The 284,675-nt window shown below is 47.6% G+C and overlaps 4 protein-coding genes, 1 long non-coding RNA gene and 1 other non-coding gene across 40 annotated transcripts; 3 read left to right on the top strand and 3 right to left on the bottom strand.

Moving 5' to 3' along the window:
• Positions 1-5,913: 5,913 nt before the first annotated feature.
• On the bottom strand, positions 5,914-19,219 carry LOC105464071 (growth factor independent 1B transcriptional repressor). 2 transcript variants are annotated; one of them, XM_011711736.3, is made up of 7 exons: positions 18,921-19,219; positions 10,978-11,097; positions 10,339-10,476; positions 9,299-9,570; positions 8,568-8,705; positions 7,845-8,076; positions 5,914-6,744 (listed from the first exon to the last, which is right to left on the bottom strand). In XM_011711736.3, the coding sequence occupies exons 2-7, from the start codon at positions 11,075-11,077 to the stop codon at positions 6,566-6,568; spliced, it is 1,059 nt and encodes a 352-aa protein (XP_011710038.1). In that variant the 5' UTR covers positions 11,078-11,097; positions 18,921-19,219; the 3' UTR covers positions 5,914-6,565. The 2 variants fall into 2 exon arrangements, with proteins under 2 accessions (XP_011710038.1, XP_011710039.1); XM_011711737.3 differs by having other exon boundaries at positions 5,915-6,744; positions 7,845-8,010.
• On the top strand, positions 8,659-11,412 carry LOC139358235 (uncharacterized). The gene is made up of 4 exons (XR_011612906.1): positions 8,659-8,724; positions 9,318-9,513; positions 10,794-10,982; positions 11,275-11,412. It is a non-coding gene; the product is annotated as an uncharacterized lncRNA (long non-coding RNA).
• Positions 19,220-35,403: 16,184 nt separating the features above from the next.
• LOC112423517 (U7 small nuclear RNA) lies at positions 35,404-35,465 on the bottom strand. The gene has a single exon (XR_003014000.1). It is a non-coding gene; the product is annotated as a U7 small nuclear RNA (small nuclear RNA).
• Positions 35,466-58,057: 22,592 nt separating this feature from the next.
• On the top strand, positions 58,058-112,771 carry LOC105464069 (TSC complex subunit 1). 25 transcript variants are annotated; one of them, XM_071078512.1, is made up of 23 exons: positions 58,058-58,195; positions 68,317-68,379; positions 74,765-74,950; positions 76,577-76,680; positions 77,844-77,996; positions 80,384-80,528; positions 82,224-82,378; positions 82,761-82,834; positions 91,446-91,621; positions 92,316-92,446; positions 92,771-92,882; positions 93,183-93,304; positions 96,487-96,556; positions 97,046-97,150; positions 97,743-98,301; positions 99,379-99,422; positions 100,018-100,184; positions 101,039-101,221; positions 102,458-102,568; positions 103,314-103,436; positions 106,510-106,697; positions 106,775-106,936; positions 107,367-109,430. In XM_071078512.1, the coding sequence occupies exons 3-23, from the start codon at positions 74,845-74,847 to the stop codon at positions 107,884-107,886; spliced, it is 3,510 nt and encodes a 1,169-aa protein (XP_070934613.1). In that variant the 5' UTR covers positions 58,058-58,195; positions 68,317-68,379; positions 74,765-74,844; the 3' UTR covers positions 107,887-109,430. The 25 variants fall into 25 exon arrangements, with proteins under 25 accessions (XP_070934613.1, XP_070934619.1, XP_070934630.1 ...); XM_071078529.1 differs by lacking the exon at positions 58,058-58,195 and adding an exon at positions 58,679-58,812 and having other exon boundaries at positions 92,316-92,431; positions 93,186-93,304; positions 100,033-100,184; positions 107,367-112,771; XM_071078534.1 differs by lacking the exon at positions 58,058-58,195 and adding an exon at positions 58,679-58,812 and having other exon boundaries at positions 92,316-92,431; positions 93,186-93,304; positions 102,458-102,526; positions 107,367-112,771.
• A 1,335-nt stretch (positions 112,772-114,106) lies between these two features.
• On the bottom strand, positions 114,107-127,258 carry LOC105464066 (sperm acrosome associated 9). Of its 6 annotated transcripts, XR_011612905.1 has the most exons (6): positions 126,560-126,696; positions 125,104-125,296; positions 120,355-120,535; positions 116,539-116,741; positions 115,458-115,837; positions 114,107-114,177 (listed from the first exon to the last, which is right to left on the bottom strand). XR_011612905.1 is itself a non-coding variant. In XM_071078537.1 (5 exons), the coding sequence occupies exons 2-5, from the start codon at positions 120,496-120,498 to the stop codon at positions 114,532-114,534; spliced, it is 498 nt and encodes a 165-aa protein (XP_070934638.1). In that variant the 5' UTR covers positions 120,499-120,535; positions 126,560-126,714; the 3' UTR covers positions 114,107-114,531. The 6 variants fall into 6 exon arrangements, 2 of the variants coding, with proteins under 2 accessions (XP_070934638.1, XP_011710032.1); XR_011612904.1 differs by lacking the exons at positions 125,104-125,296; positions 126,560-126,696 and adding an exon at positions 127,131-127,258; XR_011612903.1 differs by lacking the exon at positions 125,104-125,296 and having other exon boundaries at positions 114,107-114,534; positions 126,560-126,715.
• LOC105464067 (adenylate kinase 8) lies at positions 127,257-284,072 on the top strand. Of its 5 annotated transcripts, XM_011711731.3 has the most exons (13): positions 127,257-127,395; positions 130,351-130,435; positions 138,582-138,631; positions 141,544-141,657; positions 151,745-151,813; positions 176,958-177,039; positions 177,602-177,673; positions 178,956-179,156; positions 182,661-182,792; positions 190,646-190,735; positions 212,903-213,044; positions 282,136-282,216; positions 283,726-284,072. In XM_011711731.3, the coding sequence occupies exons 1-13, from the start codon at positions 127,312-127,314 to the stop codon at positions 283,961-283,963; spliced, it is 1,440 nt and encodes a 479-aa protein (XP_011710033.1). In that variant the 5' UTR covers positions 127,257-127,311; the 3' UTR covers positions 283,964-284,072. The 5 variants fall into 5 exon arrangements, with proteins under 5 accessions (XP_011710033.1, XP_011710034.1, XP_070934637.1 ...); XM_011711732.2 differs by lacking the exon at positions 190,646-190,735; XM_071078536.1 differs by lacking the exons at positions 127,257-127,395; positions 130,351-130,435; positions 138,582-138,631; positions 141,544-141,657; positions 151,745-151,813 and adding exons at positions 152,032-152,238; positions 153,066-153,157.
• Positions 284,073-284,675: the final 603 nt, after the last annotated feature.

The raw sequence follows: 284,675 nt of genomic DNA, 5'->3' as shown, positions 1-284,675 counted from the left end.
CAACTTTTTATTTTTTTTTATTTTTTTTTTTTGAGACGGAGTCTTGCGTTGTCACTCAGGCTGGAGTGCCGTGGCATGATCATGGCTCACTGCAACCTCTGCTTCTCACGTCTGCCTCTTGGGTTCAAGAAATTCTCCTGCCTCGGCCTCCTGAGTAGCTGGGATTACAGGCACCCACCACCATGCCCGGCTATTTTTTTTTTTTTTTTTCGTATTTTCAGTAGAGATGGGGTTTCACCATGTTGGCCGGCCTGGTCTTGAACTCCTAATCTCCTGACCAGCCTGGTCAGGAACTCCTGATACAGCCTTCTCAGCCTCCCAAAGTGCTGAGATTACAGGTGTGAGCCTCCGCGCTTGGCCAACTTTTGTGGGTTTTTTTTCATTTGTTTGTTTTTTTGGTGGAGATGGGATCTCGCTATGTTGCCCAGGCTGGTCTTGAACTCCTGGGCTCAAGCAATCCTCCCACTTGGACCTTGCAAAGTGCTGTGATGATAGATGTGAGCCACTGTGCCCGTCCCATGTCTATTTCTTGAAGATATATTCCTGGGAGTGGAATGGAGGGTCATGGGAGATCACATTTCAAAAGCTTTTCTTACGAACTTGACTTAAGGCTGAGAGGGTTCAGAACAAGGAGAGGGCATTTCAGGCAGAGGGAACACCAGGGGCAAAGGCTTGAGGGTGGGAAACAGCATTGAGCGTTCTCTTAAGGCCATTTAGGAATAGCAAGAAGGGCCCTGCTGCTTGTCCAGTGACCCCAGGAGGCGGGGAGGGGTGGAGCCTCACTGTTCTGGGTCCCGCCCTCCATCCAGGGCCGGGTCGCCCTCCCCTCCCTGAGCAGCCTCAACAGGGGAGCAGGGAAAGTGCGGGCCAGGCTGACGCTGAGGCTGGAGCTGCTGTCACTCCTGGTATTGACAAGACCGGCCTCCAGCCAGTGCCCCTGCTCTGTGCCCCCAGGCCACACTGCACACCCACCTTGGTCTTCCTTCTAAAGCTCAGCCCACGTCACATCAGCTCCCTCGGGGCTTCGGGCCCATGTCAATGGCTGCAATGCCTTTAGGAACTCCTGGGGGTCTTCAGTCTCCCCCGATGCACAGCGTGTGTCATGCTCTGCCCGCTTCCTGCACTCCTTCGTTTTACCTTCTCACACTTCTGGCCAACCCAGATTCTTCTATGTTCTCAGCTCCTTCCTGTGGAATAGCCCTCACCCACACCACACTGAGTGGGAGCCCCCATAGGGCAGGGATTGCAGAGAGGGGTTTGAAGTCAGGGGACTAGGGTCAGCCCTGAAGGCTAGGTCATGGTGAGCAGCTAGGGCTGGAGCTCTGTTCTCCAGGCAATGGGGTGGGGGATGTCTGATCTCCAGGGAACCTTCGGGACAGGTCCTGATCTTCCGGATCATACAGAACCTGCTTCATTCCACTTCCCTATAGCCCCAGTGCCCGGTCCCTGCCTCCTTGCCTTGGTCTGTCCACCTCTGCTTCCAGGCCAGCTCACTCCAGCCATGGGCAGATAGAGACAGGCTGGGGCCAAGACACGTGTGTGAGTGCACACATGCACAACTCTCCAGGCTCACCCTGGGAGATGCATTTCCATCCTTATCAGTGATTTCCATGGAGGGCTTCCTGGGCACCTCTCAGTCTGTCCCTCAGGAGGCCCTGACCCTGGGCCTGGCTGCCCTGTGGGATGTGGCCTGCTTTGAAGAGGGGCTTCTCCTGCAGAGTGCAGGGCCTGCAGTGTAGCCTGAAGCTGTCACCACGAACAGGACATTTTATCTGAAAATTAATTCAGATGTTGCATTCCACTCCCTAATGTGGCTGGTTAGTTTTGATATTAAAATACTGGTTTTGTTAATTACCATCGAGTGAACTGATATTCCAGCTCATGTCACCAGCAGCATCCTGAGGTCTCACGTGTCCCCATCCAATCCTTGGAAGCAGGGCGTCAGTGCCGCAGTCTAAGGAACCCTTCCGGCCAGCCAGCCCACCAACACCATTTGCACCATATTCTATGTACGTGGAGTCCCCTGCAGTCAAGCAACCCAGAGGCCCTGCTGGGAAGGCCACTGGACTGGGGCTGGAAAACCTGAGTTCTGTCCTACTTTGCTGTTAGTGGCAATGTGACCTTGGGCTAGCACCTCTCCTCTCTGGGCCTCCGTTTCCTTGTGTGGCACATGGAAGCCATGGACAGTCTCCACAGGGCTGGACAGTGCCTTCCAGGTCACGTTGCAATTCCGATGGCAGGAACTGCAGGCCAGGTAGTCGGCCGCAGGGAAGCCGACGGGAATTGGTGGGGGAGTTTGAACTCCCCTGAAATCATAGACTACAGATGGGTGGTGCCCACAGCACCTCCTAGGCCACCTCTCTGCCCCAGTGTCACGGGCTTAGCCTCTGCTTCCAGAAGGAGATGGAACATCCAGGGAACTCTGCTCCCACGGGGGCCCATCTGCAAGTCTTCTTCAGGGCTGCCTTCTCCTGGGGGCTCCCAGCTGTGCACATGAGGCCATCCCGCAGCAGCTTCTCAGGGATGAGGAAGGGTCAGCAGCACCGCCCTCTGGCTAAGACCAACCCCTAAGCTCCAATCCACTGCCTCAGCAGGGCCAGGAAGCCCAAGCCAAGCCTTCCAGCCAGTGTGGAGTCTTCCCCTGGAAGCAGGTGTCACAGGCTTCCTCACTACCTGCCCTCTTTCTCTGCGATATGCAAATGGGGTTCCAGCCCCCACTGCTCTGAGGCTGCTGTGGCCTCCCTCTGGCGCCACCCCACACACCCACTCCCTGGAGGAGCCCGACAAGCTTAATCTCGATCTCACCAAACCTCAGTCGAAGAAGAAGGAACATTGTGTGGCTTCCCCTCACAGCTCAGCTCCTCCGCCTTGCCCCGCCCTGCTGCAGAAGTGGCTGAAATCCTGATACTGGTTTGGTTTTGTTTAGCAAACAGGGAGTATGCAAAGCAGCTCCCAATCCGTGTGTGTGTGCATGTGTGTGTAACAGATGAGTCAGGAGCCCATTCCAGGCCTGGCTCCAGACGTGTGGCTTTGGGCAAGGCCCTTCCCACTTGCTGGGCTTCACTGTCCTCCCGGACAGGAAGAGAGATGCAAACAGGTGGTTTCTAAGGCTTTGCTGGCTCTGGTGCTCTGGCCACCAGGGTCCCTCTTCTCCTGATTTCAAGAACTGGATTTCAAGACAGGACACCCACAGGGAGCTTGCTGAGGAGGGTAGATCACCCTCCCATGCACATCCCAAGCCCTGAGCCCACCCCACTCACCTGACAGGTTTGCTTAGGGGAATTCTGGCTAAAGGAAACAGGAAGAGCCTCTGGCAGGAAATGGATGTCAGGGTTCTGCCCAGCCAAATGCAGAGCCTGGGGGTGGGTGAGAGTCCCATTCCTCTTGGGGGCCCTAAGCCCCCTGCACACCACAGGAGAGACCTGGAAGAAACACTTTTGGGTCTCAGTGGGAGGGAGGGTACACAGGCTCCAAAAAGATAGGCTCAACTCAGACTCAGTTTCTCATCCCAGCTGTGCCTTTGCCTGCTGCGTGACTTTGGGAAACTAGGCCAACCTCTCCCTCTCCCTCTCCCTCTCTGGTTCCCAAATTAACCTTAGGAAAACACTGAATACCCAAATCCTCCCCTCGGGGATGGACACAAGTGCATTACACGTTATAGGCTCTAAGAAGCGGTTGCAATAGACTGAACGTTAACCCAGAGTTCCTCCCAGTTATTTGAGCAATGTAATCTCTACTCCGTCTAAAGCAAATGAACCCCCGGAGGCTTGTGGCGCACGCCTGGGGAGCACCAGAACGGGTCTCAGCCATGTCCAGCCAGCTCTGTGGGCCTCTCTGCAACCACAAACATGAGTCTGAGGACTTGTCTTTCACTCCCCTGATGATCCATGTGAATAGCTTCTAGTTTGATCCAGGTTTGAGCTGTCCACAATGGATGGGAATTGGGCATTTGCATGAGACATTTGCCATTTCATGACAGGTTGAGCCTTATAAGTTGGCATTCAATCAAATACACGTTAAACAAGTCGGTTCATGAACCCAAGGCTAAATCACACTATACACAGAAACCGGCTGACGATAGCAGCGTGTCTTTGGAAAGAATCCTTCTTTCTCTAGGAAAGAGGGTCTGTCTGTGGGTCCTAGCTCTGGTCTACTCTCAGTATCCCTGTCTCCCTGGGGGTATTCTAGCTTTCTGTGCTCTGCTAGAGGAAGGCACCTGAGCACACCTGGAAAGGGTAAGCCCTCACATCTATTTTTTGTTTGTTTGTTTGTTTCTGAGATGGAGTCTTGCTCTGTTGCCCAGGCTGGATGCAGTGGCATGATCTTGGCTCACTGCAACTTCCACCTCCCAGGTTCAAACAATTCTCCTGCCTCAGCTTCCCAAGTAGCTGGGATTACAGGCACGCGCCACCATGCCCAGCTAATTTTTGTATTTTGAGTAGAGACGGGGTTTCACCATGTTGGCCAGGCAGGTCTCGAACTCCTGACTTCAAGTGATCTGCCCGCCTTGGTCTCCCAAAGTGCTGGGATTACAGGCGTGAGCGCCCGGCCCATATCTATGTTTTTTATTAATGGCTGACCTCTCTGAGCCTCAGTTGCCCCATCTGTAAAATGGGAGAACGGCATTCCATTGTAGAGGGTTGTGTGGGTTAGAGACAATGTGTGGAAACACTTGGCTTAGCTCAGTACCTGCAAGCTCAATCAGAGGTGTCCATGGCTGTGGGTCAGGCACAGGATTGGTGCGGGATGGCGGGGGTGGGTGCGGCTGGAGCTCAGACAGAAGACCTTCTGAAGTTATCCACACATAATTACATTCCACATTCAATGGCTCCTAAGCCGTAAACAAGGAGACTGAGTTTCTCAGTATCAGAGGAGAGAGAAGACCTTGTGGCTGGATGACCAAGGGAAGCTTCATGGAGGAGACGGCTAAGGGGGCCTTGTAGGATGGACAGGACTTCAAAAAGGGATGTTCACAACTCGGCAGCACTTACTACATGCTGGGCTGGCCCTTCATGCCACTTCGTAAGAATGGTCTCAGCGAATCGGTGGAAGGGACTGCTGTGTTTACCATTTTACAGAGGAGGAAGCTGAGCCTCAGAGAGGTTCAGGAACTCACCTGAAGTCACACAGCTAGACAGGTGCAGCACCAGGCTTAACTTCATCATACCTGCAAAGTCGCTTTTGCCCTGTAACATTACACTCACAGGTTCCAGGGTTGGGACCTTTTGCCCTATAACATCCCACTCACAAGTTCCAAGCTTAGGATGTAGATATCATCTTTGAGGTCATTATTCAGCCGACCACAGTGATTATGTTCAGGATCTTGAGATGGGACGATTTATACCTGAGCTCAGTGTAATCAGAAGCGTCCTTATAAGAGAGAGGCAAGAAGGTCGAAGGCAGAAGACAGAGATGGAGGCAGAAGCAGAGGTCCGAGTGATGCGCTTTGAAGGCAGAGGAAGGGGCCAAGATCAGAGGAATACAGACGGCCTTGGGAAGGTGAAAGGGACAGGCAAACAGACTCTCCTGGGAGCCTCCTGTAGGAACGCAGTCCTGCTAACACCTTGATTTAGCCCCATGAGACTCATTTTGAGTTTCTGGCTCTAGAATTGTAAGAGAATAAGTGTGTGTTGTTTTAAGCCACTAAGTTTGTGGTCATTTGTCACAGCAGCCACAGGAAACGGATACCGCCCCAGCTGCACTAGCCTTGCCCACCCCTGTGGTCTTGTCGCATGGGCCCCTTCTGCCTGCTACGGGCTCTTCAGCGGGTCTGTGCACGTGGGGGCTGAATACCGGTCTCCACAACTTGCCTGTGAGTGCCTCCATAGCTTTCTCTGCTCCTCAAGCCTCCCCCCATCATCCCCCAAAGCCTCGTGCAGTACCCTGGACCTCATAGGCAATGAATGCTGGTCACATGGCGGCAAATCTGTATCTTTAATTTTATTGACAGCAATTGAGAGAACAGGCTTTTGACAGCAATAACTGCCAGTTTCTCCAGCCTCATGGCCTGGTTGTAGAGCTGGAATCCTCAGTGGCCAGCTGAGTGCTGGTCGGAAGTCGGGGTCAGCCAGCACATCTGGCCGAAGCAGAGGGGGTGCCAGGCCTCTGACTGGGGTGAGAGGCAGCTCCTACTCTGCCTGTTGCAGCCAGAAAGAGGCCCGCTAAAATCCAAGGTGACCAGGTCCCAGCTCAGTGGACAGCAGGCAGGCAGAGGGTCTGTCTGTGAGTCCTAGCTCTGGTCATCTACTCTCCGCATCCCTGTATCCCTGCGGGTATTCTAGCTTTCTGTGCTCTGCTAGAGGAAGGCGCCTGAGCACACCTGGAAACAACTTCTGCTCAGAAAGACCCAGCCAGGCTCCCACACTTGGCAGCAGGAGAAATGTTGATCCAGAGAGGGAAAGTGACTTGCCCAAGGTCGCACAACACTTTTGTGAGTCTCAAAACAAGCTGGAAGACTCCTGTCCAGTCCCACCTCCAGGAGACTGGAGATTTGGGCATGAGAGGCTGGCCTCCAGGTGACAGGACCGCAGGGCAGGCTGGCCAGGAGCTGGGAGCCCGCGCAGCCTCACTTGAGACTGTGCTGGCTCTCGCGGTGCCGCCGCAGATCCACCTTGCGCTGGAAGCCTTTGGTGCACAGCTCACAGCTGAAGGGCTTGAAGCCTGTGTGCTTGCGGCTGTGGGTGATGAGGTTGGAGCTCTGGCTGAAGGCCTTTCCGCACACCTGGCACTTGTGCGGCTTCTCACCTGCAGGGAGGGGAGGGCAGCACAGCAAGGGTGGGGTCAGGGCCTCTTCACCAGGCCTGCCGCTCCACTGCCCCGCCCCGGGGTTCATTTTCCAATAACTCCCTATGTTTTCTCTCGTGGCCAACTCATATTCACTTTAGAAAAGAATTAGAAAGGAGAGAGAAGCAAAGACACAACTTGGACCCTCCTCCCACCCCTACTGGATTATAGGGTGGTTAGGGGCAGCAGCCGAGTCATCTTGTTTATCAACACATTTCCAAGTCTGGTACACCTGGCACAAAAGAGGCACTCAGCTAATAGCAAGGAGGGAATGAATGAGCAAATGAATGAATGAATGAGTGAACAAATGAATAAGCAAATGAATGAGTGAGTGAACAAAGGAATGAGCAAATAAGTGAGAGAATTAGTGAACAAATGAATAAGCAAATGAATGAATGAGTGAACAAAGGAATGAGCAAATAAGTGAGAGAATGAGTGAACAAATGAATAAGCAAATGAATGAATGAGTGAACAAATGAATAAGCAAATGAATGAGTGAGTGAACAAATGAATAAGCAAATGAGTGAGAGAATGAGTGAACAAATGAATGAGCAGATGAGTGAATGAGTGAACAAATGAATGAGCAAACGAATGAATGAGTGGACAAATGAATGAGCAAATGAGTGAGAGAATGAGTGAACAAATGAATGAGCAAATGAGTGAGAGAATGAGTGAACAAATGAATGAGGAAATGAATGAATGAGTGGACAAATGAACGAGCAAACGAGTGAGCCAATGTGTGAATAAATGAGCAAATGAGTGAACAAATGAATGAGCAAGTGAGTGAGTGAATGAGCAAGCAAATGAATGAATAATTCGATTGCTAGTCTCACTTCTGCCATGAGATCACCAGTGTTGAGATTTTGTTGTTTCCTTCCTGTAATTTTTCCATGCATTAAGTGCACTTAAGCAGCACAGGCGCCCAGCCCTCTATCATCAGTGGCCTTCGACTTTGTAACTAGACCCCACCCCCAGCCTCACGCTGGGGGCCTCTGATGCATCTCTCAGGGAAAGGTGGGGGTGCTCTGCCCAGGGGGCGCAGGCAGGTGAGACTCACTCACCTGTGTGGATGTAGGTGTGCTTCTTCATGTCCGACTTCTGGTGGAAACGCTTGCCGCAGAACTGGCAGGGGTAGGGCCGCGTGTCTGAGTGGATGAGCAGGTGGGTGGACAGCGTGGACGAGCGCTTGAAGGCCTTGCCGCACATGCGGCACTCGAAGCTGCGCTCCTGCCGGAGGAAACGAGGCCCCGGGGGATCAGGCGCAGGCGCAGGACTGGACCCGGCCGGGATCCCCTGCGGAATAGGACACTCCATTGGGGTGGCCTGGAGGATAGGGCCTGGAGGAGCAGGACCCGGGAACCCCTCATCTCTGCCTCTGAGGTGAAACTGGAGCTTGGAGCCTCGTTGGCCTCCTGTGGGATTTTTCCTTGTAATCTTCACGGTATACCGCTTAAAATAAAACTCAATAAATGTTTGTTGATTGACTGATGGACTGACTGATCTCAGAAATTTTTTAGAGGGTCACATTTCATGACCACTAACCCAGAGTGAGTTCCTTGAGGCAGGGATGGTTGTGGTCTGCACAGCGGTTTAGTTAAGGGTAGGAAGTCTGTTAACGGCAGGTGTTGGAGACATAGACTCAGGGAGGTGGGTACTAGGGGACCCCTCCCAATCTGTGTCGCCCCCAGGAGCAGGGGGAGGGACCCAGTCGCAGCCCCCAGGCTCCCTGGGGAAGCACAGAAAAGGAATGGGGCTGGGAGTCCCGCGCAGGGCCAGGTGCCCACCTGGGAGTGGACATGTGTGTGCTGCTCCAGGCTCACGGCGTGGCCGAATGTTTTACCGCAGACGTCACAGGCGAAGGGCCGGGTCCCACTATGGGAGCGTCGCACATGCACTTCGAGTCCGTGAGGGGTGGAGAAGACCTGGAAGCAGGGGCAGCGTGTGAGGCCACTGGGGGCTGCAGAGAGGGGAACAGGCCTGGGGTCCCATGGTCTCTTCCATGCCCAGCTCCGGCCAAGTCAGAGTGTACAGAGGAAGGGACACTGGATCGCCAGTTCTGCTACTTGTTTGCTGTGTGTCCCAGGGAGGTCCCTTTTCCTCTCTGTGGCTCAGTCTCCCATCTACAAAGTTGGGTGTGAGAGAGGGGATCTGGAGCCCCCTCCTTGCCTCCTCTAGAGGCTGAATAGCCCGGTGGTTAAGAGCTGGGAGTTCGCCAGAGCTGGGTTTGAATGCTGGTTCTGATAGCTACTTGCTGTCTGATCCTGAAAAAGTGACTTAACCTCTCTGAACCTTAACCCTTCATCTGCCTCCTGGCACTCATGCCTGTCAACTGCTTAGCACAGGGCCAGGCACATGGTCAGAGCTCAATGAATGGTGATGAGGGCGAACGTTTTGATCATTAATCCCACCAGAGTCCCAAGGTTCACAGCACAGGGAACACCCAGAGCTGCCAGTGCGCTGAGAGGGAGTGCAGAGAGCAGCGCCCAGGTGCCCACCCACACCCCCCACTGCCCACCTTGTTGCACTTCACACAGTGGTACGCGTCCATGCCCGGGGAGTAGCGGAGGCTGAAGTCCAAGGCGGGCTCGGTGCTGGGCACCAGAGGACTGCCGTACAGGCTGACGGAGTGCTCCAGGAAGGCTGACTGCATGGTGGAGGGGGCCTGCCGGTAGCTGTGGCCATACGTTGAGGCCAGGATGTCCCAGGAGAAGCTGGGCTTGTAGAATGGGGGTGAGTCGGACAGTGGAGAGTCCCCATCCTGGGGTCGGGACAGCACAATGGGGCCCTCTGTGGAGATAGGGACACATGCCTGGTTACTCATTTAAACACAGGGGGCTGAGCATGGTGGCTCACGCCTGCAATTCCAGCACTTTGGGAGGCCAAGGCAGGAGGATCACTTGAGGTCAGGAGTTTGAGACCGGCCAGACCAACATGGTGAAACCCTGTCTCTACCAAAAAATACAAAAATTAGCCAGGGGTGGTGGCTCACACCTAACATCCCAGCTACTAGGGAGGATGAGGCAGGAGAATCACTTGAACCGGAGAGGCGGAGGTTGCAGTGAGCTGAGATCGTGCTACTGCACTCCAGCCTGGGCAACAGAGTGACACCCTGTCTCAAAAAATAAAATGAAATAAAATAAACACAGGGCACCCACTTCCCACCACCCTCCACCACCCACCACCACCTTCATCACCTCATGCGGAGGGTTTCAGGGTGTCAACCCAATACTTACTGCTGGGGCTGCCTGTGTCCCTGGGGCTCCTCAGCTTTTCCAGTCCAGAAACAGCCCCGCCCTCACTCCAAAGTGCCCGCCTCACCCCTTGCATGGACCGGCCCAGCTGCTGCTTCTTACCTCTTCCCCCACCTAGCCCGCATCTGGGAATTAGCTCCCTGTCTGGGAGGCCCGAGCGGAAGCCACAGAGCCCGGGCTGCATCCAGTGACTTTGTGGGTCCTTCCTGACTCCAGGGCCCCAAGGGGCCGTGTTGTAAGAGTCCCTTCATCCTTCCTCCCCTTGGCACTCCCTGGGGAATGACAGGGGGTCACAGATGGGTACCTGGTGCCGGGGCCATCCTGGCCAAGTTCTGGTCCTGCTCCAGCTCCGGCTCTCGCTTGAAGTTGGTCCAGTCCAGGCACTGGTTTGGGAATAGGGTGCTAAGGACAGGGCTGTTGCTCGGGGCCTGGTCTCTGGGCACTGTAGGGAGATAGGACCATCAGCATCAGTAGCCACAGCTTCTGGGAAGCCCAGAGGGAGCAAGGAGGGCACACCCTCCCTAGGAGAAAGAGGCCCAGATAGACATCCACTTGCGGCTGTTTCTGGTGGCTCATACTCCTGGGCTCTGCCCAGGGCAGGGGGGTGAGAAGAGGCCAGGAGGAGACCCTGGGAAAGACTTTGGACCAGTCCGTTTTTCTGAGCAACCCAACTCCAGCCCTAGATTGAGCCTCCAGTGAGGCCCCACATGTCAGTAACTGAGTACGGGCTCCAACTTGACACTCTCATCTCCCCAACAGGGCAGAAGGGATGAGGCATCATTCATGCATCTACTCCTTTTATCTGCAACCCATATTTACTGCACTCCTGCTTCCAGACTTGGAAGAAGAGGCTGCTGCAGGAGGGACGCTGCTGCACCCCCATCACACAGAGCAGAAAGGCCCCGGTGGGTTCAGCAGGGCGCCAGCCTTGGCTCTGACTCACCCGGGGTAAGGGCAGGAGGCCAGAGCGGTTCATCCTCCTGCACACGGGGCTGGTGGTAGGTGTGAGCCTTCTTGCTCTTCACCAGGAAGGAGCGTGGCATTTTCAGTGTGCACCCCACACCTGCAAGAGGGAGGGATGGGAGCGGTTGGGAAGGACAAGAGAACAATACTCCCCATATCTCAGAACCTCCTCCTGAGCTCAAACAGCAGCTCTACTGGCTTGAAGAGTGAGCCCCAAAGTTCATGTCCACCCAGAACCTGTGAATATGACCTTATTAGTAACAGTGTGTTTTTGCAGATGTCATCAAGTTATGACGAGGTCATTCCGGGTTCGGATGGACCCTCAATCCAAGATGACTAGTGTCCTTATAAGAAGACGGAAATTTGGACCCAGAGACACAGACACCCAGGGAGAATGTCGTGTGACAACAGAGCAGAGAGTGATGCTTCTATCAGCCAGAGAATGCCAGGCAGTACTGGCAGCTGCCAGAACTCGGAGAGGGGCACGAAATACTCTTCCCTGGAGTCTCCAGAAAGAACCCACTTTGTGGACACCTTGATTTTGGATTTCTAGACCCCAGAACCATGAAAGAATAAATTTCTGTTGTTTTTAAGCCACCTGTTTGTGCTATTTTGTTACGGCAGCTACAAATCCTAACTTCCCTCACTGCTCCTTCACCAGAAAACAAATACATCGCCCCCTAGAAAATGCTCAGACAAGCCTGCTCCCATTGGCACGATCTGGGCTGCAATGGAGCAGAAAAGGAAAGGCAGGGGCTAAGGTCTCCCTCTGTGACACACGGTGGACCCCAATTCTAGAAAGTTACATTTAGGTTCCAGTGAGATTCACCTTCAGAGGCCATAGAAACAGATGGTCTGAGCTTAGGTTTTGGAATCAGCAGTTCACGGGTTAGAATCTCAGCTCACTTGCTGTGCAATCTGGGACAGACACTTAACCTCTCTGGGCCTATTCCCTTTGCTGTAAGGGGGGATGTCGAGGCTTGCAGTGCTGACAAGGGCATCACAGGTGCTCAGTGTCTATCACAGGGGGCTCTGGCAGAGAAGCTGGAGCAAACGAGGAGACATTGCCAATCCACGTGCTCCTGCAAGCTACAAGCCACGGCTACAGAGCAGGGCTGCGCCTTGTCCACAGCCCTGGCCCAGACTCTGTTTCCTAGAGAGACAGGGGCCTTCTCTATCTGAGGAATGGGGTGGGGGGACTCAAGACCTGAGAGGAGCCCCCACTCCACTGCACCTGGAAGCCTGAAGTTTCATGGACACAGGAGAAGAGGCAAATATCCCCCAGCTTCCGTGGGCAGCCCAGCATCACTACTGACCCCACCGGTCAGGGAGTGGGGGAAGAAACCAAGGACCACATCAGTCAGGGGACCATCCCAGGTAGGGTCGGGGAGTGACAGGGCTGGACCCTGGCTTCCCCTGCAGAGCCCTCTGGAGCTGAGAGCCCCGCCTGGCCCCCAGAATGCTTCACATCCCTGTACTCAGCCTGTGAGGCTCCCCTGGGGGCTCCTGGAAAGCATCATCTTGTGGTCCTCTATCTTTTCTGCCCCCATGCTGCACCCAGACCAACACCAGGCCCACGCCTGAGGCCTCGGAAGAGTCCCAGCCCCCATCCCCTTGGGCCAGCCGCCATGCAAGACTGCAGCGGTGATAGGGTCCAGAGAAGGCGGGAAAGGGATCACAGCTGCTTCAGAACAGCAGTGAGGGCGAGGGTGATAAGGCCTTGGCCCAGGAGCAGGGTGGGAGATGGGAGATTAGAGAATGCAGCTTGGAAAAGGGCCAGGGACTCACCCCTTCCCCAAAGGGATGACCCAGAGCCAGGCAGAAGAGGGACCTGACTGTGCCCAGACCTCCTTCCCCCTGGCCCAGAGCCTGGGGACATCAGGAGTTTGGACTGGGGGCTCTGCACAGAGGGCCAAGCTCAGGCCCAGCCCTTGCCTGCTGTAAGACTCATCCCCGAGCCTTAGTGGCCATATCTGCTAAATGGGGATCCCAATCCAACCCCATGGGATTGTGGGGAGTGAGAAAGGACCTTTATCCATCAGGAGCCAGCATGGGAAGCGCTCAGCATGTGCCCATCCGCGCATCCCAGCACCCAGCCCACTGCAGGTGCATTCAAAGGACGGGGTGAGCCCTGCGCCAAGGGCTGCCGCAGCTCCCTGAAGCCAGGGCCGCGCTCAAGGCCCTGTACTCTCTGAGCTCTAAAATTAGGAGAAAAGACCTTGAAGACCTCTAGGGTCCCTTCCCGCGGTCAGATGCTCGGCTCTCTGAACACAGGCTCGGGCCGGGGGCAGCCCACGGCCTTATCTCCCAGGGACACGTCTTCCTCCTCCTGCCTCCTCCCCCTCCCTCACCAGGGCTCCCCACACCCCCCTTCCTTCCCGCTTCTAACTCTTCTATGCTTCAAGAAAGCCCCTGGGGACGCCAGACCCTAGCGGGAGAGGAGGGGACCCCGTGAGCAGGAGGAGGGCTGAGGGTGCGGGGTTCCCCTCGCACTTTGTTTTGAGGGGGCCTGTGAGGGCCTATCAAAATATCAAAAGATGATATTTTTCCCACATAATATTTATGAGGAAATCAGCTAGAACCAAAGGTACTCGCCGAGGCGTCTGTGATAGAAGGAGGCGCCCGTCAACCCTTGTGGCAGGGGGCTGCTTAGCCGGCCTTTTTTATTACACCTTTAATCCTGATGCTTAATCCAGATGCTGAGTCCTGCTGCTGTCCCATTTCATAAAGGAGGAGCTGAGGCCTGGAGGGCTCAGGACCCTGCGGCAGAGTGAGCAGGGCAGGACTGGGGTCTGTCTGGCCCCAGGCCTCCAAGCTCTTGACTTTCAGCCCAGGAGGTGGGCAGTTACTCGGTGCAGACTGGGTGCCAAGTGCTGGGCAGTGCCCGGCATGGCTTTCTCTCTGCAGAGGGTGTGGAGCCGATGTGCTAGGGATGAAAACAGCAGTCTGAAACTCCCTCACGTGCCTGTGTCAAGCAGTGTCTTCCCAGGTTGCAGGTAGGAAAACTGAGGTGTAGAGAGGAAAGTGACACCGATCCAGGGCTCCTGGCCTGTTAGGATTTTACTCTCAAGCCACTGTGCCACCCAGCACTGTGAGAGGTCCTCACAGCACCTGGTGAACACCACCTGCAGTACAGAGGGAAATGCGGGGTGCTGGGGCAAGAGGGGAGAAAAATCAGGCCAGGCGCGGTGGCTCATGCCTGTAATCCCAGCACTTTGGGAGGCCGAGGTGGGCAGATCACGAGATCAGGAGTTCAAGACCAGCCTGGCCAACACAGTGAACCCTCGTCTCTACTAAAAATACAAAAATTAGCTGGGCATGGTGGCGCGTGCTATGTCTCAGCTACTCAGGAGGCTGAGGCAGGAGAATTGCTTGAACCCGGGAGGCGGAGGTTGCAGTGAGCTGAGATCGCATCACCACTGCGCTTCAGCCTGGGCGACAGAGCCAGACGCTGTCTCAAAAAAGAAAAAAAAAAAGGGGGTGGGGGGAGAAAAATCAAACCCTCTGACCCCCAAGTCTTTTCGAGGCTCCTAAAAGACCCACGTGGCTCTGAAGAATTTCAGTGGGGCCAGGCCAGGGACAGACCTCCCTTCAGGAAGCATTGATCTTCCTTTGGGCTCAGGGCCCAAGGAGACCTCAGGTCAACTGACTCCAATGCCGGACCCCACAACGAGGACACTTTCTAGCGCTCACGAGCCCTGGCCAAGCACTTTTCACTTAGGCACAGTGCAGGGTGGGGCTGGCCTCTGGAGTTCTCCAGCTTCAGGAAGGTGATTCTCACGCCTACTCTAGTGATCTCCCCTGAGCCCCACACCCCTTCTCTTGCCTCCCCCCAGTGTGCTCTCCCCTGAGCTTGGCAAGTGACAGGGACACAGCCAACGCCACGGCCAAGCCCTCCGGCTTACAAAGGGGCCAAACGCACCTGGTGAACTTCCTTTTGGTCCCTGTTAGGAAAGTAGGAAAGGTTGCTTTTTTTTTTTTTTTTAAAAGAAAAAACAGGAACGAATCACCTATACTGTAGTTAATTAACAACCACTTGGTTTTGATTCACACGAACTCCGTTCTGAGAAAGACCTAAGAGCAGAGATTATGAAAGAAGCTTAGGATTTCTTCATAAAACAGAGGCCCTGATAGTATCGGACCTCCGGAAAGAGGCCCACTGTTAACATCACTTCATAACCCCCCGATCCTGGTAGAGCCCCCCGACCCTGAGTCAGAATCTCAGTCAGTGCTCCTTGAAGACAGGTGACCCTCCACCCTGGCAGGAGCCGGCGCCCTAACTTCCAGTAGGACTTGGATCAACAGGCCTGTGAGGTCCCTGTAATGAGGCCCCTTGTGTTGCCCAAGGAATCGAGTCTGATTTGGGGTCCTGGAGTTTGTGACCACATCAGCCACCAACCTGAGGCTTGGTTTTCCTATCTCTCGAAAGGGACGGTTGGGCTGAGAGATTTCTAAACTTCCCTTTTGCTCTAAAATCCCATGTAGAATTCGTTGACCTTCAGTGAGAGATTGAACCACCTTGACTAAAAGACTTGTCACTCGGGTTCCCTTTTTGGGAGGGTTGGGTAAGACTCAGCTGGTTCTCAGGGTCAACTACAGAGGACCCTTTTGACTTCCTTTATGTTTACAGACTCAAGGGAGGCCGGGCGTGGTGGCTCATGCCTGTAATCCCAGCACTTTGGGAGGCCAAGGCAGGCGGATCACCTGAAGTCAGGAGTTCAAGACCAGCCTGGCCAACATGGTAAAGACAGGCAACCCTGTCTTTACTAAAGATACTAAACTTAGCTGGGTGTGGTGGTGGACACCTGTAATTCCAGCTACTTGGGAGGCTGAGGCAGGAGAATCACTGGAACCCAGAAGACGAAGATTGCGGTGAGCCGAGATGGTGCCACTGCACTCCAGCCTTGGTGACAGAGTGAGACTCTGTCTCAAAAAAAAAAAAAAAAAAAAAAAGATTCAAGGGGAAACAACAAGACTTGTCCATGAAGGAGTCAGGGGAAAATGCACCCAGGTCAGGCTCAGGGGCCCCAGCAGAAAGTAATCATTATCATCATCATCATCATTATTATTATTTTGAGACAGGGTCTCACTCTGTCACCTGGGCTGCAGTGCAGTGGTTTGATATTGGCCCATTGTAACCTCCACCTCCCAGGCCCAAGCGATCCTCCCATCTCAGCTTCTCGAGTAGCTGGGACTACAGGCGTGCGCCACCACACCTGGCTAATTTTTGTACTTTTTGTAGAGACGGGGTTTTGCCATGTTGCCCAGGCTGGTCTAAATCATTATTTTTATTTGAAATTTAGAAGGAGTTCTCACATGTCTCCTCCAAAGCTCAGAGAATGCAATGTCAAAAGGGAGTGAATGTACTTCTGGGTATAGACCCAAAATCATTGGAAGGAGAGACTCAAATAGATATTTGCATACTCATGTTTATAGCAGCACTATTCACAATAGGCAAAAGGTAGAAGCAAGCCAGGTGTTCATGGCAGATGAATACCCGAACAACATGTGGTCTATGGCCGCTCTGAGTGGCTCACACCTGTAATCCCAGCACTTTAGGAGGCCAAGGTGGGCAGATCACCTGAGGTCAGGAGTTCAAGACCAGCCTGGCCAACGTGACGAAACCCTGCCTCTGCTAAAAATACAAAAATCAGCCAGGTATGGTGGTGGGTGCCTGTAATCCCAGCTACTCAGGAGGCTGAGGTAGGAGAATTGCTTGAACCAGGGAGGCAGAGGTTACGCTGAGCCAAGATCGCACCATTATACTCCAGCCTTGCAACAGACCCCGTCTCAAACAAACAAACAAACAAACAAACAAAATGTGGTCTAGCGATATGATTGAACATTATTCGGCCTTAAAAAGGAAGGAAATGCTGGACATGCTACAACATGGATGAACCTGAAGGATTTATGCTAAGTGAAATCAGCCAGTCACAAAAGGACGAATGCTGTGTGATTCCTTATATGAGTCCCTAAAATAGGCAATTTCGTAGAGACAGAAAAAGATAGAGGTTGCCAGGGGGAGGGGAAGGGAATGGAAGTTACTGTGTAATAGGTATGAAGTTTCAGCTTTACGAGATGAAACAGTTCTGTGGATGGATGGTGGTGACGGTCGCACAGCAATGTGAATATACTTAACACCGCTGAATGGTACACTTGTAAATGGCTAAAATTGTGAATTTTGTCATGTGTATTTTATCAAAATAAAAAGAAAAGTGAGTGAATGAAACTCTTTCTGCATATCTCTATATTATAGACTAAAGCAGCTCCCATTGGCTTGAATTCCTGGCAAGGAACACATGAAAAGCCTCCCTCTAGACTAACGGGGGGGTGGCGTTTGCTGTTGTTTCAACAAAGGGTCTGGATATGGGGGCACAGACAGTGAAGAATCCCGTTTCATCAGGCTGTTTTCCCTGGGTATTCTGGAGTCATCTGGTCCCAGAGCCTTTGAAAATCCTTGTACTGTCCACTAAGATTCCCACCCACCCTACCCTGCCCTCCTTAAAGCTTTGGGGCAATAGTCTGCACTGGTTTTGAGTGATTCCAGTAATCAAACCTAAACCAGGTATAGCTCTCCAATGTTCCCCAAGAACACTCCTCAGGAAAACCAAAATCTCACAGAAAGAGCAAGGAGAATTATGCATTTTCTTGTCCAAAGAATTCCTTCTGCAACACTTCTAAGGACAAGAAACTTGACACTTTGCTAGACTTGGAAGAAATATTTTACCTGTTGCCTACTAAGAAACATGCAGGCGCGCCCAGGCGGTCAGGTGCAGCTCAGTTAGCTTCTAATATCTACCAGACTCATGCCCACAGATTGTAACTGAATTTGCTCCCTAAGAACTCATGAAAGCTGTGGACTTTCTCCCCAGAAAAATGTGCACAGGCACATACCCACGTCAATTCTGCAGACCTCCTCTTTACAAGTCCTATTTTAGAGTGAACATGTCTCCCCAGATGCCTTAACATTTAAACTTGTTTTTTATTTTTTTTCTACAAAAGTAGGTGGAAAGGGCTAACAACAGTCTACAGGGAAAGGAGAGCTGAAACAGTACCTCCCCATGGCTGTTTCCATTGTTTCTGGAGCCTGGGCAGTGTGTGGGAGAGGGTAGCCTTGTCATCTCCCCTTAGTAGGCTCTGAGGGCGAGAGTGCCTGACTCTCAAAGTGTCCTGGGAATTGGCTGGGCGCAGTGGCTAATGCCTGTAATCCCAACACTTTGGGAGGCCGAGGTGGGTGGATCATTTGAGGTCAAGAGTTCGAAACCAGCCTGGCCAACATGGTGAAACCCGTCTCTACTAAAAATACAAAAATTAGCCAGGTGTCGTAACACTTGCCTGTAATCCCAGCTACTTGGGAGGCTGAGGCATGAGAATTGCTTGAATGCGTGAAGCAGAGGTTTCAGTGGGATCGCGTCACTGCACTCCAGCCTGGGCGACAGAGTGAGACTCCGTCTCAGAAAAAAAAAAAAAAAAACCCAAAAAACAAAACAAAACAACAACAACAACCAAAAAAAAAACGTGCCCCAGGAACTTTAGTTAAGTCCCCAGAGTCTGGGACTGTCTCCCAGGGGGAACACAACGCGGGCACTTGGAAGTGTGTCTCCCTGAGCACTGCCCAGGTCCCCGGGACAGCTGGGTTGTGGGTATGACTTTGTGCCCGAAGGTGACGTCTGTCAGCCTAAAATCAAGTTTTGAAAAGTGTTTCTGCACAGCCGGCAAAGGTGTAATTCTCAGCAGAGTGTCTCAGACAAGGTTACGTCCTCACCCTCTTTCTCCCTTGGCTCCTTGCCTTCCAGAGCTTTTCCAGCCCACCTCACCCTTCCTAGGACTGCAGGAGGAGCCAGGGAACCTGCTGTGAAGCCACCTGTGGTGCGCAGGCACATTTCAAAAGAAAAGCGCAGAAACGCATCCTCCAGCACTCACCTGCCCGGAGCTGTCCCTCGCCTGGGTTCTGCCGGAGCTTCCCGAGGTGGGAACTGCAAAGCCTCGCTCGGGACTGGCCTCCGCTCTGTCAACTGTGTGACTCTTTGCACAAATAGATACTTCTCCTTTTTTCTCTGTCTCTCTGTGTGTTTTTCCTCTTCTGTTCCCCTCCCTGATTTTCAATCTGATTATTTGTGTCAAAATCTGGCGGTGAAGAAGCAGCCAATGAAGAGAGCGCGGGAGCTCAGCCGTATTTGCTTATCAAAACTTTCCAGGACGCAAGACTTCGAATCCTCATTTCTAACCCTCGACACTTGGAGCGGAGCGCTTTCTCTCTGCAGAGAAATTCAGAATTTTGCTGGAAATTTTGAATAACATCTGCACAAAAAGAAAGTGATGGCTAAATTATTAAATTTTAAAAATTAAAGTTAAAAAATACTAACTTATAAAACTCGATTTTGCATAGAGAAGTCGTGGCTCTTTGGTTTTTTCTTCTTTCTTTTCTCTTGCCTTTTTTATTCCTTCCCTCCTTCCCTCTTTTTTCTTTCCTTCTCTTCCTCCTTTCTTTCTTCCTCCCTGCCTCCCTCCCTTCTTCCTTCCCTTCCTTATTTTCCTTCTTCCTCCCTCCTTCCTTCCTTCCCTCCCTCCCTCTCCTCCTCTCCTCTCTCTCTCTTCCCCCTTTTCCTCCCTCCTTTTTTTTCCGTTTTTCCCTGCCTCCCTCCTCTCTCCCTCCTCCCATCCCTCCCTCCCCAAGTTCAGCACCCTGAGGCTTGTGACAGCCAGGCTTGTGCAAAGCCCCTACTTCCCAAGCCGGCCACATTCATAGAGGCCCCCCTTGTCCTTGCAGAGGTCACATTTCAGAAGAAACATCAAATTTGCATTTCCCCCAGATATGACCTTTGAGCGGGTAGAGGCACGGTGGAGGTGTGGCAGTGAGTTTGGAGGCCAGGAGACGCTTGGCCTGCTGAAGCTGCCATACAGATTGAAGGCCAGGTGCTAGAGCCCGCGTGTGCCGCCCTCTGGTGGCAGACAAAGTGATGGGGAGGCCAGTGGGGGCCTCTGGGGTGTCCCACTGATGGTGGGGGAGCGGGGAGTGGGGGCGGGAAAGCTTGGCTGAGCCGGCTGGGGCATTTCTTCCCATTTGGCAGGGTGTCCCATCCCCTGGCTCCCCACCTTCTTCCTCCTCTGGCCCCCGCCTCCTCCCGCTTGCAGGATGACTGATTTATTTCTGGAGGTTTTGCATAAGATGAGAACGCCACAAACAGAGCACTGTTAGACTGCTTTGCCTGCTCTTCCAGCCCAGGCGCTGGGGAGATTGTGTTTCCCTCCTAAAGAAAACAAGTCTGGTGACAGGAAGCCCCGATTTAAACTGCAAGTCCAAGGTTCAAGATGAAGAAAAAGAGGTGTTTCAGGCAAGGTCTTTCTGCTGGGCCAGTCCTGGAGTGCCAGCCAGGAGGCCACAACCCTGTGGTCACCAGGCCTCAGTAATGCTGGGATGTCAGTCCCAGCCCTAGGCCACAGACAGCAGACCACTGCTCCCAGCCCCATTGCCTCTCTTGGTGGAAAGAAACATCTTTTTAAAAAATTATTATTGGCCAGGCACAGTGGTTCATGCCTGTAATCCCAGCACTTTGAGAGGCTGAGGCAGGCAAGGATCACCTGAGGTCAGGAGTTCGAGACCAGCCTGACCAACATGGAGAAATCTCATCTCTACAAAAAATACAAAATTAGCTGGGCGTGGTGGCGCATGCTTGTAATCCCAGCTACTCAGGAGGCTGAGGCAGAGAATCACTTGAACCCGGAAGGCAGAGGTTGTGGTGAGTCCAGATCACAACATTGCACTTCAGCCTGGTCAACAAGAGCAAAACTCCATCTCAAAAAAAAAATATTATTATTTTTATTTTATTTTATTTTATTTTATTTTATTTTATTTTATTTTTTTTGAGACGGAGTCTTGTTCTGTCGCCGGGGCTGGAGTGCAGTGGCTGGATCTCAGCTCACTGCAAGCTCCGCCTCCCAGGTTTACGCCATTCTCCTGCCTCAGCCTCCCGAGTAGCTGGGACTACAGGCGCCCGCCACCTCACTCGGCTAGTTTTTTGTATTTTTTAGTAGAGACGGGGTTTCACCGTGTTAGCCAGGATGGTCTCCATCTCCTGACCTCGTGATCCGCCTGTCTTGGCCTCCCAAAGTGCTGGGATTACAGGCTTGAGCCACCGCGCCCGGCCTATTATTATTATTTTCTTAGAGATAGGAGTTGGCTTTGTAGCCCAGACTGGAGTGCAGTGTTGAAATCGTAGTTCACTGCAGGCTCGACCTCCCTGGCTCAAGAGATCCTCCTGCTTCAGCCTCTTTCAGCCTCTTGACTAGCTGGGACTACATACAGGTGCACCAGTATGCCTGGTTAATTTTTTAAATTTTTTGTAGCGTTGGGGTCTTGCTATGCTGTCCAGGCTGGTCTAAATCATTATTTTCATTTGAAATTTAGAAGTTCTCAAATATCTCCTCCAAAGTTCAGAGAATGCAAAGTTAAAAGTGAGTGGATCTACTTCTGGGTATAGACCCAAAATCATTGGAAGCAGGCTCGAAGAGATATTTGCACACTTACATTTATAGCAGCAGTATTCACAATAGACTGATCTTGAACTCTCCTGGCCTCAAGTGATCCTTCTGCCTCAGCCTCCCAAAGTGCTGGGATTACAGGCACAAGCTGCTGCACCCAGCCAGGGGACACATCTTGAGTATTCTGTGGATGTTGTACATTGCCAACAATCAGCTAGAACTGTTTGTCATTATGCAGAAAACTTAAAACATTCTTTCCAAGTCAACAAGTCCACAGTTTCCTCATGTTCTCATGTCCTTATACACACATATCCACATTTTGCTACTGTAAATCAGCAAGTCATTTTCCGTGAAACATGATTTTATGGAAGTGCTTCCTAAATTCGTCTGCAGCCTTTATTGACATCTTTAATGGTTTCACATGTTTCATGGTTTATCTCACCAAATGCTTCCTCCATTTTTTTAGGGTGTTTTCTAATAGGAAGTCGCTGTATCAGGCACTTGCAGTTCAATTGCTGTTCTAAGGTTATAATCCCACTTTAGGGTCCCTACCTTCCCCCTTGAGTAACTGACTCAGGGACAGCCTTCCCAGACCTAGACCAGGGACCCAGCCTGCAGATGAAGCTCCCCTTGATGGGAGAGCAGTGGCCAGGCCACCAGTCTCCTGGCATAGCAATTGAAGCCAGGAGTCCCCAGTCAGCCTCACCCAGGCCCATAGAGCCCTGGACCTCCCATGTTCTGTGTCCCCTCTAGGGCTGCCTGAAAAGCTACCAGCACTTCCCTTAGTGAGTAACCCTGGAGTCAACACCTTCATTTAGTCTCTCACAAGAGCTAAATCACTTCCACATTCCCGTGCCCATTCATCAGTTTATTCATCCATTTAACAGTTACCATTGGGTACCTTTCACGTATCAGGTCTTTCCCTACCTCCCTTATCTAATGTGTGTGGCGTGTGTATCATGTGCCTACAAAAAGGCACCACATGCTGGGGTTTCAAATAATAGTCAGACTTTACATGTTTCTTCCTGGTCTAGAGGGTAGCAAAGAGCAATCTGAAATTTACAATTTGGGGTGACAAGTGCTGTGATATAAACATGGTACACAAAAGATGTCTGGGGCATTTGTAAATGGACCCAGACTTGGGGGGTTGGTGAAGGAAGTGATATCTAAGTTGATGCCTAGGCTAAGTTAGTTGGGAGAAGGAAGGTAGGGAAAAGTGTCTCAAAGAGGAACAGCATGTGCTAAGGACTGGAGGTCCCCTGAAGGGAGCTGACAGCAGGCGAGTTCATTAGGGAAGAAACGCAGAGACTGAAGGAAGCGGAGGGAAAGTTAGGACATTTGAGAGCTGAGCCTAGAGAGAGAAAAAGAACAAAGATCAGGAAGATTTTTCCCTGGTTTAAAAACCTTCGATAATTTCCCTGTACCTTTAGGACAGAAATCTCAGCTTCAGAAATCAGTACTCCATGTTTTTCACGACGTCAGCACCCTTTCAAATAACAGCACTTTTCCAGATGCGAGTTGCAGAAAGTTTCAAAAAGATGGGGTCTTGCTCTGTAGCCCAGCCTGGTCTTGAACTCCTGGCCTCAAGCAATCCTCCCAAGCTCCTGAGTAGCTTGGATTACAGGTGCATGCCACCGTGCCCAGCTCAGAAACCCAATTTAAACTCATTTAATAACCACAATAAAACAATTAGTTCAGGTCAGAGAAAATTTTCAGCTTCTGACATAGTTGGATCCAGACGCTCAAATGATATTGTCTGGAATCTCATTCAGGTCATTGGCCCTTCTCGGGCCCTCTGCCTGGATGGCTTAACTCTCTGATTTCCCCAAGACTGTCTCCTTCTTGTCAACCAGGTCTTAGCGAAAATGTTACTTCTGCCGAAAGACCTCCTTGATCTTCAACTAAAGTAGGACCCCCCAACCCCAGTCACTTTCTATTCCTTCACCCAACCCTTTCTTCTTAGCATTCACACTTATCTGAAAATACCTTGCTTATCTTCTTACCCTTTTTTTTGTTTTTGTTTCATTTTGAGATGGAGTCTGGCTCTGTCGCCTGGGCTGGAGTGCAGTGGCCCAATCTCAGCTCACTGCAGCCTCCTCCTCCCCGGTTCAAGCGATTATCCTTGCTCAGCCTCCTGAGTAGCTGGGATTAAAGGTGCCCACCACCACACCTGGCTAATTTTTTGTGTTTGTAGTAGAGATGGGGTTTATTTATTTTTATTTTTATTTATTTTTTTTTTTAGACGGAGTCTTGCTCTGTCACCCAGGCTGGAGTGCAGTGGCGCGATCTCGGCTCACTGCAAGCTCCGCCTCCCGGGTTCACGCCATCCTCCTGCCTCAGCCTTCCGAGTAGCTGGGACTACAGGCGCCCGCCACCTCGCCCGGCTAATTTTTTGTATTTTTTTAGCAGAGACGGGGTTTCACCGTGTTAGCCGGATGGTCTCGATCTCCTGACCTCGTGATCCGCCCGCTTCAGCCTCCCAAAGTGTTGGGATTACAGGCGTGAGCCACCGCGCCCGGCCATCTTCCTATCTTTTAATTCATTTATTTATTGCTCTGACTTCCCACAAGGAATGTCCATGCTACAAGAGCAGGAACTGTTTTTCCAGGCACACAGCTCAGAGCTCAGACTCTCCGGGGCTTAGGACAGAGTATGGGAGACCCTAGTGATATCTTCACAGAGTGAATGAATGAATGAATGAATGACTCTTCATCTCTCGGCTTGGCTTCCCGCTGTGTTGGCCTCATCCTCACGCTGTGATCTCTACCCACTTTATCCGGCTCTCGTCTGCGAGCCTAGGAACCCCAGTGGTGAGAGAGATATCTCCTCAATTGCTTCAGCAAGATTTCTAGGGTTGACTCTGATTGGCCCAGCCCGGTCACAAGCACATCCCAGCACCAATCATTGTGTCCAGGGGGAGGGATATGGGTCTCTTATTGGCCAGGGCTGGCGACTTTCCTGCCAAAACGACGAGGACTCAAGTGTAGAGGAAAAGATGGGTTTGAGCGGGAACAACAGCTGTCATTGAACGGAATAAGGCCAGAGAGGCATTTGGGGCCATGGCTTCTACCTTTTACCTTCTAACTGTCCTCTCATCATCACCTGGATATGCTGTGTCCTTTCTTGCCTCACCTGTTCCCCTTGTCTGGAATGGTTCTTTCTCTTCAGCCCCCTCCTTCACAGCCCAATCCAGCTCTCAACGCCTCCAGGAAGCCCTCCCACACGCCCCACAATCCAGGGAGTCATCTGTTGTCTACAGGATTTGGCCCACCCATGACAACCCTTGGATTCCTGTCTTGCTCGGTTACTCATGGAGCCTCACTTGCTTTTCGGTGAGACTGGTGGCTCCTTAAGGGCAGGAACGTCATGGGGTCCTCTGTCCGTGGACAACGGATGTGGGCCGGGCCTTAGCACATGCTGGTCTGCAGGGACCATATCAGGGCTGAATACATGGGAACCACCACTGCTAAGGCCGGGCCACGGGCCCTCTATACGGACAGCTCCGGCAGGTGCAGGTGGGCTGGGGAAGCTCTGTGCGGGGGTCGTGGGGGCTTGGGGGTGAATGTTCTGTGCTGGGTGGCACCGGGGCTACGACATTGCCGGGCATCAGCTGTGTGAACTTGGGCAGCTTCTGGCCTTGGCCCAGAATAGCCACAGAATGTGATGGTCATGAGCTGAACCCAACAGTCCTGGGAATGGAATGATGGACCCAGTGGTCTCTGCCCTCCAGGGACTCCCAGAGAGCCGGCTGGGCATTGGAGTCAGTCTGCTTTATGTACATCTTGGTGCCAGAGAAGTGCCTACTGGCTCTGTCCCGCTGCTAGTGTGCTGAAGGGTGGACAGCAGTGGGCAGCAGGCCAAGTAGGAAATGTCCACTTGGTCATCAGCGGCTACGGACCTCTTTCTAGGTCCAGGCTCCTTGCCAGGGGTTGCAGGCAGCCAAGGTGCGGGAGCCCCGCTTGCAAACCCTGCCTGTCATGGGGGCTGGCACTGCCCTCCACGACTCCCCACACTACGACCCAGGCGCTCCGCTCCGCAGGGGAAGCAATTCACCGTCCCACCACATGGTGGCACTCCTGCCTATCTTTCCTCGAACAAAAACCAGTCTGAAAAAAGTGAAAACAATTATCTGTGTACAAATACATGCTGTTTAAATTACAAGAGTAATATATGATCAGAGTTGAAGTAAGAAAACGAAGAATATGCACCTCTGTCCCACCCCTATTAACTTTTTTTCCATTGAGACAGGGTCTTACTCTGTCGCCCAGGCTGGAGTGCAGTGGCTCCATCATGGATCACTGCAGCCTCGACCTCCTGGGCTCAAGTGATCCTCCTGCCTCAGCCTCCCGAGTAGCTAGGACCATAAGCACGTGCCACCACATCCAGCTCATTTTTGTTTGCTTGTTTTTGAGATGGAGTCTAGCTCTGTTGCCCAGGCTGGAGTGCAGTGGTGTGATCTCGGCTCACTGCAACCTCTACCTCCCAGGTTCAAGTGATTCTCCTGCCTCAGCCTCCCGAGTAGCTGGCATTACAGGTGCCCACCACCACACCCAGCTAATTTCTGTATTTTTAGTAGAGACGGGGTTTCACCATGTCGGTCAGGCTGGTCTCGAATGCCTGACATCAAGAGATCTTCCTGCCTTGGCTTCCAAAAGTGCTGGGATTACAGATGTGAGCCATTGCTCCTGGCCACCTGGCTAATTTAAAAAAAAATTTGTAGATACAGGGTCTTGCTATGTTGTCCAGGTTGGTCTCAAACTCCTGAGTCCAAGAGATCTGCCTGCCTTGGCCTCCCAAAGTGCTGGGATTACAGGCGTGAGCCACCACACCCAACTCAACTTTTTTTTTTTTTTTTTTTTTTTAAGACAGTCTTGCTTTGTCACCCAGGCTGGAGTACAGTGGCACCATCTCAGCTCACCGCAACCTCTGCCACTCTGGTTCAAGTGATTCTCCTGCCTTAGCCTCCCTAATAGCTGGGATTACAGGCACGTGCCACCATTCCCAGCTAATTTTCATATTTTTAGTGGAGACAGGGTTTTGCCATGTTGGCCAGGCTGGTCTCGAACTCCTGACCTCAAGTGATCTGCCTGCCTCAGCCTCCCAAAGTGCTGTGATTACAGACATGAGCCACCATGCCTGGCCAACAGTAACATTTTTGAAGTGTATTTTTCTCGTTTCTTTCTCTCTCTCCCTCTGTCTCTCTTGCCCTCTTTCCCTCCCTATTTCCCTTTCCCTGTCTCCATCTCTTTCCCACTTGTATGTGCTTATAATGTTTTCAATTCAAATTAATCCACACTGACCCTTTGCTTTTGAGTAACCACACAGGCAGATGACAACTGCCCCAGCTTGGACGTTAAACCCTTCAACCCTCCTGCCTTAGGGAACCTCAGATGGGGAAGGGCAGTATTCGGGTGGGAGGCCATGGGGTGAGGTTTGGGGTGCATCCACTTCTCGAGATGGCTGGTGTGCCTCAGAGGAGCATGGAAGAAATGTGGGGGGACACAGGGAACCTGAGTGGGAGAGTCAGGGACTCTGGGTGCAGGCAAAGTACAGGAGAGAGGCCTGCCTGAGGCCCCCCGAAAACCCTGGCACGGGTGTCAAACCCATGGGCCCCTAGGTTGAGGAAATAACAAGAAGATTGAGAAGTCCATCTGGGCCGGGCACAGTGGCTCGCACCCATAATCTCAGCACTATGGAGGGTTGCTTGAACCTGAGCAAAATCGTGAGTTATTATTTCTCAGCAGAAATATTCAACAGCCGACTATAAAACTCTGCGCTTTCTCTCTTTAACTGGATGGTTAACAGCAGTCTTAGTTGCGGCAGGGTTAGGGTTAGGTGACGTCAGCTTGATTCTTAACGGGTGAGCGGTGCTAATTTACATGGCAGGTTGATGATTAATGAAACACCTGACATTTGGTTACTGCCCCATAAACTCTCGATGACTTCCGCATTGGTGTTCTCCGTAGAGACTCACAGGAATCCCACTCTGAGGCTGCAGAAGGCTCCTCTGAAGGAGGAGCGAGTGAAAGGTTGTTGAAGCTCACCCCAGGCCAGACAGGGTGGAGGGGCTTTACATGCCTCATCTCTCAGTCTTTTGGAGCATTTTGCTGCAGGGAATTACTAAGCATATGATGGAAAACCAAGAACCAACCCCCAGGCAGGGCTGGCACCATGGCCAACCACATAAGTAGGGGCAATATGCCTGATCCACTAGGGCACAGACACGGCCCCCCGCCAACCTTTTCTGATGAGCAGCATACTGCACGTCACAGATCAGGAAGCATGGCCACGGATGCATGCAACTCTCTGCTCTTCCCAACAAGCTGTGTGTGTGTGTGTGTGTGTGTGTGTGCATGTTTGTGTGTGTGTGTGTGTGTGTGTGTGTGTGTGTTCATTAGCCAGCCTTAGAAGGGTACAAATCTGGGCCGGGCGCGGTGGCTCACGCCTGTAATCCCAGCACTTTGGGAGGCCGAGACGGGCGGATCACAAGGTCAGGAGATCGAGACCATCCTGGTTAACACGGTGAAACCCCGTCTCTACTAAAAGTACAAAAAACTAGCCGGGCGAGGTGGCGGGCGCCTGTAGTCCCAGCTACTCGGGAGGCTGAGGCAGGAGAATGGCGTAAACCCGGGAGGCGGAGCTTGTAGTGAGCCGAGTTGGCGCCACTGCACTCCAGCCTGGGTGACAGAGCAAAGACTCCGTCTCAAAAAAAAAAAAAGAAGGGTACAAATCTCCCAGTGGGTCCTCACCTCCCCAGTCAAGCCCCTTTGAGTAGCACCCCCAACAGGTGCTGGCCTGGTGTCTGGGCAGGTTCAGCAAACTGAGGAGCTTCCTGTGGCTACTGATGGGGAGAGGCCCTATCTCCTGTCTGGGTCAGGGAGCCCTGGACCCAGGGCTTAGCTTCAGTCTCCAGACCCAGGAAGCAACACCTCAAAGGAAATGAAGAGCACTGTGGGAAGACTTTAGAGAATGTGCTCCCCTTTGCAGAAGACTTGGAAATAAAAAAAAACCCATTTGGGAAATATCCGTCTCTTCTCCCATCGATGGGGTTCCATCTCAACACTGGTCAGCACTAGGAATGTGCTGGAAGGCCGGAGGCCAAGGTGGGGGAATCAACACCAGGGAGCCCGCTAGCAGCCGGGATTTGCATGCGATTTACGTCTATTTTGCATGTACCGGCTGCCTTCAGAGATTTTGAGTGTTTTATGAGAATTCCCCTGAAGGATGAACATTGTTCTCTTCCTGCTGCTTTTTAGCAACCCATGAGAGTCGGGGTGATAAAAAGAGGTTCCTTTTGCCAAGGACAACGGAGATGCTGGGGAGAATGGGCTTGTGAAAGTGGTCTGTTAACACATTTCTGCAAGATGAATGGTTTGCAGTTTTAAAGGGGCACCTGTAATAAGCTCACTTGGAAAACAGGAAAGAGTTCTTTACAAATCATCTCGCCCGGTTCCAGCAGTCCCACGTGAGAGTATAGACCCAGACACACTGAAAGCAGGCACGTGGAGAGACCTTCGCAGTAGTGTTATTTACATCAGCCAAAACGTAGAAGCATGCCAAGTGTCAGTGACGACGCATGCATACGTGAAATGTGGTTTGTCCGTACAACAGAATATTATTATTCAACCTTAGAAAGGAATGAGGCTGTGACACAGGCAACGACCTGGATTATCCCTGAGGACATGATGCTAAGTGAAATAAGCCAGTCACAGAAAGACAAATACGGTCATTTCATTTACCTGAGTTACCTAGAGTAGTCAAAATAATAGAGACAGGCCGGGCACAGTGGCTAACGCCTGTAATTCCAACACTTTGGGAGGCTGAGGCAGGCTGATCACCTGAGGTCTGGAGTTCAAGACCTGCCTGGCCAACATGGCGAAACCCAATCTCTACCAAAAATACAAAAAAATTAGCCAGGCCTGGTGGTGTGCGCCTGTAGTCCCAGCTACTCAGGAGGCTGAGACATGAGAAGCGCTTGAACCTGGGAGGCAGAGGTTGCAGTGAGCCGAGATCGTACCACTGCACTCCAGCCTGGGAGACAGAGTAAGACTCTGTCTCAAAAAAGAAAAAAATTAATAAAATAAATCATAGAGACAGAAAGTGGAATGGTGGTTGCCAGGGGTTGGGGAACAGGCGATTGGGGAGTTTGTATTTAATGGGGACAGAGTTTTGATTTTGCAAGATGAAAAAGTTCTGGAGATGGATGGTGGTGGTGGTTGTGGAATGATATGAATGTACTTAAGCCGATGCCACTGAACTATACGCTTAAAAACAATTAGAATGATAAAGTGTATGTTCTGTGTGTGAGGCCTTCATTTTCACAGATGGGGAAAGCAGAGGTACAGGGGGGTGAAGTAAGATCTAGAACCCAGGGAATGTTCCTACCTTGCGATTAGGATCTCAAACTTTTCTTACCGAATATTCTAATTATATTTTGACCTTCAAATATTTTTTAACATTTATATTATATAAATTTTCAAAACGAAAAGTGAATTAATCTTATCTAATGAACACTCCGATATCTACTACCTATATTCAACAAATAGTTAGCATCTCCCAAAATATGCTTTCTGTCCCCCATGCATATGTAAGTGTATACAATTATACACTTACATATTATTATATACTTTAATTATATAAAGTATATTTTATATACTTATAAAGTTTTATTATATACTTTAATAAAACATTAAAAATACGTATATTGCAGCCCGGGTCTGGTGGCTCACACCTATAATCCCAGCACTTTGGGAGACTGAAGTGGGAGGACTGCTCGAGCCCAGGAGTTCGAGACCAGCCTAGGCACCATAGTGAGACCTCGTCTCTACTGGAAAAAAAAAAAATTAATTAGCCAGGTGTGGTGGCATGCATCTGTAGTCCCAGCTACTCAGGATGCTGAGGCAGAAGGATCACTTGACCCTGGGAGATAGAGGCTGCAGTGAGCTATGATCACCAGTGCACTCCAGCCTGGGTGACAGAGCAAGATGCTGTCTCAAATTAAAAAAAAAAAAAAAAAAAGAATGGCCGGGCATGGTGGCTCATGCCTCCAATCCCAGCACTTTGGGAGGCCAAGGCAGGTGGATCATTTGAGGTCAGGAGTTCAAGACCATCCTGGCCAACATGGTGAAATCCCGTCTCTACTAAAAATACAAAAATTAATGCCTATAATCCCAGCTACTTGGGAGGCTGAGGCAGAAGAATTGCTTGAACCCGGAGGCAGGGGTTGCAGTGAGCTGAGATTGCCCTACTGCATTCTAGCCTGGGTGACAGAGCAAGACTCTGTCTCAGAAAAAAAGAAAAAATAAATATACACATACATGTGTATACATATGTGTGTGTATATATAATAGATATCATGACATTTCACCCATACTGGAGCATATATCTCCTAAACATAAGGATATTCCTTTCATACATAATTACACAACTACAATGTCATTATCTTACCTAAGAAAATTATCAGTAGTTCCCAAATATTGTCAAATATCCAGTCCATACGGACATTTTTGCAATTTCCCCCAGTTTTTTTCTATAGTTGCTCTTTTAGAATCAGGATCCAGCCAAGTTGCAAGCATTGCATGAGTGTATTATGTCTTTGGTTTCCTTTATGATGGAACAGCACCCCCTGCCCCTTTCTTTTGATAATTATTTTTCCCCCTAAAAGAGCCCAGGCTTGGCCGGGTGCGGTGGCCGTGGCTCAAGCCTGTAATCCCAGCACTTTGGGAGGCCAAGATGGGCGGATCACAAGGTCAGGAGATGGAGACCATCCTGGCTAACCTGGTGAAACCCTGTCTCTACTAAAAAATACAAAAAACTAGCCGGGCGAGGTGGCGGGCGCCTGTAGTCCCAGCTACTCGGGAGGCTGAGACAGGAGAATGGCGTAAACCCAGGAGGCGGAGCTTGCAGTAAGCTGAGATCCGGCCACTGCACTCCAGCCTGGGCGACAGAGTGAGACTCCATCACAAAAAAAAAAAAAAAAAAAAAAAAAAGAGCCCGGGCCAGTCCAGTAGAAGGTTCAGCATTCGGGATTTTCTCCTTGTTTCATCATGGTGCCATTTAACCTCTTCCTCCACCTGCTGTGTCTTAGTCCGTTTTCTGCTGCCTATAACAGAATGCCACAGACTGGGTAACTTATAAAGAAAAGAGATGTATTTGGCTCACAGTTCTGGAGGCTGGGAAGATTGAGGGGCCACATCCGGTGAGGGCTTTCGTACTGCATTATCCCATGGAGAAAGGCAGAAGAGCAGGCAAGCACAGAAGACAGAGAGAGCACGGGTGGGAGCTGAACTTCCCTCCCCAAAGAACTAATTCTCTCCATGGTAACAGTATTAATCTACTGATGAGGGCATGACCGAATCACCTGTTAAAGGCCCTGCCTCTTAATTCCTTCCCAACAGCAATTAAATTTCAACGTGAGTTTTGAAGAGGACATTCAAACCCTAGCACCCTGGGTCTTGGAACACATATTCCCATTGCAATGCCTATTCCTGAATAAACATTCTTTTCAAGATCTCACTGTGTCTTGGCAGTCAGGTCCTAGGCTGAACTGGATTCAGATGAGATGTTTTAGGCATGGATACTTCACAGGTGATGCTGTTGGCCTCACTGCATCAGGAGGTACCTAACAACAGGTTCTTCCACCTTAGTGATGCTGAGTTTGGTTAAAATGGTGACACCCAGTTCTCTCCACCATAACAGTGAATTAAGAGGCAATCTGTGGATTAGGACTTCATCGCCAAGCAAACATCCTGTTCTCTACAGCCTCCCCTACTGGTTTCGGCATCCATTGCGGCTCCTTGCTATAATCAATAATATCACTGGTGCCTTCAAAACTATTGTTCTTCCAATTTCAATTCTATCATTCCTTCTACATTTATTATCTGTAAAGAAGAGCTTTCTCGGCCGGGCGCAGTGGCTCACGCCTGTAATCCCAGCACTTTGGGAGGCCGAGACGGGTGGATCATGAGGTCAGGAGATCGAGACCATCCTGGCTAACACGGTGAAACCCCATCTCTACTAAAAAATACAAAAAACTAGCCGGGCGAGGTGGCGGGTGCCTGTAGTCCCAGCTACTCGGGAGGCTGAGGCAGGAGGATGGCGTGAACCCAGGAGGCGGAGCTTGCAGTGAGCTGAGATCTGGCCACTGCACTCCAGCCTGGGCGACAGAGCAAGACTCCGTCTCAAAAAAAAAAAAAAAAAAAAAGAAGAGCTTTCTCTCATTAGCTGGGGATGAACCAAAGTTCTAAAAAATGAGAGTGTAAGTGATTTGTCTTCCCTCCTTAATCCTTAATTGCTGATGTTCATAGCAAGGTTATGTAACTGGATTTTTTTCTTCTTGTTCTTGTTCTTTTCTTTTCTGTTTTTTTTTTTTTGAGTCAGGATCTCACTTCGTTGCCAAGGCTGAAGTGCAGTGGTGTGATCATGGCTCACTGTAGTCTCAACTCCTGAGGCTCAGGTGATTCTCCCACCTCACCTCAGTCCCCTGAGTAGCTGGAACTATAGGTACGTGCCACCACACCTGGCCGATTTTTCTATTTCTTGTAGAGGTGGGGTCTCACTATGTTGCCCAGGCTGGTCTCAAACTCCTGACCACAAGTAATTCTCCTGCCTTGACCTCTCAAAGTGCCGAGAAACCAGGTGTGAGCCACTGTGCCTGGCCTATTTTTCTTGTCTATTCTCTTTTCCCTCTTAAACCTCAGCATCGCGATGAACTCATGGATTTCAAAAATTTAATTTTAAGTTCTGGGATACATGTGCAGGACATGCAGGTTTGTTACATAGGTAAACATGTGCCAGAACTCATGGATTTTTATTTATTCAATGTTTTACATTAAGTTGTAGAAATTCTATTTTATGGCTCCTGTGGATACTATAGCAATTACATGTTGGGTGACTTAAAACAACAGAAAGTTATTGCCTCTCAATTCTGGAGGCTGGAAGTCGGAAATCAAGGTGTTGGCAGGATTGGCTCCTTCTGGAGTCTCCGAGGGACAACCTGACCCAGGCCTTTCTCCCAGTGCCTGCTGGCTGTGGGCAATCTTTGGCATTCCTTGACCTGTAGCTGCGCCACTCCAATCTCTGCCTCTGCCTTCACGGGGCCTCCCACTCCGTGTCTATGTCTTTCCTCCTTCTGTCTTATGTAAGGACACGGGACATTGGATTTAGAACCCAGCCGGCTAATCCAAGATGGTCTCATTTTGAGACCATTAATTACATCTGCACAGACCTTTTTCCCAAATACGGTCACATTCACAGGTACTGAGGGTTAAGATTTGGACCTATCTTTTTGGGGTGCCTCTATTCAACCCACTACAGTTTCCTCAAATTTTGTCACAGACAGCACATCCAGCATGGTTTCTGTATGGGTTCGACATCTCCCCATCAATCTTCGAGCATGTCCTTGCTTTCTCACACAAGAAGGTGACCCACTTGTACTTCCCCTACTGCATTTCTGGAAGCAGCCATTTCTTTCAGCCTTGTTCTATTTAGTTAGGGCTGGGATCTAAAGCCATGGCCAGGAGCTCTTGTTACTGGGCACCTGCCTCTGAGCTGTTTCAGTGTTCAGAACTAGGAAATTGATTTCTTTAAATTTATTTTTGTAATTATGACTTTGTCAATCTAAACAAAAAACAAAGAGAAATACTCTCTTATAGAAAATAACGTTTATTCAGGTATATGCGTTGCAATGGGAATGTGGATGCCATAGGAAATTATTAACATGTAAATATTCTGGGAGGTAAAGGAAGATAAAGGTTTTTAAAGAAAAAATGAGGACCAGCCTGGCCAAGATGGCGAAACCCCATCTCTACTAAAAATACAAAAATTAGCTGGGCATAGTGTCAGGTGCCTGTAATCCCAGCTACTCGGGAGGCTGAGGCAGGAGATTTGTTTGAAGCTGGGAGGCAGAAGTTGCAGTGAGCCAAGATCACGTCATTGCACTCCAGACCAGGACTCCGAAAAAAAAAAAAAGGAAGAATTGTTTTGAGATAATTATCCTTGGCTACAAGGATCAATAACAAGGATAGCACAGTCCAAGATTGGACAGGCCATTGCTGGGCAGATGTCCTCACAAAAGTATTTGTGTGTGTGTAGAATTGTGACCGCCTTTGTGCAAGGTTGTGGTTTTTGCAAAATCTTTTGTGATAGTGATTGTGACCAGGCATTGATGCATGAGAACCCGCCCATCATGGCCTTCCCCGGCTCTGTTTGTCAGGGCTTTCAATACAAGTGGCTCCATTTTGATTCAGACAATTTTCACAAGTTCCTATTGATATTCTCGGTTTGAATTTAGCATTATTGGGTTTTGTTTGTATACAGTGAAGGGGTCCAAGAGCAGTTTTGCTATATGCATAGATTGTATCATAGAGAAGTCTGGTATTTTAGTGTATCCATCACCAGATAGTGTATATTGTACCCATTAAGTAATTTCTCTCAGCATTATAGGTTTTTATTTCATTTTATTTATTTATTTATTTAGAGAAGGAGTTTTGCTTTTGTTGCCCAGGCTGGAGAGAAATGGCATGGTCTCAGCTCACTGCAACCTCCACCTCCCAGGTTCAAGCGATTTTCCTGCCTCAGCCTCCCAAGTAGCTAGGATTACAGGCGTGTGTCACCACATGTGGGTAATTTTTTATTTTTAGTAGAGACGGGGGTTTCACCATGTTGGCCAGGCTGGTCTTGAACTTCTGACCTCAGGTGATCTTCCTACCTCAGCCTCCCAAAGTGCTGGGATTACAGGTGGGAGCCACCATGCCTGGCCTGCGTTATAGGTTTTTAAAAATACTTGATTTTATATTTGTGTCTCTTTTCTCTTACATTGGAAATCTTGGTTTTTGACAAAATTAGCATTTTTATCTCTGCATCTTATTGCTCTATAGTTTATTCAATCAGTTCCCTATTTTTTTTTCTTTTTTTTAACTCTTTTAGAGGCTTTTGGGCAAAAACCAGAAAGTCTGCTAGACAAATTCTAAAAGAACTGTAACACTAATCAGTCCCCTATTAATTGACATTTGGGTTGTCTCCAATATTCAACTTTTGCAGATAATGCCATAAGAAATATTTTTTTGGCAGGGCACAGCAGCTCACACCTGTAATCCCAGCACTTAGGGAGGCTGAGGCGGGTGGATCACTTGAGATCAGGAGTTCGAGACCAGCCTGGCCAACATGGTGAAACCCCATCTCTACTAAAAATACAAAAATTAGCCATGCATGGTGGCATATGCCTGTAATTCCAGCTACTTGGGAAGCTGAGGCAGGAGAATTGCTTGAAGCTGGGAGGCAGAGGTTGCAGTGACCTGAGATTGCACCATCACACTCCAGCCTGGAAGACAGCGAGACTCCGTCTCAAGAGAGAAAATAAGCCTGGCACAGTGGCTCACACCTGTAATCCCAGCACTTTGGGAGGCAAAGGCAGGCAGATCACGAGGTCAGGAGATCGAGACCATCCTGGCTAACACGGTGAAACCCCGTCTCTACCAAAAAAAAAAAAAAAAAAAAAAAAACTTAGCCAGGTATGATGGCAGGCTCCTGTAGTCCTAGCTACTCGGGAGGCTGAAGCAGAAGAATGGCGTGAACCCGGGAGGCGGAGCTTGCAGTGAGCCGAGATCGCGCCACTGCACTCTAGCCTGGGTGACACAGCAAGACTTTGTCTCAAAAAAAAAAAAAAAAAAAGAAAATAATAATAACAATAATAATTTTTTTTTTTTTTTTGAGACGGAATCTGGCTCTGTCACCCAGACTGGAATGCATCTGGCATGATCTTGGCTCACTGCAACCTCCACCTCCCAGGTTCACTCCATTCTCCTGCCTCAGCTTCCTGAGTTGCTGGGACTACAGGCGCTGGCCACCGCGCCTGGTTAAGTTTTTGTATTTTTAGTAGAGACGGGATTTCACCGTGTTAGCCAGGATGGTCTCCATCTGCCGACCTCATGATCCGCCCACCTCCGGCTCCCAAAGTGCTGGGATTACAGGCGTGAGCCACCGCACCTGGCCCCACAAATAATTGACTTTTCACAGTTAAGATTGTGATATACTAGTTCTCTGTATATTAGTGAGGCCGTTTGTGATACAAGTTGCAAACGTTTTCTCTGCATCTATCGTTTATCTTTCGACTTCGCTTACTTTTTTCTTACCATGCAAAAGGTTTTTGTTTTGTTTGGTTTTGCTTTGGTTTTTTGAGGTCGCCTAACTTATCTATCTTCTATTGTTTCTGACTGTTCAGCCATTTTTAGAAAGATTTTCTTCCCTCCCCTCTTGATTACAGAGAATTCACACATGTTTTCTTCTAGCACTCGTATGATTTCACTTTTGACACTTAAAGTTTATTCTGGTGTAGGGTGTGGAGAGGGATCTAACTTTATCTTTTTCCAAATGGTCACTGCATATGCTTCAGGGGAGGCACAGCTAAAATAAAACTTCTAGTTGTGAATGCTGCTGCTTGGGGGAGTGAGAAATGGTCTCACAGTGACCATGAAACTCTCGAACATCCAACACGCTGCGAGTGTGGTCCTGCACAATTTATTGCTGAGGGTGTGTAGAGACGTGATCAGGGATTTGAGAGAGGAGGCGGCCTACCCAAGGAGACAAAACACCCAGAATTTTAAATTTAAATTGAGCCAGCCTCAGTGGCTCATGTCTGTAACCCCGATGTTTTGGGAGGCTGAGGTGGGAGGATCTCTTAGACCAGGAGTTCGAAACTAGACTGGGCAACATAGTTAGGGCCAATCTCTAAAAAAATAAAAATAAAAAAAGTATCCAGGGAATACATGCCTGGGAATGTATCCTGGGAATACATGCCCATATTCCCAGCTCTTTGGGAGGCTGAGGTGGGAGGATCACTTGAGCCCAGGAGCTCGAGGCTGTAGTGAACTATGATCACACCACCGCACTCCAACCTGGGACAGAGCGAGACCCTGTCTCAAAAAATAAATAAATAAAATAAAATTGGCAGGCATCAATATCAAGATGAAGCCTTTGCCAACATTCAACAGACAGCTCTTTCCTTCTTTCCTGAACTCACAAACTTCTAGGGGCTCTGTGTTGCCTACAGATACAGTCCAGGCTGCTTATTTAGCACAGGGTCCTTCATACATGGCTTTTCTTGCCTCCTATTCCCTACACCTGATCATTTATAAAGCAAGCAAGCTTTCTGTGATCTTGCTTCCATGCCTCTCTGCTCAAGCTGGGTCCTACTGTCATAAAGTCCATCTGCTCCATCACCATTGATCAAATTCTTGATGAAACCAGAAGGAAAGTTCAAGTCTCACCCTCACCAGTAAGCTGCCCTCATCACTCTGATTTTGGCCTCTTTCTCCTGCAGTACTTTGTAGGTTGGTTCTGGGCTGGACCTGGCCTTGATCACAGTAGGGTCGGTCCTTCCCATGTCGTCTGCTGGGTCCACGCTCCTTGACAGCAGGTATAGGGGACTTACCTGGAACCCCAGAATGTGACTTTATTTGGAAAGGAGGTCTTTGAAGATGTAGTGTGATTCAGCTGAGTTCACACTGGGTTGAGGTGGGTTTTAAATCCAATGCCTGGGGTCCTCATAAGAAGAGGAGCAAACACAGAGGGACACAGAGGAGAAGTCTGCATGAAGATGGAGGCAGAGACTGGGCCGATGCAGCCACAGCCAAGGAACACCAAGTATGACCGGTGACCATCAGAAGCTCGGAAAGAGCCAGGGAACAGCTGCTCCCTTGGAATCTTCAGAAGGAATCAACCCTGCTGACTGATACCTTGGGTTTGGGACTTTTGGCCTCGAGAATTGTGAGAGAATAATCTGTTGTTTTAAGACACCCAGTTTGCAGTAACTTGTTATGGCAGCCCTGGGAAATGAATATAGCAGGCATCAACAATAACAATATTTACTCAATCCTCACGCTGTGTGGGCATTCTGCTAGGTATTCATGCATGTCTCTCACTGGACTGTCCGTATTAATCTATTCCCACGCTGCTGTGAAGAAATCCCGAGACTGGGTAATTTATAAAGGAAAGTGGTTTAATTGACTCACACTTCCTCAGGACTGGGAGGGCCTCAGGAAACTTACAATCATGGCAGGAGGGGAAGCAAACACATCCTTCTTCATGTGGCAGCAGGAAGGAGAAGTGCTGAGCAAAGTGGGGAAAGCCCCTTATAAAACCATCAGGTCTCGTGAGAACTCACTCGCTATCCCGAGAACAGCATGTGAGAACCACCCCCATGATTCAATTACCTCCCACAGTTTCCCTCCCATGACATGTGGGGATTATGGGAACTACAGTTTAAGATGAGATTTGGGTGGGGACACAGCCAAACCATATCACTGTCCTGGGAACCTTCTGAGCTCAGAATCTAAGGTATTGGTATCATCTCCATTTTACAGATGGAGAAACTGAGGCTTGGAGACTCACCCAGGACCACACAGCTTGGTTGCAGAGCCAGGATCCCAATAAATCAGCCCTCTCTGTCCTCACCAGAGGGCCCGGCTCACACACTGCACACCCTCAGCTGCCATGGCCAGTTCTCCCAGTCTCTCATTTACCCTCCGAATGCCGGCACTTCCCAAATCTTGGCCTCTGCCTTCAAGTCTAAACTCCAAATCCATGTCCACTGGGCCTGTCTCTCTGGCATCTCAATTGAGCTGGTCCCAAAGTGACATCAGCACACGTTCTCCAGTCCAGTTCCCACCTCGTGTCTCAGGGAATGGCACCACCCACACCCCAGCCAAAATCCTGAGTTCACCTTCTGATATAGTTTGGATGTGTGTCCCTGCCCAAATCTCATGTTGACATGTAATCCCAAATACTGGAGGTGGGGTCTGGTGGGAGGTGATTAGATCATGGGGGCAGATTTCTCATGGATGGTTTAGTACAATTCTCTTGGTACTGTCCTCTTGATAGTGAATGACTTCTCATAAGATCCGGTCATTTAAAAGTGTATGGCACCTCCTCGATCTCTCTTTCTTGCTCGTGCTTTCTCTGTGTGATGTGCCTGCTTTCCATTTGCCTTCTGCCATGATTGGAAGCTTCCTGAAGCCTTCTCAGAAGCACATGCTGCTATGGTTCCTGTACAACCTGCAGAACTATGAGCCAATTAAATCTCATTTCTTTATAAATTACCCAGTCTCGCATATTTCTTTGTAGCAATGCAAGAACAGCCTAACACATCCTCTTTCTCCTCTATCTCCCATCTTGCCACCTTAATCCAGGCTATCATCACCACTCCCCTGGAGTACTGCATCCCATTTCTAAACAGCCCCTCCCTGCCTCCTGGCCTGGCCCCATTCTCCACACCCCAGCAGATGTCGACCCAATTAAAATCCTTCAAGACTCCTCACTGAGCTCAGGATCAAGGTCAAACACCTTCACATGACCGACCCCTCGTGATCTGCCCCTGCTGTGTCTCCAGTGGTTGTGACTCAGACGTTCATTATCTGGTGACTGGGGCAAGTTTCTCTGACTCAGTTTCCTTACCTGTAAAATTACACCTACTGCATAGGATTATTCTGAAGGTAAATATATGCACGCAAAACCATAGGAAACTGCTTGGTACTCAATACACGTTGCCTGTTGGCTGACATTAGTATTTCTTGCCTCTCTTTCCTCAGCATGCTTGGTTACAGTCATGCTGGCTGCTTCTCAGCTGCTCCTGGCTTTCTCTTTCCTGTTACTATTACACATGTTCCTACTTTCTAACTTTCTCTCTCTTTTCCTGGCTAACTAACTGCCACTTCTTCTTCATATCTGAATTGAAATGCTACCACCGACAAAAGTGGTCTGGGTGTCTGCTACTAAAGTGTCTTTGACTTATGCTATGACAACAAGCACTGGGTTGTATTACAATTGTGCTTGTATGTCTCTATCTCCCATCCTGGTCTACATAAGGTTCTAGAGGCTGGGGACTCTCTCTTGTTCACTACTGAGTTCCCCCATGCCTAGCAAAGAAGCGCAGAGGAGATGCTAGTACATCATTGTTGAATGAAAGAATGCTTCTCTGCATTGACACATAAACGACTACATACTCTTCACTTAATACACGTAGAGTGCTTAGAACAATATGGGCTCATAGCAACTCCTCAGTAAGTGCTAGTTGCTACATTATTACTGCGATGACTGGGATGGTAGATGTATGAACAGAAAAGTACTATGGGGACCACAGAAGGATCTGCTACTTTGTCTGGAGGTGTCAGGGCAGCCGTTAGAGAAAGGTGTTTTCCAGGCCATGCATATTTGTGTGCTAAGCATTGGAAGCAAATCACCCCCAAAGATGCCTAAATCCTGAAATTTACAACCTGTGTGGCCCCCCTCTCATTGGGTGTGAGCAGTAACTTCCTTAGGCACTCACTGAGACTACCTAGTGACTTCCTTCTAAAGAATACGATAGGAAATGTGATGGGATGGCACACTTGAAGGGTTAGGTTATGATAGACCCTGTCTTCCATCTTATTTGCACTCTCTTTTTTGTTCTCTCTGATGGGAGCCAGCTGCCATATTGTGAGCTGCCCTGTGGAAAAGCCCACACGACAAGGAACTGTATCTTGTCAGCAACTGTGTGTGAGCTTGGGAGAGCATCCTTCCCCTGTCAAGCCTTGGGATGACTGTAGCCCCAGCTGACATCTAGACTGCAGCCTTGTGAGGGGCCCTGAGCCACATGACCCAGCTAAACTACACCCATATTCCTGATCCACAGAAACTGTGAGATAATAGGTGGTGGTGTTCCAATTCTATGTTTCTGATAACTATATTTCAGAATTAATTGCTCCACAGCAATAGACAACTAATGCATTCTTTGGTCAAAATTCTTCCCAAAAAGGGAAGGCTTGAAATGTGTTGTTTTGAATGAATCCAGCAACAGGTGGTATATTTTAAAGGCTGCACTTGGAGAAGTCAAACTGCTCTACTTTGGCAGGGAAGGATGGAAGAGCATCCACGGGTTCCTGGAATCTCTGTCTGGGACTGGCCCCTTTAGGATATTTCCTGGGATTTATTGAGCAGCCTATCACTTTTGCCAACATTCGTATCCTATGCTGATACATGATTTTTAAATTTTCAGGTCTACTTGCTAAGCAAGGGCTTTTAGAAGACGATCCATGGAAATGACAGTTCTCTAATCTACATCAATGCTTTTCTTTGCCAAAAAAAAAAAAAAAAAAAAAAAAGGAGGAGGTGGAAAAGGGTATGATGGTAGCTTTTCTTTGGAAGAAGAAAGTTTTACCTTAGAATGGTTTAAAAAACAACAATACAACCATAGTTTAAGAGGCCAAGAAACTTGTTTTCCTAGACACTCAGGATAATGACTAATTTTACGTCTCAATTTGTCTGGGCCACAGTGGCCATATGTGTGGTAAAACGTGTTTTTGGATGAGATGAGCATTTTGGCTTCCACTATGTGGGTGGGCCTCATCCATTCAATTCAAGGCCTGAGTAGATCAAAAGACTGACCTCCCACAAACAAGAGGGAATTCTGCCAACAGACAGCTTTTGGACTTGAACTGCAACAGTGGTTCTTCTCTGTTCCCAGGTCTTCAGCCTGCCAACCCATCCTGCAGATTTTGGACATGCCAGACTCAAAAATCATGTGCGTCAACTCCTTAGACACACACACACACACACACACACACGCACACACACACATCGTGTTGGTTCTGTTTCTCTGGAGAACTCTTACTAATATACTCAGGATGATTTCAAATCAATCAACCAATCAGTTTATGTTAAGAATTTAAATTACCTTCAGAAAAAAAGGAACAAAGGTAAGAATTACCACAAATTTCTCCTCTGAAATTTTGTCGATTAAGATATAATGGAATGACATATTTAAAAAGCTGAAAGAGGCTGGGCATGGTAGCTAATGCCTGTAATCCCAATCCTTTGGGAGACTGAGGTGGGAGGATCACTTAAGGTCAGGAGTTCAAGACCAGCCTGGGAAACATAGTGAGACTTCATCTCTAATAAAAATGTTTTAAAAAGTAGCTGGTCATGGTGGCATGCACCCATAGTCCCAGCTACTTGAGAGGCTGAGATGGGAGGATTGACTTTGAGGTTGCAGTGAGCTATTAACACACCACTGCACTCTATCCCGGGTGACAGAGTAAGACCCTGTCTCAAAAAAGAAAAGGAAAAAAAGCTGATAGAAGGAAACCATCAACCTAGAATTCTATACCCAGCAAAAATATCTTTCAAAATTGAAGGTAAAATACTTTTTCAGACAAAGGTCAAGAGAATTTATTCCATGCTCATTTTATAACAAATGTTAAAGGAAGTTCTTTAAGTAGGAGGAAAATAATACCAGATGCAAACTTGGATCTACACAAAGAAATGAAAAATGCTAGCAATGGTAAATATGTGGGCAAATATGAAACATTTTTTCTCAGTTTTTTGTTTCTTTAAAAAATATTTGGCCGGGTGCAATGGCTCACGCCTGTAATCCCAGCACTTTGGGAGGCCAAGGCGGGTGGATCATGAGGTCAAGAGATCGAGACCATCCTGGCCAACACAGTGAAACCCCATCTCTACCAAAAATTAAAAAAATAGCTGGGCATGGTGCGTGCCATGTAGTCCCAGCTACTCAGGAGGCTGAGGCAGAAGAATCACTTGAACCCGGGAGGAGGAGGTTGCAGTGAGCAGAGATTGCACCACTGCACTCCAGCTTGGGCAACAGAGGGAGACTCCGTCTCAAAAAAAAAAAAAATTGGCCAGATGTGGTTGCTCACACCTGTAATCCCAGCACTTCTGTGAGGCCAAGGTAGGAAGATCACTTGAGCCCAGGGGTTTGAGACCACCCTGGGCAACATAGCAAAATCCTGTTTTATTTCTTTTTTTCTTGAGACAGAGTCTTGCTCTGTTATCCAGGCTGGAGTGCAGTGGCATGATCTCAGCTCACTGCAACTTCTGCCTCCTGGGTTCAAGCGATTCTCCTGCCTCAACCTCCCGAGTAGCTGGGACTACAGTCATGCACTACCACACCTGGCTAATTTTTGTATTTTTAGTAGAGATGGGGTTTTACCATATTGGTCAGGCTGGTCTCCAACTCCTGACCTCAAGCAACCTACCCACCTCAGCCTTCCAAAGTGCTGGGATTACAGGAGTGAGCCACTGCACCCTGCCGGCAAAACCCTGTTTCTACAAAAAATGCAAATATTATCTGGGTGTGGTGGTGCACGTGCCTGTAGTCCCAGCTACCAGGGAGGCTGAGGCAGGAGGATCGCTTGAGCCCTGGGAGGTGGAGGTTGCAGTGGGCTGAGATCGTGCCACTGCATTCTAGCCTTGGCGACAGACCAACACACACACAAAAAATTGATTCTTTAAAGCAAAAATAATAACAATATTTTTACAATATAAACCCCTACCTAGGGTTTTATAACCTATGTAGAAGTAAAATTTATGACAACAATAGCACAAAGAACAGGGGGCAGGAAATAGATGTGTATAGTTTATTTTATTTATTTATTTATTTTTGAGACGGAGTCTCACTCTGTCGCCCAGGCTGGAGTACAGTGGCGCGATCTTGGCTCATTGCAACCTCCGCCTCCCGGGTTCAAGCGTCAGCCTCCCAAGTAGCTGGGACTAGAGGCATGTGCCACTATACCCAGCTATGTTTTTATATTTTTAGTTGAGATGGGGTTTCATCATGTTAGCCAGGATGGTCTCAATCTCCTGACCTCATGATCTGCCTGCCTCGGCCTCCCAAAGTGCTGGGATTACTGGCATAAGCCACTGTGCCAGGCCTATTTTAGTTTTGAGATGGGATCTCACTCTGTCACCCAGGCTGGAGTACAGTGGTGCCATGTCGTCTCACTACAACCTCCGCCTCCTGGGCTCAAGCAATCCTCCTGCCTCAGCCTCTCAAGTAGCTGGGACTACAGGTACTCGTCACCATGCCCAGCTAATTTTTGTATTTTCAGTAGAGACACTGTTTTGCCATGTTGCAAGTAATCCACCTGCCTCGACCTCCCAAAGTGCTGGGATTACAGGCATGGAGCCACCATGCCTGGCCAGAAGTATATTGTTATAAGGCTCTTAAATTATATCTGAAATGGTATAGTAGCCACTGAATACAGACAGTGATAAGCTAAAGATTCACATTTTAAATCCTAGAGCAATCACTAAAAGCATAAAACAAAGAGGCACAGCAAAGAAGCCAATAGTGGTGGTAAAATGGAATTCTAAAAAATGCTAAATTAATCCAAAAGGAGGCTGAAAAAGACAAAAGAAAGGAACAAAGAACAGATGGAAAAATAGAAAGCAAATATCAAGAAGGTAAACTGAAGCCCAACTACGCTGATAATTATATTAAATGTAAATGGTCTATATGTTCCAATTAAAAGAACCATAAGCACATAAAATAAATGCGAAAATCCTTAATAAAACATGAATTAACCAAATCAACAAGTATTTTTCAAAATACAGCATGATCAAGTCGTGCTTGTCTAGGAGTGCAAGCATAAATCACCATCAAAAAAATGTATCTGTGTACTTCACCACATTGATAGGCTAAAATAAAGATATTTCTGACTATTCAATGAATGCAGAAAAAGCACTGGATAAGGCCCACATCTATTCTTTTTTTTTTTTTTTTTTTTTTTTGAGACGGAGTCTCGCTCTGTTGCCCAGGCTGGAGTGCAGTGGCCGGATCTCGGCTCACTGCAAGCTCCGCCTCCCGGGTTCACGCCATTCTCCTGCCTCAGCCTCCCGAGTAGCTGGGACTACAGGCGCCCGCCACCTCGCCCGGCTAGTTTTTTGTATTTTTAGTAGAGACGGGGTTTCACCGTGTTAGCCAGATGGTCTTGATCTCCTGACCTTGTGAACCGCCCGTCTCGGCCTCCCAAAGTGCTGGGATTACAAGCTTGAGCCACCGCGCCCGGCCTCATCTATTCTTTAATTTGGTAAAAGTCATAGACAAAAGTCTTAAAGCAAACATTATACCTACTGTAGAAAATTTATATGCATTTCCTTGAAGATTGGGAATAATGATAGATGCCTAATATCACCACTACTGGTTGACATAGTACTGGAGGTCCCAGCCAACACTATAAAAAGGGAAAGAGAAATGAGGAGAGTTATAATTTAAAAAGAAGAGACAGGCTGAGTGTAATGGCTCATGACTGTAATCCCAGTACTTTGGGAGGCTAAGGCGGGAATTTCACTTGAGTCCAGGAGTTCAAGACCAGCCTGGGCAACATAGGGAGACTTCACCTCTATAAAAAATTAAAAAATTAACCAGACACGTCTGTAGTCTCAGCTACCCAGGAGGTTGAGGTGGGAGGATCACTTGAACCTGGGAATTTGAGGCTGCAGTGAGCCATGATTATGCCAGTATACTCCAGCCTAGACAACAGAGCAAGAATTCATCTCAAAAAAAAAAAAAAAAAAAAGGAGAGATAAAACTTTTATTTTCAGGTGATGTGATAATATACCTAGAAAACTCAACATAAATAAAAATAATTTGACAAACTAGTAAAATTAGAGAGTTCGACTAGGTGCAGGACATAAGATCAACCTACAAAAATCAATAGAATTTCTCTACTTCAGTAACAACCAAGTTGAAAATTAAAAAAAAAAAACCCACACAAAATAATATTAAAAACTATAAAATACCTAACAATAAATCAATAATACACTACAGGTCAGGCATGGTGGCTCACACCTGTATTCCCAGCACTTCGGGGGGTCGAGGTGGGAGATTTGCTTGAACCCAGGAGTTCAAGACCAGCCTGGGTAACATGGTGAGAGCCCACCTCTACAAAAAATTTAAAAAATGATCCCAGTGTGGTGGTGTGTGCCTGTAGTCCCAGCTACTCGGGAGGCTGAGGCAGGAGGATGGCTTGAACCTAGGCGTTCCAGGTTGCAGTGAGCTATGGTCAGGCCACTGCACTCTAGTCTGGACTGGAGTGAGACACTGTCTCAAAAATACATACTAGAATAATACTAAAGTAGACTTTTGGGAAGGACATTTTAAAACTCGAATAAATGTCCTACACAGAGGAGGAGCTGGACAGAGCAGAGAGAGCCTTCAGCTATGATATGGATCTGAAACCTGTGAGGAAAGGGGGGATTGCGTGTGACTAAGGGTTGAAAGCGGCATTGCTAAACAAAATCTCAAAAACCCAAAGTGCAAGTCAAAAAGAAAAAGAAGTGAATTTGATAACACCAAAATGAATGACTCTTTTCCAATGAGCTACAATATAGATAGTTAATAGGGAGACAATAGACTGGGAGAAGAGTCTCAGACTGCTTTGCAGTTCCAAGAGAGGTTTGATCGGGTTGATGAAGAGTTCTCAAGCCCATGTCTTCCACTGTCAGAGTCCCACACCTCCTCAGAGCTGTCCTGCATTAGGACCCCTGCTGTGCCTAGTCACGGGCTGGGAGTGGCTCACGAGATGTGTGGCTTCATTGCAAATGGGGTATAGATCCAGAGCGGCGGCAGCTGAGCCTTCAACAATTAGCAGAAAAACTGAGTGGCACATTTTTCATGGCCTCTGCAGAGGCCTAAAAGTGATATGTAAAACATAAATATATTTTTTATGTTTTAATATATTTTAATATATATTTTATGTTTAAATATATTTTTTTTTCTGTAACAATATAAATATGAAACATACAAATGGCCCCTCAGGGTGGCTCACACCTGTAATCCCAGCACTTTGGGAGGTCCAGGCAAGAGGATCGCTTGAGCCCAGAAGTTCAAGACCAGCCTGGGCAACAAAGTGAGACCCTATTTCTAATAAAATAAAATAAAATAACTAGCTGGGTGTGGTGCCACACTCCTGGGGTCTTAGATACACGGGAGGCTAAGGCAGGAGGATGGTCTGAGCCTGGGAGGTCAAGGCTGCAGTGAGCCATGTTTGCACCACTACACTCAATCCTGGGTGACAGAGTAAGACCCTGTCTCAAAAACAAACAAACAAACAACAAAAAACCCCATACAAACAGAGAAAGCTTAAGCATTTCTTTTGTGTGTGATTAAGGGTTGGAAAAGGCATTGTTAAACAAAATCTCAAAAACCCAAAGAGTAAATCAAAAAGAAAAAGAAGTGAATTTGATAACACCCAAGTTAATGACCTTTTCCAATGGGGCATAATATAGATAGTTAATAGGTAGATAACAGATTGTGAGAAGACACTTGAAATAGCTATAACCAGTTGGGCGTGGTGGCTCACGCCTGTAATCCAGCACTTTGGGAGGCCGAGGCAGGCAGATCATGAGGTCAGGAGTTCAAGACCAGCCTGGCCAACATAGTGAAATCCCGTCTCTACTGAAAATACGAAAATTAGCCAGGCATGGTGGCAGGCGCCTGTAGTCCCAGCTACTCAGGAGGCTGAGGCAGGAGAATCACTTGAACCTGGGAGGCAGAGGTTGCAGTGAGCTGAGATTGTGCCACTGCACTTCAGCCAAGGCGACAAAGCAAAACTCCGTCTCAAAAAAAAGAAAAAAGAAATATCTATAACCAATGAGGGACACATGTATAGAATACATAGGGCACTTCAGCAAATCAAGAAAAAGATAGTAATTGTACTGGGAAAATGGTCAAAAGAGCCAGCAATCTATAGAGAAAGTAACCCACAGACTCATAACAAGGATATGAAAATGCTCCATCTCATTAAGTCAAAGAGAGGCCAATTAAAACAAGAACATGTCCGTTTAGCCCGTTATACTGAAAAAATTAAAGAGCTAGTCAACACTAAGTGTGGACAGGGATATGGACACTTTTGTGGGGTTCTAGTGAAAGTGTAGGCTGGGGCAGGTGTCCTGGAGAATAATTTGGTGGTGTATCTTAAAAGTAAGTCTAGGCTGGGTGCAGTGGCTCACACCTATAATCCCAGCACTTTGCGAGGCCAAGGTGGGCAGATCACCTGAGGTGAGGAGTTTGAGACCAACCTGGCCAACATGGTGAAACCCATCTCTACTTAAAATACAAAAATTTAGCTTGGCGTGGTGGTATGCACCTGTAATCCCAGCTACTCGGGAGGCCGAGGCAGGAGAGTCGCTTGAACCCAGAAGGTGGAGGTTGCAGTGAGCTGAGATTGCACCATTGCACTCCAGTCTGGGGGAGAAGGGCAAGACTTCATCTCAAAAAAAAAAAAAAAAAAAAAGTCTAAAAAACCAAACACCACATGTTCTCACTTATAAGTGGGGGCTGAACAATGAGAACACATGGACACAGGGAGGGGAACAACACACACTGGGGCCTGCCAGTTGGGGCAGGGAGAGGAAGAGCATCAGGAAAAGCTAATGCACACTGGGCTTAATGCTAGGTGATGGGTTGATACGTGCAGCAAGCCACCATGGCACACGTTTACCTATGTAACAAACCTGCACATCCTGCACATGTACCCTGGAACTTAAAAAAAAAACAACTAAGTCTACAGTCTGAGCAGCATGGCAAGACCCGCCTCTACAAAAAAAAAAAAAAAAAAAAAATTCCAGGCATTGTGGCATAAGCCTGTGATCCTGTTACTTGGGGGGTTAGAGGAGAGAATCCATTGAGCTCAGGAGGTAGAGGCTGTAGTAAGCCGTGTTTGAGTCACTGTACTCCAGCCTGGGCAACAGAGCAAGACCTGTCTGTAAAAGAAAAAAAAAAAAGGAAGTCCATGCACCCTATGACCCATCAGTTTTCCTCCCAGTTGTGTATCCCAAGTAAATTCTGAGCTGGATCCATAAGGGAACAGTATAGTGCATAGTGTATAGTGCATAGTGTATAGTGCATAGTGCATAGTGTATGGTGCATAGTGCATAGTGTATAGTGCATAGTGTATGGTGCATAGTGTATAGTGCATAGTGCACAGTGTATAGTGTATAGTGCATAGTGTATAGTGTATAGTGTATAGTGTATAGTGCATAGTGTATAGTGCATAGTGTATAGTGCATAGTGCAGTGTATGGTGCATAGTGCATAGTGTATAGTGCATAGTGTATGGTGCATAGTGCATAGTGTATAGTGCATAGTGCATAGTGTATAGTGTATAGTGTATGGTGCATAGTGTATAGTGCATAGTGCATAGTGTATGGTGCATAGTGCCTAGTGTGTAGTGTGTAGTGCATAGTGCATAGTGCATAGCGTATAGTGTATAGTGTGTAGTGCATAGTGTATAGTGTATAGTGTGTAGTGCATAGTGTATAGTGTGTAGTGTGTACTGTATATAGTGCATAGTGTATAGTGTGTAGTGCATAATGTATAGTGCATAGTGTATAGTGCATAGTGCATAGTGTATGGTGCATAGTGCATAGTGTATAGTGTGTAGTGCATAGCGTATAGTGTATAGTGTGTAGTGCATAGTGTATAGTGTATAGTGTGTAGTGCATAGTGTATAGTGTGTAGTGCGTACTGTATATAGTGCATAGTGTATAGTGTGTAGTGCATAATGTATAGTGCATAGTGCACAGTGCATAGTGTATAGTGCATAGTGCATAGTGCAGTGTATAGTGCATAGCGCATAGGGTATAGTGCATAGTATATAGTGTACGGTGTACAATGTATAGTGCATATAGTGTATAGTGCATAGTGTATAGTGTATAGTGCATAATGTATAGTGCATAGTGTACAGTGTACAATGTATAGTGCATAGGGTACAGTGTATAGTGCATAGTGTGTAGTGCATAGTGCATAGTGTGTAGTGCATAGTGCATAATGTATAGTGCATAGTGCACAGTGCATAGTGTATAGTGCATAGTGCATAGTGCATAGTGCCGTGTATAGTGCATAGCGCATAGGGTATAGTGCATAGTATATAGTGTATGGTGTACAATGTATAGTGCATAGTGTATAGTGTATAGTGCATAGTGTATAGTGTATAGTGCATAGTGTATAGTGCATAGTGTACAGTGTACAATGTATAGTGCATAGTGTATCACCAGTGTATAGTGCATAGTGTATAGTGTATAGTGCATAGTGTGTAGTGCATAGTGCATAGTGTATAGTGTATAGTGCATAGTGTATAGTGCATAATGCATAATGTATAGTGCATAGTGTACAGTGTACAATGTATAGTGCATAGTGTACAGTGTATAGTGCATAGTGTGTAGTGCATAGTGCATAGTGTGTAGTGCATAGTGCATAATGTATAGTGCATAGTGTATAGTGTATAGTGCATAGTGTATAGTGCATAGTGCATAATGTATAGTGTATAGTGCATAGTGCATGGTGTATAGTGCATAGTGCATAATGTATAGTGCATAGTGTAGTGTACAATGTATAGTGCATAGTGTAGTGTGTAGTGCATAGTGCATAGTGTATAGTGTATAGTGCATAGTGCAGTGTATAGTGCATAGTGCATAATGTATAGTGCATAGTGCGTAGTGTACAGTGTACAACGTATAGTCCATAGTGTATAGTGTATGGTGTGTAGGGCATAGTGCATAGTGTATAGTGCATACTGTACAGTGTACAATGTATAGTGCATAGTGTATATAGTGTGCAGTGTATGGTGCATAGAGTATAGTGTATAGTGTACAGTGATGTTTATCACAATGTTACTTCTGGTGCTACTGCGGGTGTCAATCCCTGAGAGAGTGGAAAGTAGATTAGGGTAGGTTCACATTACAGAACAATTCTCAGCAGCTAGATGGAGCTTCATAACGATGTTGAATGGGAGGAAAAGTAAGAAACAGATTGCCACCTATAACATAATTCCACTTACATAAATTAAAAATACACACATATACATTTTGCAAGGAAACATACAGACCAAAGGATACACATGATATGCATGGCAATGGTTGCTTATGTGCAAGGAGGAAACTGGATGTGGGGAATGAAGATAAAAGGGAACAAACAGGGCCGGGTATGGTGGCTCACGCCTGTAATCCCAGCACTTTGGGAGGCCAAGGTGGGCGGATCACTTGAGGTCAGGAGGTCACACTTGAGGTCAGGAGGTCAAGACCAGCCTAGCCAACATGGTGAAACTCGTCTCTACTAAAAATACAAAAACTAGCCAGGTGTGGTGGCTTGTGCCTGTAATCCCAGCTACTCGGGAGGCTGAGGCAGGAGAATTGCTTGAACCTGGGAGGCAGAGGTTGCAGTGAGCTGAGATTGTGCCACTGCACTCCAGCTTGGGCTACAGAGCAAGACTCCATCTCAAGAAAAAAATAAAAATTAAAAATTAAAAAAAGGGAACAAACAAATGCAAGTATAAAAAATTAGAGAGGGCCCCTGCACAAACCATGGATAGTAATGTGACTAACTCAGCCCTTGGGACCTGTTGTGGGCTGAATTTATTCCCCCAAACATTGACATGTTGATGTCCTAACTTGCAGTTCCTCAGAATGTGACTACGTATAAGGTCACTGCAGATGTAATTAGTTAAAATGAGGTCATGCTGGAATAGGGTGTGCTCCCAACTCAACGTTACTGGTGTAGTTATAATATGGGGAAATTTTGGACACAGAGACAAGTTCACAGGGAGAATGTCGTGTGAACATGAAGGCAGAGAACAGTGTGATGCATCTCAAGCCAAGGAACGAAGCAGGAGGAGGGGTTGAGCCTCAGGATGGCCAGCCAAACTCCAGAAGCTGGGGGAGAGGCAGGGACCAGATCTCCTCCAAGCCTTCAGAAGGAACCAACCCTGCTGACACATTGATCTTGGACTTCTAGCCTCTAGAACTGTGAGACAATAAATTTTACTCCAATTGTTGGAATAACAGCAAACCAAGATGGCGGCCAGCCCTGTGGGCACTTGAGCTACCATGGACACCGAGCCATGCAGCAAGAGTAGCTCTTGGCCCCTGACACTGCTCCCATTCAGCCTTAGTCTTAGCCTAAGTCTTGAAAGATTTATTCTAAGCTTTTTTTTTTTTTTTTTGAGACAAGTCTCACTCTGTTGCCCAGACTGGAGTGCAGTGACAGGATCATGGCTCGCTGCAGCTTCCAACTCCTGAGCTCAAGTGATCCTCCCGCCTCAGACACCCAAATTGCTGGAAATACAGGTGTGAACCACTATGCCTGGCTAATTTTTAAAATTTTTTTGTAGGGATGGGGTCTCATTATGATGCTCAGGCTGGTCTTGAACTCCTGGTTTCCAGGGGGTCACCTGCCTCGGCCTCTCAAAGTGCTGGGATTGGCCAGGTGTGGGGGCTCACACCTGTAATCCCAACACTTTGGGAGGCCAAGGCGGGCGGATCACGAGGTCAGGAGATCAAGACCATCCTGGCTAACACAGTGAAACAGTGAAACTCCGTCTCTACTAAAAATACAAAAAAAAAGTAGCTGGGCGTGGTGGTGGGCGCCTGTAGTCCCAGCGACTCAGGAGACTGCGGCAGGAGAATGGCATGAACCCTGAAGGCGGAGCTCGCAGTGAGCTGAGATCGCGCCACTGCACTCCAGCCTGGGCGACAGAGTGAGACTCCGTCTCAAAAACAAAAACAAACAAACACAAACAAAAAACTGCTGGGATTACTGGTGTGAGCCACCGAGCCTGGCCTGTTCCTGTCTTTTGACCTTGAAGTAGAGGTTTCAAGGGCCCTCTTATCCATCCTACCTCCTGGGGGTAGCAGAGTTCTTGAGAGCTTGGGAGACAGGCCCATAAGCACAACCTGAGTAAGCAGGCGGTGTGGTGGAAGGAATGGAGGTGTGCATTTGGAAGGGGTAGTGGGCTCAGGGCAGGGGACTTTAGTGCCATCCTGGGGGTCCCAAGAAGACTTCCTGGGGGGGATCACATTGGAGTTGAGTCTTGGAGGAAGAACAGGTATGATCTGGGTGATGGAGAAAGGAAAGCATTCTTGGCCACCTCCAGCCTCCATGGTGGTGTTGGTTGTCAGGAACAGAAGCGAACATCTTCTAGCTCAGGTAAAAGTGGAATTTTTGTGTGTGTTATTTTTACTTTTTAGAGGAAGGGTCTTACTCGGTCACTCAGGCTGGAGTGCAGTGGCAAGATCGTGGCTCACTGCAGGTTCAATGTTCTGGGGTCAAGTGATCCTCCTGCCTCAGCCACTCAAGTAGCTGGTACTTCAGTTGCATGCCACCGTGTCTGGCTAATTTTCATTTTTTTGTAGAGATGGGGTCTTGCTATGTTGCCCAGGCTTGTCTTGAACTCCTGGCCCCAAGCAATCCTCCTGCCTCAGCCTCCCAAAGTGTGGGGATTACAGGCGTGAAAAAGTGGAATTTATTGAAAAGATACAGGGGCATCTTCCAGACCCAAGCAGGCCTCCTGGGCAATGGGTTAGTCCTGCAGATCTCCTTCCTCTCTGTCGCCACAGCTGCTCCTTGCTGGTCTGGGCATGCCGGCTTCCTCAGCAAGGCTCCTAGTAGCTCTTCCTGCTTAACCTCTGCTGTCCAGAGTGCTGCTGATGGCCACAGCTGGGTCCAACTCCATATTACCCCCGCCCCCAGGGACCAGCACAGTCCCGTCTTATTGCATAACCCCCGAAGGCACCTGTTTGAGGTGTTTTCTAAGTGATCTGCCTCTCCTGGAGTACAGCAGTTTGAATGATCCCCCTGCAGCCTTGTAAAGTTGCAATCCTCCACCAACACAATGTATCTCAGTCTTGGGGTCTCTCAGTTCAAATTTTCAATTGGGGTCTCTCAGTTCAAATTCTCAAGAAGGAGAATCTGGCTGGTTCAGTGTGAGGAAGGTTTTCAGCCCTGATCCAGGTCCAATCAGGGTGTGTGTGTGTGTGTGTGTGTGTGTGGCTTGATTCACAGTGAGTAGCCCGGGGTGTGTGTGTGTGTGTGTGTGTGTGTGTGTGTGTGTGTGTGTGTGTGGCTTGATTCACAGTGAGTAGCCCGGGCTGAAGGCAGATTCTCTAAGAAGGAGTTGTAGCAGTTGGGATCCTGGCGGGAAACAGTAGCACCCTCCAAGGGATAATTAAAAAGACAGGTGTGAGCAGCTTCAGAGAAAAAAACAGGTGCTGAAGCACCTAAGGACTAGTGAGCTGTGGGGATCTGTGATCACCTCTGAGTGTGAAGAGTGAGTGAGGGGAACCATTACTAACAGCACGGGTGAGACAGGCCACGCAGCAGGAGCTGTGCATCACGGCCAGGCCAGGCCAGGTGGGAAGGCTCTTCCTTGCTCACCTGACCCTGCCGCACTTTGGTGAAATCCAAGAGGAGGGAGAGGACATGCTTAGCAGGTGTGGCTTAGAGGGGAGTCCAGACAGAGAAGGGCAAATGGAGAATGACCAGCACAGGCTGCAGACGCCATCTGGTGCGGAAGGAGAGGAGACGGCCTGAGCCAACGAAGGGCGGTGTGAAGCCTCTGGGCGTTCTTTGGTACTGGAGGACACGGTGCTAGACAGCAAGGGGAAACTGATGCACTAGAGAGGCCAGGGCTGCAGAGGGCCTTGGGGACTACCAGCAGAAGCTCAGACCCCATCCTGTAGGGGATGCCCACTAATGGCAGGGCACCTGGCCAGGAGGCTGCCGCACAGACAGCTGAAAGCTAAAGCCAAAAAGCAATTCAAGTGGATGAACTTCGGGCACAGAGTGGGAAATATTTTTGACTGGTGGTGTCCTTCTAAAGGCCTCTGAATCCCACAACATTCAGAAGGCCTTTTGTTTATGAGGGACAGAAATCCAATGAAACTAGCATTGGCCAAAATAGTTATTACTTCATGGAACTTGGAAGGCCAGGGCAAAGCTGGTTTCAGGGACTCTGGAAATGCAGAAGATAGCGGTATGAATTTCTCTTTCCATCTCTGTTTCCGTCTCTTTCACTCTTTAACTCGACTTGTCACACACCTTGCTGTAGCACAGGGGAAGGGAGAGGCCACAGCTTCCTCATCGCAGTTTAGTGACCCCAAAGGAAAGAAAAAAATTGCTTTTTTTAAAAAAAAACACCCATCTCTAAAGACCCAGAGGAGCACTCTAGTCCAGCTCAAGTCACAGGTCCACTCTAGACCAACCATGTCTGCTTGTTAAAGCAAATGAAATATGGCCTGAGAAGGACTCCGTACTTATATATTTGAGTCCTTGTGGACGAACGGTAACCCCGCTTAACAGGCACGCAAAATTGAAAACTTAACTTAGTAGTATGCACCTGTAACAATAGCTGAGTATTGGCCAATCCCAGCAGCCATGCTTCAACCACTCATAGACTGCTGAGCGTTCAAATTGTTCAAATAAGGTAAACGCCGAGCTGCAACCAATCTCACTGTTTCTGTACCTCACTTCCGACTCCTGTACATCACTTTAGTTTTGTTTTTTTTGTTGTTGTTTTTTGGAGACCAAGTCTCACTTTGTTGCCCAGGGTGGAGTGCAGTGGCACAATCTCAGCTCGCTACAACCTCTACTTCCCAGGTTTAAGTGATTCTCCTGCCTCAGCCTCCTAAGTATCTTGGATTGTAGGTGCCTGCCACCATGCCTGGCTAATTTTTGTATTTTTAGTAGAGACAGAGTTTCACCATGTTGGCCCGGCTGGTCTTGAACTCCTGACCTCAAGCCATCTACCTGCCTTGGCCTCCCAAAGTGCTGGGATTATAGAAGTGAGCTACTGCGCCAGGCCACTGTACTTTGTCTATAAATTTGTTCTGACCCCTAGAGTCTCTCTGAATCTGCTGTGATTCTGGAGGCTGCCTCATTCGTGAATTCTTTCTCTCTTTTTTCTTTGCTCAATTAAATTTCATCTCATTGAACTTAAGTTTTCTTTTAACAACCTCCATGATGGGCATCTCAGATTGGCCAGGCCTGGTCCACCTGCTGTGGCCTGGGGCTGGTACTGTGACTGTGAGGACCATCAGCACTGAAAGAATCGAGGAAGGGCGGTTCACCTATTCAGAAGGCCAGGGGGAGATGTCACACAGCCAAATGCAGCAGATGTCCCCCACCACATGCATCCCGTCAGCATGCCTGCCTACGCAGGGCTCAGCCCTTTCCTGCTCAGACAGGCCAGCCAGGAAGCCCCGTCACAGGGAGGCTCCAGGGTGCTGTGTGGAAGGTAGTGGTCTGAATAGTGTCTGTTAAGCAAACGACAAAAATCAACCCCAGAGAAGCAGAAAGCATCTTGGTGGCCCAGCCTGGTAAGTGGCGGAAGACGGCGGTAGAGCTGTCTTTGCCTGTCATCTTCGGCCTCTTCTAGCAAGCCACCGGTGGTCCGTAATGAGATAACAATGACCATTCTTCTTCCAGACAGTGTAGAAAACAGTGACAATGTGGTTATGGCCCCCTGCAGAGCGAGCAGTTGATGAGCTCTGTGTATGGCTGCTCTCCTCTATGGCAGAACGCATTCCTGCAGGATGAGGTCATGGAACCAAGGAAGGTCAGGGTCTGGGGGACTTCCTGGGTCAGAGCTCCAGAGCAGCGCTGCTCCCCCTGCCCTCCTCCTTAGGTCTCTCATCACTGGTGGTCTCAGAAATCTCTGAAGACATGTGAATCCCTGCCCTGGTGTGAATGCAAAGGGACGAGTTTGTTTCTGTGAAGTAGTTTGCAGATTCGTGGAACTGAGAGAACCCAGATCCTTCCCCATTTCCCTCGACCATTCCATCTCTGGACCCCATGCAGACTATGCTCGGGTGGTGACACAGAAGAATTTAGTGTTTGGTGGATCCGTTTCTGGAAGTGATGAACGCTGACAGCTGGCACGTAACAGTTATCAAAAATAACATTAACTGGAGTAGGCTCTGTGCAACTTAGAGCTTAATGTCTCACTGAATTCACCCCAAATCCCCATGAGCTACCATTGTTATTAGCCCTATGTTGCAGGTAAGGAGACTAAGGCTCATCCAGTTAGTATGATGAAACCTACATTCAAACTCTGGTCTGTTTGAATCTAGAACTCTTAGCTTCCCCCCAGCGATTGTGTTAGAACAGAGGAAACAGCTCAATTTCCACCTCCCTCCTAAGCCTTCATGGCTCTAGACCTATGTTTATAAAGGTTGTCCACTGCTCAAGGGCGCAGGAGGGTTTGGGGCTGGTGGACAGGGGCCAAAACACAACCCAGGGGTGCCATTTTTCTAAGTCTCACCAAAGGCCCTATACTGACCAGCGGCGGCCCTACCCAGTACCATCCAGGGCCTGCTCCGAATTCTGACAACAGCCACGGTGCTGGCTACTGACACATCTGGCCCCCCTTAACTATGGTTGTCCCGCACTGTGACCCAATTGGTTCCCATGACAAAACCTGTTATTCCCATAACCCACCCAGCACCTTTTCGTCCCTAGGCTCTTGCTCCTTTGGTTCCCTCTGCCTGGAATAGCCTCTCCCCAGCCGCCTCGCCTGGTTCTATTAGGTGGGTGCAAAAATCATCGCGGTTTTAATGGCAAAAACCGTGATGACTTTTGCACCAACCTAATATTTCATAAAACCTACCTTTCCTTTAAAACCCAGCCTGATGCCTACTCCTTCAAAATGCCTTTCATATCCCGCAGTTCGACTTCATCTCGCTCTGCCTCCTCTCCCAGAGCTTTTGTGTTCGTGCTGGATGGAGCCCATCATACTCAGGCTCGCAATAACGGCCACCTACCTAGTGAGTGAGCATTTACTAGGCGCAGGGCTCTGGTCTAAACGCTGTCCATACTTCATCTCCTTGATTCTTCACGTCACAGATGTCATTATGCCCATTTCACAGAGGAAGAAACTGAGGCTTGGAGGACCTAAAGCCTTGTTTCAGCAGGAAACGCAATAAGGCCTTCTGATTTTCAAGCTGCCTCCTACTAGGGCTGGTTTTCCCTAGATGTCATGACTAGGTGTGAAGTGTGAGCTACCTGAAGGCAGACGCCAGGGCGGTCCCCCGCAATCCCGGAGGCGGGTTTCTGCAAATGTTCAGCCCAGGAAGGAGGGCTGCCCTGGCCCCCAGCTTTCCGCCCCTTCCTAGGTGAGCCGCAACTCCAAGGCTCCCAAGTAGGCCCTTCACCCACGCGGGCCCCAGCGGCTCCTTGGGAAACAGGATCGCTGCTCTGTGGCCGCCCACAGAGAGACCCTCGGGGGTCGCCAGGCAAGCGAAGGGCAGAAACGACTCGGGGGGTGCAAAGGGGAGGGCGCTCGAACCACACCCAGCCTCCTCCAGCTTGTTTACGCCTCTCCGCCGTGTCCCTCCGCCCGCCAGTCACGTGACCACCCGCCCCGCCCCTTGGGCTCTCGCTTGGCTCCTCCCGCCGCGCCGGCCCTTCTTTTTGCCTCCTTCGCGGAGTCACAAGATCTCTTAGCAGCCTCCTTTCGGGATCCTTCCGCCTGGCCCCGCCCCCTCCATTAAAACCCTCCTTGCTTTTTTTTTCTCGTCCAACCCGCATTGTGAGTTATGAGTGGGAGAGCCTCTTCCTTCCGGCGAGGTTGCCGAGCGCGGCCGTCTGTCCTTCCTTTCGAGAAGGAGGGGAGCGCTGGAGGGGGACTCTTTTTCGTGGCGGAGGCCGCCGACGGCCTTGGCCCTTTCACGACGGGGGAGGTGCTGTACGTCCAAGATGGCGGCGCCCTGTAGGCTGGAGGGACTGTGAGGTAAACAGCTGAGGGGGAGGAGACGGTGGGTGAGTATGGGGGTGTCTCCCCCTCCTTTTTATGGGGGCTTCCTGGGGCAGCCTCGGCACCATGCCTCCAGTCGGGGAGGCTCGGAGGGGCTGGAGCAAGAGGCTCACTTGCTTGGTAGGGATCCCGGGGAAGGGGGGGGTCGGAGAGCTCTCCCCTCCCTCTTATTACGCGCTATCTCCGGCGGGCCCGGCCGGGACTGGCGGGTCTGTGGGGAGGAGAGACGAGCCGGACCGGGCACTTCGCCCCTCCTTGGCGCCCGAGGGGACGGCTGCACCCCGGGCCTCGGTCCCTCGGGCAGGGGTGAGGTGGGCCCCTTCGTCAGCCCCTCACTTGGTGGGGTGACAGGTTCACGCTAGGTGCGGAGGGCACGGTAGAGACCCTTGGCGGGAGGGGAAGGGTCGCGAGTGTAGGGCTGGTCCTAGAACTTAAAGAGAGGGGTCGGGGTAGAGGGGCGTGGAGAATGAATGGAGGTTGCCTGTGGGGATCAAGGACTCGCCCGGACTCGGTGTCTCCGCTGAAATTTGCATGACTGTTGTGCCTCGTTCTGGGTGTACTTGTGGGTGTTTAATTGATGGTGAAAGACAGTTACCTTAAAGTCGGCAAAGGTGATTCCTAAGAGACAGCTATTTGCAGAGCCACTCCTAGGCGTTCATTCATTCATTTGAGGAACTGGAGGATGAAGAGCCTGCAGTCGGAGGGACCTTGTAGAATTAAAGCTCTTTCTTTGTGTTTCCTGTTAAAGAGTTTTGCTTTGTGTGTTTTGGATTTGTGGTGGGGACTTGGGAGGGGACGCGGTCCTCCTAACTAAGAACAACAGCTAACGTTAATGGAGTGCTTGCTCTCTGTGTGCCAGGCACTGTGGAGGTGCCTAGCAGTCATTATCTCCTTTGGTCCTCACGACAAAGAGAAGAGGCAGCCACTATTAACACCTCCAGTTTTCTCAAATGAAGAAACTGAGGCCCGGAGAGAGCAGGGTACTTTGCGTAAGATCACACCCCGATTGTATCTGAGCCAGGACTGAAACTGCTGGAATCTGACTGACTCCAAAGATATGACTCTTAAATTTATCTGTTATTGGATCAAAGCTGACCTGTACGTGTTAAAATTTATCATTTAGCCACGGTTTATGCACCTGTGTTCTGTTTAATGTTAAAGTGGGGGGATGCACTTGGCTTATCCGCCTTAGCTTTTGTTTGGGATGGCAGTGTTGTGCATGTAAATTTGTTAGTCTAAATTAGGCTAAAAAGTACTTGATATTTTAATAAAACTGATGAGTTTACTGCAGAAAGAAGTCCTGCTAAAATCCTTGCTGGCTTTTCTTTTTCTTTTTTTTTTTTAAATAGAAAGCATAGAAATAACACTTCACGTTGCATAGAGTAAGCTATAAAAGTGCTAAAATGGAATAATACTCTTCTGAGATACTTTGATTTATAATTTTGGGATCAACTTGGAGTCATCTGAATTCAAACAGCCTGGCAAAGTGGAGCTGTAAATTTTGGGAAGCATTATAAAACCTAATCTTTGGGGAGCCTTTGATTTACCAAGCAACCACCTGTGATTCTTAAGTTGAGCATTCCTGAGTAAACCTGGAATATGCAAATGTGAAAACTGATTTAGGGTCGTGTAGGGAAATGTACCTTTAACAGTCATGCATCAGGCAAATGAGGCTCCTCAGAAACACTGAAACATTCTTTGCTATTGCCCTGGGGAGCTGCAGAATCTTCCTCTAACCACCTGGTGTAAACTTAAGGGGTATTTATAGAAGATGTAAACAGAAAATATCCTCTTACTAAAGTTAATATCTTATCCAAAACACTCTTACGTCACGTGCCTAGAAGGGCAGATGATGTAAACTTTCTCTGCTTCATACATTTCCTGGTGTCATAAACGCTTGGGATGTTCCTGAATTCCTGGTTAGAAAGCAGGTGGCTACCGGCCTTTTTGTTTCGTAAAATTAGAGTGCTTCAAGTCCTGTGACTCAGTTGTCCTCTTCCTCACTGGATTAAGAGTAAAAACTGATACTGCTACTGTTGTGGTGTAATATGATGCCTTTTGTGCATGCCTGGTTTCACTCGTGAGATGAAACTTAACAGTCTTACTAGGGCAAATCTAATATATACCTCTGTATGTAATGTTTGCAGAATAATGAACTTGCTGGAAACAAGAGATCTGACACCATAGTGCTCATGAGAACCTCGATGTACAGATATTTGGCACTATAGTAGGTAGACCTACATATTCGGACACCTTGTGTATGTATTTTGGAAGAAGACTGATTCCGATGTGCACCAGAGGTTGAGGACCACTGGCTTCAAGTATCAATCTGGCTATTTTCATTTATTATTTATCGCAGAGGTATTTCTTAAAATAGCTTCTGGCCTCTTATGTATGTAGTATTGGGTGAATTTTGGGCTCTGAATTAGAGCCGACTTGATCTTATAGCTCTGTCTTCATTTGAAGTTTGTTAGGCTACAGCTATGTTTATTTCTGGGTTCCAGGCCCATAGTGAACTAAAATTAGCTTTTCCTGGAATTAATTGGATATTCTTGAATGCCGATGAGCCACATACAGCAATATCTCAACCATTTCAGGCTCTCCTAAAGAGTCAGATAGCTTTTGACCTTCAGTGGGTCACTTAAGTTCTCTGAGCCTCAGTGTCTTCATCGGTGAAGTAAAAGTTGGAATGTAAATTAATGAGTATTTCTAGGCCTACATTTCTGTGATTTAAAGTCCTTTGGGGTGTCATTTAAACATTTTGACTAAATCGATTGAGGCAACGTGTTAATGGTTCTGTAATAACCAAGCAAATTGGTGACTTTGCGCCTACCCTGTTGGGTGAAGATCTGTTTAGCATTTATCCTTTCCTTTACATCATAATACTTTTTAAAAAGGTAATTCCCTATAAGTTTCCCATGCTATAAATCTCTGAAAGGTTAGTCTTTGCATTGGTTTTGTCATTTAAGTAGCCGAAGGCATGAAAGAAAGTGTACTTAGTAGCATTAAAATCTGTGGCTGTTTGCTTGAAGTGTGTCTATGTAGCATACACTCAAACACTGAGTTTGTTTTTTTTAACCTCAGATCATGAATTGGTAACTAATATAATTTGGATGGCATGAAATACTCATTCTCCATTTAAGTTCATCTGAAAGAGGTAAACTGTCAACAATTTGAGATTATTCTTTCTCTGGTTTACTTTTTAAGCCTGTAGTTGCTAGAATTTAGTAACCTTATGTCTGTTTTCATGGGGGAGAATAAAAATTCAAATTTTACACGCTGTATATAAAATATACTGTCTCAGGACCTTGTCAGTTTCTTGTCCTTTCTCTTGTTCAGTGCTAACTTTTGTTATGGACAGGGAATCAGCAAAAGGTAACAATACTTTTTACAGTTGAATTAATTCAGATTTACACCTAGTAAGTAAAATGCCTTGAAAACTGTGCTTTAGTCCAAGATAAAGCATAGTAGTTACTGCCCTACAACTCACAGGTCACTCTCTTAAGTAAATATGATGGCAGTAGAGGCCGGGAAGTGTTTGAGTGACAAAGGACAGTTTTGCCCTTCTGTTGGTGATGTGATGGAAGACACAGAGGGGAGCTGTAGGAAGAGCAGAGGCAGTGACCTTAATGTCTGCAATAATTAAGACTGCTACTTTGAGTAGTTCACAGAGCATAGTAACAAACTTGAACTGTATCCATTTTAAGTTACACAATGGTTTTATCAGTGTTTCAAATAGCACTTGTTAAATGGATAGACTGCTAAGCATTATGTACCCAGCAATACATTTTTGTTAAGTAGTAATATTGTTACAATAAAGTTTACATTTTTTGAGTACTCATGTGCCAAACACTGTGGTATTTTACATGTCTGATTCCCCATTAACTTCTTACAGCCTTAAGAGGCAGCATGGGAGGACGAAACAGGCTTAGAGTAAGTTGCCTAAAGTTACTTATTCGGTGGCTGAGCTGGAATATGAACCTTTTTGGTTGACACCACAGCCCAAACATTTAGTCTTCCTCTGTGATAAACTGCTTCATCTGCTGACCTCATAAATTAACTCACAGGTCAGGTCAGTAGTTCTTAACTTTGGTGGTGGTGGGAAGGTGTGTGGACTCAGTTCCCCTCTGAAAATCTGTGGGAAGCTATGGACCAAATTTCTCTTCTACCCTTCATGTCCCATCATCACCAAAAAAATTCATACAGACATGGAATTTTGGATATGGCTTCAGGGACTTTATGGACCCAGCTTGAAACCCAGCTGATCATTTTAGATAGATTACTGCTCTAAAAATGGACTTAGGCTTTATTAAAAACAATTTTTTTGTTTTTTAACTAGTAGGCAGGAAGGGCCCAAGTCAGAAGGTGGCCTTATGTACCGTCTGGGTTATAAATTATTTTGTTAAACTTCTGTAGTATACCCAGGTATGTAATCTGCTAAGTGCTTGTCAGGCTTGGCGTTCGGTCTGTGCTGGTACCTTTAGCACCTGGGAGAATTCCATTGAGCCTTCTTCCCAAGGTTTATGCACGATATATATTTTTTTCCTTTTGAACCTCAACGGAGGTATATTAATGAATGAATGTTTTTTACCTTCATCCTTCTTCTTCCTAGACCAGTGGTTCTGAACCTTTAGTGGACATCAGAATTGCCTAGAAGACCCCACCCCCAAAGTATCTAATTCAGAGATCTGGGGAAAGGCCTGAGAATTTACATTTCTAACAAATACCCAGGTGATGCTCCTGCTAGTGGTGCCAGGACCACATTTTGAGAACCACTGCCCTAGACTATCAAACTACACCCTTTTTCCCTAGAATACTTCTATTTCGGTCCTGTAAACCTGAAACCTAAAGATATCTCACAGTTTGCTTTATATTTCTTTTAGGAGAAGCTCTGGGTAGTATCTTTTTGAAATATACATAGTATCTGTTCAGCCTGTATTTTCTTAGTAAATAGTGTTGTTCCTGTTAATAGAAAGTCAAAACATAAGCATTATTGAGATATGCCTTAGCACAATCAAGCTCTGGCCTGATACGCAAGTTACTAGAAGATTCTTCACCTTTGCGATAGGATGTAAGCTTTAGCAAACCATCTATCAAGGCCCCTAATGGCAGAAATTCTGAATGGAGAATCTGGCAAGTTGGAGCTCTCCTACCCCAGTTTGTCCTTGAGAGGGACTCCCACTGCTGAGACCTTTTAAATCACACATGACTACACGTGTTGGCAGGTTTTACCATCAGCTGTTTTACTCTCACATAGTAAGTAGTTATTTCCTACCCTTTTCTCCTTCCTTCTAGGCACTGATAGGAAGAGAGAATGGGAGCAAGTATCTTACCCTTTTTAGATGCATTTGTGCTGAAGGTGCCTTGGTTCACTTGATAGAATATTACCCTAAGAAGTCACCTGAGAATTCCTGAGCCAGAGCAGAGCATTAACCTAACGGTGTAACGTTTCTGCTCTATCTAACTGTACCTGATAATAAAATAGTCCGTCCGTGCCTGGACCTGTGTCTGAATTGTCCTTGAATTTTTATGGATAAAAAATTGGATATAGAAAACAAGTTATAGTGAAGAGACATCCGCCTTCATTTACACATGTAGTGCATTTTTACATCATAGACAAATGTGTACAAAATTATCTTAGGCCAATTGATCTGCAGTCACCTATTTGACGTTACCTACAATCCTGAGGAGTCGTGGAGGGGTAGTGTCTAGGCCACATATCACAGCACTTGTTTTTGAAAAGTTAGATAAACCCTTTCTAAAGACATCTTAGGTGTCTGCCACTAGTATTTTCAAAAGGTATATATACCTCTTGGCTCTCACAGCTCATAATGCATCTTGGGTAGGGCAGAGATATGTGAAAAAAAATGGCATACGGGTCCTGCTAATTGACAGCTCTCCATGGCTGTTAGGCTGGAGTTCATGTGTAATCCTAGGCATATAAGCCATCCGTCTGTAAACACCTAAAGAACGATATTAGTTAAGATGAATGGTGAAAACAGATTGACCTATGTGCCTTCTGTTTCATCTCAAAATACTTAAAACCCAGAGCCCTTATCTTCTTCCGCAAACCTATGTTTTATTCAAAAAGATTGCTTATAGAAGTGAAGTTATAATGATGAACATAAGTGAGAACACAACTTTTGGGTCCAATATGAAAGGGAAAAAATTCTAGATCTGGAGTCAGGTTTCTTTTTAGATTTGGCTTTCGAAGATAAGGACATGGATTGATACTGGTGTTCTCCTCTGCCAGGTGTTTCCATCTGCACTCCTCCCTTCCCTTCAGGAGGTTCACAAATCACATCTCACTTTACTGACCAGAGTGATGGTGCCTGGTAGCACCCCCCGTAGGGCAGGATTGAAATACAAATGAGTAAGTCAATAAACACTTAAAAATATAAATAAGAGTAGAATAGTAGGTAGCCTTTGACATACCAACATAAAATTGCTACCAATTTAGTACCATTATCATTTTTAGTGCAGTGATAAAGAATTTAAAAGTCTTAACATTGAGCATTGGACAGAAACATTCTGCTAGGTAGGGGGTGGTGGCTCACGCCTGTACTCCCAGCACTGTGGGAGGCTGAGGTGGATGGATCACTTGAGTCCAGGAGTTCTAGACCAGCCTGGGCAACATGGGGAGACCCTGTCTCTACAAAAAATACAAAAATTAGCCGGGCATGGTGGTGTGTGCCTGTATTCCCAGCTACTTGGGAGGTTGAGGTGCGATGATTGCTGGAGCCTGGGAGGCGAAGGTCGCAGTGAACCGTGAGCCACAGTCAGGCCACTGCACTCCAGCCTGGGTGACAGAGTGGGGCTCTGTCTCAAAAAACAAAACAAAAAAACCAACCACCACCACCTTTTGGTGGTGTGCACTACTTTCCTAGAGTAGAGCCTTGATGGAGGACAGGGGTTGTGGCTGGGCAGTCTACAGGATCTCATCTGGTGTAGATCCTAATTTTACCCTTGCCTTAGATAGTTCTTCTCAGGTGAAATGTCCAACACGGATTAGTTGCAAGAGGAAGTCTATATGACTCACTGGACTAACTGCTTATTTTAAGATTCTGATTTTAAGATTAGAGGCTCCTGCACTTTACTTATTTATTTATCTATTTATTTTGAGATGGAGTTTTGCTCTTGTTGCCCAGGCTGGAGTGCAATGGCATGATCTCTGCTCACTGCAACCTCCGCCTCCTGCGTTCCAGCGATTCTCCTGCCTCAGCCTCCCGAGTAGCTGGGATTACAGGCATGCGCCACCATGCCTGGCTAGTTTTGTATTTTCAGTAGAGACGGGGTTTCTCCATGTTGGTTAGGCTGGTCTCAAACTCCCAACCTCAGATGATCTGCCCACCTTGGCCTCCCAAAGTGCTGGGATTACAGGCGTGAGCCACCGTGCCTGGCCTGGGCTCCTGCACTTTAATTCAAGCCCTGTGACTTGCACTGAGTGCGACCAGGCAAGCACTCCCTGTCAGAATGGTATGATCCCTCTTTTCTGGAGGACCAGCCTGCCTGCAGCACTGTTCACAGGCTTGCAGGTGCCACTGAAGAGACCAGTGGAGTTTAATGTCTGGAATGTGTTCCACGTGGAAATAGAATTACCCTGTCATCTGGAACAGTGATTTTAATTGTTAGAGAGTTCCTCAGTCCACTAGTTTGACTTTGGCCATGGTTGTACATTTAAGAAGTTGGTTCAAGTTTTTTCCGTGTTTAGGGTAATTGGGTGTCCGTAGTATATGAAGCTCAGCTTTCACACTCTATTCAACTCTGGAATGGCTACCAAAGAAGCTGATTACATCTTACCTGATCTGAGCAGGGTGTATTTGCCTCTTGTGTGCCAGGTGCCAGGATAGACCCTAGGTGTCCCAGATGGTTCCTGTCCTCGTGGAGTTTACAATCTAGTGATCAGATTGTACCTAAATATAGTTTGAAGGACCCATATTTTAAAAGCAAACTAGAATGTATTGATATATACTCATTTAGCATTGATATTTAATACAAGTTAATTTGGACAAAGTGGGGTAAAAGGGGGAAGAAAATAGAAAAATGGTACCTGTTCACAAATATTTTATGTCTCTTGTAGAAGGATTAAATTTAAGTCATGTTGCCTGAAGGCAGAATTAGGCTTTGGACATTTATTTAAGAAATACTGGCCAGGTGTAGTGGCTCACATCTGTAATACTAGCACTTTAGGAGGCCTTGATGGGAGGATTGCTTGAGGCTAGGAGTTTGGGAATAGCCCGGGCAGCAGAGTGAGACCCCATCTTTAAAAAAAAAAAAAATTAGTCGGGCATGGTGGTGTGCGCCTGTATTCCTAGCTACTCGGGAGACTGAGGTGGGAGGATCACTTGAGCCTAGGAGTTTGAGGTTGCAGTGAACTATGATGGCTCCACTGTACTCTAGTCTAAGAGTTAGACCCTGTCTGTAAAAAAGAAAGAGAGAAAGAAAGAAAAGAAAGAAAAAGAAAAGAAAGAAAGATTTTAACTCCTAGTCATTCAATCAAGAAGTGCCAGACACCATGGTAGCTGCTTGAAATACAGTACTGAGTAAGCTGCAGTCTCTCCCTGGATATAACTTCTAGTGAAGGAGACATGTTCAGTAATTAATCGAGCTTATTTAATTGGGTTGTGGTAAGTGACACAAGAAATATAGGCTGCAAGAGCATAACAGGGGACCTGACCTAGTCTGGAAGGTGGGAGTGGGAGGGAAGTGGAGCCTAGGGGGGCTTCTCCGAGGAAGTGAGCATTTAAGCTGAGATTTTAAGGATGAAGAGTGAGTTTAGGAGGAGCCAAAGGTAGAGTCTCTTAGGCTCAGGAATGGGGAGCATGTGGCTTGACCAAGGAACTGAAAGGTCAGTGAGGCAAGGTGGTGGGGAGGGTTGCAGAGGGGTGAGGACTGTGGGAACTGTGGCAGGCAGTGAGGGCCTGCTGGCCCACTCAGTGCTTTGTGCCCCTCACTGTCCTGGACCTGCCTCACATGGCTCCTCTGGTAACTTCGGTGTGCCCCACATTGTGCCAAGGGCAATAGGATGCATAATCTCATGTAATCCCCACAAGCCTTATGAGCTTGATGCCATCATTATTCTAACTTTACAGACAAGGTAATTTACAGTTAGACCTTGGAGACTTAAGATAAATAGCCAAATGTTACACACTAATAAGTTGCAGAGCTTGGATTTTAACCCGGAACTCTCTAATTCTAGGGCCTATCCTGCCCATTCATTTATACCTCTAACAGACATTAACAAAAGACAGAGATTACAAGTTCAGCACAATATAAAGAATTTTCCAGCAACCAGCTGTTCAGAAATGTAGACGGGGAGAGGCACGTGCTTCCAGTGATTATGAGTGTTCATTCCAGTGGAAACGTGGTGGCCACCTGTTGGGGATAGCGGAGGAAGAAGCTTGTGCCAGATGAACCCCTAACTCGCTTCTGATTGCATCTGGGATTTTGCTTCATTGTGCATATGTTTTCTTCCTTCAGTGACCATGAAAGACACCAGGTTGACAGCACTGGAGACTGAAGTACCAGTTGTCCCTAGAACAGGTAAGGTCTAACCAGGCCAGTGGTTAGAGGAAAATGGGAGGGAATTATCTTGCCCATGGTTGTGCATTCAGGGATTTAACATTTACAGTTTTAGCTACTTGCCAAGAACTGGACCATCTATGGCATGAAGTAATTAGCATTACTGATGATTATTAGTTGCTTATTCAGTGCCTGACACTGTGCAAAGTGCATTGTATGGATTACTTTTCTTCTTCACAGCCACACTTTCGGTGTATCCCCATTTTTCAGGTGAGGATTCAGGTTCAAAGATGTCACGTAGTTTTCCTAAAGGAGTATAGCTAGTACTTGGTGGACTCAATTCAGCTCTGTTGAGCAGCAAAGTTTGGTTTTAACCACTTCATTAAATTAAAGCCTGTGTGCTGACACAAGTCATTTAACTAGTGCAGAGGTTCTTAACCCTGGCTGCACCTTAGAAATCCGCATGGGTTTATAAAAACAAACCAAATGTGATATGCTCCAGAGTTTCTGTAAGCTCTCCAGGTGATTCTAATGTACATCCTGGGCTGAGAACCCTTGGGCTGCTGAGTGAGCATTTGTATCTTTTTTTTTTTTTTTTTTTTTTTTGAGACGGAGTCTCGCTCTGTCGCCCGGGCTGGAGTGCAGTGGCCGGATCTCAGCTCGCTGCAAGCTCCGCCTCCCGGGTTTATGCCATTCTCCTGCCTCAGCCTCCTGAGTAGCTGGGACCACAGGTGCCCGCCACCTCACCCGGCTAGTTTTTTGTATTTTTTAGTAGAGACGGGGTTTCACCGTGTTTGCCAGGATGGTCTCGATCTCCTGACCTCGTGATCCGCCCGTCTCGGCCTCCCAAAGTGCTGGGATTACAGGCTTGAGCCACCGCGCCCGGCCGCATTTGCATCTTAACATGGCTATATCTGTTGTCTTAAATTAATTTTTGAGAGATAAGTTATATGCTATAGTAGTTTTTAGGAATTGGAGGATCCTGTCTCAGAATATATCCTTCATAAATGTTGAGGTGCCGGCAGTTCCGTGGTGGAATTTCCTCTTAGTGACCTAACTAATCACTGAACTGTAATTTTGGTTTAGCAGTAATAGTGCCAAGTGCAACAGAGTTGTGTATAGGAAGGGTGTAGGGAAGACAGGAGGTGCTTGGTCTGCTGTCTTTATACATGGATAGCTGTGTGACTCATGCCAAGGCTCAGTGGTTGCTGTTTACTGTATTCTGTCACTGTCTGCCTCACCTCTGTCATAGGAATTGTGAAATAAGGTAGAGATTTTTGTCTTACAGCTCTACATCAGTTCGTAAGTAGGGTCTTGATACAAACTGTAGACTGTCTAACAAGAAAGTTAAGTATTGTTCTCTCACAAGTAGGGAAAATTTTCTGAGTCTGATTTTTCATTTTCAGTGTTTTTGTGTGTGCTTCATACTGTTCCTTTTTTAGAAGTCCACTGTATATGAATTTGAACCCAAAGTCAAAGGGTTAAGTGTTCAGATCATTGAGGTCCAAGCTAAATATCACCATCATAAAATGTAAATTCTGAGATACAAAAGTAAATCTCAAATTTTATTAAACATTTTTCACCATAGTAATTGTATTGCATTTTAGTAGTCAGATTTTAGAAGTTCGAAAATTTAATATAGGAAAAATACTTTGTGGACACTACTGGCTGCTAGGTTACTCCTGTGGTCACTATGTCACAGGTGTGTAATATCATCTCAGCTGGCACACAGCCTCATTGGTAACATTTTTGGACAAAACAGAATTCAGGAAAGTTTCTGGTAGATGGTTTTCTGGAAGGAACCTTGTACCTGGGATTCATAGCTTGGCAAGCCTCAAAGATCCTTACTCTTCAATTACTAAAAATTGTTGGCTGCCTTTAGCAATTGTTTTTATTTGGAAACAAACCCCCCCCCAACTTTCAATAGCATTTTTCTTTTTTCGTGGGGTACTCTTGCTTATACTTTTGTCCTCATTTTTAAGACATTTTTGGCCAGGTGTGGTGGCTCACACCTGTAATCCCAGCACTTTGGGAGGCCAAGGTGGGAGGATCACCTGAGGTCAGGAGTTCGAGACCAGCCTGGCCAACATGGTAAAACCCCGTCTCTACTAAAAATACAAAAATTAGCTAGGCATGGTGGTGTGCGCCTGTGATCTCAGCTACTTGGGAGGCTGAGGCAGGAGAATCGCTTGAACCCAGGAGATGGAGGTTGCAGTGGGCCAAGATTGTGCCGTTGCACTCCAGCCTGAGCGACAGAGCGAGACTCTGTCTCTATTAAAAAACAAAAACAAAACACCTGTGCCAAAGCCAGACAGCCAGCAGATTTTGGCTGAGTGTAGAGTCTGAAACTGAACTTTGGCAGATCCCTGCTTTCCATGTTTTTTGAGATCATAAGTATTGCTGGATCAAATCTGGTTACTAGTTTAAACTTGGTTCAAGGTTTCTCATGAATTACAAAGTATCTTTTATTGAAAAGTGATGACTAAGAACCTCCCTGCTGCTTTAGATTGGGTGGTCAGGGGAGGCCCATCAGAGATCTGTGAGACAGTCAGCTGTGCAAGGATGTGGGATAAGAGTGTTCCATGCAGAGAGGGAACAGCAAGTGCAAAGACCTTGAGCAAGAAAGAACCAGTATTCCTGTGTTTGGGAAGACTGGGACTAGAGCAGAGGAATGAAGAGGCAGAGGGGGGTGGGTTGGGAGGTTAATAACTTGCTGGATCTTAGGAGGCCTTGTAGACTACTCATGAGTTTCATAAGTTCCATAATGTTATTGGCTCTTATTAATTCCATGGGAAGCCACTGGATGATTTTAAACAGAGGAGTGAGATTCTGATGTTCATATCTCAGTGTCTCTTGTGGTTATTTGGTGGCAAATGAATTTTGTAGGGTAGCATGAATACAAGCAGGGAGAGTAGTGAGGGGGGCTGCTGCTCCCTTGTCTCTGAGAGATGTTGGGGGCTTCGACTGAGGTGATAGCAAAGGGTTTGCTGATGGATTAGATATGGTGGTGGGGGTGGTGAAAGAGTCAAGGAGTCACCTGGGTGTTCGCTTTAGACTGATGGTAGTGCCTTTTACTGAGATCCAGAAGATGGCAGAGTGATGGATTTTGGAGTGGAGATTGGCCTTGAAGGTCGTGCCCTCTTAATATGACTAGCATCATCTACAACACTGTACTGTGCACTGTATGTGGCCACTAAAGATAATATTAAATTAAATGGAATGTTGCTTTAGCATATAGAATACAGAAATCCATTCACCCAGTTGCTGTCTTTTAACTTCTCCCGTATGGTATTTTCTATGGTGAGTTACTTCCAAAGTGGAAAAGAGACTTTTATGGCTAGAGACTTTTGTGGCTAACACACTGATGCTTCATTGTGTCTGTGGTGCTGATCTTTAAGTGACTTTTCTCAGCCAGTCTCTATAGGCTGTAAAATGTGTTTAACATGTGTACATTTCATCCACCACCACTACCACCCCTGACTGAGTCCAAGTTGGGCTGGTTTCTTCCCCTTTTTTGTGCACATATTGAACCATGTCTTTTTTTCTGCTATAGAACATTTAATTCTTCATAGAACTGGCTAAGTCTGTCTTACCTACTTAACACCTTGCACTTACTGTACCCTCAAATGTTTGAATGTGCTTAAACAGGAGATATTCTAGTTATGGGACTGATCCCAAAAGCTATGATTTAACTCTTAGGAGGGCTTTTTAGAATGTCAGAAATGCTTGAACTTGAGCCACTTATGCAAAGAATCTCACATAAAACCCAATGTTTATATTTTTCCTGGAGATTAAAAACTATGGCAAACAGTAGTATTTTGGAAGGCAGCTATGCTCACCACTATACCACCAACGCGGCCGACAGTAGAATTTTGGAACCAGAGAGAAAAACTTGTTGCCAAAATGTGTTTCTGATATGTTTTAGAATAAAACCTTATTTTGCAAACAGAAAAACAGGCTAGGTAGCCCAAGCTGATTAGCCCACACTATCGCCAAGTTGACTGGATGGGCGCCATCTTTGTTTAAAATTGAGCTCGTGTCACTCTGGCTCTGGGGCTGCCTGCATTTGGAGGCACAGATCTGACATTATCGTCTTCTGACTACACAGAAGGCAAACTCAGAGTTTCCCTAGACAGATAGTAGGTAAGTAACAATTTTATTGAAACGAAACCAAACTTAGGGACAAGATACTTTTAAATTTATGAACAACATTCTTTGTCACTAATTGAGAATCATTTGTGATTTACCTGAAGTAGAAATCAATGTGGGGGTTAGCTGGACAAGTGTGCTATTAAAGAGTCATCTTGAAAGTGGTGGCCCAAAGATTTTTACTGGTATTTTTTATGATAATATACAGGTACTATGCAGCAAATATTTGTATGTACCTGTTACCATACTAATTACTTTTTAGTTTTGAATTTTTGCGGTAGAATCTTACCAATGGTGGTCTCACATTTTGGAGCTCTTTGAAATTAACTTCCTACGTGATTTACTTGTAAGATTTTTATTTATAGATATGAGTCAGCAACTTCCTATACCATGGTATCAAAAAGGCATTTAGACATTTTAATTGATTTTTATGCTAAATGAACTTCTAACTTACTGAGAGCCAAAACCAGTGAATGTCACAAGATTGTAATTAAACAGGAACATAGATGATAGCAAGTTAATACCTGGCAGTTTTGGGGGTCATTGCTAATTTAAATGTGGCATTCTTGCAAAAGGGGCTTCTCTCTCTCTCTCTCTTTTTTTTATTTTTATTTATTTTTTTTTTTTTTGAGGCAGAGTCTTGCTTTGTTGCCCAGGCTGGAGTGCAGTGGCACGACCTTGACTCACTGCAACCTCTGCCTCGCAGGCTCAAGCGATTCTCCTGCCTCAGCCTCCTGAGTAGCTGGGATTACAGGGGCCCACCACCACACCAGCTAATTTTTGTATTTTTAGTAGAGATGGGGCTTCACCATGTTGTCCAGGCTGGTCTCGAACTCCTGACCTCAGGTGTTCCGCCTGCCTCGGCCTCCCACTGTGCTGGGATTTTAGGCGTGAGCCACCGTGTGCGGCCTCAGCCTCTACATCTGGCCTCAGCTTAACTCTTCATTTGGATTTTTCTTTATCATAGTGTTTCTCAAAACTAGTTTGTGTCTCATTTTAAGAATTACCTGGAGTGCGTATTAAAATATAGATTCCTGAGCCCAAAATTCAGTTTTGGAAGGGGCCCAGGTATTGCATTTCTAGCAAATATCCCAGGTAGTTTTGATGCACATTGAAGCTTAAGAACTGCTACTTACACTTACTGAAAGAAAAGGAAATGTTATCCTTTTTGGGCATCCATATCCCCATGTGTAAAATAAGGATGATACCTGCTCACATCACATCACAGAGTTGCTGTGATGATGAAAACCACAGGTTAGCTTAGTGTGACACGTAAGGGCTTGGAGCTTTGGAGTAAGTCAGATCCAGGTTCCAATATCAGTTTTTCTCCTCTGGTTTTGCCTCTTGCTAGCTTTGTGACCAGAACAAACGGCTTGATCTCCATTCTGCTCCCTGTACAATGGGGACAAAAGTGCCAATTACATGGTGGTCATATTAGGAGTATTTACAATGATGTTTGTAAAAGGTGTACAGTGCTTGTCTTATGAATGATAACTGTTGTTACTTGTTTTTACAAATACAGCCTCACAGACCAAAGTGAGGGAGAAATCATAAGTGTGTATAGTTAACACTTGGGGAATGAGCTGCTTTTTGTATATCAAGATAAAGCAGCTGCTCTACTACCATAGACAGCTTGAGTTTTGAAGGGTGAGTTTTTGAAGGTTTGCCCTGATGAGCCCATCTGTGAATACCTCCCTGCAGCCAGTGGTATTTGGATGTGCAGTTAGATGTCTCAGATGACAGGCGTATGCTAAAACAGAGAAATGACCCCTAGTTTATGCTAGGTGTTGGACTTAACAGAATTGTGACCTAACCAGCTGTACTGACTCTTAGCCATTGATGAGATTGTCAATAAGGAAATAGTATGTATTTAGTTCTTTTGCTGAAAAAAGACTATCTGCTTTTTAGATCAATAATTTGAAATATAAATACAGTCTTAGCCAAAACCCAAGGTAGAATCAGAAGTAGGAATAAAACTTAGATTTTATCCTATCATTAAGTTACTGTGACTGGTATCAGTTTTTAAGGTTTCTTTCTGATTGTTGTATTTTGTAGAAACCCTCTTCATAAACTCGCCAAAGAATTATTCATATGCTTTATCTTCTTTTCTCAGCCAAATGTACTCACTGTTCGAACCAGAGAATTCTGGCCAAACTTTCCATTGCATTGAACACATGCATTGGTTTGTCTTGCAGGTATTTTTTTTTGTGGAGAAAAATGGGGCCATTTAGTGACTCTTCATCTTCCTTTTTCTCAGTCTGGTAGTGGCGCCAATGAAGAACCTTCAGAACCTGTAGCACACGTCCTGGAGCCGGCACAGCGCCTTTGAGGGAGAGAATGGCCCAACAAGCGAATGTCGGGGAGCTCCTCGCCATGCTGGACTCCCCGATGCTGGGTGTGCGGGACGACGTGACAGCTGTCTTTAAAGAGAACCTCAATTCTGGTTAGCAAAATAATATCCTTTTAGCTTATCTGCTAAAAAGAAGAGATTGACTTAGAGCCACTAGAATCCTGCTGATAATTTTAGTTTCCATCTTCTGAAGAGTTTTTTAAACACCCAAAGAGAGTATCTATATGTGTTTTAAACTTTCAATTATGGAAATACTCAAGTATGCCCACACATGAAGTAAGAATCATGTAGTGAACCCCATGAACCCAGTTTCAAATTCTTTCCTCCCCGACTCTCCCACCCTCCAAATATTTTAAAGCAAATTCCAGACATCGCTTTAACTGTAAATCATATACGTGGTTTTTAATATGAAAAGTGCTTAACCTCTTTTTAGTATGAGAAATACAAATTTAAATAGTACCCTTTTTTGCTTACCAGGTTGGCAAAATTAAATACTGAGTATAGAGATGGGCACCGTGAGCAGGAATGTGAATTGATGTTCAGCCGTTTGGAGTATCAATCATCAGTTTTAAAACACATACCATTTGGGCCATTTATAAGAATCTGTAACTTATTATAGCTTCGAGTGAAGTATAGTGAGAAAGTGGAAAAACCCAAGTATCCTTCAGTAGGTGAATGGTTAAATTAGTTATATGGAGCCATGTAGTAGAACACTTGGAGGACGCAAAGAAATGAAATAGGCCATAGATGCTGACATGGGAAGGCGGTTACAACACATTGTTCAGTGGAAAAAACACACATGAACAAACTGTGTCTGCGTCTGTGGACATGAGGGCTGCATGTGTGCGATTATACAAGTAGAAAAAGGTTTGAAGAGACACACTCTAAACTTAAGGGTGTTTATCTGTGAAGAGTGGGTTGGGAGGCAGGTGGCGAGGAGCACTTTCACTTTTATTTTATGTACTTTTACATCGCCTGAATTTTTAATAATAGATGTGGATTATTTTTTGTAATTAAAAAAGCAATAGAGGGCCGGGCGTGGTGGCTCACGCCTGTAATCCCAGCACTTGGGGAGGTCGAGGTGGGTGGATCATGAGGTCAGGAGATCGACACCATCTTGGCCAACATGGTGAAACCCCATCTCTACTAAAAATACAAAAATTGGCCGGGTGTGGTAGCTCACACCTGTAATCCAAGCTACTCGGGAGGCTGAGGCAGGAAAATGGCGTGAACCCGGGAGGCGGAGCTTGCAGTGAGCCAAGATCATGCCACTGCACTCCAGCCTGGGCAACAGAGCGAGACTCCATCTCAAAAAAAAAAAAAACAAAAAACAAAAATTAGCCGGGCGTGGTGGCAGGCGCCGGTAATCCCAGCTAGCTACTGGGGAGGCTGAGGCACGAGAATTGCTTGAACTCAGGAGGCAGAGGTTGCATTGAACTGAGATTGTGCCACTGCACTCCAGCCTGGCAACAGAGCGAGACTCCATCTCAAAAAAAAAAAAAGCAATAAAAATAAAAGGACTTCATATGTTTTTATGCATATTTAGGCAGATAAGCTTGGGATTATCCTATTATTAAGAAGGCAGAAATGTAATGCTGCATAACACTTAGAATAGCATATAAAGAAATATTTTCTAGATTTTGTGACAGGCAGCTGTGTAAGGTAAATTTAGGATGTTAAGGGGAGTAAGTATCATCCATTGCCCTTTTCTTGATTTAGACCGTGGTCCTATGCTTGTAAACACCTTGGTGGATTATTACCTGGAAACCAACTCTCAGCCGGCGTTGCACATCCTGACCACCTTACAAGAGCCACATGACAAGGTAACGGCTGATGTGTCGTAGGCATTTCATATGTTCTCCATGAGTACAACAGCTTCTGTGCATGGCCACTGTGCAATTTATCCCAAGCTTATTCTTTTGATTTCTGTGTGCTACTGATGACATTGTTCCCAGTTTATAACTATATATAAAAATTAATTTGTAGGACCCATGATTCTTGAGAAGTTTACAGAATAAAACATATTTCAGAGACTGTTAAAGATCTTGTTTAAAGAAATCTTACATTTCCAGTACTATAATTGTATAGTGATGGTTTGGCCCATAGATACCCATATTTCAACCCATACTTTGAATAGGATTTTTAGACTTTTATCAATATGGAAAAGCTTCAAGTACAAAGGACTTACATGGCAAATTAATGAGTCTTGTTTCCTAGCACCAGGTACTTGGAGGGCTCCTTCATGTTTTCCTTTTGTTTTTAGTAAGTAGGTAATAAAGCATTGTTATTGCAGACTTTGGTAAGTCTTAAGTGTGTATATGAGAGCAACTTCCCCAGGATTTGAAGACCTTGTATTGCATGTCTTTTGCGGTACATCTTGTTTTGTTTTGTTTTCTAAAGAGGTGGGGTCTCATTCTGTTGCCCAGACTGGAGCATAGTGGCACAATCATAGCTCACTGTAACCTTGAACTCCTGGCCTCATGCTGTCCTCCTGCCTCAGCCTCCCAAAGTGCAGGGATTGCAGGCATAAGCCACTGCGCCTGGCCCATCTTGTTTTTTTATTTACTCTGGTCTGAGTCGTTACTTCTACTACCTAATTGATACTTGAGATCAAACCATGTAGGTTGGGTTGCTCTAGCAATAAGTGGCTGCTTCCAGCGGGATGCCCTCATGGCTTCAATAACTTAACACAGTTTGGCACTAGTGGTTATTGAGGGACTGTGAACAAGTCTCCCCCTTTTTGCATGCATGTATTGTAGGATCCTTTTTCATGAGTTGCAAACTGGCTGCCTTTTGTCAGGCCAAATGCAGCAGTGTTTTGTTAGCTAACGTGATTTTTAAAATGCTGAATTTGATCTTTTATCTGTATGAGCCTTGCTTTACATTAGAACAAGACTTGAGAGACTGGAGCACATCATTGTTGTCTTTATTTTTGTTAACTTCATATATTCATGTGAGGATTTCCCTTCTTCTTTTGCATTTTCAGCACCTCTTGGACAGGATTAATGAATATGTGGGTAAAGCCGCCACTCGTTTATCCATCCTCTCGTTACTGGGTCATGTCATAAGACTGCAGCCATCTTGGAAGCATAAGCTGTCTCAAGCACCTCTTTTGCCTTCTTTACTAAAATGTCTCAAGGTAGGATGTTTGTAAGGATTTGAATGAAATGGCTCTATGAGTAGTTTCTGAAATTTTAAGTAACTTAAAGCAAGGAAGCTAGATTTTAACTTTTAGAGTTTAAAACCTTCTAGGCATTTGGCTTTTCTCAAACAGAATGTTGTCTAGAGTTGGTACTTAGTAAGTTCTCAAATATATCACTGTGACTGTTGAATACCTCGTCCACGCAAATATGGAAAAATTTCGATCAGATGGGTTCAATGTTACATTATTCCAAACCTCTTGATTTCATCATCGTTTAGCCTTCCCTCATTTAAAAATATCCTGGATTATCTTTTGGGAATCCCTGTTTCTAAATTATCTTTTAGCTAATAGAAGAATGGCTTAAAGTTTCTATTAAACATTTAGGAATATGGTCTGGTTGCAGCTATAATTCAGATTTTGTTGATGTAAGTTCTACTAAGTTGCATTCAATTTTTGGCACTAAATTTAGTTCATTTTTCTATATAGGGAGTCAAAATCTAAATAGAACTTTATGGTTTTAGTTTTAACAGTGGTGTGCAGCCATACTCAGGGTTATTTGTTTAATCTGTTTTAGTTCCTGGACTTGTTTTCTATCTATAAAATAAGAAAAATGTGGTTAATATTAACTGCCTGTACCTCACAGAGACATGAAAATATCCAGTAGTATTTGTTCCAGGATGGCAGTACCATTGGATTCATCTGATACAGCACCATGCAAATTGATTTTTGTGTCTGCCAAGAAGGGTAACTCTTTTATTATCCCTAGAGGTGGGTCCCAAGGAGTCACATTGGTAGGGTATTATAAAAACGTGCGTTTAATTCTGAAAAAATAGGAACAACTTAATGTTTTAACAACTTAATGTTTTTTAAGCAAATTGATTGATGAGAATATAATCTAATTAATGGATTGGTGAGAATATCATCTAATTAATGGATTGATGAGAATATAATCTAATTTTGAGGCACATCATTTAGTTCAGATTGCAAAACACTTATCTTGGCCGGGCGCGGTGGCTCAAGCCTGTAATCCCAGCACTTTGGGAGGCCGAGACGGGCGGATCACAAGGTCGGGAGATCGAGACCATCCTGGTTAACACGGTGGAACCCCGTCTCTACTAAAAAATACAAAAAAAAACTAGCCGGGCAAGGTGGCGGGTGCCTGTAGTCCCAGCTACTCGGGAGGCTGAGGCAGGAGAATGGCGTGAACCCGGGAGGCGGAGCTTGCAGTGAGCTGAGATCCAGCCACTGCACTCCAGCCTGGGTGACAGAGCGAGACTCCGTCTCAAAAAAAAAAAAAAAAAAAAAAACACTTATCTTTTCCAAAAGAGTAAGTTTTGAATATTAATCATGGACGAGTCTTCAGTTAGACCGTTAGGGTAAATGAAATCAGGGCTAGTTCTTTTTGCTGAGAATCATTATGTAGTCTCATATATTCTCAATTCTCCTACCAATATATTATTCTTACTGGGTATCTTCCATAATGAAAGACTTGATGCTTGATGTAAAAATCAAAATATATTTAAAACTTTATTCCCAGACTCATAGATTCTTATTCTAATAGGAATAATGGATGTCTTAACCTACATAGTAGTCTTTTGATTAATATCTTGTTTCATAAATCTGAATTTCACCTACCTGGCAAACATTCATGATTTAATTATGGTTCAGGTGAGCTGCTATAGCTAGCTAGTCAGAGTTGATTGAGTATTCATTGGGTGTTAAGTGTCTTCAGTTAGCCTGAAGTTATTTATTTGACTTAATATTTAAACTGTAGGCATACTCAAAGGTTTCCATATATATATATATTAATTTACTGGTCTCTAAATACTGCTTTGAAGTGAGCCTTTAAGTTGACTTGTTAGTGCTATACTAATTTCTCCTTCAGTTATACTTCTGTTTTAGTTCTTTAAAAAATAGTAAGTTACTTGTCAATGTGTAGTGTTTTTTTGTTTTTTGTTTTTTAATTAACAAAAAGTAAATATCTTAAGATTTGGTTGAATGAATGAAAACAGAGCAGTGCTCCTGTGTTTTGTTGAAGAGCAACTCCTTTTGTTTTCATCCAAGTGCTATAAATAGGGCATCCTAAGGCTTCAGGACTTGAGTGTCCCCAAGTCAAGTTTGAACTCATCTCCTGGATACCTTTGCATAGGTGTGTTGTAAATGGTCCTCACTGACTCATTACAGTAGAGCTGGGTCTCAGTGTTCCTGTTGAGTCTCTTTGAATGTTGTCCCCTTAGTAATCCTTATGGATAGGGAAATGAGTATGTGAGTCAACTTGTGATTTGTGATTCTCTCAGTGTTTAGAGCCTCTTCACATACTGTACAATGCCGATCCTGGTGCCAGTGCCTGACAGACGTTTCCTGTTTGACCTTTTCTCCTGCAGATGGACACTGACGTCGTTGTCCTCACAACAGGCGTCTTGGTGTTGATAACCATGCTACCAATGATTCCACAGTCTGGGAAACAGCATCTTCTTGATTTCTTTGACATTTTTGGCCGTCTTTCATCATGGTGTCTGAAGAAACCAGGTACAGATCTCCTCATATACCTATTGGGCCCTGTGAGGTGAATGCTTTCGTTATTGATTAATTGCTCATATGCTGTAAGGAATGGACATGTAGACTTTTATAGCTGAAATGAGTGGTTTTTGCCAGACAGATGAGGGAATACCTTGGGTGCATCCACTACAGGCACATATAAGAAACATGACTGTTGAGATAACTTTTTAATTTTGTTGGCTTAAAAGGATTGGTTGTCAGAGAAATTGAGCAGTAGGATGTAAAACTTCATGATTGTTGATTAACTGAAAAGCAGCCTCCGTCTGTATTGCAGCAGTACAGGACTAAGCTTGTGGGACATTTCTGTCTTCCTTTTCTGCTGTGTTGTGACAGAGCACAAATGTCAGGTTTGAGAACCTACTTGTTGTACCGTAGGAGTCAGAGGGAAATGCGATGTGCCGTGATTAGCACTCCAATTTCAAATGCAGTGGGGTTTTTTTGGTTATTTTTTTCCCCTATCGGCAGGTAGCAGAGCTCTATCAAAGGAATCAGAAGCTGTAAGCATATGAAATTTGGAATCTTTGGGTTATCCCAGTGTGAGGTATTCCTATCAAAAGGGTGAAGTCTGTCAGACCTATGAGACAGAACACTGTGGCTTCCTGTACAGGATTCAGTTACAAGCATAGGTCCATGTGGTGCCTGCTTGTTTAGTAGAATCTTTGGGAGAAAGGAATGGTCTGTTCATTATTGTGGAGAAACTTTACGTATACTGTGGCCATGGGTTTCCACAGGGTCTAGGTAAGGCTAAATTAAGATGTTCAATTTCTTTCACTCTTAGTTCTTTAAGCTAATTTCTAGATAATAGTTTTTTTCACTCTGTAATTATAAATCTACATAGCTAAGACTACATACTGATTTAAAAGATTCTCACACATTCATTCTGTAAATATTGAGTGCTTGTTAAATACCAGGTTCAGTGCAAAGCACCGAGAGATGAGTAAGATGGTTTTTTTTCTCAGGAAGCTCATGCTGAATTCAGCAGTGGAAAAGTATAAATTTTACAGAGATCTATCATCATAAAGATAGTTCAGTATTGTGAGAATGTTTGGGATCCTTTTTGGGCAGTGGCTGGAGAGGAGGGCAAAAGTTAGATCAGGAAGGGCTTTCATGGATGACACTAGTAGACTAGAGTTTATCCAAAGGTTATAGGGAGCCATTGATGGATTTGAGATAAGGGTGTCTGGTGTGTCCAGATTTATTTGCGTTTTAGAAAACCACTAAGGCCGGGCGCGGTGGCTCAAGCCTGTAATCCCAGCACTTTGGGAGGCCGAGACGGGTGGATCACGAGGTCAGGAGATCGAGACCATCCTGGCTAACACGGTGAAACCCCATCTCTACTAAAAAATACAAAAAACTAGCCGGGCGAGGTGGCGGGCGCCTGTAGTCCCAGCTACTCGGGAGGCTGAGGCAGGAGAATGGCGTAAACCCGGGAGGTGGAGCTTGCAGTGAGCTGAGATCCGGCCACAGCACCCCAGCCTGGGCGACAGAGCAAGACTCCGTCTCAAAAAAAAAAAAAAAGAAAGAAAACCACTCTTTCTGTCTTTGGAGTGAGGTGGGAATATACGTAGATAAAAAGTCATGCTGGCAGCCACTTGTTTATATCTGTTTTGCACACCTCAATCTGTGTCCAACTAAGAGGCTCTTCTCAACGGGTTCCTTTTCTAGGCCACGTGGCGGAAGTCTATCTCGTCCATCTCCATGCCAGTGTGTACGCACTCTTTCATCGCCTTTATGGAATGTACCCTTGCAACTTTGTCTCCTTTTTGCGTTCTCATTACAGTATGAAAGAAAACCTGGAGACTTTTGAAGAAGTGGTCAAGGTAAATTAAAACTGCTTGTTTGTTTGCTACTTAGCATACTGTTTAGATAGGCTGCATTTATACCTTTTGTATTTAATGTCAGACAGGGAAATTTTGAAAAGAAATTCCGTTTTCTTCCTCCCAACTCCAGTCCCTAGGCAGCCACTAATCTGTTTTCTGTCTTAATAGATTTGCCTATTCTGGACAGTTTGTGTAAATGGGATCATATAATATGTGGTCTTTTGTGACTGGCTTCTTTAACTTAGTGTAATGTTGTTAAGGTTCCATCTGTGTTGTAACATGTATCAGTACTTCATTCCTTTTTATTGTCAACTAATATTCCATTGTTTGGATGTTCCACAAACATTCAGCCCTTTATAATTTGTCAACTCAACTCTTCTAGCCAATGATGGAGCATGTGCGAATTCATCCGGAATTAGTGACTGGATCCAAGGACCATGAACTGGACCCTCGAAGGTATAGAAACTAGTGTCAAAATTTTAAAGAATCTTTTGAGAGATTGAAAATGTGATCTAGGAGGTAATCCCTGTTGAGGTATATTTGGGAATATAGATGTTCTACTTACAGAATCAGTCCGCTTGGAAGCACTCGTACAGCTAAAATTTGTGTGAGTTTAAAACATACTCTTCACAGGTGGAGGACATTTAATAACATTTAGCAGAGTGGAGAAAGTTGCAGCACAAGTGCCTGTCCCCCAGAAAGGCTTACACCTCAGTAGTGCCAGTGATGGGGCGATGAAGGAGGTGAAGCACATGGCTAAAAACAAGGGGATTGCAGTAAATACATAAATCTGGCTTTGCAGAATGGAGAAGGGACTTCAGGGAGTCCTATATTATTTGGAGTCCCTGAGGTCCTTTCTCCATTCTGCAAAACCAGGTGACTACCATCCTCCCCAGGGCCCTACAGAGTTCCCCAGGTATGTTCTTTGGAAAAACTGAACCTTTGAGACCCTTGATTGGAGGATTCCAGGCACAGTGGAGAGTGGAACTGAGGGTAAGAGTGAGGGAGATAGAGGAAATTTACAGACTGAGCTGTGGGAGGCCCAGCTCCATCCCTCTGCTTGTCTGTGCCTGGTAGCCAGGCTTATTATGCTCCCCACTTAGGAGACCCGGCCCTTTCTGGGGAAACTGACCCATGGATATTGGCACTTGGGGATCTCCTGCTGAAAAAGCTGGCTCACTGCCTGATCCCCCAATAGCGAATCTTACCTCTCCACAGACACTGCCTCTACCACACAGAGCCTCAGCCAGCTTAAAGCAGTTTAGTGTGAGATATATGTAGAGAAGTACAGAAAATGTGTATATAAAGTTTGATAATGACACAAAAACACATGTAGCTGGCACCTAGCTTAACAAAACAGAACATTACCTTAGAGGCTCCCCATGGAGAACCTCTTCTTTCTCCCTGCTACCTCAGAGGCAACTACCATTGTTGCTTTTAATCATTCTCTTGCTTTTCTTTATAGTTTTACTGTAGGTATTGCTTTGTTTTGAAAAAGCTAGTTGATTAGGAAGCAAAGCCTAGTTAAGAGAAGGTCAGTCTTGTCACTAGTAGTTGAAGGTTTGCAGGAGATGAGAGGAGGAGCAGCACATATGAGTCTTGGTGTGGTTTCACTGTCCCTGAGGTTTCACAGCCCCTTCTGGGAAGTCAACGCACAAGGTCATGAATGAGTCTGGGAAACACAAGGCTTACCCTCATCACAGCGTCTGGCAAAGCTTCTAGCAAGGACAAGGTACTGGACATGCGTGAAATATGGCAGGCGGGGAGGCTGCTCTCTGTGCCTGCTTTCAGCTCCCAGGAATAGGTCAGACAGAATCCTTCTGTGGGATAAAATGAATGTCCTTTGCTGATCAAGCAGAGAAGGGAGAGTAGGAATTTCATCAGTATGTAGTTAAGACAAGCTAAGTACAGACAAGTTATACAGGCCAGGGTCACCTGGCTCTGTCCCTCATTAAAAAGATAGTGCAGGACAGCAGGAACTTTGAGACATGCCTGTCTCTTGGGAGGTACTGTTCTGATCCAAACTGGTTCTCGTCTGTACCTAGTACCCAGCTGTCATCCTAGTCTTCTGAGGCTTTCCTTCGCCTCTCTCCTGTGCAGGATCTCTCATTTCCTGCATCTTGTCTTCTTGGTTTACTCTTGTTTAATAGGACATATCATCTAGGAGCTTTTTGAGGAGGGATGCAGTTGTTTGGCTGGTGTAGACTTACAGGTTGAGAGTTAGTAATTTGAAGGTATTATTCCATTGCCACCCTGCTTCCAATGTTGCTCTTGGAATTTCTGATCATCTGTATTTGCTGTGTTTTTCTCTAGGGGAGCTGGTGTTCTCTTTGTTGTCATAATATTCTGAAATTTCCAGTGATGTACGTTAGTGTGAATCTATTCTCATTGTTTAAGCTGGAAGCTCTTCAAGTTCTATGATATTTTCTTTAGTTATTTTGTGCTTGATTTCCTGTTTTCTCTGTCTTTCCTTCTAGAAATCCAGTTCATCTATGCACCGCATAATGACATTTCAGTCAATGATGGGCTCCACAGATGATAGTGGTTCCGTGAGATTATACCACCACATCTTTACTGTACCTTTCCTGTGTTCAGATATGTCTAGATACACAAATACCTTCTGTTGTGTTACAGTTACCTACAGTATTTAGTACAGTACCGTGCTGTGCAAGTTTGTAGCCTAGGAGGTTGTAACATCTAGGTTTGTGTGAGTACACTCTGATGTTCACACAACAAAGAAATTGCCTAAAGATGCATTTCTCAGAACATGTCACTGTCGTCAAGTGACACATGACTATGTACATATATAAGGAGTTTTCTTTTCCCTGCATAGTCTGTTTCTTTTAAGCTTCCTTCTTTTCTGTTTTGTGTTATTCTTTTTAAATCTTTGAGGCCTTCTGCAAGGATCTAGTAAACTGTTTATATGTGGGGAGACAAAACAGCTTTGTTCACAGTGGTGGGACTTGTTGACTTTGAGCTTTGTTGTATGTTGAACTGAGCATCTGTTGGAAATAGTGGTGTTGGTATTGTTTTCTTCTTGAGCTGGTCACATTTTTTAGAAAATAGTCTTCTGATTTTCAGACTGGTAAGCGTCTGACTGCCTCTGGGGGGAAAGAGGCGGGTAGTGAGGAGGGGTTGGTGGTCTTGGCATTTAGGATGTATATGCTTCACTTAATCCCCTTATTTGGAATGACACTCATGCCCTCAACTATTTCTGGAATACCTTCTCCAGGCATTCCTTGTTTTATTCTCTCTAGAGAATAATCCAGATTTCTGGTGAAAAAAGAGCTGTTGCTCAGGAGTGTAGAGTTGGGGCAGGACCCAGGGGCTGTGACTGCTCCTCCAGTGGTTTTCACCCTGTCTTCAGTATTTTAGCTCCCCTTGTCTACCTGCTGTTCATCTGCTGTTCCAGAAGTACCAGATGCTGTAAATTCCTTATGATTTTAAGGATTCTGTAGTATAATCAGTTGACTCTTCACTTTGAGACAGTGGCAGCTTAGGATTCTGCTTTTGTGGATTTGTAGTGTCAGTTACCACTTGCCTGTCTGTATTTTAGTTTCAAAAACTTCTGGTTCTGTTCTCTCTCTCCTGTTCTCCTCCTTGTGGGTTTATATTGAAAAACAAAGAAGTCTTTACTATAGACAGTGGGATTCCAGGAGGCTGTACAGTTGGGTGCATACGTTCAACCAACTATATTAACTTGGAAGATTCCTTAGTCAGCTTATAGAGAGCCTCACTCACCTTGGCTAGGCAGATTGCTTGGCTTTGGAAGAAGGTTTTAACACTAAAGACAGACACCAACATAAAGAGGAGAAAAGAGAGCTAGAACAAAACCATAATGATAGAGCAGAAGAAAATATTACCATAGTAATATTTTATTGATATTACCAAATATATTACCAAATATTACCATAGCCACAGAGATAAGGCATCTGTGCGTATGTAAGCAGCAGGATGCCACAGAAAAAGACCATTCTGAAACTAAAAGAACTCTTCAAAATTAAAAATGATAGCCAAAATAAACATTTCAGTAAAAGAATTGGGAGATAAAGTTGATATCTCAGACATCAGCTTTTCCAAGATATAGATAAATATCTCAGAAAGCAGAACCAAAGGATAGAGCTGGGTAATATAAGCAGAATAGAAATTTAGAATGATCAGCCCAGGAAGTCCCAACATCCAATTAAATTTTTTTTCTTTTTTAAAGAAGAGCCGGGTGCAGTGGCTCACACCCGTAATCCTAGTACTTTGGGAGGCTGAGGCGGGCAGATCTCTTGAGGTCAGGAGTTTGAGACCAGCCTGGCCAACATGGTGAAACCTCGTCTCTACTAAAACTGCAAAAAATTAGTCGGGCATGGTGGTGGGTGCCTGTAATCCCAGCTACTTGGGAGGCTGAGGCAGGAGAATCATTTGAACCTAGGAGGCGGAGGTTGCAGTAAGCTGAGATTGTGCTGCTGCACTCCAGCCTGGGTGACAGAGCGAGACTCTGTCTCAGAAAAAAAGAGAGAGAGAAGAAAACTTTGGTGGAGAAAGAAATTGTAAAAGAAATAATACAACAAAAAAAATTCCTAGGATTGAAGGATGTGAGTTTCCAGATTAAAGGGGCTTACCTGGTGCCCAACTAGGTCTCAGTGTTGTAGAATTTTAAAGTACCAGGGATTAACCTTTCAGAGAAAGAAAAAAACGAAATCACATTAATAAGGATCAGAAATCAGAATGCTATTAGCTTCTGAAATACCTTCAAAATTGTGAGAAAAAGGTTTTCAACTAGAATTCTATAGCCAGCCAACTCGTCTATCAAATATGAGACACTTTCAGATATGCATGGACTCAAATTTCCTTCCCATATATCCTTCCTCAGTTAATGACTGGAGCATGTATTCCACCAAAATGAGAGTAAAATCATGAAAGAGGAAGACAGAATCCAGGGGACTGGGGCCTGATCATGACCCTTTTACAGGACCATGTCCAGGGAAAGTGTCAGGATAACAGGCAGTGCTGAGAGCAGCCTGTCCAATCTGAAGCGGGGGAGAAAGTGCTCCAGAAGGGAGCTCTTCAGGGAGATGAGGAATGATCCTGGTGTATTCTTTGCATTTGATTAATAAAAGTTATATTAGGCATTGTTTCAGAGCTGTTAGAATACCTTTAGGAAGAATTAGCAATAGACACACAAAAAGGTGAGGAAGAGACACAGAACAATTAAAACTTACAATAAAGGAAATATTATCATAGTATACTCTATGGCTCAGCCATGAGTAGTACTTAGGTAGTCATAATGTTGAAATCAATTTTGAAAACAACAAGAACAGTTACATATTTATTTTGAGAGCATTGAGGAGGAGGGAAAGGATATATGGAAGAGATCTCAATCCTCACTTCCCATAATAGTAAGTTAATAGATGGTGTCTGTAATTTATAAATCACGAAATTAAAAGCACAGGGCATATCCTTGAGAACTATAGAGGCGGGATAACAATTCAGCTAACAGAATTGGAAGCAGCTGCCAGAGTGGTTGCAGGGGGAAGGGATGGGAGGAAACTTCAGTACTGTATTGACTTTTTAAACTACCATATTTCATTGGATCTCAGATGCCGTTAGATGTGTGGTGTAATTCTATTTTATATACACCTGAGAAAGAAAAAAATGCCAAGTAAACTAACATGCATTTGATTAGACGATGGTTCCCAGTTTTAGATATTAAAATATGAAAAGTCCTTTTAAGAATCAGGGAAATATTGTAAGTGCATAAATTACTTTGATTAAAATAAAACATTTAAATGTATTCCTTTTTTATTATGATTCTCATTTTCTCCTCTAAAATCAATCTTCTTATGTGTACACATGTGTCCTAACGCCTGCTCTCACTTAATCACTTTCGAGTCATGCTGAGAATGCATAAATAGGAGCCTGTCCCCATTAACAAGATCCCACAGGCAGTGAGAACCCAGGTAGTGAATGAAGAGGCAGCCCTGAAATCGAAATACTTACTCCTTAGTGAAGCTGCCTTATATTCTCCCCATGCCCTGGATACTTTCTTTTCTGTATTTAATACCATATTTTCAGCATCTAAGATATAATAAGCTTTCTACAGCAGTTGTGTAGGATCACATGTTTTGTTAAGGTAAACCTATGGAGTGCCCTTAGTGTTGCTGTGCTGTTTTCTGTAAACTCGGAAAAAAAATGCAAATCTCTGATGGAGTTACTAACCACCTTAGAAACACATAGAGCAAAGTTATGTTGTCTAAAAGGAAATAGTTTATACTTGACTAGGCGTTTAATTTTAAATATTCTGTTAATTATTAGGGCCTTTATAGAATGTTTGACAAATACTGAAGAGTTGAAAGAATAAATGAACATTGTTTGTAACTTCAGTTCTTTTAATTTGAATACTTACTACAGTCAGATCTATTTGCGGGTGTGTCTCTGAATAACTTTGTGTCTTTTTTCATTTAAGATTATATTATAAGCATTTTATGTCATTTAATGTTTGAAAGTATTATTATTTTTTGCAGCAGGGTCTTGCTATGTTGCCCAGGCCAATCTCGAACTCCTGGGCTCAAGTGATCCTCCTGCCTCAGCCTCCCCGGTGGCTGAGAGTACAGGCACGTGGAAAGCATGATTTTTTTTTCTTTTTTTTCCTGAGACAGTCTTGCTGTGTTGCCCAGGCTGGAGTGCAGTGGCACAATATGGCTCATGGCAGCCTCAACCTCCCAGGGTCAAGCTGTCCTCCCACCTCAGCCTCCTGAGTGGCCAGACCATGAGCATATGCCACCACGCCCAGTTGTCGTTGTTGTAGAGATGGGGTGTGGTCTCACTTTGTTGCCCAGGCTGGTCTTGAACCACTGGCCTCAAGTGATCCTCCTGCCTTGGCCTCCCATAGTGCTGGGATTACAAGTGTGAGCCGCCGTGCCCAGCTGAAAGCATCATTTTTTTTTTTCTTTTTTCAGAGTCTGGCCCTGTTGCTCAGGCTGAAGTGCAGTTGCGCTTTCCTGGCTCTCTGCAATTTCCACCTGCCAGGTTCAAGTGATTCTCGAATCTTAGCCACCCAAGTAGCTGGGATTACAGGTGCATGCCACCATGCCTGGCTAATTTTTTTTTTTTTTTGTCTTTTTTTTAAAGGTGGGGTTTTGCCACGTTGCCCAGGCTGGTCTTGAACTTGGCCTCAAGTAATCCGCCTGCCTCGGCCTCCCAAAATGCTGGGATTACAGGTACGAGCCACCGCACCTGGCCTTGAGCATGGTTTTTAAAATCAACTTTAGTATGGCATAATTTGCTTACAATAAAATTAATCAATTTTGCTAAGTTTTGACAAAAGTCCCAATTATAATAAAGTACATTCCACCATCTCAAAAGTTCCTTTGTGCCCTTTGTGGTCAGTCTCTTCCCCCACTTCTTGCAACCATCGATCTGCTAAAAGCATGCTTTTTCAGGGGGTGTAATAATAGTTATTCTATAGAACATATCCCTTTGGTTGAACTTTGGGTTATTTCCTTTCTTCTTTCCATTACAAGCTGTGCTGTGCTGGACATTGTTGTATGTCTGTTTCTATAGGATAAATTCTTAGAAGTGAAACCATGGATCACATAACAGGAATCTTTAGACAGTTTTAAAAATATTCTCGGCCGGGTACAGTGGCTTATGCCTGTAATCCCAGCACTTTGGGAGGCCAAGGCAGGTGGATCACCTGAGGTCAGGAGTTCAAGACCAGCCTGGCAAACATGGTGAAACCCCATCTCTACTAAAATTGCAAAAAATTAGCTGGGGATGATGGCGGGCATCTGGAATCCCAGCTACTTGGGAGGCTGAGGGAGGAGAATCGCTTGAATCCAGAAGGTGGAGGTTGCAGTGAGTTGAGATCACACCACTGCACTCCAGCCTGGGTGACAGAGCGAGACTGTGTCTCAAAAGAAAAAAAAAAAAAATCCTTATGGGAGGCTGGCATGGTGGCTCACTTCTATATGTATGTCAAGACATACAACAGTGTTCAGCACAGCACAGCTTGTAATGGAAAGAAGAAAGGAAGTAACCCAAAGTTCAACCAAAGGGATATGTTCTATAGAATAACTATTATTATACCCCCTGAAAAAACATGCTTTTAGCAGATCGATGGTTGCAAGAAGTGGGGGAAGAGACTGATCACAAAGGGCACAAAGGAACTTTTGGGGTGATGGAAATGTTCTTCATTATGATCGAGACTTTTGTCAAAACTTAGCAAGATTGATTAATTTTATTGTAAGCAAATTATGCCATACTAACATTGATTTAAAAAATCATGCCTTCAGCCGGGCACGGTGGCTTATGCCTGTAATCCCAGCACTTTGGGAGGCCAAGGTGGAAGGATCATTTAAGGCCAGTATTTTGAGACCAGCATGGGCAACAAAGTGAGACCCCATTTCTGTAAGAATATTAGCCAGGCATGGTGGTATGTGCCTGTAGTCCCAGCTACTTGGGAGGCTGTGGCAGGAGGATCCCTGAGCCTAGGAGTTAGAGGTAGCAGTGAGCCACAATCATGCCACCGTACTCCAGCCTGGGTAATAGAGGGAGACCCCATCTCAAAAAAAAAAAAAAAAAGAAAAGAAAAAAGAAAAAGAAAAGAAAATTATCTTGGACTTTCTTAAGTTTGTCTTTTATACTCTGTTTCTGGTCTAGGGATGGATTTGACACCTGAGGCCTTGATAGGAGACCTTAAGTCAGCCTCAGCTGCTTGGCAGTTTTCAGGTCTCCCTGTTTTTTGATGACCTTTGTTCCAAAGGGCATTTTTCCCTGCCTGCTACTCTACTGCATAGCTTACGTTCCATTTTTCCATTTTGAGGCTGTGCCTAGTGAGGAAATTTTTGTTTCAGATTAGCTTGTTAACTTGATATAACCATTTTAAACAGGGAAGGTATAGGATTGTAAAATGAATGGCTATTTCTTTATGTACTAGAATTGTTTCAGACTTGGGCTGGCATGGTCCTGCTTGTTCTCTGCTATCAGAGTTCCGTGGCTGGCACTGAGTTGACACTCTGAAGTATTTAATTTAACTCTGAAGTAGTTTGTATTTCTTAACTTTCATTGCCTTTTACAGGTGGAAGAGATTAGAAACTCATGATGTTGTGATCGAGTGTGCCAAAATCTCTCTGGATCCCACAGAAGCCTCATATGAAGATGGCTATTCTGTGTCTCACCAAATCTCAGCTCGCTTTCCTCATCGTTCAGCCGATGTCACCACCAGCCCTTATGTTGACACACAGAATAGCTATGGTAAAAAGTGTCTTTGGTACTTATCTGTTTTGCAACTTTGTCTCTGGAAAACATTATTTGTCTTTGTTGACTTTCTTTTCTGGAGTAAGACTTAGTTCAGTTCCTAGGAATTTTTCCCAAAATATTTTAAATTTGCATATCCCTCCATTTTCTTCTAAATAATTTCTCCTTCAAGTTTAATTTAGATATCCTTGGTCTCCTACCTAATTGTATGCCAACAGAGTTGGTGACGTGTCTCCAACCCTTAACAAAGAAAATGGGTTCAAGTATTTGACTTCCAGGCTCTACCTCATAAGGGAATCTTTGTGATTTTCATACAGTTAGAGTGAAGCTCTGGTGGCTGTAGCACTGACACAGTTGGAATGAGTCAGAACAATTTAGACTTGGATTCGTATAAAAATCTAGGCTTCATTTGTGGGTCGCACTCACTGAAGTTGTTATCCGTACTGTGCTTTTTCAAGTTATCTTGAGGCTTAATGAGACATCAGACCTTATTGAGCTTGATTTCAAAGGAGCATTTAAAGAAACTCTGAAATGTTACTTTGTCCCCAAGGATGTCAGTTAAGTCCCTCAGATTTTTTAGGTACAGAGAATTGAATATTATCAAATGGTCTAGAGGATCATCTTTTTTTTTTTAAATCAGAATAATCTAAAACCACACACTAACCCCCTGTGTTCTTCCCTTCCATTTTAGGGTGTGCTACTTCTACCCCTTACTCCACGTCTCGGCTGATGTTGTTAAATACGCCAGGGCAGCTACCTCAGACTCTGAGTTCCCCATCTACACGGCTGATAACTGAACCACCACAAGTATGGTGTCAATTGGTGTGCCTGCTTTCTCCTCTGCTTTCTGATGAAGCTGACCCTTTGGGTCAGATTTAGTATGTGGTTGGAAAAATTTCACACTGCTCATTTCAGGAGTCACTTTTAAGGATCCATCATATTAGCAAAGAAAGTTACTGTTGCCTCTTAGATTCATCTTGAAGTCTTGATTTATAAAATGCAACTTGTTTCTTGATACACTTTTAATAAGATGCCTTTTTCTAATTGAAAAAGCTAAATTTAAGCTGAACACTGGCCATGGATGTAAACCTTGTGGATGACTTAGCATTCCTTTGCCACTGCTGATGTACTTTATTAACTTCCCAGGCTACTCTTTGGAGCCCATCTATGGTTTGTGGTATGACCACTCCTCCAACTTCTCCTGGAAATGTCCCACCTGATCTGTCACACCCTTACAGTAAAGTCTTTGGTACAACTGGTATGTATGTCTTAGGTTGGATTTGATTGGTTGGTTTTGGCCTGCTTTTAATGGCAGGAGGAGCTCTCTTTCGGATCTAAGGGACCACTTACAGTTGTAAACTTGTTTTTGACACTTATTGCAAATCCCTGGGGCTTTCAGAATGTGTAAAGTGAACCTGAAAAAAGAGAGAGAGACTGATCTAGATCCCTAGAAAGTTAACCGTAGCAGCTTTATTTATTGTAATAGGCTGAAAAAAAATTGGCAGTTTTTCTAATAGTTGGGCTCAGTGTTCATATATGTTCTGCCCTTGTCTCTAAGCAGGTGGAAAAGGAACTCCTCTGGGAACCCCAGCAACCTCTCCTCCTCCAGCCCCACTCTGTCATTCGGATGACTACGTGCACATTTCACTCCCCCAGGCCACAGCCACACCCCCCAGGAAGGTGCGATCCAACTCATCTGCTATCCCTCTGCCCAAGGCACAGTGACTCACTTGAAAGCCTCACTTTGAGAAGCCTAATTATGCCAGATAGAATTCTGACCTAAAATGCAATGGGTTTGAATCAGAATAATTGAAAATAGACTAACAAGCTGCTCTCAAGGTGTGATCTGCTGACCCCTGGGTGGTTCCAAAACTCTGCTTTGGAAGAACTCTTGTAGGGAATCCAGCAGGTCAAACCTACCTTTTTTTTTTTTTTTTGAGACAGAGTCTTGCTCTGTCGCCCAGGGTGGAGTGCAGTGGCACGATCATGGCTCACTGCAGCCTTGACCTCCCAGACTCATGCAATCCTCCTGCATCAGCCTCCCAAGTAGCTGGGACTACAGGCATGTGCCATGATGCCTGGCTAACTCTTTTTTTTTTGGGTAGAGGTGAGGTCTCACTATGTTGCCCAAGCTAGTCTTAAACTCCTGGGCTCAAAACGATCCTCCTACCTGGGCCTCCCAAAATCCTGGGATTACAGGTTTGAGCCACCACACCTGACCAATCCCACTTTCATAACACTAAGCTGTCATTTGCCTTTCCCACTGGGTTGGCATCTGCACTGATGGCACAAATATGATGGGGGGTGAAATGGTGGCAACTTAGCCTGAATCAAGGCAGGCATTGAAGTGTCCTATCCTAGGAGGCCTTGTATTCTTCCCTGACATCTTCTCTCCATTAAAAACAATAAAAAAAAAATTTAAAAAGTTGAGTGTTCTGTATTAAGCAGTAACCATTATTAATTTTATTAAATCTTAGCCCTTGAGAACATGTATGTGTAATATTCTTTGTGGCAAGATAGAAAATATGCATAAGGCACATATACTGCATATGCAATTATTTGAATTGAGAGGTGAACTAGCTGTCTTTTTTCATGGAGTGCCAGTTTTATTCGAAAGAACAGCTGTCTTACAAACTGGTTATTCAGACTTGGATATATGGCAGGCAGTTTCTTAAATGATGAGCTGAGTATGTAACTTCAAGATAAACAACTGACAGTATTTGTTGCCAACAATAAAATTCAACTCTCAGGTGGAAATTAGGATATTAAAAAACGTGTATATGCCACCATGAACTTGATAGCTGCCCCAAGACTTTTATGAAATTGAAAAGTCTTTGGAAGCTTAGTTAGTAATTTGAGTTTTTGATATTGTGTAATGAAGTGTTTCAACATTTGGAATATGTGAATAACTTGGTGAGCCAATATTTTCAGAATGTCCAATGTATGATGTTGCAGAATCAGGCATAGGTAAAAAGCACATTCAAAGTACAAAGCAGGCTGGGCGCAGTGGCTTACACCTGTAATCCTAGCACTTTGGGAGACTGAAGCAGGTGGATCACTTGAGGTCAGGAGTTCAAGACCAGCCTGGCCTATGTGCTGAAACACCATCTCTACTAAATACAGACATTAGCTGGGTATGGTGCAGGCACCTGTAATCCCAGCTACTCGGGAGACTGAGGCAGGAGAATCACTTGAACCCAGGAGGCAGAGGTTGCAGTGAGTCAAGATCACACCACTGCACTCCAGCCTGGGCAACAGAACAAGACTCCATCACACACACACACACAAAGTACAAGGTAGACTAGTGGGTTTTAACACAGGAAAATCTCATTGATGTGGTTTCAAATTTCACTTTGGAACTTCAAGAAACTACCACTTGTCAAATTTTGGTGTAATAACAAAGACAAGTATTTGAAAAGTCTGTCAACATATGTTTACTTTTTGCGGCTGGGCATGGTGGCTCGCTCCTGTATCCAGCACTTCGGGAGTCCAAGGGAGGTAGATTGCTTCAAGACCAGCTTGGGCAACATGCAAAACCCCATCTCTACCAAAAAAACAAAAAAAAAAAGAAAGAAAAGAAAAAGCCAGGTGTGGTAGTGTACATCTGTAGTCCCAGCTACTTGGGGAGCTGATGGAGGGTGGCTTGAGCCTAGGAGGCAGAGATTACAGTGAGCCATGATCATGCCACTGCATTCCAGCCCAGGTGACAAAGCCAGACCCTGTCTCAAAAATAAAAACAGCAACACATATGTTTACTTTTGTAATTACATATCTGTGGGGCCCCAAATTTTTCTTTATACACTTCAGTCAAAATAACATATTGCAACAGATTGAATGTAGAGGTAGATACGAGAATCCCCCTGTCTTTCATGAAGCCGTATATTAAAGAGATGGCAAAATGTTCCACTCTTCTCATTAAATTTATTTTTATTTCGGGAAATATAGTTTTTAAATAATACGTAATTTACATTAACTTGTAATGGGCTTGTTATTTTTAAGGGAATTAATAAATTTTTAAAAATTTCTTAGTTTTCTAATATAATAATTATACCTCATAAACAAAAGCTCTTGGGATTCTCCAGTCTTCTTCTTCTTCTTCTTCTTATTATTATTATTTTTTTTTTTTTGTGGTCTCACTCTGTCACCCAGGCTGGAGTGTAGTGGCACAATTGCAGCTCACTGCAGCCTTGACCTCCCTGGCTCAGGTGGTCCTCCCACCTCAGCCTCCTGGGTAGTTGGGACTACAAACACCAGTCACCAAGCCCGGCTAACTTTTTAATTTTTTGTAGCAGTGGGGTTTTGCCATGTTCCCCAGGCTAGCCTCAAACTCCTGAGCTCAAGGGATCCACTGGCCTTGGCCTCCCAGAGTGCTGGGACTATAGACATGGGCCACCATGTCTATAGACATGGGCCACCATGCCCAGTCTGCAGTCATACATTAAGACTATAAAGCAAGCTGCCAGGCACAGTCCCAGCACTTTGAGAGGCCAAGGCAGGCAGATCACCTGAGGTTGGGAGTTTGAGACCAGCCTGACCAACGTGGACAAACCCCCTCTCTACTAAAAATACAAAAATTAGCCAGGCGTGGTGGCGCATGCCTGTAATCCCAGCTACTCGGGAGGCTGAGGCAGGAGAATCGCTTGAACCCGGGAGGTGGAGGTTTCGGTGAGCCAAGATTGCGCCACTGCACTCCAGCCTGGGCAACAAGAGTGAAATTCAGTCTCCAAAAAAAAAAAAGAAAGCAAGCATCCAAACAATTTGAGATTCACTGCACTGGGCTGACCTTTAAACTACCTTACAATATGCTCGAGAACATGTGCAATATTTTTTGCCTTGTGATATAAAGATATTTATCTTTTCAGGAAGAGAGAATGGATTCTGCAAGACCATGTCTACACAGACAGCACCATCTTCTGAATGACAGAGGATCAGGTAAAATTTCTGCATCACCACAGGCCTTGCTTGCCTCTTCTAATTGGGTTCTATGTGTTTAAGAAAAGAAAGTTAACTGGAAACAAGGAAATTCTGGGATATCCAAACTACTGAGGCCTAAAGATAATGAAACAAGTAGTGAATTCTAAAAGCTAAACTAATAATATCAAAAACAGTTTTTAAGCTATTGCAATGAAGTACCTGTATTTTGACTCGGTTAAACTATGTCTCTTTTCAGAAACATTAAGAACTGATCATTTTATTTGCTGTGGGATTATTTTTGGTACTTTTAGTTATATTATTTTTAATATGTCAGTCTTTTGTAGTATCCCTAGGACAGAGCCATGTCCATAGGACAGAGCCATGTCCAGCCGTCTCTGTTCAGCAGGAAGAGTTATTACAGACATACTCTGTACAGTGTAAGCAGTTTCACATTTACAGGGATTACACTGTGTTTGTTTGACTTCAGTTGTCTTTGTTTCTCTTCAGAAGAGCCACCTGGCAGCAAAGGTTCTGTCACTCTAAGTGATCTTCCAGGGTTTTTAGGTGATCTGGCCTCTGAAGAAGATAGTATTGAAAAAGATAAAGAAGAAGGTAATGTATGTGGGATTGCTGTGAGTTGATAAAACCTGACCCTCGCTCTGCTATGAATCTGGGACTTTGTGCCAATGCTCACAGGCTTGCTTGATTTTTCTTCTCTTGAGGTAACAAGATGGGTGGTTTAGTTTGGGACCTATGCCAGGTAAAGCGATGCCACTTTTTTTTTTTTTTTTTCAAGACAGGGTCTTGCTCTGTCGCCCTGGCTGGAGTGCAGTGGCACAATCATGGCTCACTGCAGCCTTGGCCTCCCAGGCTCAAGCAGTCCGCCCACCTCAGCCTCCTCTGAGTAGCTGGAACCACAGGCATGCACCACCATGCTCAGCTGATTTTTATTGTATTTTTTGTAGAGATGGGATCTCCCTATGTCGTCCAGGCTGGTCTCTAACTCCTGGGCTCAAGTGATCCTCCCGCCTCAGCCTCCCAAAGTTCTGGCATTACAGGCGTGAGCCACCATGCCCAGCCGGATGCCACTTTTTCTCCTCCCTCTCAGTGACACTGGCACGTGGCAGCATGCAACCCAAACCGCCTAGCCTTTCCAAGGTGGAATATCGACTGCCGTTTCTCTTGTTTCCTTTCTTCCTCTCAGCTGCAATATCTAGAGAACTTTCTGAGATCACCACAGCAGAGGCTGAGCCTGTGGTTCCTCGAGGAGGCTTTGACTCTCCCTTTTACCGAGAGAGTCTCCCAGGTTCTCAGCGGAAGACCCACTCGGCAGCCTCCAGTGCTCAGGGCGCCAGCGTGAACCCTGAGCCTTTACACTCCTCCCTGGACAAGCTTGGGCCTGACACACCAAAGCAAGCCTTTACTCCCATAGACCTGCCCTGCGGCGGTGCTGATGAAAGCCCTGCGGGAGACAGGGAATGCCAGACTTCTTTGGAGACCAGTATCCTCACTCCCAGTCCTTGTAAAATTCCACCTTCGACAAGAGTGGGCTTTGGAAGCGGGCAGCCTCCCCCGTACGATCATCTTTTTGAGGTGGCATTGCCAAAGACAGCCCATCATTTTGTCATCGGGAAGACTGAGGAGCTTTTAAAGAAAGCAAAAGGAAGCACAGAGGAAGATGGTGTGCCCTCTACCTCCCCAATGGAAGTGCTGGACAGACTGATACAGCAGGGAGCAGACGCGCACAGCAAGGAGCTGAACAAGTAAGGGACCGGGGCCCTCTCTTCTGTGTTAAATGGTCCATTTGATTGTGAAGTACAGAAGGTGTGAGAGAGGAACGAGAATCATTCTTCACACTCCCACCCTGAGGCAGCTGGTTCTCTGCTGTTTGTCAGATGTCCTTCTAGGCTGTTGTGTCTTCATATATGTGACCACGTGTGACCTCTGTGCACCTAAAGTGGGATGATTCCTTAGCAGTCCACTTCAAAAGGAGTCTTTTTATATAGGCCATTTTGTGCCTCTGTTCTATGAGGACACTCAAATGCTTTCATGTGTGCCCTCTGCAAGCTGTAGGCTGAAAACGAGGTTGTGGTATTTCAAAGAATATAAGAACATTTGTCACAGTGTTTCCCTCTCTAGCTACAGATTATTATTATTTTCTATTTTGGTATAGTTCATTAGGTGGAGATAAAATCACCAGCATTTTATGCAAGTTCAGGTGGCTGATGTCCCCTCCAGACCCGCTGAGGCACCCAAGTTTTCATAGAAAGGACTAGCTGAGAAACTGTTTCCCATCCTTCTTTTATTAGCTACTTTACATGTGCTTGGGGAATATTTTTATTTTTCTTCTTATATACTATGCTATGGTGGAATTTGACAGGGATTATAATATTTAAACTCCCTCTTTTTAAAGGAGATTTGGCATGATAGGCTCAGGTAAATTACCTACTTTTTCCTTAAATTTGAGTGACAGTAGCTTCACAACAGAGTGTACTCCCTGTATATTTCAACAGACAGGGTTGAAAACGGCTCTCAGCGTGTTTGACCACTCAGTTTCTCTGGAGAGCTGGCCGCAGAAACGGAGGCCACGGTGTATGCAGTGGAGGTCAGCCTGCGGCCCTCTCTGCTCTGCAGACCAGGTCCTAGGCCGTGGGGCTGCCTCCCATTGTGCCCACTGTAGGCTTCTCTAACTCTCTGTGACCCTGGAGTTTGAAACATTCTTATGCCATTGCAGATTTTGACCACAAAGAAGTGATCTAACTTTGCTGCAAATAAAAGTCCAGATAAGTTTTTTTCTTGGTAAGATCCGTAACTTTGTTACTCAAAAACTTTCTTCCTAGGTTGCCTTTACCCAGCAAGTCTGTCGACTGGACCCACTTTGGAGGTAAAGTTGTTACTTTAGCTCCAAATCCAGCCCACAAGGTTCCTGCTTGCTTGTTGCCCTTTCTGTCCTTGAAGGAGGTGCCCTCTGGGAAACAGATCTCCCCTTGGCTATTGCTCCAGCCATGCTATCTGCTTGGCTAAAGGATCTCAAGTGTTGCCAAGTCAGCATTTCTTATTTCTGAAAAGTGGCAAGTACCATGCACTTGAGAGTAGAAGTGCAAAACTACAGACTTCCTGCCAGGCTTCCCTAGAGAAGACCAGAGTGAAGTGTCTTCCTGAGGGAGAACACACAGTGAAGGAAGGGTCTTGAGAAACAGGGCGCCTGAAATGTGTGATCTAGATTTGTGGGGAAAGGAAAGCAGGCTCTGAAAGAGTCATCCCACGTGACACGACCCTTTGCATTCCTTCACGAGGGAGACACATAGTCCATACTTTCCCCACTGCTGTTGCTGGGAGCCAAGTGGTCATTTGCAAAGAGAGTGGTGATTTGTTTCTTAAAGAATTGTGTTTGTTAAACTAACAACACATGGGAAGGGGGCTTGATTGAACGATCTGTAAAAGGCATTTCTGCCACCCTCCCTCTGCTTTAAAATCAGGCTCTCCTCCTTCAGATGAGATCCGCACCCTCCGAGACCAGTTGCTTTTACTGCACAACCAGTTACTCTACGAGCGTTTTAAGAGGCAGCAGCATGCCCTGCGGAACAGGCGGCTCCTCCGCAAGGTGATCAAAGCAGCTGCTCTGGAGGAACATAATGCTGCCATGGTGAGGACTGGGGAGGGGACAGGTGGAGCTTGCTGTTTGTTTTGTTTTGGGTCAGCATGATAGCTTACAAAGCACAGCAGCTGAGGAGGTCAGAGTTCCCAGTCCCTCCCACTCCTTCGGGCAGGTCACTCGAGATTAAGACATGAATGGTGACGTCTCAGAATTCCCTCATAATTCTCAGAAACCGTGGGGACAAGTGATTTTGTGTGTGTATGTTTGCATGTAATTGGCCATGGTGATGAAGGGTCAGAAGATGATTTTATTTTTCCAAATGTAAAACCAACTCTTGTAAAGCTATTTCATGGCACAAAACTGAAATGTGTATTGTACAGTGTGTGTGAAGCCAGTCAGACCTGGAGTTTGAATCTCGGCTCTACCAGTGTTACCTTAGAAATGTAACTTGGCCTCTTAAAGCCTCTGTTGGCCATGCTATAAAATGGAAATAATAATAGCAGCAGCTGCTCTTTAAGTTGTGATGGTTGAAAGAAATGTTGGTAGCACTTGCTGAGTGCCCAGCACACTGCAGGCATTCAGTAAATGCTCATCATTTTAGTGAACTTAGTACCATGTGTGAGAGATTTTATTCCAGTGTTGGTAGTCAGACTTTTGAAAGTATTGGAAGCAAATTGATCCCTGAGAAGATTTCTTTAAGCAACTTAAAATCCATTTGCTTAATGTAAAATTTGGAAAACGACCTAAAGCCAAGTAAAACAGTAGTGAGAGCTCTAAGAGTTTGGGTCTGTAGTTACATTGTCAGGGTAGCTTGTGACTATTCAGGTGAAATGTTTGCAGTGTGTGTTAAATTGCCTGTGTTGGAAGACAGCTAAAATGATGACATTTCTGGTCTCTGCTAGAAAGATCAGTTGAAGTTACAAGAGAAAGACATCCAGATGTGGAAGGTTAGTCTGCAGAAAGAACAAGCTAGATACAGTCAGCTTCAGGAGCAGCGTGACACTATGGTGACCAAGCTCCACAGCCAGATCAGACAGCTGCAGCATGACCGAGAGGAATTCTACAACCAGAGCCAGGAATTACAGGTATAAACTGGAGCACCAGGCAAAGCCAACTGCGAGAACGCTGGAGAGCAGTGAGGAGGGAGGCAGCTGGTTTCCTGGGGTGTCCTCGACTTGTTCAGCTTCATTAAGCTGAATGCTTTTCTCTCTGAAATCATGGCAGAGATTCTTCATGGCTGGTGAATCTTTTTTTTTTTTTTTTTTTTTTTTTTTTTTTTTTTTTTTTGAGACGGAGTCTCGCTCTGTCGCCCAGGCTGGAGTGCAGTGGCCGCATCTCAGCTCACTGCAAGCTCCACCTCCCGGGTTCACGCCATTCTCCTGCCTCAGCCTCCCGAGTAACTGGGACTACAGGTGCCCGCCACCTCGCCTGGCTAGTTTCTTGTATTTTTTAGTAGAGACAGGGTTTCACTGTGTTAGCCAGGATGGTCTCGATCTCCTGACCTCGTGATCCACCCGTCTCGGCCTCCCAAAGTGCTGGGATTACAGGCTTGAGCCACCGCGCCCGGCCATGGCAGGTGAATCTTACTTAGGGCAGAGGTTCCCCAACTTTCTTGGTTCATATAGTAGCTCCCTTAGTGTCTCAGTCAATTTTTCTTTCTGCAGCCAAAAAGAAACACTTAACAGTTCTGCTCATTAAGTCGATCTGAATAACTTAGTGAGTATGAATGTCCTAAGAACTTAGTAGGTGTTTAGAAATAATACACATAAATTTAAAAAAATAATAACTGCAATTACTAATGCCTCGTGTGCACCTATTGGGCACTGCATGGCATCTCAGACCTTGAAATCAGAGTGGACAGTGACACCCTCATTTCCTGTTTCACACTGGTTTTCCTTGTGGTGCTTTGTATCACTGCACCCAAAAAAGCCCAGCTTCACAAAGACGTCATCCACAGTCGCAGCATCATTTCCAGCTAGTTGGTAATTCACAGGGTGTCCAACAGATGGCGCTGCGTCTCCCTCGAAAATTTAAAATCTTTCTGCGGCCTCTCTGAGTTTGCTGGGTAGCCTCAGGGCTCTTTGGTGCACAGCTTGGGAACTGAGAATCTTAGGTCTCTTTTTTTCTTTTGTTAAACAGTGAGGAACTCAGAAATCAACCATAACTTACTTTTTAAAACTAAGATATCAAATCCTGAGGGCCCAAGAAAGTAGAGCCGTTGAGCTAGGCATTCCCAGTCCTTTGTGGGCTGGTGGCCAGGTAGGCTTGTGATCCGGCCTGTCAGTGCTCCTCAAACTTCATGTCCACGTCTCTTTGGGTAGACGAAACTGGAGGACTGCAGGAACATGATTGCAGAGCTGCGGATAGAATTGAAGAAGGCCAACAACAAGGTGTGTCACACTGAGCTGCTGCTCAGTCAGGTTTCCCAAAAGGTAAGAAGAAATGAGGCAGACCTGAATCTGTTGACACACCATTTGCTAACATTCTTCCTTCAGACAGGTTAAAGAAATATATTACTTGAGTGTCTGTGTCATGGGTTCCCAACGGGAAGTAGTTCTGCTGCCCCCATGTTCCCTGACATTTGGCAGTGTCTGGAGACATTTTAGGTTCATGTTTTTGGTGCTACTAGCATCTAGTGGGTCGGAGCCAGGGTGCTGCCAAATATCCTACAATGCACAGGCAGCCCCCTGCAGCAAAGAAGTATCCATCCTAAACCCTGGTCTATGTGTATCCCATGGAACCCTTTCTTCACACTTTGTTTACATAAGTGTCAAAAGTTTGTTCAGGTTTTTGAGCGTGATTCCTCCTTCTTTGGGAACCACTGCACTTCATACATCATTTTGTCAAGAACGGTGAGTTTTCCCTAGGGCTTTATGCCACTGGGCCTTGGTGGTATACCTGTCCACCTTCTCCAGGTGTTCTGTGGGTGGCCAGTTTTGATGGACTGCATTCGTGTTGTCCCCTTTGCAAAGCACAGTTCCGAAGTGCATTTCTATTTTTGTTGTCCTTGGGTGCCATCCTCCCCACCTGCCATTATGTCAGGGACTGTAAATCGATGGGACTTGTTTATTTTGCTTTAACATTGAAATAGTGTGCTCCTAGCTGATTCCCTATTTCATGTCCATGTGCTAGTTTTATGTCGTCGGATTTTTCACTTTGCTTATGTTTTTTGGCTAGCTCTCAAACAGTGAGTCGGTCCAGCAGCAGATGGAGTTCTTGAACAGGCAGCTGTTGGTTCTTGGGGAGGTCAACGAGCTATATTTGGAACAACTGCAGAACAAGCACTCAGATACCACAAAGGTATGCCAGGGCTCAGGGAGCCAGACCTTAGTGGGGAAAGCATTTCAGACCCAGACAGTATGTCTCCGGCATGTTATATAGAATGGCTTGATGACTTGTTTCCTAAAAGATGGAGTGGCAGTCCCACTTCCCCCTGGTCCAGATAGACAAGCACTTTCCAGCCACCGTGTGAGCTTGTTTCTCCTGTTGGGTTGCTTTGAAGTTAACTCGCACTGAAAGCACCTAATGGTAATTGGTACAGAGTAGGTGTAAAGTGTTTCCTTTCTCTTCCCTAAGCTTCCTTTCAAACAGGGAGAGAAAAAAAGAAGGATGGGGGACCAATTCTGTTTAACATACCTCTCAGGACTGTGGGTATAGACTGGCGTACATACCAGTTTTTTTTTCCTTTTAATGTTGGATTTCTGCAGATGGTAGTTCAGTCCTGGCAACAAGGCCAGCATTGGCATGATCTTACGTTAATTAGTGCCTCACCAGTGGTGTTGAGGCAGAAGTTTTAAGTCACTTTATAAATAGCCTCAGGTAATGTTAGTGAATGAGGTGGGAATTGAATTTTAATAGTAACTGTTCAGTTGCTTCCTGTCACTAACTTCTCCATCACACATGGGCCTCCTTTTTAGGTTTCTTGGGCATGTGCTTTGTAAAGAGTCCTTTTCGCTGGATGTAGAGAGGAGTCTTAGAACTGGAGATAGTAATTTTCCTAATATAATTACTCTTTATTTCTTGGCTCCTCTCAGCTCTCAGAGTCAGACTCCCTTTCTTAGAAGGATGTTAAATGTGGTACTTTCTCTAGAAAGCATCTGTCACTTATTTTGGAGGTGTAATGACTTTGGGAACAGAAAGGGGGAGAAACATCCACAGCACAAGAGAGCTCCTGAAAAAGCTGCTGAAACGCGCCCGTGCCATCTCCTGAGCGAAGCCTAGACGGGCGGCCTCCATGGAGCCCTTGTGCTCTTTGGGACCTTGAGTAGCCTCCTCTCCGTGGAGCCCTGTTTCCCAGTTCATTAAACAGGGGTGATGCAGCTGAGTTGTGATAGTCAGGATGCCTTCAATTGTAGACAACAAAAACCAAACTAGGGCTGGGCACGGTGGCACATGCCTATAGTGCTATTTGGGAGGCTGAAATAGGATTGCTTGAACTCAGAAGTTCTAGACCAAGCCTAGCAACATAGCAAGACTTCATCTCAAAAAAACAACAAAAACAAAAAACACTCAACTGGCTTAACAGTGGAGAATTTTATTATTTCTCTTGACAAGAGGTCGTGAAGCAGGTGAGTTCCAGGTTGGTCAAGTTGGCCATTCAGGGACAGCATCGAGGAGCCAGGCTCTTTCCATTCTTCTGCACTGCCTTGCTTATCCTGCAGGCCTGGTCCTCCAGCTAGCTGCACTCATGGTTGCCAGGTGTGTGCCACAGGCACAGATATGACAGGCAGACACAGTAATGTCCCACAGAAGAGGAGAGCATCTCTTCCTATTCCTCAGCAAGAAAATCTTTCCCAGGCCGGGCGTGGTGGCTCACTCCTGTAATCCCAGCACTTTGGGAGGCAGACGTGGGTGATCACGAGGTTAGGAGATCAAGACCATCCTGGCCAACATGATGAAACCCCGTCTCTACTAAAAATACAAAAAATTAGCTGAGTGTGGCGGCCCACACTTGTAGTCCCAGCTACTTGGGAGGCTGAGGCAAGGGAATCGCTTGACCCTGGAGGCGGAGGTTTCAGTGAGCCGAGATCATGCCACTGCACTTCAGCCTGGTCAACAGAGCGAGACTCTGTCTCCAAAAAAAAAAAAAAGAAAGAAAGAAGAAAACCTTTCCCAGGTGCTCCCACCATACTTATCTCCCCTGTTGGCCGGGCCTGTCCTGTGCCCATCCCTAGCCTAGTCATTGCCTCAACCCAGTCAGGATTTGCCCCCGAACCTGGAGCTAGGGTTGCTCTTGTTCCATCCAGAGGAGAAGGAAGAGTGAGTGGTGGGGAATCGGGGGAACAGTTGGTAGGGATAGCTGTAAGGATTAGTGAGAGTGCACGGATGTTCCTGGCGGATGTTCCTGGTTCAGTGCTTTGCATGATTATCCATGAATAAGTCCTATTGTTTATGACAAAGGCCAGATAGGTGCGTTCAGCTACCCTGTGCTGAAGTCTGGAGCCATTTAGCACAGCTGGAACAGCCACATTATCAGAGCCAGTTCTGAGTTTAAATCAGTTGCATTCTGTAACACGGAAGCATTGGGCTCGCCAGCCAGCATCAAAGCAGGGGCGCCTTCATGAAAGCTCATCTCCTCGCTGTTTATGGTTTATTATCTTTTCTAAAAAACAAATATATGGCAAATTTTATGTTTTGTACAACTTACCACAGTAAACATACACACACAAAAGTAACACAGGCCTAAAAAAATATCCTTTCCGCCTTCTTTCTGAGCATTAATGTGTACTTGCTCTGGGTTTCAAGCTGTTCCAATCTGTCGGCTGCAGGCCATCCGCCTTAGCATGATCAACAAACCTTGTCAGGGCACCCAGTCTGCAGAGGCTGCTTTGCTTGAGCAGACCTGCTCCACTGGCGTTCCATTCTGTAGCCCCACCTGCGCTATTGTCAGGAGGGGGAGAAAAGGAGAAAGAAAGCAAGTGGCCTGCGGTACCACTAGACTGAAATGATAGCCGGATACTGGCGGATTTTCACTTGGTGTTTTGGATACGTATATGTTCGCATAGTTGATTGTACTATTCACACAGTCTTGTAGTCTGCTTTTTAATCTTTTTACTGATACCATATCATTTTTTAAAAAGACTTAGAAATATAGGATGTATTTTAATTTACTTAGCTGTTCCCCTGACATTAGACTTAAACGATGTTTCCAGGTTTTTGCTCTTATAAATATGCTGTGATGATTATTTTTGTGCAAAATCTCTATGTTTCACATGCTTTTCTTGGGGATTGATTTCAAGGAAGGGTTACTAGGATAATACTACCAGCTTACTAAAGTGCCTTCTCAGTCCTTCTTACATTGTCTTTTCAAAATGGATACAGCGTGTTTATTTTTTATAAGTACTAATTCTAGTCTTTTTTTTTTTTTTTTTAGGAAGTAGAAATGATGAAAGCTGCCTATCGGAAAGAGCTAGAAAAAAACAGAAGCCATGTTCTCCAGCAGACTCAGAGGCTTGACACCTCCCAGAAACGGATTTTGGAACTGGAATCTCACCTGGCCAAGAAAGACCACCTTCTTTTGGAACAGAAGAAATATTTAGAGGATGTCAAACTCCAGGCAAGGTAACTTTCATCAGGAAAGGCTTTTGTGTTTTTATTAAGTGGAACTTCCTGTATTCTGGCTGGTCTGTATCTTTCAGAGGACAGCTGCAGGCTGCAGAGAGCAGGTATGAGGCTCAGAAAAGGATAACCCAGGTGTTTGAATTGGAGATCTTAGATTTATATGGCAGGTTGGAGAAAGATGGCCTCCTGAAAAAACTTGAAGAAGAAAAAGCCGAAGCAGCTGAAGCAGCAGAAGAAAGGTAGGAACAAAGAACTGATTAATGACCTTGGGATTAAGCTGTCAATTACAGCAGAAGGACTGTGTCACATGGTGTGGGAAGCAGTTATAGCTGATTAGACAGGGCTGCAGCGCTCAGCTCACTCCATTTCAGAGACCCACTCTGACGTTCCTTTCCTCCAAACGTCCAGTGATCTCTTCATGTTCCTTTTCCCGGCCTCGAGTCCCTCCATACAGCCACAGGAAGTGTTCACACTTAAGATTGCCACCTAGTATCCCTAGCTGTGACTTAGGTTTCTCTTGATGAGATCTCTTGCTTGAGTCCAGTATTATAAAACAGAGAGTGGGCTAGCAGAGTTCAGCATCAGTGTGAGTGTCAGTGTAATTCCACATCTTCCAAATGTGGATGCCTCAATCACCAGCTCCTTCTTTCCTCCCGGGCTTTCTTACAGGCTTGACTGTTGTAATGACGGGTGCTCAGATTCCATGGTAGGGCACAATGAAGAGGCATCTGGCCACAACGGTGAGACCAAGACCCCCAGGCCCAGCAGCACCCGGGGCAGTAGTGGAAGCAGAGGAGGTGGAGGCAGCAGCAGCAGCAGCAGCGAGCTTTCCACCCCGGAGAAGCCCCCACACCAGAGGGCGGGCCCATTCAGCAGTCGGTGGGAGACGACGACGGGAGAACCGTCTGCCAGCATCCCTACCACTGTGGGCTCACTTCCCAGTTCAAAAAGCTTCCTGGGTATGAAGGCCCGAGAGTTATTTCGTAATAAGAGCGAGAGTCAGTGTGATGAGGACGGCATGACCAGTAGCCTTTCTGAGAGCCTAAAGACGGAACTGAGCAAAGACTTGGGTGTGGAAGCCAAGACTCCCCTGAACCTAGATGGCCCGCACCCATCTCCCCCGAACCCGGACAGTGTTGGACAGCTACATATCATGGACTACAATGAGACTCATCATGAACACAGCTAAGGATGGTGGTCAATCAGTGTTAACTTGCATATTGTTGGCACAGAACAGGAGGTGTGAATGCACGTTTCAAAGCTTTCCTGTTTCCAGGGTCTGAGTGCAAGTTCATGTGTGGAAATGGGACGGAGGTCCTTTGGACAGCTGACTGAATGCAGAACGGTTTTTGGATCTGGCATTGAAATGCCTCTTGACCTTCCCCTCCACCCGCCCTAACCCCTCTCATTTACCTCGCAGTGTGTTCTAATCCAAGGGCCAGTTGGTGTTCCTCAGTAGCTTTACTTTCTTCCTTTCCCCACAGAATGGTTGCGTCCTTTGAACCTGTGCAATATGAGGCCAAATTTAATCTTTGAGTCTAACACACCACTTTCTGCTTTCCTGAAGCTCAGATTACTGGGTTGGCTCTCAGTTAGACCAGGTAGTTTGTTGCATTGCAGGTAAGTCTGGTTTTGTCCCTTCCAGGAGGACATAGCCTGCAAAGCTGGTTGTCTTCACTTGAAAGCTGTCACATGAGACTTTTCCACTGCTTTTTGATTCTGAAGTTCAGCATCTAAAGCAGCAGGTCTAGAAGAACAATGGTTTATTCACACTTACATTCTTTTGGCAGTTCTAATAGCTTCCTAGAAAGTTCTGTGTAAACAGAAGCCTGTTTCAGAAATCTAGAGCTGGCACTGTGGAGACCATACACCCTTTGGGAAAGCTCTTGTCCCTCTTCCCCCACTACCTCTTATTTATTTGGTGTTTGCTTGAATGTTGGTACTATTGTGACCACAGGCTGGTGTGTAGGTGGTAAAACCTGTTCTCCGTAGGAGGCAAGGAGCAGTCACTGGGAGAGGTTAACCGAGAAGCACTTGAGCATGAGGAACTGCACCTCCAGTCCATCTCAGCTTGCTGGGCCTTTTGTTAAACCTTCCTGTCTGCTGGCCTCCCTTTGTGTGCACACGCCTCTTGTTCATGTCAGCTTATTTGTGACAGTGCAGCAGAAAGGCTCTGAAGGTCCAAAGAGTTTCTGCAAAGTGTATGTGACCATCATTTCCCAGGCCGTTAGGGTTGCCTCACTGTAGCAGGTTCTAGGCCACCAGAAGGGGGCCAGCTTTTTCATACCAATTCCAACTTTCAGGGGCCGACTCTCCAGGGAGCGATGTCATCACACTGTCCATGTTAGTAATGGCAGAGCAGTCTAAGCAGAGTCCGGGAGAATGTTGGCAAAAGCTGGCTGTGTATGCCCACTAGGCTGCCCCACGTGCTCACGAGAGATGACACTAGTCAGAAGAGTGGCAGTGGCAGAGAATCCAAACTCAACAAGTGCTCCCGAAAGAAATGCTAGAATCCTAAGAATTGTTGCCTGTTGTTCCAGCTGAGGCAGGGGAGAGCTGGTAGGAAGGAGCCAGTGAACTTGGCTTTCCTGTTTCTATTCTTTGATTAAAAAGAATACAAGGATTCAGTCATAAAGAGGTAAAAAACTGTCATGGTACGAAATCTTAGTGCACACGGAGGCTTCGAGCACTAGAGAATGAAAGTTTTTTTTTTTTTTTTTTTTTTTTTTTTAGCATGGCAATAAATATTCTAGCATTCCTAACTAAAGGGAGGTAGACAGTTGGAGACTCTATGTCACCCTGGCTATACCGGCAGAAAACCTGTTCAGGCAGGCTTTCTGGGTGTGACTGATTCCCAGCCTGTGGCAGGGCGTGGTCCCAACTACTCGGCCTAGCACAGGCTGGCAGTTGGCCCTGAATTGTCAGATGTGGAGTATTAGTGACACCACACGTTTAATTCAGCTTTGTCCAAAGGAAAGCTTAAAATCCAGTACAGTCTAGTTTCCTGGTTCAGTTTTAGAAAAGGAAAACGTGAACAAATTTAGAAAGGGAAGGAAATCCCATGAGTGAATCCTGAAACTGGTTTTAAGTACTTTCCTTCTAGAGATCTGTGCCACAGAACAAGATACTAGGCACTTAAAGCTTTTTCCTTAATTGGCAAAGGAAAAGAGGCCCAGGTGAAAAAGAAAACGCATTTTAGAAATGGACAGGTTGTCAAAATAAAGGGAAGAAAGGGGGCAGCATGGACAGAGGCCTAGGCCTGAAGCTCCATGGACATGTCTGCGCAGGGCCCTCAGCTCGTCCATCCAGCCTGGGTGTCCCTTTCCTCAGCTTTATAACAAAGGTGGCTCCAAGCTCAGGTGCCTCTGAGTTCCAGGAGGCTGTGGGTTTCACTCAACCACGGATGGGAGAATGAGACCTGGAGTCATGGTGAAGGGGCCCAGCCTAAAACTGTAGGCTTTCATGTTGCACAGAACTCGAGTCAGTAGTTAGGTTTGGTTTGGTTTTGGAAGTGGTAAACCTGCCGAGAGTCACTTGGTCATGCTGCAGTGAGTAGTTTTAAGGATGGGAAAGGTGACAGTAGGACTCTCGAGAGGCAGTTCAGTCCTGGGCAAAGGTATTAGTACAGTAAGCGTTCAGGGCAGAGTCTATCTTGAAACCAATTAAGCAGCTTGGTATTCATAAATATTGAGATTGGATGGCCTCCATCCAGGAATCACTATGGGTGAGCATACCTGTCTCAGCTGTTTGGCCAATGTGCATAACCTACTCGGATCCCCACCTGACACTAACCAGAGTCAGCATAGGCCCCGAGGAGCCCAAAGTCTGCTGCTGTGCAGCATGGAATTCCTTTAAAAAGGTGCACTACAGCTTTAGCGGGGAGGGGGATAGGAAGACGCAGAGCAGATGAGCTCCCGAGTCCCTGCAGGTGAATAAACACACAGATCTGCATCTGATAGAACTTCAATGGATTTTCAAAAAGCCATTGACAAGACTCTGCCATAAAGTCTATAAAAATTGTTATGGGATTGGAAGAAACACGTGGTCATGAATATAAAAAAACTGAAACCCAAAGGTAGGAAGGTCAAGGTCACTTCTTCGATGGAGAAGTTGTGAAAGATGTCATTGGAGAGGAGTGTTAGGACCAGCATTACTAAGGCAGGTGGGCAGACAGTGACCTCTCTAGGTGTGCCCACAGAGTTTTTCAGGAGAGAAAACTGCCCGACCTTTGGGACTAAGCTGCAGAATCTTCTTACTAAGCTTGATGAGTGGAGAGGCAAGAGGTGAGCTACTTTGTGAGCCAAAGCTTATGTGACGTGGTTGGGGGAAACAGTCCAAATTGTTCTGAGAAGGTGAACAGTTACAACCCAGGAACAGGTCCTGGAAGCCACTGACAATTAGAAAAATTCACCCACCATGCCGCACATTACTGGGTAAAAGCAGAGCAGCAGGGAACAAAACTCCAGACTCTTGGGCCGTCCCCATTTGCAACAGCACATGTAGTTCCTGGTATAGTTGTTGAGAAAGAGAAAACTCTAGCCGTTGTTCAGAGGAGGATGTATAAAATGGTCCTGGGGATGAAAGGATCTGTGAGACCACAGAGGCTCAGACTCGCTGTTAAGAATAGAAAACTGGGTATGTGTTTCATGTAGCCAGCAGAACTGAAGTGTGCTGTGACAAGCCAATGTGAATTTCTACCAAATAGTAGAGCATACCACTTGAAGAAGGAACTGAAGAGCAAACAAAAGTTCTCCACAGCGAGACTCACCTTATCTCACTGAAAGCACTAAGAGGTGGGAGGAGGCCTGTACAGGCTGGAGGAGGGTTTGGGCAGAGCGAAGGCCCGGCCAGGACCTTGGTGAGATGGAGTGCCGCCCACCTCCTGCGGATACTCTTGGAGAGTGGTCCCCCCAGGGGGCTCTGCCCCACCTGGAGAAGAAAGCTGCCTTCTGTGGAGTGACTTAGATCAGTACACAATCTATCTGCTGCACCTTCACTCTCCAGGGTACATGCTTTAAAACTGACCTGCCACAAGCGTTGGAAAAATGTATCCAGTCTGAAGATGTTTGTGTGTCTGTTTACATCCAGAGTTCTGTGACACATGTCCCCCAGATTGCTGCAAAGATCCCCAAGGCATTGATTGCACTCGATTAAGCTTTTGTCTGTAGGTAAAAACAAGTTTAGGTCGAGGACTGGCCCCTACGCTGCTGCTGTGACCCTTGTCCCACATGGCTTCTCTGTCCGGAACTCTTCGATGTGCCCAGGGGAGCATGTTCCTGTCTCCTCCATGCCGTCCTGCAGTCCGTATTGGCTCGTCTGAGGGAAGAGTAGCTGTAGCTACAAGGGAAGCCTGCCTGGAAGAGCCGAGCACCTGTGCCCACGGCTTCTGGTCATGAAACGAGTTAATGAAGGCAGAGGAGTTTCCTCCTCGCTTCCCAGCGCCACATTACCCACCCTCTGAGATAAGTAGGCTGGTTTAACCATTGGAATGGACCTTTCAGGGGAGATCCTGAGAGTCTGAGAACCCCCAGACCAACCCCTCCCTCCCTTTCCCCACCTCTTACAGTGTTTGGACAGGAGGGTATGGTGCTGCTCTGTGTAGCAAATACTTTGGCTTATGAAAGAGGCAGCCATGCATTTTGCACTAGGAAGAATCAGTAATCACTTTTCAGAAGACTTCTATGGACCACAAATATATTACGGAGGAACAGATTTTGCTAAGACATAATCTAGTTTTATAACTCAATCATGGATGAACCATGTGCAGCAAACTTGCAGTTTAAAGGGGTCCCATCAGTGAAAAGAAACTGATTGTTTTTAACGGACTGCTTTTAGTTAAATTGAAGAAAGTCAGCTCTTGTCAAAAGGTCTCAACTTTCCCGCCTCAATCCTAAAAGCATGTCAACAATCCACATCAGATGCCATAAAAATGAACTGCAAGATAAAATGGTACAATCTTAGTGAATGGGAATTGGAATCAAAAGGGTTTGCTGTCCTTCTTAGAATGTTCTAAAACGTCAAGGCAGTTGCTTGTGTTTAACTGTGAACAAATAAAAATTTATTGTTTTGCACTACTCTGCTGTGTGGACATGGAGTGGCTTACACTGGCCTTGGCAGGCTTATACGTCAAGCAGGGGACTGGTCCAAAGATACGAAGCCTTAGGGTCTGGTTTGGCTACCTTGGGTGACTGGAGGAGGAACCTGACAAATAATGGATTTGGGCTTTTGTCTCTAAGAAGACTCTTTTTGTTCTGGCAAATTATCTGGTGCACAGCCACACATCCTACCTGTATCTGCCTCAAATTCATGTTCTTCCTCAAAGAGTGGCCAAGGGGCATAGTGTGGGAGGGGGTGACTCGAATCCTGTCTACAGAGAAACCCCCAGAGCCAGGCTGTCTGCAGGGGTGTGTTGTTCCTCCGTGCTGGCATGCTGGGTGTCTCGGAGTCCTTTTGGTGGCACTGCACTGACATGTCAGTGCTCCAGAGCTTGCCCTCTTGAGCCTTGCGGGTTGTGTTAATGTGAGTGTGCCAAGGAGACAGTGCCGCTCCCAACACTCCCTTCTCCATGCCCTTCATGGGCTTCGGAAGGCGGCCAGAAACTGCCTTTACACCATTTTGACATCCACACTGGCTAATGATCTCTTGGCCTGGACTTCCATATAAGGACCAGGGATGAGTTTCATTTGCGATGTGGCTTTCAATTGCTTGCCTCTGCCTGGCTGTGTCTGGAAATCAGCATTGCTCTGCCCATTTTATTTTTATGTGTTTGTTTATTTGTTTGAGACAGAGTCTCACTCTGTCGCTGAGGCTGGAGTGCAGTGGCCTAGTCTCGACTCACTGCAACCTCCGCCTCCCAGGTCCAAGTGATTCTCCTGTCTCAGCCTCCCAAGTTGCCGGGATTACAGGCACCTGCCACCATACCCGGCTAGTTTTTTTGTATTTTTAGTAGAGACGGGTTTTCATCGTGTTGGCCAGGCTGGTCTCAAACTCCTGGCCTCAAGTGATTCACCTGCCTCGGCCTCCCAAAGTGCTGGGATTACAGGCGTGAGCCACCGCGCCTACCCTGCTCTGCCCATTTCAATGGTTGAAGCAACTCCTTTGAGACTAAGACTGGGAGGTGGCAGTTTTTAATTTCTCAGGAAAATTCAGGTTTTCTTATCTGACTAGATCTCTAACTAGACTTCCCACCCTTGGAGGAAGATCTGAATGCTGGCTCGCCCTCTGGAGCTTGGGCATGAGCCTCTTAGAAGCTGACTGGAGACAGGCACGCCCCCTTGCCTAGGGCGGCCTCTCTCTGCTGTCTGCTGAGGCTCTGCATGTGTGGCTACTGCCCAGTGTCCTTTGATGTCTTAGGGGAGATGGAGGTTTTCTTTCAGGGATAAATCCCAGGAAACCAAGCCAGGCAGAGAGGTGGTAGAATACTTTTTATTCTCGACTGTCTCCCCCTGAGGAAGCAACAATACAGAAGCTAAGTCGTCCCCTGTGAAGGGAAAAACCAACAGTCAGACATTACTTTGGGCAAGCTCAGAAGCCAGGGACACATTTTACAATGTTTGGGGTTCAACTATGCTGTGAAAACCAGGTCACTGCCCTTGCTCAGGAGCCGTAAAATCAGAATTCTGGCTTCGGTCATGGTCTCCCTCTCCCAAGTAAAGGAGAAGGGAAGGTGGGTTTATTCCCCTTTGGCTGTGGTCCAGAGAACTAAACACACTGAGTTCTGGCCAGATGCGGTGGCTCACACCTGTAATCCCAGCACTTCGAGAGGCCGAGGTGGGTGGATCAGTTGAGGTCAGGAGTTCAAGACCAGCCTGGCCGACATGGTGAAGCCCCGTCTCTACTAAAAAAAAAATACAAAAATTAGCCAGGTGGGGTGGTGGGTGCCTGTAATTCCAGCTACTCAGGAGGCTGAGGCAAGAGAATCGCTTGAACCTGGAGGTGGAGGTTGCAGTGAGCCGAGATCATGCCACTGCACTCCAGCCTGGGAGGCAGAGTGAGACTCCATTTCAAAAAATAACAATAAAATATAAACACACTGCGTTCCACATGCTCACCCCCACTCCATCCTGGAGGGGAGCATCCCTGGCTCACAAACAGCATGTGCCTTGCCTACAGTTGGGGCTGGTGGTGGGGCAAGGAGCGGATGGTCTCCAGCTTGGTGGCTCACTGCAAAGCTGCAGCCCGCAGCAGGGACAGGCCTGGCACTGGAGCTGGATGTGGCTCAAAGAGGACCTAGGTGACAGTTCAGTGCCCTCCTTGGACCCTCTACCACACCATCCTGTTTGGGAAACTCCTGTAAGTGGGTTTCCTCTTCATCAGCACGGAGCCTGATGCTTAGAAGCGGAAACATTAGAAGTTAAAGCAAGAGGGCCGGGCGCAGTGGCTCACGCCTATAATCCCAACACTTTGGGAGGCTGATCACGAGGGCGGATCACGAGGTCAGGAGATTGAGACCATCCTGGCTAACACGGTGAAACCCCATCTCTACTAAAAATACAAAGAATTAGCCAGGCGTGGTGGCGGGTGCCTGTAGTCCCACCTACTCGGGAGGCTGAGGCAGGATAATGGCGTGGACCCGGGAGGCGGAGCTTGCAGTGAGCAGAGGTCGCGCCACTGCACTCCAGCCTGGGCAACAGAGCGAAACTCTGTCTCAAAAAAAAAAAAAAAAGTTAAGAGAGAGGAAGTCTCAGTAATATATTGGCTGATTCCCTTTGGGGTTAGTAAGTGGCAGGGGCTGTGGGTACCAATGAAAAAAGGACCAACCAGTAAAATCCAAATTAAATAGCAAAGTTCTCCACCGATGTAGCTCCCTGGCTCTGAGTTACAGTTTCCCACCAGGAGGCCTCCAGGGCGGTTTTGAACATCCCCTGGGTTTGAGGCTGACTTTGGTGAGCTGTCTACACTTGTGTTTAGTGGCCCCGGGCTGGGTGCCTATGGCCTGGGCAGGACGAGCGGCTCCCCTGGTGCTCTCCTGGCGTGCCTGGGGCTCACTCACGTGCTGCAGCACCTTGCGTGGCAACTTCTCAGAGTGGGCAATCCATTCTTTCATTAAGTCTAGCACGAGGGGGATGAGGCTGACCACGCCTCCGTAGTGGTTCCGGGCCTCGTCACAGCTGAGGTGGTTCACCACGTCATGAGGGTATCTGCAGGATGGCAGGGGGCCGGGTGAGCCCATGCTCCCGGGACTTGCCATGCCGTGGCAAGCAGCCGCCAGACCTCAGGCACAGCAGAGTCACCTGGGGAGGCTTTAGAACTGGACACACAGCATGCTCAGGCTCTCTGTCCCCAGAGATTCTGGCAGACCAGGCCTGGGGTGCCACAGGCCTCAGGTAATTCTGGTGTGAAAGACAGGAGGTGCAAACCACTGCCCCACGGTCCGCAGGAACCTGGGTTGGGGGTGAGGAACTGGCTGGCTCATCCCTCTGGCTCATCTCACCCTGGTATCTACAGAGCTTCCCCAGGCTCTGGCCCACTGTCCCACGGGCTCCCAGGCTGTCAGGATGAGGAGCCCTCAGTGGCGGTGCTGCTGCCCCTGGGAGGCAGCGCTAGCGTCCACTTCTTTGCATGTCAGTGAGGATCTCTGTGGGCTTCCGGGGGCAACTGCTCTGGGCTCTACATCCGCTTCTCCACCTGCCTGGTGCTAACACCCGTGAGACATTTGGTATCCTGCCATGTCTATGATGCTTGTAAAGAAAAGTTTTCGTTGAATCCGAGAGGAGACTGGGATTTCCTGCCCAGGGTGGTCTAACAGGAGCCACATGACCCAGACAACAGGAAAGAAGCAGGACAGAGGCCTCCCCACAGGCACACACAGGGCCTCAAAAGCAGCACCAGAGGGACTTACTTTGCTCTGAGGCTGCTTAAGTCATTGCTTTGGCTAACGAGGGTTTTGCATTTCTCGAGGAGGTTGTTGGTGACTGGGGTGCCAGAGTGCACGGCCTCAAAGTGCTGGCAGAGCTTACTCAGCTCTGAACAGATGTCCAGGAACATGAGCAGAATCCGCCGGTCTGTGGAGTTGTTGCAGTGGTGTTCCATGTAGCTCTGCACCTGCAAAGGCCACCGCCACATGAGCTGGGGACATGCCAACCCGGGTCCTGGCTGGCTTATGGTGCAGATGTCCAGGAGCACCCACCCTACTCCCTCCCACCCTCCATGATTCATGGGGGAGATGCAAGTAACACATAAGCATTTTAAGGTACAGACCACTCTATATAGTGGTATCTCTCTCGATGGATGGATAGATGGATGGATGGATGGATGGATGGATGGATGGATGGATGGATGGATGGATACATAGATAGATGATATGAAATTAATGGATTGGCTGGGCACAGTGGCTCACACATGTAATCCCAGCACTTTGGGAGGCTGAGGTGGGCAGGGATCACTTGAGGTCAGGAGTTTGAGACCAGCCTGGTCAACATGGTAAAACCCCATCTCTACTAGGAAAAAACAAAATTAGCCAGGCGTGGTGGCACATGCCTGTAGTCCCAGCTACTCAGGAGGCTAAGGCAGGAAAACCACTTGAACCCGGGAGGCGGAGGCTGCAGTGAGCCGAGATCACGCCACTGCACTCCAGCCTGGGTAACAGAGCAAGACGCCATCTCAAAAAAAAAAAAAAAAAAAAAAAAAAAAAATTAATTAAATTAAATGGATGGATGGATGGGTAGATAGATAGACGGATATAAAATCAAGTGTTCCAGCACCATGCAAAATGCTTTACAGGCCTGCTCTCACTTGTCTTCATCTAAACCCTACACACTGAGTAGGTACCTTTTTAAATTCTCATCTTACAGATGAGTACCATGACATGAGCACTGGAGGTCTGGAGAGGTGAAATAACCTGCCCAGGGCACCAGTGGCTTAGTTGGATGTTGTCCCCAGCTCAGTGGCTCCGTGCCCTACCCCTCACCTGTCCCCATGCCACCTGAACCAACCACTACCTAAAGCAAAAGGGGGCTGCCCCCTGACTTAATGCCACAGTGCCTGTCATCCCACTTAGAGAGTTCATTGTGAGAAATGCCAGCGTGGGCCACCCATACTGAGGAGGAAACAGCAGGGACTGGAATCTTTTGGGCTTCAGCTGTACTATGTTCACAAGCTGGAGGAAGGAGGGGCAGGCGAGTAAGTGGAGCTTATTGGGTTACCAAGTGACTGCATCCGAGGTTGAGCCAGAGCCGGAGGTCTGATCTTGTGCTAAGGAGGAATTGGCTGTGGTCCAGGCCAGGTTAACAGACCCATTTCACGGTCAGATGGTTCTACTCTCCACAATCTGATGACAGATGCAGGTATCACCTCCTCCAGCACCCACAAAGGTCTACATCTAAATCAGGGTTTTCTTGCTGTAACCGTTTGCCTTTTTGTTGCTAAGGGATGTTTCCCCAAACAATCTGAAGTGCTTCCTTCTCAAGGATTGCCAGGCACACAGCAGCTTTGTAAGGGCGAGAGGGTTTTGACACACATACCCACAAGGGCACCTGTGGGGGTCGAGGAGGAGGAACCTGCCCCAAGGTGTAACTACAACAGAGCACTGGTGGGGGGACCGGGGGGCGGGGCACGGTGTGCAGGGAACCTTTGGACACTTTTGGTTCAGGGAGGGCAGGGGAGGGGTAAGAGGCAACTCAGAACACAAGGCCACTATTTACCAATAGCCTTCAGTTGAACCTAAGGCAAGAAGGCCACTCCCTTATGCATTGATAGAGATTCTGGGAAGGGACACTTGTTGACTTTTGAAGCTTCTGGAGGATGGACGAAAAAGGATGTAGCCAGTTTCTTTCCTTTCTTCCCCCGAAGTCCAGGTTTACAGAAGAGGAAGTTTATTTTCCAGTAGCTCAGGGGCTGCGTGCATGGGCAAATATGGCTAAACTGGCTAAATGTCACAAGTCGCTGAATCTGGGTGAGGGTTATATGGGTGCTGCTTTTCTGTACATTTAACTGTTTTTTTTTGAGAGAGAGAGGGTCTTGCTGTGTCGCCCAGGCTAGAGTGCAGTGGTATGATCTTGGCTCACTGCAGCCTCTGCCTCCAGGGTTCATGTGATTCTCATGCCTCAGCCTCCCGAGTCACTGGGACTATAGGTGCGCGCCACCACACCTGGCTAATTTTTGGATTTTTAGTAAAGATGGGGTTTCACCATGTTGGCCAGGATGGTCTCAAACTCCTGGCCTCAGGTGATCCACCCACCTTGGCCTCCCAAAGTGCTGGGATTACCAGCATGAGCCGCTGCATCTGGCCTCTACATTTAACATTTTTTTGAGTTAAAAAATTGAGGAAACATTTTACCAAAATTAGAAAAAAAGATTTTTTTGGCCGGGCGCGGTGGCTCAAGCCTGTAATCCCAGCACTTTGGGAGGCCGAGACGGGCGGATCACAAGGTCAGGAGATCGAGACCATCCTGGCGAACACGGTGAAACCCCGTCTCTACTAAAAATACAAAAAACTAGCCGGGCGAGGTGGCGGGCGCCTGTAGTCCCAGCTACTCCGGAGGCTGAGGCAGGAGAATGGCGTGAACCCGGGAGGCGGAGCTTGCAGTGAGCTGAGACCCGGCCACTGCACTCCAGCCTGGGCGACAGAGCGAGACTCCGTCTCAAAAAAAAAAAAAAAAGAAAAAAAGATTTTTTTTTCTTTTTTTTTTTGTTTTTTGAGACGCAGTCTTGCTCTGTGGCGCAGGCTGGAGTGCAATGGCGTAATCTCAGCTCACTGCAACCTCCGCCTCCCAGATTCAAGCAATTCTCCTGCCTCAGCCTCCCGAGTAGCTGGGATTACAGGCACCCACCACCATGCCCGGCTAATTTTTGTATTTTTAGTAGAGATGGGGTTTCACCATGTTGGTCAGGCTGGTCTCAAACTTCTGACCTCGTGATCCACCTGCCTCGGCCTCTCAAAGTGCTGGGATTACAGGCATCAGCCACCACGCCTGGCCAGAAAAAAAGCTTTTAAAGGATGCTGCCAGTGAGGGGGTTGCTTGTTCCTCCCGAGCCTGTTTCTCCTCTGCAGTTCTGAGCCCTGTGCCTGTTCCCACCCATCTTGGGGCAGTTACCCTTCCACAGGCTGACTCCCTCCAAGCTGCGAAGGGCCGGCCTGTGTGTGTTCCTAACCGCACTGCAGCTCCAGCCCCTAATTTCCTGGAAGGCTCATTTGGTCTTGAGGCCTCCAAGTCCTGCAGAGCAAACCTGGACAGCAGCTAACCTTGGAGGAGATGCAGGTTAAATAAAAACATCTGCGAAAGCACCTGGCAGTGTGCTTGGCATCCCACAGTTCCTCAACCCCCAGTGGAATCTGATGGCAGGGACAGGATCCCTCTGGTCACCAATAAATCCCCAGTTTTCTATGGGTGACCACCGAACCTGCGTCACAGATGAGGACACTGAGGCACAGAAAGGTGAAGTCACTGGCGGAGGCCACAGCAGTGGCACACGGTAGAGGTAGGACGTAAGCCCCAGCTGGCTGAGTCTTAAGCCCGCCTCTTTAACTGCTGTGTTATTCACTTACATATTTGGTGGAGAAACAAATGAAGGACTCATTCCACCATTTAGGTTCTGGGTCTGGGTCCTGATTCTGGCACAAATGTGCTTCCCCTGTCTGGGCCCCAGTGGTTTCATCTTTCATGAGAGGGGGCTGGGCTTGTTGCCCCTCAGCCGGCGTGGGGGTCGGGAGCCCCACCTGCCCGATGCTGGAGATGGGCCGGATCTTGTCGTGGGCGTTCTCCCTGCAGTGCTCCAGAGCGGCAGTGAAGGTGAGCTGCTGCTGCTGGAAGAGCTTGTACTTCTGCTCGATGCCGCGAAGCAATTCTTTCACCTCATTCATTGTCTTCCTCTGTGGTCATTTACAGGAGAGGAGGAATCTGTGGGGAGAAAGAGGGTAGTGATGAGGTCCCGGGACCCAGTGCTCGGATCCAGCTCTGGAGGGAATGACTGTCAGGTCACTCTCACTGGAGCACCTGTGAGCGCCTCCCCACAGAAGAAAGCGTGGCCCTGGGAGGCTGCACACTTGTCCGGACCCCCCAGGCTGTCCATGACAGAGCTGAGCCTGACCTCGAAATTTACCCTCCATGAACACATTCTTTGCCATGAAATGTGACTTCTTCCATCAGCTGTGGACCGAGTTTCTCTGGTTCTGTTTCTCCAGATGTGGGATCTACACACATGCACGCACACACGTACACACACGCACACACATACATGTGCACACACAAGCACATGCATACACACACATACGCACGTGTGTACACACACACAGCCTCCAATCCCTCACTGTGGTGTCAGGGATCAAGGGATATACCACAGGATATAAAACCAGGGGATTATCAGTGTGGATCAAATTATTTTAAAGTATCTGCTGCTCTGCAATTGGTGGGAAAGTCTGGGAATTCCTTCCCATGAATTAAGCGGGGAGAAGAATCAATACTAGACTGTCTAGTTTGAGAAGATGTGAGTCTGCCTGCTCTGGGCTGGGGGCAGGAGCCTTGGTCTCAGGTTTGCGCATTCTCAGGGCAGGGCTGGTGGCTAGTGGACTGCTCTCTGACCCTGCTAATTGCTGGAATGCCGTGATCAGTAACATGGAGGCTGTGGGGAGGGCTCTCTCTTGGCACCTCACAGACTGTCCCTGCTGTGATTTGGGTGGTCCACAGAGCATCTACAATCCTCCTGTGGGCAGAAGAGTCTGTGGGTGTGTGCTCCACGACATCACGATTTTGCTGAGTGCGTGCAAAATGCTCCAGACCACAGATTTCTATCACATTAGAGCGGGAAGGGACTCAGAAAACAAACTCCCTTGAGCTGCTACAGGGAAAGTGAGGCTCAGAGGGAAAGGTTTTGCCCAGGGTGTCACAGCAAATTTGTGCCCAAGACACCCTGGGTCCTAGGCTTCCTTAGGTCTAACCAGCATCGTCAGTGCTGCCACACTCGGCTGCCCCTCCACTGCCTCCAGAACAAAGTCCAGGCTCGAATGTGTCACCACATGAGCAGGGGTCAGAGAAGGCTGTGCTGAGGTCAGGTCCCGTCCAAGGGAGATGTTGGAGATGGAAGGGGCCAGAACATTTAGCATGGACTGGGGCAGGGAAGGCACATTCCAAGCTTCCAAGCAGGTCCTAGGTGGATAGGAATGAGAACAAGACAAGGCTGGGAAATATTTCTTTCTGCTGTGTCCAGAGCAGGGCTGGAGCTGGGGGTCCAGCTTGAACCCAGGAGGTCAAGGCTGCAGTGAGCCATGATCACAGTACTGCACTCCAGCCTGGGGGACACAGTGAGACCCTATCTCGAAAAACAAACAAACAAATAAACAAACAAAAAAACCCAAAAAAAACCCACAGAGGCGGGGGAGATGACATCAGAGGAATGAAAGGAAACACAGGAACAGACCAGGAGATGGCCTCTGCGAGATGATGGGTGTGGTAAATCAGGGAACTTGGAGGAGGCTGGGGAAGAGGCCCTTTAGCAAGATGGAGCCCAGCCACAGAGCCTCTATCCCTAGAGCCAAAAGCCAGCAAGGCTGCCTTAGAGGAGCCACCTTAAGAGCCACTGAGCGGGTCTCCTGGAAAGACAAAAGTATGCTTCTGCAGCAGAGCCACAGGGCTGTGACTATCAGCAGACACAGGGGCAGCTGCAGCTCCCCTGGGGGTGGGCTGGGGCCAGGGCCAGGGCAGGCAGGGCAGGATCCTCTTTCCAGCTCAACCTCCTATGGAAAGGAGAGCTGAGGGTGGGGAATGAGGTGGGGGTTTATGACGCCTGCCATGGTTTATTGACACCTGCCACATCCTTGGCTGGTCCGCACCACATGGAGCAGACACGCTGACTCACGCACAGTGGTTTCCTGTTGCGCCTCCCATGGTGTCCGGCTCACCCAGGCCCAACTAGGGCGAGATGAGGAAGGCACTTGCCTCCGTGCAAAACTTAAGGAGGTGCCAAAAAACTCAGCAATCAGGATAAAAATAGACCAGGCACAGTGGCTCACACCTGTAATCCCAGCACTTTGGGAGGCTGAGGCAGGAGGATCGCTTGAACCCAGGAGGTCAAGGCTGCAGTGAGCCATGATCGCAGTATTGCACTCCAACCTGGGTGACACAGTGAGACCGTGTCTCCAAAAGAAAAAAAAAAAAAAAGCATCTTGAGTAGCTGGGATTACAGGTGTGTGCCACTACACCTGGCTATTTTTTGTATTTTTAGTAGAGATGGAATTTCACCATGTCAGCTAGGCTGGTCTTGAACTCCTGGCCTCAAGTGAACCACCTTTCTCAGCCTCCGAAAGTGCTGGGATGACAGGCAAGAGCCACTGTACCCAGCCCCAAAAACGTTTTTTAAAGAACGGGTCTTGCTCTTTCACGCAGGCTGGAGTGTGGTGGTGTGATCATGACTCACTGCAACCTTGACCTCCTGGGCTTCCACCTCAGCCTCTTGAGTAGCTAGGACCTCAGGTACGTGCCACCGTGCCTGACTACTTGTTTTCTTTCTTTCTTTTTTTTTTTTTTTTTTGTAGAGATGGGGGTCTCCCTATGTTGCTCAGGCTGGTCTCGAACTCCTGGGCTCCAGCGATCCTCCCACCTCAGCCTCCCAATGTGCTGGGATTAGAAGCATGAGCTGGCAGCGTCAGAATTTGTAAAGAAAAGATTGCTGCACCTTGCCATATTGAAACCTGAGGCAAGAGGAGAAATCAGTAATACTGAGCCTACCTTTACTTAAATTTTTGACATGTTACTCTAAATGGATTTTAGGCATTATTTTTGATTTTTTAAAAATATTGCATTAAAACGTGAAAAATGTCCACCTCAGTGATTGAACTGTTGGCATTCCCTTAAGTTTTGTGCTGAGAGTGCATCACTTGCCTTGCCCTAATCTTGGCCCAGGGCTTACAAATGACTCAAAGGTGAAGCTCCAGGAAAGTTAGAGAGAGCACATTAGGTGGAGCTCCAGGGAGAAGGGGCATGTGCCCTTTTGGCCTGGCTTTTCCCCCATCATGGTGAGAGCTGTGGCTGGTAGAGGTTGAGAGGAACTGACTCTGTTCTTGATCCTAGCAACTTGTGACATGCACACCACGAATGTCATGAGAGGAGCTGGAGCCCTGGAATCACAGAGGCCTGGATTCAAATCCTGACTCCACCCCTTCTTGCTGACCTTGGGCAAGCTGCCCATCTTCCCTAAGCCTCAGTGTGCAGCAGCCTCCCAGCCTGGGGTGAGCTGACACGAGACCAGAGGTGTACGGCGTGGACCATGGGGCCCGGAATGTGGTGGTGCTATCATCAGAATCATCAACGCGACTGTGGCTGAAGCGTGTGTGTGTGCAATGGCAGGGGACACCATCACAGGCATGGTGTGTACCTCAAAAGAAGCAGGAACTGCTAAGGGCTTGACCTCCCGGAGGAAGGGATGTTTGGATCCGGACTTGAGAAGGAGGAGGCTGTGGAGAGGTGAGACAGGTGTGCAGTGGGGGTGGGACCCTGGGCTGGAGGTTGGTGTGTGGGGACGTGGGACTGTGCAGAAGAGGACAGTGGACAGGGTCAGGCTGAGGGACCCCAGTGTCAGGTGAGGCATTTGAAAGAACAGCAGAAGGCTTCTAAGCCAAGGGGGTGAAAAGCACTTCATGCATTCATTCACTTGTGCGTTCCTACTGTGTGCCAGGCACTATTCAGGTGCTGGGGTGTCCAACAAGACTCCCCGCCCTGGAGGAGCTCGTCTGTCACAGGGGAAGGCAGACCATGCGGAAGAGCGAAATGAACAGCATTTTAGATAAGGAGGAAATAAAGCAGGGAAGCAGGTGGGAACCTGGAGAACGAAGGGCCACTGTCTGCTGGAGGGGCATTTGCAGGAGGAGGGTGGGTACGGTGCCGGGACAGCTGGGGCTGTGCTCCAGCCCTCAAGGAGATCCTGGCCTGAAGAAGGGTGGCTCACTCCAGTCCTCCTAAGAACAGCGTGGGTCATGGGATGCGGCTCTAGGACATGTTAGCTCAAGTCCTCACCACGGCCTTAGAGCCAGGTACCATGGTTATCCTCACAGGATAGATTAGGAAACTGAGGCCAGATAAGGAATGGGCAAGTCAGGACTTCCTGCTCAGCTCTGCCTGGCTTTATAAAGTCTGGGCTCTTCACTTGGATCCCTCCCTTCTTCCTCCCTTCCTCCTTCCTCCTCCCCTTCTCCTTGGTAGTACTTAGAGACAAACACACCAGACATCAGACTGACTGTGGAGGTGAGGATAGGGAATGCGAAGGGCCTGAAGAGCTGCCTGACGTCTTCAGGGTTCAGCCACTGACTAGAGCCCTGGCCCTAGGCCTCACTGCCATGACCACTAGACTTTCCCTTTTCCTTGACCCAAAGCAAGGAGGACTAAACATTCAGGGGGCTGCCCTTTATGTGCCCAGCTCCCTGTCACCCTCTTGGGGCTTCCTGGGGTTGTCAGGTTCTCCAGGGATACAGCACTACCTTGGCTGGTGGCCCCAAGAGCCGCTGAGAGCAAAACTGACTCCGTTCTTGATCCTAGCAACTTGTGACATGCATGCCAGGAATGTCATGAGAGGAGCTGTAATAAGCTATCCGAAGTGATCGTCCCTTGAACGAGAGCCACTGCAGCCAAATTAGTGTGGATGAAAGGCACAGGGTATGGGCACTTCTCGATCTGGGGGAGGAGGGAGGAAAAAAATGATTACCCATAGGTTTTAGGCTTTAATGGATTTGTATTTTTCCAGGCTGGTAAAGAAGATTAAATCATGGTAGGAAAAGCGCCTAGGGCTTAAAATAAATGAGGAGAAAGGCAAGTCATTTCAGAAATGTCCAGGAAGCAAACCAAACCTCTCCAGTGCAAATGGCAGGCATGGCTGTTGTGTACTTTGTTCAGGAGGAGGCAGCTTCCTTTTCTTCCCCAGCTATCTTTACAGTTGGGTTTGACAAGCCTACCAAGGTGTGCACGCTTTGAGGAAGCGGTTTGGAGGTGAGGAGGCAACAGTGCTGGCTTTTACATTGGGCAGGTCTCTGGGCTGGTGGCTGGTAGAAAAAGGCTTTAGCTGGAGCCTGTATGTGGAGTTCATGCCCTGGCTCTGCCCGATTTAATCAGTGACCCTAGCCAAGATTTCTCCCTTTTCTGGGCCTCAATTTATCCATCTGTCAAATGAGAGAGTTTGGATTAGCCTCTTCTTCAAGAGGCCTTCTGGTTCTAAGGCTGTATGATCAACAACTGATGAGGAAAGAAGCCCAGAAAGGGGAAGTGACTCGCCCAAAGTTACCCAGCCAACCACTCCTCATTGTTCTAATCCTCCAATTTCTCATCTGTAAAATGGGAATGAAGGTGCCCATTTCACAGGGTTGTTGGAACGATTAAATGAAATACTACTACTAATAGTAGCCCCATATATTGTGTGCTTACTGCATGCCAGTTACTCTCCAATACATTAGCTCCTGAAATCCTTCAGCAGTTCCTGCTTCACAGGCGAGGAAAGTGAGGCACGGATCAAGTAGAGTTTGCCAAGCTCACACAGTAAGAAGTGGAGCCAAGACTGGAATCTGGGGCTGTCTGCACTGACTGTGCCATTTTCCCTCTCCATAAGGTACAGAGACAACAGAGTTTCGCCGAGAGCACAAAGTTAAGAGTTCAACAAACTCTTACAGTTCCTACTGTTAATGGCAACAGACAAGAGCTAGAGCTCCCTATTCAGTGTTGCGACTAATAAAATATCAAGCTGCCCCGTACCACTGGGAATTCACACGACTCGAAAAGCTCCATCTCCAGCGCGAACCTTCCCCTCGCCACCCACCCAGACAGCTATGCAGGCCCCTCCATCCTCCGGACCCCTCCATCTTTCTATCCTCCACCCCAGCTTCCAGTTTCTGACCCAGAGGCCGGGATGGGGTCTGAGTGGGCCCACCCACGGTCATCGCTGTTTACCCTTGCTTGTCCTAGAGCGCTCTTCGCTCCACGGAGCACCCAGAAGCTGAAGTCACTCCGTGAGTGTCGGTGCCCCGGAGGGTTGGGGAGGCCCGTCCCAGGTCTTGGGAGGCGAGGGTGGGTGGGGAGGTCGGGCGAGAAGGGGCGGGGCCGCGGGCCTGATTGTTACCGCCGGTGCCATAGCAATCGGGTCACGTGGCGGCTGGGCCAGAGCCGGGGAGCCGGAGGTGGGGTCTACCCGGGCTCGACGCTAGGAGTTGGGCTGAGGATTTCAACCCGATCCTCGAACCTCCTGCCCATCCCATAGACGCCCCTCCCTCTTCAAACACCCTCCCCCACATTTATTCCCGCATCTCTATTTTAAAGATGGGGAAACTGAGGCACAGGGAGCGGGGCCAGGGAGCACTGACAGAACCAGAAGCAGGGTCCCCCTCGGAGGGCCGACCTGCCCCTTCGGGGTTTCGTCGAGGGTCTCAGATACGAGGAGACCCAGCTGGAAGCCACCTGAGGGTGTCTCCCGCTAAGATGCGCAAATGGGGAAAGAGAGGTCGGGGTGAGGGAAAGAACTTGCCCGAGCCGCAGAGCGCGTCAGCCGAAGAGGTCGGGGCGGGGGCGACCCGCGCGACCGAGGGTCGGGGATCTGGGCCCGGCGCGGAGCCTGCAGGGCGGGGCTGCGGCGCATGCTGATGACGCAGACGGCGCGGCGGCCCTGGCGACGCGGTTACTAGGGAGCGGCGCGCCGCGACTGCTGCATGGACTCGGCCAGCGCCCCGCACCGTATCCCCCCCGAGATGCCCCAGTACGGGGAGGAGAACCACATCTTCGAGTTGATGCAGGTGACCGGACACCCCTGCCTGTCGCGACGCTGGCGGCGGCTCGGGAGCCTCCACCGCTACGTTGGTTGCGCGGCCGGGACCCGTAGCTGGGGCCGAGTCATGCGCCCACGAAGCAGCCCAACTCGAGGTGTCCGATTCGTGTGTCGCCGTGACCCCGAGGGGGCCCTCGAGCTGGGGACGCCCCTGGCCCTGCCAGGGTTTGCCTCAGGCGGACCCAGAGGGAGGAAGGGGGCCACTTGAGCCGAGATTTGGTCCTGGTGCCTTAAGATCTGGAACCAGTCCTTTCCTTGTCTCGGTTTCCCCACCTGTGAAATGCCAGCTTGGAAGAGGTGGTCAGGATCCTAGGGGCTCTCCTGGCTCTGACAGTTCCCATCTGTCGAATTTGTGGGGAGCCTCTCGGCCCAGGTTTCTGAGGTGGGCATTGTCCGAGTTCAAGCTGGCATCTCCATCCTCGGAGAAGACTGCCTCGGGGACAGCAGCGTCTCCCACCCTGGTCCCTCCCCCTCAGGGCCGGACGTCCCCTGCAGCTCCGAAGCTCTCATCCTGGCTCCAGGCCTGACTGGGCCCCTAGCTCACCGTGTGACTTTGGGCGGGGCCCCGCCCCCGCCAGGGCCCCAGTTTTCCCTTCTGCACTTGGTGGAGGTCAAGGCTTTCAGGAGCTGGAGGGGATGAACTCTCAGCCACTCAAAGGTTCTGGGAGGCAAAGGGAAGCTGGAGCTCAGTTTCCAGAACATTTGTCTGCTCACCAGGGTACACCCCGTCCCCAGGGGCATGGCATGGAGGGCATAGTGGTGTCTGTGGTCATTTGAGACTCTGCCCTACACACTAGATAGCTGAGCCCAGACAAAGAAACCCGTGTCTGTACCTCCATCAAACACATTCCCCTTGGAAAGTTTTAACTGATAGAGGGAGAGCAAGAGATTCCGAAAACTGCTTGAGTGGCCAATCACAAATAAAATAGCTAGCTGGGTTAGAAGTCAGCAGGTCAGGGCAGGATGGGGGAGCATCTGGAGCCCTGCTGTCTGCTCTAGAGAACCTGGTGTGTTTTCCACAGTGATTGTTGGAGGAGTTGCCCAGGAAAGCTTTTCCTGATTTTGAAACAGGGTCTTGCACTGTTGCCCAGGCTGGAGTGCAGTGATGCAGTTATGGCTTACGGCAGCCTTGAACTCCTAGGCTCAAGCAACCCTTCTGCCTCAGCCCCTCCAGAGTAGCTGAAACTACAGGTGCAGGCCACCATACCTGGCTAATCTTTTTTTTTAATTTTAGTAGAGACGAGGTCTTGCTATGTTGCCCGGACTGGTCTTGAACTCCTGGGCTCAAACAGTCCTTCTGCCTCTGCCTCCCAACAAGAAAGCTTTCAGTCCAATATTTCCAGTCCTTAGTCATCTGTGTATTCCCTCCATGGTTTTGACCATTTCCATTTTTTATACTTTTGACTTTAAAATAATTTTAGATTCACAGGAAGTTAAAAAATAGTATGGATTTCCGGTCTCCCCTCCCCCATTGCCCCAGTGATAACATCTAACATAACCGTAGCACATTGTCAAAACCAGGAAACTGGCATTGGTACAAGAGGGTTACCTGAACTGTAGGCCTTATTTGGATTTCCTCCATTTTTACCTGCATGGATGTTTTTGTTGTACATACAGTTCTGTGCAGTTATATCACATGGACAGATCTGCATAACCACTAATGCACCTCCATTTAAACTAATCACTTGTTCTAATCAACTCACCTTTAAAAAAATTAAATAGCCGCTTTTGCCTCATCCTAAGTGATATCCTTGAAATTATTGATTTGATGTACTTATTTTTCCAATATGTTAAATACACAATGATTTAAACATGAAATGTAAAATATTTATGTGTGAACCATCAAAAATCATCTCATTCCATCACACCAGTGGTATACAAACGTGAGTTCACTCCAGCTGTGCTACTGAACAGGAGGAGAAGCTGAGGCCCAGAGAAGGGAAGGGACTTGCTGGTGAGATACAGTGGGGCTGGAACCAAGACTTCTCACAGCTCAGTGCTCTTTTTCCTGCCTCACACTCCCTTCACTCCAAGAGGGCTACAGCCCTTCCCTCCTTGTCCCTGGGGCTGAAGGATGCCCCTTATTGCGGCAGCACAGCTGCTGTGAGCTCTTCCTCATTTCTGTGCCTAGGATTGTGCAACCCCAGAATCTGCTTTCCCTTGATATGCTTGCCTGATTGGATGAAATGGCCAGAATATCCCAGGACTATTTAGAAATCTGGCTGGTAATATTCTGTTCCATTCTGGAGGGACACATGGAGTGGTGATGGTCATGTTCCCCAGCAAACATCTGCGCCGGCCATCTGCTATGACTGCCAGGCATTGGGGTGCCAAGGGCTCTAGGCAGACAAGGAGGCCCAAAGAACCCATGGCCTGCCGGGAGGATGGTGGCCTGGTGAGTAGGAACAGGGTGAGGCATGGAACAGGGCAATGCCCGCAGGCAGGTGCAGGAGCATCTGACATGTTTGCCTAGTGCACATACTCAAGAAAGTATGTTCCCATTGAGATCTGAGACTGAGCAGAAGGTAGCCAGGATGAGGATGAGGAAGAAGCTTCCTAGCTAAGGGGACAGCATCCGCTAAGGCTCTGAGGGGAACGGTGATGCTTGAGAACTTGGAGAAGGCTCGTCTGGGAAGCCCAGAGAACCCCAGGGGAGAGAGCCCTGGACTGCCTGCTCTGAATCAGGGGCAGGGTGCCCCACTTCTGCCTCCCCCAGGTGCCTCTGCAGCAGTACCACGTGGCCCCCCTCATGCCTCTGCTCCTGGGGACCCAAGCAGATGCCAGCTGGGGCAGAGGCTGGGTCCCAGGTTGAAGTCACATTTGGTGGGGTGCAGTGGAGACAGCAGGCCCCGTAGCTGGTATCTATGGTGACCAGGTGCCCCTGCAGGTATTAACCACCTGGGTGTCTGCCCTGCACCCACAGAACATGCTGGAGCAACTCCTGATCCATCAGCCTGAGGACCCCATCCCCTTCATGATCCAGCACTTGCATAAAGACAACGACAATGGTGAGCACTGGCTGGGGCTCTTCCCCTCCCCATCTTCCCCTCGCCTCCTCCTTCCCCTTCTTTCCTGACTCCTCTGTCTCCTCCTTCTTCTCCTCATCCTCTCCAGGGATCCTGCCCCACCCCGAGAATAGCTGAGCACTGTCCTGTCCTACCTGTGTCTGAAGGGAGGTCAGAAGGGAGGGGTTTCGACAACTTGAGGTGGTGGTTCATTGAAAAATGCCTTAATTTCTTTTGGAGCACAACTTATAAAAATTCTCTTGCCAAGTTACTAAAATGAAAACCCCAGAATGACCCATGGAATCAATTATTAATGCTTTCGCCTGCCCTAGCTGATGTCGCCTGTTGGGTTTCAGCTCTCTGATCACTCCACTTGTCAGGTGTAAGTTTGGTCTCTGGTCTACCTAGACAGGCAAGCTCTTGGGCTTTTCTGACGGTCTCATTATCAGAGCGTGTTAATGAGTTTCTGAGCTCCCCAAACCTTTGCAGTTGGCCAGTGCAGGTCAGCCGACCCAAGGCCAGAGCACAGGAGCGGGGAGGAGGGAGGCACTCACACAAGGAAGGCCCCTCACTCGACTCCATGGTCCCTTTGCCAAGTGGAGGGTCTGTCCTGTCCTGTGTGGGCTGTTGGATAGGACTGATGTCTTGGAGCTTTTATGTTTCTTTCATTGGGGAATTGGCTGCTTTGAAGGAGCTACCAGCGCACCAGTGAAATTAGCACTTGGTGCAGCTGAGGACAGAGGCCAGAGATGCCCTGTGTGGAGGTTCAGAAGGCCCAAGGTGAGAAATGACACTAGGTAGTTAAAAGAAAAAAAAAAAAGTGAGAGAGGAGGTTCCAAGCCTTTTCCTCGTGCCCTGCATGCAGGTCCTGGCGCATCCAGGTCTGGCTGTGGAGCAGCAGAGGAAGGGAGTCTTGGCTCCCGATGCCATTGCATGGACCTAGGCAGGCAGGTTCAAAGAGAGACCCCACAAAGGGCCAACAAAGAGTCCCTTTTCTGAGCCTCTGGTTAGGTGCAAATGGCTGATTCACTGGACGTTCCCTTGTTCAGCGGATGTTGACTGAGAGTCCTGTGTGCCCAGGCGTGGGTGGTGTGGTGCTGGGGTGGCCTCGGGACCCCCTTCCCCATGTCCGATTTGCCTTCTCCCCAACCCCACCTTCCTGGTGCAGTTTACTCTGCCCTGCAGCGACTCTTAGAGACCGTCTTTCTCTGGTTGGCTGTTTATTACATGGCCCAGGTGGGAGGTTCTGTCTCTCCAGATTCACCTGCTCTTAGGGTGGGAGTTAAGCCTACCCTGCCCTCCTGCGTGGCCCTTACTGCTGCAGACCTAGGCTCACCCCCAGGCCCCACTGGCTCCATCTGTCAGAGGAAGAAGTTCCTGCATTCGCCCCGCCCCCACCCTGAGGCCGAGTGGGTGCTGGGAGCTTGGGTGTTGCTAAGCTCTGTTATTCCAGGGCTGCGGACAGCAGCTCTGCCCCCACGCAGCTATCTCACCCCGCCACCAGAGAAAGGATGGACAGCAAAGGGAAAGCAAAGCAGAAAGAAACACAAAGTAAAAGTAAAGTAAGAGCCAAGTAAAAGCTAAAGTAAAAGTAAAGCAAAAACAAAGTCAGACTAAAAGTCAACCAAGAGCGAGTGAAGAGTGCGGTGCGGCACAATCCTCTGTCCTGCCACCCCCCACCTCCCTCCCCGCTGTCAGGTACCCTGCAGCTCACTCATCTTAAAATGCAGAGACGTGAGAGATCGTGGCTGTCTTTGGCCTTACTTTCCTCATTTGTGAAATGGACATGTTTGGTTAAACCAGATGGAAGCCGTGAAACTCTGGTCTGGTCAGTGGTGGCTGAAGGAATGGGAAATCCCTGATGCACCATGGGTAGCGGCTTCCAGGGATACGATGTCGAGTTTCCAGTAGTAAAAAGCTTGATAGATTTTTCTAAATTAAAAATTGTGCTTACCAGCCTGGCCAACATGGCGAAACCCCATCTCTACTAAAAATACAAAAATTGGCTGGGTGCGGTGGCTCATGCCTGTAATCCCAGCACTTTGGGAGGCCGAGGTGAGCAGATCATGAGGTCAGGAGATCGAGACCATCCTGGCTAACATGGTGAAATCCCATCTCTACTAAAAAATAAAAAAAATTAGCCAGGCGTGGTGGCGGGTGCCTGTAGTCCCAGCTACTGGGGAGGCTGAGGCAGGAGAATGGTGTGAACCCGGGAGGTGGAGCTTGCAGTGAGCCGAGATCGCACCGCTGCACCTCAGCCTAGGTGACAGAGTGAGACTCCGTCTCAAAAACAAAAACAAAATACAAAAATTAACTGGGCGTGGTGGCACATACCTGTAATCCCAGCTACTCAGGAGGCTGAGGCAGGAGAATCGCTTGAACCCAGGGGGTGGAGGTTGCAGTGAGCCGAAATTGCACCAGAGTGCAATTTCCAGCCTGCGCAACAGAGTGAGACCCTATCTAAAAAAACAAAAACAAAAAGTGCTTGAAAGCTGAGTGTGGTAGTGCACCTGTAGCTCCAGCTACTTGGGAGGCTGAGACAGGAGGATCGCTTGAGGCCAGGAGTTCGAGACCACAGTGCCACAATTGCATCTTGAATACCCACTGCATTCCAACTTGGGCAATATAGTAAGACTCTGTCTAAAAAAAAAGTGCTTGATAATAATGTAACCACTTGAACTCTCATAAATTAGGTTGCACTGACGTATTCTGCTCTTAGTTTGAAAATCCTGCTTGGGGCATGCCCTGTGTTCTTCTCTTTGTTCTTTCCTCCCTCTTATTTTTCTTTTTAGAAACAGGGTCTCACTCTGTTGCTCACACTGGAGTACAGTGGGGTGATTACAGCCCACTATAGCCTTGACCTCCTGGGCTCAAGTGATCCTCCTGCCTCAGCCTCCTGAGTAGCTGGGACTACAGGTACATGCTCTTGCACCTGGCTAATTTTAAAATTTTTTTGTAGAGACAGGGTTTCACTATGTTGCCCAGGCTGGTCCCTGCTCCTAGGCTCAAGCGATCCTCTTGCCTTGGCCTCCCAAAGCACTGAGATTACAGGCATGGGCCGCTATGCCCGGCCCTGTGTGTTCTTAAACCGCTACTTCAAGGCTTACCTAGTTCCCCAGCCTAGAAACTCAAGAGCCTTGAATTTCAAGAAATTTGAGGCAGATTCAATAATCTCTTTCTGTTTTGATCTTACTCCTCTGTGTGCAGCTTTAATTTTCAATGTCAAACTGTCCACTTCATCAGGATTTTAAAGTTTAAACATCATCTTTCTGGTTTGGATGGAGTGTAGTTGATGTTGGCTGGACAGCCACCTCCGCTGCCGCCTCCCTCCCTTTGTCTCCTCCTCCCACCCTCCTTAGTGCCCCTTTCCCCTTCATCCGAAGGTCTGGGGCTTTCCCGAAGCTCCCTCCGTGGAGTCCTTGCTCCTTTCTTTGCACTGCACCTGCTCCGTTGTTCTCGAGCAGGGGCTTGGATCCAGACCTGCCTCATGCAGTCTCTAGCTGGGGGCCAGCCTCTAGCTGGGGGTCTGTCCTCCTGAACAGCTGAGTCCAGCTTTTGGCCAGATGCTCTCAGGAACTAGAGTCGCTGGGTCCCAGGAACCACTGTTTTGGAGAGTTCATTTGTTTCCCACAGCCCTGCACTCCACCGCAGGCCCTCAGCTGGCAGCTTTCACGGATGTTGGAACATTTTGTCCTTTGGCTCAAGTCCCAACCACTGAAATGGAAAGGAGAGAGTGATACCCATGGGTTTCTCTCTCTCTGCCCACGCTTGTGGAGCAAAAATGGGAAGGAGGAAGGGAGACTACCCTGCCTTAGTGACTTTTCTTTTCTTTTTCTGTTTTTTGTTTGTTTTGGAGACGGAGTCTCACTCTGTCGCCCAGACTGGAATGCAATGGCGCAATCTCGGCTCACTGCAACCTCCGCCTCCCAGGTTCAAGCGATTCTTCTGCCTCAGCCTCCTGACTAGCTGGGATTACAGGCACCCGCCACCATGCCCAGCTAACTTTTGTATTTTTAGTAGAGACGGGGTTTCACCATGTTGGCCAGGCTGGTCTCAAACTCCTGACCTCAGATGATCCACCCACCTTGGCCTCCCAAAGTGCTGGGATTACCAGTCATGAGCCACTGCGCCCGGCCGCCTTGGTGACTTTTCTAGGAGTGGGAGAAGCCTCGAATCAGCTAAGCCCAATCCTCATGCGTCCTAGAAGAGTGCGGGAGGCTTGGAGGGGCCCGTGACATCCAATGTGTGTTTTATTCCCCTGGGCTGGTGTGTCAGATCATTGTGCCCCCTTCCAGCCATACAGCGGCCTGTGGTAGGTAGGACCTCAGCCCTTCCTCTTCCTGGGCCTGGGGTTAACTGCCACACACAGTGACATGCCCGGTGACTGGTGTAGAGGGGAAGAAGGCCCCGGGCTCATCCCGGTGAGCGAGCACACGAGGGAGCAGAGAGAGCCCCGGTACATGGGCTGGCAGCCCCTTCGCCGCCAGAAAAGCAGATTTAGTACAAAGTGAGCATTTACAGTAGCCCTGGGCAATATTAAAGCAGGCGATGGTGTATATAATGGTATGTTTCGTTTTTTATCAAACGTTTGTCCAAGAAAGCTGTGTATTAGAGCTCCAATACCTAAGGGTTTTCTTGTGAATTTTAAATCATGCTCCTAGTTAAACCTCAAAAGGATCTGTGGATGGAAAGGTTTTTTGATTTCCTTTGAAGTGGTTGGAAGAAGTTGATTACTCTTGGCAGTCAAGCAGCCTTTTATGACACTGTTTATAAATAATTACTCATGAGCAGGGCTGGAGTTTCAAGGTGTTAGATTTTAAGAAACTGAAATTAATCACATAAATGTGTGGGAGAAATTAGGTGGGGAGAAAGGCCGTGGATGTTCCCCTTTTAAAGTCTGTTCATAGATGTGTACCATTTGGGTGCCACTTACAGGAACCTGGAAGGGGAGGGTTTCCCCTGCCCGGGAACTCTCAGGCGAATGTGTGACTCAGGAGTCGGGTTTGCTCCCCAAAGGCCCTTGCCGAGCTGCATCTCCCCACTCCTCGGGCTCTGTGCGCCCTGAGCCCTGTTGGGTCTCGTCTGTGTCTGGAGGAGCTTCAGCAGGGCCTGTGGTCAGAGCCCCGGAGAGGCAGCAGGCGATGGTGCATGAGCGGACCCAGGTTCCCCACTGCTCCCTCATCTGACTTTGAGCAGACCCAGCTTCCCCACTGCTCCCTCATCTGACTTTGGCCAAGCAGGCGCTCTCCCCATGGTCCAAGTGAGAGCTCTGCCTCATGGCCCAAGGATCCTCCACCCTTGACCACCCTCCCTGCCACCCCTCCCCACAAACCTCCCATGGCACCCTGGCTCCCATCTCGCCTCATCCTCTCACCTGACCATGTGTCCTCAAAGCCACCTCATTTCCGCACTTGTCCTGCAAGCAGTGTTTCCCACACTGTTTCCTATGATGGCTTCTGTCACCCACAGGGAGGGCCCTGGGAGGCCTTGCCCCAGGCCCTAGGCCTAGAACAGAGAAAGGGCCGCTGAATGCCCACCCTGGCTCCCACCCCAGAAGCTAAAAACACCTTCCCAGCTTCCATGACAGTCAGGGCTGGGCCCGCTACCAGTGCTTCACCTGCCAGGGGAGTCCAGACTCAGAGTCACAGGCAGGGCCCGGAGCACTACCTGGCAGCTCCGCAGGGCCTGCTTCCTGGGTGGAAGGGCAGCGTGGTTGATGGTGGCATGGTGCCCACATGTGACAGCAGCATCATGGGCATGGGCTGCACTGTGTGGTGTCTTCCCAGCCCATTGGGTGGCCTTGCTTGGGGTGTTGTTCCTGTGGGGTAGCCCTGAGGGCCTGGCTTCCCAGCCTGTGTAGGACTCTGTGAGCCACGCTGGGATGGAGAGATAGATATAGATATTTTGAAACGGAGTCTTGCTGTGTTGCCCAGGCTGGAGTGCAGTGGCGCAATCTCAGCTCACTGCAACTTCCACCTCCCAGGTTCAAGTGATTCTCCTGTGTCAGCCTCCAGAGTAGCTGGGATTACAGGTGTGTGCCACCACACCTGTCTAATTTTTTGTATTTTCAGTAGAAATGGGGTTTCACCATGTTGACCAGGCTGGTCTCGAACTCCTGACCTCAAGTGATCCATCCATCTCGGCCTCCCAAAGTGCTGGGGTTACAGGTGTGAGCAGGCAACCCCCTTTTCTTCTTGAGCTGCATCCAGTTTTTGCACTTGTACCCAAACATGCTGACTGGCAGACGGGGCCCTCTGTAAGGCAGTAGTAATGGTGGTGACATAGGTGACAAATGGTGACCATAGGACGAGATGGGGACAGCCAAGGAGGTGGCCCTGAAGGTTGCTGTATGTGGCTCCTCACAGTTCTGGCTGCCATGGGGGTGATCCAGGAGGATAAGACTCGGTCTCTGCCCTTGGGAGCTTCTCTTTCTGTGGGGACAGCGGCTCCACCTGTTTCTCAGTAGCGGGCTGACATTCACCGGTGTGGAAGGCTGCGGCAGCCCGCCACTTGATCATGGGCCTCCACAGGGAGCGAGAACAAGGATCTCAGGGAGGGAGAGGGAGTGGGAGGCTGGGGGTGCTGGGCACTGGGAAGGGAGGATGTTCCTGATGGGAAATGACAGGTGGCAAGGCAGGAACGTGGAAGGAACAGCCATAGGGAGAATAAGAAGGTCCACAGCTTCTGAGGTTAGAGGAGAGGATCATTCAGTGAGTTACCTTGACTTCCTCCAAAAATGAGAAGGTGCCATGATTTTGGGCAAAGATCTCTTTAAACCCAAGCAGCCAGCTGGGTGTAGATGTGCTAACCATTACATTGCTGGCCAAAAGGACACTGTCTAGTTCCTTTTCTGTGTCTGCCCCCAAACTAGAAGGCCATACACCTCTCTCCTCTGCTGAGACGAGATTCCCTCCCGGAAGCCCAGCCAGAACAGGCTCTCATGCAGACGTTAGAGGCTCATGCGAGTTGCAGTGGACATCCGTTCATCTGTCGCCTTGGGTCAGGGGCCAGGCCAAGGTTACCGGCTCCCCACGAGGAGAGGGACAGCTGGCCCAGTCAAGATGGTGTTGAGCAGGCAGGCAGTGTGGATGCATCTGTCCAGACCCCACTGCTGTTCCCTTCATTTCAACCCAGGGTGATGCCTTCCAGCACCCTTCTCCCCATGCCAGTCAGCTCTTTTCCCGTCGCCAGCAGCCACTCTAGCTCTGTCTCACCTCATCCTCTCACCTGACCACGTGTTCTCAAAGCCACCTTGTTTCCAGACTTGTCCTGCAAGCCGTTTTTCCACCTGCAGTGGCTTCTCTCCCCATGGGGAGGGCCCTGGGAAGCCTTGCCCCAGGTTACAGGCCTAGAACAGAGAAAGGGCTGCTGAATCTCTGCCCTGGCTCCCACCCCAGAAGCTGAAAATGCCTCCTCAGCTTCCGTGATGGCCAGGGCCTGGGTCTGCCACCAGAGCTTCACCTGCCGGGTGAGCCCAGACTCTCGGTCACAGGTTCAGGAGCCCTTGGTTCATATCACACTCTTGTCAGTAGCCTGGGTTGGGAATTCTGTGAGACCAAAACCAGCCAGGACTCAAATCAAACAAGCTGCCAGTGTTTTCCATTTGCATAGAAAAGTCCATCTTTGAAAGCAGACTTTCCTTTCTCGGGTTTTAGAAATCTGGCCCATACACTTCCCCATACAGAGGGAAGTAGTGGGCTTTCCCCATTACTTCCCTCTGTAAAATCGTGGGGAATACAATTTGCTAAATAAAAAGGCATAAACATAAAGAAAAGCTTCTGAAGGTCGATTTGCATAAATTACAGCCTTATTGGAGAGAGCGACTGGAGACAAAGTCCCTGTTTAAAATGCTTTATGGTGTTTGAAATCCCAATTGTTCTTGATATTTATGAGTTTGGTAAACAAGTTACTGTGTCCATGTCCCCTTGGAGGTAGAAGAATAAACCATCTCGGTGATCACTTACCTCTCTAAACACAGAGAATGCGTTCCACGGCAAGAGTGTCTCTGAGCTGCTGGGTTACAAATGGCCGTGTCACTGGCAGAAAATGAAATCTGGGGAGGAAAGAAATGAGTACACCCCGAGTACCGCAGACCTGGGAGGCTGCTTGTCATGTTGAGTGGTGACATTCAAATCTTTTTATTCCACAGTGCCCAGGATTGTAATATTAGGTCCACCTGCCTCGGGGAAAACGACGATAGTAAGTGTATCATATTAAGTGTTGTGATGCTGTAATATCTCATTTATCCTCCAGAGCTGGTATGAGACTGCACCTCCATGAATTTGCAGCATAACTGAGCTTTGCTTCTTTTCCTTCTCCTCCTCCTTATTTTCTTATTACAAAAGGTAGTGTGTATTTGTAGCAGAAAACCTAGAAACTACAAAAGACCAAAAATAGAATTCCCCGACCATCCAGAGATCCACAGATGAGCATTCCTTTAACCTGCTTGGAGACACCTCTGTGGGCTTTTTCTTGCCCGCGTACACGCTCTCCTTGCTCATGGTTCGTTATGTCCTTAGGATGCATTTCCAGAAGTAGAAGTGCTGGGTCCAACAGTACACACATTTCACAGACTTTGACTTGGAATCTTAAGATTCACTCTGAACATTTTAATTGTGAAATATTTAAAAGAGTCAGAAAAGGACAGCAAACTATATCATCGATATTCATGTACCCAACCCCCAGATGTTATGCAAATTTAACATGTTGCCTTATTTGCTGTGTTCTCTCCCCATTTTAAAGAAAATGCATCTTTGAAGATACAGCAATGCCTGGGCCCACCTCGCCCACCCTTTTTCACATACCACCAGTTTCTGGACAGTGAATGCCATTTTCTAGACAGTGAATGCCTCTAGGACATTCAATCTTTAAGGTCCTTTTTTGTTTTTTCAGACAAAGTCTCACTGTCACACAGGCTGGAGTACAGTGGTGCAATCTGGGCTCACTGCAACCTCTGCCTCCTAGGTTCAAGCGATTCTCATGCCTCAACCTCCCGACTAGCTGGGACTACAGGCGTGCACCACCACACCCAGTGAATTTATGTATTTTTAGTAGAGATGGGGCTTCACCATGTTGTCCAGGCTGGTATTGAACTGACCTCAGGTGATCTGCCCACCTCAGCCTCCCAAAGAGCTGGGATTACAGACGTGAGCCACCACGCCTGGCCTAAGGTCCACTTTTAAGTGCCAAAAATGTGTTAAAATTTCATTCATCTGAGATGGAACCCTTTTTACTTTTTATTTTTTTATTTTTATTTTTTGTGATGGAGTCTCGCTCTGTCGCTAGGCTGGAGTGCAGTGGCGCGATCTTAGCTCACTGTGACCTTCTCCTCCTGGGTTCCAGCGATTCTTCTGCCTCCGCCTCCTGAGTAGCTGGGACTACAGGCGTGTGCCACCACACCCAGCTAATTTTTGTATTTTCAGTAGAGACAGTGTTTCACCATGTTGGCCAGGACGGTCTCAATCTCTTGACCTCGTGATCCGCCTGCCTCGGCCTTCTGGAGTGCTGGAATTACAGGCATGAGCCACTGTACCCGGCCTAAAGTCCATTTTTAAGTGCCAGAAACGTGTTAAAGTTTCATTCATCCAAGATGAGACCCTTTTTACCTTTTAAAAACCTGGTCGGTAAACATCAGCAAACCCTTCTTCCGTGACTATATAATCGCTGTGAGCATGTGTCATGGATGGGATAGGGCAGGCTGTTCCCCTGTTTAACTGGCACCTTGCTTTCTTCTGAAAAGGAGTTAAAATGACTGATCCTTGCCTCAACTAACCTGCATGGGCTATGCTTTTGGAGTTAGTATAGCTGTTCTACTCATCTGTCCATCTGCTCATCCTGTTGGTCTAGAGTTTTTCTATTTGATTCCTCCATATCAGACTGTAGGGTTCCATGTGTTTCTGCATTTAACCCACCTGAGTCCAACCATTTTGCTGTTTCACAATTAGAAGCCAGGGACTCCCAGACCTGCTGATCATTGGCATTTCCAGGGTGCTATGAAAAATGCAGGTTCCTGGAGTCCCCTGCAGACCAACCTCATCAGAATCTCCTGGAGCAGAGCCCCGAAAAACTAGTAGTTAGAACACACTCACCAGGTAATTCTGACATTGGGAGTGAGAATGACAGATTCTGCATTTAGACAGACAAGCTCGTTGAACTCGCTTTTCTGGAAGAGTCTGGTTGCTCAGTGGGAGGCTCTCCTTTTGTCTTTGACATTTGAATTCGTCCTGTCCTAGCTCTTCTCTGGTCCCTGGTAGGAATCTGCCGGGCAGAGCAGATTCAGAGGGCAGAGGCTTGCTTTCGGCACATCTCGACATGGTTGAAGTGATCGAGTTTGTCCTCCCTGTTGAGGTCAGGCCCCGGCAGCTGGTGTTTCAACAGCAAGCCTTTTGGTGAATTGCTGTCCCCACTCCTGAGTGCCCTTTGGAGACACACAGTTCTGATAAGACGATGTACAGTCAAAAAGGGCTTCTTCCCAATGCTGTCACTGAGGTTCTGTCTCAGCAACAGAAACAGGAAGAATGAAGGTTCACACCAGCCCTGGGTCCTGGAAGGGCCTTCAGAACCATCTCGAGGCTGGAAGGGTCATCAGCACAATTTTGGTGTCAAGATTGTTTTAGTTCATTATTCTTCCTTAAAATTTACTCTTCTGTTACAGACTATAGAGTAATTATCAATGAACTAAACATCCCATTGACCGGCACATGCCAGCTCCCAATCTTTAAGAAAAAAAAGAATACTGAGTGTGGGCTGTTACCCATCCTTAGGTTCTGTCCTCAAAGTTCCTGTTCTAAATCTTCCTTGAAATGAAACTCATGGTCCACAGAGCTTGGAAAGCATGTCAAGGGCAGCTAAAACGTAGCCCGCCTGCAGGTCTTCCCACTTGATTTAAGTCTATGCTGGTAGAAGAAGAGATGCTATGAGCAGGGCTCTTAGGCCGGCAGGTGCTTTCTGGGTGGGTCTCCCTTGGTGGCCTTCCTCCAGCTGGAAATAATTGTGCTTTCCCATGGCCAACCTTTTCCCGTAGGAGAGGGAAGGACCTGGGCATTTTAATGGAGTTATTTGTGTATTTATTGTTTTTATGAAAATGCTCTTTTCTTCTTTCCTTTCTTCAGGCAATGTGGCTCTGCAAACATCTGAACAGCAGTCTCCTCACCCTGGAGAACCTGGTCTTAAACGAGTTTTCCCTTACGGCCACCAAAGCCAAAAGGCTTTATCTGCAAAGGAAGGTAGGACTGGCCCCGGGGACAGGGGTAGGCACACAGTGGCAGTGCCCACCGCCACCCCCACTGCCACCCAGCCATTGCTTGGTTTGTTCCATTTCATTTTTGATTGAGTAAAAGAAAATGCTAGAGTAAAATAGACACAGGCAGGATGTGAAGGAAGGAAGAAGATAATTCCTTACTGGGCCCACGTCCCGCTGGGTACCGAGGTGAGTTTTTGCAATGGGAAAGGATCGCAAGTCGAGTGAAGGAGGCTGTTTTGTCCAAGCGCCTGGTGGAATGGTCCAGGCTTGCTTCTTTTCTTCTTAGGCTCAGCCGAGTGAAGGCATGGAGGCAAGTGCTGAACCCGGTGGCCCGCGCCAGGGGATGGCGGGCTGGGCTGCACCAGCAGTTGAAAGGGCAGCTGTCCAGCTGTCCCCAGAGTGGAAAGCCCCCATGTCCTGTACCTTAGAGGCGTCTCCCTCCCATAGCCCTGGGCACCCTGCTGCACAGCCCACCCTCCGGTCCGGGCAGTGCCCATTCACCCTGTCCCTCTCACACACGTTGGGGAGCATTGCAGGAGGTGTGGGTGCTCTGTTTCTAAAAGACCACCAGCTCGATATTTGAAAAACATCTAAAAGGAAATATAAGACTCGATCACATTTTTTCTCTTTAATACAAATAGAAACTCAAAATATTTCTTCAAAATTACCTCTGACTGGGCATGGTGGCACCTGCCTGTAGTCCCCGCTACTTGGGAGGCTGAGGTGGGGACCCTTCCTCCTCTCTTCTGTCTTTCTTGTCATGCTCCCAGCTACTCGTGACCACCAATCCATTCTTGTCTCCTGTGTCCTCGGTTCAGACCACCCACAAAGGCAGCTTCAAAGCCAAATCCTCAGGAAGGGGGATCTGCCCAGGCTAGCTGGTCAAGTGTCCCAGGCACAGTCAGCTCTGTTGAGGAGTGTGCTGTGAGGGCTCAGTGAGGCCACAGAGCTCAGACGTGGCCATGAAGACTCCTGGTTGGCAGGGATGGCAGTTCTCAGAGATGAGGGGTATGGGCCAGGCGCGATGGCTCACACCTATGATCCCAGCTCTTTGGGAGGCTGAGGTGGCAGATCACTTGAAGTCAGGAGTTCGAGACCAGCCTGGCCAACATGGCGAAACCCTATGTCTACAAAAAGCACAAAAAAATTAGCTGGGCATGGTGGTGGGTGCCTATATCCCTAGCTACCCGGGAGACTGAGGCGGGAGAATCGCTCAAACCCAGGAGGCTGAGGTTGCAGTGAGCCAAGATCATACCACTGCACTCCAGCTTGAGCGACAGAATGAGACTCTGTGTTAACAAAAAAAAGAAAAAAAAGAGAGAGAGGGAGAGGGGTATGACTTCGACAGACCCCCAGCCCCAAGTCTGCCTATGACAGCAGTCCGATGGAGAAGGAAAGCCCGCCTCAGCAAGGCGGCCGCCCCCACGGCGACTCAGTCCTCCAGCCGCCCCTGTGGTCTTGCAAGAGTTGGACTGTGTGGCTTCAGCTTGTGGGGACACCAGCCTTTCGGGCTGGGAACATGATTTGAGAAAGAAAGTGCTTATCTCATTTCCTGCAGAAGATAAGCTTTTTGGGGGAAGGCTTTTTTGTAGGATAAAAATGTTTTTAGTAGCTTTATAAAATTCAACAGAGAGGAGGGAGTTTAAGGAAATTCCTTCTGGGTTTCATTTGGCTAATTATCAGCATATTTCAGACCACACTGAAGTGCTTCAAGGGTGTCTTGTTGGGGTCCTTGGCATGGAAACTCGGGTGGAGGGAAGATGAAAGGCCTGGATGTCAGGCCTCGTCAAGGAGTAAAATGTTCTGAAGAGCGAGTGGGCGCGTGGCAGGCTCGGCCATGCGTGGCCTTGTCTGCAGACAGTGCCTGCCAGTCAAGGCCTCTCATTAAATGTCCTCTTTACATTGTCTGCTGATTTGGAGTCCTTATGGCTCTTTTTGCGAGTGGTAATGATGCCTTCAAATATCTGATTTTCTCCTGCTAGTCTTGGCTTTGCCGTCTTAAGCAGAATTCTCTTACATTGCCACTGTTAACCAAGACATCTCCATCTTAGGCATTTCCCAGTGGTTTCCAAAATACTTCCTAATTGCCTTTTTGCCAAGCGCTATTCTGCAGTGCTGTGGGAGAGATGAAAACGAGTTTCTTCTCCTTACCCCAGAAGCTTCCAGCCAGTGAGGGGATTGATGGTCCCATAAAACTAAGCACAAGCCAGGGTCTGGGAGCCGGGGAACCTTCAGTAAAGCAATTAATCGGCGGCTTGTTTCACTCAATTCATTTACTAATTCATTTACATTAGTCCTGAGGACCTACTAAGTCCTAGGCACTGGCTCTGAGCTGGGAAGGGGGTATAGGCTGCAAGATTTAGGGATTCCCTGGAGCCATAACCACAGTTACACTAAGCAAAGCCTTCCCAAAGGGCACACTGTGATGTTCCAAGGCATGGAAGGGTCTGGAATCGGGCAATGTCACAAAGCCCACCAGGATGGTGCCCCACGATGCTGGGGGTTCACAGTCGCCAGGGATTTTTGTTTGTTTTTAACTGTTTGTTATGAAATCTCATAAAAATATCCAGAAGCAGTGAGGATAGTCTGAGAACCCCCATGGATCCATCCCCTGCTTCGACAGAGGTCAGCTCATGGCGGTCTAAGCTCGGGTTGCACCCTCACCTGCTCCCCCTGCCCTGGGTTATTTTAAAGCAAACCCAGACAGCATTTGACTTTCCCCATGGATGTTTTAGTCCAGATCTCCTGAGACTGAATATTCGGTGTGGACAATGGCCAGACCTCCCGTAAACACAGGACTCTGCCCTACAGTCTGTGGCAGCCCGCCCAGGAGACCAAACCATGACCTGCAGGAGCCCGCCCGGGAAGCCGCCTGCTGCACCAGGCTTGCAGGAAGCCAGGCTGCTCTCTCCTCCAATAGTCCAGGAAGCTGAACTAAGTCACCCCTATAGCCACCTATCCCAAATGGCCAGGGCATCATTAATAACTGTCAGTGTCTCTAGTTTTTGTTCCTGCTTCCAACCTAGGACCAGCCAGAGAAAGCCAAATGTGCTCCCCTGTCCAGTCCTGTGGAATGCCTACTTCTAGAGAGACGCCTCCAGCTCCCCAGCAGCAGCCTCCAGCAGGCATGCCTGGAGCCTTCCCTTTTCCTCTAGAACTCTCCCTGTCCTCTCCCTGCCTTCGAATCCGCCAGATGTGAACGATGCTGGCCGACTCCCTTGCCCCAGCAAGCTCTGAGTAAACAGCCTTGGCTTGTCTCCTTTGGGTGGTCTTCATTTATTCCACACCCCAAAGATAAGGAACCTTTTTTAGTAAACGCATAGGGACACATGATACACCTAGAAGTCTCACTGAGGATTCCACCAGGGCCCAGCCAGGGTTAGAAATCTCCCTGAGGAGACGGTATTCTATGGCTTCTGGGCCCTCTCCAGCTCGGGCCCCTCCCTCACTGGACCATCAGGGACATGTGATGCTTCTGTGTCCAGACCGGGCCAGAAGAGACGTTTGATGCCCTGAAGATGCTGGCTGTCACTGGACACCAGCCAAGGTCATTGGCTGGTGACCGGCTCCCCTGAGTGATTTTGTCTAGATGCTGACCCCACAGCTCTTCCTGGAGGGGATTAGGGACCCAAAGACATGGTGAGAGCCATCGAAATGAATGTCAAAATGGCCCGAGTCCTCTCACTGAACACCGTGAAAGGGACATGGTTTCCAGTAATACTGCAGAAACCCCACCTTTCTTCCCACAGTAGTGGCTCTAGCACCTTCTCCACAGGCCCGTTCCCCTGAAAGGCTGCTCCTGGGACCCCAGCCCGAGGCCACCTTTGCCTCCCGTTCTTCTTATTTATTAAGTTAATTGAATTCATCTTTTTGGCCAAGTCTTTTTTCCTTCATCTGCTTTCTCTGGCCCTATCTCTAAGCCCACAATCTGACTCAACATCATAAACACCACAAAAAGGCTCAGGTGAGGAAGACGCGGGGCGAGGAGGAGGAGGTGGGGGGGACAGGGAGAGGCAGGGAGGAGAGGGGGGAGTCAGGGGAGGCCACTGAGGAGCCACTCTCAGGTGCTGATCCTGTACTTATGAGCCTTAAATTTCTACTGTTTAAAAAAAAAAAAGTCTGGCTGGGTGCAGTGGCTCACACCTATAATCCCAGCACTTTGGGAGGCTGAGGCGGGAGGATCACCACCTTTCTTTTTTTTCTCTGTCTCTACAAAAAAGAAAAGAAAATTTAGCTAGGCATGGACGCCTGTAGTCCCCGCTGCCCAGGAGGCTGAGCCTGGGAGGTCGAGACTGCAGTGAGCCATGATGGATCCACTGCACTCCAGCCTGGATGACAGAGTGAGACCCTGTCTCGGAGAAAGGAAACAACGTGAGCCCTCATCCTACCTCTGTCTGCACACAAGAAACATAGTCCCCTCCAAATAGTTCTGAGGATTTCTGGGAAATAGCCCACAGATGTTGCTTCCGAGTCCTGCTGGGTGTCTCCCTCACTTCTGGCCACTCCATCTCCAGCTGGCCTTGCTGCTCTCATTTCTGGAGGCTGAACTGAGACATGGTGGGAACGCCCTCAGTCTCTCCCTCCCTTTCCGGAGTCAACCACTCCAGGCAGCGGCGTGGAGCGGGCCTTTTTTGAAGGCTTCGGGTAGGGGAGGTGACTGCAGCCCAGGGAAGCCGGAGCACCAGGTTCTGTCGCTCCTTTGAAAATTCCCTGGCCTTTGTCCAGTCCAGGGTTTCTTTTGCTGCCACTTTCTTCCATGCGCCTGTCTGGGTGCCGCGCTGTGAGGTCTGCTCTCTTCCTTTGAAGCCTCTTCTCCTCTCCTCTCCCTCCTCTTGTCTCTGGTCCCCCAACCCTCCCCCTCCCAGACTCTAGGAGGCAGTTCCTGCTGTCTCCTAACCTGCTCTGACAGCTCCGAACAGCAGCGGTAACTTTGGAATGGGAATTGTCTTTAAAGGATGTTCTGTGAGTTCTGAGGGGAGCTCAGTCCGACTACTGGGTTTCCCTCCTCTGCCAGGAGAAGCCCCTTTATGGAGAAGTGGGGTGTGGGGGTCAGATCAGGGCATCTCACCTGTTCCTCTCCCTGCTTTACTTCCCAAGCTCACACTGTAGCTCAAAATGCCCACAAATTCTGAGCAGACATCACTCACCATGGTGACACAGGGACATTAGGGTCCCTGAGAGTGGGGCCTGGAGGTAGGACAGGGAGATGCAGGCTCATGTCATCATAGTGTGAGAAAGCCCACTGGGGAGAAGTCAGGTGGCACCCCAGGGACAGAGCCAGGGTGGCACCTGCGTACTTGGCTGCCTCAGAACCGCAAAACAGCGGGGCGGCACCTTGGAGGGCTAGGAGGTCAGCTAGTCTGCCCCCAGGCCCGGAAAGCCACCAAAGCTGCACTGGGTGCTGGAAGGGAAAGAGAGAAAAATCCAAATTGCAGCAAACGCAGCCTGTCCTGCCCTTAAGTGCATGGAAGCAGCATGGGAGCAGCTAGTTGGGTGCTGCGGTGCCACTGAGCAGGGAGACCTGGGGCCAGGGGCCTGAGCGGGGGCTGAGCCTTCTCTGTGGCCAGGAGCAGCATCACTGCACTCTGTCAGCTTCTCCCTGATTCTCCCCAAACGCCAGGCTTTGGGGGCTGGGGTGGGAGAGCATCACAGCGCTCTGCAAGGAGGGAGGCTGATTCCTGCTAAGACAGTTTGGCAGGGCTTCGAGAAGCAGCTCCTGAAAGCCCTGCTACTGACGTGACACATCAAAGCTGGTGTGGAGACAGCACAGTGGCGGGGAGCGGCGGGGGGCGCTCAGGAGTAGCTGCGCTCAAACCCACCGGCCTATCCCCTGCTGGGCAGGCTGCAGGGGGCGCTGTGCCCCACCAGGACTGGCCGCCTTTCAGCCGGTGCTCTTTGACTGGCTGGCACCCCCTGTGTCCTGGTTGGCACCCTCCTCTGCTTCCTGTTTGAACACTGCCTCCTGCATGGGTGTTGTCAGGGAGGGCAGAGGAATCTGGGAAAAACAGCCCCAGGATGGATACTGGCTGTGTCTGGGGTTGGGAGAGGACCTGAGGGGCTGGGAAAGGATGAAAGGGGATGGGAGGGGAGAGGATGAGACGGAGGGGAGATGCAGAGGGAAGGGACAGTGCTGCTTCCTGCCCACCCCCTCCCTTGCCAGCCTGGGGAAGCTCCCCTGGAGACCTGGGGGAAACGGTCACTGGCGGAAGGACACCCTCCTTCTCTAGCAGCTTTCCCCAGACCCCGGGGCCCGTGTGGGTGGGCTTGTGCCAGTGGTTCTCCGGGTGTGATGCCCTGACCAGCAGCATCCGTGTCACTTGAAAATGTGCTACAAATGCACATTCTCAGCTCTATCCCAGAGCTACCGAATCAGAGCTCCCGGGGTGGGGCCCAGCAATTTGTGTTTCCAGAAGCTTTGCCAGCATTCTGTTGCACAATCAAGTTGAGAACCACTGGCTTAGGGAAGAAGGGTGGGTGTAGGGGGCGATAGGATAAGGACACAGGGCTGTGTCAGCAGATGTTGGAGCCAGGGACTGGATGCTGGCTCGCCTCCTTCTTGCCTCTGTGGTCTTCTGTTTTCTCTGTGCACCATCCATTCATTCTGTGTCTCCCTCTTGCTCTCCGTCTTGACTTTGGCTGTCTACCTCGTAGAAACATGGTGGCCCCATAACTTTCAAGCGAACACATTCATCCAGTTCCCAGCAGAGGTGCCTCTCCCTCATTCTCTCACTATCTGCCCTTTTTTCTTCCCATTCCCCATCCCTGGAAAAGCCAATCTGCGGCTGGGTCTGGCTTCTCTCTTTCCCTTTGTGCTGATTTCATTCCATTCCACACCCATCATGCCCGTGAAGTGGCTGCTGCAGCTCCTGCTCTTACGTTTTCTCAGCTTCTGATCTGGTGGAAAGCAGGGGTTCATGCCCCTAATGATTGCACTGATGTCCTGGGCCTGACTTTCATCGGCTGGGACTGGGTCCCAGGCAGCCTCTCAATCAATCACAGTGGCCAGGAGTGGGGTATGTGGATTGGCTTGGGCCAGTCAGGGCCCTCCTCTGCATCTGAGGATGGAGTTGAGCACACTCAGACCATACAGGCAGAAGGGCAAGACGGCGACTCCTCTTTGGGAGCCTGTGTTACTGTAAGTGGAGTGTAGATGGCACAGAGTTGTTACATAAAGCGAAGAATGGAATGCTTGGCCCAGTGCCTGGCACTAGCATGTTCTCAACAAGCACTAGCTGACGTGATTTGTGATTGCTACTTGTTGAATGAATTAAGTTTCATTAGTTCATCAGTCAGCAGGGCTTCCTATATCCTTGACACCATTTGGTGCCGGGGCAGTGGCCTGCTGGTCAATATTTAACAACCAGCGCTGGGGGCAGGGTGGGGAGTCCTTATTGTAGCCTCTGCCATTTCTATGGTGTCAACACTCCCACTGTGGCCAATTTTGTTACCAACATGAGGTCACTGACCATGGACTTGGGAAGAGATGGACATCGAGGGTGCTCAGGGGGCAGTGATTGCCACAGTGCTGAGCCCTTGCTGAGGGCCAGCAACGCCCCACGCTTGTCACATGTATCATTTCATTTAACCGCTACAGAAACTCTTTGAAACATGTTATCTTTGGCCCATTTACAAATGAGGAAACTGAGGCTTAGAGCATTAAAGCCACTCATCCAGGTCACTCAGTGGGCAGCCAGGGTGCAGACCACAAGCAGCTGAGTCCCCAAAGGACCTCCCTGGGGCCAGATTCCCCCCACTTCCACCCGGTTCTCCTCTTGAAGCCGTCATTAACTTCCTCCAATCAGGATCCCATGCCCGCCCTCCCTGCTGTCCCTCCAGGGCCTGTCTCCCCTCCCCCCACCTCCCACTCCTACCATAAGCCAGTTACCCTGAATGCCTGGGTCCCTGAGGACATCTCCTCTGTTTACCCTCATATGTCCAGGTCCAGCCTGCTCTTGTCAGGAACCCATTCAAATAGCCCAAGGAAAAGGCAGGCAGGAGGCTGCCTCATGAGAATCCAGGAGAGCATCTGAATGTGTAGGAACTGAGCCCCTGCAGGAACGGTCCACCCCACCCAGCTGCTGTCTCTCCAGGTGCTTCCTGTCAGTTGTTCAGTGTTTGGGCTGACCTAAGCCAGTTCACTGAGCACAGACGATATTAAATTTGGGGTAGAAAAATGGCAAACCTCACTAGTTAGAGATGGTTGAGGGCTATCCATTCTCCCCACCCTCACCACCAGGACATAATAGAGCAAAGCCTGGACCCGCTCTGCCATGCACAGAGCCCTTAGGAAAGTACCCTTGCGAGTCCGCAGGCCCCAGCGGGTTCACGCAGCCTGCTGGAGTGGCTCTGTGATGGCCTAGCTCTCTGTCCCCTTAAGTGCGCCAACAGCAGTCAAGGCAGATGCCATGGCATTCCAAAGGCAGGGTCTGGTGGTCACCCCGAGCCCTCACAAATGTTGGTTCTAAATGTAAAGATCTAGATGTTTGTCTAGCTCACTGGAATGTTGCCAGGGTCACCACCAGCCCCAGGACACTGAGAGATTAGGAACAGGTGCTCATCCACCTGGGCTGCCTGGCCCCACGTCAGCACCTTCCTGCTTGGACAAAGGAGTGTAAGGTGGATTTCCCCTGCCCTCACCCCCTCAGCTGGGCACTTTTGTGTGAACCCAACTGCACACCTGGGCAGCCAGCTGTGGCCAAGGGCTATGGCCAGCCCCAGACAGAAGCCCCTCCTTGCCATTCCTGGGAGGCTGGTTTTGCCCTGATGTTGAGATATGTGGTTTGGGGCTGGCCTGGGAGTCTCCCATGGCAGAATGTTTGGGGGACTGGGAAGAACTCCCAGCTCTCAGTGACCCCAGGGCAAGGGGACTCTTGGGAGTGGGTTTTCCAGGGGCATTGGCCCTGGGGCGTTTGAGGCTTTGTAAGTTAGATCAGACTTGATTATAAAAAGTAGAGTATGGATGCTGGTCAGAAAGTTCGGAAGAGAGAAGGCAGAAGGAAGGCAGCCTCCAGCCTCCTCCCTTCGCTCACCCATCTGGGCTTGTCTGTCACTCCCATGCCTGGCTCTGGGTAGACTGGTGTGAGTTCAAGCCCTGCCTTCTGCTCCCTGGCGGTGTAACCCTAGAGAAGTGGCTTCACCTCTCTGAGGCTCAGCTTCCTCCTCTGTGAAAAGGGTGACAGTGGTACAGATGGCACAGAGTTGTTACACAGTGCGGAGGATGGAGTGCTTGGCCCAGGGCCTGGCACATAGCATACGCTTAACACACGCTAGCCGTCGTGACTGCTACTTGTTGAATGAATCAAGGAATTTGAAGTTTCATTATGGCCGACAGGGCTTCCTATATCCTTGATACCCTTTGGTGCTGGGGTGGTGGTCTGCTGGTCAACATTTAACAACCAGCACTGGGGTAGGGCGGGGAGTCCTTATTGTACGTAGCCTTTGCCGTTTCTGTGGTGTAGACACTCCCACCGTGGCCAATTTTGTTACCAACATGAGGTCACTGACCTGGACTTGGGAAGAGATGGACACACTCGCCTCTGCTGGGTCTTGGAGCCAATCCCCTCCCACCTGCCACTGTCTGGGGTCCAGAGTCAGTAGGACAGTGTCCCTTTCCTCGAAGAGCTTTACAACTTACTGGGGACACAGCCACACGGGCGGGCCATTAGAATGTGTGGTGGTTAGTGCAGTGACAGAGTTCTCCATCCAGGATGATGGAGCACGGGAAGTAGCACCAGCCTGGCCTGGGAGGATCTGGCAGGGCTTCCTGCAGGCTGGCAGTTGGGGCGGAGGCTCTGAGGGAGCCCAGGAGTTATTTAGGTGGAGGTGGGCGAGGGCATGTTGGGGCTTGGGCACAGGATAAGGTGAGTACACATGTGAGGGAGGTCCTCAGAGATGCTGGGGGTAGAAGAGAGTTCAAGGAAGGGGGTGCGGTGGATGGAGGAAGGGCGGGGCCCGATGGTGGCCAGAGCTTTCCCGAGGCCAGGGCGTTGGTGAGGGGTGTGTGCTGGTCTGTGTCCTGAGCTGCAGGATGCAGGTTCGGGCCATCATTCTGTGTGTCCTTTTTCCTTCAGACAATTCCCAGCGCGCTGCTCGTCCAACTGATTCAGGAACGCCTGGCTGAAGAGGATTGCGTCAAGCGGGTAGGACTCCAGTGAGCTGGGGTCTTCAGTGCCAAGATAAAGGGGAGGGTGAAGGGCGTGTGGTCATCTCCAAGACCAGAGATGACCAGAGGCATGAGAGAAGGTAAGGCAGGCAAACGGGAGCTCCGTGAAGGTCAGTCTACAGACATGGATTTTGCTTTTGTCAAAGGAAAAGGAAGAGCGTGGAATTCGTTGTATCGGTCAAGGTTCCCGTAGGAAATAGCCAGCCCGCCCAGAGGGGTCACAGGAAAGCATTTAATGACAGGACAGTCGCAGAAGCGTGGGAGGGTAAGGCAACCGGCGAGTGATGGCGAGTTGCCAGGGACTGGCATCAGCAGGAGACAGAATTAGGGGTACCCCAGACTCTCGCCTCCCGTCCTTTGATCTCTTGCCAGACCCAGTGAAGCCAAACGGCAGGAATCCAGGTGAGCAATACACTGAGGCCAGCCTCCCGGGACGTGAGGAGGGTGGAGAGGGCAGGGGAGGGCTCAGGAGGACAGCAGCGTAGCACCCGTCTACTGGGCGGTGATGGGCGCCACAGAAGGGCTTTGCACACCGACTCGTGTGTCCTCACAGGAACCCCATTGGGTCGCGTCATTACTTCTCTCTTTTTATTTTATTTTATTATATGTATGTACGTATGTATGTTTGAGACAGGGTCTCACTCTGTCACCCAGGCTGAAGTGCAGTGGCGCGATCTCAGCTCACTGCAACCTCCGCTTCCCAGGTTCAAGCTATTCTCCTGCCTCATCCTCCTGAGTAGCTGGGATCACAGGCCTGTGCCACCATCCCCTGCTAATTTTTTGTATTTTTTAGTAGAGATGAGGTTTCACCATGTTAGCCAGGATGGTCTTGATCTCCTGACCTCGTGATCCGCCCGCCTCGACCTCCCAAAGTGCTGGGATTACTGGCGTGAGCCACTGCGCCTGGCCTAAGTTTTATATTTTTAATAGAGACAGGATTTCACCATGTTGGCCAGGCTGGTCTGGAATTCCTGACCTCAAGTGATCCGCCCGCCTCGGCCTCCCAAAGTGCTGAGATTACAGACATGAGCCACCATGCCCAGCCCCTGTTGTTTTTACTCTCTGTCAATCAGATGTGATAATTTGTATTGAACTATTGTCAGGGTCACTGAATCTTCCCTTTATTTTTTTATTCCACTATTGAGCTTGTCCTGTGAATTTTTTATTGCATCGATTCTTTCTGCCTTCTGTGTCTTTGCTGAGACTCTATCTTTCCATGTGTTTACCAGTTGGAACTTTCTTGTAATAGCCGCTTTTGAGTCTTCATCCGCTAATTCCAACATCTGAGTTATGTGGTGGTGACATCTGTATCTGCTCTCATGTGAGTAGAGATGTTCCTGGTTCTCCCTGCGCTAAGTACTTTTGTATCTTGGACATTTTAAATATTGTTATGAGGCTCTGGGTCTTGTTTAAATCCTATGGCAAATGTCATTTTTTTGCCTAAGGAGATGACTGATTCAGTTGGGTTCAGGTTGCACGTTCCCACCAGGCTTCTCAGGGTGTGGTTTCCATGTCAGTGCTGTGTTCAGCCCCTTTGCAGTGCCATGCAGTGACTGACCGTGCAGCTCTGTGCTGCGCGCATATCACCCCGGGGCACCTGGGGACTTGGCGGTTAGCTGGCCACAGTTCACGTCTCAGTGTCTCTGAAATGCCGTTTAGGGTCTGGCCCACACGCGCACAGCTTGGGGGTGAGCCTTTGATCTCATCAAATGCTGTGTTTAGTTACTTCCCTGAGCTCCCCTCTCTGGCACCTCCCAGTAATTCCTAGTTCCCCGGTGCTCCTCTTTTTGGTATTTTGGCCAGGAAACTGAGATTTTATTTATCCTGCTCTGCCACTCACTTCCTGAGACTGCACCCATGACCAGGGTCAAGTGGTGGGAGGACAAGAGAGGAAGGATTGACCGGGCTTTGCCCTGTTCTCTTGGGACTGGAGAAGGGTCCCCTCTTTCAGTGTTTCAGGTACCTGCAGGCCCCTTTGACACAGCCGTGCCACCACGGCCAACGCAGGACTGCCTGGAGGCAGGAGTGTGAGATAACAGAGGAAAGAAAAACCCCACAGAGGCACCCCCACTCCCTTTTCCCACTCCCCTCCCAGCTCACTCTTCTCCCATCTGCTGCCCACCTTCAGCCTTCAGGTTGCCTTAAGACTAGGCCAGGAGATACTGGTTTGGTGGTATTTGGGATTCTAGTCTTTTCCCCCAAATTGCCTACTACTGGATAACTTTCTGAGTCCTTGAATAGCTGCCCCGTGTGTTTTATGCATGTATTACAGCTACTTTCACTGGGGGTGACAAGGGTGGGGGGGCGCGCATTTCATGTCTCCCAGAATCGGAAATTGTGTCCTTTTAAAATATATATATATGCACATACAGACTCTCTCTCTCTCTCCATCTGTCTCTCACTTGAAAATGTATTAGGGCCAGGCCGGGCGTGGTGGCTCACGCCTATAATCCCAGCACTTTGGGAGGCCAAGGCAGGAGGATTGCTTGAGGCCAGGAGTTCTAGACCAGCCTGGCCAACATGGCAAAACCCCGTCTCTACTAAAAATACAAAAAATTGGCTGGGCGTGGTGGCCCGTGCCTGTAGTCCCAGTACTTTGGGAGGCCAAGGCGGGCGGATCACCTGAGGTCAGGAGTTCCAGACCAGCCTGGCCAACATGGCGAAACTCTGTCTCTACTAAAAATACAAAAATTAGCTGGGCATGGTGGTGGGCACCTGTAATCCCAGCTACTTGAGAGGCTGAGGCAGGGACAATCGCTTGAACCCAGGAGGCAGAGGTTGCAGTGAGCCAAGATGGCACCATTGTAGTCCAGCCTGGGTGACAGAGCAAGACTCTGTCTCAAAAAAATAAATAAAAAATAAATTTAAAAAAATTAGCTGGGCATGGTGGCACACACCTGTAATCCCATTTACTTGGGAGGCTGAGGTGGGAGAATCGCTTTAACCCAGGAGGTGGAGGTTGCAGTGAGCTGACATCATGCCACTGTGCTCCAGCCTGGGCGACAGAGTGAGACCCTGTCTCAAAAAAAAAAAAAGAAAGTATTAGGGTTGAATGCAGTGGTTCATGCCTGTAATCCCAGCACTTTGGGAGGCTGAGGCAGGAGGATCGCTTAAGCCCAGGAGTTCAAGACCAGCCTGGCCAACATAGTGAAACCCTGTCTCTACTAAACACACAAAAAATTTGATGGGCATAGTGGCATGCAGTGGTAATCCCAGCTGCTCGGGAGGCTGAGGCAGGAGAATCGCTTGAGCTTGGGAGGAGGAGGTTGCAGTGAGCCAACATGCATCACGGCACTCCAGCCTAAGTGACAGAGCAAGACCCTGTCTCAAAAAATATATGTATTGATTGGGAAGCCCCAAATCTGAAGCAGTACCCAGGAATCTTTCCAGCATGCTGGTGTTGGAGTAGCAGTTCTCATGAGCTTCTTCTGCATGGCCCTCAGCCATGGGATCTACATCACAAACACGCTGCAGGCCGGGCTGCAACGCTGACTCTGAACAGTGTGTTTACATCTGACCTCAAATTGTTCACTGTGAGTGGACGGTCTTCTGCCCAGGTGTAGGCAGATATCCAGAGCCCAGAGGCTGTTCTAAATTGGGGGTGGACACATGTTTTCTGAAAAGGCTGGAGAGACACTCATCGATGCTTTGCAGGCTATACGGCCTCTATCACAACGACCAGCTCTGATGTAATACAAAGGCAGCCGTACACAACACAGACACGAAAGGACATGGCTGTGCTCTAGAAAGACTTTTATCTTAGAAGCAGGCAGCAGGCCAGATTTGGCCCGGGGGCTGTAGCTTGCCAACCCCTGTTCTAAGTAATACTTTCACATCGATCACAGAAACATTTCTGTCCTTTCTCTTGAGCTCTCAATAGAAAGCAAACTTCCAGCCGGGCGCAGTGGCTCACACCTGTAATCCCAGCACTTTGGGAGGCTGAGACAGGCAGATCATGAGGTCAGGAGATTGAGACCATCCTGGCTAACACGGTGAAACCTCGTCCCTACAAAAAATATAAAAAAACTAGCCAGGCACGGTGGCACGTGCCTGTAGTCCCAGCTACTCGGGAGGCTGAGGTAGGAGAATTGCTTGAACCTGGGAGGCAGATGTTCCAGTGAGCCAAGATCGCGCTACTACACTCCAGCCTGGGCGACAGAGCAAGACTCCATCTCAAAAAAGAAAAAAAAAAAAAAAAACGGCAAACTTCCACCTTCTAGGAGTGTTAGAAGAAAGGCCAGCTTCACCACAGACTTTCATTTTCACTAAGTTCCCTCCCAGTCACCCGACTTCCAAGCTCCATGGCTTGATTCTGCGTCTCCAGTTGAGTGCCCCCTGCAGGCCCTGAGTTGTTTTCACTGCTAGGACCCTTCCCCACACCCGAGACCCTCCTCCTCAGCACCCCCGACTTCTAGCAAGATGATGTTGCCTGCCTTGGGCTCACCATTTGCAATTGGAGACAGAGTCAAACATGACCAAGGCAAGGCAGATGGTGAGAAGGGTTGTGATGGACAAACCATGGCCAGGAGAGTCAAGTTATTCCTGAAGTCTCTAGTGAAGGGGACTGGAGTGGACTGTGGAGGGGCCGTCTTAGGCTGGAGGGAATGGCAGCCAGAAGTGAGGCAGGGACCAGAAAACCCAGCCCTTTACCCCAGCTTCACACTCTTCACTCAGAGTGTCCAACCAACCTCACGGGAACTTTTCCTAAAACTGACCCATCGGTCGGTCACTATGTTTAAGGTTTCCCACCTCTTTTCTCTAGGACATGCCGAACAATCTTTTGGCAGAGAATTAAAGGGGAGGGAAAGATGGCCCGAGTGACTGGAAATGGGCCAGCATTTTCCCATACAAAATGCTGTGTGCCTTACTCCATTATTTCTTATGCATTTGCCAAGTTGGATTAGATTCTTGCATAGCAGATCACCAGGCTGGAAGCATTCAAGGGAGTCTTCCTTTCTTCTCTTCAGTCTTTTTTTTTTTTGAAACAGGGTGTTGCTCTGTCACCCAGGCTGGAGTGCAATGGCACAGTCATGGCTCGCTGCAGCCTCAACCTCCTGGGCTCAAGCGATCCTCCCACCTCAGCTTCCTGAGTAGCTGGGACTACAGGCACGTGCCACTATGCCCGTCTATTTTTCATTTTTATTTTTTGTGAGACCTGGTCTCCCAGTGTTGCCCAGGCTGATCTTAAACTGGGCTGAAGCAGTTTTCCTGCCTCAGCTTCCTGAGGAGCTGGGGCCACAGGCGTGCACCACCTTGCCTCGCTAATTTTTATATTTTTTGTAGCGACAGGGTCTCACCATGTTGCCCAGGCTGGTCTCAAACTCCTGGGCTCAAGTGATCCACATGTCTTGGCCTCCTGAAATGCTGGGATTATAGGCATGAGCCACCGTGCCTGGCTCTCTTTGATCTTTAAGGCTAAGCCGTTTTCTCTTTTTCATCATGATAGCTACTCATCAAATTTGGTCAAATATAGGGAGGTGGTACTTCTTTGGCTTAAGTTGCCCAGGACTGGACACCCTCAGCAGGGGTGGGGGCTGTCTATGAAAGCACAGCTGGATACGGTCTTAGCCATCAGGCGGTGTTTCAAATTCAATATGCCAAGAGTTCCTGGAACCAGGACTCTCAGTGTGATGAGCATTCGTTCTAAGCACACAGGAAGGGAGAAATTGTGTAGTTCCTATCCTCAGCAATAACATGCACCTAAAAACTGTGGCCTACTCATGAGCCACCATCACCACCCTTGGCAAACGAAAGGCCCAGTGGAGATGGCGCCACAGTCTGTCTCAGTCAGCAAAGGCAGCAGGACTTCCCTGTGCCTGGTGGTGGAAGACCCGCCTTTCCCTTTTCAGATTTCCTTTGAAGATGCTATGATCCCCAAACCACCTGTGACCCAGGAACTCGAGCAGGAACTGCTGTGTCCGGGCCGCTCTTCCCCCGGCCCTCTCTCCTGGTCAAGAGTGTTTGCTTCAACCAGCTGCCTTGGTGCAGCGGAAGCCGGGAGCTGGCCTGCTGACCACTGGAAGGCAGAAGTCTCTGGGGTCCAGGCAGGCAGGAGAGCAGGACAGGCCCAGAGCCTCTGCTCCAGCTCTCCATCTCACCCCAGGAGAAGCTAGAGACCTGAACTGAGCATGCGTCTGAGCCTGGCATCAGGTACCCAGCAGCTTCTCCAGCTTCATGGGACCCTACATGGTCAATGTTACTATTATTGTGCCCATTTTATAGCTGCAGGGCCTGAGGCACGCCCAGAGCCACACAGTGGGAAGCAGCAGGGCTGGCCAGGGTGGACCAGGCATGTGGTACACAGGACCAGCGCTGTGACCCGGGGGCTCCAGGGCTGTGCCGTGCAGCCCAGGACAGAAGCTCAAAGGCTAGGCAAAGCCTACCTACTCCCTGTCATGTTTTGTGCCATTCACAGGCCCCCATGTGTCCCCATGCCACCTGATGTGTTCCTCAACTGGAGTCATGACCAAAAGCCTTGTCATGGTTTGTTGGCCTACCCGGCTCCCCAGCCAGTGTTTCCTAAAAGTACTCATTCATTCATTCATTCATTCATTCATTCATTCATTCATCTATTCTCTTATGCAACAAATCACTTTGCTAAGCACAGGGGCCAAAGCAGTGAATAAGAAAGTTAAATGTCTGCTCTTGAGAAACAGAAGTTCTAGTCATGGAGAGACAGACAGTGTGAACCAGATAAACAAGCAAAGGTGTTACATCAGCTAGAGGTGGATCTGAACTTCATAGCGGGAAGAGAGGCTTGGCATGGGGCCAAGGCATCTGTGGGCCCCTCTGCCCCATCCACCCCACACAACCACTGCAGAAGGCCCACGGTGGGTGTCTGGATACCACCGAGCAACTCTTGAAGTCTCTCTCCTTTCCAACCTCAAAACATACGGAGCAGTACTATTTCGTGTAAGTAATTTTTGCAAGTTACAGCATTCCAATGGAAATGCTTCTGGTGGGTAAGCATTCTGGATTCTAGGTGGAAATCTAGAATCCAGAGATGCAGGGCCTCATGGTGGACTGCCAACAATTGTCTGTGTGTCCCACTGGCTACATACACCCCCTTGAAGTCGCACTGCGCTTCTTCCCTCGTTCCAGAATCTAACAAGGCTGCACAGTTTTCACACAGGATCCAGCTGGCCTGGACAGGTTTGTTTCCGTGATTTTTAAAAAAATCTCTACCTCACTGAGTGATAGTTTCTGGGGAAGATATGGTGATTCTCTCTATGATTGCAACTGGATATCCCAAACCTGCCCTCAGTGATCTAGAATAGCCTTTTTTTGTTTTGTTTTTTTTGAGACAGAGTCTCATTCTGTTGCCCAGGCTGGAGTGCAGTGGCATGATCTTGGCTCACTGCAACCTCCGCCTCCCAGGTTCAAGCAATTCTCCTGCCTCAGCCTCCTGAGTAGCTGCGATTACAGGCGCCTGCCACCACACTGGGTAATTTTTATATTTTTAGTAGAGATGGGGTTTCACGCCGTTGGTCAGGCTGGTCTCGAACTCCTGACTTCCAAGTGATCCCCTTGCCTCGGCCTCCCAAAGTGCTGGGATTACAGGCGTGAGCCACTGCACCCGGCCTAGAATAGTCTTTCAAATGCGCATTCAAATTCTGTGAATTCTTCCTGAGCTTATTTAAAAGCTTGGTCTGCATAACCTGTTTGCATAGTGCACCTGCAGTGTGGACAGAGTACGGGACCATGCATCCCAAGTCACCATCATAAAAATGATGATATCTGTTGTTAATATTATAAATTAAAATCTCAATTATTGACATCGTTATTAGTTGCATTACACTACATGTGATTATATTGTATTGTAAATAATATATTGACTATATGAGTATTTATAATGTGTGTTATTATTGTGATTATTTTGATGATGGTGGTAGCTGTCGTCTACACGCCTGGTTTGGCATGTTATCTGCTACGTGACATTTCAGGCGCACCTTGCACTATGCAAGAGGCTGCAATTATATTCTGGGTGACTCCCCTTGACTGGGAGTGTAGCATCGGCAGCAGGACTGTGTGCTGTGGAGTCCTTACAGTAGCCCTGCGGAGGTGGCGCTATTGGCTACCCTATTTCACAGATGCAGAATCCAGGCCCTGAAGAGGTTGTGTATCTTGCTGAACATCCCACAGTTAAGTCTCAGAACTGAGATGCAAACACGGTGTTGTACTATTGGCCACTCTGTTCTTGTTTCAAAGGTTGCATCTCAAAAAGGCAGTGAGTGTTATTTTGGTGAGAGCTTCACTTCCTTAGGCCACAGTTTTCCCATCTATACAATCATGGGGTTGGACCTGAGCATGGAAATCCCTTCTAGCCTTATAGTTCTGTGATTCTGATCATGTCCACGCTGTTGTTACCTGCAAAGTAAAGAAATATCTCCTTCAATTTGTTTTAAACTTTCTTCTAACCTTCAAGGGGCATCCAGTGCCTTTTCATCTCTTCCCGCTGGAGACAGGATTTCAAGAGTAAGAGGTTAGGCTTCTAATTATGTGCTTTGGTTGTGCAAAAACAAAACAAACCCTCATCCAAAATAAACAGGCTTTCTTGCTTTTAGGGAGAAAAATGACACATATGCATATTCATTTATATGGTAATTATTATTATTTAGCTACACAGGGACTAGAATTGGTAATTTAGAGCACAAAAAGAATGCAGGGAATAGTGTTCAGGGAAAAATAACGCAATCATAACCCATCAGGATTCTGTATTAATGCAGGGGAGTGGTTTCTTTTTCTTTTTTTTTTTCTTTTTTGGTCTAATGCAATCTCTTTGAAGAATTTTTTTTTTTGAAGTGACCATCAAATGCATTAGAGAAAGAAAAATTAGCACTCTGTATTGGAACAATCAAAAGGCGTTGTTGGCTCTACCTGTTGGATACCCATTAGCCATTTGTTAGGGACAATCAAGAGAATGTGCCCAAATCTTCAGACTACCCCTGTAGGGCAAAGAAAAGGCAAGACATAAGGCAGTAAGTTCTGGAAACTTGGAGGGAAAGGCTCAGTACCAAAGAGATTCTAAATTTTACCTTGCCCGTAGTCACCACTGGTGCTCCATTTTATTTAAATTGCTAAGAATCCCTTTCCTTTATTTGGAACCTGATCCATCTCCCCGCAGCTACCCTGGTTTCTTCCCAATCCTTTCTTCACATTGCTGCTGGAAGGATGGCTTTTTAAAGAATGAATGAATTTATTTCATAACCACGATATATTCATTCCTATGGTTCCAAAGGCACCAAAGTCCCCCGTCACTCCTGTTCCTTAGCCACCGAGTTTCCTTCCCTGGAGGCAACTGATGTTCACACTTTCTTGAAAGTGCACCCTTCTGAGGATGGTTTTAAACATAGAGAAACATTTATTATTTTAAAATAAATGTGGTTGTGACCCTCCACTGCTTCCGGGAGCCCTGTGTGTCCTGGGCCTTCCTGTGGCTCAGCTTTATCCCTGTACTTCTCTCATATACCCGTTCAGTACTCGCCACCTTTCCCCAGCTCAACCTGCACCCACCCTACTCAGGCCTTTGTGTGCAGCTGGCAGACCCTAATTGCATTAGGCCATATGCATTCTTGCAATGCCATAAAGAAATACCTGAGACTGAGTAATTTATAAAGAAAAGAGGTTTAATTGGCTCACGATTCCGCAGGCTGTGTGGGAAGCATTGTGCTGGCATCTGCTCAGCTTTGGGGAGGCCTTAGGAAGTTTCCCATCATGGCAGAAGTTGTAGGGGGAGCAGGCACATCACGTGGCCAGAGCAGGAGCAAGAGAGAGAGAGTGGGAGGGGGAGGCGCCACACACTTTTAAGCAACCAGATCTCGTGAGAACTCACTATTGTGAAGACAGCACCAAACCATGAGTTTGGTTTGGTGCCCCCGTGATCCAAACACTTCCCACCAGGCTCCACATCTAACAATGGAGATTACATTTTAATATGAGATTTGGGTGGGAACACATATCCAAACTATATCACTAAGCAGCTCTCAATGATTTCCCACCCCCTTGTGTCCATGCCTATGTAATCCCCTCCCCTTGAGTGGGAGCAGGACCAGCTGAATATGGCAAAGGTGAGGGGATGTCACTCCTGTGCTACATTACTTTATGTAAGAATGTGCTTTAGCAGACCAGAGAGAGATCCTCCTTGCTGGCATGATGAAGTATGCAGCCATGTTGGAGAAGCCCACATGACTGGTCTCTAGGAACTGCAGGGGCCTCCAGCTCCCAGCAAGCAAGAAACCAGAGCCCTTAGTCATACAGCAGCAGGGAAATGGATCCTGTCGACAATCCAGATGAGCTGGGAAGAGGGTTCTCCCTTAGTCAAGCCTCCAGATGAGAACACAGCCCAGTCAACACCTTGACTGCAGACTTTGAGACTGAATAGATGACCCAGCTGAGCTGTGCTTAGACTCCTGCCCCTTGGAAACCATGTGATAATAATTGTATTGTCTAAAGTCGCTAAGATTGTTATGCAGCAATAGAAAAGGAATACACAGTGCTCTTAACCTCACCCCTTAGCTAGAAAACTGCTCTCGTTCCTCAGCCTTAGCTTCAAGTCACTTCTTCAGGGAGGCCTCCCCTAACCTTGTCCAGCCCCACATGAGGCCGACCTGCCTGTTACACGTGCTCACAGCATTCTGCTCTCCAACTCTGCACTGTCATAGTTAGAAATGCAAGATCTTTTGTATGGTACCTGGCACAGACTCCATGCTGGGTAAATACTTATAAGATGAATGAATGAATCAATCAATCAATCATTTAGTCAATCAACAAGTCAATCAGTGAATCAATGAATGCCATTTGGAGAATTCCCCAGTTCTGCACCACCATGGCAGTGAATTCCTATCCCAACATGCTTGTGGCCCAAGGAGGGAAAGGTGTTTAAAATCCAACAGCCCTATCCAGTCATGTCCGAATGTCCTAATAATGGTTTCAACACCAGGAACACATCTGTCTTCAGGCTTCTCTGGGGAGATTGTTTTGGCCAGTGTGCTAGCTTTGTTTTCTGTGAATTTTGGATCCGTTTAGCAACTTCTTCCTTGTATTCTAAAATTATTTCCATCATTAATGCTTTCAAGTTTCCCGTTTGGCCTTGGACTCCTGCACCTTAAGAAAGTTCAAGCGCTGCACCCTAAGGCTAGAGGTGCCCCCATGGGACCCCGGGTTCAAGTTTTTGAGGACAAGTCTTCCAAGCTGATCTCCTATGCCAGGAGATTTTCCTGTCTCCTCCTCCTTTATTCCTCCAATCAACTGTAACAAGAATCAAGCACCAGGGTGCTTGATTTTAAAACATTAAATAAATGTGTAACATAAAAGTGATCACGCCTGGCGGATGAATCCCAGTTTGTCTCACCAATGTCTTTTGAAAAGCCATCTACAGAAATCATCCCACCAAAACCTCTTATAAAAAGGGAAACTGAGGCCCAGATGGATGAAGGAATTTGGTTGATGTCCCACAGGCCGGGTCAGTGTGGCATTTTACAGGCCACCATGCAGAGGCTCCTGGCTACCTGACTGGCAGGTCAGGCTTCAGCTGGACTCGGCAAGCTTGTGCCAGGCCTTATGACAAAGGCGTTTGTATGTCACCAGCAGCAGACATTTGGAATATCACAGACTGGAAAATATCTGGCAAATAAAAGAAGAAATGTTTTCGTGTACGGATGCCACCCCCACGCTGCTGCAGGGGCAAAGGAAAGACTTGTGCCCAATTATGACAGCTCGTCATGTGTGGAGAATTTTATTATTCATCAAAAGGCAGAGGCCTTCCCGCACCGGGAATGTGATTTTTATGGGCTGCACACGTGGCTCGTGTTCATATCTGCTGACCTGAGCCGTCCCTCAAATATCTGGGCTGGCAGACAGCAGTGAGGGACACTCAGACAGGGACTGGTGTGGACAGCCTGCTCGGGCCGCAGTGCTTTTCTGCGTAGAGTGCCCTGTAATTCATAGACAAGCAGCATGGCCTTAGGTGCTGTGGCGCATGTCCTGAAGTAACAGCTGTCTTGCTGTCTCTGATTAAATGAGACGATCCAAGCATAGCGGTTAGCACCGTGCCAGGCCCGGAGGTCGACTTGGAGTTAAGATGCTTTTTACATGTCGGATGACCTGGGTGAAGGCCATTTGAGGATCCCTTATGAGTAGAAGTCCACTGCTTCTTCATACCTGGCTTTGTGTTAGACAACAGTCCTGGACACTTTCTGGATGGGTTTATGATCTACCAGCAACATCACAGTGTAATTTTTTTTTAGAGGTATTTCGGCTCACTGCAAACTCCACCTCCTGGGTTCAAGTGATTCTCCCACCTCAACCTCCCAAGTAGCTGGGATTGCAGGTGTGTGCCACCACAACTGGCTAATTTTTGTATTTTTAGTAGAGACGGGGTTTCACCATGTTGACTAGGCTGGTCTCAATCTCCTGACCTCAGGTGATCCACCTGCCTCAGCCACCCAGATTCCTGGGATTACAGGCGTGAGCCACCGCGCCTGACCTTTGGTACACTTTTGAAACCACAACTCAAGTGAGTTCTGTTACATCCCCACACCTGGGTGGATGAGAGTGAGCAGACTTTTCAGTGTAGTGCCTGAGGAAAAAAAATCAATGAAATTTCGCAGCCAGCTGCAGCCTGCCTTCCTCATGCCTGTTCACTTGTCTTGGTTTGTGTGTGTGTGTGTGTGTGTGTGTGTGTGTGTGTTTCCACTTGGGATTGAGTCCCACCACTCTGGAGGTTAGGAATGGTTCGAAAGGTTGCCAAGCACGAGTGTAATGCAGGAAGCCAAGCATGTGGGATGCTCGGTTCACTCGTTTGGAAATGGAGCTGGGCCGTGAGGGAAGGACCTTCAGTGTGACTGCAGCAGGAATTTGCTTTCTTGATGCTTGCTTTGGTTTGAATGTTCGTCCCCTCCAAAACTCATGATGAACTTTAATCCCCAATGTGGCAGCATTGAGAGTCACAGTACTGCCTTTAAGAGGTGATTGGGGCCGGGCTCAGTGGCTCACGCCTGTAATCCTAGCACTGTGGGAGGCCGAGGCAGGCAGATCACCTGAGGTCAGGAGTTTGAGACCAGCCTGAGCAACATGGCGAAACCCCATCTCTACTAAAAATAAAAAAATTAGCCGGGCATGCTGGTGGGCACCTGTAATCTCAGCTACTTGGGAGGCTGAGGCAAGAAGTTGGCTTGAACCTGAGAGGCAGAGGTTGCAGTGAGCCAAGATCACGCCACTGCGCTCCAGCCTAGGTGACAGAGCAAGGCTCCATCCCCCTTGCAAAAAAAAATGTTTTATTTACAATTTACACAGTTTCAGTATTCTGTCATAAGCAGCAAAAAATGGACTAAGACAGTGCTCAACTGGTGGGCGGTGCCTCCTCAGTCTGCATTCTGTTCAGAGCGTCTCCTCTTTCTTCTTCCTTAACTGTGAGGCTCACAGCCCCTGCGGAGTCAAAGCCACACTGTGACTAACAAAAGCTAGGCCCGCTGCATCCTCCCCGGTGCTGCTGAGCAGGAGCCTGCGGAGGGATGCTGCCCCTATCTGCATCCCGCTAATGCATTCTAGACATCGCCTCTTATTCCCCAGCACCTCTTCGAGAAGTCTTCCTTATTCTCTTATCAAAAGCAAAGGAAGGAATCACGGAGCCTGTCCACCAGGACCCATGAGCAGTTAAATGGGATATGAACAAGTCTCTGCTTCAGTGTGTTAAAGGAATGTTACCTTGCCCCGTGACTCATTGAGCCTGTGATCATGTTACAGTAAAGACAAGGAAGAAGGACAATGAAGGCCCGAGTTAAGCCCAGACACAGTTGGTGAAGAGCAGAAATGGTCCATCAAGATAAGGGTACACATCGGCCGGATGTGGTGGCTCTCGCCTGTAATTCCAGCTGTGGGAGGCCTAGGTGGGTGGATCTTTTGAGGTCAGGAGTTCGAGACAAGCCTGGCCAACATGGTGAAACCCTATGTCTAGTAAAAATACAAAAATTAGCCAGGTGTGGTGGCAGGCGCCTGTAATCCCACTACTAAGGAGGCTGAGGCAGGAGGATCGCTTGAACCCGGGAGGCAGAGGTTGCAATGAGCCGAGATCACGCCACTGCACTCTCCATCTAGGTGACAGATGGAGACTCGATCTCAACAAAAAAAAATTAAAAATAAGGTACACAGAATGCTCAGCTAGCATTTCCTGGCACCTGATATGTGCCAAATACCACGTCACACTGTGATGCATTTTCCCATTGAAACGGCACGACTGTCCTATGATGTTTTTCAACAGCTAAGACTTCTGGGGCACCTGCTGTGCATCAGCAAATGTTCTAGGTGGCTCAAAACAGAGGGCTGGCAGGAGCAGGCAGGTTCCAAGAGCTGCTGTCATTCTACGGATGTGGCAGGAGCCCCACCCACTGACCCAAAGGAAGGGTGAATACATTACGTAAAAGAAAAACTGACCTTCTCGAAATGCATCAGGTTCCAAATGTCTGCTTCTGCATTATCTTCCTCCTGGAGCTACAGAAAGAATGCCATCATCAGATGCAACACTTAGACCATTCTGTTGAACCTTGACCATGTCCGCAGATCCCTGGAGTCAGGTCTCTGATGCACGTGGGAAGCGAGTTCAGGCCCTCAGCCCTAAAAGTGACTGTATCAGCTGGGGGTATTTTCTTTACTGTCCACAAAATGCAAACTTCTTTTTTGTGTTCCCAGGTTGACTCCTCTTAGAGCTCACGTAATATCATGGAAACTTTGTTCTTTCACTGTAAGTGGGGAGAGGATGTAGCACACTTTTGACTGTGGAACCAAAAGTTTAGAATTTACATGTTGGATTTCTATAGTCTTTGTTTCCTCCTCTTTGGTCATAGATTTATGCTTCCCTGCCCATAACATGAGTCAGTATTTTATAGTGGAAACGGTAACGGAGTGGAGGAGCTAGATGCTGGTCCATAGAACCACCAGCTGTTTGTTTTATTTCTCCTTGTGGTGTCATTGGGCTGGCATTAATTACACCGCTTTCATCCCACTGACAGTAGGAACACAGGATTTTCTTGCCATTGTTTTGACACTCACGGGTTTATAGATGTCACTTGCCTCCTCCAAGGAGTGCGGTTTTATTGATCCACAGCTCTGCTGAGGCCGTAACTGTGTGTTCCTCAAATACAGATACAGTTAGGTTTGCAGAGGATTGGAAGGGGAGGTCTGAGTTCCACTCAGGAAACTTATGGCCCGCATCACAGTGAGGCAGGGCTTCTGAGGGCTTGGTGAGGTGCCGGGCAGAGCACAGTGATCAGTGATCACATCCCCTACGCCCCCTTATTTGTGGGTGTTTCTGTAAGAGACCCTGATGCTGAGGCTGTGGTTGGTTGGTTGGTGTGATGCGGGCTTGTGAAGGGCACATGTTGACCACGTGTCTGTATACAGAGCCACAGCACTCCATGTGGAGAGGAACGCGTGTTCCGATACGCTCTGTGGGTGCGTGATGCCTCAGATGATCCCTCTCACTGCAGTAGAAAAGGAAAAAGAGATGATCAGATGCAGGACAGGGCCTGAGGTTTGAGCAGACGCAAGTGGACCTTGGAGCAGGAGAGAGTATTGGAGAGGCACAGAGATGCTGGGAACGGGACTGGACCCAGAAGCACCGACCACATCACTCTTCTCTTCGCAGGCTGAGCAGAGAGTCAGAGGTGCCAGGCCTGCTCCCGAGAGCTAGCAGGGCATCCACCAGCAGAAGGGCAGAGCAGAAGGGGGCCAACTCCACATTCTTCCATTCTTTTTTTTTTTTTTTTTTTTTTTTGAGACGGAGTCTAGCTCTGTCGCCCAGGCTGGAGTGCAGTGGCCGGATCTCAGCTCACTGCAAGCTCCGCCTCCCAGGTTTACGCCATTCTCCTGCCTCAGCCTCCCGAGTAGCTGGGACTACAGGCGTGCACCACCACACCCAGCTAATTTTTGTATTTTTAGTAGAGATGGGGTTTCACCATGTTGGCCAGGATGGTCTCGATCTCTTGACCTCATGATCCGCCTGCCTCGGCCTCCCAAAATGCTGGCATTATAGGCGTCAACCACCGTGCCTGGCCCATTCTCCCATTCTTAGGCTGAGTTTGGTCTGTTTTTCAAATGAGTTGTCAACTATGAATAGCCTGTGTATGCCAGGAGACATTTATTAAGCACCTACTGTCTGCCAGACATTGTACCACCACTTTAGGTACATCGTTGCATGTAACCCTAAACACTATGAAGTGCAGACACTATTTTCATCATTCCTGTTATACAGATAAGGAAACAGTCACGTGGGTTAGAGGATGAGCAAACTCCCCTCAGGGAGGGCCGCTGGCCGAGTGATGGCAAATGGCGTGAGCCCACCTTGGGGCGAATCCACAGTAGCTGTCAACTCACTAGACCCCCGCATTCTAATTGAAATGTGTCTGTCCCAGCTGGGTGTGGTGGCGCACCTGTAATCCCAGCACTTTAGGAGGCCGAGGCAGGAGGATGATTTGAGGCCAGGAGTTTGAGAGCAGCCTGGGCAATATAGCGAGACCCCAGTTTCAAAAAACGAGAAATGTGTCTGCCCCAAGTCCTCCTTAACTAAAGATCTTCCCTCAGTTCGTATCTGGAATGCCATTTGCTCCTATTTTCCTGAGATTTGCCTTTTCAAACAATTTTTTTATATTAAGTTCTACAAACTTAAGTGGGACTCTTTGGAAGTAGGTAGAGAAAAAGATCGTTCACCTTTCTCAAAATTATAATGATAAGATTAGTTAACTTTGGGTCATTTCTTTGTTGCCAGGCACTACACTTGTTTTGTTGTTTGTTTTTTCAGAGATGGGGTCCACTCTGTCACCCAGGCTGGATGGAGTGCTGTGGCACAATCATAGCTCCGTGCAGCCTCGAACTCCTGGACTCAAGTGATCCTTCCACCTCAGCCTCCCGAGTAGCTGGGACTACAGGTGCATGTCACTGTGCCCGGCTAACTTTTTTTTTTTTTTTTTTTTGAGATCGAGTTTTGCTCTTGTTGCCCAGGCTGGAGTGCAATGGCACGATCCCAGCTCACCGCAACCTCCACCTCCCAGGTTCAAGCAATTCTTCTGCCTCAGCCTCCCGAGTAGCTGGGATTACAGTCATGTGCCACCATGCCCAGCTAATTTTGTATTTTTAGTAGACACGGGGTTTCTCCATGTTGATCAGGCTGGTCTCGAACTCTCAGCCTCAGGTGATCCACCCACCTTGGCCTCCTAAAGGGCAGGGGTTATAGGCGTGAGCCACCGCACCTGGCCTAATTTTTTACTTTTTTTTGTAGAAGTGGGGTCTCACTGTGTTGTCCAGGCTAGTCTAGAACTCCTGGCCTCAAGCAGTCTTCCCACCTTGGCCTCCTAAAGTGCTCTTAATGGGTATGAGCCACAGTGCCTGGCCTGTTTGTTTATTATCCTCGTTTAATTATTTCATCAACAGTGAGCTAGATTTTGATTATTCCCATTGTGCAGAGGAGAGTGAGGCCAGAGGGGATGAAGTGACTGGTTGAAAGTCACATGCTGGCTGTGGCACAGGTCATCTGGTTCCAAAGCCACTGCTTTCCGCTATCACAATAAACGGATCCTTTCCAGGGCTAATCTTGTTTCTAGAGAGGTGGGTCTACATCACAGACATGGTCTAAAGTGTTTGAGGGGAAAGGGCCCTGGGTGCTGTGTTATCCATGTCCGTTACTGTCATCTAAAGCACATTACGTCTGACCTGGAGAGCTAAATGTGAACCTCCAAAGTGAGTTATCTCTGCCGGGGGCTGTCTTGGGGCCGTCCCAGCCTCAGAGCTGCTCCATCTGGGGACAGAACAATTTGTTCTTCAAACTGTGTCTCCTTCCATGGAGTGGCTTCAGGGGCACCATAGACATTTGATATGAATTTGATTTAATTGTTTTAAAACTATTTAGGAACTAGTAAAAAGCCTCTTGAGGTCGGGCGCGGTGGCTCATGCCTGTAATCCCAGCACCTGGGGCAGCGGAGGGCGGACCATGAGGTCAGGAGATCAAGACCATCCTGGCTAACACGGTGAAACCCCGTCTCTACTAAAAAATACAAAACATTAGCCGGGCATGGTGGCACGTGCCTGTAGTCCCCGCTACTCAGGAGGCTGAGGCAGGAGAATCACTTGAACCTGGGAGGAGAAGGTCGCAGTGAGCCAAGATCGTGCCATTGCACTCCAGCAGCCTGGGCGACAGAGTGAGACTCAGTCAAAAAAAAAAAAAAAAAAGGCATCTCTTGAATGCCTGCATTTGGGCTTTACCAGGTTTTCATACCCTAGAGATCATTGGCCTGTAGGCTACGCATCTAGGAGTAATGATCTCCTCGCATCTGCACGTTGGTATAAAAACACCACGCATGTACCATTGATTATCAAGGGTGGAATTCAACACTGTTGTTTAGAAAAATCACTCCTGCATATTTCAGCGTTGTAAGAGCATAATCACTGTTAGGCTGTGCCCAGAAAAAGGTCAGGCAAAGCCCTGGGCACACCTCACCTCGCCCAGGTGGAGGAATCAGAGCAAGTTGAGGGGTAACGGGGTCCTGCTACAGTCATACACGTGGAATGTGGAATACTAACGTTCCGTGTTCAATGCATTCCATGTTCAGTGCTAACAGGGGGCGCATGTTGTTTGGGATTCAACTTTGAGATAAAAATTCTTGCTAGTCATCTTTCAGGTGAGTTGAATATGGAAAGCATTCTAGGGTTCTATGGCAGGCTAAGGTTTTTATGTTTTTGTATAAACCAAAGTAACTGCTACTGTGTTACCAAAGTTACTGCTACTGTGTTACCAAAGTTACTGCTACATAGTAACTGCTACTATGTGTTTGTATAAACCAAAGTAACTGTCAACTTTTTTGTGTTCCTCAAAGTAGTCTCATTGTTCTCACCGATTGGCTTTAGAATGTATCACTGTCCCAAACTGGAACTTTTAAGATGCATTTCCTTCCTGGCTGACAGAGTCTCCCTCCTCTACGTGGGGGAACCACGCGGTATTTCATTAGGCACCGTTGGGCCTTCGGTGCCTCTTGTGAGGCTTGCCCTGGTTCAGACTTGGAGCTGAGCAAAACTGATTTATTGAGTGCAAGTCTTCAGCCTCAGCTTGCCTCCTTGGGACTGCAGAGATTGAGCATGCAGCTCCAGGGAATGCCTGCGGTGGAGTCTGCAGTCGGAGCTGGGAGCCAGATCAGGGGCAGGACTGGGGGAAGCACCCAGGGGAGCCCCACGCTCTGGTCCTGGGAGGAGAGGGGAGGAGCAGAAAGGCAACGCATCAAACAGGCAGAGGCCCAGAGGGCAACAGAGCCTTCCCATGTGAAGTTGCTAATTGCGCTTTAATAATAGTCAGGAGGGCAAAAGAGGCCAGTGTTCGCACAAAGCCGGACGGCTCGTACCGCATCAGGCCGCGCTCTGCTGGGCCTCGCCAAGTTCCCCAGGCTGGCTGGCTTCTTTTCTTTCCTTTTTTTTTCATCTGTGACATCTGCTCAGTGCTTGTCCCTCCTGTGATACCATACCCCTCGCAGCTGTGCAGACCTCCAGCTCTGCACTGGTGCCTGGAGTGCCCTGAGCATACGGCCTTTTTGATGTGTGATAAAACAGAACCGAGCCACGGGGGTATGGTGAGCGAAGGCATCAGAATATCAATTAACCTGCTCTGAACAAAGCTGCAGCTCAGAGTGGAATAGACATTTCACTGAAGTGTCAGGAAGATGGATAATGTATTCTAATTAGGGATTGACTGATACCTCCACATCCAGCCACTCCTGGACGTGATACCCGCGAACCTCGAAACGCAGGCTTCTTGGGAATGTCTTAATGTCCCCTCGTGGCAGTTGTCGGGTGCTATTTACTGATTTATGACTTCTTGCTTTGCCAGAATTTGCAGCCATTAAAGTCCTCCCAGCCAAAATTGCTGCTTCCCTGTGAACGTGCAGCCCATTTTGCAGCTGGGCAAATAACGCCTTAGCAAGAGCTCTGGGAAAGATCTTTTCTGAGCACCCAGCCTGCAGCTTTCATCATGAGGATGCCGTAGGATAGACCCGCCTTCCACAGAGGTTTGGTCAAGGCGCCCTCCCTTCCAGGTGGACCAGTGTGGACCAGCGTGGGCTGGCACAGAGAGGAAGAGCCTCCACGGCTGCCTTCTCCATACGGTGGGGGGCGGCTCTAATGGGGCCTGGGTGCTGCTCGAGGGCTTCCTCGGGGACCTTGTTTCTTAGTCCCCAGATGATCGTACCATTTCCCCAACTCAGAAAGAGCAGACCTGGAAAGCTGGTGGCCTAGGGCTCACTCCAGAGGCCCCCACCTTCTTCCTTGTAGATTTTCACATCTGCACCAGAATGACACTCCAGTGAGGCCAGGCTAATTAGGGAGATGTTCCTCATTTTGCTGCACTTTTCCTGTGTAATTGGAAGTCCCGCTTTCTCCAGTGAAAAGTCAGTGAGAGCTGTTCCCCTGAATAGTTCTAAAAGCTTTGGACCACATACTGATATCTGCTGCAAATTTGTGGGCGAGATTATAATGATTGCTCAGTAATGCAATATTAAAAGCAGAGGCCTTTCTCAGTGCCGAGCAAAGATGGAGTTCCAACCTTCCAGCTTCAAAAAGGGACTCAAAACAGAATTACCAGCCCTTGTACTAGCAGCAGCAATCAATGGGCTCCCAATTCCTTCCCGTCCAAATAAAGGAAAAATAAGGGGGTGTGAATTTAGCTAAAGTTCAGAAAATGTTGGTTCGGCTTCCAGAACTGCGAGGGAGCTCTCAGACGCTCCGTCTCCTGGTTCTGCTGGTGTTGCTCACGTCTGTAGATGTTTGCTGTTTCCAGGAGCTGCAGCCCGGCACTTGGCTGGCTCTAACAAGGACTTGAGGGAGCAAAACGCTGTTAAAAATTTTTTTTTTGCACTTTTGCTTCATTAGTTCTAGAAACCAGGGGTTCTGTGGCTGTGAGTCTTCCTGTATAATTCAAGAAATTAATGAAAGCTTGCTGGATTTTTCCGACAGTCTTTAGGCTGCAAATTTGTTTAGCTTTTTTTTTTTTAACTGTCAGTGGAGGCTACTGGAACCTAAATATTTTAATATTGAAGAAAGGCAGGCTTTTTTTTTTTTTTTTTTTTTTTTTTTTTTTTTTTTCCAGAGACAAGGTCTCACTCTGTCACCCAGGCTGGAGTGCAATGGCATGATTATAGCTCACTGCAGCCTCAAATTCCTGGGCTAAGGGGATCTTTCTGCCTCAGCCTCCCAAGTAGTTGGGACTATAGGTATGCGCCAACACGCCTGGCTAATTTTTAAAAATCTTTTTTGGTAGAGTGGGGGTCTCACTATGTTGTTGCCCAGGCTGGTTTGAAATTCCTGGCCTCAAGCAATTCTCCTGCCTTGGCTTCCTAAAGTGCTGGGATTTCAGGCGTGAGCCACTGCACCCAGACCACCTTTTGGTCTGTTTGTAAAGGAAGAAATCTCTTACCATCGCCCACACTGTGGTCAGGTGGTGTGGACGTGAGGGACCTGGAGGCTGAGTCCGTCCATGTCAGTCCATCCTCTGATCTTAGAGCAACCGAGTCTCATAATGGTTGAGAGGGAGGGCTTTACAGCAAGTGGGGGCTCCCAGTGTTGACTCCCAGTTGCTGGACCCCACTACCTGCAAAATGGATACTTGAAACAATTCACTCCTTTCTTTCAGCTCTTCCAAAGCTCACTTTACTAATGTACCTGGACACCAAGTCTAAAGCATTAGACTGTGTGTGTGTGTGTGTGTGTGTGTGTGTGTGTGTGTAACTCTAAACTCATGGGACTTGAAAGGACTTTAGAAATTGTTTAATGTGAACATTGCCGAGGGACATAAAAAAGCAACTTAAGCAAATGAGACGATAATGTGTTGACTTGATAGTGTAAAAATGTCAATTTGTCGTGAATTGATCTACACATTTAATGTTGTTCCAAAATCCTAGTGGAATTTCTATTTGGGAACTTGACAAAATATTTTTAATGTTTACCTGAAAGATCTTGTTTTGAAAAAAAAGAAAAAAGAAGGGAAAGTTTATTTTACTAGACATTATGAGAACCTATAAAACAACAACAATTTAAACAGTTAAATAAAAAGAATTTAACAGGCCGGGCGCGGTGGCTCAAGCCTGTAATCCCAACACTTTGGGAGGCCAAGACAGGTGGATCACGAGGTCAGGAGATCGAGACCATCCTGGCTAACCCAGTGAAACCCCGTCTCTACTAAAAAATACAAAAAACTAGCTGGGCGAGGTGGCGGGCACCTGTAGTCCCAGCTACTTGGGAGGCTGAGGCAGGAGAATGGCCTAAACCCGGGAGGCGGAGCTTGCAGTGAGCTGAGATCCGGCCACTGCACTCCAACCCTGGCGACAGAGCAAGACTCCGTCTCCAAAAAAAAAAAAAAAAGAATTTAACAATTTACAGGCAGAAAGAGGCCAGAGCCAATGTCGTTATCAGCATTTAGACTCTGATAAAAGTGTCCTCAGAGGGGAAAAGATGGGCTGTATTGGGGGTGAGTTTGGAACAAGTGGTGAGTCACAAGGAAACAGATTACATCACAGCCCCATATCATTCGCAAACCGAAATGCAGCCCTATTACACGGATCATTACTATTTACAAGTAAAGAGTAAACACACAAGAATACAATTTAACGGCAAGTGAATATGTATCAGCTTTTGCAGTGGGGAGGGTGTTTTTATGCATCCACACAACGCCAGAATCTAAAGAGGAAAGCAGTGATTGATTTGGCCACAAACTGGTGTGTGAAAAGCAACACCACACACAAAATGAAAAGGCTGCAAGACAAACTGCTGAAAATGTTGGCAACATAGTTTGCCTCAAAGGGTTTGTGGTAGTGTTTGCCAAAATCCAAAATGGGGTAACGTTCTTAATATGTAAAGAGCTCTTGTCAATAAATAAAAGGATGAAACCCCCAGGGGAAAGCAGATAGATGACGCGAATAGACATTTTGGAAAAGAAAAAAAATCCAAATAGCTAATAAACATATGGAAAAAATACTGAACCTCATTAATGATCAAAGAAATGTAAATTAAAGCAGCAGTGGTATACTGTATTTTGCTGGACAGATTTTTTTTCCCCTAGATAATGCCCAACTTTGGCAGAGATGCAAGGAAACAGATGCTTTGCCATTGGATTCATAAACTGGTGGGTCATTTTGTACAGCAATGTGGCAAAATGTATCAAAAGTCATAAAAGAAGGTGTCAACTTTTAGAAATTTATCTGAGGATGTTTGCTAGGCATCCAGATGCATATACAACATTGTTTACAATGGTGGAAAACTGGAATCAAACTGAACAATATGAGCAACAATATGGGATCAGTTACCATCCGGTCAGTTCATGCAATACCAGGCAGCTGTGAAAACTTCTGTGCAGGGAGCACTTTGTGACATGGGAAAACGTTCATGAAGTGTTTTTGCTAGAAAGTAACAGATTACCAAATAGTATGTACGGTGTGATTCCCCTCCCCACAGCCCCCAGCCGCCAGGAACAAAGGTATCTGCACTTGCTGCTTGGAAGGAGATACACCAGAATGTTGACAGTGGCTTGTTTGGGTCTCAGGTGTTACCAGTGACTTATTATTTCAGCTTTTCAGTATTTTCCACACAGTGTACAATGATTGTATATTACTTTCACAATTGGATTTAAAGAGTTAGTAAAGGCCGGGCACAGTGGCTCACGCCAGTAACGCGAGCACTTTGGGAGGCTGAGGCAGGAGCATTGCTCGAGCCCAGGAGTTCAAGACCAGCCTAGGCAATGTAGCAAGACTCTCTCTCTATAAATAGATAGTAAAAATAAACCTGTAAACCAGTTCCCTAGCTGTACCAAGAGGGGGCTGATGCGTGAGGAATTTCAGTCCTTTAAGAAGGTAGCTGCAGAGCAGAAACCGGAATCATCGTCCAGAGTTTGTTTTTAAGAAAAGTGGGGTGTTACTGCAGATATATGAGGCAGAAAATAAAAACAAAAGCGGGGTTTTCACCCTGGTCTCAGGAATCTCTCCGAAACTCTCTTTAGGAAATTATCCAAAATGTGGAAAGCGCTAGATGCACAAAGATGTTCATCGAGGTATTATGTATGATAGTGGACACTGCTCGCAGTTGAAATGTGCATTCGTGGGCGTAGTTAAGTTGCTGTGTACATTCTCTTGGTGGGACATTGCACAGCCGTTGATAATGGGGACAATGAGGTGCCGCGCAGATGTGAAGAGATGCTTGTGGTTGCTATTGTGTGGTGGAAAAAATCAAGACGTAGGCCGGGCATGGTGGCTCACGCTTGTAATCCCAGCACTTTGGGAGGCCAAGGCAGGCAGATCACCTGAAGTCAAGAGTTTGAGACCAGCCTGGCTAACATGGTGAAACTCCGTTTCTACGAAAAATACAAAAAATTAGCCGGGCGTGATGGCACACGCCTGTAATCCCAGCTACTTGGGAGGCTGAGGCAGGAGAATTGCTTGAACCTGGGAGGCGGAGGTTGAAGTGAGCTGAGATCACGCCATTGCACTCCAGCTTGGGCAACAAGAGTGAAACTCCGTATCAAGAAAAAAAAAAAAATCAAGATGTAAAATATATATGTTATGATTATAGTCACCAACATATGCTTCAGAAGGGAATATAATAATATATTACAAAGTAGGGTTTTTTGTTTGTTTTTTTTTGTTGTTGTTGTTGTGGTTTTTAAGACAGAGTCTTGCTCTGTCGCCGAGGCCAGAGTGCAGTGGCGCGATCTCGGCTCACTGCAAGCTCTACCTCCTGGGTTCACACCATTCTCCTGCCTCAGCCTCCTGAGTAGCTGGGACTACAGGCACCCGCCACCACGCCCGGCTAATTTTTTGTATTTTTAGTAGAGACGGGGTTTCATCGTGTTAGCCAGGATGGTCTCGATCTCCTGACCTTGTGATCCGCCCACCTCGGCCTCCCAAAGTGCTGGGATTACAGGCGTGAGCCACCGCGCCTGGCCACAAAGTAGTTTTTAAAGGGTGAAGTAGCTATCAGAAACATTTATGTATTTTTTTGTCTTAAAAGTTCTAGTCTTTCTATAAAGCTATTATGTTCCTTTTAAAATAATTCCAAAAAATCTAAAAATCAAAACAGATGAGCACCTCTCTGAATCCTCTGTCTAGGGCTGGATTCTGGATGGCATCCCCGAGACGCGTGAGCAGGCCCTGAGGATCCAGACCCTGGGGATCACCCCTAGACACGTCAGTGAGTAGCTCCCAAGGGTCCCCCACCTGCCACAGCTGCAGCCCCAAGGGGTGGCCAGTGAGCACCCCGCTCATGCCGCCTGCTCCCGACCTCAGCCCAGGCACTGTCCGAGACCCAGCAAGGAAGAGGACAGCACAGCTGAATTTTTCACAGAGCTAACTATATTCAGGGCTGGTTCTTAAGAAAAGTGGGGTTTTGCTTTCAGCCTGGTGATTCCTTGTCCCAGGAAGAAAATCAACTAGAATGCTATGCAGGCATTCAGTGCACGCAGAGATGCCCATCATGGCATTATCTGTGACGAGGGAAATTGCTAACAGGCAGAACTTTCAGTCATGGGCCTGGCTCTGTCCCGAGGTTACACTCTGTCCCGATGTTACGCTCTTTGTGTTTGAGTGCAAGAAGACTTTTCTCTTAGGAAATCATGGGCATGGGAGATGATTGTTGTTTTAATGTCATTATACAGAAAAACAAAAAACCTAAAGCAAGTATTGGTCCGTGCTATTCATATGTGTGGCACCCGCTGCCTGACATGCCTGCTTTTCTCCTTTTCTTCTCTGTCCAGTCGTGCTGAGTGCTCCAGACACAGTCCTGATCGAGAGAAACCTGGGGAAGAGAATCGACCCTCAAACTGGAGGTATGGCTATGGCCACCCCCACCCAGCCCCATGGGGTTTCAGAGACCCTGGTGGTGACAGCCTGCCTACCATTTCCCGAGCTCGCATTCTGCTCTGGGCACCCACAGAGGGACACAAGGAAGGCTGCCACAGGCTGGGCTCTGAGCTGGAAGACACTGGCAGGGGTACATTCTGGTAGATGAGGAAAGGGAGGCCCGTTTAGGTTAAAGGAGGAGACTTTCTTGTGGCAGAACCAGAGTACAGTGTGGGGGGTCATGTGGGGCACCTGGGCTTGGGGCCCACACAGGAGCCAGGGGACGTGTCTGCCTCTCCCTGGGACAAATTATGTACTCCCTAACACCCCTTGTTCTTTGGTATGCATACAGAAGACAGAGGCATGAGCATTACCTGGGAGAATTGGCAGGTGCTGCAGGGGACAGGGCCCTTGAACTGGGCCTTGAAGACCAGGCAGTTCAGCAAGGGGCTGGCGGGAGGATGGGGGGAGGCGGGACTGCCCTTGATGGTCCGGGCCTCAGGCTATGGTGGCAAATAGACCTGGGTTTGTGGATCCTAGCTCTGCCCCTTTCTGGCTGTAGACATGGGATACCTGAGGTTCAGTTTTCTTATCTGTACATGAGGATGAAAATACCAACCTAGGGCAGGGCGCGGTGGCTCAAGCCTGTAATCCCAGTACTTTGGGAGGCCGAGACGGGTGGATCACGAGGTCAGGAGATCGAGACCATCCTGGCTAACACGGTGAAACCCCGTCTCTACTAAAAAATACAAAAAACTAGCCGGGCAAGGTGGCGGACGCCTGTAGTCCCAGCTACTCGGGAGGCCGAGGCAGGAGAATGGCGTAAACCCGGGAGGCGGAGCTTGCAGTGAGCTGAGATCCGGCCACTGCACTCCAGCCTGGGCAACAGAGCAAGACTCTGTCTCAAAAAAAAAAAAAAAAAAAAGAGAGAAAATACCAACCTAATGACTGATGTGATGGCTCTGAGGATGAAATGGGAGTCTGCAGGTAGGTGCCTGTCAAGAGTGCCTGGCACAGAATAAGTGCTCAGAAGTTCACGGCAGCCCTTGCCCTGGGCCCTGTTCTTGTATTGTAACAAGAACAGTAGTTAAGAGCAGGCTCAGAGTCGCTGGAAGCGCTGGTTTTGAATGACAGTGTCCTGCCGCGGTCAGCCACACCCCAGGAATTTGCAGGGCCTGGCCTCCAGGACAGCAAGCACTCCAGTCAGCACAGCGGCGCCCACAGGGCCCCTGCATGGCCATTTCTAACTGTGCACCTCTCTCCTTGCAGAGATTTATCACACCACCTTTGACTGGCCACCCGAATCTGAAATCCAGAACCGTCTGATGGTGCCAGAGGACATCTCAGAGCTGGAGACGGCTCAGAAACTGCTGGAGTATCATAGGAACATCGTCAGGGTCATTCCCTCCTACCCCAAAATCCTCAAAGTCATCAGTGCTGACCAGCCATGTGTGGACGTCTTCTACCAGGGTAAACACAAGCAGGCAGCCCCACCCTGGACAGGCGGCCAAGGGCTGGGCTCACTGTGCCCTCTACCACTTTGTCCCTTACTCTGGGAGTGGCCAGTGTCTGGGACATGCCTGGGACCCTGGGAGTCAAGTCATAGATGACCCGGGTTCCCTGCCCGGAAACGCATGTGTGCAGAGCCCCTGGGTGAACCCCACTTGGAGACCCTGGGCTAATGTCCCACACTCAGATGTGGTCACATCTCTGGCCCACAGCAGATTTGGTGGTGATGGGGTTGGGAGGAGGAGAGGCGAGGGATGGGGTGGGAGGGACATGGTAGCAAGAAGTTTGAGCCTGACCTTGAGGGAGAGGAAAGAAGAAATATATAACGATTAAGACAAAAACAAAATCACCACCACCACACACACACAACACAACAAAACACACACACACACACACAATACAGGTGATATGCTTCCTTTAGGATGGAGATACATGGCCCCGCGCCTGGCACTGCTTTGCTGTCCACAGCAATGGCTGATGTTCCCAGCAGCTCAGGAGCCACTGCGGGTGGCCTGTGCGAGGTCGGGGAATGGCTGAGCTGGGCAACGTGTTCGAATCTCAGCCCCGACGCAGCCCAGCTGTGCAGCCTTCAACAATTGTCCTAACTCCTCAGAGCCCTAGTTTTGGCATCCCTGAAATAGAAACAAAACTTGTGCCCTCCTCCCAGGCGTAGGTGAGGATTAAATGGGATTCTCCAAATCGTGTGTCCACAGCCACAAGCCCAGTTCTGGTGCAGAGGAAAGCCTCAATAAACATCAGACATCATAGCTCCTATCATTGTTCAACACCCTGTCCAAAAAGGCAAGGGCGAGGTGGAATAATTCTATCCCCAAATAGCTATATTGTCATTTTCAAAAGTCTTGCTGAGCTTCAGTCATCTGAAAGCCCAGTTATCCCTTTCCATGCAGTGTCGGGTAAATGAAGCATTTACGACGCAGGGAACATCACAGATATTTAAGACACTTGACAGTTTACAAAGTCCTTTTTTTCATATATTCTCTCAAATCTCTCCAAGAAGAGTTCTGTTTCACTGGGGAGGTGGTTTTGAGCTCCCTCAAGCCCTTCCCTGCTGACTCTCCCAGCACCCTCTCCTGCCGGTAGACTCGGTGCATAAACCTCATTGCCACGCTGAGCTCGGAGATGCGATGTTTGCCGGCGTGGGTTGAACAGCTTCGCCCTCTGAAGGGGGCAGTCAGCCAACGGGTGGGTTAGTAGAAAGTGTCGCTACTTAAAGAAGAAATGCCAGGCTTATGAGGGCTTATAATTTTCCAGTGATTTTGCATCTCGGAAGGGTCTTTAGTAACAAACACTGCACTCTTAAGATAAACAACCACAACATTTGTCTTATGCCATGATTCTGCATTTACACATTAATTACTTCCAAATTACTTAATTAAATTTAAAAGTTCATATGATCATTCATAAAGAATTCATGCCTGGAATTGTAAATAAAAATGTGAGTGTCTGAATATTAATTATTATTAATTAATAATGCAGAGAGATAAATTGAAAATTGGAATGCAAAATTCTCTCTGTGTTGTTTTTTTAATCTCTCTGCAGTGCACCCAGCAACCACATATTTTTAAAAAGAATAATTAGATGTTGAGACTGTCTGGGGGATCATTACTTCTAATTAACTTAGTTATTTACTGTAAATTAAGCATCATTTGTAAGCAGGCTGCTTTGCCTGTAGTATTTGTGCTTTTCAGATGCATGGGATTATGGAAGGTCTGAGAAGAAAGAGAGCCTCGCCTGAGTAGCTTCCTTTGGGCTTCTCTCAGTGGAGGAATGGTACCCATGGCGGGAGGTTTGGGAGAGTTGCCCCAGCTCTGCCAAGTCTCAGCCTAATTGGCTCATCTGTAAAATGGGACGTGAATAACGCAGCCCTCAGGGGATTGTTGGGTCAAACAAACAAGATGGTGCCTGTGGAGTATTTGTCGTAGCAATTAGTACATGCCATTGATGATGCTGATCACAACCTGGAAAAAAGTCCATTCTAACTCATCTGTGCCTTCCGAAAAGAGGGGACTGTTCTTCTCTAATGACCCTTCCAATTTAAAAGTCCTGCAAAGATTTGAGAGGTCAGGGTTTTCACAATGAACATATCCCAGCGGTTCACAGTCGGGGGCAGTTTTGCCCCCGCCGCACCCCCGGGGACATTTGGCAATGTCCGTAAAGGTTTTTTTGTGCTTGCAGTTGTGCTACTGGCACCCAGCGGGTAGAGGCCAGGGACGCTTCTCAACATCCTGCGGTGCCCAGAACGGCCCCGCAACAAAGAATCTTCTGGCCCCAAATGGCGGTAGTGCTGAGGATGAGGAATCTACCTGGTTCTTGGGTGGCATGTTCCTGAAGGAAGCATGATGGCCTGGCCCCTCAACCAGCACAGAATCCACTGCAAGGCACATTGGCAAAGGCAGACCGGCAGGAAGGTGTAACGGGGCCACCCATAGCTGACTTTGCATAGGACAGTCTGGGGCCTTGGAAGGAGGGGGAGGTCTGTCTGGGGAAGGATACCCTGTTTTGAAGGCTGGCTTGGGGACTGGCACAGGTCCGTGCCTCATCTGTGGGCATCTGCCCTGCCTCAAGGTGCCCGAAATGCTGCCCTTTACAACCTCATCAGCTTTTCCTCGCGGCTCCCCGCTTCTGAGCTCCGGCGGGAGGTGACCTGTTTGATGTTTTTCCTGTGGCTTCTTGGCATCCAGTGTCCCCCATGGTGCAGGTGGCCTCATTGTTGGAGACACTCACCCCATCTCCTCACTTCTTTGTTCACCAAATGCCAGGGGCACACCACAGGCCAAGGCTGTGCAGCTACATCTGGCCACTCTTGTGACCTATTGGATCACTACCTCTTTGGAGAGTCGCAACAAAGTTGGTGTCACCAGAGTGCAGCTGCACAAATTACTCTCCACTAATTCGAGTCCTTTAAAAGTCCCTGGGCACTGGGCCCCTATGAGGCTGGATGCGTTTATCAAAGCCTGTGTCTGACATTCAGGTGCACCTAGCAGAAAGCCAGCGTGCAATTCTAGAAGACCAGCCTAGTCCTGGGGCTTCCGGTTGGGAGGCTCAGCCCGAATCAGTAGGAAAAGCCACCAGGCCTGTAGAGAGTGCTCTCATGTCCTGGGACCAGCCTCCCAACTGCAACACAGCCAGCCCTAGGAATCCTTCCTTCAGCCTGGAAGGAAATGCAGACACCTGCACGTGTTTAGACACCTGTGTTGAGAGGAATTCCAGGGCAGCGCTCGAGGGTGGCTTCTGTGGACTTCACTACTTGCTCCCTGCCTTGGTGCCCAGGCCTGCCACATAATTCTTTTCCCTGCCTCTTCGCCAGATGCACAGAGGGCTTCCATGGTGCTGTGAAAGAGAAAAATAGTTACTGCCGTTAAAAGAGTCAAAGCAGAGGGGCTGCAAGCTGCTTTCCTGTTCTCTAGGACCTAGGTTTGTTATCCTCATATCCTTTCTTTCCAGCTCTGACCTATGTCCAAAGCAACCATCGTACTAATGCCCCGTTCACCCCAAGGGTGCTGCTGCTCGGGCCTGTGGGCAGTGGGAAAAGTCTGCAGGCCGCCCTCCTGGCCCAGAAATACAGGCTTGTCAATGGTGAGTGCCCCAGGCGCTGGGCTGCCCAGCTTGGAGCGCCTTTCCCTACCTCCTGCTCCTCCTCCCCAGCTCTCTCATTTTATCTGGGGTGGTGTGGGGGAGAAGGGTCAGTATCACTTCTTTTTCTGGCTCTTTGTTCTTAACTATTTTCTGTTAGTCCATCTTTGCAGGAATAGATATTTTTCCTCCCGAAGAATATTGCCGTAAAAACATTAACCACTAAAAACATGCCCACAGCCTAAAGAGACAGAACATTTTTCAGTCATCATTTTTTATATCCTTTGGAGCGGGGGGTTTGTCTGTGCCATACGCCAGGGGTGGCTCCCATCTTGCCCCTGCCATCTCCCCTGAAGCCTCAGCTCCTGCATAATAGGAATGTGCTGTTTGTTTATTTTCTCCCGTCTCGTTTGGCGCCCCCAACCCAGGTCAGTGTGTTTACAGGCAAACAATTTCTGAAGCAGAGGAAGACGTCTCGCTCTGCACAGTTTCAATAAATATTTTACCAGGAGGAGAGAAAATATTAAAATCAGCTCTCCAGGTCTTTCCCGGTTTGGTCCCAGGCGGTCTTGGATGCCAGCTTGTGTTCAGGAGGATAAAGGGATAGGAATGAGGAAGAAACTGTAGCAGAGACACACTGCCAGGTTGAAGGTAGTTAAAAGCGCTGCCCCCACGCACACCATGCTCCACAAGCCTAAATAACCTCTACTGTATTTACTAAGGGAACATGAGACCTGCACCCCCAAATATATGCATATGCATACAACCCCCCAAATTATACAGGTATACCATATGAATGTAGAGAGGGAATACAAACAAATATATAGACACACAAATATACGTACAAATGTTTATACATGTATATACATATATTTGTGTATGTATATACACATATACGTACAAATGTTTGTACATGTATATACATACAAATATATGTATATGCCTCCCCAGAAGGATCAAGCTTTGAATAAAAATGCTTCTCAATTAGGCCTCCTCCAGCTTACAGTTCTAAAGCCACTGAGACTAGCAAGGAATCCATGACAAAAGTCACACCCCTAAAATGAAGATAGAGACCTGAACAATTATTCTGCAAATTTGGTTACTATGGAAAATTAACCAGGACATTTAGAAAAAAAAATGCTTTTCCTTGAGTTCATCTTTAAAAATGAATTTCAATAATTCCTTCTCCTTTTGATTGTGTCTCTTGTTACAAGACAAAATTTCCAGCAGTGTTAGGGATGGCTTCTTTGTTCCGATGACCCGCAGTCTACCTGTGGCGGCACCACTTGCTTACGTGCGTGCACACATCGTTACGGGAAGGGACAGAGTGAGAGCGGAGGGGCACTGGCGGTGGTGGGAGGGTCTGAACACGCAACAGCGATACTGTAATGCAGTGCAGAGCTTTATGGAAATAATTGTCTCGGTGCTCTGTTTTATGATGCAGACACTCTCATTCAAGAAAAGGTTTTTTTTTTTTTAATTTAAATTGCATTCAGCACACCAATTATGAAGAGATGAAATTATCTTCCTAGATTTTTCCAAAAATGAAAATAGGAAGGCTTGTCATGGTTTTTGCTTGTTACCTAAGAGCCATGATGGGGCTTGTTTAGATAGTTAAGCATTTGGAGACTGCCTCAGGAAGTTCCCATTTATCAAGGGGTTCTTGATAAACACAAGACATCATGATATTTAAGCAAACCCATTTAAAGGACCTAAGGCAGGAAGCGGTAGCCTTGGGATCTCTCTGCAAATGCCTGTCTGAACCCAGAGCTCTGGGTGCTGTCTGCTCCGCTGCGGCCATCCGCTGGCCTGGTTCTAAACTTACTGCCACAGAGTTCATCAGAAGACCCCACTTAGGATGGTGGGATTATACATGGACACAACTTTCTGAAAGGCAAGAGCCACTATTGGTTAAAGCGCTAACTGCGCAAACCCTGTGACCCTGGGATTTAACTCCTAGGAGTTTATTCTGCTCCAGCACTCAGATATGCAGCGAGAGATGTGGCAGAAGCATAATGAGAAACACATGCAACCTCCAACTCTGTTAATAAGCAGGTTTGTGAAATAAGTTGTGATAAACCCATGTAATGGATTGCGAGGCAGCTGTTAAAAATAAACCTGTAAAGTGATTTGATGTCGGTGATACGTGGCTAAGTAAGGGAGGGGCAGAAAACAATTTGCTCAGCAGTATCCAGGGGGTGAGCTCATTTTTGTTTAAAAAGCATGTTAGTTTATGCTCAGAAAAAAGCCTAAAGAAATATCCATACACCAAACTGCTTATCTCGGCAGAGCTGTGTATTATACAATTCAGATTTTTTTTTTTTTTACAGTGAGCATGAACTCCTTCCTTCCTTCCTTCCTTCCTTCCTTCCTTCCTTCCTTCCTTCCTTCCTTCCTTCCTCCCTTCCTTCTTTTTCTTTCTTTCTTCTTTTTTTTTTCGGGTCTTGCTCTGTCACCCTGACTGGAATGCAGTGGCGTAATCATGGCTCACTGCAGCCTCCAGCTCCTCAAGTGATCCTCCCACCTCAGCCTCCCAAGTAGCTGGGACGACAGGTATATGCCACCATGCTCAGCTAATTTTTTATTTTTGTAAAGATGGGATCTCTCTATGTTGCCCAGTCTAGTCTCAAATTCTTGGCCTGAAGCAGTCCTCCCACCTAGGCCTCTGGTTTCCTGTTTGACTCGTGTACTATTTAGAATGCACCTTGCTTAATTCCCACATATTTGGGGATTTTCCTGATTGCTTTATATTCTTGATTTCTAATTTAATTCTATTGTGGTAAAAGAACATACCCTATGTGATTTTGATCCTTTGAAATATGCATATATGGTCTATACTGGTGAATTCCAAGTGTACTTAAAAAGTAGGTATTCTGCATTGTTGGATATAGTGTTCTATAATGTTGATTAGGATAAGATGTTTGACAGTGTTTAAGTCTTCTATGTCCTTAATGATTCTCACTCTACTTATTATGTCCGTTATTGAGAGAGGTGTGTCAAACTCTCCCAACTCTTTTATTTTTAATTTTTTACAGTCATCCGGCCCAAAAGGTCAAAAATCTCCCAACTCTGAATTGTGGATTTGTCTATTCTCTGCAAGTTTTTGCTTCATGTAATTTATTGTTAAGTGCATACTGTCACACCTCAGTATCCATGGGGGATTGGTTCCAGGACCTTCCTTGGATACCAAAATCCGAGGATGTTCGAGTCTCTGATACAAAATGGCATAGTATTTGCATATAACCTATGTACATTCTGCTATACACTTTAAATCGTCTCTAGATTACTTATAATACCTAATATAATGTAAATGCTATGCAACAGTTGTTATACTGTATTGTTTAGGGAATATTGACAAGGAAAAAAGACTACATGTTCAGTGCAGACATGATTTTTACCCCAAATATTTTCAACCTGTGGTTGGTGGACTCCATGAGTGTAGAAACTATGGATATGGAGGGTTGATCGTATACAGTAAGAATCATTATATCTCATTGGTGAAATGACCCTTTCATTGCTAGGAAATGTTGCTTTTCCTCTCTAGCAATACTCATTTTCTTGAAGTCTACTTTGTCTGATGTTAATGAAGTTTCTCTAACTTTCTTATGTTTCGTGTCTGTATGATATTCCTTCTATTCTTTTTCTTTTAAACTACCTGTGTCTTATAGTCTAAATATGTGTCTTGTAGGCAGCATACAGTTGGGTCTCACTTTTTTTTTTAAAGAGACAGGGTCTTGCTCTGTTGCCCTGGCTGGAGTACAGTGGTGCAATCATAGCTCATCGCACCCTCAAACTCCTGGGCTCAAGTGAACCTCCCGCCTTGGCCTCCCACTGAAGTCACAGGCATGAGCCACCACGCCTGGCCTGTTTTTGTTTGTTTGTTTTCTACTTGTGTCATCTGTTCTTTGTTCCTCCTTTCCTGCCATGTTTTGGATTAACCAAATATTTTTTAGTAATTCATATTCTTTCTTTCCTTTTTAGCCATATCTCTTTGCTTTATTTTGTTAGTGGTTGCTAGGGATTAAATATTCATCTTTTGCTTGTCACAGCCTATTCTGAGTGAATATTATACCCCAATACGTATGGTATCAGAGACCGGCAGCAGTAGATTTTTCCATTTACCTTACTTCTTTACAGTTGACATACATTTTACTTGTGTGTATGTTATAAACCCTACAATATATTGTAATTATTTTTGTTTTAAATAGTCATTCATCTTTTAAAGAAGTGAAGATATAAAGGGGGAAAGACTTTTATATGTACCCACCTATCAATACTCTTCACTCCTTGGTTTAGATCCAAGTTTCCTTCTGGTATCATTTTCTCTCAGCCTGAAGAACTTCCTTTAACATCTCTTGTAGTGAAAGTGTGCTGGTGACAAATTTTCTCAGCTTTCATACGCCTGAAAATGACATGATTTCATCTTCATTTTTGAAGGATGTTTTGGCCTGCATATAGAAATCTACGTTGACAGTTTCTTTCTCTTAACACTTTAAAGATGTCATTCTATTGTCTTCTGGCTTGCACTTCTTCTGATGAGATCTCAAAGGTTATTTTTACCATTGTTGCCCTACATACTAAGCACCCCCCCTGCCTCCAGCTGCTGTTAATATTTTCTCTTTAGCTTTCAGCAATTTGACTATGATGTATCAAAGTGTGACTTACTTTGTGTCTGTTCTGCTTGGATCTCTTGGGGATCCAAGATTCTTGGATGTGTGGGTTGAAATTTTTAATGAAATTTTGAAATTCTCCTGTCGTTATCTTCTGAAATCTTTTTTCTGCCTGTCTCTCTTCTTTCTGGAACTCCACACATATGTTAGACTGTATGGTATTGTCCTCCAGGTCTCTCAGATTTGGTTCTTTTCTTCCAGTCCTTTTCCATCCCCCTCTTTGCTGCAGTTTGGCTACTTCCTGTTGCCCCTTTTCCTGTCTTTAAATTCACTGATTGTGGCACACTTAGTGATTTGTTTCATTTAAGATACTGTATTTTCCAGTTCCGGAATTTCCATCTGGTTCTTTTTCACAGTTTTCATTTCTCTGCTGAGATTGTCCATCTGTTCACTCATTTTAACTATCTTTTCCTTTAAGGTTTTAAATGCACTCATAATAGCTGTTTTAAAGTCCTGGTGTGCTGATTCTGACATCTGTGTCATCCCCTGATCTGATTCTATGGCCTGTTTTCTCTCCTCATAGGAGAGAAAACATTTTCCTGCTTTTTTGCATGTCAAAGAGCTTTCAATTAAATGCTAGACATTGTGTTTCTGATATTTTTGAAGGTCTGGATCGTGTCATCATTCTGCTTTAAGAGTATTGAGTTTGGAGGATTAACTCCATCCCATTGAAGCTTATTTTTAGGCTTTGTTAAGTGGGACTAGAGTGTTCTTACTCTAGGGCTAGAGTATCCCTGCAGCTAAGGTCTGCCCTTTCTGGAATCTCAGCTGAATGTCTGGGGTGTTCAGCAAGTTCTCTCACTTTGGTTGTCAGAATGCCAGCATCTCCCAGCCCTGTGTGAATTTCCATTCAGTTCACAGCTTCCCGGTAGCTTTTCTCTACCAGGCCTCTGGAGTCTCACCCTGCACATGTGCAGCTCCATATTGGCCAAAGGCTCAGTGAGCCCTTATGAGATTTCTGGAACCCCTTCTGTTCACAGCTGCCTCCTCTCCATTACCCTGTTCTACAAATTCTGGCTGTTTCTGGCTCTAGTCTTTGTTGCTCCCACCCAGTGAGCCTGCTGATCCGTTTGGGCTCCGCTTCTCCTGTGCCATGACTTGAGAAGTGCCCGTAGGTAGAAATCCAGGATAAATATGGGGCTCATTTTGTGTGTTTCCTGCCTCTCAAGGATTACAGACCTGTCTCTCTGTTGTCCAGTGACTCTAAAGAATTGCTTCATAGATTTTGTTCAGTTACACAGCTTTCTATAAGACAAGTTAAATAGATACCCATTACTGCTTCGTGGCCAGAACTGGAAGCTAAGCATGGGTTTGATGTCACACAGACCTGGGTTTGGACCCCAGCTCTGCCCCTTAGTGGCTCTGTGACCTACAGCAGGTTATTTCATCTCTTTGAGCCTGAGTGTCTTTACCTAAGAAACAACAGGTTATTGTGAGGGCCAAATAAAACAAAGCAACAAAGCACACTTAGCACAGTGCTTGGCATATAGGAGTGTCTCAGTTCCCAGCAGCCTTTTTTTTTCTTTTTCTTTTTCTTTCTTTCTTTCCTTTTTTTTTTTTTTTTTTTTTTTTTTTTTGAGACAGAGTCTTGCTCTGTCACCCAGGCTGGAGTGTAGTGGTTTAATCTCTGCTCACTGCAACCTCCGCCTCCTGGGCTCAAGCGATTCTCCTGCCTCAGCCTCCCAAGTAGCTGGGATTACAGGCTTCCACCATCACGCCCGGGCTAATTTTTGTATTGTAGTGGAGACGGGGTTTCACCATGTTGGCCAGGCTGATTTCGCGCTGCTGGCCTCAAATGATCCTCCCTCCTTGGCCTCCCAAAGTGCTGAGATTACAGGCATGAGCCACCGCACCTAGCTTCCAGCAGCCTTTATTTCTCACTTATATGTCCTTTGCTGGTGAGGCTGCCAACCACATTGGATTAAATTAAACAACAACTGCTGTCATTTACATAGTGAATTAAGCATATCATTATTGAGGAATGAATCCTTGGTGACGGTAATTTTGTTAAACATTCATGCTATCCAGTTAACTGTAGGATGTGTTTTTGGTCTCTTTAGTATAGGCAGAAAACTTCTTAGCCCTAAAGGTAAGAAAGCCAAAAGTGTGCAATGAACAATTCATGAAAATATAGCTTAAATCTTCTGGCTTTGGCTAGGAAGGGCTTTCACGGCCAAGGAGGAGTTGCCTGTGTTTATTCACTCGTGCTTGTTGCCCAGCACCTCCTATGTGCCAGCCCTGGCTCAGGGCTCGAGACAGTGGGGCCAGAGGGAGGCTCCTGCCCAGGGCGAGCAGGTGTCCAGAAGGGGGCAGCTGCCACTGGCCAGGTGACTCCAGCATGGTACCTTTTTTTTTTTTTGAGACGGAGTCTCGCTCTGTCGCCCAGGCTGGAGTGCAGTGGCGTGATCTTGGCTGGCTGCAACCGCCGCCTCCCAGGTTCAAGCGATTCTCCTGCCTCAGCCTCCCGAGTAGCTGGGATTACAGGTATACACCACCACACCCAGCTGATATTTATATTTTTGATAGAGATAGGTTTTCACCATGTTGGCCAGGCTGGTCTTGAACTCCTTATCTTGAGTGATCGCCCACCTCAGCCAAAGTGCTGGGATTACCGCCACATGGTGCCTTTTAATGATGAGTCAGCCCACTTGAAATATGAATCTATCCTGTTCTGTGGCCCCACCATCCCGTGGAGATGACCTGCCAGCTGGAAGGGCTGTGGAAGCAACGTGCCGCATCCCTTCTCCGTGTAACAAGGGTGCGAATGTGGACACACCTGAGGCGCATTGCTCAGAGACAAGCAGCCCTCCACCGGAACGCTGATCTTCCGCAGCGACCTGGAGGGCGCCGAGTTCTGCGCAGCAATTCCAGGTGCAGCAAGGCCCTGCAGGGCTCCTCTGTGGGCAACATCCTCGTTAGTGTCTTCCCCGCGCCGTCCATTTTTAATGTGTTCTTTGCCAAATGCATTCCTTTTCATTCCACCTCTCCCTCTTCTTTATTTCCCGGCTCCTTTTTGATATTTACTTTTACCTGGACACATACCCACACACAGAAAAACCCTTTTATGCTTTTTTCAGTGACCTTTCCCCCCCCCCCCCCCAGCAGGCAGCACTGGGGGTTCTTTTTTTCTCATCCTTCCTCCTATTTAAAATTTAATGGGTGCCTTTCTGTTCCTCTCTCCTTCAGTCTGCTGTGGGCAACTGCTGAAAGAGGCTATGGCAGACAGGACCACGTTTGGCGAGCTCATTCAGCCCTTTTTTGAAAAGGAGATGGCAGGTAGGCCACGTTCCCACTAACTGTCACGACCTTACAGGCTGCAGAGAGAACTTTCTCTTTGTGCGGCTCTCTGAACATCCAGGGGCTCAGAACTGGGGAGAACAGCTGGGAAATGGAAATTGGGTTTTCTCGTAAGCTAAGGCTCTATTGCCTGTTTCTAGTAAGGCCTCTTGGTGTCTGAGCCCGATCCCCAGTGAGGTGAGTTTGTGGACGTGTGGGGGTTATTCCTGACGGTTTAGAATGTTCCTATTTCTCAAGACTATTTGCTTTTCATAACTGGTACCACTTAAGATTGAGAGCCAGGAGAGGCCACAGACCTCCCAACATCTTTTTTTTTTTTTTTTTTTTTTGAGACAGGGTATCAATCTGTCACCCAGACTGTAGTAAAGTGGTGCAGTCTCAGCTCACGACAGCCTCAACCTCCTGGGCTCAGGTGATCCTCCCACCTCAGCCTCCCAAGTACCTGGGACTACAGGTCCATGCCACCACGCCTGGCTAATTTTTTTGTATTCTTTGTAGAGATGGGATTTCTCCATGTTGCCCAGGCTGGTCTCGAACTCCTGGGCTCAAGTGACCCTCCTGCTTCAGCCTCCCAAAATGCTAAGATGACAGGCGTGAGCCACCACCCCCTGCCCCTACACCCTTTGTTGTTTGGAATATAAAAATACTGTGGGTAAATATTCCAATTTAATCAGCACTCAGAAGCCAGAAGGTTCAGACAGCTTTGGGGATGTGAGTGTTGACTGGCATTGGTCCTCAGCAGTTAGGTGCTCGCCTGTTTGACAGGGGAAGCAGGACCAGATCCTCTTTCCAGGTGCCCTCTGTGACCCACAGTCTGAAGGCATTCCTAAGATCTGACCACCAGCAAGGGCACCTTTGGGAGCATTCTAGTCAGGCTTCCTGAGTCCACAAAGGAGCCACAGAGATGGGACTGAGCTGCTGAGGCCACACAGCCAGTTGGCGGCTGGGCTTCTCTGAATCCTCCGTCTGTCTCTTCCCTGGGGCAGTGAATTTCCCACTCACTCACCCACACCTTCCTCCCCTACACATGCTGCGGCTCCTCCCAGCAATCAGTGCACACCCACTTGTCAAGTCTGACGTGCACACGTGCTTATTGTGAAGAAAGTGAATTCCAGAAGCAGCTGCCATTATCGTGAGCAGTGCGGGCATTGGCTAGGAACCCTCCTGGTGGAAGCTTGTGGCCTTCTCCTACCACTTTCTAGATGGAGCAGGTTGATGAGGAAGCACATGAAAACAGGCTCTGTCCTCTCAGCTATCCGCTGAATGGGCCTCCCGGGGAGATGTGCTGGCCGGCCCTCCCAAGTCCCTCCTTAAGATGTCCTAGTCCGCGGGGCGGAGTTCCAGTGTGTGGAGTAGGAGCCATCAGATGCAATGATCTGTGTAGGCGCAGGGCAGTGAGCGGGTCTGATCCTGAGTGTCTGCAGTGGTCCACAGAATGAGGTGATCTGTGTAGGCGCAGGGCAGTGAGCGGGTCCGGTCCTGGGTGTCTGCAGTGGTCCACAGAATGAGGTGATCTGTGTAGGCGCAGGGCAGTGAGCGGGTCTGATCCTGAGTGTCTGCAGTGGTCCACAGAATGAGGTGATCTGTGTAGGCGCAGGGCAGTGAGCAGGTCTGATCCTGGGTGTCTGCAGTGGTCCACAGAATGAGGTGGAGGTAGGAGGCACCAGGGAGGATGAAAACCAGCACGAGCTCTCATGCTTCCCAGTCTGGTTCAGATTCCAGCGCTGCCTCCACCAGCCATGTGGCACCAATAAACCACCTTGCCCTTCTTGAAGCCCCAGGCTTCCCGCTGACAGGATGGAGGTAGAGGTACCTTCCTGCAGGGTTGTTCTGAGAAGCAGCCCTCATCCACGTGCATAGGGCCTGGGAGGCCACAGGGCAGCTGCTGCTCTTCAAATCCACCTAGCGGCCGGGCGCGGTGGCTTGTCCATCATCCCAGCGGGTGTGGTGATTCACCCCTGTCATCCCAGCACTTTGGGAGGCCAAGGCAGGTGGATGTTTTCAACTCAAGAGCTCGAGACCAGCCTGGCCAACATGGTGAAACCCCATCTCTACTAAAAATACAAAAAAAAAAAAAAAAATTAGCCAAGTGTGGTGGTGGGTGCCTGTAGTCCTAGCTACTCAGGAGGTTGAAGCAGGAGAATCGCTTGAACCTGAGAGGCAGAGGTTGCCGTGAGCCGCCAAGATTGCACCACTACACTCTAGCCTGGGTGACAGAGTGAGACTCAGTCTCAAAAAAAAAAAAAAAAAAAGGCCACAGTAGCAAGCAGCAGCAATGGTGGAGTACCTGTTGCATCCTCAAGCATAATTTCTCTCCAGTTCTCTCCAAATTCCCATTTACTGAGGTGGGGATTAGCACCCTAAAGATTTGTTTAAAAAATAAGTGAATGTGATACCAGATTAACCTAATTTATATAGTTTCAAGTAGTTGCTGGTAGTATTCCATAGTATGTCTGGAAGGTAATTTAATTTCCCACTAACAAGCGTAGTGGTTCAGAAACAGAGACAATGGCCGAGCAGCTGAGGCCATGCCAATCGGCCAATCCCAGGGAAGGGTCTGCAGGAATTCGTTCACTCTTCTTGCAGTTTCCTTGTCCATTTGAACTTTTTTCAAAATATAAAATGACAAAAATAAAGATGTGGGTGGTTTCCAGATTTGCAGCCCTTCAATAATACTAAAATGCACACTCTTGTATGGAGAAACATCCCTGGTGATCTTATTAGGATATACTGAGGCCTGAGTCTGTGGCGATGTCCATGGACAGTGGCAGTGGTGATGCTGTACTGCCGTACGCTCCCACCAGCAGTGTGCACATGCTCATTCCCTGCCTCTCTTTGCCATCTCTGGGTATTGCCAGTGTATTTGTGTTCTGTTGCTTTGTAACAAATGTGGTTTAGAACAACACAGATTTATCTTGCAGTTCTGTAGGTCGGAAGTTCTGAAATCCAGGTATTAGCAGGGCTGTGCTCCTTCCTGGATCACTTGGGAGGATTTACTTCCCTGCCTTTTCCAGCTTCTGGGGGCCATCTCCATGCCTCGGCTCATGGCCCCTTCCTCTGTCTTCAAAGTCCGCAGAGTAGCATTTTCCAATCTCTCTCTCTGACCTCTGCGTCTGCTATCACACCTCGCTCTCTGACTCTGACCCTCTTACCTCCTTCTTATAAGGACGCTTGGGATGACCCAGAACAGTCCAGGATCATCTCCTCATCTCCAGATGCTTCATTTAATCCCATTTACAGAGCCCTTTTTACCATATCAGGGAACATATTCATAGGTGCCAGTGATTAGGATGTGAACATCTTTTTGGGAGGTTTTATTCTGCCTACCATGGCCAGCCATTTGAATCTTTGCCACTTTGTTAGGTGACAAAAGATGTGTTTATTTTTAATTGTGGTCTTCTGATTGTCGGTGAGGTTGGTAAAGTTGAACGTATTTTCAAAAGATAATTGGTCATGTGTATTTTGCCTTTGTGAACCACCTCTCTATAGCCTTGGCCTGTTAACTGTTCTTCTCTTTGCCCATTTTCCAATTAAGCTATTTTTTGGTCCTAATTGGTTTGTCAGTGCTCTTTGCGTATTAGGGTTGTTTACATTTTTCCATTGATTTTTCTTTATTTTATCTCTATGTTTCAAGTCACATTATAATTTGGTAGTTTTAGCAATTGTTGGGAAAGAGAACAGTGACTCCTCACAGCCCTTTAGTTCTCAGGCATCGTGGGATGTCACGGTCACCGAGAAGGTCATATAAGGATGTTGGTTTTTTATGAGGTCATGGAGCACTCGTTCTTTTGGTTTCCTTACCTCCTCTCTCCTACCATTTGACAGCACAGTCTTATCTTCCTCGTCTTATAGGGAGTTGGGCATTTACAGATCCTTAATTAACCATCAGATATGGGCACCATTTTACTGACTTATTCAAACTGTATCTTTTGAGTAAATGGGGCCTATTGTTACTTCCTCTTCGAGAGACAAAAATGAATTTGCTTGAATCAAAGCACATCAACTTTGTACAGAGCCGGCTTAATTCATCCACCACTAAAAGCAAACCCAAGAGTCCTTTCAAAGGTGGTCCGAGCACAGAGTCGTTCTTGTGTTCGTTTTTTGTATTTGGGGGATGCAAAGGAGGCTGACGGCACAATTCCCAATTTTCTGTAAAGTTAGCGAGACCCGGATCACTTCGATCTTCAATGTTTCATGCTGAATTTTTTCTTCCACAGCTTTTTGTTTATTTAGACAATGTACCTCTATACTTTCACTCTTCCTACAAAATTGAAGACACAACAACCACCAATATCATATCTCCCTAACGGAAGCAATAAATTCTGTCATTTCACTAATCCTGATCTTGCAGGGATAACAAAGAATGCATTTACATTCATAACCACTAACAGGGTCTCATTAGTGGGCTGTAGAGAAGCTGCGGAGAAAACCAAAGCGCTCGGCTGGCAGAGCTGGAACCACCCAGGTCTGGCAGGGGCCTGCTTCACCGCCGGCTGAAACAAGAAGAAAATTTAAATGATTCTCCACAGAGGTTGGTTTCGAAGGGAAGGTCAGGCTGAACAGGGAGACTCTGCCTAGCCGACCACAGCCTGCTTATTTCTGAATAAGCCCAGCTGGCTGAGGCCCCCTCCTTCCTGAATTGAGCATTGAGCGTTGGTGACATCTGTGACTCAGGGGTCCCCTAGCCTGCAGGTGTACCCCACTGTTTGGGCTCAAGGGGTGGTGATTAACCACATCCCTTCCCCATACGCTGAGTTCTGAACTCATTAGGAGACAGACCTCAGAGTTTGCTGAGAGCGCAGAATGGATAATGTGGCTGAGATCCCAGGTCACAGTTGGGCTTAACATGCCCCTCTGAGGCCAGGCCTGGAGACAAGCCACCCATTGTATGGCCATACCCCAATGTGGGGACAGGGAGACGGGCCCCCATGCTTGCCCCAGAAAGAGCCCTGACCGAGTGGGGGCAGACGTGGAAGGAAATTCTTATGCGCCGTGGGCCAAGGCCAGCCAGCGGGAGAAGGCAGACCCGGAGGGACTCAGCCCGTCTCGGAGTGACTCCCCACTCTGGGGAAGAGGGAGGCCACAGGGTGAAGGGAACAGTGGAATTCAGCTTCCCAACACTGCCCTGCAGCCAGAAGGGCCCTCCTGAAACTGGAGGACATGCTGCTGTATCCCCTGAGGCCTTCAGAACTTCCAGAAGAGGAGCCGCTGGTTGGTTGCTCCCCCATATACCTTTGGGGAGTCCTTGGAGACGTTCCAGATTCCCCTCTTCAATCCTAGGTCTGTGCTGGGTGCCAGCAGCATTCCTGGGAACATAGGAAAGTACCCAGTCACTCCCCTGCCTGTTAGGAGTTTTCATCTGTAAGGTTCAGGAGCTCAGCAAATGAGATTATTGTACAGACATGGAGACCTCGTCACCATGGGGCAGAGGCCCCTGTCGTCTCTGAGCTTGCAGGTGTCACTGCCAGAACGCCCTACCGTCTAGCCACCAGTGCAGAAACCCCATCCTCACCACTCCCCAAGCCAGGCACTGTAGACTCTTCCTGGGTACCCCCTCATCGCCCTAGTGGGTACCGGACCTCCTTCCCTGGGGACTCCACCCTGCCTGTGCTCCTGGCTGCTGGCCTCCTGCTGGTCTTCCACTGGGACCCCTGCCATTGCAGACTTGTGCCTTCTCTCCAGTCACCTTGGAGCTGCGTGCCCCAGAGATGTGAGCTTTTGTTATTGTGCATCCCCGCCACCCTCACAGTCATGCTCACCACCATCACCGGCTCCGCCGAATAGATCCAGATGTCATCTTTTCCCCGTGGAGCCTCTTGCTCTTATCCCCACTCCAGGCCTCGTGATGTTATGTCCCAGCCGTGACCTCTGCAGACTTAGTTATGTTCTGTTTTTGTCCTCACAGGTGCTGCCAACACCTCCTTCTTTCGAATCAGCAGCAAAATTAATAACTGTGCTGTTTTCCCATCTTTCCACATTTACTGGGCAAAGGACCCCAGGGCCCCATCTTAGCACATCTTCAACCCCTTGATCCCAGGCCCTTGGTGACGGCACTGTGGACAGAGGATTGGGGAGATGCTTATTCTCTGCCTGGACTTTGAAATATATAGGTCTGACCTCCTAAACTCGTTCCGACTTGAGCTGCAGTGAACAGAACAAATTTATTCCCCAGGGCTCCACACTTGGCGTTCTTTATGCAGGCAACCTCCATTAAAGTCACCAGGAGTTTGCTCTGCATACGATAAACAGGGTCGAGCTTAAATCATGCAGCCTTAGTTGCCAGGGAGCTCCTGTCACTTTTACACTAGTACAAAACAAGTAAAAACGATTCTGGGCTTTTGGAAAAAGAAGTTCTCAGCTGTTTCTGTATCATTTAAAATGAGATGGTTGCCGCCGACGGCCTCCAGTGCCACCGTGTGCTACAGCAGTGTGCGCAGATGACCTCTTTCCTCCCGGAACCCAAGCAAAGGCGCTACTAGATCTCAGTTCTCTGCTTAAATCAGCGGTGGCTCACAGTGGCCACCACCGCCAAATAATGTCCTCAGCTCCTTCCCCACAGCTCCATTCCTACCAGAGGGTGTTGGAAATTTCTGAATTCTGGAGGCCCAGAGCTTCCCAAGGAAATTGGCCATATTCTGTCTTTGCCCCTTGGAATGTTGTTTCCCCATTTTCACTTAATATAAAACGATCCCTGCTCATGGGCCTCACTCTGTTGTTCAAACTCACCCAACACAAAGAAGTCTGAAGTCTGCACTGCTTTATTTTTAGCGTTTCTCATGAGAATTTTAGCCATAAATTAGGGTCCAGGGACTGTTGATGGTGGATATAACCTACTCCCAGGTTGCCAGGCCTAATTAATGATACAACGCCGGCTCTTCAGCCAGAAGGCCTGGCTTCTGCCCTGGCCCAGGGAACTGTTCTCATTCTCGTGTGTTGCTTGGACTTCCCCTGGAGAGTAGCTATGCAGGGAAGAGATTAAAAACAGCCGAAGGTGGGTCTTGTCCTTGTTGGTTTCTGTCTTTGCTCCAGAAACCAACATGAGATGAGATGCTCATCTCAGCCTGTCCACAGTGCACTCGGAACGTGCTGGAACTGCATGGTCAGGAGCCCGCCAGCCACGCCACCTCCCCAGCAGTGGGGCTTCTGAGTCAGACTCTAGCTTTTCACATCTCCCGTCTCTCCATACACTCTGCGACACCTGCCCAACTGGTTTGTCAGCCCAGTTACAATGAGCTCCTGACTGGCAGCTGCCCCTGTGGCCCCGCCCCACCAGCATCTCCCAACAGCTAAAGCAGTTCTGTTGTAGGAAGGCTCACATTCCTTGGCACATACCAGACATATCCCGTTCTTATTGTCATGAGAGAAAACAGCTATTTAATTGGTAATGACTTTCCCCTAAAAGCGAAAGTCCTGGTATGTAGAAGAGGTGATGTGGAAGACAGATCATTATCGAGTTGTTACCTGTGCCCCTCCCACACATCCCTACATTTCCTAAATATTTCTGCTGGGAAAGGTCCCTCATGGCCTAATAGAACCCGAGAAAAGGCGGGAGATTTGAGAGAGTTTCAAGAAGCTAATTTGCACCCTTTCTGGTAATGAGGCCTCACCCTAGCAAATGCAGCCATCGTAATACAAACAAGCCAAAGCAGCCACCAATTGGGATGATGATGTGTTTTCAAGAGCCTTCCGTGGGTCCAGATCCCAGGAGGCATGGATCAGAGCTCAACCAAAGTGCTTCATTTTTAAGGGGGAATTAATATTCTCATCACTAAATGCACACTAAAGATCGACAATAGACCAGTTTTTCTCTTTTGTTAAAAACTTGCAAAGAGTTGCTGAGTTGAAAGACAAAGTAAATCTCCCCATCTGAGGAGGTAAGCGGAATGCTATTTCTTGTTTTTAGCAGAGCAGCTTCGGCGAGCTGCAAGCTGTCTTCCCGTGGAGGGGAGACCCTGAGGGACCCGCTGCCCGTTTCCAGCAAGCCTTTGCATGCGGTGTGTTTGTACTCGCTGAAGACAGCGCATGACTCTCTAAATAATTTACCAGTTGATTAATAGACTCACAGGGGTATAATTAGAAGAGGGAGAGACAGTGGGTACAGTAACCGGTACAGTGCTTGGGGGAACAGGAGCCTTTATTTTTTTAAAGAAACTTTCTAGGGTGCTGGGCGTTTGAAGATAAGTTGGGAAGAGCTCAGTGCCTCTTCTCTTTTGAAGTGGAAATAGGACAGTTTGAATCCGTCGAGTTTAATTTTTCACAAGCTTTAGGGGCCCCGCAGTGCAACTCCCTTTTTATTATTGAAAAAACTCTACATTTTTCTTTCATTTTTCTACACACACACACATACACACACACACATGCCGAGCAGTAAGTAATAAACACATTAATTTACTCTTATCCTATGTGGATTTCCTTCGCGTTGCCTCCCCCAGGTGTGCTGGCCTCTGTCCCTTTGGCACCCCCAGCCCACAGCCCCCGCTGCAGGGTGGCCTAGAGGTGGATTAATGGATGCCCCTGTAATTTATGCATTTTAAAGGAACCCTCACCTCAGTCTGACAATGCTTTTGAAGTAGCTCCTTTTTTCAAGTCAAACTTTTGACTTTTCCGCTGGGACTGCTACAAAGATTTCCTTATGGAAACTAGGTAGGAGTCCTTTTCAGCCTGAGAGAAGGCTGTGGCCAAGATAGCCCAGCAGAGCAGGAGGGTGCAAGCGTTGCTTGCATTCTGGGGGCTGGAGGGCCCGGGATGAGGACAGTTAGAGGAAGGGCGAGCACCTTTGCCTATCAACAGGTTTGTGCCTCCCGAGGGGCCTTCTCTTCGGTTTTTTTACACGAGACTTTCATTTTGAAATTGTGCATTGTCTCTCTCCAGTATGAAAATGATGCTTTGCCAGGGGGCAGCCCCGTCACCAAAAGGTCAAAAAGCGTTTGCTCAATGGCTAGTCTAGTGGGGAAACTGAGGCAGTGAGTGATGCTAGATTCATTCATGCATCCATTCAACGACATTGTCTCCCCAAGAAGAATGGGCGCTGCCGGAGTGGGGGCAGGTCTGGCCTGCTTAGCACTGTTCCTTGTCACCTGGCTGGAGCCACCATAGGGGCACAGCCAGATTTTCCTGTTGGGCTGAATGTCAGGTGTTGCTGTGTGTCCGGCATCCAGATTAAAAAAGAAACCAAACCCAGCCCAGACATTTCTGGGGAGTCCAGGGAGAGCCGGAGCGCACAGAGTCATCCTTGCTCTGACCAGAGCTTCTAGAAGCATTTCCCTCTCCGTGGGCAACCCCAACGGCTTCAGAGAAGAGCAAACCTCCAGTGCGCTCAGCTGTGAAATTGTCTCTGACAGGCCTGACCCTGGAGGCCCCGGGCCTTCTTCTCCAGTCGGGAGGTCTCTCGGCGTAGCTGTCTGGGCAGCCCCTGGCATGCCTAGAGCTGTGCTCCTGCCCCTCACAGACCCCCCCAACGGCAGGTGCAGCTTGAAGCCTCTTTCCCTCTGGGAACGTCCTCGCCTGACGGGAGCTGACACGGGTTCTTTCTCACTGGGCTGTGAGCGGGGCCTGCAGAGGCAGGGGCAGGACATGAGGGGTGGGGAAGAGGCGGCCCCAGTGACCCTCTGCAGCCTCTACACCTATGATCGGGGACGTGGGACTTGCTGGGGTTTGTCAACCAGAAGCTGGCTCTGAGGTTTCCTGTGCAAGGGAACTTGGCACAGCCTCATCGGACACGGAGGGAGGGAAGCGGGCACCACACCCTGCAGCTTCACACCTGTCGCTGCTGCTCTGGGTGACAAGGGCACACCCGACAGAAGAAGCAAGATGGGAGCAGAGGGACACGGGAGGGGGAGAGGCGAGGGAAGAGGCTTCCTGGCATACAGAGGGATATACCGGCCCCCACCCCCTCCCTGGGAAGATCCTGGGGAAGCAGGGGATGCGGGAGGCAGGGGAAGGGGAAGGGGAGTCCCTCCTCCTCACCCTCACCGCAGACCTCCTCTGATTGACCCCATCCACGATCTTCATTGCAGAACTCTGACCTCCCCCTAGTCTTTGGTTGGTTTACTGGGAGACAAGACGGCCTCATCTGGGACCTCCCCACCCCAGGATCCCCCCGTTTCTGCTCATGCTGTCTGCTCGGCCGGCCACTTCCAGGGCTGAGGAGCCAGCTCCCGCAGGACTCAGGGTAGGAGCTCAGCTAGGTTAGTGGAAGAGTGAGCCTGTGGCAGTTGACCTGGGTCCCTGTGGTGTGGACAATACCAGGCCAGCCTGCCTCCAGCACCCGGGGCCCAGATGCTGCCCTCTGCTGCCTGCATTTCTATTCGGGTGAGGCCCCTCTCCATGGGCAGCCCTAGCGGCTTCAGAGAGTTAGTTTTTTTTTTGTTTTGTTTTTTGTTTTTTTTTTGAGATGGAGTCTCGCTCTGTCGCCAGGTCGGAGTGCAGTGGTGTGATCTCAGCTCACTGCAACCTTTGCCTCCCGGGCTCAAGCGATTCTCCTGCCTTAGCCTCCTGAGTAACAGGACTACAGGCACCTGCCACCACGCCCAGCTAGTTTTTGTATTTTTAGTAGAGACAGGGTTTCACCATGTTGGCCAGGTCTTGATCTCTTGACCTTGTGATCCGCCCGCCTCGGCCTCCCAAAGTGCTGGGATTACAGGCGTGAACCACCGTGCCCGGTCCAGAGAATTAGTCTTGAAGGAACAAAGAGCAGACAGGTCACAGGGGGCAGCATGCAGCCTGAAGGGTTTCTAGAAGGCAGGCGAGTGACTATCACTCCCAGATGGGAGGGGCCGTGGCTACAGGTCAGGGCTCAGAATCACACAGACTTGGTTCCCATTCAGACTCTGCTTCCTCCCAGCTGTGCTACTGGGCAAGCCATGCACCCCGTCAGAGCTCCCTTCAGTTTTCCTAGGATCCCATTTGTTGGCTTGCTCTGTATAAAGGGAATTGTGTCTGTAATTCACTAATTACTTACTATGGTCACTGGTTACAATCACTGACTACTCACCATGATTGTGAACAAGAATGGAGTTGCCATCGTCATCATCTTAGTGGTAGTAATGGTACTCACAGCAAGTCCTGTCGGGTGTGAATATATTTTATATATGGGAGATTTTTTATATTTATTTATTTCCTGTGACTGCTACCAGCTTTGGGGACCCGGTCCCTGCAGTAACTGGGAACTGACAGAGCTCAAGTTTGCATTACTCTGATGCTCGGTGATATGGTTGGCTGTGTCCCCACCCAAATCTCATCTTGAACTGTAGTTCCCATAATCCGCACTTGTCGTGGGAGGGACCCAGTGGGAGGAAATTGAATCATGGGAGTGGTTACCTCCATGCTGTTCTCATGATAGTGAGTTCTCACGAAATCTGATGGTTTTGTAAAGGGCTTTCCTCTGCTCTGCCCCTTCGCTCTGCACTTCTCCTTGCTGCCTCTATGTGAAGAAGGACGTGTTTGCTTCCCCTTCTGCCATGATTGTAAGTTTCCCAAGGCCTCCCCAGCCTCGCCGAAGTGTGAGTCCATTAAACCTCTTTCCTTTGTAAATTACCCAGTCTTGGGTATGTCCCCCAGTTATCTCTTGTAGCCTAACAAGCTACCCTCCAAGTTAATGGCATAAAATGACACTGAGTTTATTATGCTCCTGATTTAGTGGGTCAGGGTTTGGGGCAGGACATGGCAAGGAGGCCTCGACTCTGCTCTATAGTGACTTGGGCTTAGGTGGGTTGCCTTGAACTGCCTAAGAGAGCTGGGCTGGCTCACCCGGGGACTTACATCTGGATCTCAGTTCTGGCGTCAGCTTGGTTCCTTGGTTCTTCTCCACGTTACATCTGCCAGGATGGTGTGTCCAAGACAGATTCTTCATCGCCATGTCTGGTGCCTGGGAGGGCACACTTAGAATGGCTGGGGCTGGTCAGGCATCTTCCCTCCTCACAGCCTCTCCCTGGGGCTGGCTTCACCTGTCTTTTTACATGGTGGCTGGCTGCTCCTGGCTCAAGCACTCCACAGAGTTCAAGGGCGGCAGCGGTTGGGGTGGAAGGTGGGGCCAGCGGCCAGGCATCCCATGACCTCACCGCAGATACCCCAGCATACACTTCTGTCTGATTCTATTCATGGAGCTTGTCACTGGGGCCAGTCCAGGTTCCAGGGAGGGGATTGAGACACCGGCCCCCTCCCGGCCCCTGCCCTGGGAAGAGTAGCAAAGAAGGCGTGGCCATCTTTCATCTCCCACACCGGGGAAGGCTTGATGTGAGCATTTCAGTTTTGTTCAGGATGGGCTGCCCCACGTGCCTGGGAGGCAGCCACAGCCTAAGCAGCCCTCAGGAGCTGGGTCCCCAGGCGACATCGGGTGCCACATAAGGGCCTACTAATACCTCCGTGGCTTTGGAGCCCAATGCTGTCCTCATGAGGAACAGGAAGCCCTGGCTAGGAGGTAAAATGAGTCGCCCAAAGGCAGGTTGCAAGTGGAATGCAGATTGCAGGGCATAGTTCGGGCCTCTAGTCCTCGTGATCACAGTGCTCCTCCTCCTAAAAGTCAGGTGGCAGCAAGCAGCCCCAGAGCTGGATTGGCTGTATGCAAATCCAAGCTCCACTCCCTGTGAGCTGTATGGCTGTGGGCAAGTCACTTCCTCTTCCTGTGCCTTGGTTTTCTAATCTGTAAAATGGGATTCTGTGGCTACTTCTTTCGTAGGGAGAAAACTACATGAATTAATATTTGAATCAGAACAAAGACAGGCTTAGAACAGGGCCAGGCTCATCATATGCACTCTAGCATACATGCTTGGTGAGTCAATATACTATTGTATCTTTTCTCTCCCAGGGCACTGGGCTCATGGTTCTGCTTGCTGCTGACTTTCTTCTCATAGATTGTGTGGGCTATGGCATCCTCGCTGCCCTTGAGATGTGGGAGGAAAAAAACTGATTCTAAGCCCTGAATTCATTAAAATGGAAGGAAAATCATGTTCCTTAAACTCTTTGATCTGCAGTGTACACTTAGTGAATACATCATACTTTAAAACAATCCAGTTCACACGCAGACTAGCTGACCTCTGCTCATTTTCCCAGATACTTTCATATTCCACTGAAAGATGTAAAAATGTACTTTAAAATAAGAGGAATTATCAAATCATTCTGCACAGTGTGGCTAGCTGAGCTTTTCTAATAAAGAAGTCTTACTGATTTGCTAAGTGATGTACCAGTTGTTTATAGAAGAATGTCTATTTTTGAATGGTCTCTTTTGTCACCTAAAACTTCATTTGAAAGGGACAAACTGGCCAGGCGTGGTGGCTCATACCTATAGTCCCAGCACTTTGGGAGGCTGAGGCGGGCGCATCACCTGAAGTCAGGAACTCAAGACCAGCCTGGCCAACATGGCGAAACCCCATTTCTACCAAAAATACAAAATAAAATTAGCTGGGCCTAGTGGCACGCTCCTGTAATCCCAGCTACTCATGAGGCTGAGGTAGGAGAATCTCTTGAACCCAGGAGGTGGAGGTTGCAGTGATCCAAAATTGCACCCCTGCACTCCAGCCTGGGTAACACAGCGAGACTACTCCATCTCCAAAAAAAGAAAAAAAAGAAAAAGGGGACAAACCAAAATGTTCACTATTGGGCATCTCTGCCCCTCAGGTAGATATGTCAACGCCATGTGGGCACCTCAGTGTTGTCTTTGCCTTTTGCCCGAGTAGACGTGGTAAAGAAGGGAGTGACAGAAAGTGGGTGGCCCTCTCCAAGGGAGGAGGGGCACAACGTGGCCTCCTAGTCTGCAGGGCACCCAGGGCTGATGTACTTACTTCTCTGGACTTGACAGAAAATCCAATATTAAAACATTATTATTTCCTGGCACCATTGTCTGCCAGGCAATTTTAAATGTTGTTAAGCAATAGAGGTATCAGAGTAGAAATGTTGGCGTCTAAGGAAACCATGGAAGATGTCTATTTCATCTCCTACTTGGGGAACCAAGGCCCAGCCAAATGGGGGTTTGTCTGGGGCAAGTGACTTGAGTTTACCAAAGAGCAAGCTAGATCCGGTGGGCCTTACCCTCCCTTAGGAATCACAGGGTGCGGCCGATGGAACAATCCCGGTTTCTCCTCATTATCTTCTCCAGGTTTGGAAATGTTCTGTGCGTTGCTGGCAGCGTTCACTTGGGGGGTGCAGAACCCATGTTCCACCAGCAGGTGGTAGTAAATAACAAACAAACGGCTTCACCAACGGAAACACCTGGCGCCAGGTCCTGGCACCGGGGCGCTGCGGGGCCTTCAGGGCACGCAGGATTTCTGGCGACAGCATCGAGAGGAGCTTGCAGGCCCAGCTGCCGGGAATCCGTGCCATCCTGAGAGTGATGGCCTCCAGAGATGGGAGGCGTTCAGCTTTCCTTGAATTAAGTCAGGGCCTGGGCACACCTCCCAGCAGCCTAGAGTAGAGACCCTGGCGGGATGCAAGCCCCGCTTCTTTCAGGCACCAGGGTGTGTGAAATGAAAATTAAAAACAAAACCAAAAGCAACCCCCTTTCCTCCTCCGCAGTCGTGTTCCTTTTCTAAGATTCCCTGGACCTCCTGGATCCTATTGGGTCCCCTTCAGGAGGGGTGGGACCCGGGGACCCAGGGACCAGGAACTGTGCTGGGAGGAGAAAGAGGAGCAAATGCCAGCCTCCCCCCGTGAACACTGATGTTCACCTTGACGTCGATTTCTGTTTTCTGTTTTCTTTTTTCTTTTTTTTTTTTTTTTTTTTGAGATGGAGTCTCCCTCTGTCGCCCAGGTGGAGTGCAGTGGTGCGATCTCGGCTCACTGCAAGCTCTACCTCCCAGGGTCACACCATTCTCCTGCCTCAGCCTCCCGAGTAGCTGGGACTACAGGCACCCGCCACCACGCCCGGCTTATTTTTTGTATTTTTAGTAGAGATGGGGTTTCACCGTGTTAGCCAGGATGGTCTCGATCTCCTGACCTCATGATCTGCCTGCCTCGGCCTCCCAAAGTGCTGGGATTACAGGCGTGAGCCACTGCGCCCAGCCAACATCAGTTTCAAGGAGGGCTTGAAGAAGGAAAGAAGTTACACGGGGCAGCTTGAAGCAAATGTGAGGGGTGAGCAGAGGGAGTGTGGGTGCGGTGTAGGTATGTAGGTGTGTTTGCTAAATGTGTTTGTGTAATGAGGCTGTGTGCTTCGCTCATGTACTGTGTGTGGATAGGTGTTGTGCATGTGGGGGGCTGTAGGGGTGTGGGGTGTGTAATGTGTGTGTGTGGGTGTTTGTAGCTGAGTGCATGAGCACATATGTGTGTGCGCGTGCCTGTGTGTGTTGTAGTGTTTCAAGTGTCGTGAGTAGACATGTATGTAGTGTGTGGGAGAGTTTATGAGTGTGCATGGAGGGGTGGCGTGTGCAGGGCATGTGCAAGGGTGTATGGGGAGGTACTCAGCTCTTTCCAATTTGCCCTGGGCTGCCAAGGAGGGTCACACGGCTTATCACAGGTCTAGCAATCAACCTTGGCATGTTTTTTCCTTTAAGCCACTGGCTGAAGGAGCTATTTCCTTTGCTCCACTTTTTGTCCTATCTTTGTGTGCCACCCCCAGCAACCTTAGTGCCCCTCATATCTTCTCCCTCAACAGCCTCCGAGACAATAACTGATGGGCCGAAAGCCAAGGTCCCTGCAGGGCTGGTTCTGCGGTGCAGTGCGGACAGCAGGCGGCGGCATGGCGCAGCAGGAGGGGCCTCCGTGCCTGCTGCAAAATTGCAAGCTGGGTTGGGTGCGCTCTCCGGCCCCTTTCCTGCTCACACCCATCAGCCCTGGAGCTGGATGTGACTGAGGGTGACTGAAGCCAGACCTGCAGCCCGGGAGGAGACAGTGCCGCCCAGTTCCATCTCATCGGTGTTGGGACTCCTGTCCCGAGCCGTGGAACTGCTGTGCAGGAGGGAGCCTGATGGGATACTGGGCCTTTAGACAGGACTCCTTCCCCTTCCAGACAGGAGGGTGGGCCACGGGCCCGCGGTCGGGGGTGGAGGGGCTGGGAGCATCCCACTTGCCACCATGGATCCCCATCTTACCCCCATGCCAAGCCCCAGGCACACCCAGCCCCGCGGGGAATAAATGGATTGAGATTTTAATGACCCAGAGGTCAACTCGAGGACTGCCATCTTTTATGGAAGATCTTGAGAGAAAAAAAAAAAACAACGAAACCATGTGGTGTGGTGTTATGAAACAATGGGATACTCATATCTTGCACTTGGCTAAATTTAGGGTTGACAGGACATTCCAGAGAGGTAGCCCTTGGCGGTAGCTTGTATGAAGGGTGAGATGTTAACTGTCAAGCCCAGAAATCAAGCCTGAGGCATCGACTTAATGGTGAAAGACTTTAGACCACGCTGAAAAATCTCTATCTGAGAGGAGGAGAAAGGGTAAATGGACAGCATTATCAAGGGGACTCGAAACTTCTGGCAGAGCACAGTGAACCAAGGAGCAGCCCGTTCTCAGCTTTGTGCTAAGCTGGCTGGTCAGACCACGCGGGGCTGGAAACGTGAGTCTGTAGCTGACAGGAAAAACCAAACAAGCCACAGCAAAACAGACACCGAGCCTCAGAGAGGCTGGGACACAGGTGGGTTTTAGGGAAATTACACTAAAGGCGGCGTCTTCAGGGTTCGCCCCTCACCCCTCAACCCGCGTGCCGCCCCTGAGAAGAGATGCTGACTGGGAAAGGTCGGTAGCCTCAGAGCAGCACCCGGTGGGGTCTGTTGCTTGTCTTGACCCAGCTGGGAGAGCCCTACCATGACACAGGATCCCTGTGCGCTGGGAGAGGACCAGTGCAGCCCCTCAGCCACGCAGCCCCAGTGAGGAACTGTGAGCAAAAATGTGTTGCTGTTCCGTATAAAAGGTTAAAGGACTCTAATGAGGAGCTTTCACAGGACTGCTAACACAGGCAGATGTGGGCAAAGGCCCGTGATGCCAGGCTTCTGGGCAGAGCTTCCAGAACCGATGGAGTTACAGGACGGCCGGAGGCCACCCACACTGCAGGTCCCCCAAAAGGGAGAGCCGCCCATGGCCTTCGGGGAGATTGTGTCCTTTGTGGCTTTAGGAACGGTCTCTCACAGGGGCCATTTCAACCTATTTTAGGCGTTAAATTGTTTCCTTTAAAAAAAAAAAACCACATTTTTAGTGGAAAACTTTAAACACATCAAAAAAGTAGAGAGAATAGAATAATGAACCTGTGGGACCCATCGCTAGTGTAATGAACCTCACGTGCTTGTGGCCACCCTTGTTGCATCTAGAACCACCCTCTCCTACCCCAGAGACCTCTCCCAGCAAACCCCAGGTGCTAGTGCTCATTCTTTTGGCTGCATATTTAATTCGCGAGTGGGTGATCACGTAGAGATGAATGGAATGACTGAGAGGAAGGGTCTCCCTTGGTTATTTTCTGTTGCCGCAGGACCTGATTCAGTGCTTGGTGAGAAAAATCCTTAAGTTCTCTGGCCCATGAACACTTGAGGAACTAAAGAACTTCCTGGTTTTTGGAAATGGTTCTCTTTTTTCCTTCCCTCCCTCCCTTCCTTCGTGTTTATTAGGTGCTTTCCATGGGCCCAGTACTGTGCCGGGTGCTGGGGTATAGCAATGAGCCTGACCCTACTAGGGGGATCGCTGCTTTCGTGGGGTGGGGGTTGGGGTGGGAATGCAGGTATTAAACAGATACTACATCAGTTGTTACTGATGTGCGCTTGTGATGAGGCCTTCCGGGAAGTCTAACCGCAGAGCCTGCATTTCCTGATTCCTGCAAAGAGGGGTTTGTTTGGTTTTTGGCTCAAAGTTGGAACCAGTGTGAGCATTCCGTTTCTTCCTCAATCTTTTGGAAACTTGGCCCTCCCTGCCTCCGACGTCCCCAGCACTTCCTACTTCTGTGACCTCTGCTTTCCTGCCCAGTTTGTGTTGCATTACATCTGGGTCCTCTTATCTCCACCACCCTGGGCTCCATGAGCAGAGGGATTGGGTCCGATTCATGGACCATCAACTGGTGGCCACCCTTCTCCCTCCTTCTCTCTCTGTCTCTGTCTCTCTCTCTGTCTCTGTGTGTGTGTATTTGTATATGTAGCATGTATATATGTATATATATTAATATGATTAGATATGAATATATGTTTAAATTAGACCATATATACAAGTCATTGATTTACCTGCTTTTTTCTCATTCTGTCATAGACTTCTGCCTCGACCTGTCATAGATCTCTTTCCAAGTTAATATAGAGATTATTTTTAAAAGGTGGTCTAATATTCTATTACAGAGATGTACCTTCTTTGATTTAATCTGTCCTCTATTGATGGACATTCTAGATCATTTCCAATTGTCACTATTATAAACAACACTGAAATGGACATCTTTGTATACACATCTTTTTCCCCTCTGGGCTATTATCTCTTAGGTTCAAGTTCCTAGAAGTAAGATCGCTGGGTCAAAAGACATGTACATTTTAAATTTTGATGCAGGTTGGGAAATTCTCTTTAGAAATCTTTGTCAACCAACAGAAAAACAAAAAACAAAAACTTCATTGTATTTCTGTCTGGCCTTCCATTTTTCCCGTGAGTCAGATTTCTCCCCAGTTGAGAAACTTTGCTCTTATTGGTTCGTCAGTGGCCAGTGTGAGGAACTCAGGGGCTCCAGGCCATTGGGTAATGAGGCAGCAGGACAGTTGGGGGTGTTATGGGCCAGGATCATGGGCCTGATCTCCAGCTGACTAGATGACCTTAAGTGGGTCACTTAAACCACAACCTCTTTGGGCCTCAGTTTCCTAACTTTCAAACAAGAGGTTAATGGCATGACCTTCCAGGCCCTCAGAAAGCTATGGCTCCAAAGTTCAGACCACCTGCAGTGCAGCTGGGTTTCCAAGCCATACCTGATTATTGGAGATGACACTCAGAAAATATTTGGTCCAAATAATTCTCACCCCTGAACAGCGGAGGCCTTCGTGGGCCTAGACTATTAGCGGGATCCGCCATTCTGATCCCAGCCAAATGCGGCCCCCTTAGAAGCCGTCCTAGGCCCAATGAAAGCAGCAGCCTCCCATCATTTGGTTGATTTTCTTCACAGTACTCATGACTCTCAGAAATGGTTATTTGTTACCTGGGTAATGTTTGTTTCCCAGAGACAGCGTGAATTTCAGGAGCCCAGGAGCCTTGGCAGTCAAGCTTGCTGTGTAGCCCGTATCCCATGTCAAGCACAGTGCCTGGCACAGCCCAGATGGTCAGCGACTACCCACTGGGTGAATCGTGGGGGAAGGATTATTTCTGTATTGGTTTCTTCTTTCCGTGAAAATATCTGTAAATATTAAGGATAAGCCTGGACTGGAAGGCTCTATGGCAGATTCTTACCCCACATTGTTTTAAATCAGTGTTTATTCATCCTGGCAAGAAAACACAAGGTCTCTGGATCAGAGGACAGACCAAATTCATTCACACAGTAATCTCAGAGCTGGCTCCCCACGCCCAGGTCCTCACAGGCAATGTGGAAAGAGCCAAGTGCACCCCGAGTGTACAGGGGGTCTATAGCAGGAGGGGAGCCCCAACATTGTGACTCTTGGAGCTTATGCGGGACAACATGCCAGCTCCCTCCCGAGCTTTACCCTGGAAGGAACTGACTCCAACTCCAGAGGAGAGGAGGAGGAGATCACTAGGTTTACAGCCCTTTGAATGTAAACAAATGTCTCGGGGCAGAGGTCCCTAAGTCTCTCTGGCGGTCTCTGTCTTTAACTTCCAAGGCTGTTCTTAATCTGTCATCCTTTATCCCAGGTGCCAACAGTCTTTGCTGAGACGCCCTGACCACGGGCAAGCATGAAAATATTCATGAAGCATCACTGCCCCACACACATCTCCTGAATTGAAAAGTAACAGCCGCCACCTCTGAGTGTCAGCTATGTGCTGGAATTGTAAATGTGGTGTGAGCTGGTCACGATGAGTCCTGTTATCCTCTTTCAGCAGATAGGAAGCTGAGACTCGGAGACTGAGAGACTGCCTGGAGATGAGACAGCAAGGAAGGGAAGAGCTGAGATGAGACCTAGATTTGTGAACGCCCCAAGCCCATGTTCTCCTCCCTACCACCTGGCTTCCCCAAAGTCTGGTCAAGTTGGTTTTTGTTTTTTTTTTGTTTTTTTTTTTTGAGACGGAGTCTCGCTCTGTCGCCCAGGCTGGAGTGCAGTGGCGCGATCTCGGCTCACTGCAAGCTCGGTCAAGTTGGTTTTAACAGAGTTGATTAGTTGCAGTGAAGCATTTGAAAAACCCTTCTATTTATTCAACATCTACTATGTGCCAGGCATTGTTCTAGGCAGGGAAAAGTGAGAGAGACATGGTCCTTTGTTCTGATGGGACCCACCCATGAGAGAGACGCAGACATTAAAGAAAGAATCACCCAGAGAGAAGTACCCTTGTGATAACAAGGATGGCAAGTGAGGGAGGATGAGAAGTGCAGGCTGAGGGCTGTCCTTAGAGACTTCCCTGGGGAGGGAACATCCCACCGTGGCCCTGAGGCTGAGTTTGAAGGCTGAACCCAGGCAGGGTGTGGGAGAAGGGTGTTCCGGATGGAGGAGGTGGCACATGCGAAGGGAGGTGCAAGCTGGGAAGATTCACCTGGGAGGAAGGCAGGGCGCAGACCTTGCCCTGGAAAGGAGACCGCTGTTTATCCTCAGAGCACTGGGGGGCCACTGCAGGTTTGAAGCAGGGGAAGGGATGGGATTCACTGAAGTGACTTCTCATTCATGCTAGGTAGCCAGATGTTCTCGTGAAAGCAAAACCCTTTTCTGCTCTTTCCTGGGGACTGGGGAAGAAAGGATGAAGGACTTGAGAGAGAACACATTCAGGGAGATGCAGATTGCCTAGAATTAGGTTTATGGTTTTTTGGTGACAAGGGCAGTAACCCAGCAAGTCACGGCCACAGTGGTAAACGGCTGGTAGTGATTTTTGTGCATCTCTTCCTTCCATGTTCACCTGGCTGTCAGCCTGGGGGGCCCTGTGGAAGGTTTCAAATGTATGCTTCAGGCCGTCTTGCCAGACCCCCGGGCAGTCGATAGGAGGGCAAGCAGGCAGCTTCCAGAGAAACTGCCGAACTCACTGCCACCACACCCCTAGGAACCAGTTCCAATCGGGGCCACAGTCATAGCAAACAATGGTAATATTTACCAAGTATTTCTGGAAAAATGAGTGCAAAGTGCAGGAAACGCAGTGCAAATTGCTAGAACGCAGTACATTAGCAACATAGGACATTTAATGAGTCTGGGAAGAGAGGTATGAATTTCAGGAAAATGTCAATTGCCACAATGTAAACAAGAGGCTTCTCAATATCTCATTCTCCGTAGGACTTTATTTCAGTCTTTGGTTATAACTAGTTCTGTGATTCTTGGGAGAGACTTCATTCTCAGCATCAAGGAGGGGGAAATTGGAGCATTTGGGGAAAGAGAGGAGTGGGGGTTGCTAGTGCATCACAGACTAGCAGAGAGCTTTGGGGGCACTGGCACGATCCCATTTGAGGAAAACTGAAACTGCAGCTGGGGCTGATGTGCTTCCAGGAAAAGTGTTTGCTGTAAAAACTGGGCCCTTAGTGGGTGCTGTGGTCTGAATGTGTCCTCCCAAAATTCATATGCTAAAATCTAATCCCCAAGACAATGATTTAGGTGGGACCTTTGGGAGGTGGTGAGGTCACAGGGCGGGGGCCCTTGTGGATGGGATTAGTGCCCATATAAGGGAGACCCCAGAGAGACTCCTCACCTCTTCCACCAGGTGAGGATGAAGCAAGAAGGCACCATCTGTGAACCAGAAAATAGGCCCTTTCCAGGCGCTGAATCTGACTTGATCTTAGACTTCCCCGGCACCCAGTTTATGGGATTGTGCTATAGCAGCCCAAATGGACTAAGACAGGGGGACAGCTGCTCACATCTCACTGGGTTGCAGGTGGGGATGGTGTCTTGTCCAGGAAAGGGAGACTGAGGTCGAGGTCAGCCAGTGCATTTCCTGTCTCATGCAGCCCTGTTGCTGGGGACCGAGGAGGGACCTGGGAAATAGGCACTGACAGCCTTGTCCCAGTGGCTCTACCTAGACCCACTTCTTCAGCAGCTCAATCTATGGTCAAGTAAGGTCAGGAAGCCCAGGACCCATGGGCTACAGGTCAGCAGAGGGCTCACTTGTCCCCCTTCTCTGCAGTTCCTGACAGCCTCCTCATGAAGGTGCTGAGCCAGCGTCTGGACCAGCAGGACTGCATCCAGAAAGGCTGGGTGCTGCACGGCGTCCCACGGGACCTGGACCAGGCACACCTGCTGAATAGCCTGGGCTACAATCCCAACAGGTGAGCGGCCTCAGCCAAGCCCGCAGCCCTGGCCAAGCCCCTGGGCACCCCCCCTCCAGGGCTCAGCTGAAGGGGTCCAGGTTACACAAGCCTTCACGTGTTCCTGAAGTGGAATGTCTCCTGGTCACCCCCATTCCCACTCACCCCATCTGCCCGGTGGACTAGGAGTCAGGCTTGGGTTCAAATACTGGCTTTCACTCTCCTTGCTGGACCCTCATCTGTAAAACAGTAATAAATACCAGTCTTGCCTTCTTTGGGAAATTGTTATACAAATCAACTGATGTTTTCTTCTACTATTTTTACAGTTTCATTTTTACATTTAAATCTTTGATGTAGCTGATACTTATTTTGACGTGAGTAGGCAGTATGAGTCGCCTTTTTTTCCCCCCAAATGGTTAACCATTTGTTCGGACTGTTGACTATCATTGGATGTTCTGTCTTCCCTCTACTAGTTTGAACTTGAGAGCTCATCGCAATTGTATATATTGTGGAGAGCAATGAAGCCCACCCAAGTAAAAGCAAACAAAGGCTATTTAGTCTGAGCTTGCAATAGCAAGGGGTCAGCCACCATTGCTTGGCGTTTTGGCAGAGACTCACAGGCAGGCAGCAGAGGTGACAGCATTCTAGTGGAAGGTGGGAAAAGCTTCGGTTCTACTGTGCCCCAATTGGAGGCTGTTGGCTTGGGGAAGCTGGGTGGGCTAACTAGAGGCGGGGCCTCCTATGTGATGGGTTAAGGGAACATATTTGGCTTTCTCTGGTTGGTCCTACCTTGCAAATGGTGGGAAAAATGAGGGAAGCTATCAAGTCCTGATCAAGTCCTGGCCCTTTGGGGCTGATTGCTGCAGCGATTGTGGTCTGACTCCCTGGGCAGGTTGCAGGTTGTGGGTTCCAGTTCTGTTTTTATATATGGTCTGACCATCGTCAAACTGTGTGTTTAGTCTCTCAATATACTGGGCCTGTGTCTGAACTTTCTCTTGTCTGAATGTCTATTTCTGCAGTAGTACCACTCTGTTTAACTGCTTTACTTTTGTCATATATTATATTTCAATAGTCAATGCAGGGTAAGGCCCTCTCATTAATCTTTATTGTCTATTTTATATATTTATTATTCCAACTGAAAACTATAGTGATTTTATCATGTACAAAAAGAAACTGCCATTGAAATTTTAGCTGGAATTGCCTTAGATTTTCAAATTGATCTGTGATATGATTTGGCTCTGGGTTCCCACCCAAATCTCGTCTTGAACTATAATCCCCACATGTTAAGGAGGAACCTGGTGGGAGGTGATTGGATCATGGGGGCGGTTTCCCCCATGCTGTTCTCTTGATAGTGAATGAGTTCTCATGAGATCTGATGATTTTAAAGTGTGGCACCTCCCCATTTGTTCTGTCTCTCCTGCTGCCATGTAAGATGTGCTTTGCTTCCCCTTTACCTTCTGCCATGACTGTAAGTTTCCTGAGGCCTCCCCAGCCATGTGGAACTGTGAATCAATTAAACCTCTTTCCTTTATAAATTACCTAATCTCAAGTAGTTCTTTATAGCAGTGTGAAATGAACTAATATTACACGTTACAGTTTGACATGGCTATATCCTGTCTTTGCTTCTAGTGAAAATATCAACACTTCCTTGGGTCTTGCATTTTTTATTTTTTTTCTAGGTGTATTACCTCTTGTTCTTCTTACTGATATTATAGTAAGATCTTTTCATTCCGTATTTTCTAAGTGGGTTTTTCAAGAGTGTAGAAAAGACATTGATTTTGGCTTACTTATTTTGTACTCCAGCCACCTTCTCAAACCCTCCTACTGTTTTGGATAGTTTTTCAGTTGATTCTCTTGGGTTTTTCAGGTAGATGATCATGTCATCTACAAATACTCATCCTTTTGCCTCTTCCTTTTCAATATTTATACTTTTCATTTTACTCTTGTTGGGCGGTACTTTCAGAACAGGGTGTCATGATCGACAGGGTGGTTTTTCCTGACCATAAGGGCTGTCCTGGTACTGCTGACATTAAGGTGCTACTGGCTTTTGGTTTGAAGTGCATACAATTTGTATGAAGTTAAAGAAGTATAGCACCGTGATTTAAAATCTCTTGTTAATGTTGAATTTTATCAAGAGCTTTTCAGCATCCTTTAAAATTATTTTTTCTCTTTTTGACATATTGATATTATAAATTATGTTAATAATAGTAAGCCAATCTTTTGTTCCTATAATAACTGGTTTGGTCATGGCATATTGTTCTTTCATGGTATATTATTCTACTGCTTGTGGCAGATAGAATTTTGACCCTTATGACCTTTACCCCCTGCTGTCATGCCTCTGAATGTATATTATATGACAAAAGGGACTTTGCATATATACTTAAGATTACTAATCAGTTGACCTTAAAATAGAAAGGTCAACCTGGACTATCTGGGTGGGCCCAGAATAATCACACAAACCCTTAAAAGCAGAGTTCCCTCCTGACTGAGGGCAGAAGAGGAAGTCAGAGAGATTTCTAAGCATGACATAGCATTGGTGGCTCAAAGATGGGGGCCATGGAAAATGTGAGAAGAAATTAATTCGACCAACAAACAGTGAGCCCCAGGTGAGAACTACAGCTCTGGCTTGACCTAAGTCCAGTTAGACTCATACCAGATTTCTGACCTACAGAAACTGTGAGATAATACATTTGATTATCTTTTTTTCTTTTCTTTCTTTCTTTCTTTTTTTTTTTTTTTTTTTTTGAGACGAGTATCAGTCTGTCGCCCAGGCTGGAGTGCAGTGGCATGATCTCTGTTCACTGCAACATCTACCTGCCAGGTTCAAGTGATTCTCCTGCCTCCTCCTCCTGAGTAGCTGGGATTACAAGTGTGTGCCACCACGCATGGCTAATTTTTGTATTTTTATTAGAGACGGGTTTCACCATGTTGGCCAGGCTGGTCTTGAACTCCTGACCTCAGGTGGTCCACCCGCGTTGGGCTCCCAAAGTGCTGGGATTACAGGTGTGAGCCACTGCACCTAGCCAAATATGAGTATCATTTTTTTCTTTTTTTTTTTCTTTTTTTTTGAGATGGAGTCTCGCTCTGTCTCCCACGCTGGAGTGCAGTGGTGCGATCTTGGCTCACTGCAAGCTCTGCCTCCCAGGTTCATGTCATTCTCCTGCCTCAGCCTCCTGAGTAGCTGGGACTACAGGTGCCCACCACCATGCCTGGCTAATTTTTTGTATTTTTAGTAGAGATGGAATTTCACCATGTTAGCCAGGATGGTCCTGATCTCCTGACCTCGTGATCTGCCCACTTGGCCTCCCAAAGTTCTGGGATTACAGGTGTGAGCCACCGTACCCAGCCCAAATCTGAGTATCTTTAAGCAGCTAAGTTTGTCATAACATGATAATGGCAGCGCAAGAAATTAACATGCTGTTGGATTGTATTGGCTACATTTTTATTTAGTTTTTTTGCATTAATATGCATATATAGTATGGATTAGAATTTTTCCACATTCTTGTGCTTTGTTAGGCTTTAGTATCAGTAATGTGAAAGTTTCATAGATTTTCTTTCTTTCTCCATATCTGAGAGAGTTTTTAAAAGTCCAGCAGTAACTGTTTTTAGGATCTGGCACTTATGGGGCAGAGGTAGCTTGTTAACAATTTGATTGATTTTGTTCATGGTGTTTGGTCAATTCAGATTTCTCTCTTTTCTTGTGCAATTGATCTCTTCCTAGAAAATCATCCCTTTCCCTATCTTTAAATATATTAACATAATTTGAATATCTTGTGCCATTAATTTTTATTGTGTTTCCTACAGTTTTTGCTTTATGTGTTTTGGTGCTATGTTATTTAGTGCATAAAGGTTTCTGTCAGCTATGTGTTCATTGTGAAATGTATTCTTGATGAAAGTGACCGTCAGTGACAGACAGCTAATTATCTACCCCAACATTTGTTCTAACTTTCCTCCTCAATACAAAAGATCAATTTTCTGAAGAGTACATTGGTGTCTGAAAATAAAAGATCCCATTTTCCAGTCTTATTTACAGCTATATGGAGCCACAAAACTAAGTTCTGGCCAATGAGATATAAGCATATAGTTGTGTGGTTTTTCCAGGAAACCTGCTTTAAGGCATCTAACTCAGCTGGAAGGTGTTAGCTTTTTTTGTTGTTATTTTGCCTTTCCTTTCTTTTCGATTTTCCTGAAGTTAATAATCATCTTGCTTTTTCACTTGTCTAGTTTTCTTTGTATCTATTAGTTAATTATTTCCACATTTCATAATAGCCTTTCAGAACAATTTCCCACAAAGTCCATCATATTGTGTAATCTATCAGTTTCAGGTTGTTTTTTCTTCTTGGTCACTCCCGTTCCTCTCCTGTTTGGACTGGATTTTTTTCTAGGCTTACTGCATAGTTGATCATCAAGAGCTTTTCTTTACTATAATCAGAGGAATTCCCCTTGGCTTTCTTTTGAGTTGGAGTCTCTGTTTCCTAAGTCACACATCTTCCTTTTATATACCTCCTTGATTTGACAAAGCATAACCTCTAGTTGCTTCTTAAGTTAAAAAGATCTTTTAAAAGCAGTAGGCTGTTACACTGGCAACACATGTGTTCTAAATTGAAGAAGTCACCCTTTATGCCTGTACACAACAATCATTTTGGGACTGTTATTCACTGCTACACTGAAGATTCTCTTTACCTCTCTCCCATGTTAGATATTTTATTTCTATATCACATGGCTTCCTTTTTCTTGGTTTACTACCTTGTTTTGGTTGAACACATCTATCAGTAACTTCCTGAGAAAGAGTGTATGGGAGGTAAATTTTGAGGGGCCTTACTATTCTATCTGAAAGTTTCTATTCTATCTTCATACTTGTTGGATAGATTGACTGGGTGAGAAATTATAGGCTGGAAATGATTTTCCCGTCGAATTTTGAATCTCCAATGTTGCTAAGAAGTCCAATGCCGATCTGATCCTGATCCTTTATATGTGACTTTTTTCTTTCTGTGGAAGTTTGTAGGCTCTTTCCTTTGTCTCCAGGGTTCTGAAATTTCACAGTGAAATTTCATTATATCCTCGGTATAGGTCAGATTTACTCCACTGTACCAGAAATTAATCTCGAAACCTGTGTCCTTCAGTCCTGGGACATTTTCTTGAATTATTTTGTTAATGATTTTTTTCCCTTTTTTCTATTCTCTCTGTAACTCCTGTTATTTGGGCATTGGATCTTCAGGACTGGCCTTCTAAATGTTGTAAAAATATCTTTTTTCCTTTGTATTTTGTGTGTATGTGTGTGCGTGTGATCAATTACTGCTTTTTGTTTTGTTTGGCTCTACTTTCTGGGAGATTTCCTCAACTTTCTCTTCCAACATTTTTATTGAATTCTAATTTCTGCTCTTGGGTTTGTTTATTTCTGTAATATTCAGAAATAACAAAAATATTATTTCTGTAATATTTTTGTTTTCTGAATATTCCTTTTATAGTTTCTTGATTTTGTTTTGTGGATTTTTTATCTCTTAAAATTTGATTTTGTTGGGAGGATGGGGAGATAGGGTTTTTTCCTCTTCCTTTCTGCATAATCAGTTTCTATAGAATTTTTGTTTGTCTTAGTCTTATTCTTTCTCAGCAGAGTCTTTTTTTACCCTTAGATGTTGGATTACCCTTGGTTGTTTGCTCATGTCTAAGCATGGGAGACAGAAAAAGCGATTTGGAAGCTCTGAGTGCATGGATAGAGCCCACAGGCTTAGTCTTCACTGTAGGGTGATATCATTGGGGTGATAAAATTGGGCCATCCCTCCCACCAAGTGTCAACATCTTTAGGTCTTTTCCTCTGGGCTGCTCAGATTCCCCAGAGAGGACTCATGCAGTCTCCTGCTGGAGGATAAAGGCCTTCTGCCAGGACCACCTCTCTGGGGGTCCAGGGGAGAAGCAGGACAGTGGGAAGGGCGGAAGAGGGGTCTCACATACTGCATGCAGTTTGCATACTTTTACCTAATTCCCTTGTGTTTGCCATAGACTCAAGCTCTCAACTGTGCTTGGCATTCTTCATCCCAAAGAGCCTGCATTTTATCCTCTCTAGAGAATAAATGTTTCATTTCTTCCCAAGTGGAGGAGAGACATTCACTCACCTGGATGAGTGAGGAAAGGATCTAGGACTCACTCTCTTCTCAAACAAATTTCAACCAAGCCCCCTTATTTTAGCCACCAGCTCCCAGGTGGCACCTGTGCCTGAGCCTTTTGAGGATTTTCTGGGGAAGATGAGGTTGATTCTCAGTTTTCCTATTACTGATTTAGGATTTGGCTTTCTGAGTCCACCTCAGCTCGTTGCCTGTGGTCCAAGTCTGCTTTCCAGCATCGAAAAAGGAAAGTCCTTTGTCTGATTGCCTTCCTCTTCCCTGTTCTTTCTGTGCTTGTGGGTTAGTTTTTCAAAGTGCCTTTCTTGTCATTTTTCTGTGGGATTTGGGGAAGAAACAAAATCTGGTGCGGTTTTCAAAAAGCCATTTTTATCTGGAATCCAAACTCTGATTTGTTACATTTGCATGTTCCTAAGTTTTACTTTCAACTATTTTGCTTCTCTTATTTTTTGTTGATGACACTACTAAAAAGCTATGTAGAAGCTCTGGTTGCATGGGTGGAGCCCGTAGACGTCGTCTTCACTGTGGACAGAATGAAATAGGGTTTGATATTTTTTCTTCAATCTGAGTGTCTTTTTCCTTGAATAGTTGAGTCTATCCCACTTATTTTTGCTTTTCTTACTTTATTTTGTGCTTCATTATGGTTTCCTTTGTTTTCCATCTTTTCTTTATGGGATGTGTTTTGAGTTTTGTTCTTGTTATTATTAGCTTCTTACCTGCCCCACTTCCATTAATTTAGAAGATATCTGTTTGTAGTTCTAATAGTCTCTTCAACATGACTTGATTAAACCTTATTTCTCAGTTTGTTGATTTTGAAATGCAGCAGAATATCTTGACCCCTTCATATGAAAGATGTCGGCTGGGCGTGGTGGCTCACGCCTGTAATCCCAGTACTTTGGGAGGCCAAGGCGGGTGGATCACGAGCTCCAGAGTTCAAGACCAGCCTGGACATTATGGTGAAACCCCGTCTCTACTGAAAATACAAAAATTAGCCGGGCATGGTGGCGGGTGCCTGTAGTCCCAGCTACTCAGGAGGCTGAGGCAGGGAACTCCTTGAACCCAGGAGGCGGAGGTTACAGTGAGCTGAGATCGTGCCACTGCACTCCAGCCTGTGCAACAGAGCAAGACTCCGTCTCAAAAGAAAAAAAAAAAAACGATGTCAAAAAAGGATCCCACATGTACTGCCTCCTCATCCCCCTTCTCCAACCATTCTCCATTTTGGGGGAGCCAGGGACAGATATATCCTGAAATTTTTCTGTGCCAGTCTATTATACACAGATTATTGTTTTTAATCAGTATTGATTAAACTTTTCTTTCTAGAAATATAACAGTTATATTCTGTTTTTAACTATAATTGCTATACTTACAAAGTTTTTATTCTCTCTAAAACTGGATTAAGATTTCAACACCAGCTGTTTATATATTTCAACCTCTTCATTTATTAATTTTGATTTTGCCTTTCATTTGAATGGATTATGTCTTTGAGTCATTTTCAGCAAGGGTACATAGATACTAAACTTCCTGAATTCTTGCATACTTGAGAATGTCTCTCTGTTATTTTTACTTGTAAACAACATCTGGCAAAGAATTCTTTGATCATATTCCTTTCTTTCTCCCCTCAAGCTCCTCCCCGGCCCTCCGTGTTCCAAATCCCTTCTACATAGACTCTGACATGTTGCCAGATGTCTGTCTTGTCCGTCCTTCCGTCTGTCCGTCCTTTCTTCCTTCCTTCCCTTCCTCCCTTCCTCCCTCCCTTCTTCCCTCCATTCTTCCTTCCTTCCTTTCTTCCTTTCTTCCTTCCTTTCTTCCTTGCCTTCTTCCTTCCTTCCTTCTTTTCTTTTCTTTCCTTTTCTCTTTCTGTCTTTCTTTCTTTCTTTCTTTCTTTCTTTCTTTCTTTCTGTCTGTCTGTCTGTCTGTCTGTCTCATTCTATCACCCAGGCTGGAGTGGCGCAATCTCAGCTCACTGCAACCTTCCCCTCCTGGCTTCAAGTGATTCTCCTGCCTCCGCCTCCTGATGTGTGCCACCATGCACAGCTAATTTTCGTATTTTTAGTAGAGACAGGGTTTCACCATGTTGACCAGGCTGGTCTCGAACTCCTGACCTCAGGTGATCCACCCGCCTCGACCTCCCAAAGTGCTGGGATTACAGGCATGAGCCACCGCGCCCGGCCTATACATGTGTTTCTTTTGCCTGGGTGTTCATGAGATCTCTCTGTCTCTCTCTGCCTGTCTGTGTTCCCTACCCCCTTCTCTTTAAGTTCATTTACAATCACCAGGCCATAGCTCAGTCTTGGTTCTCCTTATTACTTTTCTTTTTTTTTTTTTTTTTTTTTGAGACGGAGTCTCGCTCTGTCGCCCAGGCTGGAGTGCAGTGGCCGGATCTCAGCTCGCTGCAAGCTCCGCCTCCCGAGTTTACGCCATTCTCCTGCCTCAGCCTCCCGAGTAGCTGGGACTACAGGCGCCCGCCACCGCGCCCGGCTAGTTTTTTGTATTTTTTAGTAGAGACGGGGTTTCATCGTGTTAGCCAGGATGGTCTCGATCTCCTGACCTCGTGATCCGCCCGTCTCGGCCTCCCAAAGTGCTGGGATTACAGGCTTGAGCCACCGCGCCCGGCCTCCTTATTACTTTTCTCTGGACATTAGGAACCCTTTCACTTACGGTGTTTCAGGAGAGTTTTCTTCTAGTAGATATATTAATGTTTTTCAGGTTCATTTGCTTGGTTTTCTTCTTCAGTAAGACCAATTATGTGTGTGTAAGATATTTGTCATCAGCTTTTCATAATTTGGATTTTCTGCTGGTGGCTTTTATCTTACTCTTTGGGTATTATTTTCTCGACTCTGACCTTCATGGTAACTGACTGTTCTCTGCTGTGTTTATTTATTGCGGCTTTTCATTTGATTTTTTGTTTCCATAATGCTTTTACTTTTCCCTTAGGTATTTTTCCTTCATTTTGTTAGCTTTTTTGCATCTCCTTTTGAAAAATCTCATCATCTTTTCTTTCATTTCCTGTATCATGGAGCCCATTCTCTTTAAATTATTTAGAACATTCTGGTAAGGTTTTATCTAAAATGTTCTTATGTTTCCTGGAGTAATTTGTTTTCTAACGGCTATTCATTGTCTCTCTCTCTCTCCCTTTTTTTTTTTTTAACTTTTATGCCCCTTTCCTTCCATTTTTTGGTAGCACCTATAACTGGGTCCCAAGATGGATATATTTTGTAAATTCTTTACCTTTGAATAGGCCGGTTGTTTGTCTAAGAATAGTGTAAGTTGGCGTATTAGTTACCTATATTGCCGTAATAAATTACCACAACCTTGGTGGCTTAAAACAACACAAATTTATTGTCTTCAAATTCTGTAGTGCTAAAAATCATGGCACTGTCAGGGCTGCATTCCTTCCTGGAGGCTCTAGGGCAGAATCCGTTTCCTCACCTCTTCCACCTTCTAGAGGCTGCCCGCATTCCTTGGCTCACAGCCCCTCCCACCATCTTCAGAGGCCATAGTGCAACTCCAACGCTTCCTCTGTACTCATGTCTCCCTGAGACCAGAGCTGGGAAAGGGTCTCAGATTTTAAGGAGCTATGTGATTAGATTGGGCCCACCCAGATAACCTGAGATAATCTTACCATATCAACACAGTCCTTAACTTAATCCAGTCTGCAAAGTTCCTTGTTCCTTGTACGATAACCTATTCACAGAATCTGAGAATTAGGAGGTGAACATCTTGGAGTTGGGGGCAGGCATTATTCTGCCTTTCCGACAGTTAGAATCTCCTCAACTCTGAATTATATCCCTAGAGTTTGGGCTACCGAGCTTCCCATTGGAAGACTGAAACCTCTGTTTAGGCCCAGGGCAGCAGGGATCTGACAGTCTTAACCTGAGCATCCTGTTTTACTATCATTATTCCTGTGAAATTCCAGGGACCAAGTACCCAAAGGCTAAGTGTCCACCCTCTGTTCTTCCTAACACAGTTAATGCCACAGACATGGTTAATGTCACAGCACCAGCTGCATGGCTTCTTTTTTTTTTTTTTTTTTTGAGAAGGAATTTTGCTCTTGTTGCCCAGGCTGGAGTGCAATGGCACGATCTTGGCTCACTGCAACCTCCGCCTTCCAGATTCAAGTGATTCTCCTGCCTCAGCCTCCCAAGTAGCTGGGATTACAGGCTCGTGCCACCACGCCCAGCTAATTTTGTATTTTTAGTAGAGATGGGGTTTCACCATCTGACATTGGTCAGGCTGGTGTCGAACTCCTGACCTCAAGGCTCCCAAAGTGCTGGGATTACAGGCGTGAGCCACTGCTCCCAGCCTGCATAGCTTCTTTGTGAGCTCATCAGCTACCTGAAGATGAAAGGCACTGGGGAAAATACACAACAATCACTTTAAAGAAGGCAGGGGCAGGGTGTCATTAACAGGTCAGGGGAGAGAATCTAGTGTTGGCTTTGTGAAGCCTGAGGGGAAAAATGACTGTTTTACTTATGGAGCCCAAGCACCAGTACTACAGGACCAACACAGGGGAGGGCACAGTGCTCAAAAGCACACAAGGAGGAATATTCAAGAACCATTTGATTTAGGGCAGGGGTGCAAGGAAGCCCTCCTCCGTTCACCACGGAGTGAAAATCACGTTCTAAAGACTAAGTAAATAATGCCAATTTAATTTATTTGACCCTAGAGCGAAGGACAGGTAGGAAGAAAAAATCTTTATTTACAATGTAGATTTAATCATATGCCGCTGTTAATCATCCTTTTGTAGTCATTGAGGGTGCATTTTCCTTCCTCCTTTCTCGTCTCTGTCCCTTCCGTTTCCAGCACCTTAGCTTTCAATTAAACATTTTTATGATTAACTCAGAAAGTAATTTTAGCCATAAACCTTCAAGTTCAGATACAGGCTAAGACAGAGAAATATTCTAAAATGAATCCACCTAGCACCGGGATGACTATCAGGACTGTAATTCTGGTTCGGCTGTGATGCCAATTATAAAACACTCTAGCTGGTGGTGTTGCTGTTTTTGACACCAGTAGGAAATCTTGACAGAATTATAGCCTAGAAATCAATCTGGGAATACGATACAGAAATCTATAATTCAGATAGGAAAACAATCTACAAAGGCTCTTTTTTTAAGGAAGGGTCGATGAAATTAGATTAAAATAAATTTACATATATATCAATTTTATTATTAAAATATATTCACACTAGTAAATAGAGTTATTGGGGAAGGGTAAGCTACTCCGTGTATTGGACACAAAAATAGACCTCTTTGGCTTATCAGAAAACAAAGTTATTGTCTCCTTGTCAAATATAAATCTCTTCTTAGAGCTAATAAATGGATAGTGTTCAAATGCAATGTTTTGTCTGACTCCTACCTCATAAACCCGTGGCACATAATACTAAATTATATTCCACTGAGCAGTATCAATCTCTTGATTCCAACATCATACAGTAAGGGAAACAAACCAAGTAATTGATCTGTCGAAAAGAAGGAGAAAAAGTTATTTGAGAACAAATAAAATGGGCTATAAAGTTTGTTAAAACGTAATAATAATAGTAAAAAAAAAAAAAAAAAAAGGATGAAAGAAAGAAGAAAGAAACAAAGAAAGAACTGTGTTCACGGCTGCATCCAGAAACCTGCCCTCTGCCTGACTGTAAAATAATTCATTTCATGCGGCAAGTTTGTAGCCCAGTATTTTCTTTTAAAATTAATGCTTACTACAGAGAAAGAGTATAGGATTCTGATTGATGTTGGGAAGTTTGCCGTGTATGAGACCCGCTGTTTTTTTGCATCCTCTTTTCCCTCCATGCTGCAAGGAGGGAGGGGGCGGGGCAAGCTGTGACCTTAACCCTCCCCCGCAAGGTCTTGGTCATGCTATCTCAGAAATCCCTGGAAAAAGGTGTAAAAGGAGGGACCTAGATGAGTCAGTGGCAATGAAATTCAGCAAAATGGTAGCAGGGAGTTTTAATCTTGGTATTGCTTTCTGGAGTACCTTTTTCTCTATTCATTGGACTACATTTTAGGACTCCCAGGAAACCACCCAAGAATGATATTTCTGATTAACTCATTTGGGTGCCAGGTCATTTTCTACAAACTGGAAACTACTATATAGGTTCCTTTGAGGATGTGGTGGTTTCTGAATTTTTATTTATTACTGTTGTTTAAATAAGATGGGTACGTGTGTCCCACATCCAGAGGAGCCCAGAGAGGTTCAGTTGTCCCCGGAAAGGCAGTGACAGGTCTCTTCTCATTGCATATGGCTCCTCATTGGTGCTGGGCTTGTAGTTGTCGTTGTTGGCTTTTGCTAAACAGACCATCCACACGGAGACATTTCCTCCAGAAAGCCGGAGAGAACAGAGCTGCCGAGGGGAGGGAGGCTGGCAGTCACAAGGGGCTGGCACTTCCACACCCAGTGCAGCCTGCCGGGGCCAAGCCTGTCCCCTCGGGTCTGGAAGCTTTCTTTTTCGATTTGGAAGGGCAAAACTGCTATGGCTTTGCATAAGGCATCTCTGCTCTGCCTTTCTCAACTTCCTGTCTGCCTTTCCTTTCTCCTTCTTCATCTTTCAGTTCATTCTCCTTTTATTCTCTGACTGCCGTGAAGCAGCCCCTCCCACTTGGTTCCCAGATCACGTCCATTGAGGACACTTCTTCCCTTACCCTCCTCCTCTCTCCTGCCCCCTCCTGCTTCATAATCATCATTGTCTTAACAACAAGAGTAATAATGTTGATATCTGGCCTTTACTGAGTGCTAATTATGCAGTTGTTTCCTATGTAATTCCGTCCATTCAACAGCCCAGTAAAGGAGGTTTGCTCAGGTAAAAGGCTGCTGGCTTTAGAGAAGCCATGTCCTTGCCCCAGGCCACACAGCCAGGTAAGATCCGTGGAAGGGGCCAGCCCTGAACCCAGCTCTTTGCTCTGAACTGTTACATTTTATCCTTTATGCAATGGGATTGCATGTATCCCTCCCTGTTGGCTAGCTGGTTTGAAGAAGACACATTTAACCTCAATTTCCTTATCTGTTAAATGGGGCAATAATCTCTACTCTTTTAACCTCACAGCACTGCTGCTCTGGAGAGTAGATGGAGGATGTGTGCCTGTGGTTGATAGCTTGAAAGAGCTGTACGGATACTGTGGATGCTATGACCTGCTCTGCGTGTGAGTGCCCAGAGCACCTCCTGTCAGGGCCGACTCTCATTCAAATGTGTAGGGGAGAGTTTGTCTTCTCACCTGTTCTCACATAACAAGTTACATGCTAAGCCACGCCTGGTGGTACACACCTGTAATTCCAGCTACTTGGGAGGCCGAGGTAGGAGGATTGCCAGAGCCCAGGAATCAGAGGCTGCAGTGAGCTGTGATCATGCCCCTGCATCGCAGCCTGGGTGACAGAAGGAGACCTTGTCTCTCTGAAAATAAATAAATACATACATACATACATACATACATACATACATAAAGCACACACAGCCCCCGAATAGGATGCTACAGATTCATCTATATGTTAAGAAGTGTAAACACGTTTACTATGACACTTCCCCATGTGATGTTGGATTCCTGCTCAATACAAAGAGTCTAAGATGGCAAATATTGAAGGGATGACCCTCAAAGAGTATTTGCTGCATCCACTCACTATGGGTTGGTAGAAATAACTTTAAAAATATTTTTTCTCTAATGGCGACCTGCTTGCTTTCCTCATCTATGGAAGACATTTTAAAGATGCAAGGCTTGGAAGTGGGGAAGGTAGCCTGTTCTTCTCACTGGGTTGGAAGTGGGGAACATAGCCTGTTCTTCTCACTGGGTTGGAATTGGGGAACGTAGCCTGTTCTTCTGGTAGCAGATTTCCCTTTTGTTCAGGACCCCATTGAGCCAAGAAAACTGGATTTTTTTTTTTTTTTCAATTCAAACTGAAGCAAACTGGAAATTTTTAATCAGGGCATTTAACAACGTTGATAAAATTATTCTGCTAAACGCAGTTTTGATTTTTTTGTTTTGATTATGTCAAATTTTAAAAGATGGAATATGGTGGTACTTTATGAAATTGAAAACCAGACTGGCATATAGTTTATAGGTCAGAGCTCCCTCATTTGACGTAATTTATTTCCGTATGACAGTTGCTTTTGGGGGACAACACAGTGAAACCCTTGGATAATGACTTTGTCATTTCTAACGTGGTCCAAACTAAGAAGGATGCTATAATTTCTTAAGAGGATGGCAGTAGGACCAAAGAAAAATTCAAATGCAAAGTACAGAGGGTTTCTTGCCCGCCCCATTCTCTCTCTCTTTCATTATCACGGGTCCTTCCAGGAGGCGCTCATATTTCTGCAGCTGATCCTTATGCAGACTATGGATAATAAACAGCCCATTAATGGAGGCCTGAACTAGGAAATGGAGTTGGAATCAGCAGCAAAATCCAGTGGCTGACGAAGGTTAATAACTCCATTACTGCAGCTCTGGGCCTGAGCCGCCCGACGAGCAGGGTGTTAGCCTTATCTTACTCCTCATTAATTGAGCTAATAGAACCCGGGTGACCCTGCCTTGCTGCCATCATCCGAGAGTTTACCAGACATGGGCTGGAATACATATCATTGACTGTGTGCGCCATGGCGCCTTTTCTTTTTGGAAGAAAGCTCTTTCTTAAAGACGAGTTTGCTGCGAGCCTCGCCCTCACAGAAACCCCGTCCTAACAGAAGCCCCCATGCGGCCGACCGCAACAGGACCTGACGTCATTCTGACTTTGTCTCATGGGCAGTGATGCAGCATAGGCCTGCCGTGCCCCTTCGCACCTCGAGACAGAGGTCCACTTGGGGGATTGAGGTCTTTGCCTCAAATTGGGCAGCTCTGGTGGAAGTGGCCATTGTTTCCCCAGTGTCTGTGCACAAGGGTGAAAAAGAAAGTGGGGCATGTGTTGGGGGTGGGACCCACAGCCTTGCCTCTTCCAGGCTCTTCTCTTTGTTTAAACATTTGGCAGCCATCTCTCTTGTACCCCAAGTTTCCTTCCTTGCCCCCAGAGCTTCCTGATAGTTCACAGCCTGTTTCCCTCAGCCCTGCTTGGCTGCTCTACTGGCCAAGTGGTCTACAGGCAGCTACTTACCCTTTCTAAGCCTCAAGTCTCCTTAACCATCACATGGAGTAATAGCCCCGCCCACCATTTGCTGGGCTAATGGACATATTTGCTGGGAAAATATGTATTAGTGGGAATGATGAACTGGAAAATACTCTATACAACTGAGATAATGTTATCAACAGATTCAAAGTTGAAATCTGGGTTTGCTACAGAGAGCCAGGCTCAGTCTGTAGCCGGGGAGGCAGCAGGGGCAAAGGACCATCGGTGTGGAGTCACAGCAACTCATCTCTGATCTGCTTCTACTTGGGCAAGTTCTTAGCTTCTCTGCACCTCAGTTTCCTCCATTAAAAACCAGGGACAGTGGGATTTGGGACATCAGGTGAGAGGACTCAGTGAGCTGATGCAGGGAGGCACTGGACACAGAGCTGGCATCGACAGGGGCTCCACCTGTGTGACCATATTTATTCCTCACATATTGGGAGCTCTATGCCTTTCTGTAGAGATCAGAGCTTCTGAGAAGTACGGTCAACCCAATTCCTCACCAAAATACCAGTCGCAAGATTTTGTGGCTGTGGCTGGCCCCTCTGAGCAGCCTGCTTCCCTTGGGCTGGCTTTGCGGGGCAGAGTTGGAGAAAGGCAGTTCCTTATCCACCAGGTGACACACGGGGCAGGAGGACGATCTTGCAAGAAGACAAAGATGAAATCACATTCATGTCTGAGACTCCATGGGGCCAGGGGTCTAATATGGCTAATTTAAATAATTTTGGAGGCTCCAGAGCACAGAGGCTGTCCCAGGTTGTCTAGAACTTGGCCCCAAGTGTGGCTGGATAAGGGAAGTGGTTGGTGGGGGCTTAGTCAATTGCCTGTGAAGGGGAATCAAGAGTTTTTCATCATGACTTCAGAGCTGGGGGAAGAGGCCAGGCGCGGTGGCTCAAGCCTGTAATCCCAGCACTTTGGGAGGCCGAGGCGGGCGGATCACGAGGTCAGAAGATCGAGACCATCCTGGCTAACACGGTGAAACCCGTCTCTACTAAAAAAATACAAAAAACTAGCCGGGTGAGGTGGCGGGCGCCTGTGGTCTCAGCTACTCGGGAGGCTGAGGCAGGAGAATGGCGTAAACCTGGGAGGCGGAGCTTGCAGTGAGCTGAGATCCGGCCACTGCACTCCAGCCTGGGCGACAGAGCGAGACTCCGTCTTAAAAGAAAAAAAAGGGCCGGGCGCGGTGGCTCAAGCCTGTAATCCCAGCACTTTGGGAGGCCGAGACGGGCGGATCACGAGGTCAGGAGATCGAGACCATCCTGGTTAATACGGTGAAACCCCGTCTCTACTAAAAAGTACAAAAAACTAGCCGGGCGAGGTGGCGGGCGCCTGTAGTCCCAGCTACTTGGGAGGCTGAGGCAGGAGAATGGCGTGAACCCGGGAGGCGGAGCTTGCAGTGAGCTGAGATCTGGCCACTGCACTCCAGCCTGGGTGACAGAGCGAGACTCCGTCTCAAAAAAATAAAACCAAAAAAAAAAAAAACAAAAACAAAAACAAACAAACAAACAAACAAACAAAAAAGCTAGGGGAAGAGAGCCCTGTGAATCCTTTGAGGTCAGAAGGGAGGTGGTGTCTGGGTCATCCGGCCTGCAGTTAAGAAGGAGGTGCCCCCCTGGGCCTCGAGCCCGAGGTTGTGACCAGTAATAGTGGTGATAGGCCAGCAGCCCACCACCCCTGGAGTTGTAGCATTTTAATCTCTCGGTAAATAAACTCAGAACTGGAGTGGAAAAAGGAAAGTTCTCCCGTTATTTTCCTGCCTGGGGACCATTGACATTTTACCACTTATTTCCAATGTTTGTGTAAGAGGGAGTCCGGTGAGGATGGTGTGGGCAAATGCGGGAGAGGCCGGTGCTGCTGCTTTGTTGGGTTAACACTTAGTTTATGACAGCCTGTTACTAGGTATGTTGTCTGTGTTTGAGAGCATAAGAGCAATTACTTTTGAAGCAGCGACATCAAAAAATGTACATAACCTTTGAACTCTGCCTCATGGATTTTTCTGAGTATAAAAATACAGTGAATTTCTGCAGAGAGAGTGCCCAGGCGACCGCAGGCACGGCTCTGCTGTCCCCAAGAGGCAGCCGAGGATTGGGAGGGAGCATTGCATGGTGCCTGGGGTAGGTGGGAAGAAGTTTCCGGGGAGCCATGGAGAGATGGCCTGTTCTATCAGGGAACTTAATCTTGAGGAAGAGATAGGGTCATGCCATATAGCAAGGGCTCTGTGTCGTCTTTTCTTGGTGAGTAATTTTGCTCGTTTAAAACGGACATGAGGCCAGCCACAGTGGCTCATGCCTATAATCCCAGCACTTTGGGAGGCAGAGGCTGAGGCAGGTGGATCACTTGAGGTCGGTAGTTCGAGACCAGCCTGGCCAACGTGGCGAAACCCCATCTGTACTAAAAATACAAAAATTAGCCGGGCATGGTGGTGCATGCCTGTAATTCCAGTTACTGGAGAGGCTGAGGCAGGAATATTGCTTGAATCCAGGAAGTGGAAATTGCAGTGAGCCAAGATTACGCCACTGTACTCCAGCATGGGTGATAGTAATAAAAATAAAAAAGTAAATAAAAATAAAATAAACAGACACGATCAGTCTCACTGCATTATACTGAAACTCAGTTTATTTACCACTTAACATTTTTTCCTAAGAGCTTTCTAAGAGCCCCCCAGTGCAGCCTGCATTGCTGGTTCGACTTTCCTGGTGACTCTTGGAGGTCAGGGAGAGCTTTCCAGGGTCCCTTTGCCATCCCCTGCTCTCAGCACAGCATTCTGGGTAAAATGCCTCTGGAGAGAAAGGGATGACTGTTCTCCATTTCCTGCTGTAGTGTCTGAGAGCCTTTACAGCCAGGAAATCTCCCCTCCTGCACAACTGACTTCTCTTTTCCTACCTTTAAGGTTTACAACTCTTCATTGGGAAAGCGCATCTCAATTTCTTTCCCTCCTGTGGATTCCAAGCTCTTATTAGGGGCCCAGCGGGTTGTACTCAACTGGTAACAGTTGGGCCTAAGCCAGTGGTGAATAAGACGTTGGAGAAGATAAACATGCCTTCCCCGCTGCGGAAATCAGAGCTCCAAAGCAATCTCCATGCCTTGGGCGGAGAATGACAGGTGACCTTTAACAGAACAGAGCCCGGGGTAGCTGGCATTTGAATCGAGCTCTGATGGAGACGCCCCCATTTTTGGCAGGCGCGATGTTCGACCGTTCACTTAAATTTATTTCTCAGAGAAAGGCAAGAGGACAGAGACACCAAGATGACTCGGAGAAATCATATTTGTTTTTCTTTACCCATAGGGGACTTTGGGAGACATCAGAGTGTACTTCAATTTTCCATCTTCCTTAGAGGCATAACTAAAGTGCTGAACTGCTGAACTCGGCACTGTGCTTTAAAAGCTTGAGCCTCTGCCAGATTCAGGTGGCAGATGTCTAAAAGCTTGAAGCTCTTCTTCCTAAATATCACAGAAATTATTTAATATATAAAAAAAATTTTAAGAAGAATCTTCCACAAATAGAAGTGCAACCTTACTTTTTATGAGATTGTAAGACTCCAGGCATCGCCTCCTTGTTGGCTTTGAGATTCTGCAGTTTCCAGACCAGCCCCAACCCCCCATGAGCGGGAGGGTCAGAGCCACCCCCACCCCATGCTGGCCACCAGACAGTGTCCATCCAGGGGCGCTGGCATTGTGCCTCCTTTTCTCTCCTGGGCCTGTCTCAGGAGCATGGATTCTAGGTCATAGGGAAGGGCTTCATGATCCCAATAAAGGTCAGCCAGGCCAGGAACTCCTCCCAGACTAGAAGCTGGAGTGGGGAGCAGGAGAAATGGGGAGCATCCAGAAGCCAAGGGAAGAGGGGGATCCCATGCTTTCTCTTTTTCCCATCTACCACTCCTTTCTCCCCCCAACACCTTAGCACACCTGCCCACTTCCTGTTTCCTAAACACGGAGTTTTTACTCATGGTGTTTCTTCTTTTAGAACATCATGGGATTTCACACAAATCTTATCTTTTTACAAGGCCTGGCTCAAATGCCACCTGCTCCAGGAAGCCTCCCCTGATGCCTCTCCTTGCCCTGCACCTCCATAAGACTTTACATATTGTTCTTGTGATGGGAAGCAGCATAATAGGACAGTGGTTAAGAAAGAGGTTCTGAAGTCGGCAACTGAGTTGGAATCCCGGCTTTGCCATTTATGGGCTGTGTGATGCTGGTCAGGGTATTTGTTACTCTGAACCATAGTTTCCTCCCATGTAACACGGCAATGATTTTATTCAGTTAGAGAACAAATATTTATGGAACATCGATTGCATGCAGGCACTACTTGAGTTCTTGGGACTCAAAAGGAAACAAAACCTAAGACGCTTCAGGTGTCTGACATTCTGGCTGGAGTGAGAAAGTCTATTAACACCAGATGCATAATATATGGTGTGCTATGGAGAATAACACAGGATAAAAGGGAATAGGGAAGATGGACAGCTGGAAGGGAGAGGACAGGGTGGTTTGTTTATAGAGGGCCATCAGGGAAGGCCTTTCTGATGATGCTTGAGCAGAGGCTTAAATGGAGTAAGGGAATGAGCCATGGACAGATGTAGGCAAGAGTGGTCCAGGCCTGGAACCACAGTGCAAAGGCCCTGAGGTAGGAGTGTGCCTGGCAACTCTGATCAACATCAAGGAGGCCACTGGCTATAGAGCAGGGAGACTCGCAGGTGAGGTGCGAGAGGTCACAGGAGACCACAGACCCTGAAGGAATTGCGCTTTTCCTTGGAGTCATGTGGGAGCCACTGTGTGGGGCTTGAGCAAATGACTGATGGGATCCAGATGATGTTGTGAAAGGATACCTAGTGGGTGGGAATGGGCTCTAGGCAGGGGGACAAGGTAGCAGCTGGGAGGCCAGGTATGGGGCTGTTGACAGTAATCCAGGAGAGAGGTGCCAGAGGCCTGGACCAGGGTGGTAGCTGTGGAGGTGGTGAGAAGTCCTTTGAAGGTAGAATTGGTACCATTGATTTGCTATCACACTGGATGTAGGACACGTGAGAAAGAGACGTGTTGTGGAGAGCTCCAATGCTTGCTGGGGCAGCAGGAAGAATGGGCTGCCCTTGTGCTGACCAGAGGAAGAGGCTAGAGGAACGGGGCTGGGGAGGGACCACTAGCTCAGTTTTGGGCATGATAAGCTTGAGATGCCTCTTAGAAATCTACTGGTTTACCGGGGCTGCCACAGCAAGGTACCACAGACGAGATATCTTAACAGAAGTTTATTTCTTCAGAGTCCTGGAGGCTGGAAGTCCAAGATCAAGGTGCCAGCAGGATTGATTTCTTCTGAGGCCTCTCACTGCATCCTCACATGGTCGTCTGTCTGTGCACGTGTGCCCTGGGTGCCTCTCTACGTGTCCACATTTCTTCCTCTTATAAGGACTCCAGTCAGATTGGATTGGGGTCCACCCTTTAGGGCCCTTTTAACTTAACCACCTCTTTAAAGGCCCTGTGTTCAAATACAGTCATCTTCTGAGGTTCTGGGGGTTAGGGCTTCACAGATGAATTTGAACACAATTCAACCCTAACAACATCTACACAGTATATCACGTAGGCAGCAGGCTCTGAGTCTGGTAGTTCAGGAAGAAAAATTTGGGAATCACCGGAGTCTAACACCCAGTGAGCTCTCAAAGGCAGCTGAGCAACTGCTCTCATTGATGGTGGTGGCAGGAGCATTCTGGGGTGATATAGTTTAGCTGTGTCCCCACCCAAATCACATCTTGAATTCCCAAGTGTTGTGGGAGGGACCTGGTGGGATGTAATTAAATCATGGGGGCAGGTCTTTCCCATGCTGTTCTCGTGATAGTGAATAAGTCTCACAAGATCTGATAATTTCTTAAGGGGGAGTTCCCCTGCACAAGTTCTCTCTCTTTGCCTGCTGCCATCCATGTAAGATGTGACTTGCTCCTCCTTGCCTTACACCACGATCGTGAGGCCTCCCCAGGCATGTGGAAGTGTGAGTCTATTAATCCTCTTTCCTGTATAAATTACCCAGTCTCAGGTATGTTTTTATTAGCAGCGTGAAAACAGGCTCTGAAAGGAAGCTCCATCTTAGCCTTTCCCCTCTGGTGACCTCACACCACATGCTTGTCAATGGCCATTCATAATGGAGCCACACTGCCATAACAAAGTGGGAGCCTTGAGCCTTTTGTTTTTTTTGTTTTGTTTTGTTTTGTTTTTTTTTTGAGATGGAGTCTGGCTCTGTCGCCCAGGCTGGAGTGCAGTGGCCGGATCTCAGCTCACTGCAAGCTCTGCCTCCCGGGTTTACGCCATTCTCCTGCCTCAGCCTCCCGAGTAGCTGGGACTACAGGCGCCCGCCACCTCGCCCAACTAGTTTATTTTTTTTTTGATTTTTTAGTAGAGACGGGGTTTCACCGTGTTCACCAGGATGGTCTCGATCTCCTGACCTCGTGATCCGCCTGTCTCGGCCTCCTAAAGTGCTGGGATTACAGGCTTGAGCCACCGCGCCCGGCCGCCTTGAGCCTTTTGAAGGGAATTGCAGTCAGAACATTCTAGATAGATAGAGACCTGGTACTTTCCAGCTTACCTTCATTCTGCCTTCACATTTCAATCAAGTGACACCTTAGGGTTTGTTTCTTTACAAGAGGCTCCCTTCAGTCCATCAAGGACCCCTTAATGGCCTTATTGAGAGCCTGTGGTAGGGGCTTAAGCATATAAAGATGGAGGATTGGACGATCCAGGGAGGGTGACACATTTTCATAAACAGAATCTCATAAAAACATCCAGAGAAGGCTGCCATGTTCAGGATTCCTGGGCCATTCTGTTGACAGGGACATAATTCTCGGAGTATAAGCATGTCCACCATCTGCCACAGCACCTTCCTCCATAATCTCCGTCTCCTGTGGGCAGGAGGGCCAGGCCCTGGGCTGTGCACCTGGCCTACCTCTTCCCTCCTGGTCCTTCCAGCAAGACTCAGGAAAGGGTGCATCACCCGAACCTTTCAGCTGAGGAAACTGAGGTTCCCAGAGGCTGAGTATCTTGCCCACATCACACAGCACATCGTGGCAGTGGAGATGGACTCAGACTGAGACGGGGTCCCTGGACTCCTGTGCTCTGAACCGCTGAGCGCAGTCTTCAGGACACCCTGGCACTAAGTCCACACCTGCCCTGCTGGCTTCCCGGGGGCTTCCTGCGGCCCCCTCCTCAGCCAGACCCTCCCCTCTCCTGCCCCGCCTTTGCCCAGGCCACCAGCTGCTCCCTCCCCACTGAGATGAGATGGGGAAAGTGTCTCCCTGATGGGGGAGGCCCACCCCCGCTGGGCCTGAGAGAAGGTGTAACCCCATGCCAGGGGGTCCACCATGGGTTCCTGGCTCCAGGGGCTGGGGGTCAACAGGCAACAGGGAGCAAGACCGCCCCACACTGTGCCCCAGGGCTCCCCTTGAAGGGGCCAACCCATTGCGCTCTTCCTGGCCTTGTCCCACTCTCCATCTCCGCCCAGCCCGCTGCCCACCACGCTGCCCCAGCTCTCTGTTGAAACGGGACCCGCTTCCCAGCCAATTCAGTCCCAGAAGTCACCGCTGACCCTCACGCGGGCTGCTCATGTTACAGCCAGGGCAGGACGCGTGTGCAAGTCCCGGGTCATCCCCGTGCTTCCAGCCCGCTCCTCGGCAGGGTGTCCCCTCGCCCCCGCGCCCCAGCCCCTACCCCAGCCAGGGTTCTGGGCTCTTTTTTCATCCTGAGATTCATAGCCATGAAAGTCAAACCCAGAGGCGCCTGGACGCCATCGAGCCGCGGTCCTCATGGCACTGAGGAAGCGGCAGAGGCCTAGGGAAGCTGAGCGCCGAGGGGTGGCCCTTGGTGAGGGGCTGGGCCTCCGGGCCGGGCTGGCGGGGGCTGCTGTTTGTTTCCGCTTTCACTTTTGAGTGCCACGTTCTTTTTGTGCATCCCAGCACCCAGGCGAGGGGCATGGGCGTGATCCCCCCAGGCCTTCCCCTGGTTCCGTTTCCCTCCCTAGCCCCGTCCCTGCAATGGGTGGGGACAGTGGGCTGTGACAATGGATCGCGACTGCCGTTTTTACCTGGCGGACGTGGCCCCCGAATTCGCTTTAACCAGATGCCCCTCTTCGCCTGGAGCCCTGGGAGCAGTCCCCTTCTCCTCTCAACAATAATTAGCCTTGTAAGACTAATGGAGGAAATCGTGTCTAATTACCCTGTTGAAGGCCCAATTATGCGATTAACATTCGTGGCTATAAGCTAATGATGAGAAGAGCCTCTCATTTGCATAGCATTAAGTTAATTGCTGGCAAGCGGAGGGGCGGACAAGGCGGCGATGGCAGGATTCTCTTTCTGAAAGGATACTAATGACCAGAGAGGACGAGCCACCTGACAGCTTTATTATTAACAGCGATCTGATTACCTACCAGGAATGGCAAGTGGCCTCGCTGAAAGGCTCGGCATTTGAGAAATGAGAGATGGGAGCCCTCACTGCCGATGTTTCTTCCACACTCTTTGCTGGGTTAGAGGCAAGCTCATGACCGCCTTGAAAAGCCATTTTAGACAAATCTTCCTTTGCGTTCTTGCTGGAGCCTTTCTCTTATGCCCTTCCTTGGACATTTGCTCATTCACTCCCTCTCCCATGCACTCACCCCACCCATAGTGACTGCGCTCCTCCTGCCTGCGACGCTGGGAACAGGCAGCACAGCCTAAGGTCCCTCCCGGGAAAGTGTTCAGAGAGGGTTCCATCCTGGGAGAGGCCCCCACTTTCCTCAGAGATTTCAGATCCGAGTCAGCCTTGCTGCTGGCAAATGTCAGCAGAGAATTTCAGAGCTTGAGGAATCCTTAGAGAGCATCAGTTCGAGTCTCTTACCCGGAAAAAACTGGGGGCCCAGAGAGGCTGAGAGTCTGGCACTCAAGATGCCCACCAGGCAGCAGCAGGGCAGGGTGGTACCTGGACTGAGCAGGACGGCTCTGCCTCTTCAGTCTCTCTTTTATTCCCGTCTGGCCGACTATATTTGGAGATTTTGACGTTTCCTTGGGAACCCCGGCCCCTCCCCACAGTGCCTGCCCAGCCCCCTCCCATTTCCCCTCCTAGCACTTACTTGCCCCTGGCCCTCCTCCCAGCCCGCTTCCCCCCACGTGGGCAGGAACTGTATTACACTCACTCTAATAAGTAAATGATTGGATCAGGTAAGGAACCCTTACGGTGGTGTGGCTGGGATTCATTTTCCAGTGGATTTGAAAACATGGAGATTTTTAACGACAAATAAAATCTTGCATATATCCTTCTGTAACTTGCTTTTTCACTTAATAAAATATTATGGACATCTTTCCCTATCACTGCATGAAGATGTAGCTCACTGGGTGTTTGCATAGCATGAGACTGTCCAGATGTATTGTAGTGTATTTAAATACCTTCTGTTAGCAGACATTTGTTTCCTTTTTTTTTTCTATTACAGTGTAACAACTGGTATTCATTTGTATACACACACATATGCATTTGTATTTGTTTTTGCATTCGTTTTGATCATTTCCCTAGGGAAAATTCATAGAAATGAAATTGCTGATCCAAAAGACATAAACAATTAAAAAGTTGGCCAGCACAGTGGCTTACGCCTATAATCCCAGCCCTTTGGGAGGCCGAGGCGGGCAGATCACCAGAGGTCAGGAGTTGAGACCAGCCTGACCAACATGGAGAAACCCAGTCTCTACTAAAAAAATACAAAATTAGCCAGGCGTGGTGGCGCATGCCTGTAATCCCAGCTACTTGGGAGACTGAGGCAGGAGAATCGCCTGAACCCGGGAGGCAGAGGTTGCAGTGAGCCAAGATGGCACCATTGCACTCCAGCCTGGGCAACAAGAGTGAAACTCCTTCTCAAAAAAAAAAAAAAAACAAATTGAGAAGTTAATGATTTTGATTTTTTTATTGGTAGATAATAATTGTACATATTTATGAGGGTACATGTGATATTTTAGTACATGCATATAGCATGTAATGATCACATTGGGATATTTAAGATGTCCATCACCTTAAACATCTATCATTTCTTTATTTTGGGAACATTTCAAATCTCTTCTGGCTATTTTGAAATATGCAATAAAGTATTATTAACTATAGTCCCCCTAATGCGCTGTCACACACTAGAACTTATTCCTTCTATCTAACTGTATTTTCTTACCCAGAAACCAACCTCTCTTCACCTCCCCCGCCCCCTCCCAGCCTCTGGTAACCATCATTCCACTCTCTACCTCCATGAGATCAACTTTTTTAGCTCCCACATATGAGTGAGAACGTGCCATATTTGTCTTTCTGTGCCTGGCTTATTTCACTTACCATAATGACTTCCAGTTTCATCCATGTTACTGTAAATGACAGAATTTCATTCTTTTTATGGCTGAATAGTACTTCATTGTGTATACATACCACATTTTCTTTATCCACTAATTTGTGGATGGACACTTAGGTTGATTCCATATCTTGGCTATTGTGTGTAGTGCTGCAGTAAACATGGGCCTGCAGATGTCTCTTAGATATACTAAGTTTCTTTCTTTTAGATACGCACCCAACAGTGGGATTATGGAATCACATGACAGATCTGTTTTTAGTTTTTGCAGAACCTCCATACTGTTTTCCAAAGTAGCTGTACTAATTTACAGCCCTGCTAGCAATGTGCTAGCATTCCACTTTCTCCACATCTTCACCAGCATCTTTTTTTTTTTTTTTTTTGCTAATAGCTATTTTAACTGGGGTGAGATGATATGTCATTGTGATTTTAATTTGCATTTCCATGATATTTGTGATGTTGAACCTTTATTTTAATACGCCTGTTGGCCATTTGTATATCTTATTTTGAGAAATGTCTATTCAGATCATTTGCCCATTTTTTAATTGGCTTTGCTGTTGAGTTCCTGTGTATTCTGGCTGCTAATCTCAGTCTGGATGGATAGTTTGCAAATATTTCCTTTAATTCCATAGGTTGTCTCTTCACTCTGTTGTTTCCTTTGCTATGCAGAAGCTTTTTAGCTTGATGTAAGCCCCATTTGTCTGTTTTTTGTTGCCTGTCCTTTGAGCTCTTACCAAAAAAAATTTGCTCAGACCAATGTCCTGAAGTGTTTCCTCAATGTTTTCTTTTGTAGTTTTATAGGTTTGGGCCTTTTTTTAAAGTCTTCAATCCATTTTGATTTGATTTTTGTCTATGAGGAGAGAGAGAGATCTAGTTTCATTTTTCTGCATACAGATATATCAGGTTTTCCCAGCTCCATTTATTGAAGAGACTGCCCCTTCTCCACTGAATGTTCTTAGCACCTTTGTCAAAAATCAGTTGGCTATAAATACATGGACTTATTTATGGATTTCTATTCTGTTCCATTTGTCTATGTGTCTGTTTTTATGACAGTACCATACTATTTTGGTTACTATAGCTTTGTAATATATTTGATGCCTCCAGTTTTGTTCTTTTTGCTCACAATTGTTTTGGCTCTTTGAAGTGTTCCATAGTTTCCATAGTTCATATAATTTTTAAGGTTTTTTTTTTCTATTTCTGTGAAGAATTTCGTTGGTATTTTGATAGGGATTGTGTTGAATCTGTAGGTTGCTTTTGGTAGTATGGACACTTTCACAATATTAATTCTTCCAATCCATGAACATGGAATGTCTTTCCAATTTTTGTATGTATGACCTCTTTAATTTCTTTCACCAGTGTTTTATAGTTTTCCTTGTAGAGACCTTTTACTTCCTTGGTTAAATTTATTAAAATATCCCAATGTGATCATTACATGTTATATTTAGGCCAGGCACAGTGAATCACACCTGTAATTCCAACACTTTGGAAGGCTGAGGCAGGAGGATTGCTTGAGCCCAAGAGTTTGAGACCAGTCTGGGCAACATAGAGAGACCTCATCTCCACTAAAAATAAAAATAAATTAGCCAGGCATGTTGGAGCACGTTTGTTGTTCCAGCTACTCAGGAGGCTGAGGTGGGAGGATTGCTTGAACCTGGGAGGTTAAGGCTGCAGTTAGCCGTGATCATACCACTGCACTCCAGCCTGGGCAGCAGAGCAAGACCCTGTCTCAAAAAGAAAATGTATTCTTAGGTATTTTTTTGTACCAATGGTAATTGGGATTGCTTTCTTGATTTATTTTTCCACCAGTTTATTGTTGGTGTATAGAAATGCTACTAATTGTTTGTATGTTAATTTTGTCTTTTGCAACTTTATTAAATGTGTTTATTAGTTCAAAGAGTTTTTTGGTAGAGCATTTTAGGGTTTCCTATATGCAAAATCATGCTATCTGCAAACAGGGATAATTTGACTTCCTCCTTTCCAATTTGGATAACCTTTATTTCTTTTTTGTGTCTAATTGCTTTGGCAAGGACTTACAGTAATGTATTGAATAAGAGTAATGAGAGTGGGCATACTTGTTTTATTCCAGTTATTAGAGGAAAAGCTTTCAACTTTTTCCCATTCAGTATAAAGTTAGATACCGGTTTGTCATATATATGACCTTTATTGTGTTAAGATATATACTCCTTCTATACATCGTTTGTTGAGGGTTTTGTTGTTGTTGTTTTTCTTGTTTGTTTATTTTAGAGACAGGGTCTCATCTTGCTATGTTGCCCATGCTGGTCTTGAACTCCAGGGCTCAAGTGATCCTCCCACCTCAGCCTCCCGAGTAGCTAGGACTACAGGTGTGCACCACTGTCCCCAGCTTGTTAAGGGTTTTTATCGTGAAGGGATGTTGAATTGTATCAAATGATTTTTCTGCATCTATTAGGATGATCATATGGTTTTGTCTTTCATTCTGTTGGTGTGATCTATCGCATTTATTGATTTGCATATGTTGAACCATCTTTGCATCCCTGAGATGCACCACACGATTATGGTGAATGATCTTTTTTTTTTTTTTTTTTGAAATGGAGTCTCACTCTGTCCCCCAGGCTGGAGTGCAATGGCACGGCTCACTACAACCTCTGCCTCCTGGGTTCAAGCAATTCTCCTGCCTCAGCCTCCTGAGTAGCTGGGACTACAGGCGGGTGCCACCACGCCCAGCTAATTTTTTGTATTTTAGTACAGATGGAGTTTCACCATGTTGCCCAGGCTGGTCTCAAACTCCTGAACTCAGGCAATCCGCCTGCCTTGGCCTCCCAAAGTGCTGGGATTACAGGTGTGAGCTACTGCGCCCAGCTGGTGAATGATCTTTTTAATGTGCGGCTGGATTCAGTTTGTTAGTATTTTGTTGAGGATTTTTGCTTCTGTGTTCATCAGTGATATTGGCCTATAGTTTTCTTTTTTTGCTGTATCTTTGTCTGGGTTTGGTATTAGAGTAATGCTGGCCTCATAGAATGCATTTGGATGAGTTACCTCCTCTTCTATTTTGTAGAAAAGTTTGAGAAGAAATGGTATTAGGTTGGTGCAAAAGGAATTGTGGTTTTGGCCATTACTTTCAGTTAGCTCTTCTTTAAACGTCTGGTAGAATTCAGCAGTGAAGCCATCAAGTCCTGCGCTTTTCTGCGATGGGAGACTTTTTATTACTGATTCAATCTTGTCACTCATAATTGGTTTGTTCAGTTTTACTGTTTCTTCTGGTTCAATCTTGGTAGGTGTATGTGTCCAGGAATTTATTCAGTTCTGTTAGATTTTCCAATTTGTTGGTGCATGGTGGTTCATAATAGTCTCTAATGAGCCTTTGTATATCTGTGGTACCAGTTGTAATGTGTCCTTTTTTGCTGCTTATTTATTTGAGTCCTTTCTCTTTTTTTCTTGGTTAATCAAGCGAATTGATTTTGCTAAAAACTGACTTCATTTTGTTGATCTTTGTATTTTTCTTTTAGTTTTAATTGATTTCTACCCTGATCTTGTTTTTTTGTTTTTATTTTTGTGTTTTTGAGACAGAGTCTTGCTTTGTTGCCCAGGCTGGAGTGCAGTGGTGTGATGTCAGCCCACTGCAACTTCCACCTCCCAGGCTCAAGTGATCCTCCCACCGCATCCTCCTGAGTAGCTAGGACTATAGGTGCGTACCAACACACGCAGATAATTTTTAAAATTATTTTTTAGTAGAGACAGGGTTTCATCATGTTGCCTAGGCTGGTCTTGAACTTCTGGGCTCAAGCAATCCACCCACCTTGGCCTCCCAAAGTGCTAGGATAGGATTGCAGGCATGAGCCATTGCGCCAGGCCTGCTCTGATCTTTATTATTTATTTTCTTGTACCAATGTGGGGTTGAGTTAGTTTTTGCTTTTCTAGTTCCTTGAAATGCATCCTTGGGTTATTTGAAATCTTCCTACTTTTTTTTTGATGTTGGTGTTTATTACTATAAACTTCCCTTTTAATACCGCATTTGCTGTACCCCGTAGGCTTTGAGATTGTTAAAAGAAAAACTTTAGATAAATTAAATTTAGCAGACTTTAATTGAGCAAAGAACAGTTCATGAACTGGGCAACCCCCACAAACCAGAACAGCCTCAGAATGACTTTAGCACTGCTAAGTGGGCGGAGTGGATTTGTGGACAGAAAAAGGAAAGTGACGTGACATACAGAAAATGGAAATGAGGTACAAAAACAACTGCATTGGTTACAGCTTGGCATTTGCCGTATTTGAATACGGTTTGAACAGTTGTCTGCCTTAGTCGGCCAAAACTTGGTGATAGGTACAAAAATAAGTTACAATCTGTTTACACATCTAGTTAGATTACAGCTTACTGTGTGTAAAGCAACCTTCAGGCCAGACTTAAAATATGTAAGGTGGCAGCTTTAGGCTAAACTTAATTGAAGAGCATGTGTTTCTATTTTCCTTCGTTTCAAGAAATTTTTTAATTTCCTCCTTAATTTCTTCATTGACCCATTGGTCATTCAGGAGCATGTTGTTTAATCTCCATGTATTTGTACAGTTTCAAAAGTTCCTCTTGTTATTGATTTCTAGTTTTATGCCATTGTGGTCAGGAAAGATACTTGATATGATATCAATTCTTTAAAATTTGTTGTGACTTTCCCCCAAAAGCAAGGCACACTCCAGAGGTAGCTCCAGCTTCACGATGGTGTCATACAGCAGCTGGCTGGCCACAGTGGCAGGGTGCTGTGTCACCTCCTTCTCTAGGGGAGCACAGCTGTATAGATACTCGGCAGCTCTCTGCATGGGCATAGGGCCTCTGAGGACCCCAGTGGTGAGTACTGTAGGTGGTGGGAGCTGCTGGAATCCTCTTTTCCACCTTTTCACTGTAGGAAGATGTTCCTCCTGGTTCCTGGCTGACCCTGGCTGGAAGATGGGCAGTGGAGTCCTGTTGTTTCCTTCCTTTTTATTTTTTTATTTTTATTTATTTATTTATTTATTTGAGACAGAGTCTCGCTCTGTCGCCCAGGCTGGAGTACAGTGGCGCAATCTCGGCTCACTGCAAGCTCCGCCTCCCGGGTTCATGCCATTCTCCTGCCTCAGCCTCCCGAGTAGCTGGGACTATAGGTGCCCGCCACCTCACCTGGCTAGATTTTGTATTTTTTAGTAGAGACGGGGTTTCACCGTGTTAGCCAGGATAGTCTCGATCTCCTGACCTCGTGATCCGCCCATCTCGGCCTCCCAAAGTGCTGGGATTACAGGCTTGAGCCACCGCGCCCGGCCCCTTTTTATTTTAATTTTTTTTTTGAGGCAGAGTCTCGCTTTGTCACTCAGGCTGGAGTGCAGTAGCACAATCTCAGCTCACGCAACCTCCGCCTCCTGGGTGCAAGTGATTCTCCTGCCTCAGCCTCCCGAGTAGCTGGGATTACAGGCATGTGCCGCCACACCTGACCCATTTTTGTATTTTTAGTAGAGACAGTGTTTCTCCATATTGGCTAGGCTGGTCTGGAACTCGTGACCTCAGGTGATCCACCCGCCTCAGCCTCCCAAAGTGCTGGGATTGTTTCCTTCCGTTTTCTAGATGGCTATCCAGAGTTTCTGTGCTCACCAGGGCTTCTGGTACTCCTTTGATGAACTCCAGGGCTCATGCCTTTATTTATTTTCATTCACATATAGTTGTTTATTCACTGTTTGGCTGTCTTTGTGGAAGGGAGAGCTAACTAGATGCCTCTAGCCAGCCATCTTGCTGGGGTCACTCCAGCATCATCTACTTTGATTTTTTAATTGAAAAGAGTCACACACTGAAGGAATATAAATGGTATTCAGTGAAAACTAAATCTCAGAAGAAGAACAGTTGAAAATTAATGATCTAAGCCTCTGACCTAGGTTAAAAAATTACTAAACTCAAAGAGTAGCCGGAGAGAGAACAGAAAGCAATGGAATAGGAAACAGAGCTTGAGTACAGCAAAAGTGGATTCCTTGGAAAAATTAATAAAGCTGACAAATCTCTAGCAATACTGATCATAAAAAAAGAAGGCATGGCCAGGCGCAGTGGCTCATGCCTGTAATCCTAGCACTTTGGGAGGCCGAGGCAGGTGGATCACTTATGGCCAGGAGTTTGACACCAGCCTGGCCAACATGGTAAAACCTCTTTTCTACTAAAAATACAAAAATGAGCCAGGTATGCTGGCGTGCAGCTGTAGTCTCAGCTACTTGGGAGGCTGAGACACAAGAATCGCTTGAACTGGGAAGGTGAAAGTTGCAGTGAGCCGAGATTGCACCACTGCATTCCAGCCTGGGCGACAGAACAGGACTCTATCTCGAAAGAAAATGAAAGAAAGAAAGAGAGGAAGAAAAGGAAAGAAGAAAGAGACAGAGAGGGAGAGAGAGAGAGAGAAGGAGGGAGGGAGGGAAGAAGGGAAAAAGGGAGGAAGAAAGAAAGGAAAGAAAGAACAGATTGACATTTGAAATGAAAATGAGGACAAAACTCATTTAGATAATGAATATAGCAACATAAATATAACAGATTACAAGGATATGAACAACTTTATGGTAATAAATTGGAAACAGACAAAATAGATAAATTCATAGGAAACAAAATCTTATCAATAGTGACATAAGAAGAAATAGAGGCCAGGTACAGCAGCTCATACCTGCAATCCCAGCACTTTGGAAGGCTGAGGTGGGCAAATACATGAGGCCAGGAGTTTGAGACCAGACTTGCCAACATGGCGAAACCCCATCTCTACTAAAAATAGCAAAATTAGCTGAGCGTGGTGGCACATGCCTATAATCCTAGCTACTCGAGTGGCAGAGGCATGAGAATTGCTTGAACCCAGGAGGCAGAGGTGGCAGCCAAGATTGTGCCACTGCACTCCAGCCTGGGCGACTGAGTGAGACCCTGTCTCAAAAAAAAATAGAAAATCCAAAGTCCCATAACTATTAAATAAGTTGAATAATAAAAGTGAATTGTTCCCCTCCCTTAAACACTAGGCCCAGATGCTGTTTACAAGTGAAATTTACCAAAATATTCAAGGAATTGATTATTCCCATTGTGAACAAACTCTTTTCAGAAAACAGAAAAAGAGGGAACACATCACAATGCATTTAATAAGATTAATAAATTCTTAATGTGAAACCAAAGATAATATAAATAAGAAAAATTACAGGCCAATGTTATTCATAAATATAGTTGCCAAAATTCTAAACAAAATTTTAGCAAATCCAATCCAATTGTGTAGTAGGGTATTCAAGGATGATTCAACTTTAGAAAATCTATTACTTGAATTCACCATAATAAGAAATTAAAGAAAAACAGATATGGCTGTTTCAATAGATAAAAACAAAGCACTGGATAAAATTAAATATCTATTCATGATTTTAAAATTCTTAGCTATAAACTGAAGGGGATTTCCTTAACCTGATAAAAGATACCTTCCCAAACTATAGCAAACATAGGTCTTAGTGGTGAAATGTTAGAAGCATGCCCTTTAAAATCAATCATAAGACAAGGATTCCCCCATCATCATTTCTATGAAACATTATTAAACAGTGCAGTAAAGACAAGAAAAGTAAATAAAACCTCTAGGACTTGGGACGGAAGAACCAAAAGTCATTATTGGCAGATGTTATATCCTCTACATTAAGAAAGCCCCAAAGAATCTACGGAGTACTTAATAGTTTTAGTTTAGCAAGTTTACCAACTAAAAGATCAATAACTAAATATCCAAAAATTATTTACACTTTCTTTGGCAACAAAGAGTTGGAAAATATAAAATTAAGACAATAACAACAATGGCCAGGCACAGCAGCTTGAGCCTGTAGTCTCAGCTACTGGGAGGCTGAGGCGGGAGGATCGTTTAAGCCCAGGAGTCAGGGCTGCAGTGAGCTATGATCATTCCACTGCACTCCAGCCTGGGCAACACAGCAAGATCCCATCTCCAAAAAAAAAATTCAACAATGTATAGCAGAAGAAAAGCGTACACTGAAATAAACACAATGAAAGATGTACAAGCCCTTTATTGGAAAAATTGTGTAAATTTATTAAAAGGCATATAAGAATCCCTAAAAGGGAGACAATGTCTTATTCATGGTTAGGGAGGCTAATATTATAAAGATGTCACCACTTCCCAAATTGATCATAGATCCGGTGGAATCATAATTAAAATTTCCAAGTTGGTGGTGGTGGTGGTTTTTGATGCAACTTGCTGTGCTCATTCTGCATTTTACATAGAAGAGCAAAGAGTTAAAAATTTATGAAGTTATTCCCGAAGAAAGACCAAGTGGGAGGACTTGCCCTCTCAAATATCTATTTATTTTAAAACCATTAGGACATTGAGGTGTTAGCACTAAATTAGATCTACTAACCAATGAAACACTCACACTTGTACGGACACTTGATAATGACAGAGGTGGCACCACAGATCAGTGGGAAAAGATGGATTTTCCAATAAATGATGCTGTGCAATTGGATACCCAATGTGGGAAAAAAATTACCTTCGACAGCTACTTGCCCCATATAGGTAACAATCAGTTCCAGGCAGTTTAAAAGCTTAAACGTGAAAGACAAGACTTTAAAACCTTGTAGTAGAATATACAGGAAACTATCTTATGATCTTGGGATAGAGAAGTCTTCCTAAAACAAGACACAAAGAGCATAAACAACAAAAGAAAATAAATAAATGTGACTACATTAAAATTGAGAACTTTTTCTTTTTCTTTTTCTTTTTTTTTTCTCTTTTTGAGATGGCGCCTCGCTCTGCCACCCAGGCTGGAGTGCAGTGGCGTGATCTCGGCTCACTGCAACCTCCGCCTCCCGGGCTCACGCCACTCTCCTGCCTCAGCCTCCTGAGTAGCTGGGACCACAGGCGCCCACCACCACGCCCGGCCAATTTCTTGCATTTTTAGTAGAGACGGGGTTTCACTGTGTTCGCTGGGATGGTCTCAATCTCCTGACCTTGTGATCCGCCCACCTCGGCCTCCCAAAGTGCTGGGACCACAGGTGTGAGCCACTGCGCCCGGCCAAATTGAGAACTTTTATTCAGCAAAAGGCCTTCATCTGAAGAATGAAAAGACTCAATCTGGATTAGGCTAGTTGCAACCAAAACAGAGTTAGTATCCAAAATTTATAAAGAACTCCTATAAATGAATGAGATAAAGCATGCTTAATACAAAAAATGGGCAAAAAAGCAGGAACAGACCATAGAATTCTGGGAGCATACTAAAACCTGTGGAACTGTACACTTCTTTTTTTTTTTTTTTTTTTTTTTTGAGACAAAGTCTCACTGTGTCCCTCAGGCTGGAGTGCAGTGGCGCGATCACAGCTCATTGCAGCCTCAACCTCCCAGGTTCAGGCAGTCCTCCCACCTCGGCCTCCCTAGTAGCTAGGGCTACAGCACGCCACCACACCAGGCTAATTTTAGTATTTTTTGTAAAGACAGGGTTTTGCCATTTTGCCCAGCCTGGTCTGGAACTCTGGGGCTCAAGCGATCCTCGCACCTCGGCCTCCCAAAGTGCTGGGATTACAGGCGTGCGCTGCCATGCCCGGCTGGAACTGTACACTGTAAATAAGTGAATTTTATGGTGTGTGAATTATATCTCAGTAAGGCTGTTTCATTTTATTTTTTAAAGACATGAACATGGATTTCACAAAAGAAAAAACACAAGGACCAAAAAAACATACAAAGTTGCTAAACCTCATTAGAAAATGGAAAATGCGGTGGTTCATGCCTATAATCGCAGCACTTTGGGAGGCTGAGGCAGGCAGATCACTTGAGCTCAGGAGTTAGAGACCAGACTAGGCAACATGGCGAAAAACCGTCTCTACTAAAAATGCAGAAAAAAAAAAAAATAGCCAGGCGTGGTGGCACAGCCCTGTAATCCCAGCTACCTGGGAGGCTGAGGCAAGAGAATCATTTGAACCTGGGAAGCAGAGGTTGCAGTGAGCCGAGATTGCACCATTGCACTCCAGCCTACGCGACAGAGCCAGACCCTGTCTCAAAAAAATAAACAAACAAAAAAAGGAAAATGGAAAATACGAATTTAAATCATAATGGTACATTGTTTTGTTCCTACCAGCTTGTCAAACATTAAGTCTGTCCAAACCAAGTACTGATGAGGATATGGATGAGTAGGAAGCCCTGCTGAGGAGCATTTAGACTTTTTTCTTTCTTTTTCACTTTGCAAATGGTGCTGTAATAAACATGCCGTATGTGTGACTCTGCGTATTCATATGACTATTTCTCCAGATTAAAACCCTGGAAGGGAACGGTAGTTGCACTTCTGTTTTCTTTTTTCTTTTTTCTTTTTTTTTTTTTTTTTTTTGAGACAGAGTCTCGCTCTGTCACCCAGGCTGGAGTGCAGTGGCCAGATCTCAGCTCACTGCAAGCTCCGCCTCCCAGGTTCACGCCATTCTCCCGCCTCAGCCTCCTGAGTAGCTGGGACTACAGGCACCCACCACCTCGCCCGGCTAGTTTTTTGTATTTTTTTTTTTAGTAGAGACAGGGTTTCACCGTGTTAGCCAGGATGGTCTCGATCTCCTGACCTCGTGATCCACCCGTCTCGGCCTCCCAAAGTGCTGGGATTACAGGCTTGAGCCACCACACCCGGCCCGTACTTCTGTTTTCAATGGGTGCCACCTACGTGCTCAAGAGCTCATAATTCTATGGTGGCAATAAAGAACTGGATGACTGAAAGTGATGGATGCTTTGGAAATGACTGAAACTTCCAAGAAACAAAGGCTTCATCTAAGCTGGGTGATGCCACATGGCAGACCATGAGGACATCAGGACAGCAATGTGAGGGATGGCCCCCAGAGCCATCAAAACTGCAGCCCTGCCCAAGTTAGTGGCCCAGTTCGGTGGAATTGCCCTCCTCGTGCTCAAGCTGTGGAAATATTTGTCATCATGAAACTTAAGGTTTAAGGAGTTTTTTTTCCCCCCTTAGGATCAATGATGGATTTAAAATATCCCTAAATGTTTTCTTTCAAGAATAGCTATATTACCCACGGCAGTTCTATACGGATATACAGATAGAGTATATCCAGTAATGACAGTTATTTTCATTTTTAGTGTGTTGAGGGGCTAGCCACAAGAGGGAACAGCAAGGGCAAAGGCCTGGAAACAGGAACCAGATCCACCTCTGTGGCTGCCGCCTTTCAGAGCCTCAGTTTCTTCAGTTGCGAAGTGGAATTGGTAGTCCACGTTGTGTGAGCTGCTGTGAGGGTCAGTCAGGTAGTGCATACAGGTAAATGTGAGGGAAAAGTAAATCGTAGCAGTTTTGTTCCAGGCTCGATCTTCTTTCTGTATTTCCCATACGGGATCAGATTAACCAGTAGGCCCCCAGGCATAGCCCAGATTGTTCTATAAGAGAGTGGGTACTGCTCATCAGAGGAAACAGTCTTCTTCTGCTCCTTGTCTTCCTCACCTGCCGTGAGATGACAGGCCCTCCTTCCCCAGAGGCCAGCAGGTTGGAAACAGCCGCATTGGTGCCGTGAGGGTGAGTGGGGGAACCTGTCCTAGCCTTGTCCTGCTCTGGAACCCTCTGCCCATCCCAGTGAGCTGTGGAAGCTTCTCTCCCGCTCACGGTGGGAATCACCAGGTCTCCGTGGCAGCTTCTGGATTGAAATGTCAGTCACTCTGGCTGCCCCTGGACACATGCGTTCCGTTGTCATCTGTCGGGTGCCCACGGCAACTGCTGCAGTGTAATAGAGACAAATGTAGCAACCAAACTGGAATGCGATGATTCCGAAATTATGTATTGAATTCACAACTGGTATAGAGTGCTCATAAAATCTTGATCATGATAGAGAGGCAATAAACATTTGAGAACATAAATATCTGGGGAGGAAATGGCTTTGTGAAACATTTAGTTGTGGAGTAGTTAGAAGAACAGAGAAAATCAGCCAGGCAGAACTCTCTAGACACCAATCCGGTGAGTTATAGATGTAGGGCTGATAATGATCTTGAGTGAGTCGTTTTATGGGTGTGCGGAATTCGCCTACTCTCTAAAGGGGGGGATGATGATAATGGTACTGCTCACAGGGTGTGATGAGAAATAAATTAGGTGATATGTGCCCGGTGCTTACAGGAGCCCATTTTGAGCTCCAAAGAGTGGGACAACCTAGTACCCTCTTGCTTGGTCAGAAAGAGTCAGGTCAGTGAGACGCCAGCATTTTCGGTGAGAGGGTGGTTCGGATTCTGTTCGCACTTCGGAGTGTGGCCCCTGGCAGCTGATCGCCCCTCCCCTCACCTTGGCAAAACATAGATTTGTTCTCAGTGCAGAAGGTGGTTTAAAAGGAATTTGTTACCATGAACAGTGAATTTTTAGGTATGCAAATGATCACTTAAGAAACGGCTTCGCAGGTTGCAGGCGCCCTCCCTCTGGCTCCCTGCCTGGCTTTCGGAGCCAAGCTCCACACCTCAAGGTGCCTCTAGGAGAGAGCTGAGCGCGACAGCAGCTTCCCCCAGACACTGCGGAAGGCAGAATGGCTTAAACCGAGGGCCTCAAAACTTTCTCTCTAGAACCTGGGAGCTTCTTTTTTGGGAGAATTCTTTTCTATACAAGAATGAGCTGCTGTTTTTGTACTTCCTATGAGAGGAAAACAAAGGGAAGTGGATTTATGTAGACCAGAAAGAGTCTGGACAACAAGAACTCTTTAGTGTCTTCAAAGGTGGCAATGGGAGGAAAGATAAGGGCAGCTGAGGAATACACCTCCTCTTAAAAAAATATTTGAGGCTAGACGTGGTGGCTCATGCCTGTGATCCCAGCACTTTGAGAGGCCAAGGTGGGTGGATCACTTGAGGTCTGGAGTTCGAGACCAGCCTGGCCAACGTGGTGAAACCCCATCTCTACTAAAAATAGATAATTAGCCGGGCATGGTGGCACATGCCTGTGATCCCAGCTACTTGGGAGGCTGAGGCAAGAGAATCGCTTGAACCTGGGAGGCGGAGGTTGCAGTGAGCCGATACCGCACCATTGCACTCCAGCCTGGGAAACAAGTGAAACGCCATCTCAAAAAACAAACAAACAAACAAACAAAAACATCTGAGAGTTGGAGCCAGTCAATGGGCTGAGGCAACTCTGCCTGTGAAATTAGGGTCTTCAGGCCGGGCGCGGTGGCTCACGCCTGTAATCCCAGCACTTTGGGAGGCCGAGGCGGGCGGATCACAAGGTCAGGAGATCGAGACCACGGTGAAACCCCGTCTCTACTAAAAATACAAAAAATTAGCCGGGCGCGGTGGCGGGCGCCTGTAGTCCCAGCTACTCAGGAGGCTGAGGCAGGAGAATGGCGTAAACTCAGGAGGCGGAGCTTGCAGTGAGCCAAGATTGCGCCACTGCACTCCAGCCTGGGCGGCAGAGCGAGACTCCGTCTCAAAAAAAAAACAAAACAAAAAAAAAAAAAAAAAAGAAAGAAATTATGGTCTTCTGGTATTCTCTTTGGCCCTGGGATGCTATGATGCAATGGCTACTGGGGCTGCCACTTCTATAGCTGGTGATTTATGGCTGTCAGCCAATAGGAAGATCACGTATTCATTCAGCAAATTCTGATTAAGCCCTGTGATGAGGGCTATGTGCACACGGTGCAGGCTCTGGAGATGCAAAAGTGGGAGTGAGGCGCCGTCCTGCCCTCCATGGTCCCTTCCCCAGGAGCTTCCCTCTAGCAGAACAGACAGATCTGACATAGCTAACTACTGTCCTCCACAGTGAGCGCATTCTTTGAGGTTTGCCTTAGAGCAGGTGCAGTCAGGTGGGATTTGTTGAGGTGTGAGGGTGCTCGACCGGCAGCACTCTCTCCCGGCGTGGCTCTTGGGGTGCAGGGTAGGGCACCTGGCACCTGGGAGATACCATAAGCAGGAAAGCAGCTGAGGGGGTGCCAGGACACAGTAGCATTCCAGGTCCCTGACACATGGAAAATATGAAAACCTGCCAAATCTTTTAGACAATCAAGTTGTAATCCAGATATTCTGGCATGACAGCGAGTGCTTGTTTCTGTCAGCTAAAAGAGGGAAAGATGCTGATAAAAATATCAGCAAGGTGGGGCACGGTGGCTCACACCTGTAATCCCAGCACTTTAGGAGGCCGAGGCGGGCGGATTACCTGAGGTTGGGAGTTCGAGGCCAGCCTGGCCAACATGGTGAAACCCCGTCTCTACTAAAAATACAAACTTAGCTGGGCATGGTGGCACATGCCTGTAATCCCGGTTACCTGGGAGGCTGAGGCAGGAAAAGTGCTTGAATCCGGGAGGTGGAGGTTGCAATGAGCCGAGATCGCACCATTGCACTCCAGCGTGGGCAACAAGAGCGAAACTCCATCTCAAAAAAAAAAAAAAAAAAATCAGTGGTAATGTTCTGGCCATAAGGCCTTTTTCTTTAAGTGGTTGGAGAAAAATGGAATCAAATTGGAAACTGTTGGTTCCTTATGTACAAAAGGCATGGCTCGGGGAGGCAGAGGAGGAGAAGCTGCCCTTGGCTCAAGTGTCCTGCCAGGAACAGTGGCAGGAGGAAGCGCCAGCATCACAGAGAGGGCAGGGGCAAGAGGAATGGGCATTGAAAGTTTCAGCCTTCACAATGGAAACTTGATATAAAAGGGGGGCGGCCTGATATGTTTCCAATCAGGTAGGGATGGGGGCCGATCCTGTTCTCTCATTTGCACGCTTACTGATCTTCCAGGAACATTCAGAGTCACTGGTGGTTAATGCCCATGTTACATGCTGGGTGCCCACACCTCTCGAAGGCCTGCTGGATATCACCTTGGGCTCACACTGCAATACGCTGACTTGGCTCCATCATGGGTCCCATATTTGTCTGCGGTCCTGCTCAAAGATGATGAAATGCAAATAGCCATTTCTGTCCCAAACTGAAATGCATCTCTGTGCTTGCTTGTGGCCGAGGTACTTCAGAAATATCAAAGAGTGTCATCCGCTTCCCCTTTCCTGACCTTGCCTGTTCTGCCGTCTCCTGGTAGCATGTTGTTGCAGAGGTCCTAGGCGGCCATGTGGCCTCTTCTTCTTTCCCTGGAGTTTCTGCTGAGCTGAGTGGGTTCTCAGCCGTTAACCAAGACACCCTGCAGTGGGTCGTTTAGAGATAGGCAGCGTGGTGTGAGGGCAAAGAACTGCCTTCTCGTCCTGCACTCCGGGCTGCAGTGCCCTTTGTGAGTTGCGCTGTCTGAATGACTTATCCTACCTGGAGAGCTCCTTCTCCATCATGAAATGGTAGCGATGATGAGACCTAATTCAGATGACAGTGGAGAGACTGGATGCGTAAATACAAAGAGGAGGCCTTCGTGCATGCTCCCTGCGGTCCCCATTGTCACCTGAGTGCCACTCCAGGAGGCTGCGGGGATGGGGTGTGAGAGCACTTGTCTCCTGTCCACGTGTCTCCTTCCGCAGTGAACATGGAGGGGCTGCATGCTCTCTGCAGCGGGGATCCCCTCACTGCGCTGGTGCCCTTCCGCCCCAGCCTGGGGATGAGCCATACCCTCCAGCAAGGAAACTGGTTTAAAGCCACCAGCCTGAGCCTGTGCCGGGGCCCTTCCCGACCAGGACGTGAGTACCTGGGGATTAGTCCAGGGATGGCTTCAGCCCCCGCACTCATGAGCCCTCTCTGCCCCAGCCACCCCAAATAAACCCATCGTCTAAGCAAACAGAGTGCGCAGCTTTGTGGACATGTCCCATGAGCAGTTCTAACTGGGCTGCTGCCCCTTAGCCCTTCTGAGATAGGAGTTGTGGGGACCCTGCCACTGGGGCCAGGCTCAGCCACTGGCAGGGGATGGGGGATGTTCTTGGCAATGGAGCGGCAAGATGAGAGAGCCCAGACCAGCCGGCTTACTAGGGGGGTGATGGGGAGGTTACTTTATGTCTCTGGGACTAAAAGAGGTCAACAATGGCCTGGCTGCTTCCTCAGTGGGAAAGCGGCGTGATTCCCCAATGTGGAGCGCTTAGCTCGGAGCCCAGTTGTGGCAGCTGCTACTCCTAGTAGTAAGGGAGGGATTCACACTTCAATTTGTTCACTCCACAAGTATTTATTGTAGGCTTCTCTTTGCCCGGCACCGTTCCAGATGCTAGGGCCACAGAAACAAGCAAAACATTCCCAAGGGAGGAGGCGGACATTAGACAAATAAACGGAGGAGAAATACCTGCTAGGACCAAGGGATTTATGTGGGATTAAAATGCCATGGCATGATCGAGTAGGGGCAAGGTGATTGGTTTGGATGCGCTGGCGGGGGAAAGTGCTTCTGGGGAGGGCTGGTTTAAGCTCAGACTTGAATAGAAGGAAGGAGCCAGCTGCAGGAGGAGGGGAAGAAGAGCTCTGCAGGGGGGATGGGTGTGGGGCAGCCAGCACCCATGTCCTGGGCCAGGGACTGCCAGGTCTATGCCAGGAGAGCTGGGGGAAGGGAAGCCACTGGAGGAACAAGGTGAGGGCGGGGTGTGGCGATGGTGGTTATTTCAAACATTTTATTAAACAGGGCATCTACTTATTGTAGAAAAGTTAGAAAATGCAGCTAAGTAAAAATATTTCCAATATCCGAAGATAACCAATGTTGACATTTGGGTGTATGCCTGTTCCAATATTTTAAAAACTACTCTATAAAAACAGGTCTTGGCCGGGCACGGTGGCTCACGCCTATAATCCCAGCGCTTTGGGAGGTCGAGGTGGGCGGATCATTTGAGGTCAGGAGTTGGAGACCAGCCTGACCAACATGATGAAACCCCATCTCTACTAAAAAAAAAAGTTAGTCAGGCATGGTGCTGCATGCTTGTAGTCCCGGCTACTCAGGAGGCTGAGGCAGGAAAATCGCTTGAACCCGGGAGGCAGAGGTTGCAGTGAGCCCAGATTGCGCCACTGCACTCCAGCCTGGGCAACGGAGCGAGACTCCTTCTCAAAAATAAATAAATAATAAAAATGAAAACAGGGTCTTAATTGCACACATTATATCACAGCCCTTTCCTCTACGGAATATACCATGAACCCATGTTCACAGACGCTGTCCCCAGCCTCACCGTCAGTGGCTGCACAGTACTTCTTTGAGAGCGTTTGTGCTCGTCAGCCATCACACATAGACCAGGATTATCGCAGGGTGATGGCTCTGGGAGGGAGTTGCCACCAGGATGTCGCAGGCTTCTCGGCTGGAATCATAGATTTAATTCACAGACAACTAGCAAAACCAAGAAGTTGGTTTTTTTTTTTTTTTTTTTTTTGGAGTCTCACTCTGTCATCCTGGCTAGAGTGCAGTGGCGTGATCTCAGCTCACCGCAACCTCTGCCTCTTCAGTTCAAACGATTCCCCTGCCTCAGCCTCCTGAGTAGCTGGGATTACAGGTGTGCGCACCATCACGCCCAGCTAATTTTTGTATTTTTAATAGACACGGGGTTTCACCATGTTGGCCGGACTGGTCTTGAACTCCTGACCTCAAATGATCTGCCTGCCTTGGCCTCTCAAAGTGCTGGGATTACAGGCATGAGCCACGGCACACGGCATAAAACCCAGAAGTTTTAAATTGCAGTTCTGTGTACCTGGCCAAAGACATGGAAAAGCTTTATCTAGAAATTCAGGTTTCACCTCCTTGGGTCAGTTCACTTAAGAAGTTTAACCTGGGAGCATAACGCAGCTAAACAGTTTAACCCTGGGTTCTTTTCCATAGGCAATTAGGGGAGGCTTCTCTTGGCCTGGCCAAGCCACAGGGCTGGCCTTTGGGTTAGGCCTTCTAGGCGGTGACCTTTACCCTCATAAATCGAGGTTTCTTCCAATTGCAAAGTCAAGTCCAGGGTACAATTTGTACCTAATTTCCCTTGGTATCTCTGGATGCAGCCTGGAGTTAGGTGCAGATTTGGGAGGGCAGGGAGCCTAAGGGAACTTCTCTCTGAACTGGCTCTCATTGGGGAGCTCACGTCCTGGTGGGATTCACCAGACGGAGTCCTATTTGAAGCGCTAGAATCTGAACCCTTGTCTTTGCTAGTCCACAAGTAAGAGCTTCCGATCCTATTTAGAAATTCGAGAAGGAAGCATGGTTTTCCTGGAATGAAAGCTCAGACGGGATGTCCCAGAGTTGGAATATTCAGGGAAGTCCTCAGAATTGTGTTGGGAAGGCCACAGGTGCGTGTCTCCTGTTGGCCACTGCTGCCTCTATGCTGGACAGAAAGATGTGTAGAAGAAATGAAGAGGGACTGGGCACGGTGGCTCACACCTGTAATCCCAGCACTTTGGGAGGCGGAGATGGGTGGATCACTTGAGGTCAGGAGTTCAAGACCAGCCTGGCCCACATGGTGAAACCCCGTCTCTACTAAAAGTACAAAAATTAGCCAGGTGTGGTGGAGCATGCCTGTAATCCCAGCTACTCGGGAGGCTGAGGCAGGAGAATCGCTTGAACCCAGAAGGCGGAGGTTGCAGTGAGCCGAGATCGTGCCATTGCACTCCAGCCTGGGGGACAGAGGCCATGAGAAGAGGTGAAGGAAGAGAGGCTGGTTCAGGGCGGGCACAGAGAGGCCAAGAAGCCTGATGTATCAGAGCCTCCCAGGCCTCCCCCCAATGCCTACGCATGGCAGAAACTCGATAAAAGTGTGCTGTCAGTATCTCAAGGATAGGAAGACAGAGGAAGTAGGTTGGGGAAGAAATAAAAGGATGGCAAGTGCACGCCCACCCCAACACCAGCCCCATGTCCTCCTGCAGCAGCATCTGTTGTCCATGCCAGTTCTGGGAGCTCCTGGCTGTCGGCTTTCCCACTCATCTCTTCAACTGCCCTCACCTCCAGTCCATCCCTGCAAGAGGATTTTCCACATCAATTTAAAAAATAAAAATTATCGATGAACAAATTCTTCTCAGAAAAAAAAAAAAAGAGTAAATATGGAACACTTAAGAGACCTTCCTGCATTTGGGAAACCGCAGCACAGCCCAGTGCTTCCCACCCTGGATGTTGGAGTCCAGCAGCTGTGGGTCTCGGGTTCTTCTGGGTCACTCATCGGCGGATATCGGGGCAAGCTGCCTCATCCGTAAGATAGGGGTGACAGTTATACCTATGTCCCAGGCTTGTCATGAAGATGCAGTGAGAGGTATCCTGTGCATCCTCACAGAGTGCCCGGCACGGGGCCCCTGAAGAGCCAGGGCGCTTTACAAGGTGCCTCGCACAAGAGTGTCCAGAGAGGCGGTCGTGCCCCATCGTTATGGCAGGCCAGGGTGTCCAGTGCCTGAACCCAGAGTCTGCCTTTACTAGGGATGGGACCTTGAGAAGCTCGATAACTTGCCTGAGACCCAGTTCCCACACCTATCAAATAGGGGATGGATGGTGGTTGTGCCTAACTCCTACAAAGAGAAGATTGCATGAAATTATGTTATGTAGCATGCTTAGCTCGTGAAAAACATTGTAAATATTAGCTGTTTAACAACTTGGCCACTTCTGGCCAGGCGCGGTGGCTCATGCCTGTAATCCCAGCACACTGGGAGGCCGAGATGGGCAGATCACCTGAGGTCAGGAGTTCGAGACCAGCCTGGCCAACATGGTGAAACCCCGTCTGTACTAAAAATACAAAAATTAGCCGGGCATGGTGGCAGGCGCCTGTAATCCCAGCTACTCGGGAGGCTAAGGCAAGAGAATCGCTTGAACCCGGGAGGCGGAGGTTGCAGTGAGCCGAGAGCACGCCTTTGTACTCCAGCCTCAGGTCAAGAGTGAGACTTAGTCTCAAAACAACAAACAAACAAAAACAACTTAGCCACTTCATCAGAAACATTATCCATCCAAGACATTAGTGTGTACTTCACCCTCCTTGTCCAAACCATATTTACTGAACAACTTGTGGATCTCATCCATTTGCCGATTGCAAACCGGTCTTTTCATAGTACATATTTGCATCTTTTAATCTCGAGATCAACCCCAAGTACCACAGGCAGATGGTATCTGTGTGCATCTAAACACACGTTGTAAGCTGTGGGAGGCCAGGAATGTACCTGGCTCGTTCACCACTAGATCTGTAGTTCCTAAGGCAGCCAGCAACTAGCATCTAGGAAGCACTGGGTAAATATTTGTTGAATGAATGAATGAACATCATTTGATTTTCTTTTTTTTTTTTTTTTTTTTTTGAGACGGAGTCGCCCTCTGTTGCCCAGGCTGGAGTGTAGTGGCCGGATCTCAGCTCACTGCAAGCTCCGCTTCCCAGGTTTACGCCATTCTCCTGCCTCAGCCTCCCGAGTAGCTGGGACTACAGGCGCCCGCCACCTCGCCCGGCTAGTTTTTTGTATTTTAGTAGAGACGGGGTTTCACTGTGTTAGCCAGGATGGTCTGGATCTCCTGACTTCGTGATCCGCCCATCTCGGCCTCTCAAAGTGCTGGGATTACAGGCTTGAGCCACCGCACCCGGCTTCATTTGATTTTCTTAAACCAGAGGCATTGATTTGCACTGAGCTATTCACGCTTCCTCACCTGAGTCCTCTTGCACCTGAGCACCTGGGAGGCTGGCACCTGGGTGAAAGGTTGTCCCACTGTTTGTCCTTCTCAGTGGCCAGCATCTGCTGTGTCCTTGTCCCCAGTCTGCCCACTCTCATTGAAATGAAGTTCTGATTCCACAATGATATGGGGGGTTTGATAAGAGACTGAGACCACTGCTGAGACACATGAAGCTTTAGATCTGTGCATTGTGTGATCTGCACATAAGGAAGTCTGGTCCAATCTTACATGTTATCACCATTATGTTGGTCCTGTAGCTGAAAATTCACAGTTTTTAACAATAAACCTTTTATTGTGATTTTATTTATTTGTTTATTTATTTATTTCTGAGACGGAGTTTAGCTCTTGCTGCCCAGGCTGGAGTGCAATGATGCCATCTCAGCTCATGCAACCTCCACCTCTTGGGTTCAAGTGATTATCCTGTCTCAGACTCCCAAGTAACTGAGACTACAGGTGCCTGCCACCATGCCCGGCTACTTTTTGTATTTTTGGTAGAGACGGGGTTTCATTATGTTGGCCAGGCTGGTCTCGAACTCCTGACCTCAGGTGATCCACCTGCCTTGGCCTCCCAAAGTGCTGGGATTACAGGCGTGAGCCACCACGTCCAGCCTGTGATTTTATAATTAGTGTTTTTCTTAATTGTAGAAATAGTACAGTCTCATTGTAAAAATAAAAATAAATAAAAAGCAGACATATAAAGTAAGGCAAGCTGTGGTGGCTCACACCTGTAATCCCAGCACTTTGAGAGACAAGGCAGGCAGATCGCTGGAGGTCAGGAGTTCAAGGCCAGCCAGGCCAACACGATGAAACCCCATCTCTATAAAATACAAAAAAATTAGCCAGGCATGGTATAATCCCAGCTACAGGTTGAGGCATGAGAATCGCTTGAACCTGGGAGGCGGAGGCTGCAGTGAGCCAAGGTCGCACCACTGCACTCCAGCCTGTGCAACAGAACCAGACTCCATCTCAAAAAAGAAAAAAAGAAAAAAAAAAAAAGCCAGGCACAGTGGCTTACGCCTGTGATCCCAGCACTTTGGGAGGCTGAGGTGGGCAGATTATGAGGTCAAGAGATCGAGACCATCCTGGCCAACATGGTGAAACCCCGTCTCTACTAAAAATACAAAAATTAGCTGGGTGTGGTGGCACACGCCTGTAGTCCCAACTACTCAGGAGGCTGAGTCAAGAGAATCGCTTGAACTCGGGAGGCGGAGGTTGCAGTGAGCCGAAATCGTACCACTGCACTCCAGCCTGGCGACAGAGCGAGACTCTGTCTCAAAAAAGTAATTCAGCAGTGAGAAATCTTGTCCCTATATCTTTATGCTTGCACAAATATTTGCTTAAAAGAGATTTCTGAACCAAGACACTTGGCTCCTCTGAGCCTCAGTTGCCCCATGTATGCATTGAGAATACTGTTTACTTTGTAAGATGATATAAGGTAACAATGGTAAAATATTTAAGGCAGTGGTATTTGATGAATGATAGTTTGGTTTTATTTGAAACCAGAATGCGTTAAACCCAGCTTGGCTACTAATTGATAACTTCATTTTAAATTAGGCCCCAATTAAATATTTTAGACCAAGTGAACTTACTTTCTTTTAATGTGCAGTTGGCCCTTCTTTCGTCCTTGAAGCTAAGACTGTTTGAGTGCTCTCCTCACGTGTGGCCCTTGGGTTCCTGCAACCTTTTCCACCTGGATCTATTCTGCTGCCTCCATAAGGCATTCTTTAGACCTCATTGTTTGCTTCATTTGACAGCACAGTGTCCACTGCGCAATTAAGGGGTGGAAGCCAAACCCTACTGTCATGTGTGTTTGTGGAAGAGAAAAGTGAGGGATGTAGCCTCCCTGTTGCATGAGTCAGAATCTCTATTATCATGTGATAACAGTATTGACTAAATTGGGTAATTATCACATGCCAGCCTCGACACTAAGGCCACGGGTTAGCGCTTTTAATCCTCCTCACCTATTGCCATCCCTGTCCCCTTAGATGGGGAACCTGGGGCTGCCCTCGACCACACAGCCCTGGTGTCTGCAGAAGGGTGTGAACCTTGATCCCAGGAGTGCAGACCCCAAAGCCCCAGCTCTGGCTGCTGCCCAGGCCCTACTCACGAAAGTGGGAGTAAAAGAAATTCTTTTGTAGGCGTCCATGGGAGGATTGAAGGTGGTAACCACAGGGCTTTTCATTCGTTTCGTGTGTGTCTGTGTGTGTGTATGCATGCGTGTGCCTGGCTCAGGTGAATGCCAGACTTTGGCTTGGAAGCGAGAGGAGAGAATAGAACCATCTTGGAGGACTGACTGGTTGGCTGCGCGGCTCCGATGGTCTCGCCCTGCTCCCCGCAGAGCGCGCTGGGATTGCTGGATGAAGGCAGCATCTCCCTAAACTCAACATCTCCTTTGCTCTGGCTGGGAAGTCAGCCACCTTTGTCTCCTCTGTCCTTCGGCTCACAGAATTCTGGAAGCATCCTCTCTTCCTGAGCACCAGGATAATTTTACTTCTTCTTGGGGAGGGTGCATTTGCTCTTCTCTGCTGATTTCCTTCCAAACATACTTCAAGGAGCTGATGACAGCTTCAAGTTTGGGTCCAAGTTTAGGCCGCGTTTAAAGAAGTTCCTAGTGACCGCCTTGTACAGATGGACAAAGTCAGGCCTGAGGGAAACTGTTAGCTTGGGGATTGTCTCAGGTGGACTGTCCTGAGGGACCCCTGCACTGGGGACATTGGGTTTCAAGGGCACAGAGGGCATGAACAGTACAGGGGGCTGTGGACCTCCCCTCCATTTCCCGGAAAAAAAGGGATCAGGGCCCCAGTGCCGCCACGGTCATGAAGTCAGCATCCGGAATTAGTGTCCTGAAGAGAACATAGTAAAACAAAAGGCGATCGCATGCTGAGCCTTTTTAATCACCTAATGGCCCAGACACCCGACTCTGGAGCTCAGGTTTCTGCCGGGGCCCAGCTCGGGCACTGTAACTACACCCAAGTTTGGCCGGCCTTCTCCACATTACAGCCGCGACACGGACGCACACAACTGAAGTATTTGAGAACAATGAAATATGCATGGCTATCTGTGACAGCCCCGTAAAGTCGAGCAATTAGCCGCGTAATCCGAGAGAGGGAACCGGCCCTGGGCAGCCCGCGGTTCCCCATTAGTTAAATGCATTTTGTACGTCCTCATCCCATCAAATCAACTAACACTTCCTTTAATTGGTTCATGAATTATACAGCCGCCCCGCATTATAATTTAATCGCCTGTAAACATTCATAGGGCCCCACCGTAAAGCGCATCGCGCTCATTAATTCGTTAATTTCAGCAGATGGAAGGGGAGATCGGATGAACGGTGGCAGAACAGAGCGCCTTGGGCAATGGAAGAAGGGGAAAAAGGTGGGGGTCCGTTTAGGTTTTTTAAGGGCTGTCAGAAACTCAATCTGTGAGCTGTCAGCAGCCCGGACCCGTCTCCACCCCCTCCACTCCGCAGACTGTGGGAAGTGACTGGCGGATTCATATGGAGGCTTGTCAACCGTCTTTAAACATCAAGCCAGCGGGTAAACCGAGCCCAATGTAAATTAATTCTTGTCTTACGGCCCCCCTTTCTCTGTCCCCATGAATATTTCATGGCGGGCAGCATAAATATTAATTCTAATAGCTCTGCACAGTGGTTATTATTTCTGTTTTATGACAAATATTCATAAAATATTCAGGACCCTTTTTTAGAACATTTACACACTTGATTGTGAATTTTCCCAGTTTCCTGGGGACACTGTAAACATATTGGGGTTCTCTTGATGGACTTTTCCCCCTTAATTAATACCACTGGTTATTAATATTTAATCAGATTTAGGTTTTTCCAGAAGTGAATCCTATTAGATTAGAGGGCTGAAGGGTATTTTTTTCCTCTTCGGTCTGTAAAATGGGAGATTTCTGCTATTATGAGACCGTTTCTCTTTGACACCTGCGTGATCTGACAGAGGATGACCTCCTTGCCTTTTTATTTTGAAAACAGTATCTATCCTTTTTTTTTTTTTGGCACGTGTCTATTCTCCTCTTACTTTTTAGTGGAGAGCTCTGGCGGCAACCCAACTTACTGTAATGAAATTCTTCAGAAGATGCCACTGCAATATTTATGCAAGGATTTAACATAATTTTGGAGTAATTAAAGTGTGGGTTTAACAACCACGGTGGCAGATTCTTTAGGCAAGGCAGCTGTGACTGGAGAGGAAGGGTCTTTTGGAATCTGTAGAATTCATCTTTAGTCCTGAGAGACAGCTGTGCCCGGTGTCCTTAGGGAGGCACACTGGAGGGTGGGAGCCGGAACACCCGCAACGTAACGGGGGACACGGGGAAGTCTGAGGTGGGGTCTCGCACACCGGGAGAGGGGGGGCACGTAAGCAGGGTCAACTCCAGTCCCGCCCGCTAGCCAGCCTGAGTCCCGGTAGGTTCACTGCCCGTTTCCTGATCCTCACTGGAGACTTCAGGAAGGCTCTGCCGACTTCAGGGAGCAAAGCACGATTATTTTACATCTGAGAACTTAGAGCAGTAACGGAGCATCCTAGATTCAGCTGGCCCTGGAGGCCAGCCTGGAGGCAACCCTACGCCTCTCAGAGCCCGAGACTTTGCACCCTCGAAATGGGCACGATCACAGTACTTGGGTCGTGTACGTCTCACGAGGATTAAATAAGACAGCACGTGCGTGTAACGTGCTTACTACCAGTGCCCGGCAGGTAGGAAATATCAATAAAACACTTTTGGTGCTGATTAATGGAAGGCAAAGGATTAAAATGAAAACCAAGAAGTAAAACACGTGTAGACAGAGGGATTCATGGAAAAGCTCCAGCTACAGAAAAGGTTAAAACACAGGTTTCTCTGTAGCACGTTTATATAGATAGATATATAGATATAGCAGAAAAGTGAGGGCTGGGGAGTCTGGCGGTGGGTAGCAGCGGTGCTGTGGCAGAGGAACACTGGAATGTGCTTATGTAACTTTTCACCAGAGACAGATTTTATAGCAGCACTTGTCACTGATGGAGACTGACTCTGAGAAAGGAAACCTCAAAATTAGCACACCTACCCATGTCTCCGCTGCCCGTTTCCAGTGACCGGTGACAAGGAGATGCACTTGTCCTCCAGGTGACCCAAAGATCCCGGACCTGCACACCCTGCTCTCAGACCCGTGCCTGTGGGGCCGCCCGATGGCAGGTCAGGTCGCGAGCAGAGACACATGGGTAGGCCTCCATGGCAGAGCATCTGCTGTGTTTCCCGCCTCGAATCTCTTCCACCTGATCTGTTGCAGGTGGAGAAAGATGACATTGACTCCAGCTGGCTCTGAACCTGGGCCTCACAGGGCAGCCCCGGGGAGCTAAAGCTACACACGCAGCCAGGGCTTGTGGCTTGAGCCGAGCAGTGGGAGGCCAAACCCCCGTCCCCACCTTATTGCTTGAGCGGAATCACAATGGAGTGCTGTGACCAAGGGCACTGACACTGGAGAAGCCACCTGGGTTTTGAGTCGTGGCTCCATCACGTCTGGCCGGGGAACTTGGATTGGTTGCTGAACTCCTCTGTCCCTCAGTTCTCTCATCTGTTCTAATGACACCCCCTGCCTCTCAAGTTTGTGATGAGGATGAAATGGCCTCACGGAGGCCTAACAGAAGAGCGCTGGTGTGGGGGCCCACATGGGTTCTGTGTTGTTATTACACACTAAGTGCCTTGTCAGGATGCGATCTCGGGAAGCAGATGCTGACACAGGGTCAGGAGTGAAGAGGAGTTAATGGGGAAGGCACACCTGGACCAGGAAAAGAGCCCAAAGTCAGGTTGGTGAGGAGCCATGGATCATGACGCAGACCTGGCGCAGCCCCTGACAGCCCCTCGGAGGGCTGCGTTGGGCAGAAATGCCAGGCCCTGGTACCCCTGTCGTGCTTAGTCTTTGGCCAAAGGTCACCCCAGAGTGTGACCTTGGCTCAAAAGCTTAGGTTAAAAATCCATTGGTTGGCCAGCACAGTGGCTCACGCCTGTAATCCCAGAACTTTGGGAGGCCATGGAGAGTGGATTGCTTGAGGCCGGAAGACCAACCTGGGCAATATGGTGAGACCCTGTCTCTACAAAAAATGTTTTTTAAAATTAGCTGGGCGTAGTGGCATGTGCTGTAGTCCCAGCTGTTCGGGAGGCTGAAGTGGAAGGATTGCTTGAGCCCGGGAGGTCGAAGCTGCAGTAAGCTGTGATTGTCATTACACTCCAGCCTGGGCAACAGAATGAGACTCTCTCTCTCAAGAAAAAAAAAAAAAAAAAAAAAGTCCAAGTCCATCAACTGGTGGATGCATAAACGAAATGTGAGAGATCCAAAGAATGAAACCCTGTTTGGCTGCACAAGGAATGAAGTTCTCCGATCAGTGCAACAGCCTGGATGAACCTTGAAAACATTAGGCTAAGTGAAAGCAGCCTGGCACACTGGCCCTCGTGGATATTCTATGTAATTATGTGTTAAGTGCTTTCTATGGATCATCTTATTTAATCCTTAACACAATCTTGTGAAGTCCACTTTCTTTTTATCCTAGATGGAGACTTGGAGAGCTGTGTATTGTGAAATGTGCAGAATAGGAAAATCCATGGAGACAGAAAGTCCATCAGTGCTTGCTTAGGGCTGGGAGCTGGGGAAGGGGAAATGACTTTGTGGGTTCAGGGTTTCTTTTTGGAGTGATGAAAATATTCCATACTTAGATAGTGTTGATGATGGCACAACTCTGAATATACTAAATCCATTGAATTAGACTCATTACACGGGTGAATTATAGCTCAGTAAAGATGTCAAAACAAAAACAAAAACTAGAGCTCCAGACCCTTAAGATGCTTCAGCTGGAGGCTGTGGTAACCACACTCCTTACAGCTGAGCCTCAGGCTCTTTCTGGAAGGGGGATCTGAGTGGGGCCTCTCGACACCAGCCGTACCTCAGGACGTGGAGGAAATGTTCACCAACCCAGCTGTTTTTTGGGGGCTGTTGCTGACCAATGGATCTTGACTGGTGTCCAAACAGGGCCACTTCAGTGTTGATCGGTGTTGACTAATGTTCCCACTGTCAAGCTAAGTGGTTGTTAGAGCTCTGAGTGCCAGGTAGAAGGTGCGGTGCAGTGCCCAGCGAAGACGATGGGTTTCCAGGAGCATGCAGGAACTTTGCACTGACTGCTAACTCCCAAGTGTGCACAGGTGTGAAAGAGCAATGTCGGGGGGGATTCGGACACAGGCCCTGCCCGGAACCAGGAAAAAGGCCCTGTCAGAGTTTTTAAAGTGTGCTTCTGTGCCCCATACCTGCACCTGAGAGCTGCTGGTGCAGATGGTGCCATGACCTGGCACAGACTGGCTGGTCTTGCCATGGGTGATTCAACTTGCCCAGGGTATCCCAGGAAACGAGGGAAAAAGGCACTCCCACCCATGTGGCAGGGACGGCTGGGTGGCCAGGTGCCACTTGGGAACAGCCAGATGATAGTGAGGGTCCTCAGGCTGGGGATGGGACCCCCAGGCCCACCATCTTCTGAGAGTAGGACAACACACCAGATGCCACCTCAAAGAAGTCTCTGGACACTAGGATTGGTCAACCCTTCTGCATCCGCACCCATCAACAAAGGAGCCAAATGCTTCTGATAAGGAGTGCAGCCCTGGAGATGAAGATGACCATTCATCAACCGCATTTTCCAAGGCCTGGGTGGGTTCCTCGCCTGGGCCCCCCATGCAGGTGAGGGATGCAGCCCCAGAGTGGGGTGGGGGGGTGCTCAGCTCTAAGACTGCAGGAGGCCAGAGGTGCACAGGTCTCTATTCATCTCCAAATGCAAACTGGGAGCTGACCAGAACCAAGTCCCACCCATCCCAGCTGCTCATTCCACTGCATAGTCAGGAGCCTTACTTCTTCCCTCTCATCTCCCTAGAAATGTCTGTTCCATGTCTCGCACCTCTGGAGAAGGCTCAAAGCAAGGAACTCAGCCCACCACACACGGTCACTAAGTGCAAGATGAGCTCCTTGTTGGAGAGAGATGGTACCCCCACATGGTTATGGGCATGAATTTGGAAGCAGACTGTCCTGGGTTCAAATCTCTACCCCTTTTTAGCCAAATAACCTTGTGCAGGCATCTGATCTTTCTGGACCTCATGTGTTTGCTCATGTGAAAAGTCAGCATCATCCATAATCACTCATGTGGGTGTTGTGAGGATTACAACACACAGGAAGTGCCTGGCTTCAAACACAGTGCCTGATAAAAAGTGGCCGTCTGACTAGTACCCTTGTTGGTAAAATGGGAACAGTAATCCCTGCTCCACCTTAGAGGGCTGCTGTGGCAGGGGCGTGCTAGAACTGGCCTGCACCAGCTCCTGAGGTCCGAATGTGGACTTCTCTTCCGCATTTAAGGACGGCATGTGGCAGCTTGAAATTGACTAGATGATGGGGATATTGGCAAATGCTACAAATCAGGGGTCGACCCACCTCACTGCCAAAAGCTGGGTTACCAGCATGCCACTGTGTGGGAACCAAACAAGAATGCGTGCTTTGCCCTGCAAGGTAAGGGCCTTGTTCTGCCACTACTTCGTAACATCCCCGCCATCAACCTCCCCTTCCTCCCGCCTTGGGGCCCGGACCTGGTTTACGGAAGGCAAGGCTGTTGCTGGTGGTACACAGGGTATTTCTCTCTTCTTCCTGACTTCCATGTTAGTAGAAGGTCACTTTTTAAATTTTAATTGTTTTTAGTGAGAGGGTCTCACTATGTTGCTCAGGCTGGTCTCAAACTTCTGGCCTCAAGCAGCCCTCCTGCTTCAGCCTCCCAAGTAGATAGGATTATAGGCACAAGCCACTGTGTCTGGCTTGAACTTGACTTAAAAAATGAAACAAAACAAAAAAACTCTGGCTTGTTTCTCCTTACAAAAATCATATATTACATATTGTAAAAAGTTTTTTAAATATATGGAGCTGAAAAGAGAAAGTAAAGATAAGCAGCAACAGTCTTTTTTTTTTTTTTTTTTTGAGACAGAGTCTCTCTCTCTCTTGCCCAAGCTGGAATGCAGTGACATGATCTCAGCTTACTGCAACCTCTGCTTCCCAGGATCAAGCTATTCTCCTGCCTCAACCTCCCAAGCAGCTGGGATTACAGGCATCCACCAGCATGCCTGGATAATTTTTTGTTTTTGTTTTTTTTGAGACGGAGTCTTGCTCTGTCGCCCAGGCTGGAGTGCAGTGGCGCAATCTCGGCTCACTGCAAGCTCCGCCTCCCGGGTTCACACCATTCTCCTGCCTCAGCTTCCCGAGTAGCTGGGACTGCAGGCACCTGCCACCACGCCTGGCTAATTTTTGTGTTTTTAGTAGAGGCGGGGTTTCACCATGTTAGCCAGGATGGTCTCAATCTCCTGACCTTGTGATCCGCCTGCCTCAGCCTCCCAAAGTGCTGGGATTACAGGCGTGAGCCACCGCGCCCGGCCTAATTTTTATATTTTTAGTAGAGATGGGGTCTTGCCATCTTGGCCAGTCTGGTCTCAAACTCCTGACCTCGGGTGATCCCCCTGCCTCGGCCTCCCAAAGTGCTGGGATGACAGGTATAAGCAACCATGCCCGGCCCAGAAATAATCATTCTTAATGTTGCATTATTTTTCTTTTCTATACATTTTTTGAGTGGGATCAAACAGTATTATACATTGCCTGATATATAACCTGATTTTTTAAATTAACAATATATCAGGCCAGGCATGGTGGCTGATGCCTATAATCCCAGCACTTTGGGAGGCTGAGGCTGGAGGTCCGCTTCAGCCCAGGATATTCAAGACCAGCCTGGGCAACATAAGGAGAGTCTCTACAAAATTAAAAATTAAAAAATTAGCACACATGTGGTCCCAGATACTTGGGGGACTGAAATGGAAGGATCACTTGAGCCCTGGAGATAGAAGCTGCAGCCAGCCATAATGGCTCCACTGCACTCCAGCCTTGGGGGACAGAGTGAGACCCTGTCTCAAAAAAAAAAAAAAAAAAAAACAGTCATGAACATACTTCTGTGTTGTTTGTTGTAATAGTGTTCACCAATGAGCAAGTGTATCCCCTGGATTACTTCCTTTGGAAACTATCCTTGGCTCAAAGGAGAGGTTGCCCAAGGTAAACATCCCTGAATTGTCCCTCTGGTCCCAGTCTAGCTAGAAATGGACAATGGTTCTGTTAGAGTACCAAACGAGTGGTCTGAACACAGTATTGTTTGTGTTCTTATGAATGTTTGAATTGACCCTGAGCTATAAAGGACATATTTATTGTGATCAAATTGTACTGACCAACAGAAAAGGAGGCACTTGGTTTTAAAACTTTTTTAAATTAAAAAAAAAAAAAGAGTTGAACAGTCATTGGGAATAGACTTGAGGATGTGAAAACTGCCCACGTTAAGATACTTTGACTGGGCGCGGTGGCTCCAACCTGTCATCCCAGCACTTTGGGAGGTCCAAAGCAGGCAGATCACGAGGTCAGGAGATCAAGACTATACTGGCTAACGTGATGAAACCTAATCTCTGCTAAAAATACAAAATAGCCCGGCATGTTGGCGGGCGCCTATATTCCCAGCTACTCAGGAGGCTGAGGCAGGAGAATCGCTTGAACCCAGGAGGTGGAGGTTGCAGTGAGCTGAGATCACACCACTGCACTCCACCTGGGTGACAGAGCGAGACTCTGTCTCAAAAAAAGGAAAAAAAAAAGTAATTCAGCAATGGGAAATCGTGTGCTAAATATTTATTTAGCACTTAGCACATGCCAGGAACGGAGGACACAGCGCCTGCAAGGCTGTCCCAGCGCCGGTGCTCAGACTGCCCACGCCCAGGGTACTCAGAGACCAACTCCTCCCACAGTGGCTCACTTTGGTTTTCTGTTTGTTAGTAGTCTCTGCATGACTCACTTGCACTTTCTGCCCAGTTCTTCCCAAGGCTGCTTTCTTCCTCTCATCCTCTGCTCATCCTCATCTTCCATTTTAGTTTGCACTCTCTAACAGCCTGTTGCTCACACCTGCCCCTAGGCATGGATGCGGCCTCTCTCTCCCTTTAGACTAGACAGAGACCTTGTCCTGACAAATCCATACAAAACGGCCACTCCTGCTCTGTGTTACGTGAATGCCCCACAGGTTGCCATTGCTCGATGGCGATGTTACATCTCCACTCTGATGTGTCACGGGCACACATTTAATTAAAGATAAGCAGACCATTCTAAGTGGCAATCCACTGTGTCATTTTGCACTTTTCTGGATGGCGCTCCTCTCTCTCTGGGTCCCTTCTGTGGTGGTCACTGCGAAGCTCCCCTCGAGAGACACCCCACAATTATTCCACAGCCAGAGTCAGCTGCAGCCTGCCTGAGAAGGGTGCACCCTGGATGTGTGTTTCAGACCCAAGAAGAGGCGCTGTGTGACAGAAGCTGAGACTTCATTTAAAACCCAAACAGCGTCATTGCCATGGAAGGAGGAGGCAGATTAAGCCTTTTTCAGGAAACTATTTTTCTAGGCCAGATCTTCCCAGTTTGAGCATCACATTTGCAAATACTAAGGTAGTAAGGGGTCTGTGCCTCCTTGTATATGTCAAGTATTGTGCATGTAGTTCACATTTTTATATATTCTGGATACAAATCCTTTGTCAGGTATGTGTTTTGCAAATATTTTCTCACGGTCTGTGGCTTATCTTTCATTTTCTTAATGTCTCTTGAAGAGCAGATATTTTTAATTATTCGGTTTTTAATAAAGTCTAACTTATCAATTCTTTATTTTATAGATCATTATTGTAGTGTCATATCTTGGAAAATCTTCAACCCAAAGTCATAAAGATTTTCTTCTACAAGTTTAATAAGTTTTAGGTTTTACATTTAGGTATGTGATCCATTTTGAGTTGAATTTTGTATATGCTGTGAGGTGTGGGTCAAGATTATTATTTGCATGTGGATGTCCCATTGTTCCAGCATCACTGGGTTGAAAAGACTATTCTTTTTCCATTGAATTGCCTTCAAACCTTGTTGAAAAGTAATTGATGACATTTGTTGGAGTGTATTTCTGTACTCTGTATTCTGTTCCTTTGATCTATGTGTCTGTCTTCTCACTAATACCCCCACACTGCCTGGATTACTGAAGTTTTGTAGTCAGTCTTAAAATCAATTTGCTTTTCTTTTTAAACATTGTTTTAATAATTCTAATTCCTTTTTTCCATATAAATTTTAGAATTAACTTGTATAGAATATTTAAAAAACTTGTCTGGGCATGGTGGCTCATGCCTTCCAAGCTACTCAGGAGGCTGAGGTGGGAGGATCACTTGAACCCAGGAATTTGAGGCTGCAGTGAGTTATGATTTACCGCTGTGCACCACTCCACTCCAGCCTGTGTAACACAGTGAGACCCTGTCTCTCAAAAACAAACAAAAAACATGTTGGAATGTTTTGATTGAAATTGCATTGAATCTGTAGATCTATTAGGAGAAGATGATGGACAGTTTACAATATTGAGTCTCTGCATCCATGAACATGGTATAGCTTATCCATTTATTTGTCTTATTGATTTCTTTCATTTGCGTTTTGTAGTTTTCAGTACACAGACCTAGTATTAGTTAAATTGACAGCTAAATATTTTATTTTTGTACTATTATAAATGGTACTTTAAAATTTCAATTTCTGTTTATTGCCAGTATCTAGAAAGACCATTTTTTTTGTATATTGATCTTTTATCCTGCAAATTCACTAAACTTACCTATTCTAGTAGCTTTTTTTGAAAATTATTTGGGACTTTCTGTTTGGACAATCATGTCATCTACAAATAGATGACAAATAGAGACAGTGATGGGATATTTTTGTTTTCAATTTATATACTTGTTATATCCTTCTCTTGTCTTATTGTACAATCCAGGACTCACAGTTTAATGATGAATAGTAGAAGTGAGAGTGGACATTCTTGCCTTGTTCCCAATTTTAGCGAGAAAGTGTTTAGTCTTTGGGCATTAAGTATGATCTTAACTATAGTTTTTAAGTGAATGCCCTTTATTGAGTTGAGGAATTTCCCTTCTATTTCTAGTTTGCTGAGAGTTTTTATTAGGAATTGGTGTAAAATTTTGTCACATCTTTTTCCACATCTGTTGAGATGATTATAAACTTTTTCTTCTAATGATACAGTAAATTATATTGATTGACTTTTGAATGTTAGCTTTCCATTCACAGGCTAAATCCCACTTAGTTGTAACATGTTATTCCTTTTATGTAATGCTAGATTAAATTTCCTAATATTCTACTAAGGATTTTTGCATTTGTGTTTATGAGGGATGTTGGTCTGTAGTTTTATTTTAATGTCTTTGTCTGGTTTTCGGTATCAAGGAAAAGCTGACTAATAAAATCAATATTCCTTCCTCCTCTATTTTCTGAAAGAGTTTATGTAGCATTTGCATTATAGTTTGTGTAGAATTAATACTATCATATGGTTCATTGTTTTGTCCATGCGTTTATTTGTATATGTGCATGTATTCAGAACCTCATTAAATTGTAAGTTTGTTCAAGGTCAGAGAACTTCTCTCCCCCAGTTGCCTTCATTATAATGTCTACTAACTGCTTGTGTTTGCGTGTGCGTGTGTTAAATATACATAACATAAAGCTTACTATTTTGATCATCTTGAAGTATAAGTTTAGTAGCATTAAATACCTTCACATTGTTGTACAAACATCACCACCACTCATCTCCAGAGCTTTTTTATCATCCCAAACTAAAACTCTAGACTCATTAAAACACTAACTTCCAATTTCCCCTTCCCCCTGCCCCTGGAAGCCCCATTCTACTTTCTGTCTGTATGAATTTGACTACCCTAGGGACCTCAAAAAATTGAGTCATACAATGTTTGTCCTTTTGTGTCTGTCTTATTTTACTTAGCATAATGTCCTCAAGGTTCATCCAGGTTTTAGCATGTGTCAGAATTTTATTCCTTTTTAAGACTGATTGGCCAGGCGTGATGGCTCACGCCTGTAATTCCAGCATTTTGGGAGACCAAGGCAGGCGGATCACCTGAGGTCAGGAGTTTGAGACCAGCCTGGCCAACATGGTGAAACCCTGTCTCTACTTAAAATACAAAAAATGAGCTGGGCATGATGGTACACACCTGTAATCCCAGCTACTCAGGAGGCTGAGGCAGGAGAATCGCTTGAACCTGGGAGGCAGAGGTTGCAGTGAGCCAAGATCGCACCATTGCACCCCAGACTGGGGGACAAGAGGGAGACTTAGTCTCAAAAAAAAAGACTGAATAGTATTTCATTGTATGTACAGTCATGCACTGCATAACAACATTTTGGTCAATGACAGACCACACATACAATGGTGGTCCCATAAGATTCTGATACCATATTTTTACTGTGCCTTTTCTATGTTTAGATATGTGTGGGTACACAAGTACTTATCATTGCATTATAATTGCCTACAGTATTCAGTACAGTAACATGCTGTACAGGACTGTAGCCTAGTTGTGTGGTAGGCTATACCAACTAGGTATGAGTAAGTGTGCTCCATGATGTTCAAGAAACAACACAACTCTCAGAATGTGTTCCTGTTATTAAGCAATGCATGACTGTATAGACCACATTTTGTTTATCCATTCATCTATTGATGAACAGCTGGGTTGCTTTCACCTTTTGGCTGTTGTGAATCATGCTGCTAAGAGCATTGGTGTACAAATACCTGTTCGAGTCCCTGCTTTCGGTTCTTTTGGTTATATCCTCAGAAGCGGAACTGCTGGATCTATGTTTAATTTTTCAAGGAGCCGGCCTATCATTCTCCACAGAGGCTGCACCATGCTATATTTCCACCAGCAATGTGCAGGAGTTCCAATCGCTCTACAGTCTAGCCAACACTTATTGTATGGTTTGTTTTTCAATGTGTAACAGTCATTCTACTGAGTGTGAAGTAGTATCTCCCTGTGGTTATATCATATTGCTTTGTGTAGGGTTTTGCAATAGTGGAGGCTTATTGGTTAAGATCAAGAGGCCAACACAGTCAGGCCCCTGCCTCTGGGCAGAACTGGGCATCATATTTGCAGTCAGTTATTGTACATCGTATCTCTCAACTTGCAAAATCCATCCATGGATCCAGAGTAAATTTCACCTTCAGTTTCCAGTGATGAAAGCAGGGGATGAGCTTCAAGGTCATTGAGGAAAGAGGCTTCCTGTGTTCTTCAAACAGAGTCTCAGGCAGTGTGGCTGGAGGGGGCATTACAAGGGTGGGTCTGGAGCCCCCAGTTGTCATTGGATATCTGACACCAATGATCAGAGTGACAGAGTACGAACCCCTCAGCTCTCTGGGACCCAGTAGACTAAGTAGATTGAATCAGGGCAGTGGTACTCAACCCTGGCTACACACTACAGCCACCCAGGGAGCTTTTATTTATTTACTTATTTAGAGACGGAGTCTTGCTTTGTCGCCCAGGCTAGAGTGCAGTGGCGCGATCTCCACTCACTGCAACCTCCACCTCTCGGGTTCAAGCGATTCTCATGCTTCAGTCTCCTGAGTAGCTGGGATTACAGGCGCACGCCACCATGCCTAGCTAATTTTTGTATTTTTCAGTAGAGATGGGGTTTCACCATGCTGGCCAGTCTGGTCTCAAACTCCTGACCTCAGGCGATCTGTCCATCTCGGCCTCCCAAACTACTGGGATTACAGGCGTGAGCCATCGTGCCCAACCTATTTATTTATTTAGACAGGATCTTGCTCTGTCACCCAGGCTGGAGTGCAGTGGTGTGGTTGTAGCTCACTGCAGCCTCACATTCCTGGGCTCAAGCGACCCTCCCACCTCGGCCTCCCATGTAGCTGGAACTATCAGTGCACCACCACACTGGGCTAATTTTAAAAGTCTTTTTGTAGAGATGGGGTCTCACTGTGTTGCCCAGGTTGGTCTTGAACTCCTGAGCTTAAGCGATCCTCCTGTGTCAGCCTTCCAAAGTGTTGGGGTTACAGACGTGAGCCACCACACCCAGTGAGGAGCTTTTAAAAATCCCCATTTTCAGGCCTCACCCTGGACCAATTACACTAGCATCTCCGGGAGTAGTGCCCAGGCCTCAGCATGCTCAAAGCTCTTGTTGGTTTCAGGGTGCGGCCAAGGGTGAGACCATGGATGAGAGCCATGGCTCCCATACCTGCCTGGGCATGAAAATCACCCGAACTGCTGACTTACAAATAAAGGCCTCCCAGCCCCTCCCCTGGAGGTTTTGGTTCAGTAGCTCTTGGGGGAAGGGATGCCTGCAATCTGTATTTTAGGTGAGCCTTCCAGATAAGTCTCAACACCAGACAAATCTTGGAAACGGATCAGAGTGACCCTTCTCCAACCTTAATGTGCCTACACATCACTGAGGATCTTGTTAAACATGGACTCCAGTGAGTGGGCAGCACCGTTAATAAGCTCCAGGGAGGTGCTGAGGCAGCTGATCCAGGTGCCCACCTGGAGCAGGGATTAGAGACCTCCAAAGGCACCTTCCACCTCCCTTCCTGAAGCATCTACCAGCCTGAAGTTCTGCAAAGCCAAGGGCAGGTAGAGTGCCCGCCCCTGGCCAATCCAGGCACCCAATTCCCTCACCCACACCAGGAGGGTCTGCCCAGCACACCCTGTTTTCAGTATTCTTTGCTTTCACCCTTCTCCCTTTCCTGGCTCTGTAAATAAACAGCAGAAAACAGAAAACCAGTGGCTGGGGGTGTGCACAGGGCAGTAGCTCTCAGCAGAGTGGCCTGGGCTGCCCCTGTACCCCGCCACCTGGCCCTCACATTGGGCGCAATGAGCCAGGATAATCAGAAGCTTCCAGCATGGAGCAGGGCCCTCCACAGCGAGGCTGTCCCCAGCAGTGTGCTTCAAGCACCCATTTGGTGTCCTTGTGCGTCTGATCTTGCCAGCCTTTCACAAGCCATTCCCTTGAATGACGACAAGCAGTCTTGATACGCTGGGTTAAAAATCTTTCAAATGGGGCTTGTTTATGAAGCAGCTTCAATTATCAGGGATTTCCAAACCTGCTTCCTTTCTACTGGCGTCGGCATCCAGAGCCGCCAGCCGCGGTGACAGCCGTGTTTTGGTGTTGCTGTTGGGCCTCGCAGTACCGGGGGTGCGAGGGGGGCCGCGTGTTCACAGCGTCAGGGATGAAAGCCGCTGCGACACCTGCACTCCCTGTATTTACACACTCCCCGATCTCGCATGGTTTTGTTTTGTTTTGTTTTGTTTGGTGGCTGTTATTTTGCAGCACATTGTGAATGGAAGTCATTATCAAGCACACGTACAAGGAGGACATGGCTTTTCATGGCTCCCGGCCCCTCCAGGCTGCTGGGGAAACAGCTGGACTCGCTTCATGGAGGGGCAGCTGTAGTTTTCTTTTCTTTTTTTTTTTTTTTGAGACGGAGTTTTGCTCTTGTTGCATAGGCTGGAGTGCAATGGCGCGATCTTGGCTCACTACAACCTCTGCCTCCCGAGTTCAAGCAATTCTCCTGCCTCAGCCTCCCAAGTAGCTGGGACTACGGGTGCCCACCACCACACCCGACTAATTTTTTTTGTATTTTTAGTAGAGACAGGGTTTCACTATATGGGCCAGGCTGGTCTCGAACTCCTGACCTCAGATGATCCACCAGCCTCGGCCTCCCAAAGTGCTGGGATTACAGGCATGAGCCACCGCGCCCAGTTGGGCAGCTTCAGTTTTCATCAGGCACCAGTGAGGGGCTTCCTGGCGACTGGGCAGAAGCAAAGCTCAGCGAACAGCATGGGCAAAGTGAGAGAGGGAGAAACAAGGCCACAGGAGAAGCTGACCTCAAAGGAGAAAGCGATTGTGCTCAGGGACTCACAGTTGTTTTAAGTTCACACATTTTCTAGAAGCAAGTGGCACTGGAAAAACTGAACATATGATGTGTCCTTTGGGTAACAATTGCAGGAAACCCAGCTTAGGCAAGAGAAGAGATAGATATATATTCATGTCAGTGACGTGCTGAGGTTGGCTACAGGCACAGCTTGATCCAGGGCCCCAAAAATGGCTCGCCGTCTTTCTGCTGTCATGGCGTGAACTTCATTCTCAGGCTTTCTATGGATGCGGGCCCCAGGCAACCCCGGGCTTCCACTTCATTGCCTTTGCAGCCTCAACAGAAATGAAGCTCACTTCTCTCCAGCAAGCCCTGGGGTGGCCTCTCATAGACCTGGCTTGGATCAGCCTTGCATTCTAAACAAATTCCTGTGGCCAGGAGGAGCCAGCACTCAGATCGGTGACCTCTGGGCCTCCCTCAGGCCCAGCCCTGCAGCCCTGGGGCAAACTAGTTCAGGAACCGATCATAATCCTGAAAGACATAATCCTGAATGCCATAATCCCAGATGTTAAAATCCTGAAAAGTCAAAAATCCCTAAAGTCTAAAATTCTGAAAATCACAATGCTGAAAGATCGAAATCCCAAAAATATAATTCTGGAAAAAACATTTTTTAATTATTTAAAAAATGTTTATTTACATTTTGAAAAGGGGATTTATCTGAGATATTAAAAACACCACAGAGCACTTTGTAGGCCACTTTACACAATAAAATTGGCCATAATAACGTATTCCACAAGCATAAACACAAGCATAAACACTCAGGTGTTTCACAAGCATAAACAAGCTTGTTTAACAAGCATAAACACTCCAGGTACACTAATAGCATTCACACGGGTATTACAATTTTGAGTAGATGAATCATCTTCATAAAGAAATAGGTTAAAAATGAAATGTATAGATGCATATTACTATGGTTGGTAATTGTGGGAACCCAGCTTTGCAACTGTGGTCATCTGAAACACCATGACAGACAACCTACCTTTGTTTTTTGTTTTGTTTTTCAGATACGGGGTCTCGTAATGTTGCCTAGGCTGGCCTTGAACTCCTGGGCTCAAGGGATCCTCCCACCTCAGCACAACCTCAGTCTTTTGACAAGATTGACCAAAAACCCAGATGGGTCACCACCACATATATAGTCATCCAGAGAGCTGAGCTCTCAAGAAACTTTATCCTTCTCAAATGCAGATGCATAAATAGGACATCTGGTCATTCACTGAGGAAGTTTTAAAACTTTCCATGTCCATATGCAGTGCTCACACACAGTCAGCCTTGTGATAAGCACTTCCATGAAATCAAATTTCTGATGTCCAAGGCAGCAGAAGCACAGCCTGTCCAGCCCTCCGAGAGAGACCAGTTCGCCTTCTGTAGTGGTTGTCTCCGGAACCCTGGCTGATTACGCAGGGCCCACCAACACTGAGGGCAGGGTAGGGCTTCCACACCCACCCTCTCAGACTCACCGCCCTCTCCTCTGGAGAAACCTGCACAAACATGCCCCAAAGAATCCTTTACCACCTTGCTAGGTGCTCCTTCATCCAGTCAAGATGACACATAAAATTAAGTCCACAAGTCCACCGATTGTCAACTTGGCACCCATAGGCACCTCCTGAAACCATATTTAGTTTCCAAGATGGTGCAACTAGCCTGGGCACCACTGAAAAGACACAAATCACTCAGAATTCAGCTTTCAGGATTTCCACATTTGGGATTTTAGTCTTTTGAAATTGTGATCTTCAGGATTTTAGACATTAGAATGTAGACTTTAGGGATTTTGAACCTTTCAGGATTTCAGCGTTTGGGATTGGGACATTGGGGATTGGTCTTTCAGGATTATGATACATACCTGGTAGTTCCAGCCAAGCCACAGGGATGCGAGGGGATCAGGGTGGCGCCCCAGAGGGAATCAGGAGAATGAAAAGGTGTCTACAAGCCAAGGAGAACAGTGAGCGTGAGGACAGCGTGCGAGATCGGGGCCAGCCCCGGCTTTGCCGAGGCCAGGTCCCTCATCTCCCTGTAGAACATGAGGTTTTGACTCAGATTCATAATGACGTTTAAGGACCAGCGGCCCTTTGAGAATCTGACGAGCCCACCCAGCACCCAGGAGGGCACACATTCTCCATGTGGTCAGCAGTTTGTATCGAATTTCCGGGGCTCACAGGACCCGTGGGGTGCCTGGCTCAGAATCCCTGGCCTGGGTGTTTTCTAAGGCAGTGGATTCCAGTCACCAGGGCCACACTGGGCTCCCTCCAATGCCACTGACTCAGCAGTTCTGGGCGAGGGGCATAGTCATCCACTGTCAAAGGCTCCTGATGGGATTCTGATGCAACTGATCCCTGGGAATTACAGGTCTAAGATCCCGCCCAACCCTAGGATTTTAGATCACTCTCAGTTCTACCAGTTAGATGAGTTTTTTTTTTCCGGGGAGGGGGGGGAATCAGGGATGAAAAAAAAATAAAAAAACAGGCAGTGGGCAGTGACTTTAAAAAGAATGCTAGGCCTGGGTACCGTTGGTTCATTTCTTCATTCCTTCACAAGCATTTCTTGAGCACGTGCTTTATTGCTCTGGACAAAGCAGGTGACACCTGTGCCCCAAAGGTAGGTCTGGGCCTCATGGGAACCAGTGTCCCATTGGACCTACCAAAGCGTGGCCTCTTGGCAGCCCGCTCAACACATCTGGAGAATTCCAAGGATGTCAGTGACTGGCTGCTTTTGTTCACTGACTTGGAGGAGGCAGTCTGAAAATAACTGAAAAGTCTCCCACCGTATTGTTGACTTGGCACCCATAGGTACCTCCCGAAACCATATTTAGTTTCCAAGACAATAACAAGGTAATAATCCCGCCTAACATGATACAGCTAGCCTGGGCACTGCTGAAAACGCACGAATCGCTCAGAATTTGGCTTTCGGGATTTCCACATTTGGGATTTTAATCTTTCGATTCATCTTTTGATTTAATCTTTTGATTATGCTAGGAGGGAAGCAGGGAGGTCTCATTTGTGTGCGTTTTCTCCGCACGTAGAGGTGCTTCTGGCCTGAGTTTACCTTCTTGAAAGTGAAATGAATACAAGGCTTTAGGTGCACACGGAGTGTTTGTTGTCACTGATGTTTTCTTGTTGTCACTGATGTTGTCACCAACTTTGGCCCCAGTGGACACTGCACATGCCAGTCATAGGACCCTGTCAATGTCGTCAAGGAAGAGATTCTTAAATGTAGTGCCTAAATTCCATATGGTGAGCTGGTAAACACTGGAGCTTCCTACTGTGTCCGACACGCAGCCAGCACTTGATAAACATATGTATAAATGAATTAAAGGGCAAACGAGCAAATAGTAAGTGAGCAATGGAATGTTCTAAAAGTTATTTTTAAAAAATGAACCAAGATGGTTCAGCGCTAGAAGACCTGGCTTAGCTCTGTGGGTGGGAGCTTCGGGGTCTTGGCTCTTCCCCAGCCCCACCTCTCCCAGCCAGAGCAGCCACACCTCTTGTCATTGTGTTTGTTCACACACTGTGTGAACACGGCTCCTCAACCATGCACTTGGCATTTGGGGCCAGATCATTCTTTGAGGTGGGTGCTGTCCTATACATTAGAAGGTGCTTTCCAGCATCACCGTCCAGCTGGGAAAACAAAACATGGCTCCAGATATTTTGCCAGATGGTTTCTGGGGGACAAAAATCACCCCTGGTGGAGAACCACTCTCCTAAGGTCTTATATAGGCCAGATATGGTGGCTCACGCCTGTAATCCCAGCACTTTGAGAGGCTGAAGGGGGCAGGTTTCTTGAGCCCAGGAGTTCGAGACCAGCTGGGCAAGATAGTGAGACGCCATCTCTGAAAAAAAGATAAAAAATTATCTGGGTCGGGTGGTGCACACCTGTAGTCCCAGCTACTCAGGATGCTGAGATGGGCAGATCGATGGAGCCTGGGAGGTCAAGGCTGCAGTGGGCCGTGATTGTACCACTGCACTCCAGCCTGAACAACAACGTGAAAAAAGAGAAAAAAAAAAAAAAAGGTTTTATATAAAGTAAGTGTTCCATTGCCCTAAAAAGGGGGGTAAGGATTAAACCATTGGAACTAGGCTTTTGAGAGATGAATTTCCTGGTGCTCCCAGTCTGAGAATCAGGAGGAGTGAGCGTCATCTCTTCTGCTGGGTTCTGATTTGGGCTTATCGGCAGGAGTGTCCTGCTCCTTTGGGTCCAGGGGCTCCTTTGAGAAAGAGAAAGAGAGAAAGCTGAGAACAACCAAGCCCACCTCTCCAAGGAGGGCAGGGGCAGTCAGGGAGCCTGAACTCCCAGGAAGGGTATCCAGGAACGGTGATTAAATTATAACAGCTGCCACGCTGGGGCACCGAGTCTGTGCAGACCTCGCACTGAGCTTGTCACACACTTTATCGCGTTAAATCTTCAACACTAGGGAACTATAATTAGCCCCATTTTAGAGTTGGGGTAACTGAGTCTGACAGAGGCTGGGTCAGTAGTCCAAGCTCACACAGCAAGTCCATAGTGGAGGTGAGAGTCTAGCCTCTCTGTGACTAGACTGTGTGGCTCTGGAGAACAAGATGTTCCCCCAAAGCTCACCCAAACAATGATCCCCATCCCTGGGAGTCCCACCCCCAGGAGCGATGAGGGCTGAGAGCTGTCCCTGAACCAGGGGAGCTGAGAGTATCCTTACAGGGAGCCCTCCTGTCCCGCATCTGCCCCTGGTGACCTCCAAGTGTGGTATCCCAGAGCCCTGAGCAGTGGCTCCAGTGGCTCCACCCACATGTGGGAAATGATGCCCATGCTCGTCTGGGGTGACGAGAGTCCAGCCTGGGGTTTGCTCCCCATGACCATCTGCTTGTTCTTGTCTTAATTGCACCCCAAATCGAATGTTTAGAGGTAACCAGGTGATGATACAGAGAAGCCAATGTCACTGAAAGAAGAGTTTATTACTCACAGCTCCCAAGAAAAGGGGGGCACACCACGCCATGCAGGACCACCTGGGGAGGCACCACAGTCGGTCAGGAGGGAGCAGGAGTGAGGGGATAGCGTGTCCCAGAAGGCAGACAAGTCACAGCGAGCGTAGGATTGGGCAGTTGGAATAATTTTGGCAGGCTCTGGTCTATAGGGATGCTTGGCACCCAGCCCTGTGGTGATTTAGGGCAGGAAAAATATTGGTTTGGGGTATGAGAGTCAGATGAAGGAAGCGGTTGGGGACACAGGTTCTGGAGTGGTTGGGTTGTACATGAAAGGCAGTTTTGCAGGCACAATCCTTGCTGGCTCTAGGAGTTAGCCAGCCCTGGGAGAAGCAGTCTCTCCAGGATTCGCAAGACCCGGGATGTCAAAGCATCATAAAATACAGGAAATAAAAAACATTATTAATGTGGTTTATTTCCTTATAGGGTATTTTTCCTGAATGTGCCATTTGATTCCATCATGGAGCGGCTGACTCTGAGAAGAATTGATCCAGTCACTGGGGAGAGGTTTGTGCTGTGTTCCTGGCGATTGGCAATCTGGGGGCTGCCAGGGGCCAGACCCAACTGCCTGACCAGTGCCATGGTGGAACCATTGCAGGGATAACACTCATGACCACTGAAGGACGATTATCAAAATGGACTTTATCCAACTGGTTGTTCTGTGCAATATCTGTTGACCCTCTTTGCCTGGAAGAATAACCAGAAAATGTGTATCTAAAGCAACACAATGGTGAAATGTTCACCCACACTCTATCCTGGGGTCAACAGCTTAATCTCGGCATGTGAAACAGCAGCCTGGGATGGGCGTCACCTGTGTGTTTCCTCACTGGCCTTTCCTCCAACCACGATGCATCCCGGCGGTGGTTGCTGTACAAACCCATCCCCACGGGCACAAGTTTCCTTTGAGGCTTCCCATAGTTACAGGAGGTAAATTCCGAGTTTGATTCTGCAGTCTGACCAAGTACAAGCACTGCACTCATGTTGAAATGCAATGGAAAGCCCCACAGTCACTCAGAGGCAGGTGTTGCCATCTCTCCTGACAATCAGGGTCCCATTTCTTGGTAGGGACGCAGGAGTGGGGTGGGGCGGGGCAGGAAGGAAGTGCAGGGATTTTTCTAAAAAGTAGACCTGATTTGTCATGGGAGTTTGTAGCTTTCCCATCTCAAGTACTGTGGCCTTCATATCACCTTGTCCCTGGAGTCTCTCCCAACAGTGAACGGCTGTGGCACTTCCTTCCATCTCCACAGGTGCTGTAATGTCCCACTCCCTCAGCTAACTGTGAGCTCGGTAGGCACAGACCTGTCCTGCTTACCATAGCACTGTCAGCGGCAGATTTAACGCTGGACTCAGTGCAGATAAACATTGAATAGAAGGGAGGAAAAAGGAAGAAGAGGCCAGGCACGGTGGCTCATGCCTGTAATCCCAGTACTTTGGGAGGCCAAGGCGGGTGGATCACCTGAGGTCGGGAGTTCGAGACCAGCTCGGCCAACATGGTGAAACCCCTTCTCTACTAAAAATACAAAAATTAGCTGGACAGTAGTGGTGCAGGCCTGGGAGGTGGAGGTTGTGGTGAGCCAAGATCATGCCACTGCACTCCAGCCTGGGCGAGAGAGTGAGACCCTGTCTCAAAAAAGAAAAGGAAAAGGAAGAAGAGAAAGGGAGGAAGGGAAGGAGGGAAGTAAAGGAGAGTAGGGAGGAGGGAAAGAGGAAGGAAGGAGGGAAGGAGGGAGAGAGGGAGGGAGGAAGGAAAGAATTTGCCCATGTATGATTGTATTCTGTCCTTCTATCACTGATCTCTCTCCCTCTCCCTTGAGCGGGGAGCACATCATGGGTATCTCTGTAGCTCCAGGGCCCATCAGTCAAATGTGTGCACACAGCGGTCCACAGCAGCAAATGTTTGGCGATGGTGGTGGTAGCCAGGACACCCCAAATTGGTCCACAATAGAGTAGAGGGTCCCCTTCTCCCCTGCTTCCGGGCCAGGCCGTGGGTCACCTGCTTTCCTTCCTCCCTTGCAGGTACCACCTCATGTACAAGCCACCTCCCACCATGGAGATCCAGGCTCGCCTCCTGCAGAACCCGAAGGATGCTGAAGAGCAGGTCAAGCTGAAAATGGACCTGTTCTACAGGAACTCGGCCGACTTGGAGCAGCTCTATGGGTCGGCCATCACCCTCAACGGAGACCAGGACCCATACACCGTCTTTGAATACATCGAGAGCGGCATCATTAATCCCCTGCCCAAGAAAATCCCCTGATGGGTTCAGAGCCAGGAGCGCTGCCCCAGGGAAAGAGTTAATCCCCTGCCCCCAGCCCTCCAACCTCTGCAAAGCTCCCCTAAAAAGCCAATAAAGCGTGCTGGGTACAGTCTCATGCGTCCTGAAGGTGAGGCGGCTGGAAGTTGGCCTCATGTAGGGGTCTGGAGACACAGGACAGGTGAAGCCCACAGTGGTGGTAAAGTGGAGTACAGGCCGGGTCTCTGGAGTCGGACCTGGGACAAGTGGTGGCTCCAGCACCAGCGCGTGGTGTGTCCTTGGAGTCCCAACCCACAGAGCCTCTCTTCTCACAACCAACTTGAGGCTAGAAACCGTAGCCGCCTCACAGGCTTGCTGTGGGATAAGGAGTGGTGATGCCGATAAAGATCTCAGCACAGTGCCCAGCCCCAGAAGCACTCAACAAATACAGCTTTTAAAACACCCACCTTGGCTGGGCGCGGTGGCTCACGCCTATAATCCCAGCACTTTGGGAGGCCGAGGCGGGTAAATCACAAGGTCAGGAGTTCGAGACCAGCCTGGCTAATATGGTGAAAGATCATCTCTACTAAAAATACAAAAATTAGCTGGGCGTGGTGGCTCATGCCTGTAGTCCCAGCTACTCAGGAGGCTAAGGCAGGAGAATTGCTTGAACCCAGGAGGTGGAGGTTGCAGTGAGCTGAGATCGCACCACTGCACTCCAGCCTGGTCGACACAG

The sequence above is a fragment of the Macaca nemestrina genome, chromosome 14, assembly GCF_043159975.1.
Source record: "Macaca nemestrina isolate mMacNem1 chromosome 14, mMacNem.hap1, whole genome shotgun sequence".
Taxonomy (NCBI): Eukaryota; Metazoa; Chordata; class Mammalia; order Primates; family Cercopithecidae; genus Macaca; species Macaca nemestrina.
Note: the sequence above shows the minus strand (reverse complement) of the source record. Positions and strands in the feature narration are given on the sequence as shown.

Excerpts from the sequence above, each read along its gene's own strand:
- LOC105464071 (XM_011711736.3), bottom strand. The coding sequence starts at position 11,077 with ATGCCACGCTCCTTCCTGGTGAAGAGCAAGAAGGCTCACACCTACCAC. Across the intron at positions 10,477-10,977 it reads GCCTCCTGCCCTTACCCCGG|TGCCCAGAGACCAGGCCCCG; the intron begins GTGAGTCAGAGC and ends ATCTCCCTACAG. Across the intron at positions 6,745-7,844 it reads GCACACCTACATCCACACAG|GTGAGAAGCCGCACAAGTGC; the intron begins GTGAGTGAGTCT and ends CCCTCCCTGCAG.
- LOC105464069 (XM_071078512.1), top strand. The coding sequence starts at position 74,845 with ATGGCCCAACAAGCGAATGTCGGGGAGCTCCTCGCCATGCTGGACTCC. Across the intron at positions 82,835-91,445 it reads CATGAACTGGACCCTCGAAG|GTGGAAGAGATTAGAAACTC; the intron begins GTATAGAAACTA and ends TGCCTTTTACAG. Across the intron at positions 99,423-100,017 it reads CGACTGGACCCACTTTGGAG|GCTCTCCTCCTTCAGATGAG; the intron begins GTAAAGTTGTTA and ends CTTTAAAATCAG.
- LOC105464066 (XM_011711730.3), bottom strand. The coding sequence starts at position 120,498 with ATGAATGAGGTGAAAGAATTGCTTCGCGGCATCGAGCAGAAGTACAAG. Across the intron at positions 116,742-120,354 it reads CCATCTCCAGCATCGGGCAG|GTGCAGAGCTACATGGAACA; the intron begins GTGGGGCTCCCG and ends TGGCCTTTGCAG. Across the intron at positions 115,838-116,538 it reads TTAAGCAGCCTCAGAGCAAA|ATACCCTCATGACGTGGTGA; the intron begins GTAAGTCCCTCT and ends GCCATCCTGCAG.
- LOC105464067 (XM_011711731.3), top strand. The coding sequence starts at position 127,312 with ATGGACTCGGCCAGCGCCCCGCACCGTATCCCCCCCGAGATGCCCCAG. Across the intron at positions 179,157-182,660 it reads TGTGGACGTCTTCTACCAGG|CTCTGACCTATGTCCAAAGC; the intron begins GTAAACACAAGC and ends CTTTCTTTCCAG. Across the intron at positions 182,793-190,645 it reads GAAATACAGGCTTGTCAATG|TCTGCTGTGGGCAACTGCTG; the intron begins GTGAGTGCCCCA and ends TCTCTCCTTCAG.